General features: G+C 37.8%; 1 long non-coding RNA gene across 2 annotated transcripts; it reads right to left on the minus strand.

Moving 5' to 3' along the window:
• LOC110402451 lies at nucleotides 113985-242170 on the minus strand. 2 transcript variants are annotated; one of them, XR_002441090.1, is made up of 7 exons: nucleotides 242015-242170; nucleotides 241129-241297; nucleotides 238777-238839; nucleotides 170594-170705; nucleotides 167444-167595; nucleotides 120251-120478; nucleotides 113985-114053 (listed from the first exon to the last, which is right to left on the minus strand). It is a non-coding gene; the product is annotated as an uncharacterized LOC110402451 (long non-coding RNA). The 2 variants fall into 2 exon arrangements; XR_002441091.1 differs by lacking the exons at nucleotides 238777-238839; nucleotides 241129-241297; nucleotides 242015-242170 and adding an exon at nucleotides 222892-222999.

Here is a 288358-nt window from a genome sequence, read left to right on the forward strand (position 1 = left end):
CTACCAAGAGAGACTAAACGAACTGGGGCTGTTTTGTCTGCTGAAGAGGAGGCTGAGGGGAGACCTTATTGCTCTCTTCAAATACCTGAAAGGTGATTGCTGTGAGAGCGGGACTGGTCTCTTCTCACTGGTGACAGGCAACAGGACAAGGGGAAATAGCCACAAGTTGCACTAGGGGAGGTTTAGGTTGGATATCAGGAAAAACTTTGTTACAGAAATGGTCGTTAAGCACTGGAACAGGCTCCCCAGGGAGGTGGTTGAGTCACCATCCCTGAATGTGTTTAAAAACCGTTTGGATGTGGTACTCAGGGACATGGTTTAGCAGTGGGTTGTTGCAGTTTGGGTAGCATGGTTAGGTTGCGGTTGAACTTGATGATCTTAAAGGTCTTTTCCAACCTGAGCAATTCTATGATTCTATAGGTCTAGCAGGATAAAATTAATATGCAAAACATACAGACTGAGTAACCAGATATGTCTATGTATAATTTGACTTACAATTCTCAAATATTAAAGACATCAGTAAAGAAGCCACCCTAACAAACCTCCTTAAAACCCATTGTTGGTTTAAAAGTTTATACAAGCAGTGAATTATTCAAATGGGCCAGAAATATTTCACAAGTAGAATTAAGAGAAACATTCACATGGAAGCTTGAAACCGAAGTTTTAGTTTTTATCTGTTCAGAGCCTTGCAACATGCTTATCAGTGGAAAAGAAAACCTGACTTTTCATTTCATTGTAAGCTTTCAAGTCTTGACTTAGTAGGCTTTCCATAGTTTGCAAAACATTTTTGAGGGAAGAGAATACACCAAACTAGAGTGTATATGCGGGTGTGATTCGGAATCATAAGATACTCAATGAACTTGTACTTTATCACCCAGATCCTGAAATATTACCACTTGGAATACATTATTCGATTCTCTTTCAATTCAATGATCAGAATTTAAGGGTTTTAATGAAACAATCAGCAGTAAAACACCGTAGACAGTTTTTCCTGTCCTACCTACCTACCATCAGTATTCATATCTACAAAGAGGTACCTGTAAACCAACTCCAGCAAAAGCAGCATCTGGTTCTAGCACAGGCAAAATACTGTTTTAGTACAGGAGGATTCCACAGAGGACGTCACCCTGGTTTCCTCATACCTCTAAGAAAGAACAGGGAAAAATTTGCACCGTTTTGTCAAGCACTTTCATTTCTTTATAGGTGTATCTACAGTGTATTCTATTTCTTAGAGTTATGCTCTAGCTCCTTGGAGATTGAAGTAATTAGGAAACAAGACTGGAAATGCCTCTAATTGTTTAACTTTCAGAAAAACAACAGTTGTATCATCCAGAACTTTTCCAGTCATGGGATACCATGAAATAACACACAAGCTCAAGACTACAGAGAACGTGAGTAGCCGAAGATACCTTGCTCTGTTATTTTCTTTAATGAATAACAGTATCATAGCCAGAAAAAAATACGACAGCAGCTGACGGTGTGGGTGGTAGAAAAACATGAAGTATTCTATACTAAGTTAATTTAAAGTTTTGTTTTCTTTTTATCCCAACATCCCATGAAGCACAACCACATCCTGCATTTAATTAAAAGCTGGAAATCAAAATTAGCCAACACTTTCTCCCTAACTACCTAACCAGGAAATTTGTACAGAAAAGCTCCCCAAAGAGACCAAAAACCTGTCCTTGTGCCTCTGCTTCATCGTTGAGCCTGCACAAGTTCTGATCAGCGTTTAATCAAAACTAATTAGGGTAATACAGCTTGGCGCTTGCTGACTGCATCAGTGGGTGCATTTACCAACACTTAATGGAAAATGAATAAGCATACAGAACAAGTTCAACAGCAAAAGAAGGTAAGTCCTGTGGTTCTACAGGCTGTCGTCACTCCAACGGGCAGTGAGAACACGCTGATTGTGGCAGCGTAGTGCATGGCGCGTGATGGAACCGTGGTTGTTACAAGGCAGGTCCTGATGTAACAACTGCATGGGCACTCAGAATTCCATCCCCACTGGTATACTTAACTCTGCATACTGACCCTCAAACTTTATTATTTCTCCATGGATGCTGCTTTATCTTATAGATTTTTAGGAGTAATGAGGAGAAACAGGCTTGAATCTTCAGTGTTGATACTGAACTGGTCCACAGTGGAATCCGTCTTCCCCTTTCTATTACTTCTACACAGATTTTAGCTCTTTATCTCTAGAATATTTGTTCTTCCATCTAGAGTAGCTGCTTCTATAACCCAGGATGCTGAAACGTCATAAATTAAGATTCCTAACTTTAAAAATAACATACGGAGAGGTGTTTTTGCTCATAACCGATACCTTCAATATCTTCCCTCAAAAATTCATTTCATATACATTAAAAAGTCCATACAAACAAAAACTAGAAAACGCATTCACAGTCTCTTTTTGCCTTCCTATGAATATGTATTGAGACACATAGTTAAAATTTACTCATTAGGTGAACACATGATGTTGTGCCCTACAAATTCCCTGTCTCATTCCCTGAGATAGGAGCACCAAGGTGTAAATAAGAATAAATGTTACATTGACACATATAGGTACTTCCGCAACAGCTCACATGCATGCACATAAGCACATACACACCAGCAGCACTGGATGTTGCTGTCTTCTGAAGAACAGTCAGTGAAGTGGGGCCTCAGCAGGAATTATTCCATGTTTTAGGTAATGGATTCATTATTTTTTAATCTAGTCGACTTTTGAACAATTCATGAAATGCTTATCAAACTTTGATATGCATTTCTTCATGAATCTCTGAATTTAATGCTCTTTTCTGTAATGGTAGGCAATAAATACTGACTCCTTTGGAATAATCCAGTGCTGTGTACAAGTCTGTTACAGCTGCTTCAAGATTAAGGTCTACAAGTGATAGGAGCTAAAAATGCAGGCAGAACAGGCATTAGAAAAGGGAACCTTTGTCATAAAGCATTTTGCTATGTGCAACCAACAATCACATTCTGTTACCAGGTTTTACAGAGCAAGCTTTGGCTCGTTATTGAAAGACGCACCACTTGGATCTTCTAACAGAAACACGAAGTAGCAACAAACAGCTGCCATCAAGGTTCTTTCCTATCAGCTGCCAGGCATGAGCAGCTTCCACTTCTCAGCAGGATGCTCTGATTTGTCCTGTCCTCCCCACTTACAGATTCTATAAAACAGCCTCTATCTACAGTACTGGTACTTCCACCCCTCTTTCAACCTGTACTATCCATGTTGCAACATGAACCACACAAGAAGTCACCTGAATATTTTCAGATCACTTTTGCTTAAGTTGGATTCTTAGAACTTTTGCACAGTATAAAAAGTACTTCAAAATGAACGATAGCATTTATATTCCAGTCTTATTTTTGACAATATGCAACATCTTGGTTGCATTCACAGACAAAAAATATCTGTGATAACTATAGCAATTCCTTACTTGAAAAGTAATATTTGCAAAAAAAAAAAACCCGCAGAAGTAACCCACCAATTTCAGAACATCTACACTTCAATTCAGCTTAGCAGCCACATTGTCACCATTTAATCTACCCACATCATATGCATCACCACCAAATGGACGGCCAGTGGCCCACAAAACTATAAGTCTTTCAGCACACTTATTTAGAAATATGAAATAACATGACTATATGCAATACCGTACTTCATGAGCAAAATATTACTTTTTAAAAGCTGTACAAGCTACCGCACTCAAGGACAAGCAAGAATCTGACAGAGCTCCACAGCTGGATCTAATATTTTGAACATTCCATTCTATTTTGAACTTTGCTTTTCTTCTTCAAATTAAGTCCTCTGTTTATAAACAAGATCTAAATCCCTCCTGGGGTTAATCAAACAACCACAAAATACAAGCCCAAAAAGAGAAATCACCTTCAAAGCTGATATTTGCTCAAAACCTGGAGCAGTTGCCATGGAAATCATATTCTTTTGATCCATAAATATCGTCAAAATAGCATGAGTGTTTGAACCAGGTCCAGCTAGTTTGAAATCGGAAAATAAAAGGGAAATGAAAATGACAGAAGGGAAAGAAATGTGATAAAATCTCCCAAGAAGTTACATCTACCTCCTCTTCCCAAACTTTCATCATAACAAAACTTGTATTCCACCAAAACTTTGTAGTTGTAATTAAGTAAAATTCGAAATGGTGAAGAAGAAGAAGATTCAACTAATGAGACAAAATGAGGGTAAGATTGTTAAATATCACATAACCATACCAACAATGTGAATGCTGAGCAGTTATTAACTGTACACAGTCTGTAAACTATTATTGTATTTGAACATGTCAGAGTTTAAACTTCTAAAACAGATTGCTCATTCTAGTACTCCGTTTATGAAGTAAACTTCAGCGTATTGCAGAAAATCTTAATTATATCTTAATTCTATGCTTATGGACGTTGGGCATCATGAAGGTTTCACCACACAACCATATTTACCACACTCAACATCATTAAGAACAAACCAGAAAAGAAAAAAGTTATATTTAATATAACTGCAGACAGCTTCACTGACCAGTCAGAGGGGAAAAGCAATCAGAACATTCACATTGCTTACTCATCTGCAGAATGGGCACACACACACACACACACAAAGATTAAATGGTAATTTATAAATATCAGCATGAAATAATATAGGGAGAAAAAACGTAGCTTAAAAATCAAACTAAGACATAATGTAGCTACTGATGTTGTGATTTAACAGTCAAGCTGCTTAAAATCCACTGTGTTTTGGGAAACATTTCAATTCAACTGATTTTTGAAAGAAAAGTGAGCCTTTCCCAATGCAGGGAAAATATTGGCTTTTTCTATAAGTACGACAAATATTTCACAATAACATTAATTCTTTCTTCCATATCTGAGATCAGTACAACTAGAAAACTGTGTCACCCTTACAGAATGTGATCTGTAGAAGTAAAGATAGTGTCATACTTACGTTCCTGCACACCACCTACATTACAAAACTTTTCAGAGGCTCCAGCGGAAGGCTGAGTATGTTAGGCACTCTGAAGCATTTATAAAGAATTCCTTTGTTGTAAAGTCATCCTGGGCAAGATCTGAAGAAGACAAGAAAACTACAATCATTTAAACATGCTACTTTCATATTTGTATTGTTTTGAAATCTGTCCTATAGGCTGGCACAAAAACTCAATGACAGTTTTTAACTCTTGAGCTATCAACAGCTATCCAAGAGCCTTTCAAGGCACTGCAGACCATGTAAGCCCCGCCAGGTTTGAAGATGACAACACGTAGGAGAGCCTCATGGCTCAGGTAGTACAGCCCACAGCTCAGCTCAAGGGTTGCACAGACACCTTGGGAGCTGCCAACAACCAGTCACTGCCAGCAGAGCAAAGGGCAAGAAAGGCAGGCAGCAACACTTCACAATAAACCGTCAGAATGTCCCAAACAGAGCAGCTAATCAGTAGCAAAGAACAAAACCAGTAATTAGTGACTATACACCTCTATGTATAGACTTCCTATTTTACAAAGCAAATGAAACATAATATACATGCAAATTATTTATATTCACTGCTTTGGAGCAAACATTTATTCGCATCCGAAGAATTTCTTAACAAACATGGTTAGATTTTTGCCCATGCCAGAAATATACTGAAGATCATGGAGCTTGAAGGTGGTTTACCTAAACTATTATTTCAGGATTACTCCAAGAGACAGCTCGGAGAGCAAAATTAACAGTCAAAAAGAACTAGACTTATCGTCTATGACCATCAGATCATGAGATGCAGAAACTTCAAAATAGCTGGAAGGTGACTGAAACTATTTAAAACAAGTAGATATATATATTTTTTCCCATTAAAGATGATGTAATTTTTCTAAAATTCGGAGAACATTTATTCCTAAGTGTGCAGACACAGGTTTGGGCACAACAAAATCAACTGATATGCATACCTGGGTCCCAGTCCTGCAATGCAATATATATGAAGGCATACATATGGGAACAGATCTGTTTACAACTGTTTACAGGTCAGGATCCTTACTTTTCACTTTATCTTGGTTTATTTTCAGTATTCTCAAAAGTGCTAAACCTTGCATACTAGTATTCCAGGGCACTAATTATGGTTTGGGTTGTTGTGGGTTTTTTTGTTGTTTTTTCTTTTTTTTTTCTTTTTTTCTTTTTTTTTTTTTTTTACTGGAAGGTAATATGTGCAAATAAAATCTGCTTGGTGCATTAGTGACAGTTCCCTGTTAGCTTTTTGTATTTTGACATTTCTTTTCAAAAGAAATATGGAAATAAAATATTTTCTAAAGCACGAGCCTCACAGGGTTCCTCAAGGCATGTGTTATCTTACTGCTACATATTCCTTGGCATGTGCTTTTTTTAATAACAAGTTCCTGAACAAACACTATCTTTTGTTCAGCAGAAGAAAAACAAATTATTCTCATTCCATTTGTGCTTTGTGACTATTATGTAGAAAATCAGAGTACTGCTTGCTTTTTAAAGAGAGGCAGACCCAAAAGCAGGTCTTTAAGCAAGCTCATTTGTTGTGGTAAGGAACATTATAGGTGGGTGTAAATTAGTCAGAAAATGGTTGCAGATGGTAAGGAAGCACAGTTTATAAGAACTCATACACTGCACCCAAAAATTATGTGTAAGAACATGTATGAAATATAACTAGAGAAAAGAAGGTATAAGTTAAAGATGGTCTTGCTCTTCATTTGCAGCTCAGGTACACTTACAGCTTTCTCAGTACTCACCATCACAATAGATGACAATGGAAGGCTTAGAGCAACTCATTTAAGAAATGCCATACAAGTGGTCTCCACAAACTAACCTCCTTCAAAAACCCGACAACTTTGTGACGCCTCCATCCCTGATCACTTCTTTCTCTAACAGCCAAGCTAGGGACAGCTGAAACTGTTCTGACTGCCCTGATACAAGTTGCCATATCAAAAAGTTCTGGCCTCTGGGAAATACAGAACACAAAACTAGCCTATTTTTCTTCCTGGGGGATGAACTGAGAACACCATTCATTTCCTTCTAACAGCCCACAGGCAATTGCAATTTACCCAAGCTACCAGAGCATCCTGAATTTCTTTTTGAATGCTTACCTATGCAGTTATTCACCACGTTCTTCTCCATACCTCTCAGGCATGGGCTGCTGTGATATTCTCCCTCCCACCCGCTTTATGTATAATCCTTAAGATATTTCTTTCTAGCAGCTTTGGAATTCACCCTTGCCTTCAAACACTGCACTGTTAAATAGTGAAACCCCACTCTCTATGGTTTCCTTTGGAATTAGCTGTCATCTGCCAGTCCAAAGCATCCCCACAAGAAAACAACTCCGATTTAGTTGGTAGATATCATCTTCGCTCATTTATCTTCCAAAGCTGTGCTGTAATGCCACTCTTAGCGCTTTCCATACAGGCAACGATATTTGGGGTTTATTGCAAGATGTGTTATGGAAGCACTGTTTTTAAAAGATCTTTTGAGACAGATACAGAATATATTTTAAGTATTCCTGGGATGTTATTTGCAGTCCTGCTTCACTCTCGCTTCACTTTGCACTTACCCACTCAGTATTTTACATCAGATCCTACACAATAAACTCTCTAGGGAAAGCTGCTGCTTCCCTCTGCTTCACAAAGTGTCAAGCCTCCCTTTACATGATGTTCAGATAATAAACAACTGCATCCACCATTGCAAACCACACAAAGTACACAGGGAAAGGCATCTGACAGTTTTATGCCCACCTTCATGCTTCACCATGTGAAGTTTGGGGAACAGTTTGTTTCCATCAGATTAAACAGGAACAGAGCTCCAACCCCATGAAGTAGTGCCGGGTGTGAAAAGAATAGTGTGTTCCCTGGCGAGCTACACAGGACCGCAGCAGAGTAACTGAGTTTGGTAGGATCTAAGCCCATCACCCAAACCAGACTCTTGGCTAAATTCAACCCTAGTGAGATAGTACCTGGACTGTAGTACTTACTTTCTGGCCCGGTACAGAAAGGATGCTCAGAAACTTCACAAGGTAAGACTGGAGGACTACTTATTTGAACAGGAACCTACAGCACATGACCTACAAGCAAAGGGTGAGGGAGCTAAGCTTACACATAGTGCAGAACAGCCTAAGGAACAATTCAATAGTGCCTCCAAGATTTGATGGACGGCAACAAAGACAGAACCAAGCTCTTCTAGACAAGCTTCAGGCATTTCTTGTAAACAGTATTTTTATGATGCTGTATCTCTTAGGAAAAAATATGACCCCCACATCACTGGGGCCAGTCTCCAACCTTTTGAGCCAAGCAGTACAGTCAGTTTGCAACCCATCATTCACCCTGTACTTTCCAAGTTTCTATATGGGAACACTGGATGACTTCCACCTCTTCTACAAAGGCCAAGCCACTGACTGTCATGGATCCCCCCTTTTCCATATTAGTAGGAACTTCAAAATAAAAGGCAGTTCAGGCTAGCCAAGCATGGTTTTCCTTTGGTAAATCAGCACTAACTGCTCTTGATAGCATATACCTGTTCTCTATGTGCTTGCAAATGGGACTTCAAAAAAGTTCACCACAATCGTTGCAGGGACTGAAACAAGTCAGACCAAGGCACAGCTCCCCAAGTTCTTTTTTCAATGCTTACTTAAGATGGGTAAAAGGTTAGTTTTCTCCGGTTGACAGGGACCTACCTTACTAACTGATTTTTCAGCCTTGTAAATACATGAGTAACCTTTTACAGCCATCGAGTGAATCCCAGCTGGCCCATGGATTTAAACAAAAAGAGTAGGAAAGAACAATACCTGCAAGAGTAAATCACCTTATTATACCTTGCTTCAGAATAGGCTTAGAGAAAGATTCTACTCTTGGTAAAGCAGCAATATACGAAGCTGGTTTAAGTTAACCCTTGTATTAGTAATTTGTTATTCTATGTATATATAAGCACAAGGAGAATCTTTTTTTTTTTTAATTACAAAGTTCGAAATCTTTTTATTATATGTTTATTAAAACAAACTTCTTGTGCTTGATTAAACTTACTTTAGTATGCCTACTTAAAGGCATGAGTTTACATTATGCAAATCTTAGAAAAATATTAGAAAATCTAGGTCACTTGCATGATTTTCAACTTTTATAGTAGGAAAAATATCAATCTCACCAATCGCTGCAATTTTTATTTCTATTCTTTTATAAATGTGCATGGAGTGTTAGATTTGATTCCTTTTTTAAGATTCCAGGAGGGGTCTTTTTAAAATAAGAGGTCTAAACTTGTTTAGTAAATCTGTTCTCACTGTCTGAGCCTTGCTAAATGATTTATCGCAGAGGCAAAAACATTTGCAGCACACACCATAATAGTTGCATGGGAGTTTATAGTGGGATATGCTGAGAATACATAGGAGAAATACCACACATGCACACACAAAAAAATCATTATCTTAAGTTGCTAAGCCCACCAAGTACTTTTTTTCTGTATTGGCATCATTCGAGTTTTTTTCTAGAAAATTAGCAACTGCATCACAAATATTTTCTTTCAGCAAACAAAAATATCTACAAGCAAGCGAATTCAGTTATTTGGATGCCGGTTTTTCTACATCACATCTGTTACTCCTCAGTATGGATGCAGGCTTCAAATCTGGGGTGATATTTCATGCTGTATATGATGGAAAACAGTGAGTCACAGATGGAGCTTCCCTGCCTGAACTCTCTATTCCCCTTTGATTTTTGGTCAGCATTCTTAGCATAAAGGGGAATGGATGAACTCCGTGGGCTCTGAAGTCCCGCAGACTGTGCACATTTGTGTATGAACAAGGAAGGCAGAGGGGAATACGCTGGGACTACTACAGTCCATAAAACTAACTTTCTCATACGAATTATTTTTCTCTAGCACTATATACTTCATCTTTCCTCTGAGCAAAAATTTCTCCAAAAGCAATATCAAAGGGTGGTCCTATATTCAAAGCATCATATTTGTACAAACATCTTTTTTTGCTGTTTGCATGGGTGCTTTTTGTTTAGTTTGGTTTTTAATACACATAAAATCAATACATTATTGTTCTTAGTTCTTTTCCCCTCTGCCTTGTGAAACTTACGAATTCATGTAAGGAAAACGGCTTCAAAAGAAAATATAAGAGTTTGGTAACCAGTCCTTTGATGAAAGATTGCAAACAGAGTTCTTGTTCTGCATTTCAGACCAGATACTGGTTTAATTCCTGCAACAAGTGGTGTTAGGTTATTTTTTTTGCTTGTTTTGTTTTTTTTTCCCCTCTCCCCACATACCAGAGAAAATCCCCAGGAATAAGTTTTCCAGAAAGGTACAGTAACCTTCTTCTACTGCCACCCTAAACATTTATTTTATGTGAAGATTAGAAACAATTGACAACAAGCAAATGAAGCAAAGGAGTGCTGTGCATTGTTTATGCTATTAATTACAGTGGTTTCATGCATTTCACACACATTTCTGCTCCTCTCACACACATTTCTGCTCCTCTCACACATTAAAAAGTTAAAACACACGCTAAAACTGAATGTTTGGATTTCAGGGTCACACCAGAAATTAATTTCAGCTCTACCTGGACATCAAAAAATTATCCTCCCATACAACGTGAAGTCAAAGTTTAATCACAACTGATCAGTACATCTTAAACACTAATCTGCAAGCAATTCACAGATCAAAAGAAACAAGCAGAATGAATACAAAGGATCAATTAAAGCATTAAGTGCATCTGATATATAGTGTGCTTTCATAGCAGATTTACTAATGGGAAAAAGGAAAATTCATCGCATTGATTATTCACTTGAAATTATTTGCTTAACTGTGTAATTTCTCAGAAGCTAGTATTCAGACCTCAACCACTTACAGTTTATTAATAAACACATGGACACATCTGTCTTGAATGCATCATATTAAAGCTCTATCTTAAGACAGGTGAACTGCTTGCCTTCCAGTTTTAAATATGATGACAGTACTCCTGTATAACTAAAAAGCACTGCCATTCATACACAGCATGTGGAATCCAGGCCACCTACGTAAAGACTGACTGCCTGATGTCCATCCAGAAGGATACGTAAGGGCAATGGGGAGAAATGAAATCTCAATCCTTTGAACAGCAGTTCATAGTCAGAGACACACAACGCTTACAGAAGATACCTATTTTAGGTCCTGTGTGATTAAAAAAAGATGTTCTGTTCACACCAGGTGATGAGATTTGATGCCCCACTAACAACACCATGAAAAGAAGTTCAATATATTTTAAGAAAAAAAACAACTATTATTTCAGTAAACAGTATTAAAAGCAGCCCTTTAACTAACAGATCTGGTTTAATTCTTGTTCTTATCTCCACCACTGGCAAACATCAAGAACAGCATTTGAGCAGCTGGGAGTCCAGCCGTGAGAACACGTTCAGAGCCAAACACCATCTCTTCTTAGAAGAGCGTTCCAGTTGCTGAAAGTTGTACAGCTTATACTTTTGTTGGCACACAGCAGTGGGTCAGTTTTTGGAAAGGACCATTTGTAACAGAATCTCATTTTGCATATTACGTACTCATCAAGTGAAGGCTCTGCTCTTTTGCTTGTTTAATTTTGGAAAAAGAACAGATCGAGGCTAGTGCAACCACTTGCCCTTCATAAACAGAGATGGCATACCACAGGAAGAAATAAGCCTGAGAGGGAGAAACTACTGCTTTCATTGTCTTTACAGATGATCTTCGTGTTTCACTATTGTTGCATTTTGGTGTGCAGAGATCTAAAAGGTAACAAGTAGCACCACTCTCTTCTAGAGATGGTTATGGCACAACTGACAAAAATACTTCTTACTGACATAAGCAGAGAACTTACAAAGACTTCTTTTATAGGACATTTAAATATAATCAAATTTATGGATTTCCGGCCATCATTTTCCTGCAATTCCTCTACTAGAAAACCTTTACCTATCCTAATATGCACTACAGATCAAATATTCATTCCAAGCTGAATAATAATCTAGTTAGCATATCTGCTTTTTCTCATAAATAAAGCATGAATTATTCCTCATCTAAAAAGGACTTAATCTCTCAGTTTTGCTTGAAATCATACGTTTTACTGCTTGAAATAATAATAAAAAACAAACTATTTCAAGCTCTAATTTAGTCTAAAAAGCTATTACCATTTTCTTTCTTCAATATATCGCAGTTGTAGAAGATAAACTTCTGAATGTAGTATTGCTTCTCCATAAACAGGAGCAGACTTGACATTCCACGAGTTTTGTTGTAACAGCCTATAAAGATGCAGAGAACTCAGAGGGGATGGCTCTACAACGAAACTCAGCTGGATTAAAGACAACATCACTTAGGTAAGCAGTTCAGCGTGATTTATAACTTTCGCACTCATTCCTGCTTTAAGAATCAAGATCTGGCCTTCCAGCTTTATGGACAGAGCGGCAGCCCTATGTACCTGTGCTGCAGAAAGCTGGTTGAAATTGCTTTGTTAACAACACAGCCACCGAGATTTCAGGCTCAAGCTGCACTTCCAAAGTGTCAGCTTCCAGGTAAAAAGCAATTGAGTTCTTAGCTAAAAGTGGCAAAAATGTAGTGCCTTGGATTTTTTTATTTTTATTAAGTTTTCATTTGTGACTCTCTCCTTGAAATCTTGCCACAGATTTGCATGAATATTCATGGCATTTCAGTTGTGCCTGTTCCTGAAAAAGTTTCTAGGACGCTAGGATATCTTACAGAAACCCAGAGCAATTAAAAGAAAACTAATTTTGGTGATCTAGTTTTTATTAGAAGATGAATTTTCTAATGTTCCTGAACTACTGCATTCTAGGGGAGGAGAGAATGGCTTGGTTTATTGTTTGGTCATTTTTTGAAAGCTAGAAGTCTTCAAATGGACTACCCTGATGCTTTCAAATGACCTTACCTTTGGAAGTGTAAGCTCATCATCTATAAATTCTGAGTGATAAGCTCATTGAATTGTTACACAATCATTTACTGCTTTTGAAACTATTATCGCTTTAAGGCAAAGTACTCCGATACATTCTAATGTTTGGCCTGACAAACAGTTACTTCAAATTTCCCTTTCAGTGAATATAGCAAGAATAAAGAAGTGAATAAGTACTATCACAAAAATTTAAAGTTCATAAGGCAGTTAACATTCAATCAGAGCATAACTAAAGATCAATACATTGGATTTTCTATCTGGAAATGCAATTAGCTGAATCAAAACAAAATAATCATGATCATTCACAAACTGTAGATACTGTTTCAAATTCATCACATTGTTTCAACAGCACCCCACTCTCTGTCCCCAAATACACATTGCTTTTTTTTTTTTTAAAAGGTTAGAGTGCAAACACAGATGCTTCAGACTTGATATACAAAATCAGTTCAGCCTAAGAGCCTAGCAGCAACAATTAAGTTTTCATTAAACAAATGGCAAATGTTTTCTAGTCATACTCAAATAGGTGACCTTATTCTGAGGTTCCTACTGGACACTGTTTTTTCATATCTTTGCCCAAAATTCTTCTCACATTACTGCAAGCACTTAACTGAGATGACTATGCCGGAGGTTACTCCAGCCTTGATGCACAAAGTAGGGAAAGAGAAGTAACAGCTCAGCAGAAGTCAAACCACAGGCAGAATGAGCTGCTGCTACAGGAAATGAAATGTACAAAATAGGTATAAACACTGCCCTGTATTTCTAACATCACTCCCCCTTATCTCAGTATTAGATACCCTGTGACACTGATGAGCTTTCCATAAGTTCAGTTTCAAAGAGAATTGATATTAAATAATTCTAGCCTCTATAATCCCAAGAGCTAAATCTCTTTCAAAATCTGGACGCTTTTTAAAGACACAAAAATGGCTTACGTTAGTATAACTTCATAATTTTGTTTTGAAAACAATGATCGCTATATTTATAAAATAGAACAAAGAAGAAAGTTAAGTTTTGCCTGTTCTCTTGGAATACGTTTTAGAGGCTGATCCTGCAAATGCTTCTGCCCTCACCCACATGGATGGAGTAAAGTTTGGCAAGCTAAGTTGCACTGATTTCCTTTGATGAAAGTGCGTTGCACTGCACGATGCAGTATTAGTGAATTGTGAAGTGCCCCCGCCCCTTCTAACTGCAGTTAGAGACAAAATTTTAATTGCATCAATTTTTTTCCCCAGCATTTCTCCATCTACGTATTGTTGAACTGATTTAAATGCTTAAAAGTTTTAACTTTAAGATTTGCAGTGCTAGTTTCTAGTTCTACATTTTAAAAAAAGTGACAAAGTTGTAGACAGACAACAAACAGAAATCCTACTCTGTATATATTTAAATTATCAAGCAGTCTTTTTCCGAATTATATCTGAATTCTGTACATTTCACTTGAGAATTTAATGTAAGGCACAGGCCAGGAATATACAGAGCTCTAGAATAAATGTATGGGTTCATTTTTGTTACTTTTCAGATTTTTCCACTGGAATTTAACCACAGGAAAAAAAAGGCGTGATATATATAGATCATGGAAACATTGTTTTAATTAGACTTTCTGTGAAGACTGTCTACATATGCATTCATTTATTTTCAATATTAGCATCTTATTTTACCCTCAAATTCAAATACATTCTAAACAGCATAAGTAACTACTTAATTATTTTGGCTAGCTCATTCATAATGAAAAAATATTGCCCCATTCCAAGTAATTAAATTAGGATCAGTTACCTCCCTGCTTAATAACTGGGTGAGAACAGGTAAAAGAAAAATAGCTTCTGGTAAAAATAAATGTAATTGTTTCTACTTCCAATCGTGGTCTGGAATCATGCATAGTAGAGTGGATGTAGATAATATTGCATTCAAATGCTTTTAATCATTTAAAGGCCAAGTCTTTACCAAACTGATTCAAATAAAACCAAGACTGTATTTGAGCTAACAAAAAGTTGACATTCTGAATAGATAAATGTGGCTCTAGAAACACTGAAACAGAATTAAAAAGAGTATTTTACTGGAGGGTAAAAGGGCAAATGAAAACACGACCTCAGAAAGGTCTTCCAAACAGCACACAGTCAGATCCCAAGCAGATAACCAGTAGCTATGCTGCCTACTTTTGAGTGACCATGGCGGCTTCATCACAGGAATTTAGGGTTTCTCAGAGCCCTAGGGGAAAGTCAGAAAGATGCAAGAGATTCCAAAGAGCCAGAGACCTGCCTCTCAGTGGGAGAAGATTAAGGGTGTATATGAAAAATGAAGACATTGCACTACCTCGCAGCAGGGAAAAGAGCACTCCCGAATGACTGAGCAGTAATTCACTGTAAACAGGCAAGATATTACTCCGAGTGCAGGAAGCATGTTTTCCTGCTCCTTAAGCAGTAGTCACAGCTACAGTTAGGATAATGGGGAATGTTAACGGGTTAACACAAGTAGAAGCATAACCAATGGCAGCTCAAAGAAATAAGAAAGTTTCCTACAAGTAATGCTTCTTCTTCAAAGGGCCAAATCCTTCTACCCTCTCCTACTCCAAAGTAGCTTAATGAACACTTAAAGCTTCAAATTAAGTAACGACGCAATAAAAATGATTTATGTACTTTGTTACTGCAAATACTTTCACAAAATCCAAGTTTTATGGTTGCATTTAATAAATATCTGCCAAAATAAACTAAATCAGTAGCAGTTTTGTATAACATCAAAAGCTGTCATTACTAAAGATGGGAGTCTAACAATGTTCAACGATTTTGTGATACCTCCTCAGCTATTACACAGTGATTATAAATACAAATTTTCCATTTCTTTAAAACATTTTTTGTCTCATGAAATAATTTCATAATTAAAAAGCAGCTAGTGAATATGTTTCTATCCAGAAATCCCAACACATAATGAATTACAATGCTAAACTGAGTTTTGTTTTAAGTAATACTTGTTCTTTTACCCAGCTTTCAAGCATCTCTGCACTAGTCCTTCATAGCAATTTCAAGCTCAGAGATAGGCACGAAACAGTTCACTTTGAGCATACAAAAGGGCATACTGGAAAAATTAAACTTTTTTTTTTTTTCTTAAACAGTAATGTTGATTTTTACTTCTCCAGTGCATTACAACTAAAAACGTTTGTCTTGTTTGTACTATCTTAATCCCAACCACTTCAAAAGCATCACATCTGCCAGTTACATCAGTCAATTAAAGCTGATTCTGATTTGAAACGTGCCAAATAATACTCAAGCCCCAAAGCAAGTGTTAAGATGCCAGTTGCACCAGAGCTACTATGAAGGGAAGCACTCTAGCACTTCAGCACAGACTCAGGTCCACCAGCTCAAATGGTCTGGACAGATGAAGCACGAGCTTTGAGCTACCTGTCTGTAAAACACACCAACTTCGTAAGTGTGGTGTGGATGCCTCCAGTCTGAGTCGCTGCCAAATTCAGGGCAGTAGTGTGAATGGGAAGATAGTGCGTCATTCTTATTAGCACTCCTGGAGAGTCCATGTGGAAGAAGCTTCCAAGAAAATCAAGTTCTAAATGAGAGATGCAGGACTTTGGTAAATACTTTTACTTTGAAATAGTATTACTATTTCTTGCCCAAATGAAAAATTTCTTGTTGCAATTTTGGAATGATTACCAGGCAGCCTACAGTCAGTGGTACACAACTGAGCATACTATTTTAGACAGCAGTTAAGGAGTCTTACTAAATATTATGTTCTGGGCACATATGCGAAACCTCAGATGCAATGCTTTGCTTAGCCTCACTGCATAGTAATGTAGCAATTGATTATTAAAAAGTTATATACTTTGGATGAATAGAATATTGAAGAACACAGCCAAGCAATTACAAAAACTCGAGAAGCAAAGAAGTTGCAAGTTATTAAATTTGCAAGAGAATGTCTACGTATTTAATTAGCATTTGACAAGAGTACTTATGCAAGGAAGTTATAGCTTTTCAAAATATGAATTAGTATTTTTAGCAATAGATTGTTATCCTATTATCATGCTACAGCACTTTTGTTAAATGCCATTTAAAAAACTGCCATCTTTATAACCAGGATAATGGTGGTAACTCATTTGGAGAAAGAGCAGCCTACTTCTACATGCGCATTTGAGAGCCAGTCATTTCTTTAATTGTAGTTCATTATCTGTTAAACTCCAACTTACATGAATCAAGGAATTGTCTGAAAAATGAACTTCTCCTCTTTACACAAACAGATGCAGTGGAACACTACCTTCACTTACATGAAACCATGTTACGAGAATCTAGACAGTATTTGCTGCTACTTGGATTTCTTGAATGTTCAGGCTAGAAATGGTAGCACATAAAGCATGTCTGAGAGCTAGGATTATGCCCACTCTTATCATCCCTAATTCTTTTTAACAGAGAGCTTTGTTAGCTGATTGTTAGTAAACTGAATAGCTTAAGTTTTAATAATTGTTTGTCATCATTCTATTAAATATACTAATAACTCAAGCCCTCTTAACAGACCTGTGTGAACAAATAAACAAGGTGAAAAGGTGAGGAAAAAGCTCAAAGGGAAAACCTTGGGTACTTAAGCAGAAATTCCTACTTCCTGCTAGTAATAATTTCCCTTCTAAAGCTTCCAGTATTCCCTCTTCCTTTATGAATTTCATAGGCCCTCTCACTGATTTTTAGTTTGCCAATGATCCCAGCGGTGCACGTACAGTAATTTGACCATCTGATTTGCATATATAGCAAGTATCATTGAATCTTAAGCTACATTTTCTCCAGGAAACAAATCTGAAGGAAACATAAGATAATACATGCACGTATGGACTAACCACATTCAGTGAATCAAGGTAACAAAAGTCAATTTAGTGAACTAACAACTCCTTTGACAGTATTTCTTTAAAATGTAGCAGAAGTACGAGTCTAGAAGTGAATATAGGTAGCTTCAAATATATCTCAGGTCATTTTTGCAGTACTCTTGAAAAACATTCCTGGCACTAGTTAAGAAAAGGTAGATTTTCGAAAGAGACTTTTAGCTATATCACTACTTCCAGCACAAAAGGGAAGCAGAACTTAATTAAGAGCAGTTTAGAATAATTTAGCAGTTCCTAAACTGTGTTTTCCTGTTATCAAGCACTAACACTACTGCATTACACTAATGTACTTCCGCTGTATCCCCATTTCACAAAAGGATTGAGGAGTTCAGTTTTGCTTGAGGAAAGGGGTGAGGAGCACTGAGAAAAGTATCACCAGTTTCTCACTAACGAAGTCACAAGTTCAATTCTCTCTCCATTGCAGCTTGATACACAGTCTTGCACAATGTGAGAGAGGAGGTAGTGTCATGTAGGCATTTACAGAATGTTGCTTTGGAAATGGAAAAAGCTGGCAATTCTTTGAAAAAACCAAACCTAGATGTGAGCACTGAATACAGAATAGCATCACTACATTTTCTCATTTGCTTCCAACTGAGCAATTTAGTTTAGACAGCAGACATGGTTAGCAGGCACACTAATTATGAGGAGATGGAACGCAACAACTCCCTGACAATCCTGAATCAAGAGAAAAATGCCTCAAGGATGGCAGAGTGCAGTGAATTTCTTACAAGCCCCAATAAATAGCAATAGTCAAATCTAATAGCTTGGTGAAGAAAGTGAAAACAGGCAAGAGATAAACATGGGCAGTGATTAACATCTACCTGCTAATTACAGTGCTTTATTTACTTTATCTTCTTTAAATAGCTTGCTTTTTAATTTCCATATTTATTTTTTCTTGCAATGGGGGGGGGAAGAGATGGAAAAACATGAACTGCTGTTCCCAAACCATGTTTCAACTTCCACCTCACCTCTTTTTGTGCTTCTCTCCTTTTTTTTCCTTAAGTGAATTCCCTCCCTTTCCTTTTCATTTTCCCTTACGTCCTTAAGCACTTCACTATGCACCATATCTCTTTTATACCAAAATCTCTAAAAGGAATCAGAATCAGGTCTGCCAATTGTGCTCAGCAATTCCTTCACAGCACTTTCATTTCATTGCTTGGGGCCCATGTAGCACAATGACTAACAGACCAACCTCACAGACATTCAGGTTTCCTCTAGCTTCAGAAGCTTCTGTGGGAATTTGATAAATTGACCAAGCACACTTTTGGTTAGTCATGAGCTCACTATCAAGCACCTCTACTCTAACTCATCTTAGAGCTGCTAGAGGTGCTCCTAAAGGCCATCTGTCTAACAGCAATGGCTAAGACTCAGACTCTCTGTGAAGTCCCAGCACCCTTGTGATGCATCCCGAGTCTCCCATCTCTGCATCTGAAGTGCATTGTCCTTCTCCAACAGCAAACAGTTCAGTTCTTCAGGAAAAATGTGTACAAGCAAGTAGCCACAGATGGGCAACACAAATAATGTCTAATCTTCTCGAAATAGAAACATAACAAAGCATTTGATAAAAACACTTTCCTAAACGTAACATCTTTTCCTCCGGTCTGCTGTACCCTTAGCAATTCATACAGGCCATTTGTATTCAGAAAGCCAGGTTTCTGAAACTCCTAAAGGAACTCACCTTGAGCTGACGGAAGCCACAGAGAAGCTTGAGGGACTCACTGACCTCCTGCTCCTTCCTCATCATCACAGCGCTCACGCCACCCACTGCCCCAGCCTGGCTCCTCATGCCGCAGGCCCTGCCAGGTGACCCTGTTGCCAGGGTAACCTTCTCTGACAATTCCATTTTCCTCAGTAAGAGCTGGGTTATCGTCTCAGATGTTTGCATTAAAATAGAAAATCATCTGCATGTAATGACCTCTTATTTGGGCTTTGTTCTCATTTCATCTCAACGGTGAAGCAAACAAACACCGAAGAAGGTAAAAGCTCACACTTCTGAAATGAAGTCAGCAGTTGAGCAGGGTTGGATACAGTTCACTGGGAAAAATGCATTAATTCTTCATGCATCAGAGACATTCACATTATCAGAGGACTCCTTTGGTAAACGCGTAGAGCAATAAACCTCTTCCCAAGATATGCTGCGCAGTAAACTGATTAAGTGGCATAGAACTAATTACAGCATATTATGCTTCCGAGGTCTTTCAGCAAAGGGACATCTAAAGGAGTAACATTCACTAATTAATTATTGTTGCAGGCTACTAGGTTTTAAATAATCTAGAGGAATAAAAATAAAGGCCTACAAATCCATTTTACACTCATTAGCTTCAAGGGGTCTGCAACAGCACCTTTCTTTCCTTCCCTCTACATCATCTCCAAATACATCCAGCTATGCCACAGAAATTCCTCTCACATGAGCATTACCATCCTAAAAATGTCTAAGAACCAAGTGGCTTTCATTTTAGCTCACCTCTGCAGGCGATACAGAGACAGAAGGCCCAGAGAAACTAACTGCCTCCTGAAGAAGTTATTTCTTTTCATTAAAAAGACAAGAAAGCTGGAACACGTACTTAGATTAGACTTCGAAGTTTCCGATTCTAAACTTCAGTGAGATCACTCTTAATCATTAGCAAACAAGCATATACAACTTTAGGACAGACTTCAACCGAAGGGGAGAATATCATGTGAAACAAGACAAAAGGTAACTGCCAATATGAAAGAAAAACATTGTTCTTGCAGACCATCCACATGGAACATGAAGGATTCCAAAATTACAAAAAGAAATTGAGATTACACATCAAGACAAAAAACACTCTTAGTAACAGCTAAGTAACCAAACATCATCTTGTGAGATTATAGCACCCTCAGCCTTTGAGGTTTTAGGTATCTGTTAGATATAACTGACCTTATCTTGCTGTAGAATTATATCTTCTGTTAGGTTTCACTTGCCATTCTTTGGCTTTAAAGGTCCCTTCTATCACTCCTATCCCCTCAGACTGACAACACTGCTCAGTTGAACGTGTACAGCAAGTGCTTATTTCAACTGGGTCAGTGTGTCTAACTGGAGTACAGTATTTGAACAGGCAAGGAACTTGATCACTTGCCATTACGAGCATCAAAGTTCTGTAAGCAGAGAGTGCAGTTCTACTGTTTTCTACTAAAAGAACTCCACACATATTGTTAAGAAGTCTCTCCTACAACACCGTATTTGTTATATAAGTGCATATATGTCCAAGAGAAGAAATATCAATAATCCCTCCAGCAGTAAAGAAATCTAAATGCGTTTATTAGATTTGACTATTTCTGGGCACTGACAAATGTAAACACAACAGAACAACAGTGTCGTTTTAAGTGATTGTTCAAACGCTACTGATATTTTTTATATATATGGAAAGAAAGAGAAGGCTTATCATTTATTATTATTTGGTCACATGTCATCTGCTGAAACTAAGACATGCAAACAGTCCTAAACCACCATACTTTGACCTTTTCAAAGTTTTCAAATTTTAGTTGTTGGCCATTTCTTTGATTTCCGCTGTAACCTTAATATTCTGAGAGCAATAGAGAAATGGAATGGTTGCCTACTCCAAATAAATATGCTGTAAAGGTTAAAGTAGTGTACGAGATTGCTTCTGTTCTTCTACTGTCATTTGCAAACAATACTGGAAGCCATTACGGTAAGGTGCTACACAGATGAGAAGTAGTAGTGGTAATAAGAAGTGGCAGAACTTCAATTATTTTTCATAACATGAGATTTACAACCTATTAAATGTGATAGTTTATGAGTAGTCCAGTCAATGCTCATGTAGTGCTTGAATACTTAACTTGATTTTTTTTTTTTTAAATAAAGTACTAAAAGTTTTGGTAAACATCTATTCTGGCAAGTTTAATACATCATTTTATTGTCTTAAAAACTGACACATATTTTGGTATTAAACTGAAAGAAGACCAAAACATTTTTTTTTATTATTATTTCTTACAGACATATTTTCTTAGATCACAGTAGTGAGAGAAAGAATTATTTCAGTGGGATTAATTATCCTCTGAAAGCTTAAAAAAAGTTTGAAATATGGCTAAACACCACATTAATTTCTTGCAGTTACAAAGTCCTACTGAGTAAGAAACAAAGCTGTAATTATTTCAAAATAGAAAGAAAAGTGAACTAAAAACTTTCAACAACATTAAAAATACTTATTGACACTAAACAAATCAAGTGCTATAAATGACTTCTAACTATAAAAGAAAAGTATTTCCCACATTGTTTATTATGCAGAAAAACAAATGGGATATCAGCTTTCATTTTCCTGTCTAAATAGAAAGGAACTATAGACAAAAAATTACTTCTTCCATTTAAAAATACACAATAACAGGGGGAGCGACCTTTCAAGTCTGGACTAGCTATTCCATGCATCCTTGGAAACGCTGCAAAGAATTGGTCACAAATATTAAGCTTTACTGAGTACAAGCCAGGAACAACTTTTCCAAGTATGTTGTTGCATACCTCTTGTGTACAGTTACGCTCAGAGGCACACAACAGTCAATACAGTTCATACAGTCCAATGTTTCAACAGAAAATTAGCCCAAATGACAGTCTCATTACAATAATTAAACCTCATTGCTCATATTATAGTCTCATTACTAATACAATGAAATTTTATGTGAAAAAATCCCTAACAACTACATCATTCTCTTGTGCTCTGAAGCTGTGGTCTCCCTTAAGCAGAGCTGCTGGGGAAAACCCCTTCCTGCTACATACTGGCCTCAGGACAGTTTCTCTGTACACATTTTTCTAATTGCACTGCTTCTTTCCCACTGGATCCCACTGACCCCAGGGTGTGGGCTCCTGCACACAGGCTGCACACTGAGGCTGCCAGCCTTTCCTAGCTCTACAGCTGGGGATGCCGCAGGCACAGGAGAGCAAACCCAGCCATCGGAGACCAACTCAAGTCCAGATGGTTTCTGTGGCCCTGCCAGCCACGACAATACAAACCTACGGAAATGGCACAAGTCCCATTTAGTGACTGAACATACAAACATCCTTCTCCCCCAAGCATGCTCACTTCGTAGTTAAATGTTCACTGTCTAAACTGAGTAAGGTTGTTCACATTTGTTGTTCATATAGAGGTATATAAACTAAAACTTTAATGTAAATATTTAACTGGGCTTAACATGAAGCTCTCTAGTAAATCACTGTTTCCCTCCAGACTTTTCAAATCAAAGGTAATAGAAAAATTCTTCTGTGAAAATATGTATCGAAGTGATATAATTTTGTTTAAGGTTATAAATTTTTTCCTTCACTGCTTGCATCTTAGAGGTGAACACAGTGAACGAAAATCATAGTTTAAGTCTGAAAGTCCCTCTTGTTTTTTACTCTTAGTAGAATTAAATTTACTTGCAGCTAATTCTAAACCTACTTTGCAGCTATCCTGAAACCTGTTCAAGGTGAGATACTATGCTCTGCCCTATACAAATTTTTAAGTCAACAATTCCTGTGATTCATCAGACCAGATGGAAAGCTGATGAGCCTAGAAACTACTACTTTATTTTTCCCTGTTGATCCTTTTCTGTAAGAAATGTACTTAAATTAAAAAATGCTTTGCTGTAGCTCTTGGCAAACAGAGGATAACTGGGATGAAAAAGTAACGTAGGGATTTCCTCCTGATTTCAAGATCAATTTAGACCTTGGATCCTAAACCTCTTTTTCAATTTATTTACTGTACAAGGTCCCTCTAGATTATTTTGAGCTGCAAGTTGATCCATCAGAGAGTTCACCCAGGAGTTCAAGGTGACTGAAAACCTAATATGCAGGGCCTACAGAGGAAGGTGCTGCTACAACATGCACACTGTAATTGAATTGATGCAAACTATTTCTGCCACTTAAACTTACAATACCAGCTTAGTCAGAACAGTTGGAACCGCAGATTAAGTATCCAAATACTTTGTCGGGGTCTTGGATTGTGCAGAGAGCTCCCAGTGCTGCAACAAACGTATTATATGTTCATTTAATACAATTAAAACTCACCCAGGTATATATAAAGGAGCTGCAACCATTCTTCTCAGATGAAGGCAGGCAGGAATACCCTATGTGACTTTTTTCAGCTTTTTCAGCTAAGTTGCATGTATTAAGAACATTTATTACTTCTCACATCTTGTAAGACTTACATAGCTTTCCCTGGGGAACTTGAGATCACAGCTATCAACCAGAGATATAGACACTATCAAAAATATCTGAAAAAAAGTTGTGTATTTGCGGTACAGATAGCAATTTTTGGAAACTAAAAATATATGCATGCAGTCAGAACCTGAATAAGTTGCATACATTGAGAATTCATAATCCTTACAGAAATTTACCATCAACATTGAATGTTAATGTCAAGTAATATTTGATTAGAGCATTTAGAAAAGTAGTTACGAATTTCCAGAAGTTAAATATGAAAGGAAACCTTTGCCAAGCTCTCACTGTTTAGCAGTTCAAGAGTCACAGCTCTCTCAATTTCCCTATAGGATAAATACCATAGTCCCTTAACCATTAGTTGGAACCTGAGGGAGAGGTGAGTGCGGATAAGGTGGGAGGTCTACCTGTAAAGTTGTCTAGGGTGAGGTGGTCGACTCCACACCTCAAGACTGCCTCCACCGGGAAGGAAAGACGGGTGATTGTCATAGGCAACTCCAATCTGAGAGGAATGGAGGGCCCTATATGTCGGGCTGACCCTTCCCTCAGGGAGGTGCACTGCCTCCCGGGGGCTCAGGTCAGAGATATTTCTAGAAAACTCCCCAGTCTGATCCACCCCTCTGATTATTACCCTTTATTAATAGTTCAGGCCAGCAGTGATAAGGCCACTGACAGAAGCCTGAGGATTATCAAAAATGATTTCAGAGGATTGGGGCAGTTAATTGATGGTGCAGGTGTACAGGTAGTATTTTCCTCCATTTCTTCAGAGGCAGGGAAGGACATCGAGAGGAGCAGGAAAACCCATCTTATAAACACATGGCTGAGAGGCTGATGGCAAACGCAAGAATTTTGGGTTCTTTGATCATGGGTCAGTTTACTCAGCACCAAGCACTTCAGCTTCCCCAATATATGCTGGGGAACACAGCACAGAAGAAGCGGTCTAGGACGTTTCTAGAATGTATGGAAGATAACTTTCTTCTGCAGCTGGTGAGAGAACCTACCAGGGGAGGTGCCCCACTAGACCTGCTACTCACAAACAGAGAAGGTCTGGTGGGAGATGTGGAGGCTGGGAGCTGTCTTGGACTGACAGACCATGAAATGGTAGAATTCTCGATTCTTGGTGGAACCAGGAGGGGGGACAGCAAAACTGCTACCCTGGACCTCCAGAGGGCAGACTTTCAGGAGTTACCTGGACCTCCAGAGGGCAGTTCAGGAGACTAGTAGGGAGAGTGGTCAGGCGCTGGAATGGGCTGCCCAAGGAGGTGGTGGAGTCACTAACCCTGGAGGTGTTCAAGGAATATTTAGACATTGTGCTTGGGGACATGGTTTAGTGAGAACTATTGGTGATAGGTGGACGGTTGGACTGGATGATCTTGTAGGTCTTTTCCAACCTTGGTGATTCTATGATTTCTGTGGCCTTTTGCTATACTCTCTCCAGTAGTTCCAGCTCTCTCTTACCCAGTAGAGGCCAAGACTGGACACAGCACTCCAGGTGTGGCTTCACCAATGCTGAGAGCAGGGGAAGGGTCACTTCCCTTTACCCACTGACAATACTCAGCCTAATGCAGCAAGAGCACTTTGCTGATGTATGTTCAATTTTATGTTCCCCAGGACCACACAGCTCCTTTCCTGCAGAGCTGCTTTCCACCTGAGCAGTACCCAGCACATACTGGTGCCAGGGTCTATTCCTCCCGCATGCAGGGCTTAGCTGTTGAATTTCATAAGACTTCTATTAGCCCATTTCTCCACCCTATATACATGCCTATGTCAGTTGTACTAAACAAAATTCATGTCTTTTTCTTAGACGTCAGTAACAAGCACCATTTTTATCCTCAATCATCAGTTAGAGAAAGCTAGGAACTAATAAAGGAAGACTGGTGTGTACTGTCCAAACTGAAAATAGAAAGAAAATACAAAGAGTAACAAAAATGCCAGGAGATCTGTCACTCACTTCAGAGTAGCATCGCAGTAGGAGCACAGCCTTCCAGAAGCTTTTCTAATCAATGGAACATATACTCATGTGTCTGCAGTTAACCAAAACACACTTGTTTTCTGCTTCAGATAACAAGCCCAACATAGATATTCTTGGCTTCACAAACTGATTTGTACAACTTATTCATACATTAATTGAACAACAGTTCGTACTGCAGAAATCCTCACTTTGGATTGTGTTTTTGTCCTTAGTTTTCCACATTTTGCCATCAAAAGTTCTGCCCTCCTCATTCACACACCTCACTGCGAAGTTTCAACATTATGAGATTACTTCACAATGCTTTAATGGCATAGGCATCAGCTCTCCTACAGTTTTCCAGTTTGTTTGTTCTTAAACGTTTAGCTATAGATTGAATATACTAAGATAATAAAGGGAGTAGGAGTACATGACATGGAATTGTGTTGCTGTTATCCACAAAAATAGTTTAAAAATTAATAATCTTTGATACAATCAAAATAAAAACAACACAGGAGATTGTTCATAAATAAAGCCATATTTCACATCTGAAGGAGTGATTTTTTTTTTAGTTAAAAAAACCCACAAGACTGATATGACACTTGGTAGTTTTGCCACATGTCTCTGCACAATACCAGATACCTCAAATGATACCTGTACTTACAAGTGCAAAGAAAGATACATAACGTAAAACACTAATAAGGACCTATTCAATACAAGGATTTGAGAGGCCAGAAGTGAAGAAGCAACCACAAAGCATTGTTACACAATTACTATCCACAGAAATGGACTTTGGACATTCTTCCAGTCTGTAGACAATTCTTACTAATAACCTTCACTCCCCAACTTGCACTTTCCTGGCAACACAGTAAGCACTGGCTACCATCAAAGCAAGTTCTCAGCAGCTTTTTGAATGGATTAATTGTTCTGCTGTATTTAAACCAGAAATGGTACATGCAACAACAAATTACTTTTCTTAATGGGATTTGAAGCTTTCACAAGGAAAAGATTCAACAGAGTATTACTTGAATAATGCTCTCACTTTGCTTCTATCCACTGTGTGATATAGAGAAATATCCATATGGGTTGTACTTACCTCTGAACTTAGAACAACTCTCATTTATCAGATTTGAGCATACACAGACAAATCAGCTTCCCAAACACCTTTGCAGTTCAATACTTCTTGGAAGTCTAGAACTCTCTGAGAGTGTACTTTGCACAAAAGTGGTAGGCCAACATTTCTTGAATGTGAAGGATATACTCCACACGAGCAAATCACAAGGCCAGAACACTCAGTAACAAATATTTGCCAAAAACACCCATTTCACTGTAATGTGCTCTGTAGAGCTATTCTGCATATGCACACATGAGCAAAAGACAACTGGGATGCCATGATGGCTTCATGTCCATTTAGACTGCCTACTCAAAGTTAGAGGAAAGGCCCTCTTTCACAAAGCAATCTAGCCTTGGTTTAAAGGATTTGCCTATACAGTGTGAGACCACTTTCCAAGACTTCAACACAGTTTATAATTTTTCTTTTTCAGCAGCTCACTCAAAACTCTTATGACGATATTTTAAAATACGCAGATACCTTTAAATGTTTCAATAGAGAGCGAAAGAAAAGAATGCAAGTCTTTCTTTAAATATGCCTATTATTATACACTAGCAGTATCTGTTTCACAGCAGTATGTATAAGGTACTTAAAAGCAGACTTGGATTAAAAAGCTAAAATGGCAGTTCTTTATGATTATCCTTCGTATTTGTTGCCCTGTCTTTCATCCTTTTGTATTCAGATAATCCAAATCTTTAAATCCTCTAGAACTCATTTTGGGTTTGGGGTTAAAAAAGTTTTAGTTCAACAGAAATGCTAACACGCTTCCATCTAATCTATGTTTCCATGTTTATACATGAAATAAAAATATTTTTAAACAAACGTAACTATAAAATTTTAACGAATGATGAAAAGTTCAGTATTCTGCAAGCATATTTCACTAGCCTAAGGAGACAGCACATAACTACTGCTCTTCTCTTAAATAAAAACCAGTACAGTTAAGCTGTATCAAACTTGCCTCACAGAAGAAAAGAGAAACAATTAAAAACCATCTATATTATGAACTAGAAAATAATTGCGTGATTAATGAGAAGAAATAATTCAGTTAAATCACTGGTTGTGATGTCAGAAGACTAGAGATGCGCAAGAAGTTAACTAAGGCAGTCAGTAGCCTTAGTTGATCAAGATAGTTCTATTAAGTTTTGACAGAATTCAGCTGTGTGGTGTTGGTTTTTTTTTTAATTTTTTTCCGCATTCTTCAATGAAAAATGAGTTTCTGAAGTAAATAAACTTATTAAGGACAAAAGGAGAACTTGAAATAGAGCTAAATATTTATTGCTAGTCCATACCATTTAATTACTAAGAAAAGCTTCGTAGCAAAGATATCCTAGTACCTTCCTCCCGGCATGCCCCAGCCTCTACAGCTGACCATTCCCAATTCCTAAGGCAGAAGTGGGGGAATCATCTCTTTCTGCTCAGTCTGGGCTGCATGGAGACGAGAGGGCTCTTTCCACATTTTTCTATCCCACTCTTCCTTCCCTCTGGATCCCAGCCACAGCATGGTGGGTGCACATGAGCCTCAGCTGACACTGGGCTGGGGAGCTGTCATGCACCAGCTCCCAGGGCCACAATACAGAAGCAATTTGGTGCTGTCGGCCCTTTCCCAGCCTGGTATTTGCACAGCTGAAACCACAGCCGAGGAGGCCATGGGCACAAGGCTGCTGCACACAGGGAAAATAGACCCAACTCATACAGTTCCCAGAGTCTTGTACTGCACGATCGCTACATATGGACCTCTACTTGTAACAGGGAAAATAATCATCCCCCAAATCCTAAATATTTAGCAGACCAAGTATGCCTTCAGTCTCATCTACAGAGCTGGGTGTCTGTTTCTCTCAACCTTTAACACTTGGCTTCTTTTAGAAACCACTGACAGCAATGCCAAGCAGCTTTTGACAGCAAAGGTGAAAAACAGCCATTTATACGCACTCCCCACTGCATATGAAGAAAGTGCTCTGGTATCAAAAGTCTAATTTCTCAATATTTTGAAAGGAAAATGTCCCTAAATTAGAAAGGCCTGCAGGAAATCTAATCTTGAAAGTAGACCTGATTACTTCCAGCTCTTTAAAGTATTCTGCATGGAAAAGGGAGCCGGTACCAAGACTTATGTTCTGTAACAGTGGAACAAGTTACACTATTTTGTTCCTTTAAGCCAGACTCTGTGCATCCAGGGAACCTGCTAACAGCTAAACTAGCTTTTCCAGAGACATATCGCACACGTTCGAGTCACCGGTGGTAGGTGGGGATTTAAATACTATTTCTGAATCTAAAAGACACATACAGTATTGAAAACTGAAGTATCCTGCTCTCCCTCTGCACCACTTTATGGTTACAACAGTGCTGTGGTGAATTTGTGTGCATCTGCATGCACACCAATGTAGAAGCAGACGCCAGAACACCAGACCTTAGTTTTGGTTTTGTAACCTATAAGGTAAACACTTTACAGTGATCTCCAAAGTGCCCGTGGAAAGACTCCAAGGCTTTCAAATGAAATTTAGTACAAATGATTGGGGTCTTCTTAGTTAAAAATATAAAATGTCACCGACAAAAATGACAACAGAGCTATCAGCATGTAGGCAATAATTCTGCTGCTGACTAAAATTGAAACAGGTCAAGAAAGAATAGAGAATAGGGGCAATGAATAAGTCTGATTCATATCTGGATAAAACAAAGCATTACTTAGCACAGCTGGAAATAGACTTTGATGTAAGATTACAGAAAGTGCAAGGAGAAGTTGAAGCTTTCAAAGTTACCCTGCAGTCAGTAGTAAAGCAGGATGAAATGAGAGCCATCTGCATGGGTTTCTACCCCCACTGCAAAATGAGCACTGGAGATTTATGTCCTTGAAAAATAATTCTTAACTAAACCAATAAACTGCTGTTCCTAATGAGAAAGGACTCTCTGATTTAATTTTTGCATCTTAATTCTTCTACTAATTATAAACCACCACAACCCTCTGAGCTGAAACAAGAAAATCCAACTTACCTAGAAAATGAAGCAAGAGAACTATGAGAAACTATGTGGCAAAATTCAAAGAAGGCACGATGACATATCATCCTGTAACTGATTGGGCACCACCACTATTATAAATGCCAGAACTTAGATGCAAAGCAATTATCAGCAGGAATATACTTCTACTTCTTATGACCATAATCTAGGTAAAGTTTAACATAATTACCATTTTGTACAAGACGCCCTCCAGCACAGCATTCAGGAAGCAAGCTGTTCCGTGATGCACAACAACCTTCAGAGTCTCCCCTCTGTTTTTCTGCGGATGTATTACATAGCTCAGAGCTGTGCAACTCTTCACAATCCTTTTCTTGGTCTGTTTCTTGAGCACAATAGGGAATGCTGCACTTTAAAGATGACTATTTCAAAAGCACAGTCACAACTCAAGACAAGCTGTGGTCTATAACCAAAGCACTGGTCTTATTTGGTATTGAAATTCAGGTAGAGCATTGCCAACCAGTCAAATATCAACTTTAACAGAGGTTGCATTTTCCAATTCTCTTATCCTGTAGCTTAAGATTCACTACTTATCTTTATATCCTGAAGATAACACATGACAAATCAATGATTTTGCATTGCTGACGATATACCAAAGAAACAGTTAAAAAAGGGAAAAAAAAAAAAAAAGCATTTCACTAAGTGTGGTGAATATCTGAGTTCACATACCTGAGATTCAGAATACCCTCATGTTTCAGGGCTTTTGTATAATGTCTTTAACCTATTAGTAGCTCTCCGTAAGAGGAGGTATCTTCATTTTGCATCATTCAGGAGAGTTTCAGGTACACACATGCCTAATATAAATTAATCTCTGAAACGTGAGCACACATATTGGCATAACAACTGTCACACAAGTATGTTTCCATGAGTAAGAAGTCACAAGATGTGAGTGAATGGGTGGTGAGTGTTCCCATGCGTACCTAGTTGGCTAGAGCAGAAGGTAACTTGCTCCAGGTTAGCCGTTTATGAAAAGTTCATACTGTCAGCAGGGTTGTCAAAGGCACATCCCTCAAACTCAGTGACACTAAAACTCAAAGATCCAGTATACTTGTATCATATATATAATTATATCATTAGAATATGATTTGGACTAGAGCCAGAGCAAAGTACATGTCCTACAACAACTAATAAGCCATCCCATGCTTCTCTACAAAAGTGATCTTCTTACTTTACTACCAACAGATTAAAATATTCTAACTCCAGAGCACTGCAGCGTCTGCAGACCATCATAGGTATATTTGGCTGATTTTTCCCAGACTGCCCAGTTAGACTCCCCATGATCCTGGAAATGAAAGTCAGTTGCCCTATCAGCCTCATTTCCTGCAGGCTGCGGTTTTTAGGTCCATTTATTAACAATGGCATGTAGCTCACCATGATTTCCTCTGTCACCATGAGTAATGAAATAAGATTTTCAGATTCTATCAACTCAGTTGGTTTCAGCTTATGAAGCTAGGTTTACAGCTCTGTCACAGTAAAGGCAGCATTTCATTCCAAAAGCACTAATAAGCCATTTTTCCAGGAGATTACCTACCGAATTTCAGTTTGCCATCGAGTTGTGCTTATTTTTTTCCTGTCTTACTGTTACAAAAAAAGTCTCTGTGGAGGATTTAAATATAAAAGGAGGTAATGGAAAAAGACACAACTGTATAAAACCTCTTACTGATGGGTATTTGAAGGAAAAGATACGGAACAGAATCCAGCTGCAGGTTAGATACCTACATACCTCTGAGGAAATGAGGAATAATCAACAAGCATTAGCCAAGACCAGGATTAGCCCAGAATCCATCTATGAAGAGGCCAGGCAGCAAAACCCTTGTTGGGTCAGAAGGGCTGAAAGCTGCCAGGGAGGAAAGAGCCATGCTTCTGATAGGGAATCAGTAAAAGCTGCAACAGAAAACTTGTACAGAAGGTTCATGAAGCATTTCAGTGGTACCATCATAGGTTGCTAGCATACTATATATACACACAATGGATTCCTGACTGTTTTTTTCCCCTCTTCTTTGCTTCTGTGAGTCTATAACATATGTCTTCCACTCTGTCAAATGTCATGTGATACCTTTTAACTTACACCCACTGTTTGATCTTTCCTTACTGCCACCTCCTTTCTGCCAGCAGAACAATATGGTTTGATCATATCTCTTGAAACCTACTGATGTCACTTTCTCATTTCCCAGAGAGTATTTCTACAGAATGACAGTGAGGTACTCCTTCCCTTCCAACGCTGTATGCATTTGCCTATAGCGTACGCAAAGCCACTTTGCACTGCAAATCAGACACAAATTCAAGAACATGCAAAATTCAATACATGCAATACTTTAGCACAATAGAGCAGAGACATAGCCTAGCCTCAGCATTAACTATGTTGATTTGATTCAGACTGAACCTTGACAGATTTTCAGCTTAGATAATGAAATTTTGACAAGACAGATGAAAATATTTAAGCCATTTTTCATGAGCAATGCTGCATTGGATGGCTTGCAGCTGCAATCCCTCTATTAGAATTTACCAGGTTAAAAATATTCACGTAATTGAGAAATCAGCTGAGTATTAGGTGCTTTAGAGCAACACTGAAGATCAAACTGACAAAGCTGACAGCACCCTGTTACACACAGGTACAGCAGCATGGAAAGTATATCGAGAAGAAAAGTGTGTCTTTTACACAGAACTCTAGGACAGCAGGATGCTTGCAAACTAATTCAAAACATGGTAAATATCAGAATTAGAGCTGCCCACATACCTAGAAAACATACATAAGAACCAGCTTAAAAGAAATAAATAAATGAAATGCCATGAAAAACAACAACAAAAGTTGATCAAAAGATGTTTGGCCAGTGACCTGGCCATGGACAAGTACACAAATTCACCCCAGACTGAAAAAGCAGGCTTAAACATTAATTTAGTCACAGCAGTCTTAATTTACCTTCAGGATTGGGCAGATAGGGGATGTTAACAACTACAATTATTATAACTGCATAAGAAGGAAAACTGTTACGGAGACTGGGATATCAGACTTAAGTACCAGCTGGTAAATTGAAGACCACCATATAGTGCAGGATTTAAAAAAAAAAAAATACCAGAAGGAAGACAATATTACCTTAAACACATCTAAAACTAGTCTGTAATCCAGTGTTGCTACCTAAAGATTGTCTTCTCTATGCTATGTCATGGCATATTCAGACAGATTTGTCTCCCGTGAAGGAAAAGGAAGAAAAGCAGAGAAGTCTGCTAAAGATTTTCAAAATAAATATTGTTCGGAAAGCACTGCGTCTCATCACCTTTTACAATACAAAACCATATGTTACATTATAACATCAGTTATTTGAAAATTTAGGTATTACAGAAAGTTATATGGAATTTAGTATCAGTGTCACCTTCCATGGCAACATAGACTGTTAATAATTTAAAATTTCAAAGAAAACCAAGCAACAAAATGGGATAAGTAAAAGAAATTTAAAAACCTCATTAAAATTGTATGGCATTCTTGTAAATAAAGTACATTACATATAGAAGCATGTGCATTCTCATTTATATTCCACTCCTTAACGTTTGTTCTTTTTTAATACACAATTACCTTTCAGGAAGAAGAAATCTGATTTAGAGCATATCATCACGTAATAAAAGAAATTTTATAGCCACGTAGCTAATTGTTTTAAAACTCTATATAAATGTTAACTAATAAAGAACATCATTAGCTATCTAATAGTCTTGAGATATAGCCTACCTTCCATTTAAACAAGTGGAAACATGGAAGCAGGCCTTTGACAAGGTTTTATTGTTGTTGAGCCAGAAAAAAAAATAAGTTACAAATTTCGATATAAATATTCTAAAGTATCCCTTGATGACACATACTCAGCCAGTTTCACATTTGTCAGCCCTCATATCACTAAGCTTAAAGATATGGCGAACAGGACATTCAAATAGAGAAGCCATATTTGAGAAATAGACATGCTCACCAGAAAAAAAATCAGTTTGTGCAGTTGCATTTTCACTAAGGAAAAAGACGACATTTATTCCTGAAGCAACTATGTTGCATCTGACTGTTAGAATTATGCTACTCCAAACAGTAGAAATAGCATCTGAAATAAATCCATATATGAAAAAAAGCCAGTCTAAGCAACAATTCATCATGCAAACTTTCACTGTCTTCCTGAAACCAAGGCAAAAGAAAATCAACACATAAGAAATCTCCATCAGATGCTATTACAGGATTATAGAAGCTTTTAAACACAGTGTTGTGGGAAATGCATGCTACATTCAGAAAGGTAGGGGAAAGAGGGTGCAGGTAGAGAAGAGCACTGATAACTAAACCAGCTATTAGCTGGATTATCTGACAGGTGTTTGTTCTTACCAGCTGGGTATTATTTAGTCCTGACTCAGTGAGCCTGAAATGCTTTAGAGACTCCTCAGGGAATAAAGATCCCTGCTGTTAAAATGACAGTGACTCAGTAAATGGGTTCCTAATGTACATGTTAGCATACTCTGCATTTGCCTGCACTACACCTCATCCTTCTAAAAAATAAAATAAAAATAAATGGAAAAGATTCCATTAGAACATAAAACAATCATCTGCAGTTCTTACTCCTTGGCTCCTTAATAACTACATAGACTCCATTTTGAAAATATTACTAACAGTAGACCCTTTTATTGCAGACATGTTAGGCTCAGAAGCTTTTATGGTTACATCTGTTCAACAAGTGGAAGAAATAAATAATCCAATTAACCACAAATACTTACTGCTGATTGGGTTACCCCAGTTTCACTGGCGGTCAAAAAGTGTTTTTGAATCTTCTACAGAATGGAAAAAGAAAATCAACTTACACTGCAACACTGAGGAACTATAACTGAATGTTACCCAGAAATCTATACAGAAGATTGCAGTAAGTATAGGTCTAATCTGTAGTGTGATTTTTCAGGTAAATTCAGGGTCTTCACATATTGAATCCATAGGAGGAATGAGAGCAAATTGTAACTAAAGAAATAATATCTCCTTGCAATTTAAGTTACTTGGCCTCAGGAGAACATGATTCCCCCCAGTTCCATCCCAAAATATAGATGAATTCACATTCATTACTCCACCTCCAGTCCATACTGAAGTAGACTCAAATCAAGAAAATCGGGCTCTGCACACAATTATGGCAGACTTGAAGGTAAGAGTGCTGCTAATTTTTGAGTAATTATTCTCCTTTAATATATCTATCTTATAATTCAAAATAATATTTTAAGACACATGCCCCCATATGAAACTTTTTACATCAAATAACTTCCATTTACCCATTCAAAGAAGTCACATTTACTTAAGTTACTCCACTTGCCTTAAGAATCTTCATGTTCTGTAAAGCCTGGCCAGACTCAGAAGCTATTTCATTTCTGAACGGGGCATCTATTTTTACTTCTTTGCAAATGATTATCAGGTAGGATATCTCAAAAAGATTTATTTCTTTTTTCAAGAGTGAGCCTCAGCAAAAGCACATGTAAAGCTGACAGTCAGCTTAAGACTTTCTTGACTCTAGTAATTACTAGAATTTGGATCCAAGTCAGACTTTGCAGTGAATATAAAAAGCTATGAGAAAGTACTAGCTGGAAAAAAAAAAACATGTTTAGATAATCTACATATGCCTGCAGCAAGCTATCAGTAGGAGTCAGCTATAAAAGATAAACACTGTAACAGAAACTGTATTAGAAGTGATGAAACAAAGGATTCTGAGAAATGATATTGTTCTTAAACAAGAAACCTCTCCGCTTATTTTTGTATGCTCTCAGTAACTTTAATACACAAATATCAGGTAACATCAGCACTATGCAATTTGTCCATACACTGTGATTAAAAAGTTTAGAGCACTCTTTGAAGCACGGCTCTTGAAGAACAGAACATAACAAATGATAGTCTTAAGTATTTCAAGGAATATTACAACATGCACGTTTCTAGCAGTTGTGACAGTATGGCAGCATTGATTCTGATTGTATACCATCACACACAAAAAAAAAAATAGGCCAAATTGTCAACTGAAGTAAATTGCTGTAGTTCCACTAAAATTAACTTTGTGAAGTTATTTTTGCAAGCAGTATTTTTACCTTGCCAGCTATGAAGTTAACTGGAGCCTGCTGCAGATTAACAACAAACAGCAGCATTAAGCAACTAGTAATTACAGACTTGCAAGAACAAAAGAATACCAATGCTTATTGCTGTGCAGCAGCAATGAATTCAGCAGGGCAGCAAACTGAATTTAAATAACTGTCTAGTTAACTAACCAAAAACTCTGGGTCAAATTCTCTTCTATTCATGTCAGCGCAAATTAATAGGAATTTCATTGCAGTCAGTGGTGATACACTGACATATTGACAGGATTATCAGGCTTTGATGAATACTTTTGTTTAATTCTTCGACAGTGTGATGTAGTGGCAACCTACTTATACATACTTGATACTGTTGAATAAAATGAGGAATAACCCGTCCCATCACAGTTACGTAGTTCAGTTCCCAAATTCCACTTTCTTTATGTCCTAAGCACGCCTGGGTAAAGTGTTATTACAACCTTTAATCATCCAATATGGTTTAGTTGATTAAGACAGGGCAATGTGATCTATAATACTTTTGTACTATTAATGTCTGGTGTAGCTAATCGTTTTTGCTGTCAAAAATTGACTAGCTAACCATTAACTGAGATGGAGTAACACAATCTTTGACCAAAATAAAGATTCTTTAACAATGAAAAAAGTGATAATATAGCACATTTGGGGCGCAGTGCTTAATGTCACTGTATAATTGTCCTGTACTTTGTCTCAATTTTGATGGGCGTGAACTAGGAGAGAAAACACTAATAACCAGAATGAGCAAACGATGCAAGAGCACTCATAAACCTAGACACAAAGGGTCTTCTTTATGTACTCCCACAATGTAAGAAACTGAAACAGCACCATATACACAGGACAACAACAATTCTTACCAAGATTCAGAATGCTGTATGGGTGTTGGTCAGATTATTTATTACTCTCTCAACTGTTAAGATAAACACATCATTAAAGTTAGCGGGCATGTCATTTACTCACTGCATGTGACTAAAGTGTTCTTTGTAAAAGCATTACTACCGACACAGCTGGTCTCTAATAATACAGCCTGTAAGGATTATCTCTACAGAGTAGCATTAGGTTAGCAATGTCACTGTATTCATTGCACAAGTTGTCACCTAACCCACAAAGAACAGCAACAACATCTCTCTCAGCAACAGCCTTTGAATTTTTACTGCAGAATTTAATTTTCCAGCACAAGTTGTGAGAAAATATGATAAGAGATTATTACAAGGACAGTGAACGATAACTTTAAAGTTAAAACATCATACTTTTATAAATACAGTAAGATTTCACAGTATATGATGCAGTATTTCTCTTTTGTGGCTACAGATTTGAAAAGCTGCAGGATTTGCTCTGGGGTGCGGGAGAAGAGCTCTATCCGTTAGACTTTCCCTGGGATAGCACAGGACAAGATTCCCTATTAACAAATACTTACTCTGCTCAGAAGACAGTTAACATCACAAAGCAGAAGGCTGAAGATGAATATATATATATTTGGCCTGGTTCCACGTAAACATTTTACTTTGTGTTATTTATCACTAATTCTCATTCAGTAGCTACTGAGATGAGAATAATAACCTCTAGAGCATTTAAAAACAACTCTATTTCTAATCTATGCCTCAGTAAGTACATTTTGCAAGATAAGTATTTTGCCAATCATCTTCCTGCACATCACACTTAAAGAGCAGAGCATATGTTTTCAGGAAGTAGATGAGTAGAGTCTGTCTGTACTTGTAATAAGTCCAATACTGAGGGATAAGAAATTAATAATACAAAAATATTTGAATATACTTAGAAAACTTATACTCCTGATGGCAATGATTCTAAGTATAAATTCTGACTAAACATACAACTTCTGACCATGACATGCCCTCACCTCCTTTTTTCTTACAGATGGCGATTTGTGCCACTGATTGTCCACTGCAACATAATTTATTAAATGCTGACCCAAAAAGTTGTCACATGTGGGATGTACGGGGCATTGATGAAGGTTAGTCATGAGAAAAAAGCACTACTCTTTCCACATCGAAAACATTTTCCTTGCTTTTCTACTTTCTGTTAATAAAGACCTAGTTTCAAGAGTTAAGTAACTCCAGTTATTTTTAAGGTGGTATTTTATGATAATCTTTGTAATAGTATCCCCTGTAAAGAAGTAGAGAACCTGACCTCACAGAATAAGTCAGTGACATTCCCTTCTAACTTTTTAAGGCTCAATACATTATTTTCTGTACATCAGTTATACCACATATTTTAAAATACATAAATACATAAAGATATAGAATATTTAAAATACATAAGGAAATGAGAAATCCTTCCACATGCAGCAGAATATCTAGTACAAATCTCATACTCTCTATGTTGATAATAGTGAAAATATTATAAAGAAAAAGAATGATAATTCCCTAAGATTACAATGATCTTGTTTAGTGATTATCTGCTGCAACAACGTAAAATTAGAAAAGCATTATGAGTTTAGATTTCTGTTTCACATGTTAGACACAATGCAATCCTGCACTGATTCTTTCTAAACCAGCATGAAGTAACATAAACTCAATAGAAAGGAACTCTAGAAAACTCTTAAAAAAAAAAAAGAAACCTGAAAAGCTTTCACTGATAGCAGGTTAAGGATAATCATTTTTGTAGCATACACCATAAGAAGATACAAATTCCCTAAAATATATTCAGTTCCTGAGTTCAAAGGGAAAAAGGTTTCAAGTAGAGCTTAATCTCAGAGTAACAGGTAACAACAGTAAATCAAGCAATATGATTACAATCACAAAGTCATCACCATTAGAAAAAGAAATTGAGTAAGTGACAGTTGCACTCGGTCAGAAGGATATAATAGGTACATATTGACAAGCGGAAGAAATTCTGTAATCAGTGACACCGGAATAAGGCAACAACAGCGGAGAACAGACACTTCCACATGAGAAGAATGGAAATTGGAAAACAAGCAAACTGAAACAGAAAAGGTCACAATAAATAAGAAAGGAGTTTCATCTGGAAAAACCCAACACAAGATAGTAAGAAACTCAAACTTAAACAAGTGCAACAGATAACATCTTGTTGTCAGAAAAGAATTTGAGACAAAAAGAAGATGCCATCAAAATAGGCCGCAATGTATCCTGTTCATTTGGTCAGAGAATATAACTTTTTCAAAAAGTTAGCACGAGAAACATAGATAATTTATACCAACAAGGAATCATGTGAATTTTGATATAGCCATCACTCACAAAACAATAATTTTGCACTCTCATCAACAGTTGTTTTCTATTTTTTTTCTTTTTTTCCTAACAGATTGATCATATTTTACTTAATATTAAGGAGAGCGTGAGAATCAAAGCAGTGAGGTGTATCCTGATCAGTAACTGTCTTGCATATCATCGCTTTGACACGTAGGGTTTAACAAGCCAAGGCCAAAGGTAAAAATTTACATCAGGTACTACAAGCATCAGTGCATCCTTACATTCGAGAGCCAGGATAAGCTGACCATAACTAAGAATAAACCCGAGAGGACATATGTATAATTTAGATCTAAAACACTACACAGTCAGCTCTATCCTTAAAAACCTCTAATACTATTTCTTTTTCCTGAATTTGTTTTCAAACAGTATGAAAATTCAACTCTTCTTTGTTTATCAAAAAAGAGTATTTCATCTCTGAGGAAGTAACAAACTTGAGCAAGTGCAGGCAGTAGCTCACCTAGAAACCTTAAAAATGGGAATAAAGTAGCATGTGCACTTGTACAACTGCAGCCTCAAAGCAGTGATTTATATAATTTAGAAGGGAAATTAATACAATAACATCACCTGCTATGCACCGGTGCATTAAACACTCTCCAGTAGTATTTCATGACACATAGCGCACATGACAAAAGCTGGAATTATATTATACACATGCATGTAACTGCAATAAATCACTTCACCATAGCACTGTGTTATATCATTCCAGCTAGAAATAACTTAAAAACATGACCACCACTTCAGAGGAAAATAAATTATAAGTTATAAAAATATTGCAGCATCCTACAATACTTCACTAATTATCAGATTCTAATGAAAAAAAAAACAGCATACAGCTGAGTAAATTACTAAGAAAGAGCTCCTGCACTAAGCCAACCCTGTGGGAGTCAGGTCTTGCAAGTGGCTACCAGGGACCCATTAGGAGATGATAAGATTTGTAGGAAGAAGGAGGATTAAAAGCCCAGATCAACTGTGCATTGTAACACTCAGAAGATAACCAGGCCATTCTCCTCCAAGAAAAAGGGTATGAAAAACACTAGGAAGAACAACAAGCAGAACAGCCTCAAACTCCCCTGTCAACGGTTTATGGGCAGTTTCATCCCAGTTCCGTGACTAATGGGGCAGGGGAACCCACGGACCCACGCCCTGGGAAAGGGAAAAAGGGTAGGGAGATGGGCATAAAAACAAAACAGCAGCAATGATCTGAGGAGAAACAAACTAATTTACTAAATAAGACATCAGAATGCAAAATAACACACTATAATACAATACAATAAAAATGAAGCTAATAAATCAAATAAAATGAGAGAGAGTGTCCAAAAATCCAAAAGGCCTTACTCTAATGGTGGCGGTGAGATGCTGCCAAGATGAGCAGGATGGAAGTGAGGAGCACAAAAAAAAAAAAAAAAAAGGGACATCTCGTGATATGTGAACTGTTTTTATTTTTCCCTCTGAACAGAAAATGGGAACAGAACAATGCAAAGTCCTCTGGGAGACGTAGTTCTTCTCTTCTGAGAACCAGGTACCTAGAACTATCCACGATCCACAGAACTGGAGCATTAACTCTTTAACTCCCAGTGCACTGCATGATGTTATGATGTGGAATACCGATAATCAAAAATCGTAAAACCATGACACTCCCCCTTCCTGCTCAAGCCAGACACACAGCATGCAGCTGGACTGTAGGACATCAGGCTAAACATGGGCCAAGACTACGAGCTCCAAAGCTACAGCCTGGTATTTAACAGTATCTTATAGGACCCAAGAGATTGTGGCCTCTCTAGGGAGCTTCTGGAGGAAAATTACTTCCATTTTTATGAAAAACATTAGGAAAAAAAACACTTCAGTGAAGTTTGAAGAATTATTGAAAAACTGAAACTCATTCTCTATAGAAAATAATCCATGAACTTACCATGACATTGTACTATCATATCACACAGGCAGCTGAAAAAGGCTTGTTGCTCTTGTGGACAGACTCATGAAAAGATCTAAGGCCAGCTGGAAGCTAGCAACGCAAGTAAGGAAATCTGTGCTCTCCTCTCTCCAATAGCTGGATAGAAGTCTATCGTCCTCTAGTACGTAAACTAACCAACTCTCTTAAAGACTACATAGATATATGTATATATGTATAAAACTACTGAAGCAAAGAGATAGAAAACTAAAACCAAGCAGCATCAGACATCGATCAAACCACTCCCCTACTCAGGCAATAACCCTTGTACAGAAGGATCCGGCACTGCCCCCAGCTGCAGGCAATTAAGCAGTGGGATTAATTGCACCTGGGGAGGCAGGAGAGCACAAAGGAGAGCTAGCCCTGCTCCCTCGCTGCTTCAGCCAAGAATTAATTTACAGAATCAGTGTGCCTTCCACACATTTGAGACAAACTAAAATCAGCTGAGCTACAGCTCCAAGCTGAGTATCAGCTATTTATTAGTCAAGACAAAGCTCATGCCTATACATCCAGAAGGAATCTTAGCCGTTTCCCAAAAAGGGGGGAAAAATACAAATTCTGTCTTTTAATCATTTTTACTCAGAAACAACTTACGAAAACAGATTGCAGTATTCAACACAAAATGCTCTATTGTTTTGCTATTGCCAGAACCACAGACTACATTTCTTCAAGAAATAACTTCTGGGAGCACAGGCTGGCTTGTTTTCTACAGCAGTACCACAGAGCTTGAAAAGAAAAAGAAGGCAAACTTAAAACGCTTCATTCCAAATTTGTGAGAATCTTTAGATCTTAAATCTAGATTTAGATTTTAGATCTTCAAAATGAACTTCAAAATCATTTTCTAATAGGACTCTCGGAGCTATCAAATGGAGTAAATTATTAATTCTGATCCTAGCGTATGCAGAGAGAGTTGCTCAGCACACAGAACTACACTTACTACAGCATCAGAGTCTCCAAAAATGAGGAGGGAATTCATCTCCAGGAAGAAAAAGTTTTGAATATTCTTCCAGATCCCCAAATATAATTCATCAAACCAAAACAAGTGAGGCTGCATTTGTTTCACCAATGCTTTCTCTGCTGGGCTGCCCCAGTGAAAAGTCCCTGGGATGAGAAAAGAGGAGCTAATTTTTAGCTGGTTTTTGTTACCGCAGTGAATCTTACACTCATCTTACCCAGTTCTACTGCTGGCCCAGGTGGGGAAAAAAAATTATTTGAAACCCAGCTGGAGAAGAGACTGAAGTTTTAAAAGGCTTTTACTGCTTGATCCCTTGCTGCTACCTCTGCTTCAAAGCTTGGGATAACCCAGGGAGAACCTAATAAAACAGAATCAGGCCTCTTGAGATGGATGTCTTATGTTTTCTTTTACCAATTGTCCTTTGAAATTCCTTGATGGATGGCATCAGTGGTATAACAGATATGTAGCAGGTGAGAGTGGAAGGCAAAAGAACTTTTTGCACCCTACTCACGTGACACATAGGGGTAACTGTTACAAATGAATCAATATCCTTGAAACAATACAGCTATAGCCACTGATTTGAGCACTGTTAGACAGTGTTAAATATATTACACTTACGTAAGTATTCCTTATTTGACACATTGCTAAATGCTTGCTAAATTTAAAAAAAGTAAATTAATTGTTAATTATGAAATATTTTCTAATTTCCTATTCATTTCAAGTTTACAGATACTCAGACATGTATAACTAATTTATTTTCTCTGTATAAATACGGCAGCACATTTTATTAAGTACTGTGAGAAAAAAATAACAGCATCATTTAATAACCAGTATTTAAATGACATGACTCATGTTTAGCATTGCAAACCTGAACCATTAGAAGCTTAAGGTCAGATCAGCTATCAGGGATAAATTAATCATAGAACCTGTTCGAATCGCAGTCCAGTACCAAGCCCACAGTGATTATTCTGAGAATCTTTCCAAATCTCTTGAGCACTTCCTTCTGAAACAGGAGACATTTTACTGAAAATTTCATATAGTATACGTTACCATTGTAAGAAAACTTTTGCATCTAGTTAAATAAACAAAGCAGAGGTGAATTTATTGACTGCATGTCAAAAACATTTAAAAAATCATTTCTGAATGTCAAATGGTCTTTCATTTCCCCACCTTGAGATTCCTGTCTCTATTCTTCCTCTATATTTCATGTCTACTTGCTCTTTCAACCTGCTTGGAGTGCAGCCAGGCTCTACAGCCTACAGTATGAATATGCCTGCTATATTCCTGTTTGATCTTCTTCCCTTGATGTGTCAGTTTCTTTGTGGCCTGCCTACTCGTCAAACCGTTTTCACTCTTCAAAACTTTTTATGAATTTTTAAAAAGCAGTGCAGATCTCAGGACATTTGATGAATTTTTCAAGAGCTAATCACACTCAAATATCAAAAACATTGCTGTTTATACGTTTAAGGACAAACATTTATTTACAAATTTCTGTACTTACACCAGCCAGATAGCAACAAAATAGACTGAAAACACACAGAGTGAAAAAAGAGGGAATACATTCCTCTTTTAGCATTGACGGGAGCAACTGATTCTTTAAAAAGGTGAAAAACAGGAAGAAGCGGCAATTAGAAGTGTCAACAAGTAAAACAGCGAAGTATAAAATCTTCACTGAAGCAGAAGGGTATAACAGAGATGCAAAAGAAGAAATTATGAGTCATTTTCACTTAAGAAAATCACATCATGGTGCAATTGCTTAAGCCATGAGGTGACTTCTATGCTTAACTAAATATTTCTTGTTAGCCTTACAGTTGTGGTACACTTCGTATAGACAACGTGCTAGTCCATCCATACGCATCTGTCATGCATGGATCAATAAATAACAAATTTCCATTTACTAGTCACCGTAAGACATTACTGACAACATATTTCTGAAGGTTATTACTCTTTTCAGGTGGTTAAAATTGTTCGTCTTACTGGTGAGTTCCTCACAGAGCGCTGACCACCAAAAATACAGGGTTCCCTGTGTCCAATGGGTAAGTAATTCCCTGGAATGTTATAATAAAAAATGTTTAATTTCTTGACAGGAATAAATTTAAATTATCCTAGGAGGACTATAAATGATGTTGTTACACTTTTATACTCACGTCAGGACCACCATCAGAGACATGGTATCAATAACCTTAACTAAAATAAATTATTTTGCCCTTTCCTAGGGAAGGTTGCATAACATAAAGCATACTTAACTGAAATATACCACTATACATACGTATAGCTAAGGCCTGCTTAAGGCAATGTTTTTAGTACTTCGGTATTATAGGAGAAGGAAGAATAACTAAACACATCTGAAAAACACATACATGGTAAATTGCACTAAAGCAGTTTTCACACAGAGAATAGCCCAGCCAAGGAAGTCTTTTGGGTGCTATCATCTGTCACGGACTAGCCTCAGTTTAATGCTCATTCCCAGACTAGCTCTCACAATCTTTTATTTTTATTTTAGGAATAGTGTAGTATCTTCCAATTAAAAATAAAAATATATATATATATATATTCCATAACACTAATATTGCATAATGAAGCCTTCAATATATTAGTAGACTTTGTATGTAAAAGAAACCTTTTTTTGCATTCAACTCTCAGTGATATTTCCTGATTTGGTTGTAGAAGACACAACATGAGAAGCATATTGTTTTTCAAATAACTTTATCTTTCAATGAGACTTTCTGGCATCTGGGTTTTTTATGTTATTCTATTTTTATTTTCTGTTTGGCAATGCAGATGTTGATGCACTAAAACAATATATTTTTCCTGTCATAAGAGTGCTATTGTAAGTATATTAACATGACAATAATACATAGAAATGGATTAATGGAAGGGTCGTTGTGGACATGCACTTAGAAAGAGATGCTTTTACAAACAGCGTACTTCAAGACTGAAATGTATTAAATTGTCTGGTCCAATTTACAAACCTCTGGTGTCTGCATATCTAGGAATCAGATTCTCAGAAGTGTTTAGGTGACTGGTTCCCATGGTATAAATAAAATTTTACAGCAAACCAATATCAAACCTAATATCTAATTTACTAACTTTTCAGGGGCAATGGCCTCAGATAAACATTTCAGAACAAACTGAAGATCAAATTCAAATAATTATTGGTTCAATTGTCACAAATCACAATTGAGCAGACAGCTTCAGATAGCAGTTCCTCCAAACTCAAAGTATCATCACAAGTAAACAAAGAGCTGTAAATTTACGATTACATTTTTATTAAAAGCAAGCGGTCTACACCATATTTGACACAGGTGAAATGCATCAGGGCCCAAAGATGCGTGGAAGGAGGATGTGGCAAACAGTGCATTCAGTATTACTGAATCATCCCTTTATGACTCCAAAGATTTTACTTTCCTGCTTATGAGCTTAAAAAGAGCTACCTTTAACAGGATTTATGTGATTAACAGTAAACTCAATTCAAATTGTCCTGTTACAAAATAGCATATAAAATATTTAGGAGGAAGGATGTGTCAACTGCATCTAAATTGGCTTGAAGCAGTCTCAGAAACTGCTGAAGGTAAAAGGGGAGACATGCCAACCATCCGTATGATAAAGAAGCAGGAGTCAAAGAAGTACATATAGAATTTTAATTTAAGGAAAAATATCAACGAAAAGAGTCACAATAAAAGTGGCTTTCTGTGGGAGAGCCACAGAGTAGCCACTAGGAATGTATTCACTCCTTTCTAGTATTGTGAACTGGCCTTCTACATCCTCCCAAATTGAAGGATTCATAAACTTTGCTGAAGTAAGAAAAGAAAAGCCTTCCAGATAGATACCAAATCTTATCAAGTACAACGTTATGTTGGAAAGAGTTGGTATTTGGATGGAAGACAATTCTGAAATTTTTTCATCTAACTCTTAGCTGAGAGTTTAGTAATTTAATCATAGCTTACATTAAATAAGCAAGTAAAAACAGAAGAACAAAGGTGGTTATTTCTTAGAAAGCTATTGTCACTTAAAAGGTAATAAATAACCCAGATCATATGAAGTAGGAAATTAATTTTAGCTACCTGAATTCCAGGATATGCATTAGCTTTCTTTGTTAAAGAATTTTACTGAAATTCTGTAGCAGTACTATTTCATAGCATCAGCATCAACAGAAAAATTACACTAAATATCTATCTCCCTTTCTATTCCACCCATCACCACAGCTTCTACATGCCAACCACATAATTAAACCCTACAAAATTATATAAAAAGCTGAATATGTCCTTGCAATGATGCTGTTGTTGGCAGAGACAACATATGGCAGTGGAGGGTTTGTTACCTTTAAAATGGCTACGACAAGAAATCAAGCATTTTAAATGCCTCAGAGATGCATGAGATGTGTAAATAGGGGCTTCACATATTCAAGCTTTCCTCAGAGGGGATCGTTTTTGTTGTCAGTCATTGAGGAGCAATGATGGCAGGTCATTATGGGATAAAAACGTCATGAAAGAATTGAATTCTGCACCAGCTGTCAGAAACGTCAGGACGGAATTTCATTCATTCTGGTAGCAGCTCTCCCTGTCACGAAACATTGTCTCACCATGCCTTTTGATATGTAAACATTTGCACACAAATACACACTTCTGAGCAACTTGTAAAAGAAATCATGCCTGCAGTTAAAAGAGTATACCATTAGCTCCTTCTGATGGTACTATTTGCATCAATTATTTATTCCAGAGCGCAAAACTCTGGTATTGATCAAGCAGGATGAGATCAATTGATCGTCATGATATCTCTGTAAGTCATAATATACAATAAAGCTTTTTTCAAGCCAGGGATATCAATACAACACAACACAGGTACATACTACTTAGACATAGCAGCTTAACTGAAAAAACCCACACATTACCTTATGTCTCGTCACACGGTATTTTTAGAATATTTTATTTCATAAAGATACATATTTTGCTGTTACTGTCATTATTTGTATTGCTACTATACAAATACGAGGAGCACTACACAAACAGGTACTGTTTATCTTTCTGCTGCCCACACTCAGCCAGATGCAAAGCACAAAGGCCTCTATCTTTTAATTGATTTCCAAATTTTGCAATGAATAGGTATAAGAGCCTACACACTGTAGTAAATCAGAGTAGCTTCATACATAGCTGCAAGAAAAAACCAACCATGAGAATAAAACTCTTATATTCCCACTAAGCTATAATAGAAAGATTTCTTATCTCTTTTGCTCATTACTGCTTTTATAGAAGGGGGCATGGCATGTACTAACTGGGAGAAGAGACTGCAAAAACAGAACCTAAAAGGCTGAAGTATGCAGCTAAAGAAAAAATGAAGTATGGAAAAAGATGCTTAAACACAGCAACGACAACAAATAAACAGGAAAAGAGACCACTATAATGAATGAATACTTCCCAAGGTTGTTGAAAGGAAGCCGAAAGTTTTGGAAACTTGTTCATGTTTTTTTGTGATTACATTGTTTTTCCTGTATACATATGCACATAAGTATAAACAACAAAGAAAGAAAAGTGGACATTTCTATAGGCTTGCATACAGAATTCTATATCGCTATATTACTGAATTTTGAGTGCAAAGGTAGATAAGAACAAAAATCCAGCATGCATGACTATTGCTTTTTTCCTACTTTCAAACATCTTTTTATTATCTTTTTTTCCAGCTATGAACTGTGGAAAACAAACCTGTCTACCTATATATACACCCACATGCCATGCACATAAATTAAATCTTAACGCAGCGTATCAAAACAATGCACTGTGAATAAGCTGTAGAATGTAGTTTTAAATTATTACAGCATTACACTCAATCTAAGCCAGGTACTGCACTCCTTGCAAACAAAATAAAAATGGTGCAGTTCATGGAAAGAAAAATGTAGGAATTTTTCCATTTACTTTCACAATGGTTTTAAAAATGGAAGAAAAAGTAATAGTTTTATACCATTATGTTTTATATATTAGATATACAAGTTTCAAAAAACATTAGATAAACATTGAAATTAGTTTACAAATTGTAGCCAAAATGTTACTTTAGACCTGGGCAGGGATATGATGGGTCTTTGGTTTCCATTAGTTTGGAAAATGGAACGTACAATTATTATTATTGTACTTGGTCAAACAGAATGAAAGAAAGCAAGCTTGTATGAAAAGAAACTCCTGGGGGATTTAAAATCTTTTTATTTTGTTAATCCAAAATTCATGCTGGATGAATCTGTGCATATATTAAAATTAATAAAAATTTCCTAAAGATACATCCAAAATGAATCATTTTGGCTCAAGAAATACTAAATATAGTTGTTGTTTTTTTCCAGTATTGATAGACCATCTCCCTAGAATACAGTTATTTAACAATTCTGTGCAGATTAAGTTTCAAATTCTACAGCCACACCCTGAATGCTTATATAACTGCTGGAAGTTTGTTCTATCCTAACCATAAGCAAAATTGCTTTCACCTTCTCCTTAGTTAGCATACAACAAAAGCTGGAAAATACCCTGTGTGTTGGAAAGTAAATAGTTCACTGATGAAACAAGGTTAAAAAAAAAAAAAAAAAAAAGACCACAAGAATCATTCATATGAAGAAATAATCCTAGTATTATAGTATTGCTTTGTATCTGGGATCTATGAGTACTTGCAATCATGAAGTGTCATCTAAATCAACACAGTTCTTACATTCTGTAATGTGGTTTTTCATATCACAGATGCTGATTAGTACCTACAATGTGGATAAACTTGGCCTGGATCTTGCCAGAGCTTCAGACACATGGATTCTGCAGCATCTTGGTATTCTTGTTATTCTCCTGGTTACTGCAGAAATCTTCAGTCTAACACAACATGCAATAGCCATTGTTTATCTGATTTACAGGACCTGGAACAAGCATGTTGCCCTATGCTGAGTTATTAACCAAAGTACTCATGAGACTCAGTGAAGTTACCATAGCTCTCTTGTTCAGTGCCTGGGCTTCTCCTTCCTTGCACACTGACTGGATTTCTGTTCCAGAGCTTCCAGACTCTAGAGTCCTCAGCTTTTAAGAGTCATTTTAGAATTTCCAACAAAAATTTCTAAAACACAGCCTAAAAGCACTGTTTTCTAATTTGAAGAATTATTCTCAGAGTTCAGTTTGACAAGCCAAACAGAAATACGTTCTCATCTCTTGAGACCAAATCATCCTTCAATTTACCATGCTTCTCAGTAGCTATCCCAATTTTGATATCCTTCTTCTTGAAGATAGGTGATCAGAAACAGATTCAGGCTCCTTAATGCCTTCTCAGTAGCAGGTCTCTCTAATGAGATACTCCAATACATTTTTGTCAAGATGTCTTCTCAGAAAGAGAATGGAGAGACTATCCTAATTACAACATGAATCATAGCAGTTGATCAAAAAAGTAGGAAGTTACTCCACTGGCTGATTCTGAGGAACAGACAGGCTAAAGGTCAATCAATGGAAAATGGGTTTCCACCTCTGTTTCTTTGTAATCTTTGTGCAGAATTTTTTTTACCTGACCTTCCAGTTTGGACTGCTTGCTGTGCTGATTCAAAGATACTGCATTCCTCATAGTTCACCAGAACTGGCTCTGTTTCTGTAGTACGCTATGAAATCTTAATTTTAACAGTAGTAGGCTATTTTTAAGTGCAATGTAAAAACATATTTCCAAGTTTCTTTAACCCTCTTATGTCCACTTACAGCCTATCTTACAGTAACAATCTAGAATTCATTGCTTTGTATCAGTTAAAAAGAATCTGCAAAAGAATTTTGGATACCACCTTCCTCACACATATGTACTTCCCAAAGATGCCAGAACAGTGGTTCACAGTAATGTACCTTTTTGAGAAAACTTTTCAGGCATAAGCTCAGTGGAACTAGAAAGCGTTTAAAGCCTGAGAGAGGGAAGGGAATGAAGAATTTTTTATAGAGTTAGGGTCAAAAAATCATAGAATCATAAAGGTTGGAAAAGACCACTAAGACCAACTAGTCCAACCATCTACCCATCACCGTCATGCCCACTATACTATGTCCCTCAGTGTCACATTTACTATTCTCTTGAACACCTCCAGGGACAGTAACCCCACCAACTCCCTGGGCAGTCTGTTCCAACGTCTTACACTTTTTGAAAATAAAATTTTCTTAATAGCCAATCTGAACCTCCTCCAGCGCAACCTAAGGCAATTCCCACTTGTCCTATCACTGTAACCTGGGAGAAGAGGCCAAAATCCACCTTGCTACAATCTCTTTTCAGGTAGTTGTAGAGTGTGATAAGGTTTCCCCTGAGCTTCCTCCTCTCCAGACTAAACAATCCTAGTTCCCTCACCTGCTTTTCATAAGACTTTTGCTCCAGACTCTTCACCAGCTTCATTGCCCTTCTCTGAACACATCCCAGGGCCTCGATGTCTTTCTTGCAGTGCAGGGCCCAAAACTGAACACAGAACTCAAGATGCAGCTTCACCAATGCTGAGTACACAGGGACAACTACCTCCCTGGTTCTACTGACTACGCTATTTCTGATACAAGCCAGGATGCCCTTGGCCACCTGGGCACAATGTTGGCTGATGTTCAGCCATCTGAACTAATACCCTCAGATTCTTTTCCTCTCTGGCCTTTTCCAGCCATTCTGTCCTAGGGCTGCAGCACGGCATGGGGTTGTCGTGACCAAAGAGCAGGACCAGCTCTTGATCTTGTTGAATTTCATCCCACTGGTCTCAGCCCGTAGATCCAATCCCTACACATCCCTCTGTAGGCCCTTCCTACCCTCAGGCAGATCATCACTTTCCCCCAACATGGCATCATCCGCAAACTTACTGAGGGGGTGCTCAATCCCCTTGTCCAGATTACCAGTGTTACAAGTTACCTTGGCTGAGCTCAAGAATTGATATTAACTTCTAACATGAGTTTTGGAGACTTGGGATATAGAAATCCATGTGTCTTTTTATACTTTAGTTTTAAAATAAAATACTGAAAATGTGTCTTTTGAGGGAGAATTTTAAGTTATCGTGCAAATAGGCATGCTATCATTACACAGACACATGGAACAGGTAGAAAAAATGGGATATTTTAAGGTTGTGTCCTTGGTTTTGGCAGTTCCAAAACCTGGAGTACTTGATTTCATGCCTTCAATGTTTATACTCAGTACATAGATTTAAATGGTTGTGATCTCTGAATCTTTAAATAATATTATTTCTCTACGCTGAATAGCACAGATGGCACCTGATGCCTCATCCTCCATTCTTTTTTCTAAAAGTATTTAATAAGCCTAAAATTCCTGGCTTGATTTTGTTTCCGCTGAAGTAAATGGGAAAATTCATTTTGGCTTAAATAGTATAAAAATGAGATCCAACTGAAAATCAGGAAATACATTTGTACACTTCCTGAAACATGATCCAACTGATAATTACACTTCAATTGTTCTCTACTATGCCTTATTATTTTTCTTACACTGTTAGAAGAAAGAGAAAACAAATCCAACTCAGGCAATTCAGAGAACAACTCTCGTTTGCATCACGTAAAGCTAGTTTTGTTTGCTTTTTTCTAAACATTTTTATTGCCCATGCCAAATACATGCTTCTAATTATTATTATAATCATGTAACTGTAATTCAAAATATATAGAACCCACTTAATTAACTGACTAAAGGCAAATAAATAACAATTGAACAAGTCAAAATTAAAAGTCTAAATCAATTAAAACTGAATTCTCTGAGTCTCTAAAAATGTATTTTTTTTTTTTATCCTAGTCAATATTCGGATATTCAAAATTCCCTACATACTGTCGTAGACCAAATTTGTATTAAAATACTAAGAGGAAAAGAATTATGATGTTAAGAGTACAATTATCTAAAAAACTATTCAAATATGTTTGACTATCTATGAGACTTGGAGACAGATTTTTATCTATCACAGTAACAATAGCTACAATTTCTAATATTGCAGCATGTCACACTTTTCCTTGTCAGGCCCAGTTCAAAGGCAATGTAATTCCCTGCTGAATTACTGGATGGTTAAATATTTCTCATTTATTTTCATATTCAGGGATTTTATTCTACTGAGAGATGGACTTTCCTTTCTGAATAAATGACAGATAATAAAAGGTGGAACCATCTTTAAATTAGTTATATGCCAAACTCTAATATTTAGGTATAGTTAGGTCTAATATTTAGGTATAGTTAACGTGCAATTAGTACAGAGGAGACTGTGTATTTGTGTTTTGAGAAGGAACAGTGTAGTGACTCATGTTTAATGAATGATTTCAGAGATTAATTCATTCTCCAAAGCCCAAACTGACCATTATATTACATTCTTTCCGTGCCTCAAAGCAAAAGTGACAACAAATTTTAGGTAAGAAGTACAAAAGCACAGTTCAAGCTATACTTTGCCCATAAGTCACATTAGCACACGTGTGTGAAGCACACATGTTGGGGGCTAATTTCTAAACAGTAGCAGACAAGCATTAAAAATGTGTACACCAACAATCTACGGTTTAATTATCCATAGCTAATGAAGTTAGAGAGTTAAACAGATAGATTATCCTATGCAAGATCCATATCTATTTTGCTAACAGAGCAACAAAGCATGTGTATGTGTGAAGCTGATATGGTGCAAAATTTGCCAGAAAAGATTCACAAAGCTCAAATCCTATATTAAGGACACACATCATACCTAAAAGCAAACTATGTTTTGCCCATTAAAATTTGTAATGGGAAGGAAGTGTGAGAAGCCAGCTGCATAGTCCCTTCCCCTATCCCATGCCTCAAACTGCTCCACTGATATTCCTCCCTCTACGCAGGCCAGTAATTACAATTTCACCACTGTTTCCATTTCGGCCAAGTGGGAAGAAGCAGACATTTTGTCTTCTCTTAACAAGGTAGCCTCAGGTAAGTCCCTGTGAAGCCAGAGAGGGCAGCATGATTGGCCAGCAGCAGCACCTTTGCTCTGCCCATCAGGACACAGGGAGTGACCTCTGCTCCCCTGGGAGACACTTGGCAGCCCAGTTGCCGTCCTCCTTCCAAAAGTGCTGTGACACTTGAGAAAGGACAGGAAGGCTCAGATAGATTACCAGAAGCTAGCAGACCCTACAAAGACAGTTGTTTAGCCTGCAAGGCCCCTCTTCTCTCCCCGCTTCTAGGCACTTCCTTTCATTTTCGATGGATAAATTTCCAATCTGCAAAATGGGAATTAGTTTAAGATGTATTTGACTTCTCTCCTATTCCTAAGGGAAAGAACATTCTTAAGAGTTCTGCTAAAGAAACTCTAGTCAGTGTCATACAAAAGGCAGGCTGCTTGGTAAGGCAGAAACCAGCTCAGTGAAAAAAAAAAGCCCTTGTGTTTTATTTCCTCCTTTTTGCATCAACAGGATAAGTAATTACAAACATGTAAGTCTCAGGCAATGAAACCTAAAACTAGTTAAATTTACATTAAGCTAAAACTAATGTTATACAGTTCCAAAGAAGGAAAGGAGGACACTGTTGCCACTATAACGTTCAGCAATATAAGAATATTGAAATTATCAGATCCACTTAACACATTCAGAGAAGATATTTCCAGCGCATTCTGTCATCAGACATGCCTGTTTGTAGCTCTCTGTGGATGTAAACTGTGCATTCAATACCCAGTAATAGAATGTGGGTTGGCCAAAACAGGCAGATGATCCTTTGTATCTTAATCTAAGGTTTGCAAAGGTTATAGGCGAGTGAAGTTTATAGAAGCATGGCCCTTCTCAGCAGCCATATCAGTGTTATTTCCCTGAAGTTATTTTTGTCTTGTACTTCTTATTGTCTACACTTTTTGTAATTCTTTGTAGAAGCTAGCACACTTCATACTGCCATTTGATCACCCACACTCAGGCAGGTACAAGGCCCTCGGTGTCCATGTGAACCCACCAGGCAACAGGACAGAATTAAATACTAACCCCATTTTGAGGTATTTCTCTGATTGGTCAGTTTCATCTTTGCAAAAATTAACGGCCACATGAAAAAGGGTATGCCTGCTTCGTATGGACACTGGCAGGCATTCAGGAGATTTGCACCTCCATAAAATTTGTTTGCATTTTAAATTACACATTACAGACTATGAAGTAAAAACACAAAAAAATAAAGACATGACTCCATATTAAAAATTCTGTTTCCAAGATCTGATTGGAATCAATGGTCTAATATTCTTCATAGCCTTCTAAATCCCAAATATTACCCAGAGGGGCAAATTCTATTCTCTTTTCTGCTGAGCACAATATGATTTCAGAAATGTTAAATAAAAAACAATCTAACTTATTTGAGGGTCTTATTTGCAATTCGCATGTCACTACTTCAGCTGCAACTTCTGGAAACCCTTTGCTAGATTTTTCCTATTTTCTTTAACCAAAGTACCTCAACACTGATGTTTTAGGTTAGACTAACGTAGTGCTTTTGAAGACAATTTTGTTTTTGAGCAAGCTAATATCACCCTTTCTTGGTAATGCTTAACGTGTTTGAACTAGTGTCATGGATTTCCCAATTGGAATAATCTTAGAGTTGACTTTCTGTTACGTAGGTATTATGAAGAATGGAAGTGAAATTTAGGATAAGATCCACTATGCAGATCTATACAAACACTTCATGTCAGTAAGGATCTCAATTCCTGACTATTTTCCCTGAAAAACCTTTTAATCCCAAACTATAATTTTACCTTTCTCCTCTGTATAGTTGGTCCATATACTGAAGTCCATTTACATCATTCCTCAACAAATAGATGAAAAATATACTGTTGAGAACCAGTAAGTAATCTGCAAAATTTTCCATCAGTGTGATCCTCATCTCCCTATGACTTGCTGTATGCACAGCATACACCACAATCTTGCTATGCTCTGTGGCCATCCTACAACAGAGCCACTTTGTAGAAATAAACAACCTTGTGTTATGCCCTCTCCAATGCTGGACTGATTTTCCATTCCAACTGCAATTCATGCTGATGACTCCTGTGCTACTCCTGGGTTCCCCTGCATACTAATCAGGTCACGCGACAAACCTTTATCAAGCTAAATCTCCCACATTTGCATGTGATAAAGCCATGCCATTTCTGGTGATCAAGGAAATGCATATACTGCTTCACAAAACCTTCTCCAGCTCATTCTAGTATTCCTTCAAGGTGAAAAAACTATTTTTGATTCTGCTCCTCATTCATTGGTCTTAAGGACTCATCTTGATCAAGATCTCTTTTTCACAAAAACTGTGTGGCGAAGTGTCAAAACATTTACCAGTGAATGACTGTTAAAACAATGTATATGAAAATATGGTAACACATTAATTAGAGCCACTCCATAAATATTTCAGAAGTTATATCCTCAGTTAAATTACCTGTATTCTACATTACTATTTTCATAATTCTTTTAAGCATCTACTGCTGTGGTTAGACCTGATACTGGTTCATACTTATTCAATTATCAATGACAATTAAGAGATAATAAAAATCTTCTAAGTTACAGCTTGAAGCATACTATTATTTTTAGGCAATATTTTCAGGAAAAAAAAATTAGGAAAATCGCTAGTTATGTAGATGAATATTCCAGAATGACAATAAAGAAGAGAAAAATATATCGTTGTGCAGAAAGACGTGAAGGACTCTTTGGAATCTTTTTAATCTTCAGTCTCAACTTTAAAGGTACTGACTTGCAATTAATGGACAGAAATTAGCATACAGTCATTGGTTTTGTACATAAAAATAACAGCAATTCTGTCTGTTTAGTATTCTTGTCAAGGAAGACTGACAATCTAAGTAAATACAAATAAATTACTTTTATCCATGTGATACTTTGAAGACTCAGAGGCCTGTAGACCAAATCCTTTGTCACACAACCACATACAGATTTATGGATCTCATCAACTAAGTCCCAGGCAGAGCTCTGAGAGAGGAAACCGTTAAAAGAGAGCCATGAAAACAAGAAATATCTGGCACTGTAGTGTATTAAATGAGGGGATACAACATTTAAATAAATCTTACCCCAGGAGGCAGCCAGAGGGTTTGAGAAAAGATTTCACAGCAAAAGAGAAGAGGCAGCATTTTACTATATATTAATAATAAATTGGGCTTAAAAAAAATAGCCAGAGATATCATTATCACGGGAAGACACAGATACTGGTGAAACAGGTGAAACAGCTCTTCGTGGTCTATGTTTATCGACACAGTGCTCTCATCATCTTGGGACCTAGCAATAGCTACAGAATTTACCAGCAAGTTAGCATCTCTATCTGCTAAATCTCTGATTGAGGCTGTAAGATTAGAAAATCTCATTTAAAATAATTTTCACAAAAATGCATAGGGGGTTGTTGTTTGTTTGTTCTTTTTCAGAAATTTGCTCATTGTTGAAATAAAGAATATTTGAAAAGTTTTCAAAACTGTTTCCAGCACTGCACTGTTCTAAGTTTGAGCTAAAGAGGAAGCATAATGTTTTTTGGTCAGGCTTAGAACATGCTTCATGACTTACGGCCTAGCTTGAACAGGGAAAATACATTAGAACTCTGGTTGTACAAAATCAACTTTTCATTTTTCACCTCACTGAGGTGTCTTATTCCCAGCCATCATCTTTGCAGCCTGTAACAATAGCTCCTCCAAGAGTACTGTAAAATCTGAATAAATAAATGCTTATTTTCTGAATGATCAGTTTGGAGGTCAGAGAAAATAGGAAAAAGAACAAGAGACAGTTTTCAAGTTATTCAGCAGAGAAACTTAATCAGAGTCCTACCACCTAGTTATTTATTTTTCATACAACAGAAATAGCAATGGCCACACAGTCCACAACATACAGAGCGGTGCTAATATTCTTCACATGATGTAGTTACCAGGAAAGACAGTACATCGTTCATTTCTTCCAAGAGAGCACGTATTTGGCTCAAGGAGAGTATAAAAACATGTATAAGAAAATCTACACCAGTGACCTGAGAGTAAAATAAAAAATTATTTCCAAGCAATCTCTCTCCAGCAAGTTCACCCAAATTGTATTCCACGTTCACAGTATCAACAGAGCAGAACTGCACCAATCACGCTAGCATCAGAATAATTTGTACAACACTGAATTTGCACTACTGTGAGAAAATGGGTACAACAGGCACAGAAGGTAATGTTCTTACCTTCAGTGTACTTGGCAGGAAGTAAAGAAAGAAATTTCTTAGACAAAAACATCATAAAAGCAGGGAAATTCATATTTAAATACTATTTTACCCTTCACTGTGCATTTTATAAAGTATTTAGATTACTAAAGTTTGATTTAATACCATGAAACTCTCCATACCTCAAATAAAGAACCTGTGGTAAGAGAACATATTTAACAATGAAAAGTTAATTTGGTTACATTACCAATAACATATCAGCTAATTCAATAATGGATTAATTACCAATTACTTAAATATCTAAGTTGAATACAAGCTTACAAAAGACTGAAAGAATATCAAAATTTCCCACAATATACATTTTCATATTTCTGCATATTTAACTAGTAATATTTTATTTCAGAAGTGCCAATAAATTAGAGGAAATTTTGTTACACATTAATTTGTATGATGAAGCAGTATGTACAAAGCCCATCAATTACCGTGATAGAAGTAATTAGGCTTTCAGTTCCTATGAATTAACTATGCATCATATTCTTGGTAATAAGTGGCATGCATGATTATCTCTGATTGTATCCATCTGCTTAATTTTTAATGAATGTCATCGTATGTATACAGATTTTAATTGACAATAAAAACATGTAGATTTATTAGTTGTTTTCAACCTTATTAGTTAAATTTGTTGTGCTATACTAATCATCCTAATGCATGCTAATAGTGATTTCTTAAAGGATCACTGCATACACTCACCGTTCTACTCTTACAAAGGATAAGTGAGAGCAATGAAAGGTAATGGTTAAACTGTTAAATGTAGAACAAAAGAGCTGCATTTTGACTCCACGTCAGAGCAAATGAGATTCTACAATATCAAGTCACAAGTCACATACCCTAGTGCAAATATGGCTATTGTTAAGAAACTGCCAGAAAAGTTACAAGAGTTACACTAAGTCATCCACCAGTGGTTCAGATAGCTTCTTCTTATTTTTCTTTTTTAGTTCTGTGTAATCCAAATATCAAGTATCATTTGTCTCTTCTGTACAAAATCCGTTAGCCTTGAGCATAATGGAGAATATGAGTACATGAAGGGGGAGATTTTACAAAACTGAGCATATATCATAATAGTTATGTCTTATATAAAATTTAAATAATAAAACAATTTTTATTTTCAGAATTATGAGGCTAAGTACCGTAAAATAAAATTGAGTCTTCTTTTCTTCAGTGCACAGAGCAGAAAATGTCTGTTTTTTTTTTTTTAGAGTTAGATAGCCTTGTTGCATAGAAATTTAAGCCAGAGAAGACATACTGGAACAGAGATATGCAACAGAGATATGAACTTAAGTCATTCTGGCACTTCCCTGTGCTTCTACACATCATTCATCATGCTGACATCACAGTTAAATACTCCCACCCACAGAAATTAAGGAATTTAAACTATACAAACTAGAATTATCGCCAATGAATCTACATGAATTGGGGGGGGGGGGGAAGTAAGACTTTTTTTTCTAATGCGTCATTATTCAGTTTGTCTGTAGGACACTCAGGTAGGTTAAGGAAGTCTGTCAATGTGCAGCCTTTTGACCTTCCAGCGCCCAGCGAGTGCCCCACCCCATGGGATGCTGCTTTCTGCCTCCAGCACCCAGTGCTGCAGCAGTACCGTGCTGAGTGCTGGAACAAGGAAGGGCAGCCGTGCTGCTCTGTACCCTGCGAGTGCTGCTGGACAGGGCCTTGGGAGCAGAACCCACCACACTGAGTAGTGCTGTGTGCATCTTTTGTCCCCAGGTTATGACTAGCATAAGATGCCTACACAATGAGAGGCCTTGCTACTTCTCAATGGTTAAAAGGAATTTAAAATGGTGTCTGATAGTCTCCATGTATCAAGAAATAATTTTACTAATAATAACCAAATAATTTTATTTCAGGCATATCAATACCTTGAATATTTCTACTAGTGCATAGAACTCTAGGGAATATAGCACAATCGTATGAAAGAAAAAAGCAGAGACATAGTAGATAATTTTAAAATGTCAATGTTAACTTCGATATGCACGAAAACTTGGGTATCCATTTCATTTTGAATATTAAATGTTGGAAAATGTTACACAAAAGATTTCCAAAAAGCTTCCCTCCCATCTTTTTTCTCATTTTAAAAAAGGTAACTCACATCCCCACTCCCCACCCAACTTCCCACTGTTATTACCTAAAAAATGCTGTAGTTATCATTTCAACCATGTGATAAATCAGTGCAGCCCTTTTTCCCAAGAACTTGTGAATGAGAACCACGGCCTCACTGAAAATGCTTCAGTAATTCCTTTACTATTGCTACTGAAGAAATGGCATTCAAGTAATACCATTAGTCATAACGCATGCTTAGGGTTGTTATTTTATTTAAAAGCACAGAATTAAAGCATATAGAAAAGGGGACAGTTAAGGTCTATTTCCATGGAAAGTATTGGGGAAGATACTAACATAATTTGGTTTTTATTTCTGAACTTGCACATGTGTGCTGATACTCCTTTAATACCTTCATGTTCACTCTGATGTTTTCTTTGCCATCTTTCATTTGCAAGCCTTTTGGCACCTAGAACACCCTGGGCAATAAACAACTTTCTAACATTTGTCATCTGGAAAAACGTATTGCACTCAAGCACTAGAGGACCAGAGGCCACAGCCACATGAAAGTCACACTTCATTTAACATCTATTACACCGCTCTTACTTCTCCCCCTCCTCCCCCTTACTCATTTTCTCTAGTAGACACAGTGGCGGTCTCCAGTGAAGGTTTATCCATCCCTTCAGGGGAGCGTTTTCAGCCTCTTTTGCTACGTCATTCTGCAAACTCATGTTTGAATCAACTCATTCAAGATTCATGAATTTTATTAATGTCACATCCTGTTCCCCATTTCACTGGACTTGCAACATCCATTTATTGGTTTTGGTTATAGCTCTTTCCTACTCCTAGTAAGAAAATAAAACAAAACACTTCATTTGATTTCCATTATTTCACACCAAAAAAAAAAAAAAAAAAAAGCAGAACTCGAATTTAACATACTACCACAAGTATATTTTAGAACATTTTAACTGTTATTGAATATGGTTTTTCAAGATATGCTACAGAGATAGGTATCTAATCAGTTGTCCAAAGGCATACTGCAGCTTTCAACATTAAATACTAAAGGGGCAATGGAATTTTTTTTTAAAATCTCTTTTTTTCATTGGTTACTTGGATACATTCCTGACATATAACTTGTAAGAAAAAAAAATCACTCTATCTTCTCCTCTTCTATTTGATTACTCTTTTTCTTATCCTTTTTTATTATTTATGTTTTTTTTTTCCCCTAGGATGTATGAATTGCTAGAGATCTCTGCACAGTGCTGTACAAAAAGCAAGGTTTTATAAGATGATCCAAAAGTGAAGGGATTCCAGAGCACTCACCTCATCTGGAGATACCTCCACCATGGCATGCCCAAATATTAAGTGCAGCTCACATGTAGCCCAGTGCGGCCTCTTTACTGCACTTAGAAATAAGACTATAGGGACACTTTACAGAGGAATTCTCCTTGGCTGATAAACTGGATCATCTTGAAGTTCTGAGGTCTTGATATGCTAAGTGTACAGAGCGAACACAGTCTTAGAGCTCTGTTCATCCAACTACGACTACTAGTTCAGTACCACTGATGGAACTCATTTACAATTTGTAGTGATCAAATTAGCAGGCAAAATTATTGAAGGAAATTTTACCTCTGCAGTGGTAATACAGAAACATTTTTGTTGAAAGAAAAATGGAAAATGGAAATACAGCTATTACATAAAACGTATGTTATTTAAGTAAATGGAGAATATGAGGTAGGAACCTCAGTGGGAGATACACTGGAATTTAATCATAGATTACAAAAACAACTTTAGAATTTCCCAGAAAAAGGTCTTAGAGAAAAGAGATAAATGAAACGCATCAAATTTATCTCTTCATTGTTCCTAATCTCTTGTGTTGTCATAAGATTATCAACGCTTGATCTCATATCAGATATTAAATTTCACCCCTACACAATAGCTTGTTGGAGAAAAGAGTTGTTTAGTGACAAACAGAAAAAATTAGATGAAAATTTCTGATATTTTCTGGCTTGAGGTTTGCTTTCCTTGCTCAGTTTTAAGTAGCTGCAGGAACTGCTATGAAGAAAAAACCTGATGTATACAGTGTCACAGCTGGGAGGCAAGGTTCACACTAAGTAATAATTCACATTAAGAACACAGACACTTTAACTCACTTAAGTGTTACATTCAGTGTGGAAAAGGTCCAGGAAACAGGTGATACTTTCACACGTTTACTGTGAACTTTTCAGGCTACAGACATGGAGCAAGATGGGCAGCAGCAGCAGCACCTTTATGGTCCCTGCATTTAACCCTATCATTTATTTGAACCTCTCAAGCTTGAGAAGGACAGATATGAAGTTCTGTGACGAACTGGAAGATTTTATGAATAACGTAAGAGCTAACCTTCTAAATCTACAGCCTCATGTACCATGCAGAAGCCTGTTTAAATATGCTTTTTGTTCCCAGTTTCCTGACTATAGTTACACCAACCTCTCAGCTTTCTTACTATCTTTTGTAATTGTTGTTGTTTTAATTTTACAAAGATTTTTTGTTTAGAAGGAACGCATTATTCAATTCTCCATTTTGGATTAAGTACAGATCCTTCAGCCTAGCGGGATGCGATGAAGGCACCACATACCAAATCTCTGATGTGTGACTGCGTATTCAGCTGCACAGGCAGAACAGAAATGCAGTGCAGTTAAATAAGCAGGGTTTAGATCAAATCTTGCTTTGGCCTGTAGCTGGCAACAGATACAGCGTTAACAGGTTAGCAAGGACTGTCTACAGCAAAAACAAATCCAGTACGTGTACAGTGTGTGCTCATAATTTGACATGTTCAGTGTATTGTCATAACTGTTTACATAACATGAAATACCCAGATGTATTACTCAATGGTTTTCAGAATAACTTGTATGCCTTAAGTTGGTAATTTTGGAAATTCTTACCTTAAAAAGACTCTGAAATTAGTGATTCAGAATTTCAGGGGATAAACAGAAACGGCATAACTTCGCTCACTGCAGTTCAGTGATTCTTAAATGAACTGCAGTTCTAACCTCATAAAACAACCTTTTAAAGTATCACAACATTTGATGAAGTAATTGGATGTGAAATGAAGATCCGAGATTTCAGCACAGACACTAATAAAGATTTGGGGAAATGAAATTCCTTAGATAAAACAGCTCACATGAAAAGCACCAACAATCCCAAAATACTGGGGTGCAAACAAAAAGAGAAACTGTGAGACAGTTTGGAAATTCCCCTTGTCTGCCAGGGCTATTGCTAGCACATGATCACGGTCACCAATCCTTTGCTTCCATTTTGGACCTGAACTTTGAAATCCTGGGCAAAGAAGATGCTTCTCTAAAGTGTTAAACAGTAAGTATGCTCTTAGGGAAACAGTTGTAGGTGTCAACGTGAAAAGCATTAGAAACAGAGGAAATTTAAGAATCACAATAAAGGCATAAGAGGCTTTTTTCTTTTTTTTAACAATAACCACTTAGCAGCAAGAGATATCCAGATTCACTTCTTCAAGTACATCAAGTACAAGAAAGCAGCAAAGAATAGGAGAGAAAAGGAGGAAGGGAAGATACTTTAAATGCATCTTGCTACGGATCCTGAAATAAACCTGACTTTAAAGTCAAACACCATCAGCATCACAACAAACAGCTATTCAGTCAAATGGAGTAAAGGTGTTTACTGATTGCACCTCTCTTAGGCGCATTTGCTACAGAAAATGATGGGTTTTAATCACAGGGGTACAACAGGCAGCTAGGTTTAGAACCCATGAGCTAACAGCGATTACACATCTGCAGAAAAGAACTGCAGAGCACAGATTAGAGCAGGATCTCTGTGCTCGGATATTTTCTCAATCCACTGACTACAGCAGACATTCACAGACTCCATCACATATTTTAAAGAGGTGTTTTACTGTTCTTATTGCTGCTCTGCTTATTCTGAGTGCAGTAGTGCAGACCAGCACAGACTATAGCTCAACAAAACTAATTTGACTTTCTTTTGCACTGTAATGTGGGATTCACCTCCTCTGTATAAGCACCATGGAGTCATTACAGCCTTTCTTTAACTATAACATTATTAAGCTTAACACAGTGAAGAATATGGCATTTCAGAGAAACCAGCAATTGGTCAGTATCATGAAGAGGAAGTAAGATACAACAAGGTATGATACACAAGCCCTGACACTAGATGGTAAAATAGGTTGTCTTTTCAAGTGAAAAGAACAACATGCATTCCTATTCGTTGAGTTTTAGCTGTCCTCTTTTAAAATCATGTTTATTTTTTATCTTTTTTTTGCAAGACGAATTAAGCATTAAGAAATTAAGTACCTGAGAATATAGTCTAAGGAAAATGATACAGTTTCACTCTTCCCTTAACTCCACACTTCGATACAGTTTCCAGAGCTGAAACTATACTGGCAACAAATCATTCTCTTGTGACTTAATTTCAGAGGAGTGTGCGTATTTTGTCATGAAGTAAATACAGGCGAGTCAGAAAACAGAAGAAGAGGGCTCATTGAAGCATGCAGATGCAAGGTGATTCATCTGCGAAGCAATAATTTTTTATCTACTTTTATATGATGTTTTGTCCCAAACTAACTATGCTGTAATCACTTACACTGGGGAGTTAAAGGTTATTATGGGCAGCTTATTAAAAGCTCTGTTCAAGATGGAAGAAAAACAAAAATATTGGGGGACCAGGCAAAAAATGTGCATCTTCTTCTAGACTGAGACTGTATTATGATTGCAGGCAAGAACATAAGAGCCAATAAAATAAAAAGTTATCAGCAGTGGAAACAAAGACACTGAAATATTTATATCATCTGATTATCTTTAGTCAGTCAAAACCATAGCTTCAAGGGTACAACAACAAGCTTCAAGGATAGCTGCCTAATTGTATACTTTCTTTTCCTTTGATTTATTTATTTTGGTGGTTACCTATATCTCAAGTATATGATTTTGATATGTCAAGAAACATCTCCAGTAACGGAGTGGAGCTTTCCTTACCATAACTCAGGTGGTAGATAAACAGGTAACAGGGACAATATCATTTGGATCATGTATCTCAAATAAGGGACACTTCTTGGCCAATTATTTATTACCATTGGTGAAATTACTATACAACCACACCGGAGAGAGCAATAAAATATAAGAACAAACCCCTGAAGGTAAAGAACAGAACAAAACAAAAAAACACAAAGAAAACAAACCCTAAAGAACTTCAGTAAGACTTCAGCTAGCAAATCTGTACCTCTTCCAAGGCAAGAAATATTTTAGTGTCCTACAACATCATCACAGATGATGATGCTACTGTTAACTGGGAAGGCATGTGAATGGATAATGGAGATAAGTCATGTATCTTGATACAGATGTTTACATGTTCCTAAACAGGAATACTATGATTTGAGATAGATTTAATTCATTAACACACAGATACTGATTAGGTCTGGGGTCTTCTATTTTGTTGTTCATCCCTCTTTCAGAAAATTTTCTCCCATATTTCCGTACCTTGTTTGACACATATTTACTGATACAAACTCTTCAGTTTCATCATTTGTGCTTCAAAAACATAAGGAATCTTAACTCAATTACATTTTCATTCATATTCACAGTCATCTTCTCTTTCTGTATATTAGCTATATCCACAAGTATGTCATTGTGGCTAGCATCTCAATATTCTTCGGATGTCTTGCATTAGCCCATATTTTGTTCTGCTAAAATCACTAATAAAGTCTCAATACAAAATAATGAAATCAAAATGTATTATTTTGTGAATCACTGGACTAAAATAATTCTAGTTCCCTTCATTTCTAATTGAATTCATGAGTATGCTTCAAGTTTTCTTCAACAGTAAGTTAACTAAACAATGATCCCTGACATCAGAAAACACTTCAAACAGAAATTTTCTCTTTAAGTAATCCCTCTCAATACAAGGGACCGGAGTCATGGAAACTAACACATGTGCTCTACAGAGGTTTGTATGCACTAAAAGAGAGATGGAAAATCTTTCTTCTTTCGAAAATTGTATGATCATCCATTTCTCTTATTTGTATAGAACATTCTTATAGAAATACAAAATTTGTTTACTCTTGAAGTGAAAATATTCTGACGTTCCATTTTGTTCTGCTCAGTTGTGTTAGAATTTACATAAAAGAAATTCTAAAAATGTCAAAGACAGCTTTTATAGATGAAACACGCATTTTTTGTTGTTGTTGTTTCCAAGTCAAACATATCCTTGAAAATATTTACTTCATGAGAAAAACAAGTCACAGGAATAAGTCCACAAAAAAGCTATAGAACAGTATTAGAACTGAGTTCCTTTAAGCTGAAGTTGTTCCTTAAACGTAATATTCACCGAGACACTTTCCTTTGAGTATGTAGAATGTCATAATGTCACAAGAAAGCTCTTGTGCCTTACTAAGTGTTTGAAACAGTGCATCACATTCTGTAATGACCATTTCAGTCAAAATAATTCTAAATGTTTATGAAGCGTAACTATAACCTCAGAGAATTTCCTACATGAAAAACATGAAAAAGTAGGTAGTTTCTGGTCTCTGGTACATAAATAAAATCTAACAAAGATAATAAGTTGAAATAATGGTGTTCACAGAACCACAGAATCACAGAATGGCTTGGGTTGGAATGGACCCCAAAGGTCATCAAGTCCCACCATCCCCGCCACGGGCAGGGCCACCAACCTCCAGATCTGGCACTAGACCAGGTTGCATAGAGCCCCATCCAACCTGATCTTGAACACTCCAGGGACAGAGCACCCACAGCCTCTCTGGGTAGCCTGCTCCAGCACCTCACTACTCTCTCTGTGAATAACTTCCCCCTGACATCCAATCTAAACCTTTCCTCATTCACTTTAGGAATCAACACCAAAGTAACATGCCAGATTCATCAGTTTAATGATTATGTATTTTCTCAATTTATGAAGTTTCCAGTTCCAAAAATACCAGTTTAGAAAATCACTTCATCAGTAGGGAGGAAAAATGAGACTTTTTACTTCATTTCTGAGGTTTAGAGCTCTCAAAATAGACATAACTCTGAAATCCCCTACAAAAATTGCTATTTCAGAAATTCAGATACAGTAAACTGCCTACAGTTCACAGTATATTTAGAAGTCCTCTTCACCGCCCTGAGTACGGCAAGGGCAAAACTTAGACTCCCCTTAGGTCTTTTGCCTTCAATCCTGACATCTGTAACTTATAAATGAGGGAGATAAAATTTCCCTGCCTCGTTATCACATTGTTAATTGAATTCATACACTAAATTCATACATTATATTAACAAAGCCATCTTAGTGTTTGTTTTCATGTCCAGATCAATACAGAAAATCTAATTTAATTATTACTGAAATAGTATCCTGCAAAATAACGACATGCTTTCTTCTTCAAATCTGTGTTCTTCAAAGATAGACACGGGGGTCAAATTGTGTATTTCAGTTGTTTAGTTCAGACTAGTTACAGATCATGTAGATGTTATTCTCTGGATGCCTCCAAGTTACAAGAAACATTACAGCATATGTTTCATACTGTTAAGAAACAACATTCCCTTTCTTTACCACCCAGACCCCAAAGTAACGCTTTTGCACAAAATTCTTGGACTTTTAAGAAAGGGTGCGTCACGGACCCAAGTCTGAAAATGAAATGGTAATTCACGGTGAGGTCTGGCATCCAAATTTCATTTTTTTGAGGTTGTTCTTGGTTCTGAATGACTATTGGTTTTATGCGGCTGCAGTTGTTCAATTTAGTGTTGCCTCAGTGCTGTTAGAGGAGAGTGAGGAAGAAAAGGTAAAGCTCTCACCACTGGGACCGCAATGTGAAAAAATACATTCTGACCCAGATCAACTAACTGACATCATAAGCTGCAGGAAGTACAATAGTGAACTAAGGGGAGGAGGGGCAGCTCACCTTCACAACATTCCTGAAGCAAACCAGAAATTGATGTGACACTGTCAATGAGTATTAGGATAATAAAAACACAGGGGAGGCTCTTTGCTCACCCTCTTTCTTCGGGCTGTTAATGCCCTGTGGTCTAGTCCTCATAAACTTTATGAGGAAAAGGAATCTAAATCCAGACATATAGTCCTGAAAACAATTTTTTCTTTCTTGATGAAATATTTGGAGAAAAGGGAAACAACCAAACCACAAAACAAAAACAAACAAAAAACACCTCAGAAACAAGAAACCACAACTAAAACAAGCAACAACCTGCCCACCTACCCGTCCTCCACAAACACAAACCAGCAAAGAAACCCAGGTCTCAGCAGTGGTAGCTGTTTCAAAACTAAGGGAGGCGGCAGATGTTACATTATAAAGTAAGAAGCAGTGATGAGATCACCCACATACAGTATTAGATTTAGAACAGCAGTCAGCCATCCTGTAAGAATAGCTTTTGATAACTAATAACCCCTATGTGAAAGGCTCCTTATCCAATTACAATTCTGTTTTGCCTTCTCTCGTTTCATGTATCCTTTCCTAGTTCAGAAAGCAACTTTCATAGGCAACAGGAACATTCCAGAGAGTTTCACTTATCAAATGAATGCTGATAAGTTATTTTTCTACCCTACTGGATACCTAGAACTAGGCATCAATCTGAGAGCAAAAAAAAATCAGACTGAAGTTCATTATATTCAAGATATTAGCATCAAAACCTTAAAGTGCTGTTACAGAGAACTGTGCCGTAAGATTTATTTAAAATTAATATCATTTCTTTGCAGATATAAACATTTCCTCCCCAAATTTCTACAAGTACAGAAAAAGTGGGCAAAGTTTTCAAAGCCAAGGGGCAACAACAACAACAAAAAAAATGAATACAAAAAATCTGCTGAAGTAAATTAAAAACTACAATTGTTTTACTTGAGGAGAACACGTGAGCACTTAGCATGGTAATACACACCTTCAGTACTTGTGGTGAGGAGCTCACATGTTAGCTTTCTGCCTTTCATTACCTTTGGCTAAAATCATGCTTTGCCACTCCAGCTGCTAGCAGCTGTGGAACTGAAGTCTGCTGCTGAAACAGCAGTCTGGTGTTCCACCAGCAGACCTGCTGCAGGCTGTCACCATTACCACACAGGGAATCGTAATCTATATGCTTAAAGCAACACCAGAGGTACCCATGGCATGTTTTTATTCAGGAAAAAATGCGTATATGCCTGCATATACTTCATTTTCACGTAGAAAAGAAGGGTAGTTAACAGTCTATTATTTCACATATCCTTTCCCCCACCTTAGTTTAACTGAATAATACAACTTGTTAGCTGCTTTTCAAGGTGAGACTGAATGCTTGATTTAATGAAAGATATATGAAAATTCCAGCTAACGTGTTATAGACTGCAAATAATTTGTACCTTTTTCAGAATACAGAATTTAAACAGTGGTTAAATCAAATCTCCGCATTAGTCTATCAGATTGTCAAGCATGAACATAAAAAGGAAAAAAATTAATGTGATCATGACTATTAAATGCAATACAATGAAGAGATTTTATTGGCAGAATATACAATTCTAAGGAGATGAGGTCCATTTACATTCACGTCTCCCCCCATTTATGCAATATACTTCAGCATAAATATTGATTCAAAAGGAAGATTAGTGAGACTCGTAAAGGACTGGACTACCTTCTAGTGAAGATTTGTAATAAACAAGACATTTCTGTAGGAAGTGCAAGCCAGGTCAGCAAAGCTGAAATCAGTGGGACTCTAACGATCACACAAGAAAATGGCCCAGGCTAAAACTCTTAAAAGAACTTTAGAAAAGAGAATAGAAAAGCCTGCATTTTTTTTTTTCTTTTTCTCTCAGAAATACCCAGGTCAACTCTTATTAGCATGAAGTGGAAAGGCTGTGTTGTCAGAGTACCAGAAAACTATATACCATCAACATCATCTCAGTAAGTCTCCAAACACAATGAAATGGTAGTATGAAACCATTAAGTCACTAGATTCAGAAGAAACACACTAAGGTACATGCAAATTATAGTTTAATCTGCACAACTGTCTGTGTAAGCTTGCAAAATACGTGTTTTTCTTTGATTGCTCTGAGATAAAAGCAGAAATTCATCCTCTGGGATTCTGTTTAAGAGATTTGTCTTGAAAATTGTATGATAGAATCAGTCAATATATACATGTAATTTATACCATTGACATTTGCAAAAATCACACTTAAATGTTTTCCCTCCAAGTAAAACAGGGGAAAGAAAGCAACTGTTTGGATACTAGACAGAAACTTTAACTTTTAGACTCTCTGTAATAAAATCATTCCTAGTAAATGTTAGGAAAACAATGTGTGGATGCTTTCTAGGAAATAAGGCAGCACCTCCTAAGCCTGACACTTACAAGCTGCAAAACAGAGTAATGCCATCATGGGCAAGGAGGGGCTGGTTATACAAGCCCCAGCTCTGACTCCACGTGTCTGCGAGTACACCTATTAAAATCTGCACCAGGGTACCAGGGAAGGTATTGGCATATAAGCTGCAGTAAAGCCAGTGCCTGTAGTGTGTTGCCATCCACGTTAAGTCAGCTGCAGGGCAAATCTGGTGCATGAATTTCTATGCACACCTTTGTAAAGATCCACCATTCAATTTCCATTTCATATTGCCTTTAACTTTGCTTTCATGGGAGCCTGGCCCTGGTCATTCAGCTTCACCCACAAACATCTTCACATATTCTGCTCCGTCATTTCCTCCTCAGCACTGCCAGTTTCTCTTTGAAGCATGTTTAAATGCCAGAGCTGTTTGCTAAGCGACATGAGTCAATACCTGAGCCTAGAGTTGAAAAATATTTCTTCTACAAAGAAACTACATGCAACAAAACGAAATGGATATGAAGGACATGTTGGAAACTACATGTTGTGCAATATTAAAATTGTATCAACATAAATATATCTTGCAGGGTTTTATCCTGTTACCACAAAACTGGAATACTTTTCACAAAAATAAATAAGTAAATAAATAAGCAGTGCTACCGGAAGATTCACAGAGCTGCTGATATTCTCTCCTTCTCTAAGAGAACAGGTTCTCACTAGCATGTTTTTATTATGAGGGGAACAGGCAGAAGAATAGAAGAGGATATTCCCATAACAAGAAACAGTTGATGCACTACAACATAAAAAAATATATATTTATATATTTTATAATGTATATTACTATAGATACTCTCTATTATATTTTTTTATATACCTTCTTGATGCACACAGCACACAGAGATGCTGCTTTTTTCAAAAAACAGCAGGTGCAAATCTAAGTGTGAGGGAAGAACTAAGTCAAACACATAGGGCAAAATAAGAAGAGTGAATTGTGCTGGATCCCTTAAGTCCACTTTCCCACCTCCTGTTCAAGTCAAAATACTAAAAAATTTCTTTTTTTTGTGGATAGAAGAACTGAAGACAGAGTGTGGCTGTGTTGCAACTTTGCAGGCAGGGCTGGGTACAGATACCTCCAAGCGAGGGGAACACCTTGCCCCATCTAATGTCCCTGATCTTTAAATGCTCCAAGCACCTCCTGTAATCCCTGCTGAGCTGAACACACTGCAGCACAGTGCAGTAAATTATTTTCCTGCTCCTCAGTAAATTATTGATGGATGCCACAGAAAGACAACATACACTTGCTACCACAAAACCTCTAATACCCTGTGAAAACATGACCGCAAGGTCTGCCATGCCCCACTAACACTCAGGGATATTTCAACGCTTGAAGATACTTGGGTGGTTGAAAATACAAATGGCAAGTTATGAACAGTGCAAGCAGCAACTCAAAATTCAAATTCTTACTTTCTAAGGAGCAGAAAATGAGCCTCTATTTTTACTGTTTCCTTCAATTTCTTTCCTATCCTACCCTTACCTCCTTTTTTTTTCTTTATATGATTTTCCTGCTTTTTTTCTTTTTTTCTGTTCTAATTATGATTTCTTTGAGGCTAACTGCAGCTGAAGCTGCAACATCTGAAAAAACAAATGATGGACCAAAGTACATCAGTGAGGTTTTAGATGATGTGAACACATATTCCCTTTTATACCCATGGAGATACACAGCACTGCAGAGTTTGTTTGATTGAGTAGTCTGGGAATTTTTCAAAGTAGGAGAATCAAGAGAATCTAAATATGAATTTCAGCCAGTTCTTTTTTTTTTTTTTTTTGTAGTACATACAGCTGAAGCAAAATGAAATCTGGTTTATGACTCCACAGAACTTCATGGAGAAACATGTACCTAGAAAGTCAATACTTTTTTTTATGTACTTTTTATCCTCACAAAAACATACAGCAGTAGAAGAGATCAAAATAGATATGTGCATCATTTAGATATCCATGTCTTCTGTTTCCGTATGCCATACTTAGCACTTTATTGCCTGTCATTTTTCCTAGTTCTATATAGTTGTCTTTCATAAGGCACATAAATCACTCAGGAACTTCTCTGTAACTTCAGCTTACTGAGGAGGCCTATCATCAATCATAATTAACGACTCGCCACGAGCAGTACTGTGCCTACCAGTGATGCTCATATTTTTGGAGTCATAGGCAAAGACTAGCTAAGTCTGGATATTGAAAGCCAAAAGAGAAATTTAAGAAGAGATATAAACTACAAACCTTCTTCAGTCTTTGGGAATGTGTGTGTTACATCAGCTGTCTAGCATTAGTGATTATAATATATGACATAAAAAAGGATAATCTGTCAATATTTTAACAAATAAAAGCACAGATTGCTGTTACTTATTGTTTATCTGGATTTGACTACTGAGCTGTATTTGTACAACTACATAAGAGCTAGTACAGTTTAATATATGATTAGAAGTCTAGAAGCGTAAAGATGATGTTTTGTTTTCCACAATAAGTCTCTGTTACCCAGGAAGAGAATAGAGGAACTACTACTATCAGAGATGACAAGTCAATTACCAAAATTAGCTAAAGTGAACAGATTTCACATACTACACAGACTAACACTCTTTATTTACAACACATTGCCGTACTGGAATGAGCTGAACAATGAAAGAAGGCATATCTGCTAAAAAAAGAAAAACAGTAGAAAACTGTTTTACTTGTTCTTCTTTGGAACATGTGATGTATTTCTGAAATACAATGGCTGTATTCCAAAAGCCATAATCAGCTCTGCACTACAAGTAAAGTTAGGCAGGTGATATACTTTCCCTTTGAAAAAATCCAGTAGACAAGATAATTATACATTTTACTGAAAGCACCATGTTTTTCTCAAAAACAAAGAGATTCTACCAATCCAAACTCAAGTTTTCTGAGATTTTTCTTTAATCCCTTCTTCCAGAAGATTCTACTACTGCTTTAAGACTCCCCTATAAAACCACCATACATAATGGATAATAGCATTTAGCTAAAACTAGCAGAAGATTCTAAATCAGATCTCCCTAGGAAGCAGAGTCTATTTTCAAATTATAGATATTCACATTGTAAAAATAACTCAAAGGAAACTGTAGAGGACAACCACCTCTTTCAGTCTGAACTGCATCTCAATCTGCCATGACTTTTTTTCATAAACATTCATTTTTTCATGAAGAAATTCCACCCTGAACAGGAAAAGCTTGTAGGTCATGTAATGAAGCTCCAGACTATAGTTAAGTGTTCTGAACAGAGGTGAGAAAAAAACCCTCTGCTTCTTCTGTACATACTGGATACGTATCCTATATTTCACAATCCTATGATCCTGAATCTGTCTACAAAAATACACTGTTGATGTTGTTATTTTTAACTGAACTTCAGCCTTTTTTCTAGTTGTATACGAAGAAAAATTTTAAACAACAGACATTCACTTAATGTATACTATGATCATAATTCATTTTGAAAAAACAACCAACCAACCAAACAGAACAGGTAGGTTGCACATGCAAAAATGCATTGGACCAGCAGTATTTCTCAAATTGCTTCGCTATCCCAGCCCAAACTAGTTCTTCAGGCATATTATAATAGTAGCCTCCACTTTATCATCCTAATGTAGAACCATCATTAAATGTTCTTTATTGCCCAGTTTATTGTTCTTTTCAGCACAATAACAAGCAAACAAACAATGAAGTGCAAGTACTGCTGGAAAAAAACCCACACAAAGTCCATTTATATCATTACACAATCAAAACTTCCTGCTAACCACACATCACTGCAACATTAAAATACACACAATAAATACACCATAACTTTCTCTTAGGAAAAAAAATACACAGCATTGTGAAGTGCTGTGCTTGTTAGGGCGATAGTATACAAAGTGTTATTTCAAAACACTAAAGAATGGTGCATTTAATGATCAAGCCTCTGTTTGGAAACTGAAATACAAAAAGCTACCTGCTCATATAAAATGATTTGCTCTCTGCCCTGATCCATGACCATCTAAGTTGCTGCTAACCCTTCTCTGGGTTCCTTAGGATTTGAGATCAGCCCCTTATCTGTCAGTTGCTTGTTCAGTCTGATACTACTCACTGCTGCTAAGAATTCTGGCTTTTAAGTCTGTAGAATCAACAGCGCTGAGAGCTAGCTTCTTTGTGTATCTGTCTGTGATCTGTATAGTTATTGAGGGCCCCACCTCGAGTACTGTGTTCAGTTTTGGGCCCCTCACTGCAAGAAAAACATTGAGGCCCTGGAGCGTGTTCAGAGGAGGGCGACGAAGCTGGTGAGGGGTCTGGAGCACAGGCCTTATGAGGAGCGGCTGAGGGAGCTGGGATTGTTCAGCCTGGAAAAGAGGAGACTCAGGGGAGACCTTATCGCTCTCTATAACTACCTGAAGGGAGGTTGTAGTGAGCTGGGGATCAGCCTCTTCTCTCTTGTAACTAGTGACAGGACGAGGGGGAATGGCCTCGAGTTGCGCCAGGGGAGATTTAGGCTGGACTTTAGGAAATTCTACTTTTCTGAAAGAGAGGTCAGGTGCTGGAACGGGCTGCCCAGGGAGGTGGTTGAGTCACCGTCCCTGGAGGTGTTCAAGAAACATTTAGATATAGCGTTGAGAGCCATGGTCTAGTGGGATTATTGGTGGTAGGTGGACGGTTGGACTGGATGACCTTGTAGGTCTTTTCCAACCTAGCTAATTCTATGATTCTATGATTTTTCCTAAATCCCTGTTAACTACATCTGTTCTTTTTCATTAAAGAGAACAGAGTGATAAAGAGGTAACTGAGACCAGAAGACAGTATAAATCCACTGCTAAACAGGGAAGTGATGATTATAAAGCAAAGTAACACAGATAAAATATTTTGTCCTAAAGTGACTCTGAAGAAGCTAGAAGCTAAAAACCTGCTTTAACCATAATTTAAGTATATTGCCTACGGAAGCTGGATGACCTGGTCCCAACTGCTTTGTTTTTAATATAAATAGCTACGGATAAAGGCCCGTATGCATGTGCATTAGCCATATCTAAATTGATTGTATTCAGTGAGTGGGGAACAAAACTGAAAAACAAACAAAATTCAACTGTCCATAGTGCAAATGAGGAGATGCAAAAGATTCAGATTGCACATTCTGGAGCCAAGTTCATAACCAGGGGAATAATAAAGTAAACAGAAAACAGACCAAAGATCCTCACAGTGGAATCCTCAGTTGTAATAAACAAAGCTCTGCTAAATTACTCCATTCACTGAGCTGGTTTATATTTTGGCATGCTGCTGTCTATTACCAAACCACTACAATGAGCTTCAGCAGAAGACAATGGAAACTAGGTGACAAAACATGAAAATAATTTAAGAGCAATTACTAAGAGTCTCATACATGCCAGTCTTCTCTTACTTTTAAAAACAATTCACCTATCCTTAGCAAGAGATCTCACAAGTGACAAAAAAATAGCCACAATCTTGCCAGGCACTAAGTAGCTATGTCTTTGACTGTACTGCTTACAAATCTGTAACAACATTTCTTCCATCTGTTCTGCAGTTTCCATCTATATGCTCAATTTACAAAATGAAATAAATCGCTTACAAATTTGCTCCAAAAGCTCATTCAAAGAGATCCTCCAGCATATTGGCTATAACGGACAATAGTCTAAAACTTGGACAAAAATTTGTTTACATTTTCAAACGAAAGGGTTAGTTTATGTGAGGGAAAAAAAAAAGAAAAAAAGGCTATTAAAAAGAACTGATAGGGTTCTCAAGGCAAAGTTCTAAGGAAATACCTATCAGTTATGACTCAGCCATTAGTCCGTCTCCTTGAGGCAATGTACAATTAGTTTGCTGAACTGTTTTGTTTAAAACCTGAATATACAAAAACTACTCAGTTTTCAAAAGCTCAGTTAAGTGTAATTCGGCTCATCGATCCTGGAAAAGTGGTAGTAAAGTGATCGGTAGTTTCTGAAATTAAAATAAACAAAAAAAGGTTCCCTGTTACTTTAGGTAGGACTCTGTGAATAAATTGGAAAGCTGCTCTCAAGAGAGCAGACCCTCTCTGAAGGAGTTCAAACCTCCCTGTGCTCTGTGTGGGCAACGAGTGTCTCACTCAGCATCCCCCAGGCACAAGCAATCACTCAAATTACAGCCACAAGTAAAACTGCTCATACCTGAAGCCTAGGTCACATGCGGACAGTCCACATCCAACAAATGACTCTCATAGATTAACAGTTCTCATTTTTAATATGAAAAGGAAACGAGACAACAATCAAATCTCATTAGAAAACAACCAACGTTGTTCCTGAAACAACTGGTATTCCTCAAACTAAGTAACATTTAATGTTTGCTCACTCTGCAACAAGTTCTGTTTTCCCTGTTCAAGTAGCGAAGTATTCACACTGAAACAAGAGTAAAATTATTTGTATGGTCAGTTTTCTATGGAACTCTTTTTAATTTTGTGTATGTGCTTCTCCATTTGTTTGAAAGATATACAAAGGAGCTATAGGTAAGATTTCACTTGTTATTATAACTACTATCTTTACTGTTACTATTATTACTACTATTGCTCAAGACTCTCACTCCTTCAGTTACATCGAAAACACCAGCAAATTCGTTGTGCATTACTACTGCTACTACAAAGCAAGACACTAACACTTCAGAGGGCCCAGTAACAGCAAATACTGCAGACGTTGCTGGAATTAAATAACATGGCACTTACGAGTGTAGCTCATGTTTCTTTCTTCATTTACAAGATGCAGTGAGTCAGAAAAGTGGCACCAGAGTATGATTAAGAAGAAATGCTTTTTGACAGCCTGCTCTACACTGAACATTGAGTCACCATCACCACCCCAGCATAGCATCATTTCTTCTTGATATTTGCCATTCCATAATTAGAACAAATGACATGCTTGGGACACAGCAAAATGTTTTTAGTTCATTTTCTTTTTCAACTCATTCATAGAGTCTTTACTGTTCTTGCCTCGAAAGGTAAGGTACACAGTCACGATCTGTGCCGCCTCCAATTTAGAGACAGCTCTATTATTATAAAAGTAAATGCCACCCACTTGTTAACACGGGAGACTAATTAACTCTGCAATTGCTGCTTAGAGGGTAAAAACCACACTGATTGTTCCAGCAGCTATCCTACAAAGTCAAGAGGATTAGATAATAGTTTTCACCGGCCTCATAACAGTTCCTTTCTTTTTTTTTTTTTTTTTTTTTTTTTTTTTTTTTTTTTTATTTTTAATTTCAGCTCATTTTGCCCAGAACTGTTATTTATGTACTGTTTTATGTAAAAGAATAAACAGTCACTGTAGTAACTCTGGTTACTAATCTATCCGCTAAACAAAATGTTTTTGGAATGCTTTTTGTACATTCTCTCAGTCTGTTTTCGAAGTGTTGACTTTTAAAAGCAAGTAGTACTTGAAGTTCTTATAAGGGAGTCAGTTAGTAAGCTTTGATTTCAATAGCTATGCTGAAAACCGACAGCTACGTAGATTCATTAACTGTATGGCACTAAAAAGAAATCTTCACTTACCACTTACTTGGGTATAATTTATTAAAAAAATTAAAATTGCTCTTTACTTTTTATAAATCTGTTTAAACACAAGCAAACGAAAGGTGTTAAATAAACATGCAAGTCATCCAATGAAATGAGGCAACAAAAAATTAACGGCCAAGGCTCACAACACTGAGGTTTGCATCTGGTAGAAAAATTTTTCTTACAATAACATCAATACAAATTTTTCACTTCAATTAACTGTTGTCAGGATTAATAGCATAAACAATATGCCAAAAATACCTAATCTAGTTGTAAATCACCGGTGTTATGTGAACTCTTTGTGTTCGGCAAATACTGGGCAAATAGCTGGAAATTAGTTCCATGCAGCTAGATATTAATTAAATCAGATGCTTTGGTGGTTTTTTTTGTTTGTTTTTCTGGTACGACAGAATTGAAAAATTGAAAGAATAAAAATATATATTTAACTAACAATTAGAATAACTTGATTTATTCTGTCAACTTTAAATTTTAGTAACTAATATAATCCTTGAGCTAAGTGATAGATGATATTTCCTCTATACATGATTATCCAAAGAGACATTAGTAATACTAATTAACAAACAGGGATAAATGTTAGTGATTAGCCCTTATAATCAGTCCAAGTAAGGAGAAGTAGTTCATTTAATGTTTCACTGAAACTCCTAAGAAATCAATAACAGATACTTTACTTATGCAGAAACTCAGCGTTCTAGAGATCTTTAGGAATTGCTTGAGTTATAAATAAAATTAAGACTACAATATCTTTGGGGCAGTAATTTCATTACATATTTATGTAGCACCAAATATTAAAAAAGAAAAAGACTCCATCTATATAAGATCTTTGGATATTACAAAATACATAAATATGTGAAAACTGAAAAAAATGGAAAGAAGCTATTATTATCTAAGTAATTCACTTACTATGTTTACTTAGCGTAAGTGCAAGTATGTTTAAACTGTTGTTTTCCACTGAATATTTACAACATCTATTAAAGTAAATCTTATTTGTAATCATGAAACATTCTTTCAATCCTGTCCCAAACTGTGGTCCAATTTTCTTTGCATCGAAGACATGTAAGTTGTAATGGAAGTTTAGTCTGAACATCAAGGCAAGGCCAAGTCATTTCATGTTGAACACTTAATTAAAGTTCCCTTAAAGAGTTGGATGTATGCTCTAATGTGCTAATTATTTTGATACCTAACAACTTAAAAACTTGGAAAGGACTATCAAATTGTCATTCTGACTAGAAAATAAAAAGGAGTGTACATGTAAATTCACAAATAGTTCATATTCAAATGGCTACAAATTCATGTACTGTACAACACTCGTGAGTTGTGAAAACCATCAGTTATGTCTTCTTTCTATCTAACAGACAACTCACTCACTGACAATAAACTAGATTGAGGGATTTTGAAAACTGCAAAGTGGGAGGAAATGCAGAGAGAGGATTAACTGTCCACAGTAGACATGATAAAGCTTTTTACTGGATGAAAGTAATTAATTCTGCATAACACCTAGAAGCCTATGCAGATTAACTGATAGGTACAGGAGAGCATTTAATTAAAAATGGTCATGTATTTACAACATCATATTACAGTGGATGGCACAAAGAAACAAGAATTAGGATTGCCCTATGGCAACACAAGATCTGATCAAATCTCATTCAACTCTAGCTTTTCTAATTGTAGATGTCAACACTACATATTCTGAAGTTGTTGATAATGAAATCATACGGTAGGTGATGGCTTCCTTTTCACTTGGAAGTGCCGTGATAAGCTGGAACAACCATTTACTTTTGCTGAGGGTTTCCCTTGCCCAATTCCCTTGCAAAGAAAGGGTCAAAAGGATCCCCTCATTATCTCAGCCAATTAGCCCACAGCTAGTTCACTTTAACCAAACCTTTGAGCATCACAGTCCTACAATTTGCATGGATTGTGAAGGGTATTTGATATGTTTGTTAAATTGTTTGTATTTACAGTCGGAGACTTTTAGCTGTTTACCTATTCCAGAGAACTTTTCCCTAAAATTAAGTCACAGACAACTTGAGCGTTGACATTGGCAAGAACAGCACTGGTATTAAAGCATAAAATATATGGATTGTATGCGTAATTGTTATTTGCTCAATTGCTGCTAGACTGAATTCTCACGTCTGTTTCTATGTGAAGCCTTTTTTGCTCATATCACATCACCTGCTTCACAGTTGAGTCTCCAATTATTTAGTTTCAGCCCTTGTTGAATCTGTAGTTAATCTAAAAGCAAATATATATTTTCATTTTGTTTCTATGCGAGGTAAGATCTGGGAAGCTAAATGTTGACAAAACTTCTAACTGCCACATCTAGTAACATCTTCAAACGTAGACATAAGGGAAAAAGAAAAGGAAAGCATCAGGGCATGTCCCATAACCATGCTGTAAGTGAGAGAACAGAAAAATAAAGTATTTGGGTTTCAGAAAACAAATCCAAACTCGTCTTATCATGGTGCATGTGTCCTATCTATTCAAACTTGAAAGGGAAACAAAAAGAATAACTAAAGATAACAAGGCCTGTGACAGCATGAAAAAGGTTGCTAAAGGAATGTTCAAGCTGATTAGAGTTACTAAAATGCCTCTTCATATTTAAACAATTTGTGATGCTTATACAATTAAGTCAGTAACTATTTCATCCACAAAATCATTTGCAATATAAGGCCTTAATTTTGCAAGCTAAATGTATCCCTGTGTTATATTTTGATAAATCCCAGTGGCCTGAACTCTGCTACACAGACAGTCCATTCAGCTTTTACAACCTGACATAGTCTCACGATACACCTCCAGGCTCTATACAGGACTACTGCCATCTCATTCTCCAGAAGACAGGCAGGAAGCAAAGCACTTCTCTTTCACCACCATGCATAAATATCATTTCCACTAACAAGAACAGTGTCTTCTTTCAAAGTTTGATTTACAGGTGCTATAAGGCCATTGTGCTGACTGCATGTCAGTCTCCAAGGAAACTAGTATCATATATATTCTAGAAGCATCCATAAAAGAAAAGAAGTCTTGTTAAAAGTATTCTCAGCAAACCCTCTGCTATAAGCAGAAGCAAAGTTCAAGGTCTTCTGTTGAATAGTTGAAGGATGCTGTGTTCAAATAAAAGGCTCCTAAGGAAATAATAGCAGGTCAAGCTGGGAATCTATCCGTTGTACAGACTACAGTTTTGCGAGAGTCAGAAATTGAGAAAAGTAATCTGTTTAAAGATTTACGCAGGCTCAGTATTATTTTATAATTCTGCCTAATTTTAGATTGGTATCTCTTCTGTATACTTACGCATTAGGGCTTTCTGTAACCTATCTACTTTTTGCTATTACACTTCTCAGCCCAACCCATCTCAGCTTGTACATCTGTATTTTCAAGTTCCTTCTCAATCTCTACCTAGAATTTTTGTCTCTCATTTATATCATCCCTATGAAGAAAAGCACAGGATATCACGTCTCAGCCAAGAGGACTGCTGTTCTCTCTGCTCCCAGGAGCCAAGCAGCTGGCTGTCCTACAGCAGGGACAAGCGTTCCGTGCAGTGCAAAGGCTCTACTGCTGGAAAAAGCGCCACACGAAAGGTGTGCAATTCCATTATCATTAATAATTTTCTTTGGCATTTACAGAGTATGTGCAACGTCATACTTAAATTTCAAATGAGAACACAAATTTCCCCTCTTCAGCCTAAGTTCATCCTGTAACTTCCACCTGAATCTTTTCCTTTTTTAAGTAAGGATTTTTTTTTTTTTTTATCCTAGAAGAAGTTTCATTCAGAACAGTTGAACTAAGCCCAACATAAAGTTTAAGTTAGTAAAGCAGTAATGTGTGAACACGGGAAGTCAAAGACATTACATAATACATGAGATTCTCACAATTGTTGCCATAGGACTGACCCGTACAAACATAGCAGTTCAATATTGAAACTCATTTTCTCTTACGGTAGCATAGCTCAGTACAACCAAATAAATAAATGGAACAAAAGACAACACCAAACAAAACAAATAAAAAGTGCAACAAATAAAACTGTGCAATAATGCACAGTTTCAATGTCAGCTTGAATCCAAGTGGACTATGGTAATTCCACACATTTTCTTAAAACAGTATAATTTTACTTTAAGAAGGAGTTTCAGTCACATTCAGCCACGATCCTCTCTGCATAAGTGTTTATATGAACAGACACATAACTACAAGAAAACATTTAAAGACTAAAGAAGGAAGACAGGTAGGTTCAGGCATGATTAAAGTTCAAATGTGATACTGAGGAAACTGATGGAACAGGCAGAGGGAGGGAAAAGGTTAAAAACAACGTACAGAGCTAGAGCACCTCAAGTAATTAAAAATAAATTACTTTGTTTTTTAAATTATTATTTTTTTAACTTTTTAAATTTGAGAAATAACGTGTTGGAGTTAAGTTCTCATTTGTCCCTGTACTGCTTGCCTTCACTTTTCAAATCTAGATCCTTCGGATGTGTAGAAACAACTTCAGTCATTCTAATGGATAGGAAAAATGAAGCATGTAGTAGTAATACAGCAACATAATAAATCTATAATTTTCTGCAGCAGTTTCATCAAATCCAGAAGCGCAACGTCTGTAAGGTTGGTATCATGCACGTTTCCAGGAAAAAAAAAAGATTCTTTTATCAAATAGCAGTCATGAACACATTAAAACTGGCTTATATTTTCTTATCAGACCTGGTAACAGGACAATAATATATTGACAAGACTGTCTTGCCAATATTTGTTCCCTAATCACCTACACCAATGGATACCACCTGCAGTTATCACTGTATTACTATCTCATTATGAAATATGATTTAACATCACATTGTGCAACATGAGAATGTGTTCAAATCTTTGTTACCCTTTTACATTTCTTACTGAATTTGTTCTGCATTTGGAATGGTCTATACACCTTTTTTACTTGAAGTTAAATCATTTTAGGTAAACAAAGATGCGTTTTCCTATTGATTTCCACATCCTACATGAAAACACAATTAAATGTGCAGGAGTTTTTCAAATGCTAACACTTCATGCGATAGTAAATACTCAGAAGTATGCATCCAAGGTAGATAACAAATATACTGCCAGAGATACAACAGAAGAAAAAAAAATTAGAAGCCTTTAACATGCTTTTTTCCTATTTTCCTCAAAAATACGTGCTTTGCAACAGAAGAAACAGCTTATATGAGTTCGATATGCGTACGTATTCATGTATACGTATTCACGTACATATGAATAGTATCCTCCTTGATAGAAAACACAAGTCTATTCTATCTCTTGAAAATATAAACTGGGAATCTGACAAGCCTGCTTAGAATTACACCCAAGCAGAGAAAGCAAGAAAGATCAGATGTTCTTAAGGTTCTAACTCATAAAGTAAACAAATACAACACTAGAATCTGCATATTCTTCCTCTGAAAGGTGATCAATCTATCAAATAACAAAGGAATTAAAAAGCAATGTGTAACCTTAACAGATTCCAATTCTATAGTGAGGGAGACAAATACAGAGCAGAAATTAATTTACGTCACCAGGAAAGGATGCTGATTTAAGTCAAATCAGAGAAACTGCTTATAAGTGTATGAAGAAATGAAGTAGTATTTGTAGAATTATGCTCATTACAAGTAACTTACCAAAGTGAATGATATAAGTAATCAACAGAATGCAACGAGTTAATTTTCAAGGAAACCACACAAAGGGTATATCAAATTACCCCTCTTAAGATCCATTAACATTTACAAACGCTTTATGGTTTTACACAGAGAATCTCAAGAGATAAGCTTTTCTAACTGTAGTCACAAAAATAAAATAAGAACAGATTTCTTCTGCTATCATGTTGGAAACTATTCTGTGCAATACAATACTAGAGTGATAATTACTATTCTGACAGGCATCTGACCACAACGAATCTACTAGCCAATCTTTCTTTCCAGAGCAAGAGGAAATCCTGTTTGTTTCCAAATCTGAAAGATTTGACAAAAAAGAAAACCAAAACACTTTGTAGGTGTGTTGAATTCTGCTTAAGCCATGCAGTTAATCATTTTAGCCCTCCTCTGTAAAACAGTCAGTTACAGGAAAATAAATCTGTGGCAGTATTAATGCAAATAACAAAGCCTTAATGCTTAAGCAAGTATTAACACCGCAATGATGCTGAAACCCTACCAGCAGAGACATTCTTATTGGATAACTCTAAATATATTTTTAAGGCTTCCCATAAAATAAGATATAGCAACAAAATTGATTGACCAGTGTATCTTGATTAATCATATTTTTTATTACTGTAGAATTGAAATGAAGAAAGAAGATAGACTTCACAGCTACAACAGTAATTGGGCACAGCAGTCATAAAACAGGGATTATAAGGTTATGGATAATTTGAGAATAATGGGAAATTACTTCAGGAGTTATATTAGGCTTGTTTTTGTGTTTTAGATCAAGCAATTCGGAGAAGCTTCATACTGAATCCGGAGAATGGAGACAGGCACATTACTAATATATAATTCATTTTCTACTCACTAAAATAAAGGGCTAACTCTCCGTTCTCCCCAGCCATGCCGACTGAACACTTTTAGAACTCATATATTACCTGAAAATTGAATGTATTTTTTATCTTTATTTCATAAAATGTTAAATAATACATCTACTACTTAATTAAAAGGGAAAGGAAAAGATAAATCCTAGGAAAAAATATGGTGTTTGTAGGAACATCAGCTGGGCCCTACATAGATGCTTAGTTTTATTGACACCTCCCACAACAGTTACTCAAAACACGTTATTTATCGTATCACCATTATGAATAAATTTATTGTGTTCCTTTAGTGTCTGTTTACACAGTTACCCATCCCAACCAAAACAGTTCACTGCGTAAGTGATAATTCTAGCTTCCAGAAAATAGATGTTAGCGTGCTGAACACCTCTCATTTAGTCCCAAGATTTTCAAATGCTGGAAGGATAATTATAGGATCTCAAGAATTTTGAAATAAACTATTCAATGCTCAAAGCAATCGTATTTACAATTGCACCATTGCCTGCTACCAGTATTAATAAATGGAACTTGCCCTCTCTGACTTCATGAAAGGGAGAAAGGTGCACCAGGCAGACCTCACAATCAGAGAATAAGATCTGTGCTGTTTCAAGTCAAAGGTCAGTTATTTAAGTAGGATCAGAAGCATCCTTTTACTCAGAAATACACTCAGATAAATTCTTCTTCTACATTCGTCTTTTGGACAAATCAAGCCCATATGTGATACAGCCTATTTCTGTTCAGACTGAATGATTTTGTGCTAAACAGCTTCTGCAAACCTAACAAACATGTAATACAAATGTAAGACAAACCAAACCAGCAGCTACGTTTCCTTTTATTTCTGACTTACAGACATCTTTCCAAATTATCCAAGAGCATCATCCTCTGTGACAGAAAAATACCTGATCTTGCTAGCTACACTGTACCAATTCTGTTCAAGATTACCTTTTTTTTTTTTCATTTTTTGCCCTCATAAATGAGCATCTCTGTGATTAGCAAAGTTAGCAAACATTACACAGTAAGCAGAGACATTCCATATGGCTCTGAAAATACAATTCACCTGACACTTGTAGGGTGCTGGAGTTACTTCCCTCTACTGCTAGGCATGACAAATTTGACATATTTGAAATAAGCAAATAAAAAGCTGATATCATAGCATAATTTCCATTTTTCAGCTCAAAGAGAGTTGTGAATCCCATCTTAGCCATAGTAAACCAATATACTATTTAAGCTAATCAGCTATTCATAATACTTGAAAACTAGATTTCTCATAATATTTTTCCCCTCCTGTGTGCACTTCAGTAACTTGAAACAGCATCATTTGTATGTATGTTTGTGTGTATCCACCTCTGTTGGGATTCTTTTTATTTAACAATTTAAAACATTTCAGTCTTCAACTGACATCTCCTGTTACTTGAAAAAAAACACATCATTTGACAGAGGAGGACTCCCATTTGAAAAAGAAAAAAATGTAGAGCGATACAGTATTTCTGATGTAACATTGAAGTCCAATGTCAGTCTTTCTGGTTAACTGACATGAAAGTTTAGATTTCTTCATAAACTTTTAAAGAAATTAAAAAGAAGAGGCACCTAAACATACGTTATGCTTTAAGATTTAAAAGGTCGCTTCTACTAGATCACCACTTATAAGAAGATTACAGTAGACGTGTCTCAACTTTTAACTTTATTTCTATTTCAGTATTTTTTATAAAATGATTTCCCATTTGTATTTACTATTTATGCACATTCCTATTTTTCAGATACTTTTTTTTATTGCTCCCTTATTATCTGCAAGAAAAAGACAAGAACTATCATTACAACACCTTCAGTGATCTCTCAATTTACAAACATGCATATCCCTCAAATTCACACTTCATTAATGTTCCAGGTAGCTTTAATAGGCACTTCTAACGAGTGCACAGATATTTCAGGATAAACTTTATTCCTTGACCTACATGTTTGCAATTATGGACCAATAAGCATGTAACGCAGATCAAGTACAACAGAGGTTTTGTTCCAAGACCACGAGCAACGATTCTGAAACAGAGCCTGTGCTAACCCCAACCAAGGAATGAGAACTTTATGACAAGTTATTTCAGAGACGATCTGCAGTATTTTCCCCATTTGTACAGAAAATTGAGATTTTTATTTTCTCTCCTCTAGAATGAAATGAAATTCAGTGGAGGCGAATACAGCTGCATGACGCCTGAGAGACTGGGGTAAACTTGATAAGTAGAACAGCTGCAAGGGGGTGCTTACCAGGACTCAGGTGAATGACAAAATCACAGAGCACAGGTCTCACATTCCAGGTATGTCCCTCAGCTACTTCCTAGGGGTTGCTATGGCTCTTTCCACTCTGTGGATTTTATGCTGCTGCTAGACATTTAAGAGTTAAGCAATGCTGTATTTCTTCAAGCTAATGGGAGAGATTCACTAGTGACAAAAGCTACTAAAATCTACACAGAAATGAAATTAACTTAGCTAGAAATATACTAAACTCAATTATATGATTTATCTATTTTACTGGTATCAAAAGCTCATGCACTGCATTTCATTTATTTGCAAGGTATTCAAAAGCAGTTTGCATTTGCTCCTTCTTGTTAAGTCTAACTGGATAATTAGATACATCTTTTGCAAGTGAAGAAACCAAGACAAAAGCGTTACCCACCCAAGATGCACATAAGCGACTTAAGATTTGACACAACTCTTTGTACCAAAATGTAGTCATTTCTGCAGATTTGCACCTCACAAACCATACTCTTGCATAGGAGATATATCTAAGATACCACATGACTACTTCCGCTCTCGCATCAAATATAACATACCCTTTCTGCATCACGCATGAAGTACACCTGTCATTTCTTTTTTTTCAAATTAGCACATCATCATCGAAATTGGATCAATCTGAGCAATCCATCTGTCACTAAAAAATGTAGGGATATATTACCATCATCACATATAAGGAGTTACGCACGCAAATGCTGGCACATCAAAATGATTCAATACCCATAAGAATATTAAAATAGTCTTAGGTATATAATGCTCGATGCAGAATCCCAAGTCCTTTAGCTCAAAGCTTGATAGATACATTTCATGGAACAGCCAAACAAATGTAAAATCACCATTTAGGTTTGGGGTTTTTTTGCATGAAATTGTAACTGCCATTTCCATACCTCAAACTTGCTAAATCAGATAAGTAATACGTAGAGCAATAATATTTATAACAGCAGGTACAAAAGGTATGTTTCAAGTAAAAGTATGTTCAAACTCTTGCTGTAGCCAGGTCTTTTAAAACACTTAAAATTTACAAACGCAACTGCCACAGCACAAAAACAAACAAGTAAACATACAAAAAAATTTAAAAAAAAATTTAAAAAATTCAAAATTCTACACATATAAAGCATTTACTCAGTTATTTTTACACCTGTGTTTAACAGAACATGCATAAATACACTTTAATTGTTCAATGTATCATTCAGCTTCAATAAAAAAAGAAAGCATTTGTTGCTGGTACTGCATGCAGACCGCAACTTTCCAGAGCTATGTGCTTTATTTAAACCCAGAAGATAGAAAAAGAAGGCAAAAGAAAAACACTCTGCAGCTACAATATATATTCAAAGACGTCTTTCTTCTGCTCTGAGCAATGTCTCTCCGTGTAACGGCACAGATACACAGATGAGGAGCTTCAGATGAAGCAGAGGAACACACAGGAAGATGCAAACAAGTAGCTAGACAGGAAAGATTTTTTTGTAAGGAAGAAAAATTATATGAGATTGTAAATATTTTGGGCCTGACCTCTCTGATAGAAGGTAAAAGAATTAAGCATAGACTTGTAAAGGTGACCTATGGTAAGTAGTAGCGTCCAAAGTGCATTTTTCTTTTTGTTTTTGATGGCGTTATCCGGTTGTTTCTGACACTTGGGCCCTGGCTGCTGAAGCATGGGCATCTAGCACATTCTGGGTGCAGGAGCTCAGATCTCCTGCCTCCCTGTCCCTCCCAGAGGCGCAAAGCATCACCTGTGCCCTATCCATGCTGCGTTTGACAGCTCTGCAGGTACCACGGATGCCAAAAACATCCAACACAGTGCTCGCCCTGACATTTAAGCAGCCAAATCCTGTTCTGACCAGGTGTCTTGTGGAAACCTGCACTGCTGTCAGGAGTACCCTGTAGCTGCTACTGAGAGGGAAGATGCAGCCGGTCAGGCTGAGAGCGCAGCCAGACCCAGCCTTGGTGTTCCAGGAACAGCAGCCTGATGGAAAGGCTGCCAACTCCCCGCTCTGCTCCTCCACACTTCGTTTGGCAATTAGTTAAGTGAAATGATACACTTTGTTTAGAGTATTGCTTTAAAAAGACTCAATATGTATTTTTTGATTTAAGACTGTTGAAAATAACATCCCAGGAAATGTGCTTATATTGAAAAGCCAAAGATGTTTGACACAGTGTCAGGCTGCAATCCTCAGCTGGAGTATAATTACTGTGAATTCCTCTGTATTTCCATATTATTGTTCAGCACTTCGAATTTAGGACGTTACAAATTTCTGTAAAATGTGAGGTGGTGAATATGGCAGGGTTATCCATTTCTTCCTCAAAACACCTTAGTTCTGACTGCCGAAGTCTGGGGTTTTAAACTTCAACATATTAAGCCTCAGTGTGACAAGGCTCCTGGTTCCCTGCCAAAGTATATTCCCTGCTTCCCAGAAAATCATTAGATGCCATTGTAACTCACTCTATTACTGTAGGATTTTGCTGTCAACTGGGTAGAAAAAGGGAAATGAAAGCTCAGAGCCTCTTATTGTTTCTCTGATTTCCAGCAGTTGATCCCAGACACCAAATACTTCTGACAAAGAATCAGACATCTGCAGTGCAGGTACATTTTCCAAATTTAGGCCCAGGTTTTAATACTTGTAATGAAATGCATAACTTCTACCCTGTTGCAATAAAAACTTAATGGATAGTTACTATCTAAGGCCCCTGTTGTTCGGGATGATTACAAAGTAAGGATTAAACACTAGATTGTATGGACTGGCAGACCAAAGACTCAATTTTTAACTCTAACAGTCCCTCAGCAGGTTTGTACCTTACAATGAAGTACAAACTTGTCTACAAATAAGCGTAAAAGGAATAGCAGCACAGCTTTCTGCATGCAGCAGCAGAAACAGTAATGCCAAGGGGTCCTAGACAGCTGTGCTCCAGGTGCTTGTTTGTATTACACTGTTCCTGGTATTGCTGCGAGTGCAGAGAGTGCCTGGAGCAGTGCTAGCACAGCCAAATCCACGGAGAAAAGAACAAGAACCAGAATTCAGGGCCAGGAGATCAGAAAGTAAGACCTGGAGAAAAGTAGGAATCAAAGCAGAGGCAAGTCACAAGAACTGCAATGGAATTAAGTATGCTGCATTACACGTATACTGACTATCTCACCTATTACATTTTATGCTACATACTCCAGAACCAAATCAAGCCAGCCCCAGCAGGTATGACACAGCCTTCAAGTCCCCTTATGCTGATTCATTGTGAATGTGTTCCATTTACCACCCGGACAAACTCTTAGAGAGTAAGCAGTGGGATCATATTGGCCTTCCCTATCCCAGACCGTATTTTACTCTAAAAGTAATTTCAGGGAAATCAGAGCAATATGCATGAGTATCAGCTACAATAGATGGAAACTTGACAAGAAGAAGAGAAGCAATCAGTGCCACAGCAGGCCTGTCCACAGCATACCAGTCCAAATGGCTGAATTTAGTCCACATACGTGTCCTCTGTAAAGTTTTGAAATGTATTAACAATTCATTAAAAGTTTTTTCTACCTTTTTTTGGAAGTATAGTGAGTAGATTAATCAATCAACAATAAAAACAGACCCTAAGGATATATAAGAATATTTCTGAAGGCAAAGGATAAAAGCAAGGATTCAATCACAACTTATATTAAGACAAGAATAGAAAAGTTAAAATTGTACACAAACAAAAATATCCGATGCATGCATTTTAATAGCACTGAGAATTTTGTTCTTGGCATGTAAGGAAGGCAGAGAAGAGAATTTTGGAAAAGGGATGAAAGGTAGCCATGCACATCAAAGGCTGTATATCCTGTGATTAAAAGAAGCTTTAAAGCTAGCAGACAAATGTGACTGGTTAGGCTAATCACAGATCAAACTTTTCTTACACCTGCACTTTTACAAAGACTTTAAACAGCACAGCAATATCACCTTAAAGCCTTACGTTTCACATCCTGAGATTTCTGCTGTAAAGTCCTAGGAAGATATTTAATGATGAACAGTCTTTTCAAAAGAAAGAAATGAAAACTATTTTATAGCTTCCATAAAGTCATTGTGCTATAGTTTTTCTCGCTACAGACCAGAAAATTTAAATATCACCACAATATTCCAGCAGTCAGAGAAAAAGTGCCTGCTCAGCCAGAAATCCAGAGCACATCACTATTGGACATTAAAAAAAAAAAAGTTTGATATTTATATGACATAATACATGGCGCACATTATAGCAAATAGAATCACTTTTCTGTTTCTTTTTTCTCTCTCTCCTGACACACTGCATTTTTCCAGATTATTCAGTTCCGTGAAGCAAGGAATCATCTGCATTACACACACAGACACACAATGACTTCTCTCTGATATTCAGAACCGTATTTTGAGGCTTCAGCCCACAGTCTGTATCACACACATTTCACTGTGAAGTAGTTGACTTCACAGGATCATTCAGTGGTTACAGATGAGCAGCTATGTCAGGCTGACGGATTGTGTCCAACTACTGTTTCTATAACAAGACTATAGCGACTTCTCCCCACGATGAGGAAAATTTACTCTGGAATACTTTTATTTTTAACAGAGCTCTGTGAATTGAAAGAATCTTAGTTGTGTTGTTGATTTTAGCTTTTTTTGGTTATTGTTTTTTGTATTTTCTTGATTGTTCATCTAAGGAATATCTGTGAAATGGTCATGGACGGAAAACAACTCATAGGAGAGAAGCTAGAATATATTTATTGACATAATACGGATATAACATAGTGATTTAACAAGCTTAATTGTAAATAAGGCAGTGATTTAACAAGATTCAAGTTGGCTGGGTAAACTTGATTACTTACTACACAGAGGGTAGAGTTAAACACACATACAGGAGGCCCTCACATGGAGTCGTGAGGTTCAGAGTCAACCCCCTTGCTTTCTAAACTCCTTAACCCACAGAGGTAAGGAGCCTAGCAAGGCTGAATCCACTCCTAGTCCCAGACTTGGTCAATGGCTTATGTCTAAGGGATTGCATGTGCACAGTCAATCTAAGATATAATCTTAGTGAAGCTAACAAAACTTACAATCAATTTAAGATGTAATCTTAGTGAGGCTAACAAAGCCTAAAACAAATGATTAGTCACTTACTGAGGATCTGTATCAGCAAGGCATCCTGACATCAAGGTGTAAGGGATCTCTGCACAGATGTAACTTTGAGAGGCATCCCTGCTCAAGGGGAGATACCCTGTCTTGCAGCCAGCTGCTGCCAGGAGAGTTCAAAGGGGGCCCCTGGGCTGCTTACTAATTATGGGGGTAAGTGATGGATGCACAGACATAGGCCACCTTTTAGGCACAAGTTCAACCGGTCCTCTGCTGCTGAGGCAGGGGTCTGCTATCAGTTCTTTCAGCTCCTAGCCCGAGACAGAATTATGGTCGTTGATCTGCTTTAGCAAGAGTGTTATCAGTACTGCTGGTCACTGTCTTCCTTTGCAGGGCCTTGAAAGCAAGGCTAGGCTGAAGAAGGGAGTTGAGGGAAGAAGCCAGGGTGGAAAAGGAGGAGAACACTGTCACAGAAACATAGAAAATATGCTCTTGAGAAAAATTTCAATCAAACACTGCAAGTGAGCATTGTTTTGTATATTTAATTTTCTGTATGCACAGCTGCTCATCTAGGTCTTATAACTGAATTTGTAGCACCAGTGAGAGACAGACACAATGTCTAATGAAATCATTAGTGAATTGAATCTCTCTGGAGAAAATGGTCATTGCTTTCTGCAAAGCATAAGGCCTAAGTAAGGGCTTTAAGCACTGTAATACATTTGAAGTGTCTTTTTATTCTTCACTGTGCGTGAAAATTTATCTGGTTCCAAATAGAGACTTGAAATTTGGAAGAGACCGAATGCATTCTGGAAGAACTAAAAAAAAGTCAGTTACAGCCAGATACACTGCTTCTATGGGCTGACAGAAATTTAGCCAAATGATTCTCTCAGAAGATCATCGAAGGAAATGAGTGCAAGACTATCATCTCTGCTGTGCCTGTGGTTGGATCCTCTTTTGGCTCCTCAGCGGAGCAGAATGCCAGAGCTTCGGAAAAGAGATTTTGGAAACCTCAGAACTGTTCTCTCCTCCTTTGTACAGCAGACAATGCCTGCTATTTTCAGCCAGAATTCACTTGTTTCCATTTCATGCTACACTATTATTCATAAATCACTTGCCACTAGAAGAATACAGTACGTCGTGTGGACAGCATTTCTTCATTCTTTCTCTCAAACCTATTGTAATGGTGTCTTGGGACAAAAATTATAGGAAAAGCAATAAATTACACAGCCCTGTTGTGGTGCCCATGGTACTTCTAAATGAAAATTAAAAATACAGTCCTAGAGAAAAAAAAAATGGTAAACATCTGATGTGATTAGTTTACCAAGGGAAGTAGAAGTCTCAAAACTCCTCTCCCTTAAGGCCCTTGAATAAAGTCAGCACTTGGGAATTACGTGTTTGAAGATTATTGTATAATAATTTCTTTTCAACATCTGACACCGGTATTTTTAATAAGTAGCCCCACCAGAGTTTTGGTGTTTCTTCCTTTTGCTCATAATCTTCTTTCCACCAAAATTATTTTCTTCTTCCTTTCATTTAGACAGTATTTTCCCTGTCAGTTGCATTTTCATTGGATGAAAATGATAAAAATCAAGTTTAGATTTGAGGCCCTTCAGAGCAGGAAAAAAGTTACACCCCTGGAAACGTGGCAACACAGAAGAAAATATCCATCTGTTCCTATGCTTTCTAAATTCTGTAAGTCAGACTGAAGCATGACATAAGTTAAAGTGGAACAATTAAATTATCTCATTTAAATCCCTGAAGAGCAGACACAGTAACGCTATTGCAGTAACACCAGCAGATTGATAGTACAATAATGTTCCCTATCATAAACATCTCATATCTGAATATCGCAATGAACGTTGTTTGCCAGCTCAGTAGATCTAGACCTGTAATGCCATTTCACTATTGGCTGATGTTCAGTAGTTTACCACAGGAAGCTGAATATATCAGACCTATTTCAAGACTCAAACTTGTTTTAAGTCTTGTGTCTCTTCAGCCATACCATTTTATCCATCACCTCACATTTAAAACCCACAAACTACTTTCACTACAATAGTCGAGGAACTAAAGAAAATCTAGAAAGCTACATCTAACACTGCTGCTAGCTTACAAGACCTAGCTCTGGCTACTAGAGGCCTATCAATTTAAAAAAAATCAGTTAGAGGATGGAAGAACCACAGCACAATCAGCAACAACATTACAACCAGAACTATAATCTCTACTTAGCTGGACTTCAAAGCATCCCTAGAAACTAAGATGAACAGCACTCTAGCTGACTTCAAGTTCCACTCTATGCATACATAGCATGATTTTGAAAAACAAATTTGATTTTCCAAATTTTTAGATTCGTGCCAATTTGGCTAAACATTATGCAAACGCTGTAGGTCTACAGTATGATGTATCGGTGGAGGTTAAGCTACAAAGCGTATATTTACAGACATATACAGACATACACAATTACAGAAAGTGTAATTCGTGTAGTTGAGGTGCTCAATTACATTGTATACTGAACAGGGAGACTAACTGAGCCTATACGCCTGCTCCACATAGTAAGAAGTTTTCATTCCATGCTAGGGAAAAATACAGTGAAAAAAGTGATGCTCTACATGTCCAAACAGTTCTACTGAAAATATTAAATGAAAAATATGATTAAAAATCTACTGCAATCTTTCAGGTGTCATGAAATCTACTTTAACAGGAGGCAACACTCAGAAGCAATGTCCTCAGATGTTCTTCAATCTTTGTTACTCTGTAACAAATGAGTGAAAGGGGGTAAAAACACAGAAACTGTGTATCTTGACTACACCTATCCAGTCAGTTCCTCAGTGGAGGCTACCCTACCTGCTTCCTGAAGAGCAGGCTGCCATCTCACGCTCACCTGCTTTTCAGAATGGAGCAGACACGAGAGTGGGGAAGAGATGTCACCTGAAAAGATTGCCCTGCAGCTCTGAAACACAAGGATGTCATCTCTATTTACCATCCTGAAGCCACAGGTGCTGAAGGCTTGTTCTCCTGCTGACTTTTGTTCACTGTAGGAGAGGGGAAGTATCTCAAGCCCTGTTAGAACATATCAGTCCTCTTCCGCAAGCAAAAATAGGTACTTTCATGGAACTGCCTCACAGGATATAGGCGGATGAAAGTTCAGATTTAGAAACATACTAACATTTATTGCTTATTGACAACTTTTCCCTTGCCGGTAACATTTATTTCCAGCCTGTACTGAACCAAAAACTGGTCGTTCAATATCTTGAATATGAAACACCAACAAGAAGAATGATGCATTCTGGTTAAAAATTAGTCAATAGATTACTTGTGTTGCTCTCAACCTGCGTACCAGTGGGAAAACTCAGTTATCAGTACTGTGTATCCAAGACTGCATATCAGTCCTGTATTTTCAAATGACCAGGTGAGGCAACTGACAGTAGGGACAAGCAGCGACATCTATGCAGTCTGCACTCAGGCCCTGACCCAAGGCAAACAGGTATAAAAACACTGGATCTTCCATACCCTCCTACATGCCTTTCACTATCAGTTTCACAGGCTTTTCATTTTCTCTCTAACTGTGCTTCCTCTTTCATGACCTTCTCTAAGAAGGTGAAGTGAGGAGTATTTGAGTTAGATGTTTGAATCCACTTTGCTAAATTTACTTGGAAATCAGGGAAAACAAGTTTGACCCACTTTAGTTGCTGCTGTTGAATTATTGTTTCAGAGTGGACAAGTATGAGAGTAAAGAATATTTACTTAATTTTAAGTAATCACTCTGCAGTTTTCTCCTTCTGATAATAATAGTTCTGCATAGCTGGATAGGTCAGTAACTACTTAACAAAAAAAGTAAACATAAAAATAACTGTTCTGTTCATTTCTCGCAGATCATATATAGCAAGCTGCTGATGAGAATTCTGACTCACTGAGAAATATTCTTCTTCTTTCTGACATCTGGATCACATTCCCTCAGCTTTCAGTCAAGCCAGCTTTTACTCCAGCCAAAAGTCACGTGTCGAGCTTTAAACAAGACTGTTCTCTCCCTGAGGAAAATCCTCATGCAACTCATGTTTTTTTCCTTGTCACCACTCCCTTGCTGCCCTGCGGTGTCCCATCCTTTGCCAATCTGTGACATTCACCGAAGAAAAGCCATTCAGGTGATCAGGTGTTAGAGCACTCGACACAAAGCAACTGAGCACACTCTTGGATGCCCACAATTTTAACTGAACAAGTAAGCAAATGACAGTAAGCAGACAGGGGAGCCAACCATGTGGCTTTGACTGAACCCCCAGGTGGTGGCTGGGAGGGGACAGGAGATTTCTCATCCTGTTATAATCTCAGCTCCTGTACCAAACCTGGGCACTACCGATGCCTCACAACTGCCTGCCTCAGGCTGCTGTGCTTTGTCAGAAGAAAGATAACGATGCCACAGAATAACTTAGGGTTCATTTTATGTTTCTGTAGTAGCAGGAATACTTGAAGTAGTGCCATTCCCCTCTCTGCCAGCTCCCAAGATGACAGCCCAGAAGGATTATGCTTGATTACTTCAGGTCTTTGTCATCCAGCAAATGGAAAGGATGGAAATTAAAGCTGCACTCCAATTAGTTATAAAAGTAATTCAGAGTTATGAAATCATCGCAGAAGCTCCTTCTGAATAGTATGTCTTACTAAACCTCTTAAAATATATTGACTTCGCCAGCCTTAACCCATGTGGCAGCTCTTCCATTCAGTAACCAAACTATTTCATGTAGAGATTAACCTGGTGATCCCACACTTGAAAGGGAATGCTACAGGACTTCATTCATATTCTAGCACCAGCATTCTGTTGGGAAAGGCTAATTAATCCACGCTAATAGCAAAGGGATGGAACCTGAATCCTGAAGGAAATGCTGAAGGATGGCTCTGCTAAGGTACTTCAGCCAAAACAGTAAATTTTACATGTGCGTTACGTTATTCTATCAAATCAACAAAACCACAGGAAATGGATGAATAAATCATTAGCTGGATATTGCAATCATAGTGGCTGCTAAGCAAGCAGCTTTTGGCATAGTGTTTGTGATTTAATGCACATCTTCGCATAAGATGCAACAGAAATTGATGAAGAAAACTTTCCTTAATTTACCCTGAAATTCCAAATACACTTTTTGAAAACTTCTGAATTGGAAGAGTCATGTCAAGAGAATGTAGCTGTCACAGGAGCTTCCAGTTTTGATGTATAATTTTACAGGGAAGTATACAAGCTCTAACTGAATATAATTGTAAATTTGCTCTTTGGACTCATGCAGCAGTGAAAAACAGTTTGGAACTATTCGCTATATGTATGAAATAGAATTTAAAATATGTGCATGAATGCCCACAGATTGCTAATATCACAGAACTGGGCTGCAAGGAGAACTGCAGAAGTCCTTTTCTTTTTTTTAAATGAGTAGTCTTAGCAAATGAAACTTTCCATCTGAAAAGTTAATTATTCTTAATTCTGGGACCTAAAGCAACACAACATATCTAGCTTATTAAATTTTAACCTTTAAGAAAATTGATTCTGACTGCTTTTATTTGTCTTTTTCTTGTCCTTGACAGTAATTTTAAGACTTAAATAATCCTTTCTAACATTATGATGAGTCTTGATTGAGACTCGTAGCACTGAAAGAAGAGCTCTTAATTTTCAGCCCTGCCAAACAGAATCAACAGCAGTTCAGATTTTCCCTATATCATGTTTCCTCTTTGTTAGTAGAAAGCAGAGTATTGGACCCAAGAGTCATATTCAGACCATCTGCTTTAGAGAATGAGTTTACATGCAGTTCAGAGCATGGTCAGGGAGGCTAATTTCCCAAAATAGTACTGGAAAGATAGATTTCTCCAGGACACAGTTTGGAGCACAAAGAGCCAAATTCTTTTAACTGAGATACTTAGTACCCCTACACATTAAACACCTAGCTAACTTGTGCACTAGCTAGCTTAGGTCTTCTTCAACTGCTTTTCTCAAACTCCTAATTGCCCATAGTAATAAGAAATTTTAGGAAGCTACAGCCCACGCACAGGCACTCAAAGGGCATCTGTCCTGAATATTCTTCCCAGTCCGGGCTCATGCACAGGCAGATAAACAGCTTCAAATGTTCTTCTGGATGGGAAAAGACCATCTGCAATTTTATTCTGCAGTGGCTAATCAAATATTTGAATATAATTCATTAGAATTAAGCAATACTGTGTTTCTCTATAATTGTCCACAGGAGAACCAAGATGAACATGACTGCTCTCCTTATCAAGAGCTGCTGCAAATAACTAGGTCAGAGCCTGTGCCACAGAACCAGCTTGCAGGAGGCACCTTGGCAGGAAACCAGGTTTTAAAATCCGTGTTAAATTGCATGCAAGTTTCCACCAAGAGATATTTGTCAGAAAACAGGCTACCTAAGCCTCACACGGCTTCTCCCTCTCACTCACATTTGCTTTCTTGTTTGGGGGAGTTTTACTTTAAGATCTTCAGGTTCAGACTGAGGATGAAATTCTATGTGAAACTCAGAAGATGAGAATGATGTGACTGAAGAAAGAGGAATTGTTTGCCAGATCAGTGATTTTCACGCAGCTCTGAACAAGTGTCTACAGCCGGTCTGGTGGCGCGAATAGTTGTCTTTACGTGAGTGGAAATCATTTGATTGTCTGAAATAACAATACAAACCAGATGAAAAATCTTTCTGTGAATTACTTCAATTCGGACATTCTTTCTCTCATGAGGTCAAGATGCAGAGATCTTTACATTTCAACTTCGCATTTCGAAAACTACTATGAAAGATTACAGGCAGCAGTTAAGATGTCAGATTGGAAGAACTGCGGTGGTCCCAAAAGTACAAAGGGATGATGCAGTAAGGAACAGCAATGTCAAATGTGAACTGGCAGTCCAAGAACAAAAGAAAACAGCATTTCTGAAATGACACTGTGTCAGGCTATAATCCTGACAAAATTTGACTTTACTCTGGAAAATAATTAAGATTATTGCATTCTTCTGGTTGATTAAACTGGGGTTAGGAAGCTGAAGCTGCTGACATGGTTGTAGAAAAAGAGCTCATCAAAATCTCATCCACTGCAGAATGCTCTGATCCATGCGGCCAAGTTTGTAACATTAGGGATTAATAAATAAATGCCTCAATAAAAAGATTATTGCCTCATTTCTGTTCTGAGGCAGTGCATATAACCCTTAGCTACACTGTCTTTAAAACAACAATTAAATAATGCTTATAGAACTTCTGAAAATATATTATTTTTATCTTTCTCCAAAGCAGGAAATTGAAGTAATGAGATTAAAATATTTTTCTGAAACTACATTCAAGCCATTTGCAAACAGAATTAGATCTCAAGATCCTAGACCAACCTTCTGTCCGCTAAAATTTATAAACTCTTTATAAAGCTTGGGGAATTTTTTTCTTAAAATAACTTTCTTTAAATAAGAATAATAATTAAAAAATCACATTACTTTGACTAAATCTATGTATTAGAATGCAAGTAAGAACAAGCAGCAAGAACAATCAATACAGCTTACTGATTAGGAAAGGATTATACACTGAAAAAAAATTCCGATTACATGGTTACACACACTGCGGACCTGAGAGATGTTTAATGAAAATGAGGGTGTACAGGCAGGTGCACAGATTATGCTGCATAGCATCAAATATGGCATTTGGTATCACTGACGCAGGCTGTGACTCTGTGGCACCCTTACACAGTACAAGGATGCTTTTTCCCTTTCCATTTCTTCTTGATTTGTTATTCTGATTCACTGTAATCCAGAAATTAGTATTAGTTATGGAGGAAAAAAAAAAAGAAGAGGAAGGGAGAGATGCTTATCAGGGTCTTCTAAGGCTTAATTAATATTCACAAAGTTCTTTGAGTTTCTCTGATCAAAGAAGCTATAGAGGACAAACCGTTATTGTTTTACTATTATTAATAATTAGTTTTTCACTGAATTCATCGTATCAAAATATGAGTCATTGAACCCATATGCTTTATCAATTTTTGTACTGTGCTCTACAAGTGCTCTTTACAAGCTTCACTGCGGTGATTGAGAATATGGGGTAAATAAAACAAGGATAAACAAGTCTGTTTACAAGCTATAGGCACAAGTTTAAAACCTGCATTTTATCTACTGATCAGGAAAAAAAAAATGTTGCCATAGCAATGATTACATCCCATCGTACTGAATACTTCCTTAGTTACAGATGAAACTGTCCTTTCAAACACTGAGCTTCTGTATGTTTGAACATAGTTTACAAAAAATAATGTTTCTTTTGGAGGTTTATTTATATATTACATTTTCTAGTCTCTAGACTCACCACAAAACACTCCTGCGGTGAAGCATGATTAGATTCCACTTGTTGGGTGGTCCAGCAGCACAGCTTCAAGCCCTGGTCAGCACTCAGTCAGATGCTGCACCACAGGCACAGTGGGTGGCATCCCTCCCCATCCCACTGTGCAACTGTGACCTGCTTATAATCCCTCACCAGAGTGGATATCTACCTATTTCTGTAAGGGGATCTATAGAGACAATAACAATTTTTACTGCTAACCTCCATAAATAAATTGTATTTGTGAGAAAGACTCAGAGCTAGAATTCCTCTGCAATTCAGCCAGTTTCGACTTTGTCATTGTAATGCTAGGGTTACCTGTTTGAGTGTCCACATATCTTATTTTCAACACTACCCCACACTCTCCCTCTATACTTTAATGACGCAAACATCAATTAAAAATATTCATTTACTTAATTCTATCAAATTATTTACCTTTTCCTTTTAAAATATAAACCAGAATGCTAATTTAGAAGTTCGTAGGAAATCTGTCGTTTTTGTTTAATCTCGTTCTCGTTTTAAATATTTGCTTTAACTTATGAAAATTAATATTAATACGATTCTTCAGCATTGCAGGGGAACATCCAAGTGTTTTTCGACACATCTGTTATTGTCTTGTACTGCTTCAGATGTTAAAGCGCTGACTGTCAACTTGTGTAGCTCAACACAGTTCCAGTGAAACTCCATCTTCCCCCATCTAAGAATCAGATTTGCAAATTTTTCAACTCCGTGTGATTCACTAGCAAGAGAAAGCTTTTACCTACCGTGCATATGGAATTGTCAAAAGCTGAGTTCCCATTTAGAAAAACCCTTATTATACATTTTAGGAAATGTGCAGTGATTTATTTCCTCAGACAAGGATACTGAAGAACATAGATTCTAAAGAAGAAAAGCATATGTTTTCAAGGGTCACCACAGCAGCCTCTCATCTGCCAATCATTCACTTCTATCAGCTGCTACTCCTGCAGTCATACCTTTGTTCAAGACAGTTACCCTGTTAGACACTAAGCTTGCCTCCACTGCACAGATTTGTTTACAGCTCTTGTTTCTCTTCCCCTCAATTTATGCCAGAAACAAACCGCATTGTTTCTCTCTCTGCAAGGACATCATTTAGCTTTCACTCAGCCTTTAACAAGGTTACACTCCCATTAAGAATAAGTATGTTTTGCTACCAACAGATTTGACCGCTGGAACAGATCCATTTTTTAATTTAATGCTGTTTTAAAAAAGGAAAGGTGAGCTAGAACTGTTATTATGAAAATTAGACTAGCATTTGGAAGAAAACGACAAGCTCTTCATAGCAAACAAAGAGATGTGTAATAACACATCCCAATTGTCAGCCAAGTGCTTTCATTTTTTTAAAACAGTCATTTTCTTTCATTTATAAATTTTGGATTATAATGAGAGATGGCAATTGAGCAAGCTACACATTTTTAATAAGAGCTGGCAAGATAAATGGCAGTGAAGGTATTGGAAGCTACCATGTGAAATGAAATAAGCACTGTGGAGAATATATAATCTTTTATGTTTTGGAGATTTGTATAAAACTTGGAAACTAAGGGAATATCTGTAACTGCAGGCTGAAGATGCGTGTCTCAACTTCCGAGCTAGTCAGTCCACAGAGCTCACGCAAAGTGCTGCAGAAATATTAGCTGATGTCCTGCAGTTAACTGCTTTCTTTAGAAAAATGTGACAGCTGACTTGCAGTGTCTTTCAGTGAGCTGGTTAGCTCAAACATAGAGACATGCTGACACAGAGCTACCATATTCAAGAGTTTACTTCACTGCACTGTGGACGTGTTTAAGGCTGTTATGTGCTTTGTTCAGATTGATTTCATAACTCACTTTGTCTTCCTTGATTTTCAAGGAAAATCCATTAGGACCAAACTCATCTGTTTCTTTCCACTGACTACCGAAGGTGCTAAATCACTACCTAAAATATTTCTAAGCTCTCTTACATAGCATGCTTTATGACAGTAATAATTGCAAGATTTAGTTTTTTCATCTTCAACATATCTCAATGAACTCACTTTGTTAGAAAATTTTTACATTGATACATTTCTTGTACCAAAAGAAGTACCTTAAAAAGGTACCTGAATGTACTTGAAACAACAAATCTCGCTAGATAATTAAAGATAGCTTACTAATAGCTATATCATTTAAGAGACGCATCCTATTAGAACATTTCCATTCTCTAATGAAGGATGAGAGCAAACATACATCTCAATTAACCACCTGATCATGTCTTTATAGGTCTTATTGCTTTGAAGCACCAAACCAGTATTTCTATCTACTGGAAACCTGGGCGAACAAGATCATTAAGACTGCTGACACTTTTAACCCCTGAAAGGTGGCTGATGCAATCCTCAAAGATCCTTATCAAACGGAAATGGAAATAATGTATTTAGGACAAAGAAATTTCTTTTCCACCAAAGTTCAGGTTTCTGTCTCCTATCTAAACAGCGTTCCTTTTCTTCAGCCCTCTTCTCAGATGCTGTAGCTGTTCTTAGCAACGCCAGTGATATCATCTGACCTTTCCTTCAATTCTCACTCTCTGAGGGTATATTCATATTTGGAATTGAATACACTACTGAACTCGATCTGATATATAATTCTGACATATTTGTCTTAACAGAAACAAATCTGCCCCAGCTGGCCCAAAATGGATGATATCTTGTTTCGGTGGCTGATGAAAAGTACCAAAGCGCGTGCTGAAAACACATAGCCAGGAATCTGCTACTCTTAACGCATGTAATGTAATCTCGTTCTTTGTGTCCTTGCTTTGTCAGAGATATTAAGAACATGCCTAATGTTATATAAAAAGTAACAATTACTGTGGTGGATTTACCCCATGCTTAGTTGTTTTTCTGAAATTATTACAGGGGATAAAAACTTAGAGATTGATACTCTCAGCAATGCAAGTAGCTGACACAGGACTCTTCTGGATTAGGCCAGTTGTCTGTGTAGTGTGTCCTGCCTCGGACAGTGGTCAACAAACGACGCCAAAGGAAAATTTTAATGGCAAGGCAGACCTAGAGGATACTTTCCTCGAATGTTTCCCTGGTTTCAAAATTTGCATCTCAGGGACTGCCTCAGGCAAAAGTGCTTTCAAGTACTAGATAGCTCTCCATCTCTATTACAGAATATGCATTTTGTGTGCTGTTGCTGTTTGCTATATTACCATTCAAATTACTGTATGTTTTCAGGGCTTTTTGTTGTTGTTGTTGTTAGACTATATATATATATATATATACACCTATGTATGCTGATGTCTTACATGCTGTTATTTTTGCAGTTTCTCACAAAATACTCAGCTGGTTCAAGTACAAACATTTCATTCTCCCCCACTGATCCTTCAGTTTTTAATGCATTGAAACATATTTGAGCTTAGCAATAAAATCAAACACAAAAGAAAACTTAAAGCCCTCTGAATGTTTTTTTGCTTTCCAATAAGCCTTTATATTGTTTTCATATTGAAGCACTTGGCATTTCTAACTCACTTTCATTGCAGTGTGAGTTTTCTCAGTCATTTGTATTACAACAAACATTGGCTGGCTTGGCCAAACAGAATTTTTTTCCTCATTGTCTTTGTTGAATTCCAGTAGTTAAAATTCATATTTGGTTCCCCGCCTCTTTATTTTAATACCTCTAATGCGCTTTTTATCTAACTGAATAACAGCTTTTCTATTATTCTGTAGAAAAAAATAACTTAATGGAAATTATCATATTCTCTAAAGTAGATCTTACATTGACAGATTTACCCTTATTTCATCAGGTCTCTAAACACATTATTCCTTTAAAGATGCTAAGCCTGTCATTTCACAGGCCATTTACCTTTATAGTTATGGACACTTTAGGACTACTGAAGTATTAAAGATAGAAAATCTTAAGCTTTATACTCTGTAAGTCTAAAGATAAAGAAATAAGCTGGATAAATATGTGTCTATACATCTCTTTCTGTATGCTATATAAAGCATGTATTGTAGTGTGAAGTATAAAGATTTTATTGGCACAAACTTAGAACAACCTCATTAATACTAAGTGGTAAAGCCCAAAAATGAGTTATGTCTACCGTGCTATGAAGGTCTACACAGTGCCAGTAAAGTGTATTATAAGAAAGTTTTGCAGAATTTGATACATTTGATTGATGTTGTTTTCTTGATAATCTTTTGCCCCCTTGAAGCTGACATCTGAGAAGTCACAAAAGCAATACATTTCATACAACTCCAGATGGGCAGGTATTTCTCTACATTGCAGTTTGACTGCTTTACTTTTATAGATTATATTTTTACGCTTAAGTGAAATGTTGACATCAACAGGTAAGTATATTTTATGTCCAGATTAGCAAAATTTCACAGTACTACTGCAAAGCAGATGCGTGAACCTTTACACAATTCTGCCCATACATTGTGCACCAAGGAAAACCCAAGACACATATCAACACTGCAGACACCTCTGTGTCTACAGCTTAGTAGATATATCAGAGCTGCCAGCTGAGACGACACAAGCAATGTAGCCATGGCAGCAAAAAAAGAAAATCACATCCTAGGGTGACTTTCATTACATGTTCTTGTGGCAACACAACTTGCTCCAAACAAGAAACTTAAAAGCCAACTTTGAAATACCTACAGAAGTGCAGGGCATCACTTCAGGCTTGCCGTCACTCTGGGGTGTCTAGATAGTCAAGAAAGCCAGAAGTTCACAACTGGCCAAAACCACAACTACTTCTCTAACGCACAATGTCTCCCATGACAACTCTGTGACAGTGATCTACATTTCTATCTTCAGAAAGACACATCACATAGGAAATTATACTAACTGTGAAAACATCACAGAAACTACAGGACACGTAGTTGGAAACCTTTCTGGTAAAAATCACAGTGCACCTGGATTGCACTTTCTACACAGGGGAGTTAAAAAAAACAACCGTAAGTTCATTGTAAGGTCAGCAATTTTAAAGCCTTCAAACTGGCACGGGTCAAACCATCTCACCATTTGCTTTGTCATCCATTACGCTTTCTGAAAGTGGTTATCATCTAAAGTACTACAGTGAACATTCCCCTGAGAGGCATTCTCTGGAGCAGAGGGCAGGCTGCCCTCCATCAAAGCCCATAGCTCTGAAATATACTACTATTGCAGAGCACAACGAGCAGGAGCTTTCACTCAAATCCCAGGGTAAAATTAATCTTTTTAAACAGTAATTTGTTCATTAAGTCATAAGCCAGATAGCCCAGAAATGTTTTCCTGTAGAAACAAATGAAATAAATCCTATTTGAAAAAGCATTTCAAGATTTTTTAAAAACAGAGAAAGAGAGAGAGATTATATCTCCTTCTTACAACATTGTCAACACAGATACACCTCACAGCAACATATACAGTTAATACTAGAAAGCACTTTTCAGTCTAACTATCTTTCAGTTGCTTTCATTATACTACACCGTAAATATTTGAGACAAAACTCTCCCTCCAAATCTCATTTTGAAAAGTTTTAGAAAAATAATTCATCCAGCTCTGAGAAAGCAGTGTTTTTAAAGTATAAAGAAAATAAATATATTATGAGAAGGTTTAATAACTTCATGATTTGGAAAATGACCTTGCAAAGTTCATTAGCAATTTGATTTTTAGGAGGCTGCATTACAGGTAGGGTGTCCTTTTTTTTTTTCTTTTTTAAACTATCAAGACCTCAGCGGTCTTCAAGGTTTTCAGTTATTATCTACACCCTGTCTTAAAAGGGGACGACTAAAACCCTAAACATTTAATCTGTGCTAAGCAACCTTTCTCCTATGATAAACATGCCTAACTATAATTTATGTTTTTGTTTAGCACAAACAAAGTTAGATCCTGGTAAGCAGCTGCTGAATAATAATATAGGAGAAATAAGGCTTTTAAATCTCTCACAGAGAGAGAACCTTACATGAACAAGAAGTGTAACTTATTTAGATTACATTCGTAGTTGAGCTTGTTAAAAACAGATCAGAGGCTTTTCCTGATTCAGAGAAGACCAAGTAATGAAAATATATACTGACACTTTTCACTTTCCCAGCAATACAATTTCCCTCTCCAAACGCTTCAAGCTATTTTCATTATTAACAAACTAGCATCATGTTACTGCAGATGTACAGGTGCTGTATGATTTTTTTTATTATTTTTTTTGCTTCAGCTACACAGCTGATATTAAACTACTACTCATTTAGAAGTTAGGGGGAGAATACTGAAATTGATGCTGAATCTGAATTTCTCTTTTTCCCCACATTTTTAAACTACAGGTCAGCTACTAGTTTGGTATAAAAAATGCCTACTCACTGTAACTATCAAATTAAGCCTTTATTGATTACATCATCTTCCTTTTATTTTCTAGCTGAATGAAAAATTACACGTAGTGGCACAAAGCACGGCTCTACTACACATGGTAAGATGCAATTTAAGGGCACTTCTGAGAGTTATGAATATTTCTGTGGCCTCTGTGGCCTCTTAGCCTGAGTCATCTAGCCTGGGGAAAGATTTGTGCGCTGGCTAGGGCCACCACTGGGCATATCCTAAGTCATCATCTCCTTCAAAGGTGAAGAGAAGGAGTACTAACCTACTGTAATTCCTGGATTGCTCAGGCACAGTGAGGAAGAGGATTCTGCTCTCCATAAACATCTTATTTACTGTCCTGGAAAACAGGCTTTCCCCTTAGAACTTGATTTAAAAGAGTATCAGGAGATTTTAAAGAGAAAGAGCTGCTAAGAACTCAATGCTGTTACAAGCTTTATTGTGAGCTATATTGTAGTGCTACAACTCAATAATAGTTTGAGAGACTATTCTGGTTTGAAGCATAAATTCTCCATAGTGGTCTCCTGTTCAGCACTTATGGATCAGTGCTTCATGGTCAGGATCATGAAGTCAGACATTCAACAAACAGTTATTATAAAAGTATTAGCCTTCCTAGGTCCTGAAAAGAAAAGGGAAGCAAAACTAAACTATAAATTATTTTCCTGGCTTAGTATATCACGGACAGGAATTTGGTTTTACTGAGTTCTAGCTCAGCAAGTTATTCCATATTTAATCTTTATTCTTGTCATTTCTTGTCTTTTTTTTACTGCTTCTGTAAAAGTTGCATCAGACACATTTGCTAGCACAGGTATATGCAAAGATATGCCATTTATTTTTAAACGCAACAGCAGTGATTTACCCCTTCAAAAGCTAGCACAGACTATTGCATTGACTATAACTCTGAGGGAATTATAGTCTCAAAATGAGGAAAGTTTGGTATTTCTCTCACTGTCACCTTCAAAATACCACCAAAGGGAAAGAAATTCCTAGTGTAGGTTAGATCTTTACAGGAGACTCTCCTCTGGGTTGCAAAGCTGACCTGCTAGGTGAGGGGTGCCTGTTGTCTTCCCTTCTGGCGGATGGGAAGGTCAGCCTCTGCTCTGCCATGGCTCGAAGCCAGCCCCCTGCTGACATGCTTCCTGGCTCACACTGGGGCCAGCTGTCATCTGATCTTGTTTCAGAAAGACATCTGGAGCAAGAGAGAGGTAAGGGCCTTTCCGCACCATTTGGGAATCCAGAGGCAGAGTCAAGGGAAAGACTTAACAGAGTCATTGTGATTCTGACTTTAAGAGATTTCGTAAGGTCTGCCTGAGTGGTTGCTCAGCACTTTCAGTTTAAACCATGGCTGTATGGATCAATATTGCTAGATATGGACTGAGAAGCAACAGGTCCATTTCTATTCAGCCAGTTAGCTCTACGACCTTGGCAGGAAACATGATTTCCTTTTGCATCTCTTTCTTTCCCTGCGTATTTGCTCATTGGGCTTCTTCATATTGTTAATTCTTTAAGTAGGGTCTGTTCCTGTAAGCTGAATGTTTCTTAACACGTGATACTAAACAGCTTCCTAGAAGTTATATGTATTAATAAATAACCAAGCAATTAATAGTATTATAATTACTTTGAAAAGGTAAAGGCAGAGAATGCTTACATCACAGAACACACCGTAATATCAGTTTTCATACCAGTTTCAATTTCTACCACTCGGTGTTAATAAAGAAACATCTGCAACTCCTGAATGGCATCTTTTACTGTTTCTGAACGTTGAGATTGACTGTTCTGTCCTTGAACACACTTATAAGCTGCACATACAGGTAAATACATATTGCAGTGTTTGTGGATCTAGTTAAGTGATTTCCATTTACAATAATAAATACAAATATTTACAGTATATTTCTCTCAAAATGTCTACGTTGAAATTTGGTAGAATAAGACGGTCACGAGGAATATGGTACTGGAAATGTATTCTTCCATCAAGAATATCTTTCAATATCTAATGCAAATAAATGTCCACCATGAAAGATCCTACCCTAGGATTGCCCTGCAGTGCTTTACAATAAAATTACTTTGCACTCATTTCTCAGTATTAAACCAGTAATATCAGAGAAATGTACGGTGAAAAGTAAGACTGTTTGCTGCTTTGAAGCTAACACTTCTATACCACACAAGAACCATATTTTATTAACTTCCCAGCTACACCAAAAATTTAGCAGAAAATGCAAGAAGACCAGCATAACTGAGCTGGTTTTAAACTAGCTAGTCCAGGTACCAATAGCAGTGTATCCATGACAACACAGAATTCAGTAGGGATAAATTTATCCCGTACGACTTAATATCATACTGGAAGAATCCAGGTTTCTTAGCAGTTTCTGTACCCACACAACACAGCACTCCAGCACAGGCTAGCACTGTGCAGGAAATCTCCTCAGCACATTTTAGCAGTCCATGCTTCAAGAATTGCCTTTTTGTTGGGAAAGACAATAAATATCATCAGTAGAGAAGCAAGCACTACTTAACTAATTGCACAGTAATTAAAAGCCTGAATACTTTAAAGATCAGGTCAACGTTTTAACAAAGCCAGCAATAGTAACAGTATCTGAGTTCCATGTAGAAGTACAAGTGCCAGCTATAGCTCTTCTTCACTGGTGGGGATCTCAACAACACCAATACTTCCTGCCTCTGTGTGCTGGGGTGTTCAGTTTGGTGCCAGTATATTCACTTCTAATGCTGAGGGAAATAAAACTCAGATTTATGTCACGTTACAAGACCTGGTTGGGATGGACCCCATTACCTTCGAGACAAGAGCTGCCCCAGTTATACCAATCACCTTTCTGTGTGCATTTGGTCAGTAGCACAACAAGATGCACTGTTTTGCTTCTCCAGAGTGCACACTTTGAAAAGGTTCCCACCACAGCCACCCAGCAGCACTTGGTAGAGTCACCTTCAAAGTCATCAAGATATACTTGATATACATGCTTTTTCTTTTTAATGGCTTCCTTTGATAGGGACCCTTGGGGAATAATTCTTTCCTTCCTCCCAGAGGAATTCATCTACTTAACATACCACTATAATTTCCAATAGTTACTTCCTTTTTCATTAAATTTTAAAGGTGGTGGGATTATTTTCGCTCAAAAACTGAAATAAAATGCTAGCTAAACTACGGCAGGATCTCAATTCAGTGCTAGAAAAATTAACAAGAAGTTAATAAATTCCCCAAATGAGCCCAACTCCATCCACCAGCCACAGCTTCACTGTCTGCTGCAAGTCACCTCCTCCACATGCTGCCCTGACATCAGAGACACACAGCGCCCATTAGAACTGCATTTAAAATAAAATGCTCACTTTACCAGCTGTGAACAACAGTCTCTGTCCGGCATCTCTCCTAATCCACCTCACTTGACTCTCAATTCTCCAGCAGGATCAAGGATAGTATAAAGCCAGCTGTACAGATAACACTGTTGTAGCCAGCATGAATTCCCACAAGTCTTAAAGCTAAATTTCCATTTAACAGTTTAACAGCAAAAATCTAGGATTACAAGGATAGAGCTAATAAGCAGCTCCAAAGCACTGTCTGGAAAAGAACCAATGAAAGATTAAAAGTGAGCTCAGTGATTAAATAGAAATATATATAATAAAACGAACACAGAGTCAGCTATTGAACTTGCAGCAGACAGAGCAGCTCCTTTTTGAACGAAATTGAGTTTTTCCCCATTTGTCATCTATATTCTCTTTCCTTCAAGGAGAAAAGTAAAAACAAAAACTACAACCTTACAACCTGATAATTCCCATTAATGGTGTTTTGAAATCAAACTCTTCAGGTATCTACTCTGTTGGGAAATGACACAAATGGACAGACTGCAAAAGGCTTAACAGGTTTTGTTTGCAGAGCGTATGAATTAAAACAAGTACAGTACTGATATGGATGTCCTTAATTTTGTCACCCATCTATACTTGACAGAAACCATCTCAACCTTTTCCAAGCCAATATCAGAAGATCAGTTCCCATGCACAGCAAGAGTAACTTTGATGCTGTACAACCTTAACGTCAGCTTTTTCCTAAAAATCGGGCACCTCCCTGATCATTCAGTGCCCTCTCCTTTTCTCCTTTCAGCCAGTATTTGAAAGGCTAAGCAATTTTTTTTTTTTTTCAATCCTCAAACAGTCTGGGATGTTAGACTGCAGCTAGACTGTTACATTTCTGCAGTTATTGTACAAAGAGCACTTCTATTCAAAAGCTCATTAATAATTTCAAGAGTTCATTGGCTAGCCCATAACAACCTGCAGTCCAAAATAGATAATATTAACTCAATTTTGCAGACTGGAAGTTGAGGCACAGAGAACTACTGTCTTTCATAGAGAATAATAAAAAGCATGTTTTCCTCTTTTCAAGCCACTAGATTATTATCTTTTATATATGTATATATTTTCTTCCTACTGATTTGCTGCTCCAACAGAGAGCAAGGTCTCACCTCACTACATGCATAATAATAAACAGCTTTTTCAACTGATACAGCTAGTAAAAGTAGGTATAGGAAAGTTAATATTTTCCTTCAAGTCAAGTAAGATAGGCACAGGGAATGTCATTAGTTTGCCCGCAATACGTCACTGAGAAATTCTGAAATTCAGTATGCATCTTCTAAATCCTGCTTTGCTACCAAAACCAAAAGATCATCCTTTTCATTTTACATGAATATTAGCTTCAGAGAAGAATCTACCATCTCTGACATCAAAAGTCATCATTTAATTCAAGAAATATTACCTTCAAAAATAAAGAAATCATTTTTCTAGCACTGCTTTTCGTTCAGTTTGAGCAGAAAAGGAGGATGATTCTCACATTTGTTTTAATAATCCAATTAAATGTGCCTTCTATAAACATAAATAAACATATAGCCTTCCAGGCTACTGTACCTTTGTAAGCAACAATCTTAAAACACACCAGGTGTTCTATCATCAAGAAACACCTAGAAGAGTATGATGTTTACAGCTGTTTCTGTACTTCAAATCTTGACTTTGTGCACCTCCTAGACATAACTCACTGTGTGTGACTTTTCACATGAGGTGAAGGTGACTGATTGCTCCCTTATCAGATTATGGAATTGAAACGTGGATTAATTATCCTAGGATGACAGCAACCAAACCAATGAAAGAGAGCAGGTTTCAGTGTTAGTTTTACTCTCAGCTACAGTTCAGCCAAAGAAAAAACAGCAAGTGTCAAGGAATGTGGGTCCCAGTACTAAATCCCCCAACAGTCTTAGTGCCAAAAATGTTTACAAACTGGATTGATTATTCTCTCCGATATGGTTTACTAATCATTTGGAATCCAAGTCCATACTAATCTATACCTTTTTAGCAACTATGACTCACCGCACTGGTGAGGACTGTCTACCCAAAGCATTCTACATTTTAAGAAGAGAAAAAAAGAAAATACAAATATCATGGAGCGTACGTGGATGGATAAAAATCCTCAGGTGAATCAGACCCTGCTGTGCCTGACAATGACACTGATGGCATCACATAATGATTCTTCATAAACATTTCAATTAAATTCTAATGATGAACAAAGGTCTGAATTCTGTGCATATGTAGTGCAACCCCACTGACTGCAGAAGTATGTACCAGAACTGCACTTCTGGTCCAAAGAATATACCCAGAATTCAGTTCTAAATGCTTGTAATTATTTTTGCCTTTATTTTTCTGATAGCCTATTACTCCAAACCAAGAGCAGACTGCTGTCAAGTGACATCTCTGAAAATCAGCACGCATTTTGTATTTGGCAGTCAAGGCCAGAGAGGCAGATTGATGAATAGTGTAGAACTCTGTTGTAAAAGAGCTTGATTCATATCAGGAGGAGCATATTTGATGGGAAATGTTGTGTTTATGTCACACTAACAAGTATGCAGATTGAGTAAATAGCGTTAGCATCTTCATCATTTAGCCTTAATTGTTCCAATAAACAATGCCATTTTGTGGTTGACAGAACTCTTTGTTGAAGTATTTCAAATGAGTATATAAACATTCATACGTTTAGCCACAGTGTTTTCTGTTGTAAGAGGAAATTTGGTTTAGTCCCATTTTCTTTCATGAACTTGACCAGAGTCACTAAAAAGGGTCACTATGGGAGGTCCTGTCAAAGAGCTCAGTTTCATAGTACTTAAATCACCACAACATTTTGTCCTCAAAGACTGAGTAGAACAATATAAAATAAAAAAAACTTTACGAGACCTTCCCTATACGAGGTGACTAGTATCATTAAAGGAGTCTAAGTAACGTAGGAACTCATTTTCTTTGAAAATACAGGAAGGGCTTGGTGCCTAACTGCATTAGGCTCATTTGAAAAATTCTCAGACACATACTAAAATAGCTTTCTTATTTGGTTATGCATCTACTTAGAAACAAAAGATAGAGATTTTGCAGTACTTCTCTGGAGTTCCAGAAAATTTATATCTGGCAAATCTGAAAGTAGCTCTTAATTTCCGTAATTTTTGAAACCTCTTTTCTCCTTACACCTAGTGCAAATAAAAATAGTGATGCATAGACATACTGAAAATTAATCTAAAGAAATAACTTCTGTCAGAAGCAAAACAACAGATATAAACCTTCTTAAGGTTGGGAATTTCATTTCATGAAGCTTGTGGACCTACTTTCTAGAAAATCATTTAAAGTATCATGTCTGTAGGTTGATGATATACAGCAAGACTAAACTCTGAAAAACTCAGCTAAATCCAGATACTTGTAATAGTTAAAATGGTCCTACTAATCAATTAGTAATAAAAAAGCAAAAGGTAAAACGCAAAGAGTGGGAAATCGGACAGTAGAGGAACTGTGAGACAGGAGAAACATTAATAATGGAAGATGAAGTTTAGAAAGGGGTTAATATAAACCAATATTAAAGAAAGGAATAAAGAGACGGTGCCGACAATAGCGAAGTTCAGCTCTCCAGTAGGATTATAACTTCTCTGCAGGAACACTTCCCCCTGCCTCAGTTTTCTTGTGGATAGCCAAATGAGTTAGCTGAGCTCTCCAGTGGAATGGGACAAAGAATGACTCACAGAGAATTAAGTTTGTGTTTCGTCAATCACGTAAGACTTGGGTAATGGATTACATCAGATCAGGATTTGAAACAAGCCCTGTAGAGCTGGCATTGGTTTCGGGGGCAATTGCAAACTGAGAGGTGTCTCCAGACTCTGTCGTACCCTTGCTCAGCACCTCATTTAGCTGGAAAGGTGACAGGTCAGAACATTTGCTTGGCCAAAATAATATCCCAAATTTTGCATGAAACAAATGGGTCTTATCTTGGATAGCTTATTTGGTTTGGATTGCATAGAGCTCCTTTTGGCACTCTTGGTGGACCCTACCAATTCTAAGAGCCCTATTTGAGTATCAGCTGTTGCCATTTGAAGGACTGCGTTTAACCACCAGACTGAGGGGTTTGTTAATTGTTTAGCTACTCAAGAGCCTACCAGTTGGCAGACCTAAAGGCAGCACATTACACGGCTCATGCTTGACAGTGTCCCATAAAATAAAACCACAGACATTCACAGCTCCAAGCAAGCTAATGCATTGCACTCTGAATGGAAAGAGAACACCAAAATGCTCCAGAAAAGCTGAAATCTATCTAAATGTCTTTTTCTAAGTAGAAAATAAATATATGTACTAGCCTTGAATGACAAGTTTCTAGTTCATGCTGGAAAAAATGACATAAAAAATACATATATACTACAAAATATTAATTGTTACAACAAAGAGTCTACAAGAGCAATAATTCTGAAAACAAGTTAATTATACGCTGACTCCTTTAAATTGCAGTTGGTGATGGCAAGTGGTAATTACATAAATTATTTTAAGTATATGCCTGCTAAAGCATACCAGCTGACTGCCCTGTGGCACCCAGAGCAAAATATTCCACGGGGCTAATGGATAGTTTCTCAGGAAATGAATGAAGAGCACAACATAAGGGAGCTATTCTCCATTCCATCATTGTTTTCTATTTAATTACAGAGTTTTTCCTCCCCTGTGTTTTTCATGTTGCTGAAACAGAGCAGGAATTTAATTTCATCAATATAAATATGGGTTGCTTTTTAAAACTAAATGGTTCTTTAATAAAAACGGTAACAAAAAGGAGAATTGTTTCTAGGAAATATGTACAGCCAAATGCAGAAAATAAGGATTGGCAACAATATATTGAAACTCTGGGCCAATATTTTGTCACATATAAGATCAGAGAGAATAAATACATCAATTTTCCTAAATGTACAAAGGAGTAAAACTTACCTTGTCTTAAGCAGTCTGTAGCAGTCTCAGAAACCAGAAGATAAAACTTCAGAAGATCTGCAAAGGATTGTAAAAAAGTAATACATATCAAAACCAATATCACTATAAAATATTCCATGATAGGAAGACGCAAAATGGTATTACAGCTGTATGATAATATAATCATATATGTGACAGCCTAAAACATTAATGGGATATTACCTATTTAGAAACGTCCTAAAGGACATGCTGAGAGAATGAATGCACTGTTAATAATGAGAGATTTCAAAGGTGATTCCTGGCAAAAGTGAATTTAACTTGGCCCAAAGCAGTAAAATTAACAGGAGTAAGGGAAATGGTAGTGAAAAAATACTATCTGTTCTTACAATACAAATAGTCAAACTCACTTAAACAAAATGGGAAGCTAGGTGTAAGGGGTCTAAACAGATCATTTTCTGTAACTTTATGTGTTACAATTATGCCACTATTTAAAATATCTCAAGATCAGATACTTCGCAAAAAAAAAAAAAGATCAAAAGCAGTCACAAAAAGCAGAAAACCTCCTAAAAAATACAGGAAAGGAGAGCAATTGCCTTGAGGCTAAGGAAGACCAATAATATCTATACTGTACTAGAAATTAAAGAAAATGAAACTTTATATCACAGTGAGCAAGAAGACAACAGAATATTATACAGGTATGTCTGCTTCTTTTATCAGTTAACAAATAGAACATCTAGAAAAAGTCAAAACTATAATATTAAAACCCTATTCTTTCCTACTTTCAGTAATTCAGGAATCAAGACGAAGTACTGGTGCAAGAATAACGTGTCACTGTAGTTGAATTAACTTGCAGTTAATATGAACTAGTACTTATCTTAGTTATATTACTCAGTTAAGATCTAGCAATTGACAGTCATTTTGGAATATTCACTACTTCACACCTGTCCTTCTTTAAAGTGCAGACAAAAAGAAAACACAGTGTAGCATCTGCTTGTTTCACTGAGGTTTCTGCTAGACTGGATTGATGCATCTCCTGCAAACAATAATTGGTGCACAGAAATCCATGACCATCATGGAGATTCACCTAAGTGACAGGGCTCTCTGCATGGAACTTCCCTGCTTCTATATGCCTTTTAAAGACTATTTTGACTTCCTGGTTTCTCAGTTTGCTTAAAGGAGAAAGAAGGATTTTTCAGCGCTTGATGGGACAAGATGAGACAAAATATAGTAACCAACAACTAATTTTATTGTAGGGTATCTGTTACTATAGGCTCCAGAAAGCAGGGGTTAGTCCATATGGAACGGGGTATTCTGTGAACTACTGCTACTAGAAAACCCAGATCACAAAGGGATCAAAACATAATGAGAATTAAATTTTGAACTGTAGTTCAAAATTGTAGTTTTGGTCTTTAGGAATGAAGGCTTACAGTCCAGCCACTTGCAGCCACACCTGGGCAGCCATCCAGGTGTACAGATGGAAGTTTGATTTTGAAGCACGAATCTTAAATTCTTATGTTTTATGTAGGTAAATGTTTTTTTCAAGCTAGTCTCTCATGATTCACCTGATTCTTATGCAATACAATTTATAGATTTTTTCTTCACACCAAGTAAAGCAAAAGCTTTGTAACTGCTCTCCTTATACTGACTCCATAGGAACAACAATGTACAGTAAGAATTCACTTTTTAGATACGATGACCTTGCTCCAGGCAGTCAGAAGAGCACCTTATAGCCTATCCAGCAGCCAACAGTCTTCCCTGAAGTCTCTGCTATTGATCTTAAATCTGCGGAAAGTAAGCTCTTCATCAATTCTATCTCACGGTTCCTAATGCATTTCTAGAGAGACTGATGCTTGTTGAGTGTTCACACTGGGACATATTGCAAAAAAAAAAAAAAAAAGTAATCAACATTTCAGATAAAACAGCCAAAATACTGTTTTGATAACACTTTTTGGTTTAAACAGTTTCGTTTCTTCTTTTATTGTTTCTATCATGCACAGATAAGTGTGATAAGCAATTACAAAAGATCCTTTATGAAATTGCATTATGTTGTTATGATTTGTGCTATATGTAACCCAAGGTGTTTATCTCCAAAAAGTCAAATCAAGTAAGATATGTGATGGTGGGAGGATAATAAGATCTAGTCACACAACTATTTGACATTTAAACTGTTAGACACGATTTTCAAGGTAATATGAAGTGTAATAGATTCTTTGCTTGACTTTAAATATATATCTTTCCTTCTAGGGCAAAGCCCTGGAAAATCAATTCTGAAAAATATGACAGTAGTAAACTACATTCATCCAAGTCTAGTCTTGAAGTGGCTAACTTACAAACCAGTTATGCAGTGATTCTATGAGGTCTTCTTGAAATGTGCCCTAATTAGATATATTCAAAAGGTTTCCTGTTTATTATGTTAACCATTGCTGCAATCGCAAAATAACTTGTTGAATTTTATAGCCTGACAAGTGGTGTGAAGTCAAAGCAGGGAGAAGGAAAGTCAAAAAGAATTCACTTCCGTAAAACTGGCATTTCCGATCCTGAGACTAAAGTGACACCAAAAATCCCAGCATTTTGCCTGAAAAAAACAACACATAAATTTGTACATTATCTAAATTCTTTGAGAAGACTACGTGAATTCGTAGAAGGCCTTTGACATGGTCCCACACCACATCTTGATCTCTAAATTGGAGAGATATGGATTTGAAGGCTGGGCTATTCAATGGATGAAGTGTTGTAAGATTGCCACAGCCAGAGGGCTGCGGTCAACAGCAATATGTCCAGGTAGAGGCTGGTCATGAGTGATATCCACCAGGGATCCATCCTGCGACTGGCACTCTTTGACATCTTTATCAACAACACAGTCAGTGGGATTGAGTGTATCCTCAGCAACTTTGCTGATGACATCAATCTGAGTAGTACAACTGACACAATAGAAAGGAGGGATACCATCCAGAGGGACCCGGATAGGCTTCAAAAGTGGACACATGAGAACCTAATGAGGTTCAACAAGGCCAAGTGCAAGGTGTTGCATTTTGGTCAGGGCAATCCCATATATGTGTACAGACTGGGAGGAGGATTGACAGCAACCCTACAGAGAATGACTTGAAGGTCCTGGTGTATGAAAAGCTGGACATGATCAATAAAGATATTAAACAAGACAGGCCCAAATAACAACCCCTGGGGAACTCCACTGTTGGCCAGACACCAGGTGGATTTTATGAGCCCAGAAAATAGTTATGCGGCTAAATACGATAAATAAAATATTTGGCACATCATGATTAAGTAAGGTCCAATTATGATACAATTTCAGTAAACTTATTTAAAAAAAGAACCATGTGATCTCTTCTAGATTGAGCTTTTGAGAAAATCTGTGACAGGTTCATAGGTTTTTAATCAAAAAGCTAGTTTGCATTAACCAAGAAAAAAATTTTTCTTGTCAGAGTGCACAAGAGCAGTACAAGTAGTGATTTTAACTGCTTGGAAATCGGACAGTTATCAATGCCAGACCCAAAGCTGGCCATTGAAATCCCTCCAATCAGCACATCCTCCCTCTCCCTCCCACCAACCATACTGCAGTAATGTTGAAGATGTGCTTTTTTTCTTTTTCTTTTTTTTTTTTTTTTTTTTTTTTTTTGAAGGGCTAACTGTTTAGCATTTTGAAGTGGTTGGACTCTTTCAATACAAAAGATCCCTTAGAAAACTGCCTGCAGTTTAGTGTTGAGACAGGAGAGAAAGTAGAAATGAATTATCAGTACTGGAAAATGGCTTGGACTTGCTGTAAGATGAAGTATTTGGTGGGCATGATGTTGGGCAGCCAAGCAGCCACTCTCCACCATAAGACATGGATCCACGAGGGAACCATCAACTCAGCTTGCAGCTGGAATGGTCAAATTGGGCAACCTGGGAGACTTGCAACATTCAGTCTCACAAAGGAAAAGTTGCTCATATCAAAACAGTCTGAAAAGTCTGGGAAGAGTGACATGGTCTCTCATTAAGCTGGCGCTGTCACAGCCAAAAAGGCTGGCTAGAGTCTATGCAATCTGGGGAGCCTTCCTGACAGACCTGGTTTCCATCAAATATTTTGATGTAATTTGTGTAGTCATGAGAAACGTTTTGATATCACAGAATCTTCATTTTCCAGGGAAAGACCAGATGATGGAAGTGAAATCTGCAAGTCCAGAAATGCAGAGTAAGTGAGAGAAAAAGAGAAAAAAAATTAAATTCATCTTACGCTAGTCACAAAAATCAACACAAGAAAGGGACAGAAGTATCACTGTGGACAGCAGCTCAGTGAAAATATTTCTCCAGTGTACAAGGAGATTATAAAACAAGGAAACATTAGTATGATCAAAGAATGGGACAGAACAGAACATCAAAACTTCACTGTATATTTCTGTACATATTCAATACATATTTCAATACTTATCTAGCACCTGAAACACTGTTCTGGTCACTTGATCTACGAACGGTTATTGCAAAACTGATGGGGAACAGAGAATAATGGAAGATTTGGAAAGACGTTCACATCGATATTAAGTATTTGAAATTAATTACTACGGAAAGCAAAGAAAGCATAAGGTACTACGTTAAGTGCTGAGTTTCAAAGAGATATAGATGACTTTTTCCTTCCAAACATCAACACCACTCATTAAATAAAATTAAACAGTAATAACCAGTGGCAGATGAGTAACGAGCAACCTAAGCAAATACCACCAGAAGTTTGTTATCTTTCTATTTCCATCCTCTTCAGATGGAAAATTCTGGGACTGCTACGACAGGCATCTTTTGGATCTGGGCCTCAAATCTAAAATTAAATCTCATCTTAAATAAACAAACAAGAAAGCAAAGAACATAACCAACAGCCACCAGATAGAGGCGTTGGGGAGTTAAAACTAAGTTTTCAAAAATCTCTAATATTGCTTCTTATTTGATTTATGCCATCTTTTAGTCTTTACATGAGCTACAGTTTCCAGAAGTCTGCTTCAATGAAAAGTCCCTAACAACCAGTCAGGTAACAAAAATTGCTTGGTTTCCTGAATGCAAGGTAAATGGGAAAATTCACATGTAATCTTAAATACTCATCCAAATCCAATAAGTTATAAAAATAGAAAAGCTGATAAGAAACGAAACTGGCATTGGCCAGCTAAAGGAAGCCAAGATTGAATACTGACATTCACTACTACTGAAAAGGATAGTAAAAGCAGCCTTTTCAAACTTTAAGTCTGAAAGTTTTCCATTTTGCAGCCTATGGATTAAAGAAGATGCTCCACAATATTCTCAGAAGAGCCCAGCATGTATGAAAGCAGTAAAATAAGTAGTAAGATTGGTAAAATAACTTTGTGCAGAGACCAAGTATATCTTGAAATTTGAACTTCCATTTATATAGCTGAATTATGGGTCATTGCTTCTGAAAATTTGTTCCTATTCATTTTGCTGAACACTTGAAACTTTGAATTTGAGATAGTTTGTCCTTCCTCTTTTTTATTTTCTAAACTTACATTGGCATCAGTGCCAAAAATCCCCTAACATGACTATAGTCTATACATTCGGTTTCCTATTTCATTAAAAATATTTAAAAAATACTATGACCTCTCTGCCTTTTTCTGCGCTTGTACACAGGTTTGGAAGCTAGTGATAGTTGTAAGAGGCTAACATCTGAAACACAGAAGTGTAATACCTTACACATGGGTAGCAACAGCCAGCACCTGGCTAGTGTTCAGTTAGGGCTAGGGGCAGGTGATAGGGTGTCTGCGGTGCACCTAACCAAAATGGACAGGAAAAATATACTGGAAGTGCCATGAGAAATGGCTAGATGTGACAGATAACAGGATGAGAAGCTGACAGAATTTACAGCTGGTGCCGTGGGGATGGCAGAATTTTCACTGGTGATTTAGGGAGTGTTATGTGTGAAATGGATGAATTTCACAGGTAACTGAAAGAGAGCTGTGTACACTCTTTTGGGAGCAAAATGTTACAAGGCAAAGAGCACCTGAATAACCATGTAATATTATATGAGGTCAAAGTTACCTAGGTAATTTGGTATCAGAAGCACAAACCTTGGGTATGTATGTAGCAAACTGAGACTATAGGGTAAGAAGTAACAGGGTATATTGTTTATTTTGGAGACCAGGGCAGAGAAAGGGAGGAACTACAGTTGCAAAAACTGTGCCAAGAAACAGAGAAAGCAGTAACAAGGTATGCCAGTCACATTCAGTGATGTCCAAGAGTACCTACTAAATCAAGATAATAATCTCACCCCCTTGTTTTGACCTTACCTTGTGCCCAGATCTGCTTCCATGGCCAGAAGGATCGGGAAGGTAGGTGCTTTTCCTTTGTGGACTTGGGAACATCTGAGACAGAGCACCTGAGCATTCAAGTACTATGATGGCAGTACCCATTCCAGACCTGATGGCATCAGGGTCTTCCTGGGCGTTTTGTGGTATACTCAGCTCGCTGGAATTCCCTGAAGAGAACTGATGGCTTTTACCGAAAAGATGAAACACCTGTAAAGCAAGGGGGAGAAAAAAGTCTACTGTAGAAATCTGTACAATTCATATTTTCCTTAGGCAAAAATTCTCTGAAGAGCAGTAATTATGTTACACAAAGGAAAACACATCATGGGAAATACTCCTCAGCTAGCGAACTCAGTCTACAGGTGAGGTGATAAACAGAAGCATAAAGCCCAAAGAGTCCCACAGGATACAACGCTGGCATTTCCAAATTCCTTTCTGACTTTTTTTCTAGCAGATGGAGGAAAGGGGAGACCAGAGAGGGCTGTAGTGTGTGTGTGGAGAGTGGAACAAAATACACAAACCCATCACTGCAAATAAATCCCATTGATGCAATGATCACTGAACCAGACAGGAGCTTCAAGCAATAATGCTGTAGCTAGTGGTATTTGTTACATCCTTGTGCTTACACACATTTTTTGGTGAAGGATAAGAGAAAATTAACCACCCAACACACTGCTGGTATTGGCTGGTGCAGCTGCACAGCACAGCAGGGAGGGCTGGCCTGGGCTGCCTGCCAGACGCTCTCTCACTCCCCCCAAGTCAGTGCAAGGAGAAAATAAGGTGAAAAAGCTTGTGCAAAATAGGGATATCACTTGACAACCAAAATCCTGAGCAAAACAGACTCAACTTGGGGAAAATTAATTTAATTTACTTCCAATTAGCATAGATTTAGATGGTGAGAAACAAAGACAAAAATTAAAACAACACCTCCCCACCTCGTTTCCCACACTCAACTTGCCTCCATCATTCCCATCTCCTCGACATTCCTCTGCCTCCCCAGGGCAGGTAGGCAGTGTGTAACAGTCACTGTGTAACAACAGTTCCTCTCCTCCTCCTTATAATCTTCTCCTGCTCCAGCACAGCTCTCCCTGGGCCGCAGTTCCTGTCAGGAACACCTGCCGCTGCGTGGGCTCTCCACAGGCTATGGGGGAATCTCTGCTCCTCTCCTGCTCGGGCCTTGGTGGTCACAGGGCTTTTTCTCACACTTTTTACCTCACTCCCCACTGCCTGCCCAGCATCTTTGCTCTTTTTCTTAAATACACTTTCAGAGAAGCGCCTCCAGCTCAGCTGCCGGGCTCAGCTCTGCCCTGTGGGGAGCAGCTGCGGAACCGGCCGGAACCAGTCAGAGCCCACCGGAACATTCCGTGCTCTCACAGAGACTGCCGCTGCAGCACCTGCTGCAAGCCCCTTAACACCTGCGCACTATATCTGTGGCTATTTTCCTTCATGAACACTGAGCCATAAATATGAAGTGATTGACAAAGGAACAGTAAAATAGGTTGGTTTTATGGTACACGCAGATGTCCCCTGACATGTGACAGTAGGACTGCTCTGTTTGTTGCAATGCACGAAAGGATCAAGAGTGACATGTGGCCACAGAGTTAAATGAAGCTCCATTAGCATAAAAACTCTTTACCTTACAAACTGCCACACGTTAAACCATTTGCTCTTGAACTGCTTGGTAGTTACCACCTTTAAGATGAAGAATTTCTGATTTTGTTTCTAAGTAATGAAGTACTGGCTGCTACCATCATCCTGTCAGTTTCTTTGCATGACCGGGACTGCCCTCCTTGACACTGTTCAATTAACCTTTCGTCAAAGTATGCAATCAGAGCAGACACACAGCAATACACATTATAAATGGCTCTCATGTATGCTCACTCAGCTGTTGTAGAAGTAATAGGCAGACCTCCTGTACTAAGGGCTAATATGAGGACTTTGGTTTTTATACTTTTCTCTGTGCTTAAAGCCTTCTTTGTAATAACATTCATTATACCCTCTCAGCTCCGGCAATTCCTCTTCAATCAAAACAAGTGACCGTAAGGAAAGCATATTAGGGTTTTATGCAACAGACAGCCAACACCTTTGTTGCTATTGCTTCAAAGAAAACCCTGAAAATGATCCTTCAGTTAACACAAATAAAAAATATTTATATGCCTCTCTCTTACCATGTAATGAATGCTTACTAACCACTTTCATCATATACCACGCAGCTATACAGAGAATCAGCTTACACATAGATTTCTAAATATTAACAAAACTAGATTTATCCACTGTGAGGATAAATACTGTATATTTAACATTAATAAAACATTTGAACCTACTAATAATTGTAACTTTCAGTATCTTTATTACTAAGAAAGGAAAAATTCTGTTCGAGTTGTGTCTGTCAGTCCTACCAGTTATCAAATTTATTTTGTCAGACTGAGACAGTTCAAAGAGGAACAGGGAGACAATCCCAGCTCACTTCAAGGACATTTGTAGGTCCATCTTCCTCACTCCTTAAGAGCAATGTCAGAGATGAAACCACTGAGTCACAACAGTGCATGTTTGGAGCTATCTAAATCATTCATTACGAGACAGCATTAATAACCTAATAATTACAAAAAAACATCCACACGCTGAGTTTGGAGAAACATCAACCAGTTTTTCCTACTGAAAATACCATACCTTCTTTTACTCCCAAAAATAATAACTACCCCTGGGCAACAGCATTCTACAATCTACAATTAAACATATAAACATTCTACAATGTAGAAAGCTCCACTGATATCCAGACAACACAGAAAACAGCGAATTCTATTACTGAGATTCTTTAATATATTATAAATATTGTTTGATGTAGTAGACTAAGACAACCATCCCAGGCATGAGCCTCCTCTTTTATCTATGCTTTAAACAATATTAAGTTCATCACTCCCGATCTTTAGAAAGTATTTAGAACAATACAGATAACAAAGTAATTTACAAAGCTAGGTGTACTAGCATCAAACGCTACCAATTTCCTGGTTAGATGATGCTGATCTTTGACTCTGAAAAGCTATATCCACTACTTTCTTCTAAAGGCATCATCTACATTTAGATTTCTTAAATATCAGCACTTAACAATTACTTGTCAATATAACAGTGTACACCTGCATTTAAGAGCTTATGGTAAAGTTATCCTACCTATCCTTCCGTGGAACAAATGGCTATTCTTAACTGAATTTTACAGAAAGGGAAGTAAGGCAAAGAGAAAGAGAGTGGAGGTTCATGCATTCAGGATTGCATGTCTAATGGGAACCTGCCTTAACAACTGTTATTTCAGATGACATCATAATCAAAGAATATTTATACAATTGTCCTTGAAATTGATATTCCATTACTAGGGTGTAAATTCCTCTAAAAAATTCACAGAAAGGTTGATGATTACATAAGAAAGTTCTGAAAAATCACCATTTCTCTTCATTCTTGTCTATTTCACAAAACTAGACACAAACGATGCTGAAAACTCTGTTCCCAAAGGGCATTATCAATGTTGCAGAATCCTGCAGACTGTTGAAATGATTTAGCCAAAAAACTCTCAGGAGAGCCCCCAGAAGTCTTTTCCCAAAGAAGTTATGCTCAACAAGAAAGTTAAAAACAAACAAAAAGCAGTGTCCCAAGCACTCAACTGAGACTGCACTAATTAATGCCAGTCTTCCAGTGGCCTGCAGGAACCACTGCAGAAAGGAACCGTCGAGGAGAGCTTCAGTTACACAGTCCAGCAACATCTTAACATACAAGCCATGTCCAGACCAAAGAGCAAAGTCATCAAAATCTGACATTAGAAACCCCCACTGATTAGCTCAGCAGATTATACTGATACAGTGCAACAATAAATCAAGATTCCATTTTTCCCCCTCCATCTATTTTCATGAGTATTACATTACTTAATTAAGTTAACTTCTTATAAAATCACCTTGATACACATGGCTCAGTTAAGACCGGTACATTTTATCTCTCAATCCATTTTATTCAAAAGTGAGAATGCTTGGGTCAACTGGGCTCAGTTTTTAAAATGTGCTATAATTCTAGGATTCTAAAAAACTTGTAATTTCTAGTTCTTCATAATGCATTGCTATTTGGAGTGCTCCACCACTGCAGCCAGTATCAAATGTAAACTTCAAATGGTTATTTATTACTGTTTCTTCTCTGTGATAGCATAGATCTGATAATTGGTTATCACTCCTAAAATTAGAGCTTAACTGTACAACTTAATTGTAGTACGTGATTTTCAGTTCTAATGAGGCTTTGTCCAATCTCCAGAGTTTTTGCAACATGATTTGTATTATGTGATTACATAAAATGTTCACAGGTGTGAGCAGAAGTAATATATGTTAGATCTCAAGAATTTTCATGGATAGAGAGCATCTAAAACAGATGAGAGACCATTAATTAATTTGTATTTTCTATTATGGCTCCCCTCCTCCCCCCAAAAAACAATAAATGACCTAAGTTTAGGCATTTGATGTGGAGCTATCAACATCAGGAAGTAAAGTCAACAAACAACCAATCTTGAAAAAAGGAGACTTTTTTTTTTTTGAGAATGTTTTTTCTGCAGCATATAAGAATCACTGGTAAAAGAAAGCAAAGATACCCAAGGGCAAAGAGGAGCTTTGGACCAACAGAGCCTGACAGATGCACATAGCTATAAAGATTTTTATAATTCTCAAGAGAGAGCTGTAAGTATTACCTTACTCTGGGGCTATCAAGGGACACAGTTTTAATATTAATAATCAGTTACTTATACCAAAGATGTTTAAAATAATGATGTTTATCAATCCATTCTTTCCAGCAAATTTTTGACTAGGGAATTGCAAATGCTACTCTTAGATCAGATATAGGGTAGTTCTGACATGAGGAAAAATACAGTCACTTTCTGTCTGGAACATTTTATGAAAATACTCATAGTTTTAATCTCAGAATGTCAGTTTCTTTAAAAAACTTTTCTTTAATAGTGTAAAGGAACTGTTTACTAAAGAGAAAAAGGTTTGCTTTACAGTAAGAGAGATGGGCACAGATTGTGACAAGCTGTGTTGCCTAAAAAATAGTAAAAAATAAGCTAATTCTGTTAGAATAGGAAAAAAAGCTTCTGAGTACACAAACATTTAATGAGCAGAACTGACCTGATACTCTGAATTTTGAAAGAGTACAACACTGATGAAATTCTGTCTAACCAGTAGCACACGTCCAAAAAATTTATCATTTTCCTCTGGTACATTTCAATTCTGTCAGATCAACACTTACTGGCAGAGAACAGTCCCATCTATCAGGAATTCCATGTGCCATTATGTCTTAAATGCAATATAACACAGTTGTGTAAATGATGTTAATGTATTTGTAATTGTGCCTCGTAAGTTTCCTGTAACTGATTAGTCTTTAATGATTTCCCAGCTGTAGCAGACAAGAAGAAAGTTCACCATATTACATCATACCATATTGTAACAGTGAATATATTCAAATTATTCAACTAATTTCATGATTTAAATGTGAAACCATAATCATAACTATTCATACAGATATTTTTCTAATTACAAGGGAAATAAACACCTATGACAAGAAAGTGGGATAAATACCACGCAACAGAGCCAGAGAAAATCCCAAAAGTAACTCAAAGGCTTTACTTTATTCTTGAAGGGACTATGAAAACAGTAAGTCTTAAATCATAGGCTGCAGCTGAAACAAACTCTGTATTTTACACAAAACTTTTTCAAGTCTTTGTTAATTGAATTATTAGAAGTAAAAGCACTTGATGAAATGAGTAGTAGCACTACAGCACCACATTTCAGACGAAGGACACTGAAAATTCTGAAATCCAGGAAAACTCCACTACTTCCTCATATCAAGTGACCAACATAAGAAAACAAAACTATTAACGCCAATTAAAACATTCTGTAGTGCAGAATGATCATTAATCTCACCTGACACTAGCCAGAAATTCACTTGTTTACCAAAAGTGGAACGAGTCCCCAGGCACAGGAGGGAACCTACAGGCACTGCTGATATTTTTAGCTTCAAGCATTTTAATTAGAAAGTGGTGCCTTTACCATAAATGTTTAGAAAGATCGCAGCAGAGCTGACTTCTTTCTTAAAAATAAACACATTTTAGCTATTTGCATTCATCCTCAAAGTATAACTGCTCCACTTTTATTTTTGCATCCAAATTCTCAAGTGTCTTGGAAAAAAGTAAAGTTAACTACAGTTGAAGTTAAGATTTTTATTTCATTTCCATGTTGTTCCTAGGATGTCTTCCAGTGAACTGCATTTAAACTGAATTTTGTTCCTTAGCCTCATCTACCACTACTGCATTAATTAAGATTAGCACGGGATTTCTTCCCTTGTCTTTCCTATAGCCTGAATAGATGTAGATGTAATAAAATACTACCACATCACCGTGAAAAAACTGATTTATTTTTTACAGCCCCAACATCCAAAAGCACTTACAGCCTACTGGAGTACTAAAGATAAAAAAATAATCAATATATACATAACAGCCAATATCGCAAGTGCAAATTCAATCTATAAAACACATTTTTATCTTTGCATGATATTTTATTTTCTATTCTTCAAGCATTTTCACAGTGACTGCAGATCATTGATAAAAATGAACATCAATTCACAGCTGCCAGATTCTAAACGAACGAAGGGCTCCTGCTATTTCCCTAGATGGTTAATAAATTGTTCTGTTGGTCTGCCACAGTTTAAGAAGGAATGTTAAACTGTATATTGTCACAAGTTTAAAGGCATGCAAAACTTATCCAGCACAGCTGAGATGCAGAATTGGCCTGCTCTGAAATATAGGAAAGGCACGGCCTTTCTCTATAAAAATTAGTGAAGGATAATAGTTTTCAGGAGGTTTTAGACTACCCACCTGAGCCATCAAAAAATGTTTAGGATAAGGGCTTGAACTGTGAACGGTAACTTGCTAAAAAGACTGAGCTAGTAGACTCTGCTAATTTTTTAAGGGAGCAGCACTAGCATCTGTATGGCCAGCAGACTGCTTTCAGAAAGCTGCAACTTTGGTTTCCCTCAGTTCTATTTTCATGCCCGGTGCTAGCCGTGCCCAAGACCCTCCCAAGGCATAATCCTCTTCCCCCACATTGCCTAGCATATATGTCTAATCATCTGATAAAACAATATAAAAGCATCTGAGATCGTATTTCTATTTTCATATTTGAATGAAGATCTGATGAAAAATGGACAGCCATTATTCTCTGAAATCAGTTCAATAGTGATAACCTTGTGAAAAGAGTACTAGTGATATTTAAAGTGTTCGGGAGATACAGAGACGCCATTGCTTTTTCTTATTATAGACTCCCAAGTTTTAGGTGGATAGTGGTAGTATTATCTTATCTTAAATTTCACATGATAATATTTCTCCTTATCAATAATGTTTCATCTTCACAGGAAAGACTCATTGAAGCATATTGTCTGTCCCATTTTCAGATTAATCTGAAATTTTAAGATTGGGATTACCCTTATAGCTTTCCTTTGAAATGAGTTTGTGCTATGGCACATTTTAGCCTAAAATAATTACAAGATCTAAAAATGTCTAAAAATATTTAGCAAAATGCTGCTTAAGATGGAGTTAAAACTAAATCCATCTGGAACTTGCCAAGTTCTAAAGCTTGAAATATGTCAATGCATTAAACAGCTTGCTGAAAAAATATAGTATATTTTCATTAAATACATACTTTTATTAAATATACCTTCATTTCATTAGAAAAAAATGATTAAAGATTTCAATTTTTTTCATAAATGAAGCATTCACAAAGTACTTAAGTAAGGCAATCATAGATCAAAATGAGGAAAAGAGAAAAGATACGGGACTGCCCCCTCTACTAACAGCACTAAACTCCCAGTAATTATTTATCCTACTCTTTCTCCTCCTTCCTGTGGCTCGGAGATCAAGCATGCCCGAAGCAGGAGATCATACTCTTTGCTTTCCTTGCTCTGAAATCTGAGTGCCCGTGCACAAATAGCATCACCACCAGAAACATGCTCCATTTTGATTTAACCAACAGCAGTAACATTTTCTGCTCTGTTACCACAGGACTGGGAGCATTTGTCTCTGCATTTTGTAGAAGGCAAAGAGGATCATGCTTGCCACATTAGGAGGGGAGAGGTCAAGGGTAAATTAAAAAAGGGAAGAAAAAATGAGCCTATGAATACATTTTCATTTTTTTTCAGGATCAAAAGTAATGTTTTGAAAATAGCATTTAGATTGAGGGGGTGAGTACTTTTGTGTAAGGATACACAGCAGACAAGAATTGCAAGCCACCACTAAGGGATTCCCTTTGTGCAACCTCACCGTAGGGATTATCAGAATCAGGCAGATTCAAGACTGCAGTTTTGGCACTTTTCCCTAGTTTGCTGCAGTTTGTGTGTTGGGTGTTTGTTTATTTCTTACTTTTTTTTTTTTTAGACTTTTTTCCCAGTCATTTACAATTTGTTATTTTTACTCCATGCCACCTGCATGTACCTTTCAGCCTCTTACGTGTACTATAGTCATGCAGTCACTAGCAAGCTAGAAGTTGTCCTCACCACTGACAAATACTATGGTGTATCGGTATGACCTAAAAAAGCATCTAAGGACAAAAACTTTCAGTATTAAAACAATGACATGCAATGTAAAATCAACAGTTCACCAGCACAGCATCCCAGAACCAAAGTCAGGGCCAGATTTTAAGTCAGAATATCGCCCTTTTTCACTGCAAGTTTACCTATGTCATCTGCATAAAAACCCTCTGCTGCAAAACACAACTAATTACAACAGTGTTCTGAATGAGCCAGGAGCCTTGGACTTCTTCCCACCTGACAGGACCGACACACATTACATTCAGAGTCACATTATTGTGACGTAGCTGATGTACGTCCGTTAAGATCAGTAAAACTGTGGCCACAAACTGCATCAAAGGTGGAGAATGGCTTTGCAAGTAGGGAACCAAAACTAATTCCACAACAGCTTTTTCCCTGAATTACAGGACAGAAAAAATGTTGGTGTTTCACTGGGAATCTCAAGGAAGAGAATTGCTAATCAAGTTACTGTGTTGTCTATAGTTTTCAACCTAATCAGTTTGGCATAATGCAGAAGAAACCAATGAAGAAGGAGGAGTATACAGTGTATTACTTTAAAGCCTCCTGTAGGCTCCTGCTAATCATGCCAGACTACTGCTCATAACTTGAATTATTCATTAAGGAATAATAAAAGTTTAATCAATAAAACCAGGGTCAAGTCACCCATACTAGAGGTTCTGAAAAAGATGCCTTGAAAGTCAGCTGTAAAATATTGTGTGTTTTGAATGAAACATTAATATCTTCTCATGTTTCTATATTCATTAATAATAATAAACCACAACCTCACCTGACCTTTGCCTTCACAGTTTTGAAGGAGAGTTTATGAAAACCCTCAGCATTACTGGAGTTCTTTACCACTACTTCAGTACTTACGGTACATTCAAGAATACTTAAAGTTACGAAGATAGCTCTTGATCTTCCTGTGGAGCTATTTGTAAAACATCAGCTATAAGAGAAAAGCTTCAGAAGAGAGTAAAGCGCTCAAAAAGATGGTCACCACTGCTTAGTTTTTGCCTTCTGTGTCGATACTTAGATGATACAGTGCCAAATTGCAATACGTATTGAAGCTATACCCTTTCATAATTGACAGGGCCATAGGCAGGTGTTAAGTTATTCTGTGTTGCTGTAATTATAGTGCAGACCGATCACTCTCCAAGCCTGCAAGAAAAGCTGGCAGTTAAAGTCACCACATACAGCAATCATAACTGCACTGACAGGCTGCTGTCAAACAGGCAGGGGCATCCTGGAGATAGATAGCAGAAATGCCAAATCTAAGACAAACGTTCTCTGAATATGTAATAAATCATATTAGCTGTCTGATGTTTCTCCTTGGTTTATTGATTGTGGTTAAAATAAACTAATTAGAATCGTAATCATGATGCACTGAAACAGGAAACAAAAATGTGAGCTGTGCTACATGGTTATGAAGTAGTTTTTAGCAGACAAGCAGCAGATCAAATCTGAGCGTCTTCACTTGCTAACAAATTACTGTGGAATGAGCACAGACTGTATGAGGCTGTGGAAGCATCAAACAGCAGCATGGCTATCTGAGGGACTGTATGCAGATGCTCTATTAAGATATCCATTTCGGCTGCAGTTTCTGGGAGATTCAACAGCTATTTTGAGATGAAGGAAGCTGATGGCCCCACTGTCCTGCCACACCTCCACTGCCTGGGCAGAGGCAGGAGATATGGGCACGCTCATGGCCTCTCCACCTCCCAGAGATAAGAAGCCAGAGTTGAGGATGACCTATAACAAGCGACACATGCAGGGCAGCCCTCTACAACAAGAGGAACTTGCAAGAGTCACACAGTGCCTTGCAACAGAGGTTTTGCTACCAGTATTTGACTGACTGTATGTACGTACATACAATCAAGTTAAATAAGACTTTAAAAGAATCATAAATCCTGGAATAGATGTCTAAGATCATCCAGTCCAACCATTAACCCATCACAAACATGCCCACTAAACCATGTCCCTAAGTGCTACTTCTACCCTTTGCTTGAAAACCTCTTGCGATGGTGATGCCACCACTTCCCCGGGATGCCTGTTCCAAAAGCACTAGTAATACAGTCAGATGTGTAGAAGCTCATCCCTTCTTATCTCAAAATTTGTTTAATTTATATCTTACTGTTACATAACTTCATCCATCTGCCCATCCACAACAACCTGGAACATTTGTTCACAAGTGGTATCCCCCCAGGGTCGGTACTGGGGCCCATCCTGTTTAATATCTTTAGTCAATAAAAATGTGATTTGGATGAGGGAATTGAGTGTACCCTCAGTAAATTTGCAGACAACAGCAACTTGGGGGGGAAGTGCCAATCTGCCTGAGGGTAGGAAGGCCCTACAGAGGGATCTGGACAAGTTGAATTCATAGGATGAGACCAGTGGGATGAAGTTCGAAATGACCAAGCGCCAGGTCCTGCACTTTGGCTACAAGAACCCCAGGCAATGCTGTAGCCTTGGGGCAGATGGGAAAGCTGCATGGGGGAAAAGAATGTGGGAGTGCTGGTCGACACTCTGCTGAACATGAGGCAGCAGTGTGCCCAGGTGGCCAATGGCATTCTGGCTTAGATCAGAAATAGTGTAGCCAGCAGGACCAGAGAGCTGATCATCCCTCTGTACTCAGCTTGGGTGAGGACACACCTCAGTTACTGTGTTCAGTTTCAAGCCCCTCACTACCAGAATGACACTGAGGCCCTGGAGCACATCCAGAGAAGGGTAACAAAGCTGGTGAAGGGTCTGGAACACAAGCCTTATGAAAAGCGGGCGAGAGAACTGGGACTGGTTCGTCTGGAGAAGAGAAGGCTCAGGGGAAACCTTATCACTCTCTACTACCTGAAAGGAGGTAGGGGCTGGCCTCTTCTCCCAGGTAACAGTGATAGGACTAGAGGGAATGACCTCAAGTCGCATCAGGGAAGGTTCAGATTGGATATTAAGAAAAATTTCTTCTCTGAAAGAATGGTGAGGCATTGGAACAGGCTGCCCAGGGAGGCGGGTTGAGTCACCATCCCTGGAGGTGTTTAAGGAAAGGGTAGATGTAGTACTTAGGGGCACGGTTTAGCAGGCAATATTGGTGGTAAGTGGACGATTGGACTGGATAATCTCAGAGATCTTTTCCAACCTTAATGATGGTATCATTTAACACTTTCCCATGTCACTTTGTCCAGAGGACAATACATATTCAGCTAACCAAATATACTTGTGCACACTGGGAATACCATGCTAAGTTTAGACAGACATTCAGAACTCCTGAGATTACTCCTATGAACAGCTAACCCTTTTGAATTTCTAACATTCAGATATTTTCAGTCCCCTGACATGAATATTCAAAATGCATGAAATACAAGGATATCCCAGTGGCAGGTAGAACAGAACAAGAGAATAACTTGAATCTGGAAACAGGTGCCATGCAGCAATACAAATTTCTGCATTTAATAGAATTTGTATTTTGCTGCGAATCAGTAACTCAGTATTACGTCTTCATCTGCTTTTCATGCCAATTTTACACTGACTTAACTCTATTAACTTATTCCATACCTTTAAATGGCTTATTTCAGATTCACATTAAAGTAGATGAGACAGAAATCAGTCCTTTCTGGGGTTGGTTCCTAATATATTGTTGATGCTGTCACCAACAGCTTAGAATAAATAGTTTACTATTTTATTTAACATGGCACTGTGCTAAATGTACATGCAGGAGAATGGTAATATCAATCTTAATCCATTCATATAGTTTTAGTTATGCAATTGTACAAAAAATTCACGTATGCTAATTTTCCTGCAACTATAATTGCCTGTTTTTAAAAGGTCAGAGAATTTAATCTCCCGTCTCTCTAACTTACTTTCATTGCACGAATGAAGACAACATGACTTGGAGATTTTACATTCTTGACCAAAATACTCATCTGCCTTTGGGAAGGAAGATTCTACCTGCCATCCACATTAAGATACCCTGAAAAGATGCTGATTAGTTCAGTGATTCATGTTAATGGCCACTTATCTAGGTAGCTAAGTTGGATCTAAGTAGCTAAGTGAAGACATCTGTATTTGAACTGCTTGGGCACAATTTTAACTGCAACATAATTCACAACAGAGTGGAAGATGGCTGAAAGTAAAGAAACTGGTATGCTGAGAAATGAAGATGGTGGTCGTATTTCAAATAACTTGTTTAGGGATTAGGTGTGAACTTGAGGGGTTTAATTCTGAGTCTAGAAGGAGTACAAGTAATCCTACCTGAATAGAGTACAGAAAGTGCCCAGAAGTCTTTATGAAAGAATGCCTTTGCTGTGCTTTCTATCCACTCCTGATCACAGCCATCCTGGAGTAGAGCAGGCTCTTGACTCCATCTTCACCCTTTGTCTCTTTCTCCTCAAGTCCACATAGTGCAGCATGTTTATGTGCTCCACACTAAAAGGCTAGATTGCCTTCATGTGTCAGAAGGAGAATAAAGGAGTTTCCTGTGTAAATCTGATTTATCCCTGGGAACACTGGTACTGGTACTAATCCTCATGTCTCTATGGTGGTCGGTGACACTTCAACTGACATAAGGACAATGTGTGGCAAAAGTAATGAGGTTAATTTACTCCAAGAAAAATGAGTCCATATGAGATAAACATGGTTTTATCTGTATTGCAGTTTGCTCATTTAGTATCAAGATCATAAAATGAACTGTTCTGCATGTGATAGGAAACACCTCCCTAGAAATACTCTTCATGATTTTATAATGGCATAGGCTAGACATATAACAAGAATCTATTCAGTGTGTATACTTTATCAGACACACAATTAATCTAATGAAAGACCTACACTTTGACCTTCATCTATAGTATGGTGACTACAGGAAAATAGGAAGAATTAAGAAGAAATGACAAAAAAATGAAATATTGATATGCCTACCTAAAATTTAAAAGGTACATTTTTCACTTGCATGCTTCCCTATTGTAGTTGTAGTCTTTGTATTTGATAACAGATATGCAGATTGCAAGTTGAGGTCAGTGAAGCTACGCTTGCTTTCACCTATCAAATAAGTCAAGATGAACATGAAGACAACACTCCACAAGCAATTAAAAGGAAATTTAAACCTAGAAGCTGAGCTGTGGTTCACTGGTTTCCCCCCCAAACATAAGAAATTCCATAGGCAAGCATTCAACTAATTGATTTCAATGAGCAGATCAACTCCTGAGAAAACAAAACCTTGACAAGTCCAAAACCTTTCAATCTATTTCAAGAATAAATTGATCAGAATATATAAGATATTTTATTTAATGTAATGAAAATAAATTATGCTGGTTTTTTTTTTTTTTTTTTTTTTTTAAGTTACACTATTTCATAGAAGTGGAAAGCTGAGAAACTTATCTTCTTTCCTTCCCTCTCTTCGCTTCATACAGGCATAACCTTTACTGGTAGTAATGGGAACAACAACATTATGTGTTTCTAATAAAAGAATCTTTTTCAGATCATACACCAGCTGCTGAGCAATTCTAGAAAGTTTCATTTCAGATTGTGTGTGCTTTCTTGAACACAATCTGTAGCCTTTTTTGCATAAGTGTCCTTTAAACAGGATGAAATTGCATTTTCAAAGAGACATCAGGAAGATTTCTACCATCTCTTAAGGTGTCTCCAGTTGGTTATTGAAGTGGACTAGAACAGAGGTATTGCAGTCTCATTAAACTCAGAATGTTCTATCGTAATGCTTTGTTTTGCTCAGCAACTTTACTTTTAAGCTTTATTTGTTAAATTGAAATGATATAATTCCCCATTTACAACTTACAGCAAGGAGGACGATTTCACTTTAAAAAATGCCTCAGCGAAGCTCAGCAATTCTGGTTGAAGACTGAAGGCTGGACACTACAAGAGGCATAATTATTATGCCACAACCAAACAAAAAAAACAACCACCACAATAAAAAAGCAATCCAAACACACATAAATAACAGCAAAAAATCCCACATCCCTGAGGATGACTTAAAAGTGCAAGTACACAAGTTAACTGGCGTTCCAAAAAATCAAAGTTCTCTGCAGATTTTTTTTCTTGAGTGTAGAAGCAAAGAAGTCAGGTGTCAGAAATCAAAGGCAAATTGATATAGATGTACAACCGAAAATACGGTTTTCATTTTTCAATTCCTGCTGATCTTTATTTCCATTTGTTGCATTATAAAGCTAGTGTGTAATTCTTTGTTTTTGCTTTGGAGTGTGGTAAGTGCTGATTAATAAGGTGGAGGGTGAATGGTGAATGGATATCCTTTCAATTCAATCAACTATTTTTTCTTGCCCTTTCCCCTCTTTTATTTTTTCCTTTCACTTTTCTTTCCTCAATATTTAAAATGCTACTAGAAAATTTTCAAAAAATTCAATGATATTATCTTATCCGCATCATTTTTTTCCCTCTTGTCATGTAGAAAGCAGCTATGTTAAGAATAAGAAATATTCACCAATGTATGATAAAAAAAATCAGACACCAGCTGGCAATAACCATGCTCTAAGATGGCTCTTAAGCCTCAAGGGTTTTGCTTGCCCAATAAACGCAGATATTCCCAGTTTCAGAATCACTATGAAACAGATCATCTAGCTCCAAAGACATTCTGCTTCAAATAATAGACGTAGAGGAGGAAGAGTAAACATTAAAGAAACTGAAGTACAAACAGCCATGCAGGAATGAAAACTTTTCAACAGGGATTCCACTAGAATATGTTTCAAAACATTTGAACTAGAAATCTACATTGTATGCACGAGCTCTCAAATCCCATTCCCAGTACATGCACAGCACCCAGACCATATTTATTCAGGCACAAACATTTCCAGTTGAAAAAATGTAGCAACTGTGAGAAGACGCACAGTGTAATTGTTAACTTCAGCATTATGATGTAGTGAAAACTCAGCAAAAGAATCCTGCATCACAACCAAGAGTTTTCCCTCTCCATCTCAGCAATTATAAGAGTTCCTGAGAGAGAAGCTGAGTCAATGATTAGACAGCAGATGCACAAGAATGTATCCCTGTCTCTATCTCAAATTCCTGCCTCCCTACAGAAAATACACATAGTGGGAAAATTTCAGATGTATAAATCCAAACCACTGTATTGGCAAACACTTCGTCTGGAGTTTTTCAACTGTTTCTTAGTGCACGTGATAGTGATTATTCCAAATTTCTTTTCCAATGGAAAACTGAAGAGTTTAAAGAGTATTTATCAATAGAATGTACCGGGATCCAGGTAAATACTGGAGGAAATCAAACATGTATGAAAAAAACTTCTTTTTTCCAGGTAGTGAGCTAATCGCACCATCCAGGCAGTAAATTATACAGCTTCACCTTCAACAAAATACTAACAGACCTTCAGAAGAGTGCTTTCACAGCTAAAATATAATGCAGCACAGACGATACCATGCTAGTTAAAGACCAAGTTTCATTAATGTTATTTAGCAGTTGGGCATCCAGTTACTCTCTTTGGTTCAAAACATGAACAGCAAAAACATAGAGTTACTTCTACCAAGGAGTACAGATATTTATTTTGGTAAATACATGTCTGAAGATAAGCCTTGAAGACTAAAACGACTTTGTATATTCTTAAACACAGGCTAAGAAATCAGTCTGCCTTTTGCAGACTAATTTGCACGTTGACTGGATAAGTTAATACTATTAAAAAGCATATATTAAAACACTGAACTGTGAAACTATCTACATGGAAAGTTATGGTAGAGCCAGTAATCTGATACTCTTTTATTTGCCTTCTTTTTAGTGGTTCTAATTGTTGTTTCTATTGGTGGCGTTGGTTTGGTTTTCTTTTTCCTTAATGAAGGGCCATCTCCTATCAGGAGATCTGAAATATATCACTTGCAACTGCAAAGCAGTACTCCCTCCTCCCCCAAAGGACGGCAGAGTGAGTAAAAAAAGAAACGCTAGTTTCCTAGTTTTCCCTAATTATCTGAATACAATACAATGAAGTATGACTTTTTCTATAATCTTAAAAAACATATCATTCTACATTTTTTGAGAGTGGAGAGAAACGTTAGCTTGCTGCAAGTGAGAAGATCTGGCATTTTCATTCAGCCATGGAAATGCTGCATGACCAGAAACAAACGTTCTGAAAGAATCAAGGCGTTATGAATACTATGCTGCAATCTGTCCATAAACAATATAGCATAACATGAGTTACTATGGTGACTATTCTAATGGAAGGCTTTTTTCCACTAAATAAAAAATATCAGAGCATCATCATCTAAGCATGATCCAACCCTGACTACTACTTTAGGTTTTGTTCCTTTCTCACAAATGCCATTAGGATAAAGAACTTTTGACTCAGTAGGTTTTTCTTAAGTCACTTATTCTATAGTGTATACACAAGTAATATTTACCAAAGAAAGCTGGACTTAGGAATCACAAAAGCAGTTCCTTTACCTGGAAAAAGCTCCAGTTGGGCAAACTTTGCTGAATAAAACACTTCCTCAGGAACAGGTCATGCAGTATATTCAGAATAGTTATATAAAGTCATCAAGTATTTGCTACTAAGAAAAGCAAGAAAATTCCTATTGTTTGAAGAATAACCAACGTGAATTTCTTAACAATAGTACAAAATACAAATAGTCACATAACCCACTGCCTCAGCTAAAGAAGAAAGCAAAGATTTGTTTTGAGCTTAGAGAAGAGACAATAGAAAAATGTAAAAATCATTTCCATTTTCTCATTATGCAATCATTTTTTTGTATTGGTCTGGATAGCTACCATTTATTTTTAAAGATCAGCCATAGCAGAGAAGGAAATATACTGAAATAACTTTTAAAAAAAACATTACTATTCAAAAATTGCATTATTATAAAATAACCAGCTGTGCTTAACAACTTCTCTTGGAACACTAATTCACTAAGGATGCTTTTGTTACACAGTGCCACAAAAATTAGACATTTTTGAAGCTACCTGCAAGGGGTAGAGATAAGGTGGCTACAAGGAAATAATATAGTAAGGAAACCAAGAAGTAGTTAGTCAAAGTCAGTAAATAGAACCTGGTATACACTTGAATGTATTTGCATATAGCAGATATGCATATGTGTATAAGTGGTAATACATAAAATGAGATTAGAGACCAGCAAACAACCACACCTCTCAGGAAATATTTTCTTGTTTTACTCTTTGGCAATTTTATAAAACAAATACAGAAAAAACACACTACATTCAAAACCAGGGTAAACCAAACCAATGAACCTCTCCAGCTGTTTTCTGAGGAATTCCTCGAGTTTCATCTGTATCCTTTTAAGATGATTGAACAAAAAAATATTTTTAAAATATTTTTATAGGTTCGGAGTTTCCATACGTTCTTAGTCCTTCTGATCTATCTTTTTAAAATTAAATAGTTAAACGTCCTGAATTTGTAGAAAGCCTAAGATTATTTTTGCAGCAGATTTTTTATGAGCTGTTTCTCACTCTTCTGCAAGTGCCCCAGAACACACAGGGCCAGAAGCCACAACCATTTGGTGGATTAATACATTTTTCAAGGCAAAATTGACCAGGACTCACGCACATGAAAATGATCGTTCACAGCTCTACAACTGGCATCCTTGATGGCTTAGGACATAAGTGGAATGTAAAGTCACCCCTCAGAACAACGCAGAATTTCATCCACACAAAATTTGAAATATTTCTGCACTGGATATTGATCAGTGAAACAGCTTCCATTATCTTGTACAGATATACAAGACATTTTCTGATATTTTAATTAATATGCACAATAGAGGGTAGTTATTCCTATGATTTTTTAAGAGAATTATCAGAGAATGCGATGCCTCATTTGCTGGATAATAAACATTCCATCATAGTAATAACTGCAGGGAAAAGTATGCTTCTGAAATACTTTCATAGCTGGAGAAATGGATTAGAGAGATTACCATTTCATCAAAGTGGCAGAACAGTTGAGAGGAAATATGGAAGGAAATTTTTTATAATTTCTGTAGAGTTGCTATTTGTCAGACCCCACTGGCATCAATCAAACTAAATCTTTTCTTCTGATGCAATCACATAAAAAATGTGATGTTTCTCTTTAATATGCATGTTTTAGAATCAGAGAAGAGACACAGAAGTTGATGTTCATTTGAATTTACTATCATCTTGATAAGAAAGGTGTAGATGATACTCTAATTTCAGTATCAGTTTATAAGCAAGTAGTGGGTGATTTCTTTATCTTCATTAAATTTTCTATAGCAGATTTTTAAGCTAATGGTCTAAAGTACACGGTCCTGTATATAAATAAGAAACACATCAATTCTTAGACGCGAAATTTACGTACAGAAAACTTCAGTCTGACAGCACTGAAGAATAATGGTGATTAACACTCCTGGACTGCATCCAGATAACAACGTTAATGGATTTTAGAGAAGGCACTCCTATTGACTCACACAACCTTGTAGTGAAGTCTCTAAAAGAAGAAAGATCTAGAACAGGAAGGTATCACGAACGCCAGATCACGAAGTTTTTTGATAGCTATGTTTCCTTATATTTTTTGTTTCTCCTTAAACACCCCACCCCCCACCAAGTTTCAAACAGAGAACTTGGTTTTCTTTAGAAATTCATATCCAAAAAACATAGCTAGTTGTAGGATGATTGCCATATGTTCTTCAAAATGAGATTTTAGAAACATCCAGAAGCTTAAACTGGTAGAAATCTAACCTACTGCTAGTAGCACTGCTTCTATTAGGACGTATATTGTTTGTGCTTGGAATATAGCTTGTATATAAATGAGATGATTAGCACATGAGAGGGAAAAACTGGAAAGAAAAAATAAAAATCTAAACACATCACCTCTTCATTAAAAACTGTGAAAATCATCACATACAACAGCTTATTTGAACAATCATAGTCCTCACATGCATTTTGGATTGTCCGTGCAAAAACACATACACACTTCTGAAAACAGGACATCAAAAACTGAGACTGCAGTTCCTTTGCAGTCATCCCAATAATGAAAATGATTTTAAAAACTACAGCATAGAAGCACAATCACTTCTGAATTGTATTTGTCAGAATTCTCTATGTGTCATAGGTCTTCAATTTCCCATGAAAAGGCCACAATGTGTTTGTGTTTTGTTTAGTTCTGCGTAATTTAAAAGTATTACCTAGTAATTAATGTATGCAGATAATATCATAGTGACAATTCTCTGCAGTGAATTCCATGTTCCGCTGCTGATGTGTTTGTTAGCATGGCTATAATTAAGCAGTTGTGCTCTCCCCATTCTCCTGAGGTATCTAGGTGTCTCTGTAGACAGTGCTTATATCTGAATTGTCCCCTTACAGAGGATGTTTCACATTCTGCAAGTACAGTCTTCCACTTGTCTCCGTGACTTGAAATAGAAACCTGGGAGAATATAGCTCAGACTGGCCACAGTGTGTTAGACAGGCAGCACTGCGGGATGTTCCCTGCCCCGCACCCTCAGTGGGATTCCAGAGGAGCAGTCACTTGTCCAACACACATTATTAACATATATGTGTTTAAGACCAGAGATTATGTCTGAGGCACAAGCAGAATACATTCCCACCCCTAATCTATGCCTTGCCTTCAATGCCAGACATACAGTAGTTATAAAATTGGGCTAAGACTGGAATGTGATTTGGTTTTGCCTACAGATGAAGTCAATCAAAGATTTAACTTGGTTAAAGGTGAACTGAACCAAATTTACATGGATAACAACAAAGTTCACACCAATGTATCTGATCTCCACTCAGTGTTTACACAAAGATGCCAGAGATTAAACCACTCTAACTTTCAGAAGGCCTTTTTTGTATTTTATAACTACAAGCTTTCACATCCATCAGCTGATCTGAATCAATTCATACTTTGGATCCCCATTTCTTCAAAAGCTCAGAAGTGTTCTGCACTGCAGTTGCAACATCATTATATCGGGTCACCTGAACCTGAGCTGTCAACAGCCAGTGTGCACAGCTGGGCACTCTTAGCACAATGGAATGCAGCTCCTGCCAGTGAAATTCTCTGCCATCCCAGTTAAAGCTCAAGCTATTTTTCCAGACAATAGAAACATTCCCTTGGGACAATGGCCACGCAAAACCCGCCGAGCCTTCCCTTCACTTCCTCCACCACAAGCAGGAGCTGCCTGCCTCAAGAGCAGCGTAACAGCACCTAACTACCAGGGTGGATTCAAACACTGATCTCATTTTCCACCTTGAAACCTATGAAACATGACCGCAGGGCAGAAAGAAACATTTACTGTTGCTACATATCATTTAGTCTATCAGTGGTCCACTGAGGCATGCAAACATTTTTGAATTCTTTGCCAAGACAGCAAAATTGCAATAAATTAACACTGTCAACAGCCTGCACGCTCAAAAAAGGAAAACAAGCAAAGCTTGAAGTTTTACAATGCATTTCCTGGGAAATAGGCTTAATCTATTAAGAGAGATTGACAGCAAAAGTTCCAATGGCCGGCAGCTGCCTGTTAGGAGAGCTGTTGACTACTCCAGATCACCCTCTTGACAGAGAAGGGACTTGTCTGGCAGGGAGGCAGAAATTCCAGCTTCCTAATGCAAAGTCACTGTTTGCCATGGAAAACATTTCACTTTTCCCCGTGTGAAATTTCTGTTCTTCAGTGGGATATTTGCAGGCATCGTGCTGCTCAGCAGAGTTGCTTACTCCTTAAAGTGTTACTTTTAAGGCTTAGTCTGTGCTTCAGAACTTGGTAAGATAACGGCTGTCTCAATAAGATAAGGTCTTGTTGAATTAAGTTATTTTTAATCAAGAGCCACATTTTGGAAAAATCTGCCTCTCCAAGTTTTCCTATCAGAAGATTACAGTACGCTTTTGCTAAAGAAACATGGAATGCTACAGACCCCAAGGCTGCAATTACTTGGTCACTGACAGACCCAGTGTGAACAGTCAATCATTTATTCCTGTCCCCCCTCAGTGGTGTTGACTGAACTGTGCATATGGCAGCATTTCAAATGCATGAGTTGATATTTTTAAAAATAATCAAAACAAGGAATTTTTCTACTATATCATCTCTTAAAGTCAGACAGCTTCAAGATTTAGAATATAAAGCGTCTGAAATGATTCTACATTCTCAAACAAGCAGGAGACTTTTACTTAAATTGGACCTATTGTCAACAACGTAGTAATACATGTAAACATACCCTCTTCTGAAATCCTTTAGATCTGATACTTTGCTTTCTCTGTGTGAAGGGATTTCTAAGTTCTCACTGAAGTTATAGACTCCACTCCTTTAATTACAGACATAGCGGCATGGTTTATGGGACGACCCATAATGAAGCCATGACTTGTTCAGTTCATGTTTAATGATAGAAAAAATTTGAAGTGAAAAGTCCTCTATTACTGTCTGTAATTAGCTAGAAGTTTACCATATTTTTTATGGCTAGCAGCCACTCATCAAGGACTGAACACCGGCTGAGAGAAAAGAAGGAAAGCAACTTTACCCAAAGGGATTATCCAGACCTCACCCTCTATCAGAAACCATGAATAGGATTAAAGGATTATCTAAACTAACAATGGTGGCAAAAACGTCAAACCAATTTTCTATAAGGCAAGGTAGGATAAATTGGCTAGAAATATCACAGATGTGAGCCCAAGGGCCAAAACCCAGAGCACCGCTGCCTGCCAGAAGAGATGCACCCAGGAGGATGTCCAGGGAAGGATAGCTAAAATGTTCCAGTCTTGTTTTTGTGCACAAACAAAATGCCTGAATCATCTATTGAGACCGTTTTAATAAGCTGGTGACTGACTGTAATCTCTTGCTGCAGAGAACTAATAAATGGTTAAGCACCTGCTTCTCTCTTCTAGGGCATATCAGGTCATGGACATAACACCATAAAAGTATGCGTGAAGAACACGTTGACCTCGTTACATGATCAAAGGTGTGAACTTTTGAAAAGAGATCATAATGCACAGCTTCTTCCCCTGTACAGTCAGGGAGGCATATGCGTCATTGTGAAACTGAATATTCCCTAGAGTGTCTATAAGCTGAGGAAAAGGTAAAGAACTTGGTATTAGGGCAGCTCAAATAGAAGTCCACAAAATAACAAGAAGAATATCTGAAATATCATCAGAAAACAAGATATCTCCATCACAAAAAACATAAAATCTACAATCCTCAGTATTGGAGCACTGACGAACACATCATGAATTCAAGTAATTTTTCTGATATACTTTTCTTTATGCATTAAGAACCAAATAGCTGTCTGTACTTCCACCCATCTGGATGGTTGCACAACATAACGTGACCCTAAAATACTGTACTAAAAAGAGCATGCCTGACATACAGAACTAAAAACAGCATTCCTGCAGAAAGTCATGCCTTAAAAAATATATATATATATAATGCAGCCAATACCAAAGCATTCTTCCTACCAATTAATGCACTAAGCTAGCAACATGTCTAGTTATCAAAGGTGCCCTTGTTGTGCCAGCTAATCACACTGTGACCCCAATGCCCTTTGATTCTGTTAGTGGTGGTTCAAAGCCTACCAGCATGTTTTCCATCTGACCAATGATGACAAAATCAAATCATTCCCAACATGCTTAGAACAGAGACATGCTTCTGATTTCACCTTTTGGCAGCCCAAACAGTACCTTGCTCATCTCCCCCAGGGATATCTTCAGTTCGCAATTACCCTTTGTGTTTCTTTCCCATTCCTTTGCTCCCTGCCAGAGTTTAATGACAAGGAAGCTGAAAGACAGTAACATTGCAGGACTTTTGCAGAATTAAAACCTAGGCTACTGAAAGGGAACAACGCATGCAGTCAGATTTCCTGACTCTCATTCCACAGCAAAGTCAGAGAGCCACTAACATTATGGAAATATCAAACAATACGGTTGCAAAGCTCTTGTCCAATTACCAAAACTGAGTCGATTTTAAAATGAAATATTCCTTCTTCCCCACATGAAACTGGCCATGTTTTACAATACAAGATCCAAACATCTTACACAGAATCTCAGCCTATTAAAATAGTGATGAATGACCCTTCAAGCAAATCCTGGTTTTTTATTTCCCTCAAAAAAAAAAAAAAAAAGCAAGACCACATTGGTCTACTTCTTCATTTCTCCAAAAATTAATATGAGAATGACAATGCAAAATATATTGTACATTAACAGTATATCAGACTGACACACTGCCGAAGGATCTATGACACTCCCCATCTCTGCAATATCTTAACACTTGCCATCGAAAAGTGATCATTATGTGAAACCTAAAATAGGCTGCATGAACAAACTTTCTTCAACTAAAGTCTATGAATTCCAACTGCAAAATAAAGAGAGTAACAGGAAAACTTCTTGCCAGGCTACAACATGGATTCTTCATAGGATCACTCAAGTATGTCCCCATGGCAAAAGAATCATAGAATTAAAGAATCATAGAATAAGCTAGGTTGGAAAAGACCTACAAGATCATCCAGTCCAAAGAAGTACACATAGAAAAAACTGAATTCCAAAACAACACAATAATGTGCATTTTCTTGCTACAAACAAGTACTGGAAGTTATGAGATAAAGAACATTCTCAGCTAGTAAACAATAGCCTGTGCACCTTCCAACTATATTGCCTTTTACCACGCAGAATGACAATTCTTTTAAGAGATGTATCACTGCAAAAATTGCATACCCTTAACTCAAACTCTGAATGACAAAAGATTCTGTGTGAGTACAATTCATCTCTCCAAAATGATTTCAAGATATGCATTTATTACGTTTTACCTGTGATACTTTCTTTAGCTTATAAAAGATTGGAACTCTAACACTAAAATGAAATAACTTTATTGTGAATTGAAAATACTTGTTTTCCACAGTTATTTGCATAATGCGAGGCACTTTACATATCATTATGCTTTCCTATTTATTATAACCATAAAAAAAAATTTGTCTCTCACAATTTTAGAAATTTTTCATGCTGACTGAAAGGTGGTGAAAAAACAAAAAGGAGAACTCAGGTTTCAGCAGGTGATGCTTAATTGAAAGCACAGCCATGAAGCCAAATGAAAGCATGAACAGCAGATATTTTGATTTAGTGGCCACCACTCTTTTGTCAAATGCTGGGAATTTATTGCACCCACAGTAGATCTCATCAGTTTCATGGAGTTATCCTACAAAATGGTTTGCAGATGCTGTTCACCTGAACAGCTGTTACCATCAGCATTTCAGTCTTCTCTGGAACTGAATGATTAATTCCATTCTAAGGCTGTTTTCTTTCAGAAGTATTTCCTGTTCTCTGATGTACACAGCCCAGGAGTTGGTTTCAAAACAGTTTTTTAATTATTGGCCAAAGACACCAAAGCAAAGTTCTACGCTTTTTCTTTCATAAGATAAATTAGAAGAAAACACTTCAGTCTTCCAATTTTTCAAATTAATGCCCTCGAAGACTTTCCAGGTATTCTTGTTCCGCCACAGAGACAGGAGGAACTTCTTATCAGTTTCAGAGACTATACTATCTTCCATGGAAATGTCAAATTTATGATCAAATACCATTTCTTTCAAAACCAAAATTTCACTTTTATACAAGCTGCTTTCTGGAATCATTGAAACTTAATAATAAGAGGTCTAAAGAACAACTTTGATCATGCAATTGGTTTGTTCTCTGTCTACACTGATGTAAATCAGTGTAGAAAACCCAAATTTAAGTACCCCAGGGGTGTAAATCACGTAACTAACAACAATTTTCAATCAGCAGCAGACATCTGGGAAGCCTCCACAGCACGCAGTTTGCTATGCATCGAATAGCTACATGCTTACAGCCACATAGGCATGGCTGTTGTGCGGGCTCTCAAACTAGTTAAAAGGGAAAAGCACTTGAGCCATGGGCTACCCATGCCCTAAGGTTTCATTTTCTTCTTTCTTTGGGATTCAGACTGCTGGTAGTTCCAGTGCCCCTGACCTGAAGCTATTCTGTATTTAGAGAAGGCTTTCCTCCGTATTTATGTCCTCATGTCCATTTAGCTGACCCTACAGCTATTTTATGAATTTACTTTTATAAGTGTGTTCTTTTGAAATCAAAACTTCTGCCATTGACAGGCAGCAAACACCATCTCAGCTCCATCTTTCCTCTGCTAACCAGGATCCTCATCTTAGGTTGGTCCTTCTATAGAGTGTCTGAACTCCTCTAGCTCATCTTATTTCAGCAAGAACACACGTTCCAAATCATAACGTTAGTTCAGCCCTTTCCTTGGTAACATGCTTCAGTTCCAGAAAAGCAATCACAAGTATCTCCAGTCTTCAGATCTTTTCCTTACTGTTTCTCTCCAGAAGCCCACCAGAGCACATTCACACACACCTTCTACCCTAAAATAATCACGCTTTCCCACAGCTCCTGCAAACCGCATCCAGTCAACTTCATTATCACAAGAATTCCTTGGATCCTCTCCTTTATCTTCAATTGCCACCTTCCTTAATCTTGCAAAGAGTGGTCACACCAAGCTCCTTCTGAAAAACCAGAATAATTCCCCTGTTCACACTTTCCTGCTCCAATTCCTAGAGGCTGCTGACTGCTTTTAAAGGATTATACTGCTAGTCGGCCCTGATTGTCTATTTAATCTTTTACTGTGATCTGAAGAACGAAGAGCTTCTCATCGTTTAAGCAGCAAAACTTGTTTCTCAATAAGAATACGGGCATGTGATATCTTCGCTTCTCCAAGGCGGTGATGATACAATTTAAATATTCTACATTTTTATGTCATCATTTGAGATGAGGTGAGATTTAGCAGTTCCACTACTTGTTGATTATGAGTCACAAAGTACCCTAGCACAGTATGCAGTACAAAGCTGTATTTCAAGAACTGCTGTTTTGGTTTGCTTGTGGTCTTGAATGGGCTGGGCCAGAACACAATGAAAACGTGAAGGGGTGGGTGGTGCTGAGGAAAATTTCTCAATGCTTCTCAAATATTTGCTTTGATAAAGCTATACTTTCATACTTAGAGGGACAGATTCTTGAAGCGTTTGGCATGCACAATTCTTGCCAGATTTTTGTTACAGCTCAGTATTCCATTGTTCCTATTTATGGAATTGACAAACAGATTTTCAGATTTCAAAATAGTTTTCATGTATTTGTTCATCAGTGAAACCCGTTCAAAATTCTGACCCAAAAAAGCAACAAATTGTGAATGAATTTTATTTGTGTTGTCTGAAAAACAACAGGGGGAAAGAAGCTACAAGTTAGACATATTTTTTATTCTCTATTTATTGAAATTTAATTTTTAGCTGAAATTTTCAGATCAGATGTCATTATTGTTAGAGGGGAAAGACAGAACACTATCCTCCTTAGTTTCAAGCCTATTTCTTGGAGACAAGTTCTAATAGGACTGCTGATTCAACACACTCATCTCATTCATTTTACTTCATTCTGAAAGCATATCTCCACTTTCAGAATGGCACGCTTCATTTGGCATTATTAAGCAACAGGGCAGACGACAGTGATGATTTATTTCATGGCATAATAAGTAATAAAATAATATAAATAGAGAAATTGTTAAATTATCAGTTGTGGAATACTTCATGAAACACAGTAAAACTCATAGATGGGTACACTGAAGAGTTTGAAAAAACATCCAGTTACAGTCAGTGATATTTAAAGAGAAAGTACTCTGAAAGTAATGCCTGTTTATTTCCATGGAAACTACAACAAAGAGCACAAGTAACACTATCTGGTAGAGCAAATTCTCAGCTACAAGACACTCTTTTTCAACACAGTCACCACCATTAGCTGTGCATTTTTGCCAGCCCTGAACATAAGCCTGCATGCTGTGCTTGTACAAATCTACACCAGTGGAGGTAATCCCCTGTCACTGCTGCCACTGCTAAAATGCACCACCCACCGCCTGACTCTGCTCACAACCACAACTTTTGAAACTTGTAGTTTTGAAACAACAAGCATCTGAATCCCAGAGAAAGAAGAAAATGAAACCTCAGTGCACCAATAGATGTCCATGGATACATTTTTTTTTTTTTTTTGCACGGAGGAATTCAGTGTCACACCTTTGCTTCATACACACTTCCATGTCAGACACCATTTTGTCAGACTGCCCCTCTGCTGCCACACAGCAACAAAATGGAATGAAATAGTGGTAGGAGAGTTCAACTTCTCCTGCCATACCAACAGCATCCGCCTCTGATTTTGTGGGCCAACATAATAAAATAGGAGGCATTACTTCTGTAACAGTCCAGAACAGAATACATTCCTGAAGTAATTAATTTATTTGCATTAAACCATAAATGAACTTAGCCTCTCTGATTTTTAACTGAACTTCTTCAAAAAATTCATTTTCATTCATTACTTGGTTAGTAAGTATGAAAATCATTCTATGACATCCTCTTATAACATAAAGTCAAATAAAAGTTCTGGTGGGATTTTATAGATTCTGTTACATGCAAAGGAGACCCTTAAATTCTAGAAATATATCTAATGTTAAACTTGCAAATGGTCCAATTTAAATTGGAAAAAGTGATTTAAAGTATACTTCAGAATTTACCAAAGCCTCAATAAAAGAAAGAACAGGAATAAAATAAACAAAAGACTTATTTTTATTTTTATTATTATTTTTTTTTTTAATCAAAGGTGGTCTAAATTTATGTCTAACAAGTGGAATTGAATGGATCTGACAGAAAGAAAATTCTGCCAATTGGCCAGTCTGAAAATATTACTTAAACTTTTTACAGGGTACTCCCTTTTCCAATGGTCACCTATGGCTGCTAAACTCTTTTTCGTATCATAGTATTTTTTCCCAGTATTATTCATCACAGTGCAATTTAAACAGTGTCTGCTACAAAAGCAAGAGAAAAAAGTGCTGGACATTTTTCTTACGTTTTTGATTAGTTCACTAAATATTATATTTGTTTTGACGTTTTACTTCAACAGCACAAGCAGGGATTAACTCTGAGAAAGAATGTCAAGGTGTTTGCTGTAAATCTATCACTAGCTGGGTCCAGCGTTGGATACATTTCACTCTTTTGTTGCATACTCTACCATTACCTCTGAGTCCACTGACTGCTGAAGTTCATCATTACTACAAACACCACCCCCCATTTAGGTAGATATCTCAGCAGAATCCCTAATCTGATAAGCTTCTCCCCACCCTCACCAAAACCCTCAGCGTACTTGGCATGTAAGCGTAAACCACACAACATACCTGATCACCTGCATGAAATTTTTGTTTGCCACCCTAAAACCAAGTTCACAAGTTAAATTTACAAAACAGGATGGGGGATTACAGAAAGTCATACATGCTTCCGCCAGACTTTTTTGCATGTAGGTGAATTTCACCTGTCTTTCATGTTTTTCCCCTCATTCTTGATCTTAGCTATAGCCTGTCTAGCCTACTTATATCTCAGCTTGTATCCAACCAGCATATTCAAAAAGCTGCTGCTAAAATTATCCCTTTCATGCTGCTCAGACCCTGCCAGACATTCATATTCAAATCAAACCCTTCATCCTCTGCTTCAAGTTCACAGTTCTTCTTTTAAATCCAAGGCCCAGAAAAACACAACACATACCTACAGCCTTGCACTCCATTTGCTCTATTCATTTTAAAACTGCCCTTCTTCCTGTTATGCTCTTCTCTCTTTCATGTCTGTTTTATTTTCTATACTGTTCCTTAAGATTAGTGCTCTCTCTTGCTGTCTGCAAATAAAACTCATCGGTTCCTTAATTTAGGTCCTTCCATAAAACACCCTTATTTCAAGGTCTGGAGGTAAGGTAGAGAGAAGGGGGGTTTATCCACCACCTCTCTTTGAGCCTACAACAAATTTCAGAAAGTGAGTCACATCGTCTCACAGACTTCTTTACACTCCTGAACATCTCAACTCCAGAAAAGAGGCTCTTACCATCAATCTGGGTAACAGCTACTTAGGCACTCAAACTCCAAGTCATCTTCAAATAAAAAATTGAGAAAATCCAAGCAACTTCAAACTAAGATGGTTCTCAAGCTATTAATTTTCTAAAACACTGTAAATCTTTTGCAAGCCTGCATTGTGATTGAAGAAAAGTGGCTCTCTGTCTTACAATGTATGTTCTTTGTATTATTTTCATTCCTAATTGACCGAAAGAGCTCCTGACTCTAGCAATCCAAAGAGAGAGCCTCTAAGAAGTAAAAGAGCAGTTCCAGTCTTGGGTCTAATTTTGCACTGCTCTGATTTCATCTCCTATATCCCTAAATTCAATTAGCTTGCATCTATTTTCATTTAATCTATTTAATCTCGCAGCACTCAGCTGAGACTGGCACAAGGCACCGCTGTCATTACCCTGCAACTGCCACTTGTTCACTCACGCATTTTAATGCCAAGGGAGTACATCCTTGCCATTTCATAGCCATCAGCAGCCCTGACACCGGGATAGAGAAGCAAAAGAGAGAACGATCAATTAAAAAAAATCCGTTTTATGAAACTCCCCACCTGCTAATGTTTGTGCTCAGGCACAGAGTTGTGTGTCACTAAAGCTCTTGCTGGCAGCCTCCCTGGGTTATTGCAACAGTGCTGAGAGTTCATAGGTGGTACCTGTCATGATTTTCATGCTGAAAGCCAGGAGGATATCTGTCCCTTCACTATACTTCACTTTAATTATCAAGTCTCAATTAACACCCTGCCACTCATTTCTGTTTGCTCTGCTTTGCTCCATTTCCTGCAAACGTATTTTAGAAATAAAAAAAATAGAAAAAAAGGGGGGCAGAGGGAGGGAAGAATATGACTATCAGAACCTTAGTTTATCCAATAACACGATTTTGTGTCTGAAGGGAGATTTTCATCTTTTAATTCTTTTTCTAATTAGTTTCTGTGACCTGCATTCAGCATTTCCCACAATTTGCCTATCAATGACATAAAAAGATTATCTTTTTCATGTTGCTAGAAGAGAGTCAGGGACCTCAGAGTTAAATTCAATCTCTGAAATGATGCTAAGCCTCCATCTCATTCCCCCCACCCTCATTTCCTCCTTTCACTCCCTGATTCTCCATTCCTCCCTGTTACACTATTGTTCCTGAATGCCCAGGGTGAATAGTTAGCCCCAAATATGAAAAGGAATTTAATACTTAAGTAAAATTATACCATATTATTAGGTTTCTATCATAGAAAAAGAGAAAAACCTTTAAAGTTCTTCAGCTGAAATCTTTAAAGTATTAACAAATGTTTTATCTAAGGATCAAACATCTTTTGAAACATGATAGGTAAAGCGCGGCAGAATCTCTGCTGGCTTCAGCTTGCAGAATTTCTCTTTACTTAGCGTGTCATTTTTCTGCATAGAATGAAGGCTTACAAACTCTCAAAACCACAGGCATTGGGGCAATTTAATTCACTAAGTTCCTACAATAGAATTCAGTTTTCAGAAGTCTGCAAATCCATGGGAATTGTCTCTTAATTCTTAGCTTTACAGATCACAGGCCAGATGCAGCAGACAGTTTGGAGATGGCTGTTACACAGCACATACAAGTATGTTCCTATACAGGAGACTAAATAAACAATTTTGTTCTACATATGAGAAAAAGGCCTCTCTCCAGAGGTACAGACTAGACCTGCCAAGGCAGTATGATGCTCCACTGGCTCCCAGTATAGCGGACCCTACCAAGCAACAAGGTGGGGATTGCACCCATGTAGCAGTGAAGCACCCTGGTTCACTCTCTATCTACATGGTCTGTTGCCTGAATACAATTTAAAATTTGGTCCAGAATGACTCATCCCAAATGACAAAGGATACAATGGCACTACACATTCATTAGGATAAGGAAACAACAGACAGAAGACAGAGGATGGCCCAGGGGAAGAGGTTTGGTTTAGAAGTTTCTTGTTCATTTGTTTGTTGTTCTTTAAGGCTCTATTTGTAGCAGTGACACAAAGAAAAAAAAATCTCATTCAGCTCCGCTTTTCAGCTCAGCAATTCTTTCCCTGAGACATTTAAAGGCTTTACTGAATGTAGATAATGAGCTCAATAACTAAGGGCACGGGCAGAAATTTCCACCTATGAAATACCTTCCTTGAACATGTTTTCAGAATCTGCCCATACGCGTCTGACAAAAAACCCACAAAATCGAAGAACTGAAGCTAGAGGTCCTTAGCCTGTCAGCTCCACGCAGCACTCCGACAGAGCGCTGCAGCAAGGCCAGGGCACGGCTGGGTGAGGCCAGTGGGCTCAGACACCTACGTTAGGTTCCTCTCTGTGCACGTCTGCACCGTGCTCCCTCCCTTGGCCATTCGTACATGCAGCAGCACATCCGCCAGCTCCTCCCGCTTGCCCCATCCTTCTCCCAAAAGGCATGCAGCCCACGCACCCCTCAAGGGAAGGGGCAGGAAGCCTTCTGGGAGACAAACGGCACAAAGGAAGAGGCTGCACCCCGGACCTTGCAACAGACCCTGCACTGGTAAGTCGTGTTGGTTTTAAGGCATCTCAGACTCCAGCCACAGGCACAGGGGTTATGACAAACCAGCCTGACAGCCCAAGCTATCTGCGCGACACAGGCGTCTCCCCTGAGACTCGAGGTTCGTCACAAGCATCATTTCCTCATCTCATCACTCAGAGCCGATTTCTGATATGATTAGCATTTTTTGACATGTTTTTATACACGATTTCATTTGCACAGCATCTTATGAGAATTCTCGCCTTTTAAGTAAAAGGTACTAATCACGTTTCTTTCAACAAGTTGAATTTTTATGGTAATGAACGAAGCGAATAATTACTACGCTGTTCCCTTTAGAAATACCTAAGGGTGAATTGGGCGGCCGGAGGGAGAAAGCGGCTCTTGTCTTAAGGTGCGATTCATTCATCCAGGAAAGCAGCAGGAGGGCACCATTTGCAACTGTAATCTTTAGAGAAATACTGGTGAAAGAATCATTAGCATAACAATACTTGTCATGCTCACTAACTACAGGAAGTTACAGCAGGGAGACCTGTCCAACAGCGACACAGCAGAAAAGGCAGGAAATAACTGCGTAGGGCAAATGTGAGTCTAGTTTTTTTCACTTCCTTCATGGGGGAATACTACATCAGAGTATTGATTTGAAGAAGTAATTACACAAAATGTTCTGTTAATGCTTGCTTGGAACACCACAGTAGTCCTTAGATGTTGTGATGTAGTATTGTTGATGGGAAGGCATGTTGTAAGGCCGGTCTGCTTTAACAAGGCAAAAGAAAACACACCATAATGACTAAAATTTGACAGGCAGCGTCAAGATATTCCCCTTTTTCTTCCTTATCTGTGTGTGCAGAGATCTCTCGAATTGTCCTTGCATTCCACAACAATCTTTGGGACAAAAGGAGCGCTGGGAGGATCTAAACAACCCTCAAGGACTAACAATGGACCCTCACAATGCTAGAAGGGCACTAGATAAGGTCGAAGATTGCCAAATACTGCTATGTCTGTTAGGCAGCCACTGGGGGTGGATAGGTTAATGAATTTGGGAATGTAGAGAATATGTAATACATGTGAAAATATAACCTCTTTACTAACCATCAACCGGTGGAGCATTCCTGGAGAGATATCTCGATGCTACCCCAGCGCTGCCAATAAAGAATACCTTGCTTAACAGCAACAAAACTTTGCTGTTAAGTTTCTACTCATCGATTTCTTTCAATCAGTATGATATGAAACGATAGTCATTATTTACAGAATTGCATCTCAGTGACAATTAACTGAAACTAATCATTGTTTTGAAAAGCACATTTCACATTTAATCCATAACTACTTGTTAGAAATAAAATAGACAATGCATTCATTTGTAGGGGAAAGTCAGCTAGCCTCAAAAAAAAATCTGAAAATACAAAAGACGTAAGTCTGTAATAGTATATCACCTTCCTATCAGTCTGAAAGGCAATAAATCTGCAGAGAAAGCAATGTAATTTCCACACAGATTAGGCACTGCAAGCACAGCCTCCCATGGTAGTGTCAGAGAGGGTGGGTAGCACCCCACTGAAGAGACCCGGTGCCATCTCAAGGCCTGCCCTGCCCTTAGCCTCCATGCCAAAGATCTTCCAGCATGCACACAAGACAGGGACAAACAAAAGATAAAATTTTGATTTCATTCATAAATAAGGCCAATTGTTTTCATCCCACATTGTCAGACTGCTTCTCAGTATCCATACATGTAACAGAGCAGTTGGTGTGCACAGGTCTTGTTGGGCAAGAAAACGTAATTTATGTTTCAGCTGATGAAAAGCCTGCCTGGGGTTCTTAACTCCAGAAATGTGTTGCACTAATGAGAGAGGCAGAACTGGGGCATCAGAAGTAGGAATACCCCACAGGTTGCAGTAATTGTACTACAAGCAGACATTGTTCCAAGCAGCATCTTGAAGCATGAGGAAGCAGGAACAACACCAATCTCCACAAGTTACTGTGCTGTATATTACAAAAATCCAACTCCACTCAACCACTGGATGTTCCCACCTTCAGAACATCTAAATTAGATGATCTCTTCTGCTATAACGTTTGAGACACTTATTAAACAGAAAAGACAGCAGGAGCACTGTGTTGTTTGAAATTCACGGTAACTTTTCGCCACACATTAGTTGAAATGTACTAACAGGTCACTTACATTTTTGTGTTGGAAGCCCTTCTGCTTAGGACCATTCCTTGGTGAAGAGTCTAACTAAAATTTTAAAATTCAGTTAAGATAATTCATTATCAATAATAAGACTTACAGGGCGGGGGGGGGGAGGGGCAGTAAATAACATTACTTTTATCCATTCTTCTCTACTGAACTTTGACGCACACCAACTTCCTGGGGGTTTGGAACAGGAAATTTGACATTGGGTGGGGAAGTGAAAAGTCTTCACTTATGCCTTGAATCCATCCCTTGCCTTCTCCCTGAAGTGCATCCAGCTGCAGTCATGTCACAAGCTTCCAGAAGCAATCCCCTATGCACAGAGCTCTATGCTCCAGCAGGAGCCAGGCTCCTTCCATCTCCACCACTCGGTGCAGGCACAGGCACCTGCGGCATTGCCCTGCACCCCTCCAGCACATCTCTGATTCACAGTGAGGTAATAAGAGAAAGAAGAATCAAACTGCCCGGAATAAGAGGATAAAGGTAATGGAGCAGAAACAAGATAGGGAATGTGAGGCATTTTAATGCCGTTGTAACTGCCTGTTCACAGCATTTTGACCACCTCATTGTCTCACCTAAAATTTACACCTAAATTTACAGAGCTCCATAACCGCCTGCATGTTTCAGGATGTTCATGTTTCCTTCCCTCTAGGGAGCACTGTTTTCTTTCTGAGGAGAAAAACAATCTCATGCCTGTGTGACAGAAACCTGGGAACTCAGCTCTGTCTTAGCCAAATCCCCAGCTGAGATTATAACCAACTTTGAACCTCAAAGCCAGGGTAAATCTGAATTTGTATCCTCAGCTTATGCTGGAGCTCAGTACAGGCAGTCAGAAATCAATGCACTAAAGCTAAGAGCTTCAGCATACTGCCTTTTTTTATTATTTCTTCTCTCTTTTTCTTCCTCTGAGCAGCACTTTTCAATAAGTACCACACACCAGTGTCACAGGGGGCTGCGTGTATCCTGGTGAACAACCCCGAGGACCCTCATTAACCCAAGGAATTCATTTCAGATCTTGTCCATTATGCAAATGAGAGGTATAATTTGTTCTCTTTCTCCATGTAGCATTATTGATTTATGCAACTCCAGGTTAGCCTCAACAACATACTTTTTAATTAGCAAAAATTGAATTTGTGGAGTTTAAAAGAATGAAAACTGAACCACAGTTTTCAATAAATAAAAAAAGTAGATACAACTGCACCTAAAGCTGCAATATAGAAATTATACTGACCACGTAACCTCTATCCCACGTGAACTACTGAAGCAAATTGGACTGAATGAATGGCAAAGTATTTATGTCCTAGGATTGATTACATAAGCAAAATGCACTTATTGTGATATCCTAAAAATGGATTGTTCACTGGGGATGGCTTCAACAGTGGAGTCTTTAAATACCTCAAGGTGTAGCCTTTCTGAAATTCACAGTAACAGGTTCTTCCAAGCAGATTAGTTTTCAGCAGCCAAATTCATACAGCCCGGCTCCAGCTGTGCTGCAGCTGCTGCAGGGGAGATGCAGCACAGAGGCAGGGGCTGCCCAGGGCCCAGTGGACCTCAGTGCATGCTGCTATGCTCCTCAGCACTCCTCCCACTTCCTTCAAACAGCATGAACAAAAAGCTGAGTAATGTGTTAAAAATCGCATTTAAAAAAATCCGTTCTCCTTGCCACTCATGAAAAAGCTTGCAGCAAGCCAAGAGGAAAAATAAATCAGTTGAGATCCCATTAAGTGCCGTGATGGCAAACTTGTAGCACAGATGCTGCAATTTGAACATGGTGCTATGTCAGCGACACATGGACAGTGCTGGAACTGCTGCTGTTCAAATAGCAGGACATTCAGGTAGAGGAGAAGAGAAAGAAACCTGAACACAAGAAGAAGCGGAGGAAGGAAGAATCCCTGAGCAAACAATACTTGGGGGAGTCATCAAGGCTGAACATTAGAAGGAAATGAGAACATTTTTCCTCCACTGCACAGAAAACCTATCCAAGCTTCAAACAAAATGGTGGTAGTGGGGACACTGCTCCTATGCTCAGAGCAGCTGGTTCCTTGTTGCAGGCAGGAGAGGCAGCCTTTAACCCAATGCACTGCACGCATCCTCTGATCAGGTTTTGTCTGCAAACCTTTAATGCTGCTTCAGCCTTTAGGAAAATCACTCAAGCCTGCAGATTATGCATTTAGTTCCACAAATGGGAGGCCTGTATGCACGATAACTCCAGTGAGGCTGTCAACACCATTACTGCAATGCATACTGCGCACTAATCCACCGAAATTCATAAATCCAAGGTGTGTCTAACTTCAGTTTGCCAAAAATTCTTTCAATAGTTATAGAAATGGCAGTTGTGGGCATGGAAGTTCATTTCCTCCTCCGGATTCTGATTATCTTAAGAAATAATTTTATTATTCCAGATGGGACTTCAAACTCATTCATAACCTCCGTATCTCATCACACACTTCAGTAAACGTGGGTGGCTTCATTTCAAGTATGTTGACTGATACGGTTACCAGGCTATGCAACTGGTTTGGGAATTATTGTATACTCAAAGAGAAAAACAGTTGCCATCAGCAAGCTCGTATATCTGACCAGAAATGAAAAGTCTGCAAAAGACTGGTTCCTACTTTGCTTCACAATATTAAGTCAGATTTCCAAGTCTCTTTAGTAACTAACAAGTTCAAAGGTGTCATGTTTTCCAGCGAGACAAGTAACAGCATTCTAGATTTTCAGTCCTCTAATCAAGTTGTGAAAAGGCCCTCAAAACTTGATTGCTCTGTGTATTTAAATACTTAATTTTTGAACCCTCAACAGCAAGAATGGAAACCATTAATTGGCTAAGATAAAGTGATTATACTTTGCATTGTTAAACTCTTAAGAAAATGATAAGGTTGTTTCTCATCGTTGATTTATTTTAAACAATAGTTTTAACTTAATCATTGTGGAAAGTGTTCAGTACTTATCTACATACAGAATTATCATGTGGGTATATCGAAAAATCTTATGAGGAAAAAGATTTTTAATTAACCCAAAGTTAAGTTAAACAGATGAAAAAGAAAAAGGAATCTAAAACCACATAAATCATTTAAGACCTCACAGCATTTCCCATTATGAGCTCAGCTATCTCCACGCAGTACTGCCTGCACTGGAGTCATTCTATGCTTTTTGACAACGGCATTCCAACTCATTAGCAAATAAATATAGTTGGAGACATCCAGGTCACTTAATGTAAATTTAGCTGTTGATATAGCATTGCTTTAACAGAACGTTATATAAACACTACTGCCTGTATACATGTGCAAGTTCATTTTTTTTTTAATATGCTGATCAGATTCTCACCACTAAAAATCTGACTTTCAGTACTTTTTTTAATAAAAAAATATCTCCAATGTCTAATAGATATCTATAATTATCTAAAAACTGATCAAAATCAGAATATTCTGCCTTCTTGAAGACTACTTTCTTTTTCTTCACATGCAGAAGAGAGCTTTTTTAATGGATAATTTAGGAATCTTGACACAGCTAGGAGAGAATCACATACAGTGGCTTAAACAAGAACATGCAGCACCTAATGCAGTGCCATATGAAATAAGAAATGATCTGTACTGAAAAAAAAAAAAGAGATAGCGCATACACTCTATGTATAATCTCCTGAGCCCCTATTACGACCATGTTGTAGGCTCCTTTACCCACTGTTCGTTTTTCTGCTTAACTCCTTGGGTGACAGGGAAGGGCACCGCAATGAATACTCATGGGAATGCAGCATTTTAGTGGTAATGAAACTGTGGTTTAAGTAAAATTTTCACAATGAAGTAAGTAACAGAAAAGCCCTGAGGGGTTTTGAAACATCCATCCTTGGAGAAATTCAGATTTTGACCTGCCATGACCCTAAGCAAAGTCTTCTAAGTTCAACCTGCTTTGAGGCAGAGGGAACGAGCCAGAGGTCCTTCCACACTAAGGTATACTGTGATTCTATTAACTTTGGGTGTTATAACAGAATAAAACTGCTGACTGAAAGATAAGTACTTGTCTGTAGCTTTGGACAATTATGTTTTAAACCAAGCAACAATGCATGTGCTCAGATCACCTAACTTGGAGCAGCCATTGGACAGGGTTGGCTCCAGGTGGAAGTGCTTCACCTGCACGCAGGAGGTGCCCAGTGCCAACAGGAGCTTTCCTGCGGCATCTAGAGTAAATCTGCGAAGTCTGCCTGCTTTCCTCCTGCACTGTTGTTTCAAGTTTCAACATATCCTCAATTTTTCACTACAAGAATACAAAAATATCATTAATTCTCTTTCCATGCAGCTTTCAATTTGTACAGTTGCTTTTTAACCGACTGGGACTCTGACATGTTTTCCAAAGCATTTTCCATGTAATGTCAGTGGGAGTATTCTCAACCCACCAGTTTAACAGTTCCTTTTACGGGAAGTTCACGTGTTAAGTGATTGCTGTTGGATCAGTTAGCTAATGAGCGTGTCAGCCCAGAAGGATGACTTGCAAGACACTGCTACCCAGCCATCTGGATATTATTTGGAGATGCGAAACAGCCCTACATGCGTGCATCCCAGCCACACAGGGCACAGAGATCCATGTAGAACTTGGGCTGATCTCCAGCAATGATCTCAGAAAACACCAGCCAGAGGGGAGGAAAAGGGCCAAATGCATGAAGCAGTTCCCTTTGGTAGCATGCCCAGAAATATTTTACTGACGTTTCGTGCACTAAGATGTTGGCAGGTTTACAAATGGCAGACACTAAAGAACATACCATTGTGATACAACGTGAGAGCAAAGAGCTGAACTAATAGGCTCGCAAACACTATCAGATTTCTTTGGCTATCAGTTATCTCTGCAGACCACAAGCTCTAAGAATTCAAATCTTCATTTCTCAAAATGTGTATGTCATGTTAGCTTAATGATAATTATAATAAACACTGAAACCAAACCTTTCCTATAATTAATGATATGAATGAAGACAGTCTTTGGTGAAGACTGCTTAGCTCTTCAGCACTTTTATTATCAATCATATCAAGAATATTTCTTACCTACATTGGAAGTATAATCTTCTCTGATGTGTAAATTTCCTATTACAAGATTGTTACTAGGGACAGCTACTCAATCGCAACAAGAAACTGCTTGTGTTTAAAGAAGGCAGCTGAAAGTTCAAAACTAGTTATAAGGTATGTCAAACACAGTCAATGTATTAACCAGTCACTTGCCTTACTCTCTTGAGGGCTGTGAAATATTCAGTTTTGCCGCAGAAAAAAGACGAGCAGTACAATCCTTTCATCTGCCTGTGCTTTCTGTCTGGGATTTAATCCTGCATATAGATACACAATACTATTCCCAACCAAGCTATCTGTTTTGCATCACAAAATGAACCATTCCCTATTTGAAGGTGCTGTCAGTTATCTATATTTTGTTAAGCACAAAGCAGTACTTGCTATTTCAAATTCCAAACCACTGACAGTCTCTTCCTAGGGATCTGAATAAAGTGACTTGAATTATTTAGAATAGTGAGTAGATTGGATTATCTCATTGTTCCATTTCTACAACTAAAAATCAAGATAAGAATTGAGCTTTCAATAAAGTAGATGCTCTTGTTTGACCCTGAGACTCAAGTAGACTCAACCTTTACTTCATTAAGAAATAAAATATGATACTCCACAATAAGTGGGGTGAAGAATAGGGTGATCTGAAAACCGTTTTAGAAGCCGGTGATGACACACTGCAAGCAGATGGTTTAAGCAGAATACAAAACTTAGTTGAAGCAGAGTTTTATTGGTACAGGCCTGCCAGAGAATACATCTCTTAGACAAGCCTGACTGAATGCTCACAACTGCTGTTTACTTAGTCCAGAATTAATATAAGTGGTTTCAGAAAGCAATTCAGTAGGCTGAGAGATAAACTGTTTTTTTTCAATCAAGTGTTTACCCTTTTCATTCAGAAGTTAAGAGGCATAAGATATCCCTGTATTCTTCTTCAGCATAATACTTTATCTCATGTTGCGTTTCTCATTTCCCATAATCAGTGTGGCTGATTCACAGCACTATAGCTACTCAATATGTGCTCCCAATACAAGTAATCATGATTTTTTTCCCCCCCTCAATCTCTGTATCTTATTCTTCAAAAGCACAATATATTCTTTTTTATTTTCCCCTCAGAGAATGAAAATTGACCTGGAGCTATCTTTCGCAATAAAAATGTATGATAGAATTAATAATTCACTGTAAAAAGATTAAGAAAGCTGGGGTAAGCCCTGCCTATATCTGCCTAGAGTGGCACAATAACAAAGCATTAGGAGTACAAGAAAGCGAGGCTTTAAAGCAGTTCTGAAAATCTCCATCACTGAGGTTGTTCATTTTAAACAACACTGTAAACAAGAAAGCTGTATATAATTTGTGCTTCATGAAACTGTTAACTTACTGTACACATTCACCACTAGAGCATCCTTTTTTTTCTCTGACGTATTACCATCAACTACGAGGAGGAGAGCATGCAACATAACTGTCTGAATATCTAGAATGTAGATTTAAAAAACTAACACTGGGCCCAGGATTACATTTGGTAGACAAGTATTCACCAGTTGTTTCAATACATTCAAAAGATCACATAAAGCTATCCTGAGTTGGCTGAAGTCACTGCTAGATAGCTGGACTGACTTCTCTGACGATCTTTAGACAATTACAAGTTACGTCAAAACCACTTTTCTCTTGTCATTTCACTGTTGCTCATGGGCAATTTTGCTTGATGTTCCAGCTAAGATCACTGGAAACATCAAGCTATACAAAAGTTGTCAGACCTTATCCTGAAAACACCCATCAGACTAGAATCTTAAAACATATTTTAAAAAAAATAATCTTTAAAAGCATGAACAGCTTTATTCTTTAACCAATAATTGTATTCACAAAGAAAGGTGATGTGGAAAACAAAGGAGCTTCCTCAGGATAACAAGAGCGGCCTTGAAATAAACTCCCAGAACAAATAAGGGCCACAGAAGCCAAGCTGGTTCTTTTCTTGAAGACAGCTTTTCTCTCATGCCTATAAATAATGTATACATTTGCTAACATACACAGTGTCCTACCACATGGAAGCATCACAGCATTTATACAAATTCTTCATCAGGGAGAGCGCAATAGAGAGAATGAACTATAGGCTTCAGATAAGTCACACTGCTAACTGCTCTGCTGGGGAACGCAATGGACCACTGGTGGAAGAACAAATAGTTCAGGTACAGCACTTAAGTAATAAAGCAGTTTCATGATTTTTATAGCATATCTTTCCTGAATGCAGGATAAAACCCCTTGTAGACAAAATAAATAAATAAATAGGATAGACAGTGTAAGTAAATATAGTACAGTAATAGCCAAGTGAAGTAATTCTCGACCATCAGGGAGATGAGCGGCAATGAATACCAAATTTCCCTAACGTACCCCAATTACAGCAATAAAAATAAACTCTGCCAGTCCGGAAGACTGCAGTGTGTCCTATGTGATTACTTCTAATACACAGGGGTGACAGTCTGGAGACTATCCCCATGTCAACTTCTCAGCTCCACAATTCCATCCGATTTCGAAAATAATCTGTAGCGTGGATTGGAGCATTCACTCCCTAGCAGCAGTTTGTCACTTAGGCAGAGACCGTGTCTGAAAAACGCCAACCGAGAGATCAGTGCCCACTGTTACTCCATGCCTTAATTCCAGCAAAAGAACAGACAGACTACCAGAAACACCATTAGATTTCCAGTGAGTTCTTCGTAGAAGCTTGCTTGGAGTAAGAGACTGGGACTTCCACAGTATGCACACAAATGTGAAAACTCCTGTATGCAAATAAAATTTCAGTGTCTGAAGCATCCAATCTGACTAAACATAATACTTAAAAAAAATTCAGAATTTGGTGCTCTGTGCTTTACCACATATTAAGTAAATCTCTCTGCTATACATCCTTTATAAAAATTTAAGCTCACGCTCTTGAAAAATCTAAGTGCTAAGAAAAGAAGAGACACCTAGAGGATAAAAAAACTGATTAGAGCTATGAGAATGCAGGCAGCCCTTATTCTCCCTCGGCTTTTTCAATTATGTCAGTTATGGGTGGGAGGGGTTCAACTATTCCTACAGTGGTCCACTCTGCGTGCTAGGCAGACACAGCTAGTCATTAATACTGAGAGGAACAGAATTTATATCTACAACACATAGCCCGATACACTTGGAAAAGAGCTATTTTTTCATAATATTTAACCTTCAGTACAACTATAAGTTGCTTGCAAAGAAATGCCCCAATCTTATTCTCAATGCTGCCCAAGCATAAAAAGGCTTGGCAAGTTCACAGCCAAGTGCTGACTTGGATGTTTACTGTAAAAATTACAGCAACAGTTGCAAAAAATACATATCTAATAGCCAGGTTTCCCCCTTACCCTAATTTACAGAGCACAGTTTCCCAGGCAACAGACTAGTTTGAGAGTTTGGAGACCTCCAAAAGTTGTTCACTGAAATTATCAACTATTTTAAGTTGAACTTACACCAGCTGAGAAAGGCTTGCTCCTCGTAGCCACCTGGCATGCACTTCTCAGTAGCGATCTCTATATTCTTCGTACTCTATGCTTTATATATTCAAACTCCACGTGCTTATTGGCTTTGATTTGCCAAGTCACTAGCAACTTTTACCAGTAAAAAAAACAGCAACGTATACAAATGGGTGCACACACATTTGTGCATGCCTTCACCTTCTCCTTCCCCACCATTTTCCTATGCACATGCTAAAAGGAAGAAGCTCTCACAAACCTCAGATTTGATATCTCTTGAGTAACTTCTGGACTGAATAGAAACATTCCTTCTCCCATAAGATCAAAATCTGCCTATAACACTAATAAAGGAAAAAAAAAGCTGACAAAATAGGTACTTGTGACATTCAGAGTCTTTAAACAACTTACTATTTCTGCAGTATTACAAATATACAGAACCCACCAGTTAGTTCCTCTAGAACCATTACATTTCATTAGGACCAATAATGTCAAAAAGGGAAACATACCAATTCTGTTAATTCTGCCTTCACTGCTGCAAAGTATACCTGAGAAGAAAGTAATGTGAACAAACAAATACGCAAACAGCTCTCCCTGTTTCCAAGTTGGCCTTTATAAAGAAATTGAGATGGTAAACCACATCTACAGGAAGGAGTTTCACTGCTAGGTGCCCACTCCTCAGCTAAGCGAGCATCAAGGTAAAGAACAACAGAAAAGCCTGCCTTTGAAAAGTGTTTTTATCTCTTAGGACTGATACAAACTATGCCCCTGGAAGCTTCACAGCTGTCCTAACCTGTTTATTACACTGATGGTCATACATCCACACAGTCTTGTCAATGGGCACTGCAAGAATTAGCATAAGAGACTTTTCAAAGCAGCGAAATTCCCATTTGGCTGTGTAGGCTGCTGCCTGTCTCCATGCTCTTTATGGATGGAAGAAAAGTTCACAAACTAAAGAGAATTTAACAAGATCTAAGAATTCCACTGAAGACTAAACGCGGATTTCTCTTACAGACCACTTGCACATGCAATCTCTGACATAAAATTTCTCTATGGAAAAGTATCATGGATAACACGACTGAATAATCACTTTTACATTTTAAGTCATACACATACACTCTTATTTTGTGCTAAGCAGCACTGCCTATTTAAAAATAGTTATTTATGAATACCAACACAGGAAAACATAACATGGGAAAGGTCAAATATTTTTCTTCTGTGTTCAGTTGTTTGCCATTATAAAAATAAGGTTTATCTTTACTATTATTTGTTATTTTCTGCAGATCACTGTAAATATCACTTAAGATCTGATAGTTACATCAACATCCCAATATAAAATCTTTAAGGTCTCTAAAGGTGGAATCTGAGGTGAAACGTGCACCTCAATATAAATCTGTATGGTTTCAGTGAATACATCTGAGCACTATATATATATATATATTTTTTTTTAACATTTCTTATGTTGTACGAACTGGAACAGTATCCAGATAATAAAGCCAGGAGAAAAAAATGTACAGAAAACAGAAATCAAAACTTTGCCCTCCTACCAGTGTCCCCTCTAAGTTAAAACCAGTCACTCACACCGTGTATACTGAAGGACTCGTTTAGAATAAAGGTACTAGAGGGACATTGCCACTTTTTAAAACTGGCTGCTATTCAACTGAACTGAAATGAAATGTGACAGAGATTTTTAGGCAAGAAAAGGCAAAAAATAAAGTATTGTAGACATCCTTTTTATATTATGGAAAGTATTTTACTGGTGTAATTTACTCCTCAAAGCAGTGGTTGCCAGAGAGTTAAAAGCACAAGAACTGCTCAAATCAGAAGCGTCAGTACACAAAGGTGGAAGAAGTGTGAACTTCTGCAGGGCATTCCCAGTTTCTGCTGCTTCAGAGTTTTTATTTTCCCACTTGCTCTTTTTTGTCACTTTCAGGTTTCCAGAGCTGGGAATTACAAGGAGATAAGATGAAAAATTTACCACACTGTTTCTAATCAAAGCACTTGTGTACATCATGTCCACCTATGTTTTCCAAAAGCCATTTTAATTTTAGGAAAATATATCTATTTGGATTACCAGTAACCAAATTTATTTTACTCAGATTACAGCGTGGATTCATCTTTATTCCTGAGTGGCGTTTTATTGAAAAGAACTTTTAAAGGATTAAGAATTTGTGGAAGAACTTTCAATTCTTTTAATGGATTGCCAAGTAGCCTAGGAATATCAAGCAGTAATGAAATGAAAGGGGCAGGAATTCTATCTACAAGTGTAATTGCATATAACAACTATTACCGTTTACAAAAGGAGGAGCTCATGAGAAATGCTTGAAGAAAACGGTTTAACAAATGTGCTAACGACAAAGTTTGGGGAACTAATATAGGAATGGAGAGAAACAACCCTGAAAGACCACTGAGATTCAAGGGCAAATTAAGAAAAGATGTGGCACAAGAAACAGCGTTTACGGTCAGAAGAGCTCTGTGTGGCCGTATTCTGCTAATCTGAGAACCGGCAATGTCTCAATGGGAAGCATGAAGCAAATCCATGATATATGAGCAGCTTGACTTCCCAGGTACATACAAGCACTCAATACCGCAAAAAAACAGTCAGCCATTATCTTCTTTCCTTCCTTCTACCAGCAGCCATTCTCACTTTTTTGGACAACTGGCCACTCTTCTGAGGGAAAAATTATACTCATGAAGTAGGCAGAGAAACAGTAGAAACTGTTTTCATGAGTTCAGGATATTTATACAGAAACAATAGCTGATGCCTCAGGGACAATCCTGACCTCACCAATGCTTCAGGCATAACCCTGGCCTCTGCCCTGCCACCCTCACATTGTTTCTGTTCCCCGCACAGACAGCACAGTGTCAGTTTGCTCTGGAACATATCAGAACATCAGTATTTACTGGGTACTGGATAGATTAAAAAACGACGACGACAACCAAGAGCATTCCTCAAAATACACGAAGAATTACTTGGCTGATTAGACCCTATGGTCCTCTGTATTCATGTGATATGAACAAACTTGTTGATCTCTCTGACCAGATTTCTATTTCATTGTCCAGTATTAAGTCAAACTATTACTAGAGGATAACGAAAGCAGAGCCTAATGTTAAAGGAAGTTACATAAAGCCCATCTGGGGCACAGAAGTATGATAAAGAATTGGCTCATCCATACCCTAACAAAAAGCCTTTGTTACTCAGCTGAGGTATGCGAGGCAAGTCCTCTCACTCTCAGCCAGCACATGACACACCTCCATTATAGCAATACAAATCTTAAACTGCCACATCTTTCCCAGTAAGCGCACTGCTGCGAGATTATCGAGATTCATTTTCTCTATTTTTATGGAGGGAGGGAGGGAAGGAACAAAAAGTTTATATTCAATTTCACAGCAAAGTAGAAAAGGAAGCCCTTTGATAACCTGAAGATTTTGAACAAGAAAACTGTGATCATCCATTTATAATAACCAGCATTCCTAAAGCTGAATTATGATAAAGAACTGAAAATTGCTGAATGTGCGAAGGCCACTTAGCTTTCTTCACATAAACCGCTATTCTGAAAGAAACGATAATCTTAATTTCACATTTGCAGTTCATTTCCTCTCAATTGGTTAAACTGTTCATATCACTTGTTTCGCACATTGCGTCGATGATTCAAGATGCTCCTTTAAACCAGCACACATTATCAAATGGCTCGAGAGATTCCTTCAACTCTTCTCCCAGGTTCTTTTTGCCCCTCTGCAGAGCCCTGGGCTTCCTGCTGTCTCTCTGCAGAAGCACTCAACCTCCAGCCCGCCATAGCCTGCCCAGCTCTGCCGCTGCTCCTGGCTCGCCTCACCCGCTCTGTCCCTGTTACTCAAGAGACCCAGTGAGTCACGCTGCTGGGAAACGCAGCTCTTCTTCCAGCACAGTCTGCTCCGTAAAACAACAATCTGCAAACTGAAAATATCATCTCTCTTTCACAGGAAGGGACTGTTTTTTTCTGGCCAGCCCCACTGCTTTTTTCAGCTCTCTTAAGCTTTCAGCTGTGTCACTCCTTCCTCCTTCCCTCTGACAATCACAAACACAATCAAGCCTCATTTTTCAGCTAACTGCAAGCAAAATTTCATTTTTAGAGTATCAATATGCAACCTTCATATTTGGAGCAAAATAAAGCAGAAAAAATAATAAACAAAAAAATCCCAAACAAAAACAACCAACCAAAAACCCAGTCTCTCGCGTTTTTACAAAATCCATAGACACTCATGCCCCTGCATAGCTTAGAAATAAAACTCATGTTCTTAATATTTTGGTAGAGATAATTGCCTCTCCACTGACAACTTGTCAAGTTTCAGGATGATGCAATACGAGAAGACAGAGGTGTAATCTTCCAGATTTATAATAGAAATAGTCCTCACAGGCCCTTAACTAGTGCAGCGGTACTGAATGCCATTGCAACATGCACTGATAGTAAAGGTTATATTATCTGAAGTAAAAGACTCCTCACTCCACAAAAATAACTGCAAAAATAATCCATAACAGAAGAAAATAGAAGACATGAAATTAATGCTTCTCAGAATAGTCTTACCTACTTATTCGGGGAATTTTATCCTGGATCCACGTTTGCCTCTGTTCGTTTCTTTGTTGCTGTTGTATTTTATCTGTCTCCATCCCTGGCCTTCATCAGGGCTTCTTTACAAACCTTTCATCCTTGTGATATCAAATATATAAGCAGTTTACCTAAAAAACAAAGGACAGTGGCTTATATGTGCAGGTTACATAAATACAAGTTTTTGTGTGTGTTTGTACATATACGCATTCATATACACGCACTTGCATACACATGTGATTCTCCCTAAAGCATCTTCTAATGGTGTGCAGAGACAAATTCCCTTACACCTCCATAAGGAACTGAGAGAGCGTAAAACTGAATACAGACAACTGATGTTTCTAAATTAAATAGTCTGTCCATCTCAAAGGGACCTTGCTTATTTCAAGGGTCAAAGAGCTGGTAAGAAAGCATCCAGAGAAAAGCAAATGGAAAAATAAGCCTGAAGATAATTATGAGCATAATGTGTACTTCTCATATACTGCTGTATAATGGGAACAGCCCACTATGAGGTCCCAGAATGAGCTGAGAGCAAGCAAAGAGAACCAGCAACAGGACCCACTGGTGCACTCGTGCACTGTGCTTCAGGAGGTGCCCGGTATCAGCACCAAGGTGGAAAGGAGTGCACATTAGGATCTGGCAGCAAGCCACCAGGCAGGGCTGGGCCTGCAGCCCCTTCACACATCACCAGCAAGTAGCCCAACAAGCTGCTGCTGAGTTCATCCAGGGGACTGCAGCGTGTGCTGTTGAGCCTCAGTGCTACACAGTAAGAAAATGTTCTGCCCAAGAAAATCACTGCCAGTGACTATGACACTGAGATGGGCACGTCTTCCCAGGCACAACACACTCATCTCTGTGCAACAGGAAGGAGAAAGGAAGTTTATCATTGTGCTTTGCATCTCAGAAGGCAGATTTCACACAGTTCAGTAAAGCCCTTTGCCAGCAGTAGAAGTGATTCATATTGCATGGCTAGCTAGATCAAAAAATGCCACAGAAGGTTAATCTTTGTTTCCAGGAGAAGGCCAGGAGAGGTGCACAAAGGGATTAGGTAGTAATCACAGCAGATTTCCAAAACAATCTAATGAAACAGACTCAGGTATTGAGGCATGCTAGAGGCAGAGCCAGGACCAAAGCCCAGTTTAAGAAACACAAAGAAGATGAGGAGATGTGCCCACGATGCAGTGCTTGGCAGCTGGGGAAAACGCTGCAAACTCCTAGCTCAGCATCGGAAATGATTAAATCAGATCTACTCATTTTTAATGCTAGGAAATGTAGAACAACCACCTAGTTTTACTTCGGTTGCTAAAGGATGGACAAAGTGGCTGATCAAGAAAGACAAAGACCATTTTTCCCAAGACAGCCTCCTTAAGAGACTGAGCACAAAAGTTCAAGTGACAGCACAGAATAATTGAAATGATTGACTTCTGAACAGGAATTTGAACATCTTTTCCCTCCTACCCATAAAGTAGCAGTAAAACACAGCTGACAGTAAAATGTAATTAAATTTATAACATTTTTCGCAAAAATACCCCTTCATTAAACATTGAAACCATAACACTTTCTAAAACAAGATCAATTTTAGTATATCTCACAGATGAAATAACTAGTAATTTAAAAAAAAAATCAAAATGTGCTAGCCAAACTTGTTAACAATTATTAAATAAATATAGAGACAACACTTCTCATTTGGAAATGCCTGACCATTTATTGCCAAATACTGCCTATTTCCATTACTGGGAAATACTGAGGGTAAATACACCCTCTTCTCAACTACCTCTCCCAGGTGCCTGCTTCTGATCTCGGCTGGAGAGAGCAGGCTTTGGTCTGAGCTAGAATCTGAGTAAAAAAGGCGGTTGGAAGGTACTTCCAGAAGTCCTGCAGTTTCACCTCTCACCTGAAGGAGGTGGGAAAACCCAGGCTTGGCCACCCCCAAACCCGCTGTCTAAACAAACTCCCAAACCTTCTAGGAATGAGGAGCTGTATCACAACCTTCCCAAACCACCACTCCTAGTGGTGAGCTATCCTCCTCGTGAGGAATCTTTTCCTAATGTCCAATTTGAACCTTCTAAGTCGTCCCTTGTGCTCATTGTTTCAGTATCTGTGTTGAGCGAGATTAACTTGGCTCCAGCAGATCCCTAATCCTCTTCATGCTGAGTTTAAGTCAAGCTCCTTTTGAAACCAGAGAGGCAGGAGCAATTAATTTCTCCTGTAGTGCCTAAGTTAAAAGTAACCTTCTTTTGCTCATGTACTCCTCTGACAGCACTGCTGGTGTAATTGTGTTTTGCAAACTCCTAGCCTGTAGGAAATGCCCCACTCAGGTTTGGCAGCGAGCTAACAGCCCTGCGTGGCTCCTGGTTCAGACACAGCTCCAGTCCAGCTGACTTGGTACAAGTAATGTGAAGGCACACGCACTTACAAAATAATTCATGGGAAAATCCAAACAGGCAGTTTGTCCTTGGGCTTCTCTCCCAGGCGAAGTCAGATACGGCCAAGACCTTCAGGACGATGCGGGGTTACTCATCAAGGCTGCTGCCTAACGTATATGGCAGCAACAAAGATGGAATGACAGTCTTCTTACTTTCCCAATAAAACTGTAGCTCTTAAGGATTGCACTGAACAGTAAAATACATCTCCGATAACTACCTAACTGTACTAGGATGTAAAAACTGTTTCTGGATGTCTAATTCTTTCAAACAACACGTTTATTGTTAGGTTTATGTGCAAGTAATCCAAGAATGGGGTTACTCACATGCTTACAGTCAAACTCAGAGACTTGCTGGATCAGATCCCAAACGTCCCCCTTTATTACCTCCATATCTCAAAATTATGATCACCAACTCAGACTCCTCAGTTTCTCCATGCTATTGTATTTCCTGCTGGGCTGAATAGAACCTTTTTCCTATTAATTTTAGCAGATGTTTTAATTTCTTCTTCATAGTATATTTTATTAATGCCTATCACACTGGCATCTAGGCAGATGGCCAAATTCAAAACCAAACTTTTATAGAGAAATTAAAAGAACAGTCAAGCAAATGGGCTCTTCACAGCTGGGAAGCTGTTACTGTATGGTATATTTATAGTATATAAAAGATACTTGTGAACAGAACAGATGGTAACTTAAGAATTTACCTGAAATTGGATTTTGTCCTGAATTTCAGTAGGTCCTTGTGAGTTTGACATTTGGCAGTTTCCTTCTTTCAAGCTCTCAGTTTTCTCTTCTAACGCTGCACATTCAGGTTTTCTGAAAAGACATACATTTATATACTCCAAAATCTTTTATAAAGGTTAAGCAATAGAACTCTAAACTGCTAATGAACCCAGCAGGTCAGCAGATTTCTTGTAGTCTAAGTTATGAGCAGCTGCATTCTCTCCCACAGATGTGATACAACACTTTATAAACATATGGGCTCCTAAATACGCAAGTGTGACAAACATATCAGCTCATCACCTATGTGTTTCATAAACTACTTGAAAGTAAACTCTTAACTTGAGACACATTCAAGTTACACTAAACTTTGGAAACCGAGAGCAGCTTTTAGAGGAGTTCCCTTATCAGTAGTACCCAAGGCACAGCTTACTCTTCCTTTTGGAAGTAACTAGTAACTACAGAAACTACAGAAACTCAAAGCCTTTTGGGGTTCACATCATTATTTTTTTACATATACGCCTTAAGTACAAGATCTTTACACCAACGATGTACTTTGCATTTGTAATATCCAAGCGAAATTCAAAGGAGAGATTTCCTACAACGAGATGGGCTTCAGGCCTTCATCTCCTGTTGATTCCCAAGAAAATGGACGTTAGTTCTTAATCCTGAAAGTATGCTTTACAGGAATTGAGTTTATTCAAAGCTGGTGACCTCTCACTGGAATGTTCTGTGCTGCGACGTCTCTTCACTTGGCGCAACATCGCTTGCAGATTGCCAAATTGCCTGTAACAGCATTTTAAGGGCCACATTATGGATGTTTGAGGTTGATGTAAACATTCACTACTCATGATGTCTAGCAAAGCGTGCCACATTCTAGAACGTAAAACCCACAAAAACTAGCACTAAGGTCAAAACCAACTTTAACAAAAAAGGCAAAATGCTTTTATAAAAGTTATCTTAGTTACATAGAAAATTTCATCTTCGGTTGATTCAGTAGTTAAACTTTATGGCTCGGTATCCTAAATGAGCCTACCTCATGCTTTTATGCAATCATAAATACAGATCAGTGTACTGGAGATCACATAATGTTTGTTTGTTCTGTTTTGTGTATAGTCACAGTCCTTCGTATTAATGAACTAAAATATTCATTATAAATGCGCTCCAGAGGGACGCGGGGGCCTTTGCTCTGGAGCCACAGTGTCTGATTAAATGTAAAAGGAAAGTACATTGTATTTATCCCTCGATTCACAGGTGGCCATAAATCCATCAAGTTTCTCCTAACAGATTCACAGAATCATATAATAGCTCTTAACTCCTAGTTCAACCCCCTTTTTTTGTCTGATGACCTGCAAATCTGTTCGGCTCATTGCACACCTCAGTCAGCTGACTTGCACAAGAAACCTATCTTCTATGCATTGGAATTCTTTTTTGTAGTAAAATCTAATAATGTATTAGTATCTAAGGAAAAAATATTAGTAACATTGTTACGTAAGTATCCAAATTGTCTCTTTTAGTGACAAATCATGTTTTTCCTGTACTGGGGAAGCCAAGAGTAGGTTGTGTGTCACACATAGCAAATACTCCTGAAATCACCAACATCTTTCCAGAAATTTTACCAGGAGCCTGTGTATCTTCATGTCCATATTCTCCCATCATGCCACACATTCCTCCCAGCTCCACCACTGAAATATGTATTCTAACAGGTTTGTCTGAGAACATAGCAGGGAGCTACTCAGGTTTTGTTCCCTGTAAGTTTTCTTGAACCTCAGACATACCAGACAGCCTAGCTGTAGGTTGCCTGCACTGCATTTTCTTCATATTTTCTAGTTACATGCCATTCTAGAAATATCATGTTTGTGTCATCTAATTATTTCAACACCACTGCTAAGGTAGCTACTACATGCTGTTGGTCCAATTTGGTTTAAATATACAGCAGCTGAAGTACAATCTTTAATTCGGAATCATCTCACATATGAGCATGGGAGAGAATGCAAAGCAATCAAGAGACATAGCTCACTTTCACTCTCTTCCCCAAAAAATAGACTTTATCTTGAAACACAGTTGAGATCACAATGGAGCAGAGACCTGAAGCAGAATTTTCCCTTAACTTCCGTGTTATTTAAATTCCAATTTAATTTCAGATTTTTCCTTTATCTCAAAGATTAGCTTTCCAAGTCCTGATGTTTTCAAAATTAATCAATCCTATTTTACTGAATGGGAAATTGCTATCTGTTAAAACTAGGAGCCATCCCAACTCTTCTTCCTGCCCTGACTCACTTATTGAAGCTCTTTTTCTTAGTATTTTTTGTGTGTGTTTTTTTAAAGTTATTCATGAAAACAATTTCTTCCCAGCACCGATGAAATTTTTGTTTTTAACACATCCAAGAACAAACCCACTGCCTCATATTTCCCCTGAAATCACCATGTGCCACACTCAACAAAGGCTTTAAGGACTTAAAAGGCAGAGCTCCAGGGCTTTTCTTTTCAGCTCCTGACCGTGCTGTGCATTCACAGGTCATGCTGGAGACGGAGCAAGGAAGTAGCAGAGTGGGCACCTGCACGGTGCTCACAGCAGCTAGGCTGCTGAGTGAGAAGCCACCAGGAAACAGAGGAGTGAGAGCTTTCACCCTTCCACTGATCTGCCCGGGCCCACAACAAATGCCATCATCTTCTCTTCCCACACTTCGGAAGGTTGGGCCGATGACATTAAGTTCCCTGCAGCTGGCACCCCACGCCCCAGCTCCTTGGGCTCAGGGAGGGCCCACTCCCTGCAGTTGGCCGGCAGCATGCAGTGAGGCCTTGTGGAGGTGCAGGCCCCTCCAGCTCAGCAGTGCAGGAGGCAACTTCTGCCCAAGCCAGGGTGCTAAAGGATGCGTAGCCACCTGCCCCTAGGGATGCCACAGCTCAGCTGGCAGGGCTCAGTGAAGCCGAGAGATTTAAAACCAGGGAGCAACCAGAGCCTAACAAAGAGTCCTGAAAACACCTTCAAGTCAGCACCAGGAGAGGCTGCTCAGCTTTTTCCTGGCTTTGTTCCCAAGGGTGGGACTCTAATCATCTTTGCTGACCTTGACAGTGCGTTTCACGAGGAGAGTTCACCAATACAGAGACCATCTGTAGTGGGAAGTATTGCTCAAAGTGAGCAATGGTGCCAGAATCTATTGCAGGAGGTGGGGGGGTTGGGGGGGGGGAAGAGCAATTACAAACACTGGAAAACTTAATGTGGGCATTTTTCTTAGCATCAAAATATTCTGGAGGCTCCCAAATAAACTCATAATTCAGAAGCATTTGAGAGACAGCAATGCATCACAAATAGGTTTTTAGTAGGTTATATCCTTGAGAGAAGGCAGATGGTATAGAGGGCAAAATGAAGTTGGTGGTGGTCTAATGCATCGCAAGCGGTTTGTCACCTACAGCACTGCTTTCTTTAAAGATACCTAACACACACATGCACACAAAAATCTCTCAAGTGAATTTATTGACTAAAACCAGTTCCACAGAACCAATTAGTATCTTACACAGGCTGCCCTGCAAGGCTTATGAGGCCATCCATCACTTGTCCATTTAACTATTTAGCATTTGTTCCAGCAATTTGTCACACTGTCAGAACGGTAGCATTTCAGAATAGGAGTTTTTGGTTGAAAGAAATCCAACTCAGATAGCGCAGATATTTCTTTTTTTTTTTTAATAAAACATACACAAGATTTATGTTTCTATTATTTTTAACCTTAAGCATCATGTCTGGAGGGTGAGGTTAATTTTTTGTGTTTCAAAGGCTCTACATTTAAATCAATTGTTTCATATGAGAATTTAAAAAAAATCATGCAGAACAGAATTACTTCAAACTTCATCAGCAAGTCACAGTTCTGACATCATAGAGCACCTTATCTTACAGCTGCAGTGATTATATTTTTATCATTTTTCCTCATCTAGTCATTTGCTTTTACATTCATTTCTAGTGACTGCCTTAATTTCACAGTACCAAATGAATCACAAAAAAATTGCTTTTCCAGCAAATGAAAGGCAAAGTATCTACATAACATTAGCGTGTATACTCCTAAGGTATTTCAGATTTTGCAGACTCTAAACACCTAAAGGGAAAGAAAAAGGTTTACTGCAGAGCTTCAATTACCCATCCACAGGTATTTACAAAACATAAATTAACATGAACGCAGAAAAAACTAAAATTCAAAAGAAATAGTTCAGGCTTGGTTGTCTCTTATGGAGTACTTGGGATCTTTAACAGGCACTGGGAATAGTTTCCAAAGCACGGTACTCGGTTTAAAACACAGCCAGAGCATTTTGATTAAACAACATGTACGAATTAGACTAACATAATTTCTACATCAAATGCAAACAACTACACCAAGAACGTCAGGCAACCCGTTAACAGGTTGTCGGAGAGCTCTCGCAGTCCTAACACACACAGTTGTATGCCCATGCACCTGCTATTCTACCACTTTACAGTCTGCACTGAAATGAATGAAAGTTATTCAATAACCTTTAGATTTGTTTATTGTTTCTGAGGCAGGACTTGGTTTTTAATGGCAAGAGCACACAGATCAGAGGTCTGCTTTCCTGATACCCTGTAGGGTTTCCCGATTTAGATTTCTTATGAAGTAGATGCAGCAAAGATGCCTGGGAATCAAATGCCATCTCTGCATCTGAATGCTGTTAAGCAGCTCCCATGGCATTTCTCCCTGGCTCTTGGTGTGCGTCTGTCACTAAGCTCGCTCCCAGAGATAAAGCAGCAAATGTGAACTCCTGCGGGAAAGAGCGTCAAGTGAAAACCTTTCTTGAAGCCTTGGGAACGCTGCAGCTCAGTCAATCACAAGTCCTTCAATGAGCACAGTGTGCCTATCTCACCTTGTATACAGAAGGGTTTGTGGCGTACTAGTGTTAGGCAGGGAAAGCCAAATGCTTAGTACATACAGAGCAAAGTGAGTATCTTGCTTTAAAAGGCTTAGCAAATTTCACTAGATAACACTGAGATTGTTACGGCTCCAAAAACCCAAAACCCCCTTCCGCTTTGCTGGGTAATTGTAGTGTTAAATGCCCGATAATTTTCTATCCGTTTGTATCTGTGATTAGTAGCTTCAGTCAATTTATCTGTTAAATATTACTGTTGCCTTTCTCTGTCTGTTGAGGATGCTGTTCTAGGATACAATACAAAAGATAGTATTTCCAGTTACAGTGAGAAAACCATTGGAATACTTTCAAGGCTGAAGAAGTAAATTGGTAGGAGAGGACCTGAAGGACAAGCCACCATTAGATAGAGCCACAGAGTCAGGCAGTCACAGCCAAGGGGCCCAGTGACAACATGAAACGATGCACACACCCTCAAATAACTTTCACCAACAGATCCTAAGGTCTATGTAAATGCCTACTTATTCAGCTATAGAAAACAATTTGCTCGTTTGCTTTTCTGAATACATTGAGAGCAAGAAAAAAAATTGTTCTAGCTCCAGACACAGCAGAAGAATACCCTGATAACAAAACTACAGACAATGTTAAACATGGGTCTGGAGGAGGAAGAAGACAACCAACAATCCACCAGTGTGTCTAACCCATCTTTAGGTAGCAGAACTGCCAAAGAGCAGCAGCCAAAAATACCACGGTCCTCCTTGGAACTAGAGACTGTGGCAACTCCTGCAGGGAACCTGAGGAAGTTAGGAATGAAGTTGGAGACAGGATATTAAAATATTTGTATCCTCCTCCCCTCCTCTCACCAAAAAAAAAAAAAGCAATAATAATAATAATAAAATCTGCAGCTTCTGTTTTTTTAATTCTCTTTTGTAAAGGAAGTTCCAGGACAGCTCCCAGAAGTTGCAGAGAAGCTTTTTGAGTTTAATAGTCCAGAGTTAATTGCCATTCATTTGGCAGGTTTGGTACAGAAGGCAGGTCAGAATTAATTTCTTGCTTAACCAACGCTGAAATTCACATTTAAAGTATAAAAAGCTATAGCCGCTACTGGAGTCTCATTCAGAGTGAGGTGATCGCAACAAGAACTTGTCCTGAATATAAAAAGCATCTGGGAACATGCAATGTCTCAAACAGAAAAATGGAAGCTGAAAGAGAAAAATAAGAAGTAACCCAAATTCTTCATGAAGGGTGAAACACACCTCTGCCTGTCTGTGCCAAAGGAATTGAGCACCAAACCACAGCTTCTCAGTAAGTCGGTCATTTGGGCAGTTAAGCACACAGCTGATTGGAATCACATAATCAGGTCAAAAAGGTTCCACAATGGCCCTAAATATGGTTGCTATCAGAAAAGGGAGCTCAAATGTGTAAAGACCAATTACTGGTACGCGACACTCATTGGGATACATTAATGCCTCCATCAGGATGGCAAGAAGAGGGGAGGGCTAAGGAAGCAATAGCAAGACTTCAACATGCGTACAGCACTGCTTTCTGTTATAAACTGTTCTAGAGAAAGAATACGTTTGAAATAAGACAGCATCTGTAAATAATTCAGTTAAGTATTTGAAATTCCCTAAAAGGAGGATATGGAACTATGAGAGTTCATATAGACAAAGCAAATCAAAAATACTGAATACAAAAATGCCTTTTCTAAGGATGTCCTACTGCCGTGGAAATGTTCTTCTGCACTTTCTTTTTAGTCAGCCACCTGCCTGTTACCACCTGTTCCTTCTTGTCCCACTCCTAGATTTACAGGGCCTCTGGGATGAAGAGGCCACATTTTCCACTTTTTCATCAATTGAATATGATGCATTAAGAGATGTACATCCACAGTGGACATGTTGATTAGGCATTTCCCCCAGAAAAAGCAATATTGAAAATCCTCAATTAGTTTCTGCCTCAATCTAGAGCTACATGGTATAGAAATGTTGTTTTGACTCTCAAATTCCCCAGACACTTCACATTATCTAAACGCTGTTGAGATTTGGTATTTTGGCATTGCTTTGCCTTGTCTCTCCAAGATGCCCCTCTTAATAACATTCTTGGATTGCATCTGCTACAAGTCAGACACACATAAATTGTCCTTTTGTGAATTCAAGCAACGATACTTATTTTTCTTCTGCTCAGGTATGGAAAAAAGTAAGCAGAAAAGCTAATTCTGAAACCCACAGACATCCTTCATTTAAACAGGTCCTCAAGTTTAGGCTCAGAGGAATGCCTAAAAAGGACTAACGCTCAAGAGCAATGCTTTTTGCATGCACCAAGAATAAGTCAAAAATGTTCTCCTACGCCATGCAGACTGAGATGGATGCTCTTACAAAGGAGATGCCAGAGGCCACATTACCATTCCTTTATTTTCTTCCCCTGCTGTTCTTCTCACACTCACTGTATCCCAAAGTACGTATAGCTCACTGACTTTTTGAAATGAGACGGAAGGAAAAATTCTGAGTGAAACTGTAAAAGTCACAAAACTGCCATTGTAGGCAACAACAGCAGCAGCCCGCTGGAGTTCATGCTATTTCCAAGAGCTTGTTAAAGCCATGGAACGCTGCTCAGTGTGGAAGCAAATAAACTATATGAAACCGTGGCTGCAATAGTTGTGTACACCCAAGAAGTAAAATATATTGCTGAAGGCATTCTTAGACCGACTTGACTCCATCCATATTCAGCACTGTATTGGTATAAATATTTCTGTACTGAAATAGGAAAAAAATATTTTCTAAGACCTACGCTGGCATAACTTGAGAACAAATCAAGACTTCACATATCTAGAGTCTGTCTCCTTATTGATAGGGTGTACTGAAAGATGACTGGATGTCAGTGATGATCACAAAACCACAAAGTCCACCGTTGCCATTTCTCACACGGTTGTTCTCAGGGCTGCTGCTGGTGGAATTGTTACCACCAGACACATCCTTCTCCCTAAGGCTGCTATTGAATTTTCCAAGCTTTCTTGTTTGTCTTTTCAACAGCGGATGGGGAAACTTGCAAAATAATATTATAATACATATTATATTCTAGCAGGAGTGACAAGTCATACATGTGTATCCACTGAACATGGTTTAGAGACCTTCTGGAATGGCCCAAACACACATACTCAAAAGTAAGATTCTGATCTCAAACACTGTTTTACAAATTTGAATTACAATTCCAGTATAAGAAGTACCATTAGTCCAAACGAAAAAAGAATGAGGAATTTACTCAAGATGTTCATTAGCCTCCAAGAAAAACCCAGAGAAAGTACATGGGCCTACCAAATACTTCTTGCTTTAACTGGTCCTCCATTCTACTGCTGTTCTGGAAGATAAAAGCGAATGAAGCTGTGTGATGGGACAGCTATATCATTTCTATTAAAAAAAACCACAAAACTATTCTTCCCTATTATACTTCTCCACAGAAAACTCAGGAGAGGTGGTCAAATTAAAACATCCAGCATAATATAATATTAGTTAGAATTTCAGAATTGCATTGAAGTTGTTCAAAGTGCTTGGACTTTTATTCAGTAATCTGGGAACGTAGCCAATCTTTTCTATATATTCCCAAAGGAAGATTTTCATTATATGCATATATTTTAAACAACAAAATTGTTCTTATCTTCCTCATGCACAGTCATGAAAGACATGTCCTAAGAAACAAAATATAATGTTTCACTATTTTCGGGTAACTTTTCACCGATAACAGTAGCACTGAAATTTTTTCTAGATTTAATTCAGACTGATTTCTCAGTGGTTTCTCTGCAGAACATCTACCTACAAAGGAGTTCTAGTAAGGCTGTTTTGAGGGAAGAAGAAATGGAAAAGAAATTATACAGCAAATGAGTAAGACTACTTTCTCTTTCCTGCATTTTCTGACTTCCTTCCCAACCTATCATCTTTAATTAAACTCACTGCAAGTTTGGAAGCCTAGTAAATCCAGGAAGTTGCTTGTAAAGTGGTATATCAACGCTCTAAACATCTCCTGTTCCATGGCTCTGGATTTAATAATTTCCCTTTAATAGCCTGGACAGCTAGAAGCATTTTTGTCAGTATGACTGATTTAGCACTACCCTCAGAATCTCCCTTTCAAGCCTTACTCAAAGCTTGTGATTAGCTGATGCTGGTAGCAATATAAGCAGTCTCCGTGGATTCTTGGAATAAAAAATTTTACAAGTCTCATCTTAATATTTGGTTGGTATCCAATCTCCTCGTGCACAGAGCATGACAAATTTAGAGGGATTTTGCTCAGTTAAGGATTATTGGATTTGTCCAAAAAATAAAAATATACAAAATACAAGACTCATTAGATATAAAGAACCCCACAGATTAGGCATGGATACACTGATCATTGCAAATGTCTGACACACTTCATTCCTTTTCAGACATGCTGCAGGAATAAGCTTAGATTTTTGGAAGGAAAACAGGGGATTCCTTCTAAATCATGTGCATTAGTTGTTGATATATTTGTTTAACTTGTGGAGAGATTATTTTAATATAGGACCAACAACTTGCTACAGGTCCGTACGGTGCCTAGTTCAAAGGAATACTTATCAGTGCACAACTATTTGTATTGCTTTCTATTTCCTTGATCTCACAAGAAACTATAATAAAGAGTAGAATTATTCAATTATTTCCTGTGTAAGTGAGGCATTCGAGACTTGTTTGTGTTCGTTTTTGTTTTTTTTTCTGTAAAACTACGAACAGTTAGATGGTTAGGATGAATAAATGTGTAAAATTCCTCAGGAAACCTGATTGAATAATTGTTGCCTACAAGCCAGGTTATTTTTCTGCCCATGGCAAGACCCTCACCTTGAGTTTACACTTCATATATTCCCTTAAAGTGTACACTTATGCTTCAAAATACGCCACAGAATCGTTATATTCAAAAGCCTCTGTAGACAGGCTCTAGAAGGAGTTTTGCAGGCTCCTTGACAGGAAAGAGACAATAATCCAATAGCTTCATCTCTTTGAACTATATAACTAGGGATTTGGGGAAAAGCCCATATTGGAGCTTAAAAACTAAGTACTAAGACCGCAAGTTGAAAATACATTTACTGTCAGTACTGCTCTCCAAGCCAATGCCTTTTCTCCAAGTACGGTACATTAGCAGTACCTTTTTATGCATCTCACTGGCATGTCCTGCTTCAAAAAGATCCTCAAAATAATGAGCTCTTAGGTTAAAAAACTGTTTATCTACTGCAGTGCGTGTTGGTGTTTTTTTGCCTAAATCACAGCTACACTTGGAAACCAGGGCATGTGACAAGGAAAAAGAAACCACGCACCAGCTCCATGTGCACTTCACAGCTATTCACAGAGAGGAAAAGGAAAGACCTGGCCAGCTCTACTTATCATCCCAGCCTACTGCTTCTGCCAGTTCACGATGACATGCTAGGCTACGTTATCAGCCTGCTTTGCAAGCTGTAATAGGGAAGAGCTATCTGTCACAAGCTAGTTTTAGGTAACGCTGCCAACAAAGCCTGCATTTTCACACATATGGAGAAGAAAGGAGGGAAGCTAATGTTACTTCACATGCTCTCAAAAAGTTCTGCAGTGCCTGGATGAAAACTGGTCATCCTCACAAATAATCCCGTCACTCTTTGTACACTGAGCTGGGCAGTCTGTTTGCTGTGGGAAGCCCACGGGCACATGCAGGCAGTGGGTAAGGACTGTAGTGACAGGACTGTCCTCCTCCACCTACAGGAAGGTGAAAGAGATGAGCATCAGAATAGAATTTCCTTTCAATCTATTTCTCTGGCATTTCCTCTTCCCTGGAAGGGAAGATAGCATTGTCTGACCACAACTTGACGTAAGGTCCATAATAAAAGGATCCAGCACGTAGACTGATTTCTTTTTAAATTTCTTTTCATCCCTACAGACGAAATCTTAGCGATTTAAGAGAAAGGTCACATGCACCAAATAAGCACGGAAATAAACCACAAATCTAGATTTCTACATTTAAATACATTATTCTAAAACATATTTGCATTCCAAACCTGCTTTGAATAATTTTAACAAATATTAAATTATACATTAACTAGCAATGTTGAATTGCAGCAACAGTTACTGAATTGCTAATTCTGGTATCTAGGGGCACAGACAGGAAATTAGTCAGAGGACACAAGATCAAATTCAGAGAGGACAAGACAGCCATAAGCTTTGCTATTCTAATAAAATGTAACTGTTATTTCAAGAATTTGTCTCTTACTGTAACACACTAGAGAAAACCCTATGGGGAAGAGTGCTTTCAGCACCCATGCAGTCTTGCAGCTACTATTCTTCTGCTCCGTCTCGCAAGCACTAATTCATACCCTACTGAGGAATTCAGTGGTCTCTACAAGCTCACCTTCCCCCTCATCCCTACTAGCACAGGGAGCTGCAGGGCAGGTGATCCAACCACCATTTCACTTCTGCAGAAAATAGATGATAAACTTATGTGGCAGTTTGTTGTTTTTTTTTTTTTTAAGCACAGATATAATTTATAAGAAATTTACACTGCATATTTACCTAAGTGAAAAATCTTGTGAACAATTTTTAAGCTAAATAATGTTGCTGTAAACTGGAGACCACTTACTAGAGCGGTGAATGCCAAATCAAAGTGATTCTCAGTGAGCACAGTCAAACAAATATTGAACTGTTTCTGCATCCAAATCAATGTTCTTTACCTATATACCACCACATATGTACCACAAAATCATAGGGGTTGGAAGGGACTTCGTCTAGTCTTAACCCCCTTGCTAAAACGCATTCCCTAGAGTAAACTGGACACAAGTGGTATCTTGCACTTATTTACCGTAATAATTACTGTTGATTAATTATTATTCTAATTCCATTGATTTCCATGAAGTTGTTTGCCTTAACTGAGATAAGACTCTAGTTCTCATAAATAAATAAAAAACCTCCCCTATGATGACAGGCTGAGGGAGCAGGGCTTGTTCAGCCTGGAGAAGAGAAGGCCACGGGGTGACCTCACTGCAGCCTTCCAGCACCTAAAGGGAGCCTACAAACAGGAGGGGAGTCAACTCTTTACAAAGGTAGATAATGGCAGGACAAGGGGAAATGGTTTTAAGTTGAAGGAGGGAAGATTTTAGTTGGGTATCGGAGGAAGTTCTTTATTATGAAAGTGGTGAGGTGCTGGAACAGGCTGCCCAGTGAGGTTGTGGATGCCCCATCCCCGGAGGTGTTCAAGGCCAGGTTGGATGGGGCCCGGGGCAGCCTGGTCTAGTATTAGATGCGGAGGTTGGCAGCCCTGCTTGTGGAGGGGAGGGTTGAAGCTTGATGATCCTTGAGGTCCCTTCCAGCCCAAGTCATTCTATGATTCTATGAAAACAATAAGTGAAAAAGCAGATGATGCTCTTTAAGTTCAATTCTGCAAATATACATACATATTAAAACTTAGTGTTATTAGTACCTCTGAGGCAAGAGAAGATTTATATTTGTTGTTACTAAAACAGAGGTTTTTACAATAAATAGATCTCCAAAGGCTGCTGTCCAGTAGCACTTGCTAGGCACTCTGATACTTGATCTGTTCAAGTTTCTCATAGGTGGAACCTGGAATACGATACTGTGCATCTCACTCATCCCTCTCTCCAAAGTTGGCATACTCCACACGTTTGAAGTAACAACTGTTTTTCCAATAAGCTTCTTTTAGCTAGTAGAAATTCCTCCTCCTTTTTAATGTTCCAGTCAAAGAAAAGTATCAAATAAGTTGACCCTTTGAACATAAAGCCTTCTCTCTCTTTGGCTAGGTAAAGGATGCAATCCATTGTCCACCAAAAACTAAAAAGCAAATCCGTTTTCCTCTGAAGGCATCGGTTTAGAAACAAACTAGCTGATAAAAATCATCTAGTTGGCTGCCATCTTCCTCCTCAAGATCTCTGAAGTCTAAATAGGCATTATTCTATTCTCCAGGATTTGCAAAATGAAGTCAAAAAACCCACAAAGATTCCTTTAAAACAAAGAACAAACAAACAAACTAGTCACCCCCCATTCTATTTACAAAGGCTTTAGCTATTACCATCTAATCCAAATGTCTTGGAGGCATCTCCTCCTTGCCAGCACCCTTTTGCTGCCATTAATTTCCTTTGACCGCTTTTGAGAATCTATGCCAAGCACACATACCAATTAATGCATGAAAGTTTTAAAAAGGGTTTTCATTGATTTTTAGCCATTCCTCCTTATTACAGAAGTCATCGTGCAGCCAGAAGTTAAAGAAGTAGAAGAGGATGGATTCATACTGAGAACTACAGAAATAAGACATCAGGTTTTCTATAAAGCTGCAGTGTAGCATCTTGGAGCAAGCATGGGTTTTGCAGTATGTAATTCCTCCTTCTAGCCACCTACACTGTCAAAGGAAGGTCGATGGCCAGCAGGGAGATTCAGATATAAGCACAGACAAACAAACAAAAAAAAAAAATCGGTTTTGGCTGTGGGCACAAAGAAATAGTTACTTTCTTTGCCAAAAATTTCTCATAGGGAGAAGGTCTCCAAAGGAAAATAAACCATGACATTAAAAGCCTGATGTTTACTTAGCAATTCCCATGCTTTCTCTGCCTCTTTTTTTTTTTTTGACAAAATTCCATAGGAATTTTAAAATTCAGTTGAATGAATAATGGGAAATGTTTCCAAGTAACCATCCCCACCAAGACCTTCCCATATTACTTCTCTAGACCACCTTCAGACTCAGTTGTACAGCACGTGGATCTCAGCCCTAGTGAACAGATCTTTATCAAAATGCGTTTGCAAGAAGGAAATGCCAATCAAAGCCAATTCCCAAAATTATTTCTTTTAACAAACTTCCAAGTCCTTCCTTTGGGAAAACTTGCTTGTTTTCCCCAAAGATCATGTATTAAATGTATATGGTTTTTTTTGAGCTTTCAGGATCCATAATCTCTTCCTATGCTGCAGAGCCAAGCACCACTCAACTCTGTCCTTGGTCTGTCATCAGTGCCCAAGAATTCATGGCTCAGCTTGCTTGAAATTCACAAAGAAAAAAAAAAAACTTACAAAGATAATACTATCAACTGCCAACTTCAGAACTGTTATTTTTCCCCTTCCCACATCAGGGTATTTTTTCTCACAATCAAAATCTTCAACTTTTTAGCAGCATTAGTCTCAACTCGACCTGCCTCGTTCCTCACAGCAATGGTTTTCAAGATGTAGTCCACAGAGCACTCAAGGTTGGTGGATATCTGCAAGGGTAACTTGAAAAGAAAGCATTAAAAATTCAAGCTGATTGTCAGTGGGGTTTTAACTCACTATACAGAGATCTGTACCTTCAGCAAAAAAGGTTGAGAGGTTCACAGATCAAAAAAGGTTGAAAACTACAACCCTATAGAGCAAAGTACAACAATGTTGGAGTGACTTAGTAATTTTAGACTCAGATCTGAATATACTACTTCAGCAGCAAACGCAGCAAGCTTCTCTCTTGTTTTTCTTTGGTAAGCTAAACAAACAGCTACTCTACAGCAAAGGAGTGACTGCAATTCATATACAAACAACACTGACTATAATCATTTGGGTTGGGGAATCCTGACTAGCTCATCAAATCTGTCAGCATTCCTTTGCCTTTATACCCTCTTGATGCTTTTATCTAGAAGCAGAAATAACATGAGAAAAAACTGAAATTCACATTTTCTTTCAGGATGAATTCTTATATGCCACTAACATGGTCTCCAGAAAACCATTCTCTAAAATTTCTGTGCAAATGTTATGTCATAAGGGAAAGATTACCTCACTCAGCCCCACAAATCCCATACCCTACAATAAATCTGCCTCTTTCTGTCCTAGGAAACACTTTTAGCTTGGGTGTGCACTATTTCTCTCCAACTAACTAGGTCTCAAGTGTGCCTTTCTGCATATTATACTGTGTATAGGGGTGGAGAAAAAAGGGAGTAGGGAAAAAGATTCTATTGCACTATTGAAATTAAAATATCCTCGCTCATTAACACCACACCCTTTTCACATTTCACTGCTGTGTTGATCTCCTCCTTCCACCTTGACTTAAGTGGCAGGATTCCAGCATCTGTCCCCACATTTCAGATATAAGGAGCACCAACATTCAGGCAACATTTGATGATCTACGTGCAGCTGCGGGGACTGCAGTGTCAGGCACAGATGCTAACAAAGGCAAAGATGAAAACTTATTCTACCAACAGGAAATAAAAGATTCTGGAATAATTTAAAGGAAAAGCAAGAATCATATAGAGAATCAGAATCTAAAAATTGGACACATATTTGAAATAAACATTACACAAGTTTATAGAAGGCCATTCACTGTTATCTCCTGATAACATTATTGTTCTCTGTAATCCAAATGGCATTTGTTTTTCAATGATGCAAAACTGTGCAGCAGAGTCAGTAGAGAAAACATTATGCTGGAATGATGTATTACATCACTATATTCAATAGGAGAACCTTATATTGCAGTGAACATTGAAGCGAGTTTTCAGCATACAGGGAAGTGGGCCTGCATCAAGAACTGTAAGGCATTTCTCTAATAAGAAGATATAAAAGATTTAAAAGATGTTTCCCTTCCCCTACACACACACTTACCTGAAAATAGCGAAGCATTTAGGTTTTTTTTATCATCTTTTTAAGGCTGTTGTTAGTGCTAATTCTATACATTTAGAATAAAAATCTGCATTCTAAAGCATTTTGCAACTCACTCACCCCCTTTAACATACCAAGAAAACAATAACAGCAGCCACTGGAGAACTGTGCTGTATAGATCGAGCCTTGCAGCAATGTGGCTCTGTCACCTCCCTAGGTCACCACCTTTCTTCCAGTGAGAGGCACACTGATCCAGCACACCTCTGCTCATCTCGCCACCACTCTCCCCCAGCCCTCCCAGAGGCAAACCCCAGGACTCCATGCTTTGTCCGACACTCGTGCTCTGCAGAAGCAGTTAAGCATTTTCATGAGGAGAGGACAGAGAGGTGAGAGAATACGTCAGTCATAACTGGAAATACTGCGGTCCCAGCTGCACTGCTGATGAAAAAGGAATATCATTTCTGTGAATTCTGCACGAATACTCGTATTTTCATGCTTTAATTTTATAGATGGAATGTAGGAAATGCAGAAGAGTTTGGACATCTCTGACCACTGCATTCACCGAATTTACTCGTTGCTCAAGTGACCCACTTTTCCAGCGTTTAACAAAGTGAAAAATGAAAAACGGATTTCTCAAAACAATACAACATGCAGAGAAGCAGCACATGCAGTATATTTTCATGTCATTTAGAAAAACATACTTCACTCTCTGCATATTAGCACCTCACCTTTACATTTAAATGTTTAACAAAAACTGCAAGAAATTTGTTTCCTGTTTTCTTCTGAGTCCCAGGCACATATTATCCCTGTATTTCTTAGCAGCCAGCCAGAGGACTCAGACAAAGCAGCCGTCCCCTGAGCACACAGGCAGCAGCAGAGACTTTGAGGGCAACATTTCAGTCAACTTGAGAGGAGGCAGAGAACAGAGCTCCTCCCAGAAGGCACAGAGTACTGTGAGGAACTGGATGCTGCCACCAAAATGACACCTGCAAAATTCCTCTCCTTCTTTTGTGACTGTGCAATTGCTCTGCCAAAAGGAAATCCTGTAAAGTAGTGACTGAAGGGAAGGAATTTGCTACTTAAGCCCTGTTAGGCCTTTCAAACGTTAATGTTATCAATCAGAAAAGACCAGAAACATCTCTCTGCACATGAGACAATTGAATTTTTCCAAGGTACAACATCAGGTCTGCAAGCACTAATCTGCAATGAAAACGGTACTTGTTCTTCCATGTCACTGTATTCATTTTCTTTTCGAGTCGTGGTGTTTTGTGAAATTGTTTGAAGTCTCAGACTAACTCTGACCATGCCACGCGATACCTCTGTTTTTTAATCATTATCAAAATACATTCTGGAAAGAGGAGGAAACATTTATCGTTTCATTTGTTGCATATGTTTCTCTATGCTGTTGCTTGTCTGCGTTATTTTGAGTATTACCTATTTAAAGAAGTTGCATGATATATAGAAGACAGCAGGTAGAGGGATTGACTGAAAGAATCAGATGTTGAACTGCCACATAGCTGTGGAAAGGATAAAAATATTTCTTTACCTCAATTCATTCCATAGGATAAATATCCTCCTAGATCTGCCGTACTGCATCATTTTTATACTTAAAGGTTTCAAGTGAAAAGATGATACGAAGAGTAGTATTTAAAAACGAAAATACACATTTTCACAGCTTTTTTTTTTTTTTTAAGTATAATATTGAAGGAGAAAAAGCCTGCGTGCTCTCAGTTAGGTTTACTAAATCAGTCATGAAGGCAGCTGATCTAAAATGCATCAGCTGTCACCTGCTCAGTCTCAGTTTGACAGTTCAATACCTCCTCATCTTCTGAGAGTGGCAGTGCTGAGACCTGAGTAAACTGCGTCTGTATGCAAACTGTCACAGAGCTCTTGGCATATCATTAGGCCTGACCTCCACGGCTGCAGCGACAACAGGGAACATTACGGCCAATTGCCATCGGAGTTAAACTTAATGTATGGATCTCCAAATTCAGCAGTGGGTGAGGTAAGCCCCCCAGGCAGCAGCCAGCTGATTAACTACATAATTACAGTCAGATAATCTTACTCCTTTGGAGAATGCAAGTTTGCGTCACAAATTCAAGTCACGTCTCCCTACACATCTATAGGTGCATTTTTCCCCTCAGCTTTTATCTGGACCAAATACGACAAATATCAGTATATCCTAGCTATCAGCTTCGGGTAGGAAAATGAAGCATTATTGAAGGCCACAAAAGGACAATCTAAGACATTTCCAAGCAGTCGCAGTCAGAGTCGCACATGCAGTGGTTAGAGAATCTGTAACCTAATCATTTTGGTGGTCACAAGCCTGCAACAATTCCCTGCGTCCCCTCTCCTAACTTGCCTTCATAGGCATCTTCAGAGCTGTTTAATACATAGGAAACGGGTCCTTAATAAACAGAAAATGAGCTTAAAGAGACAAAAATTCATATTCAGATCTTTTCTGAATTTTCATGTTAATTACCTGCAACAGTAATGATGTTTGTAAGCACTACTTGGAGTAGAGGAAGATCCACACAAATACAAGTAAGAACTTCCTTACTGTAAGAGTGACAGAGCACTGAAACAGGCTGCCCAAAGAGGCTGTGGAGTCTCCTTCCCCGAAGATATTTGACATCCATCTGGACACCTACACTTGCAACCTACTGTAAGAAATCTGCTCTAGCAGAGAGGTTGGACTCTATGATCTCTAGAGGTCCTTTCCAATCTCTACAGTCTGTGATTCTACGACTAGTTTGTGTTAACTGAATATTGCAATGTCACGCCGGTATTTGATCCCCTTGCCAAACATCATTACTACCTCACTGATTACTTTAAATAAATGAATAAAGCAAGTAAACAAAGACCCTGTAGCTCCATCTATACAAGGATCCTCTATTTTTATTTTTGTAGCATTTCTTCTAGGCTTAGAGATTCTGCAGTGAACAGAACAGGATCAAAGGCAGCCCATACTCATTACCATGTCACCATTCATTCATAGCCCCACTTCTTACTGCCATTAATGAGTTATGAGACCATTCCTAACCAAAAAAAGTATTTCATGCTGTCTGAGTCATATTTCTCTATAGTAAACTTCTCCAGTGGTCAATCAATAACAGAAACAGACACGAAGTCCAGCAGTCGAGCAGATACTTAAGCTTTTCAAAAACTTCCAGTTCCCTTATGAATTCAGTCATTTTTAGTTGATCCCGACTCTAGAAACAGTTCTGGAACCCACTTGCTTAATTTGTTGCGTATTAAAATATAACATTTCCCAGTAAAAGGTATTTCTCCAAGCCCTTTCAGAAGTTATCACCAATTCATAAGAAAACTTTTCCTTCCTACCCTACTCCATTTTGAAAGTCCATACCATTCCTAAGAGGTTTTTTTAAAACTGAATTTCCAACCACATTTCCTTAAGTCTGATACTTTCTACTTGACAAAACGTCACATAAGAGACTATACAAGTTGGGTGGCAAAGAAAGGCAGATTCTCAAGACAGTAGAAAATATTTAAATGAAAAAATTAAATTAGCATTTATGTGCATAACTCTCAAGAGAGTAGGGTTAGGATAAGGCAGGATATTCTTTTAACTTTGAGTTGTAATGAGGTATGCTGTGAAAATGTAAACTGATGAGAAGCACATACCAATAACTGCCCATATTTAAAAAAAAAAATTACCCCATTCCTTATAGAAATAACTGACAAGGTGCATGCTCATGGAGCTACAGTATCCATTTCTGGTTGAGTTACAACCCTTCAGCAGTTAGCTGTTTTCACCTTATGTAATCAGAAACTGATGTGTCTTTTTTTTTTTTTTTCCTTCCAAACAACAAATCTGTTTTCTGACAATGGCTGACCGACAAGGCAACAGACTGATCATAGAGAGTATTAAACCTACATACAATAATGACCATGAAACCAACTTGCTAGACATAAGAGCTTATAATTTTCCCTTATCTCTGTTTAAAGCATGTCTCGATGTTTGGGAGTGGGTGAAGAGAATCTCTGAAAAACAAACCTTACTTGACAACAGCACGAGAAGACTCGGACACGCTTTATATGCCACAAACAGTTCTTAAAAGATGAATGATTTATTAATAGCCGGATTTCTAAGGAGCAAATCAATGGATTAACAGGTTGCTTAAAGGCACAGTAGGTCTAAATGTTCTTAGCACCCTTTACTGGCACTGTTGAACACTATTTACCAAACTCAGTACTCCTGCGTGTCTGTAATGTATGTATCTGTTAATCATTTCTAGTCCTTTAATCAAGAATTTATAAGGGCATGTTAATGTGAAGCTGCGTGCAGAAAGTCTCAGCACAGGCGTCCCCAGTACCTCAGTCCTGGCGAGTGCCAGGGTGCAGCCAAGGCACAACCAAATCCCAGGGATTAAATCTTAAAGCAGAAAAGTCATCTGCAACTGGATACTGATCCATTATGTAGTTAACAGTAGGAAAAAGGAAAAGACAAGCAACAGGAATCCAGGGATAAGCAGACACACCAAGGCACTGAACTGCAACAAATTAGAATCTAACGCTTCCTGGACTCTAGCAAACTGCTGGCAGAATAAGCAGCAAGCCTGGCACCTCATCGTATATGATGCAAAAAATGTTCTTTCCCTTTCAGAGTTATACTATATTTTCTGTTACCTTTTAGAAAACATGTAGAAGAAAGACTTCACCAGTTTCTGCTGTTATTTATACATCTTTATCCTGGTTTCCCTTCTGCCTCTCTCTAAATAACTCCGCTATTATTCTCTCAGTTTCTCAGACCTTCTGGAAAAAGTTCTCAAATTAAAACCTTCAAACTTTTTGTTTCCCTTTCCTATTCTGCTCATCTTTCCAGAAATGTGGTGCTCAGTAATGAATAAATATTTAAGCTGAATGCACACCTTTGACTTACATATATCACTCAAATACATGCAGTCTTTTGGGCTCTCTTTGACTGAAGCTGGACACTGAGCACAGCCTTTAATAACAATGTACAGTTTCTTGGGTTTTTTGTTTGTACAGAATTTAAAATAATCTCAAGTTTCACTAAAGCATTCTTAGTTTCCTCTGCAATTCCCATTACATTTTACCTCCTCTTCTACTTACTGGTATTTATTCAGTCACCTTCAAATGAACAAATAATTGTGATGTTAGGATTTCTATTTTCCTTTCCCCTATGTAAAGATGAAAACAGCTAAAACACAACTATTTCTCTTGCATTCTGCAGTGGATACAACAGACACAAATCTAACCACTATACAGAGAAAGGATATCCTATAATTTTCCTCATTAGAATAAAGAGAAAACTTCACAGCCATTGACTTACATCAGGACTAAAATATAGCCGTCCTCTTTAGCACGCTGTTTTGGCTAACTTGCAATGAACCAGTGCCTGCATAGATATTCACCATGTCTAAGAAGTGTAGGTCACCTAAGTAATACTGTTTAAAGTATGCCTCCACTTAATTTTCAGACACAAGGGTTTATAGAAAGCATCACATGAGCTACACAATGAAAAGATATTTGCAAAATAAAGTTAAATGCAGTAAATTAAAGGTATGAGATGGGGAATTATTGTTCTTACGCTTCATCTGATTAGAATTACTACTCAAAGCGCTGTAAAAATGTGACAATTATATCATCACCATGGAGCTCAGACACACAGAAATCCAAAAAGCATCCAGCTAAGCTTCTGACACATGCTGGTTTCTACTGCAAAGTCTGCATAATGTTTTCGGTGTTTTAAGATCTTCAGTGGAAACAATCCCATGCTAAGTAAAAGAAGAGTATAGGCAGACTTTGCAAGTCTGCATTTACAGTGCAACGGGTGCAGTTTTCTTTGTTATACCCAGCTCCTTCCAGCGTCAGAATGTCACATCTCCCAGTTCTTCCCACCATCCCTTTCTGAGCAATGGTGCTGCTACAGGTGAACTCTGGCTCACATGCCACCTCAGACCCTCAGAGCCCAGCTGCATTTTTGCTGGGCCACAGTACATCCCAACTTGTCTTCTTTTCCATATTTCAAACCAGATTATTAAAGCTACAGAATTCTTCCAATATCACTTAAACCTCCTTTTCCATGTCAATATCTTATTTCATTTTTGACTTTCCTGGCATTCATTCGTAGCCAGTCAGCCACTGTTTCCTTTTTGCAGACCCTCACCTTAGTGTGTACATCCTATTTCAGTTCCCATTGAAGTTCTAAGAGTAGTCAATAAATTTTAGCATGCACTTTTATGTACTTAAGACAGCTAAAAGTATACATATTGAAATACATGCTTGGGATAGATAGCTTTCAGTTCTGTAAGCGTATTTGATATTGGAAAACATTTTAGGTTAGGCAGGAATAAGCCTTAAGAAAAAAAAACTGAGAGTAAGCTATGCAATAACAAAATCAAATGCTGCTTTCATTGAGAACTCTACAGGGAAACTTTTGACCTCACTGTGAATAACACAGCATGCCCTCCACTGAATGCAAGCATTTATATTGTTATTACTGCCAATAACAAAATTTAACCCTAGAACTGTTAACAAATGGATCTATTTCATTGTAATTATATGCTGTCATTTTCTGTTTTCTTTTAGATTTTTCATAACAGAAGTAGCAGGGAGTCTATCTGCAGTTTTCCTTCACAGTTTTTCCTCAATGAATCTAGATTTCAGCCTTTACAAAAAACCAATTATTTTGAATACCAGTCACTTCGGTATTCAAACTATTCTTACACAATTGCATATGATATTTCCAGACACATCCAGTTGTAAAATTTTGATATTCCTTGGATTTCAAAAGCGCTGTATTAAATAATTAATACCAATTACCAAATGGTGCTCACAGACCTTTGTGCAGGCAAATACAAGTTCTCATCCAGACATAAAAGCAAGTGGTGCCTGGGACAAGGCTCTGGATACCACGTGGAGCAGGCAACTCCAGCCAGAGCTGCCTACCAGTGATGAGTGGAGAGCGATTGCTTGCCTGTTTCTTATCATCTGCAGTTCCACACTGCAGCAATCAGAAAGATCAACACGAAGGAAAAAGGCGTTATAAAAGAGGTGCAACGACAGAAGGACCAGCACAATAGAAAGGTGCTATAAAGGAAGAGAAGAAGATTGCTCACCCATCTCCAAAGATCTAGCTTCACAGGGAAAAGCTCCACCAAGGAGCAATCTCCAGAAAGAGATCCTCCCTCAGTGGCAGTCAGCCCTTCAATGAGGCCCAAGAGGGGTGGAACCAGGCTCCAGCCCTTCCAGTCACACAGTGAATTGCCTTCACCTGTGCTCCCAGGGCTGTCCGGGTCTTCCCTCCACGTGCTCAATCAGTGGATCAGGCCATGACTCAGCAGTTCCCATACACATGCATACAAAGCAGATGACCAGCCTTTTTCACAAGAGCATGGCACCATCAGTGCCTAGCATGCTAACAGGAAACCCAAAAGGAGTCGTCGCCCATCTGTGCACTCCCAGACTGAGAAACAGCAGCACAGCAAAACTTTAAGTAGCTGGTACAGTAACAGAAGTGTTTAATGATAACATTAACTGGAAAAATTGTAACATTGGGAGGAGTTGCATCTCTTTATCAATCTTCTCCCAAATTTAATGTAATAAATGAAGACTATGCCTCCAAAGTTGTTGTTCATCTATCACCACGTCGGTGACTATTACAGCGTTACAAAACAAAGAGAAAAACTTAATTTCAAGGAAGATTTATGGTGAGTGAAACACAATCAGACTTAAATAAGCTGAGAGTAACCAAATAACAGATGTTTGTTAAAACTTCTTTTTTGCAGCAAGATCTGATCAAAATGCAACTTTAAAACATCAGTGCTGAAGAATTTGAACATAATTACCAGCATGGGAAGGAATAAACACTGGTTAATAAAATGAGAATCTGATACATTAGCTAGATAAGAAGACCATAGTTCTAACTGCGCAACTGTCAGAATAGGTTACTTCTCCACAGTATGACCTTCAATACTGTCCAACCTAATTCTGCATGCCTGCAATGTCTTAAATGCTCTGCAATTTAAAAGCAATAAGCTTAAAATAACCTGCAAGTTAAGAATACAAGGCTGGAAGAAAAAAAAAAAATCACAGAAAAGCAATCTGAAGGCTAACATTAAATCAAGCAGGGTCACTGTCCCTTAAGGAGAAGGAAACTGCAACAACGGAAGTATTCTTCTTTCTTTGCCTGAGATTTCTTTCTTTTCCTGCTTTGATACTTAACTAAAATGAACCATTTTATGTACCAGCAGGATCATGAAAGGGTGCCAAGTATACAGAAATACCTGAAAAAGAAACCAGCGCTCTTACAGCGCTGAGGGCACCCGCCCCATCGGCACAGCTCAGCATTTCTGTCTAGCTCGTGCCCCTGCAAAGCCTGGTCATCCTTTGAGCTCTGTGCTTCCTCTCCAGGTTCCAGCAAGAATGCAAACAAGGTCATGTGAACGCCAGTAGTCTTTTTAATTAGTTTTCTCTAATTCCTCCTAAGAGAAAAACACTGACCCACAGGCGAGTAGTGTGACAGAGCCAGGGAGAGAACAAGATGATGCACTGCACCACTATGGGATTACATCCAGGTCGCAGCCATCACACCAGCTCCATGCACACTGTTCGCAGCACAGTGCAACGCCACTATGGAGCAAGTTGCACCAGAATTAACAGATCACTCATGAAAACCAGACTTCAAACTACAGAATTATAGTCATGGTGATCCCACCTATATCACAGAACATGTTTAAAGAGGCCTGAGATTTACTGTTTGCTATAAAGAGATCCATCTCTGTAAAAATTAGCTAGCTACTTTAGCCTTTGTTTCTCATAGAAGTGAGGTCAAAGGAAAAGCGTAAGACAGGTACACTCTACATAGGAAATACCCCCCTTTTGGGTGTTAGAGTATGCTTTTTATTTTTTGTCGTCAACAGCAATATTGCACTTGCTTGAAGGTGGCAAAAAGACCACAAATGATTTCTTCTAGATCCTACCTCTGCTCAGTGCAGGAAAAATAAAGACGACGGTGGATGAACTGAGCCCCTGAAGTGAGAGCCATTCATCCTGATTTAAACTATGACAAGCATACAGATTGTAAGACTGGCAAAATAAGCTTTGGGAAACATAACTAACTAAATAAATCAAATCTTAACCATGGCACTGATTGCCCAAGTGCACCGGCCCATGCACTACACATTCATCTGTATTAGAATTCATCTCCAGCCTCTCTTTAATAGTTTTTCACTTATTTGTCATAACTGAACAATATTTCACTCGTGATCTGGAATCTCTTAGGGACTAAGCAACATCAAAGGTCCCTTTTCACAAGTAATGAAACGAACACTGTATCACCTCCACAACCAGTTAACCTGTGTAGTTTACCTCTCCTTTGTTAGAGGCTTTAAGTTAACTGCAAATAGCCTCGAGTAGGAAATCTGTTTGGGCTGAGAAACGAGGAACAAGGCTTGATCCCCAATTTTTCTTGTAAAACGTTTTGCAAATTCTATATAGCACAAGATACAACACAGAAAAGAAAAGTGGGAGAAGCATGTGAGTGAGGTGGAGAACTATATCATTTGTGTTTCTTCTGCACTATTCAGATGCATACCTGTATCAGCCCACAGTACAATGAAGAAATGGGAAAAGCTGTTGGGCTGCAAGAGGGCCCTGAATGGCTTCAGCAAGCACACTTATGTGGCTCTAAGCACAACAGCACAATTTTAAGCTAACATATGCATACTGTACGAGAGAGCATACATTTCTCCATTGTCTTCTTCTGCACGGACATCCAAGTGCTGGCCTGGATTTTGCCCTGAGCTTGGAAAATTCACTGCTATTTATGTCTACTACAGGACTTCTTTTTTTTTTTGGAACTGCACATACATCTTTCCTGACTGCAGTGAGGTTGAAGATGGACAAGAGATGCTTCATCTAGAACACTGTCATTTAAAAAAAGATCAAATTTTTAAAAACTGAATTATCTGCATTTACTTAAGAGACTGTCAGAGAGCTTTGAAGGGCAATGATCCATGAACTGAAACTTAATGTATTATATGATAATGAACCCAAAGATACAATAACAGACTATTGAGCAGATAATTACACATTCATAATGGGCACTAATGGGGATTATGGTCCATATTATGGTCTATTATGTCTATTCTGAAATTTATATAACAGATTTTTAACAAAGAAATAACAAAGAGCACAAGAGGTCCCACGCTGCATTCTACACCCACGAGGGAGCAAGACAACACAGGAAACGAACGTTACACTATCACTACCCTCACAGCAGTGTTCCTTTCTCCAGCACCCACAAAAGGCTTTTGTGAACTTATGAATGGGAGCAGTTAGGATCAACACGCAGCAGTACTTGAGAGACCATTTTACTCCCAAATCTTCCCAGGAGTAACTAAATGATGACGCATCACACACTGTGCCTCACTCAAATGCGACCCGACTTTGAGAAAACATCTCGGGAAACCAGATGCCGCATCCTCGAGACTTCCTTACTTGGAAAACACCCCAAGTAAATTGGCAGTCTGTTTCAGGAGTTCACAATATTTAATAAAGTGAACCTTGCCTTTCTCTCCTTAATATAGTTAGTAATAAAGCAAGGCAACATTTCAAACATGTGACATATTACTCCACTCTTGCTGGAGAATTGACCTCAGTATTTAACTTCCATGATTCATTTAAGCTCGGCTCTATTTCACTCCAAAAAGGAAAAAGTTAGACGACTAAAAGGAAATATAGACATTTCCTATAAATATTACCTGTCATTTCTTGAAATTACCTAGCTTTGTCTGTTTTTTTTCCCCCCTATAAATTCCAGACAACAATAAGAAATTCACAGAAAAGATCAAACATACAAAAAACCAGGTGTTTTTTTTTTTTTTAAACACAACATTGAGAACCAGCTGCAGGAATAACTGCGTAGAGAAAAATCTCATTTGTGAAAAGCACTCATAAGAAACAAGGTTAGCTGATAGGATAAACTCTAACAAGTAGATCTATAAGACAGTTGCTGCACGTGTTTTACTCGCATAATAAACCCCCTGGTTCAAAGGTAAAGGCAGCCTCATTTTAAAACCTGAATTATTTTGCATTTCTGTTAGTGAGGGGAGGATCAACAGCAGTTTTCTACCATCTCAGAATTAATCACACTGCTATATAAATCCTCAGTATTTTAAGAACTCTGTGATTTCAGAAAAGTTAAATAATGTATGAAATAAAAAAAAGTCATTCTTTTAACATCTTTCTCCTTGTGAAAAAATTGCAATTACAGTTATAAAAAACGATTGTAGCTTTCTTTTAAAGCATTATAGAAATTGTCATTGTTTAGTTAACCAATTCAGATTCAGCGAATGTGACCTACCATATCCTGAGGAAAAGACCTATTGTAGCAGTAAGCAATACGCCTCTACACACTTGTAATTCAAAGGCACTGAGGCAAAAACTGTCAAAACATTACTAAAGTCGACAAGGATGTATGGTTCATTACTCTAGGAACTGATGTGTTATGGACTTGTTAGTGATCAGCCTGGTAATTTAAATCAAGTTGCAAGTTTATGTAAAATTACTGCAACTCTATTATTAAATTTCAGATCATGTCTTCAAATAAAGGCACCCGTAATCGTAGACATTTATCACATGGCTGTAACAAGCCTCCTATCATGTCTACTTAATCAATTTACACAATATCATTACTTCAACCAAAAATCTCCAGCTGTTTCCTTTGTATCGACACTGAGGACCAAACAGCAATGCAACTTCAGCAAACCAGTCTTTGTCTGTTAGCACAGAATCAGACTCAGTATTTCCAGCAGTTACACTTGCTCTGCAGCTGCAGACAGAGCTGAAGCCCAGCTCACTGCCCTGAGCCCCCCGAGCCCCCAGCAGTGCTGCTTCCAGGCCCCATGAAAATCTGCCCCTCCTCAAGTCCCTTCATCCCTTGAGGCTCTGCATCCCTCAGTGATGTGGAAAACATGCATCCACTCCCCACACATTATTGCCGTGCAGCCCATTCTGTTGTTGAAATGGAGCAAAGACCTGCTTTGTGCAATTAGCTTAAAGAGAAGATGAGGCGTTACAGAGCTGGAGATGTCATGCACTTCAGCTGCAGCATAAAACCGCAGTTGTTGTCGTAAGCGGGGCTGCTTGATTATCACTTGATACTAAGTTTTTCTGCATATCATTTTAAAGTTCAGTAATATCCAAGTGTAGTGTATTAAGTGTACACACACATACAAAAAAAACGTGGCTTCCATTCTGCAACCCAAAGAAGCCAAAAAGGAGGTGCTAAGTACTGAACCCTTAAAAATCTGTCAAATTCATGTTTTCCCTCCTATGATACACTGGAACTCATTTTATTAATCACAAGTTTGTCTTTTCACATCTATTTATTCATTTATGAAAATAACTGCAGAAGATGGGGAGGAAGGTTAACCTGAAAACATTTATCTTCTTTTTCAGCCAATTTATACAAAAGTACCCCATGCACTCATATTAGATTTAACTATTTCATCTTTGTGTGAACTTCCCAAATTGGCATTAATTTAAACATTTCTAAAACCAAGGAACACAGCTCCAGTACAAAAAAATTAGCAAGAACTATGATTGTATTTCACTCCATAACCCAATACACCATCACAAAACTGGTTTCTGCAGCGACAGAGCAGATAACAGGTGCACGCTACTTCTGCCAAAGGACCACAAATTTCTTCCCTTCTATTCAAACACGCAGAGCTCTTTGGTGCCTGCTTGTGAACCAGTTCTCACCCTGATAAACTGGACAAACAAGAAGTTTGAAGTAACTCAGACTCCACCACTGACATAAGCACACAGAACAAAACATTTGCCTGCAGAACAGATGTCCTCTTCCCAGCAGGGCACATGCCGTGCATGGCTGCGGGCTTGCAGGGACACCATGCCATGATATGGGAAAGGCAGAAACAGCAGATCATTCCCGTGCTTCAGAACCAGGTAACTGGCTGCAGGGTACACACTTGTCAAACTGCACCTCCAAAGGGCTACAGCTGTGGCAACACAAGATACCTGAAAATTTCTGAGCCTTATTACTCCATGTAATATCAAAATACCATTAAATAATATTTTTTAATTAAAATTCACAAATTAAAAAACCACAAGACCAAAACCACCTGCCTACTTAATAACAAAATAGTGCACTCACAATTTAGCCACAACATGAGAAACTCCGGGTCCAGTGGTGCTTTCTCAGCCACAAGGTCTATGTGTGAATTACCGAACCATAGGATATCCTGAGATAAAAGAGACCTACAAGGACCAACAAGTCCAACTCCTGGCTGAACAAGACCACCAAAAATCCATTGGTCAAAGCTCAAACACTTGCTGCTACCTGAAAGGTTGTCAAATTGCCCTCAGAAACGCCCTGGGAACAAATTGGTTATTTTCTGGAACATAAAATTTTGCTGAGGTATGAGACCATCTCCTAACAGCACTGCTTCCCGGTACTATTGTACAAACTGCAAAAAGGGAGTTTCCCTGCAGGCCATGATCAGGAAGTACTGATGCAGAACTTCCAGAAAACTCTAGAGAGAATGATAAAATGAAATATCAGCTCTCTCCAAAGGATTTCCATCATTTATGTGCATATCTCTACCAAATGAACTAATTACACCTGAACACCATTAGCGCAAGAATTTCTCATCTTAAAGAGATGCTCTTTTGAGTGTCAGTTTCTGCTGAAAACAGAGACGCTCTGAGCAGGAGGCTAACTAGGATTTGTTTTGAGAGGTATCATCATTTCAGGAGACAACCAAAAAAGCTTGTTTTCTTTAAAGTTGTTCTTTAGTGTATTCTCTGTACCCACATCGCTCTTTGATGTCATTCCTTAGAAGAAGTGTATAAGTAAACACAAAAAATAATAATAATAGTTCATAGCATACATAACCTCTTTCCGTAGCACACTGACAAGTCTACTGTGATACAGGCTTGAGGAAAAGGTGCATCTGTACTGAGGCACAGCAGTAGAGGGAAGGTATTTAATGACACAGCTCCAGAAAAAAAGAAAAGATATGTATTTATGAGAATTTCCATACTCTCTAATGGCTAGAAGTTTGTCACTTGGAAATTCATGAGAAAATCTCTTGTAACTTGCAGGTCCAAACTTTTATATCAGATTTTTACCTGAGCTCAGGTTAAAAAAAAAAAAAAAAAGGCTTTCAAGGCAAACCAGCTTAGGCTTCTCTCTCAAGAATAGATGACGACACAACAAAGGAAAGTTTGTCTCAGCTTCCCCAGAAGATTTGTGTGATTTCCTGCGTACAAACATTTTTAAAAAACAAGAGTCAATGTCTCAGTTGCAGTAAGGCCACATATTTGCTGAATTTTGCTTAATTACTGGATGTGAAGCAAAAATTTCACAGGGAAAAAAAAAATCTTCATTTTCACATGAGTACTAGTAGGCAAAGACTAAAGGAGTTAATATTATATTATTAAGCATGTCACATTGTGAGGCAGCTTAATAATTAAACGACATCACTTTCTTGATGGAGAGAAGTCCTAGCTGAAATTTAAATGTAAATACTCCAAACAGAAATATGCACGAGTAAACATTTGCTGCAATTAATTGAAGACCACAAAACTACTGGCAAAGATTTTCTTTTAATATAGTTTTCTTCTGCAGCTTAAATAAAATCTGCTGATTTTTCCATTGGCCGATATCAAGATAGAATACTGGAGAAGTGAAATCTTAAGAACAAGCAATGCATAACTTTAGTTTCAAATTATACGTTTCCACTTCCTCCCCCCCGATCTATTCTCCTCTTTCTCCCTCTCCCCTCACAGACCCCTACATTTAAAAGAAAATGGAGATGATCGTTTTCACAAAAACCCACTTTAACTTAGACAGGTCCTTTTTGCTCAGAATCCCTTCCAGGCCCGATCTTTATTTGTATTACCTCTTTCAGCAGAACCACAGTACATTGAATGCATATACCAATTTAAATTGCCTACCTGCCTACTATATGTAATTATGAAAAGGCTTACAAAAGTCTTATTTCTCCTCACCAGCAAGCAGACTTACACTAGAAATAAACAACACATCCAAATCAGTATGATTTACCAACTTGACGAAGTCATCAAAATTTTCATTCAAAAAATGCAAGGAAAAGGTTTTAAAAAGCCCTCAGTAATACCAAAAAGACAAGTGCAGGGAGAAGAAAAGAAAGCAAATCGTTTCTGCCCCAGTACACTAGTTGGAATTGTGACATTGAGAAAGACCTTACTTAAGACTCTCCCATGCCTAATTTATCTCAGATGCCATTTTCCTGCTTTCTAATCCCTATGCTGCCTAGGGTGTTTTATAGCTTAAATAATCATGGGAGGACGAGGTTGTCTGTGGGAAACTGAACAATAACTTCTAACCTTCTGAGCGAATGCCACAGTCAACAAGCTATTTATAGCAAGGGGTCCTTGACAAGGCTCACTCACTACCTGTGCTTATGGAGGATCCAGTTCACAGCAAGCTGCAGCAGGAGATCATGCTCAGCCCGTCCGCTTGCAGGTGCCCTCGTCTTTCCAGTGCTGGAACCACTCGCAGCGTACGAAAACACAAATGCAGACTTCAGAAGAACATTAGCATTGAAAACGAAGGAATACGCCAGTCTGAGCCTAAGCCCAGTTAAGGCAGAAGGAATCCAGTTTTCAATTTAGACCCTTAAAGTATCTGACAGATGTCCAGGTCCCCTTAGGAATAGAGGTTTATGCCTTTACCACAGTTTTGACTCCTGCTATTTCCACCTGATGGAGATTGCTAATACAGCACAGTAGCAGTAAGCAGTCACACTGTGAAATAGTATTTGAACTGGACAACAGGAGCTGTGCATTTTAAGTCTCTTTTCAAGGGCATATTTAAGACTGGAGATGATTATTTGCAGCACTCTGAGACATACAGCAAAATGATGCTTATTCCAGGCTGTAGACTAACGTAACCAGAGCCCCGCAGAGCCCTAGCACATAGCCAGCCAGTGGGGATACTGCGTTAAGAGTGAGAGCAGCAAGTGTTCACACTATGTTGTTGCTCACGGCTTTTACTCGTTTTGACAGAGAAAAGGTCTGGAAACCACTGGTTTCCCAGAGAGCCCCAGCAGCTTCACCTGCACGCCCACTCTATGCAGCAAAGAACAGACACTAGGCTTAAAGGCTTGTTACAGACAGAGGAGAGCACACCACAAAAGTAAAGCCAAGAAATTACTACAGAATAATTGGAATCTTAATCATCTAATCAAAGAATTCCAACCACTTTAGTTGTAACAGATGAAAGCCAAAGAATGTTACTGTACAAATATACACTTGCATTAATCTATATGTTATAGACATCATATCTACTATCTGCCCCATTCCTTGGTACCCAAAACATCAGAGGCCTTGAATGTGGGGACACGAGACCTACCACAGAGCAGCAGATGGTGACAAGTGGGACCCCACTGGGCACCGGAGCTGCTGCTCCTCTGGGCAGCTCCCCAATGGCCAGTTCAAGAACACAGACTGAGAGCGTTGGGCAAAAACAGTGCTTGGGTCAGTGAAAAGAGTAGAGAACAAGTACCTTGTATGCAAAATGCACCATATATGATGAATCTGAAGCACTAAAGAAAGAGCAAGGTTTAAACAAGTGTTAGAAAACATAAAAATGACCTTAAGTACATCCTAGAGAGAAAACAGCCAGTATCATAGCCCTCACAGCAAAGGAGCTGGGATGCGGGCATCATCCCCCGGCTCTGCAAGGTTGAGGGGCAGCAGCAGGTTGAACAACTATTACCATAACATTCAATTCACGAATACCTCATTCTGTGCAGAATTACTACTTGTCAGTACTATCTCTGTATGAACATGATTGTCGTGCAACATGGACGTAAGAAAGATTAAAATCAGGCCACTAGAAAAACTACGGTTACAGCAAATCCAAGTATAAAGAGGACCCTCAGAACAAGTCATGGCAAACTGACTCAAAGTGCAACACACCTCCGCCCAGAGGGCTTGCACAGCCAGTACTAAGTCTTTTGTCTCTTGCTGACTGCATGCAAGAATGTGACTACTGAGCTACAGAGCTCTATGTCCCAACCTTCCTATACAGTTTCCGAGTGCCCCTGCCTGTAGAATTCCATCCCAAATTCCCAGTGTGAATTCCCACTGCTGCCCAAGCAGATCTCTGGCAGAATCAGTACGGGCACACACTATTTTGGTGGGGTTGGAAATCCTCCCTCAAACCATACATTGGCTCCAGCAATTAACCAACAGTGAGTAGTGCTACGCGACACAGCCCTGGGCCAGGGCACCCCAGGGGAAACAACTGAGCTGATGTATCCCGGCATCCCCTGCCAAGGCATGGGGCAAACGTTGCGGGACTGAGAACAAGCACCTGAAACTGCCCGTTGGGCTCAGACTCAAGTGAGCAGACACATACATCCTTAACAAATTTTATAAGCTTTAGGTGTTTCATAAATTATGTAATCAATAATTCAAATTGATCTCATCTTGGTGCCAGAAAAGAAATTTAGGACTACAGGCTTCTAGCACAACTGGCAAGGATGCGGAGAAACAGAGCCAGGCAGCAGCTTACACTGAGCACAGAGTAACGAGGTTTCTGCAGGGGCTGCAATCAACTTCTAATTCAAGAAGGAAAGCAATACACCAAAGAACAAAGACAGCTTGAAAAACAAATGGAGTTACAACAAGTACACAAGACTTATTTTTTATTTAGTCGGGGCTTTGAGGAGGGGAAGAGAAGGGAGATTGAAGAGTTTAAGAATCCAATTTGGACATAACCCTGTAGTCCGACAAATGCTGCCACAGCCACAGGCAGGCCGCAGGTGGTGAATTACCCGGCTGCAGGCTGGGGCTGGTCAGGCTCTGCCTGGACTTAGAATGGTGGCAGCTCCATTTTAGCTTCACAGCTGTCACTGCACCTACTTAATGACCAGACAGCTTTCCTGAGCTGAGATTTCCACAGTTATGTAACACCCACTGTTAAAACAGTTTGGATGCATTTCTGTAAGTAACACATGATAGATAGTAGCTGTCTTATACAGGATGAACAGGTGCAGGCAGTGGACAGGTAAGCACAAGCACAACAGAAGCCCTGAAAATCTGAGCACAAGATGATACCAGAGACCCCAGGTCCACAAAGAACTTGTCCAGAGTCAGCTCATTTGAGCTGCCGCTCAAAAAAAAGGGAGCTCAGTCTGTTTAAGGCGCAACAAATATCCAAGGTGCGTAAAAGATTACAGATATAGTAAACTCAGGCATAGCACAGCACTGCAGGCCAACAGAAAGGAAGAAAACATTGTGCCCCTCTGAGCAGGAAATCCAAGATGCAGATAATTCGCTGCAGCCATCAACAGCCCCAGACCCCATTGGAACTCCAGCCAGAGCTGTTCTCAAACCGCCGCTGTCAGGCTTGGAAAACCCTGAGGTCAGATGGGGCCTTTCCCAGCAGCCAACTGCTGGACAACCATCTGCACCGCAGCACAACGGGTGTGTGTCCTCACCGAGGACCCCAGCAGTGCAGAAAGAAAACATTAACTCTGAAAAGCACATTCACACTCACAGGGGTCATCTTCCCATATAGCCTCTCTATATTAATTTTCATTTGCACAGAGTGCTTATCTTCTTCAAGGATATATTCTCTACACAGCCTACATACAAAATATTTGCATAACAGTTCAAGCAGATCAACTTTTGTTCAGAGATGAGATTTTCTGCATTAGACACTTCTTAACCAGATATTGCTCCCAAATTGTTCTTCAGACTAACGCTTATAGAAAACTTATAGATGAGGCCTTCAATTTCTCTTCCCCAAAGTTTCAGACACACAAACACAGGCAAAAATTTAAACATTTAAAGACACTGAGGTACTTTCCTGAGCCACTTCTAAAAACAGTTTAGGCTTCAATTTACAAATAAAGGAAAAAAGTAAGAAGTATTTCATTACTCAGTGCTGAATGTTTTAGAACAAGATGTACACAGCGAGAAAAAAAAAGTCTGGACAGGTGGGTTCACTTGTAACACAACTCTTGGGCAAGAGTAACTGCAAATGACTGAGGAGAAGAATCCTACGCTGCCAACCATTGCTTTTAATGTCTTAGTTCAGTGAAAAGAGATCTTAAGAGTTTTTGTTGTGATGGCATTATTCCCGGAAACCAGTTGAGTACCAGCAGTTCGATATACTTTACAGTTTTTCTTTTTCAGGATAAAGATAAAAACTATAAAGGAATATGCCTAACTAATTTAAGAAGTCATATGGGGTGTTAGTTTTGTACGTAAATTCTAAACTGTTCCTTGTTTTCTACTGAGGAAATTGTTTTAATGCTTACAGTTATGCTGCAGTACTTGTAAAGGTAATGAGCTATTCAGCGTCTATTCTGACTGAACTATTTTCAACTCGTTAGTGCTTTTGACTGTAATTGACTAATTAATATCTTTAACTTTTTCCCCATCAACAGTGTTAAATAAAGAAACTGCTGTTCCAGAATGGTAAACTTTTAATTTACAATAGCAAGCTTCTCTTCTAATCTATTTTTGGTCTAAATTTTCTCCCAGTATATCAAATTAACAAGAAATCAAAACTTTTTTTCCTATCTATAATCCTTCATTCCTGTACATCCCATAAGACGGACAAGAAAAATTAATTTAATTGACTCCATTGTTTCTATTCAGGTTCTCAGTACTGCAGTACTCAGTTTATCATTGGTAAAGGTTAATTTTAAAAGGTTTGAGTCAGTTAAAAAATAATGATAACACAATGTGAAACATTTCTGTTTATCTTCTTTATGGTCAAGTGTGGAACCTTTTTTTTTTTTTGGTCATTTTGTTGTTGTTTTTAAAGCTTTTCCATGAAAAACCTCAAAAAATCTTAAAATACTAAACATCTCCATGCTACCATACGATGCTGTCACATATAGTTCCCAAGGTCAGTTTTCTATCACTTTGTTATTGCCTCAGTACTCAATAACAACCAGTGAGCACAGGTAAGGTCCTCCCTCTGATTCAGTTATCTGCACCTCCCTGGACACAAATACGACTTTCTCCTATTTCTTTCAGGCACGTTTACACGTGGCTATTTCTGCTGGCCACCTACTTCTTTGATATCAAGTCCTACTGGTATTTTGCTACTGCAGAGGAATACGTATAAGACTAGCTCATATTTCATAGCATTGAAATAAAACAAATCCCAGCCTGTGCTTCTAGTAGAAGAAATTAACTTGAGTTTCCCTTGACTCCACAATAAAATACATCTCAAAACATTTTTGGCCCTTAACAAGGTCTGCAGAGCCAAGAACCTCAGTGTCAGAAAACAACGCTGATACTTTCAGCTGTTTCCTGCCAATAACTAACACTAGCTAGCCTGTCAGTCAGTCAGCAACGGCAAGTAAACATGTTACTATTATTTCAGAAACCATCCACCTTAAAATACCCAAACTGCACCTTAAAGCATTCTATGAAATATTTACAGTGGGAACAGTTTCATAAAGAAAAAACAACCTACAGTTCACCAAAATACAACTGGAAGTTCATTTTTAAGTTTAAAATTGTGATTATACACCATCCAGCTAAATAAAATAGTCAGGTCATCATTTCTAGGTCCCCAAAGCTCAAAGATGTGTCCTCTGATGAGGAACCAGGGAAGGAATACAAATGAAGTCTTTGCACAAGGTGAAGAGTTTTCCTTGTTTTCCATTACTCATAACCTGTCTTTTTTGGGGAGGTTAGGGGTCATTTGCTAGTTGAGGAATATCTGCAATGACTTTTTCCCTTTTCTCACGTTTTACTTGGAGTATCCTGACAGCACAAGGGGCACTGCAACTGACTGGTTTACTGCTCTGGCAGCAGAATCCCCCCAGATTCCTGAGGTCACCAAAGCAATACATGAGATACGAGCATAAGCTGTTCCCCACCCACTCAACAAACAAAGGAGAGTGTTCCTAGCAGCACAGGAGTAAAAGAAACCAAAAACAGGGAAAAAGGATTTCACTGCTGAGGTTTTGGTCTGACCCCGAGTTAAAGCTGAGCACGTATTTATTCCTTGTCAGTTTTCACTGTAACAAGGCTAAGCTTCCCCAGCAGGACGCACTGCAAGAAAATAACTGCGTTCATTAATCCATCACATACCATGGGACACGTGCCAGTGCAGCAGGACCTCACAGAAACAAAGTAGAAGGTGTCTAAAACTGCCTTCTCTTCACGCAGAGAACAGCTCCGCTATCTCTCAGCCTTTCTGCAATGTGTTTGAGAGAGAAACACACCATTTTAGAGAAGGTTTAGAGTCAGGCTGCCTCAAAGCACAAGGTCTCTTTCAAACTTCTTTAAACATTTAAAAAGAGCTCAGCTATATTACAGCAAATTTTAAAATCCAAATTTGTGTACACACTTCATGGTTTGGTCCAGTATCACATACCAGATTACTGAAAACACCTGCAATGGATAACTGGATCTGCTCCAACTTCATTAGAGTTTCTTTTCAGCGACTACTTTTATTAACACAACAGCACTAACTCCAAGTTACCTTGTTCAAATACGGGCCTCTGAATTTGAATACGAGTGCTACAACAGCTATTTTTTTGTGTGAAAACAGAATGTTTTAAGAAGGCAATAATGACTCTAAGAGACACTTTTTCCTCTTACAATTACTGACCTCTCTGTAGAGGGAGAATAAGGGAAAAGAAAAGATTAAAGACTTCTAATGAACTAGCATGAACTGACTTGTCTCCTGCAGTAACCTTAAGATTCTCTCCCTTAATGTGTGTTCGCATAGGAGACACTTTTGGGAAGAAAAAGAAAAGAGCACTCTAACACAGATATCAGTCACATTATAAACTGTTATCAGTTGTGAATCCAACACAGAGGAAGGAAATTATTTAATGAAACCAACTAGTATGAACACAAATAAAGTGATACTTAAAAGCCAGGGACTACTATTTTTTTTTTTTTTTAACTACTGTAAAGTCTCTGCTTAAGGACACTCGCAGAAGGTCAAATGTGCCACCTGTACACCTGATCATTGTTAACAAGAAAGTTTTAGCTTGCTGCGTAACAGTCCAGGACAACTGGATGAACTGTGTACCCTAGGTAAGTGAATTTTCCCATTAATAAAACATAATTCCTTAACCTGGAAATGCTCATCTTCCATTCCTGTATATCAGCAAATGCAATGTGACTGAGTTACTAGAGTAATTCCTCTGATAACAAGTCAAGCATACAGAGGAACACAAACACATCCTTGCCTCTGTAGAGAAAACACACAGAAAAGGCTTCGGTGGTGCGTTTCCCAAGTCCTTCGTTCCAAGCAGGGGCTGTGCTGAATGTCTCAGCTCTGTAAGAGAAACTGTAGTATACATCTTATTTTCCAAAGTGCATCCTCTCACAGCACCAGGAGGACAAGCTGGAATAGCTGACGTGAACGTGACCAAGCAAGCCCAACACACAGCATGATCTCAAACATCTCCTGTGCTGCATATGATGCAGTGTTAAGTGATAGTTGAGTATCTCTGCTTTAAAATGCTTTTTACAGCACAAGTGCCACTTCATTCTCATGTGATGTTTTCATTCAGCCGGACAGGTGCTCTTGCTGCTGAACATCCCAAAAAAGAACATATAAAATATGTATTCACAAACATCTGTCTCACTTTGACTTAAATGCCTATTGAGTAGCTTCTTTAAGCATGAGCAAAAGGTTTTTTACTTACTTTGACCTTCTAAGAAAGCTTCTTGTGCTGTATGGCAGAAAACACGGGAAAGGAATCTTAGCTACTAAAATTGTGGGCACTGGAACTTGAGTTCAGAAAAACAGAAAAAACTTTCAAGCTGTCTTTAAAAGCACTGAACATCCTAAGGCAATAGACTTCTCAACAGACAAAGTTTCCAAAACTTTTTTAGAAAGGAAATATCACCAATGTGTAGAATATATTTATTTTTCTGTTGTCTATATTTACATACAAAGTTTGTGTTTTAATTTAAACTATGGAATAGACGCTTAAAGAGAAAAGCACATTCACCTCAGCACTACTTCACACCCTAAGTCCGGAAGAACCACAGCAGACGATGATCTACTGCAATCATGCCATGGCTGGTGGTGCCAGATCACTTTGCCAAAACACTGGAATCCCTAGATATCAGAAGTATGTAGGTTGCTCCAAAAGTAATACCTCCTATTTGTTTCCATAGAAACCACAATACATACAAAGAGCACAGTAACACTATCTGATAGAGCAAATTTTCAGCTGCAAAACAGTTTTTCAACATCGTCACCACCACTAGCTACACGTTTTCGCCAATGATGAACAAAAGTCTGCATGCCACACTCACAACTATCTGCGTCAGCAGAAGTGATCCACTGTTGGTGTCGGCACAGCTGAAACACACCACCCACTGCCTCGCTGTGCTGACATCCACTGTTTGGTCTCTCCTTCAATGCATGGAGGAATTTAATGACACATCTTTGCTTCATACACAGTTCCCCATCTGACATCATTCTGTCAGACTGCCCCTCTGCTGCCATCTGTCACACAGCAACAAAGTGTAATGGAGTATTGGTACTGCCATACCACCAACATCTGCCTCTGACATCATGGGCCAACATGATAAAATAGGACACATTACTTTCAGAGTTGCCTTCATATTTCTTTCCTCCAGGCTAAATTGCTCTCTCTGATGCTAATTAGAGTGGGATTAAGAGTATTTCTCAACTTCCATAGTACTTTCAGTTGTTATACCAGTGCAAGTGCTGGAAATTATTATTGAAGAGCTATTAATTCCTAACACTGGATGCATTTTTATTTTGCTGTTTAATTATAAAAGCTCAACAAGGGCTTGAGAAAGACATGTTGCATCTTAGTTTCAGCGTGAGGCAATTTTGATGTAAAAGGAATTCAAGGTATCAATAAAATAAAAGCAAAAAAAAAATTGCCATGAATTTTTCAATGGGAATGCTTTCACTCCCATAACTCACGTGAAGCTTTACAGAAATATTTCTCTTTAATTTCAAGGAATCACATAAATAAAAGCATTTTTAAAGCCATCACGCAGAAAACCACAGGGGAAATAGTTATAAAGCAAAAAAAGAAGTATGATCATGACATACATCGAAGATTAAATTTAGTCAGAAAATGTTTTAATGTCTAGAATAGTCTTTTTCTATCTGTTATGGCAGTATTCAGGAAGGTTTTCAGTGCAACAAAATTATAATGCAGAATGAAAATGCTAAATTGCTGGTGTTACCAAGCTTTGCGCAAAGAAGTTAACAGACCCTGCTCTCAGAATACTTGCTGGAGGATACAGCTTTGCTTGTTATTTGGCTACTCATCCCACCTTAACAGTGAGAATGAGAGCTAACTTCTCAGTTAGCTTGCTGCATCTTTAGTAGCTAAACAAATATATCAGATTAAGACTTCTCTAAATGCAAGAAAAAAAAGTTTCAAGTCTTACAAGAAAGTAAAAGGGCATAGCTAACCTCATAACGATAGTCTGAGCCAGGAAAGAGACATAAAAACACCCAGAGCTAAAAAGTGTTCCCCAATATGCTATTCGGTATCAGCATCCCATCAGACTAGTCTTAGTGCAGCTCAGAATTACACACAGAAGAGACTGCATAGTAAATATAATAAACCTAAAGGTTATTGGCCTTGTTCTAACATCTGAATAATTCCGAGGCAACGGTAAGAAATGTTAACTAAATCTGAAAACATTCTATTTAAAAAATGATTATAGAAATAACAACATGTAGTGATAACTGACTTCTGTCCACGATGACAGAAATAAAAATAAAATTGATTTAGATGTGACAAGAGTAAGCGGTACTCAATGAGGAAAATAGATCAATCATTTAATGGAAAGCCGGGATTTTCACAAAGGAAATTATTTAGAAATTATTAAAAAATACCGATTTATTCTAACGTTTAGAAACATTAATGGACAGAAAACAGAAAATATAATAATAAAATCTCATTAAGACGTGATTCTACGTGATTTTTTAATATCATGCTGAAGTACACATATCTAAAACTAGACTGTCAAAACCTACATATCTGTAAAGACCATCATTCTCTCCACCAAAAAAAAAAAAAGAAAATGCTTGCATTTTCTAAGGATTGTTCTGCAGAATCCATTTCCATTATTTCTGCAGGACAAAAGTCAATTAGGTATTAGGAGTGACAAACTGTTAGCTAGATCAACGCATCAGTAGGAATGTCGTAAATTACATTTTAAACGTGGATAATTTTGAATTAGACTAGGCAGGACACTACTATCTGCACCTGACTGTAAAACCCTATTTTGGAAGGAGAAGAATAAGTAAACCTAAGTAAACCTATCCCCTGCTAAATTTTATATTATTAAAACAATTCTATCAATACTACAAGGAAAAAAAAAAAGCAGCTATCTAAACAGGTACTTCCCTTCATATAATCAATTTTTTTTTTAATTTACCTTCTACAAAAAAAAACTAGCAAGTATTGGTGCAGGCTATATAGATTAATTAATCTTTAATACTGCTGTAGATGTTTGAATATTTAAGGCCATTTTCATTAATGACTACAACAATAAAATGATTTCTTACAGATCAATCCTTAAACATCTTTTCCCGTTACTTGATCCTTCAATTTCCAATCTGAATGGAAAATAAATATTACATAAAGGGCTTTCTGACTAAAATCTTTTCTCATTGTGCTCATCGTTATCAATTCCCTGAGTCAGCTGGTTATCACAGCAAAGAGAGACAATGCCTTTTGCAACCCGAACAGGTTTATTGTTGTTTTTACTTTGACAGCTCATTTTAACTGTTTCCACTGGCAGGGCTAAGCAGCACTGCTTTGTGACTCGGCATGTAGTAGTGAGCCTTGCTCACACCCAGTACGAGGCTTGCCACCAGCAGGGCACACATGCCCACCCTGACTTCTTTAGTGCCTACCTGAAGACTCCCTTTGTGACTGGCATCGGCCAGGATGGGCATCCCTGTGTCAGCCCAGTCCCAAATCCAGCGGCCCCAGACAGCTTAGCACACAGTGTGAGGCCGTGCACTTCTTAGCAACCAGCTGGCACATTTTGCCCAATACCATTTTGGGTTTGCATACTGTTGATTCACATACTGCTAATTTTTTTACCCCACTGTCTAGCTGCAATATCTGATGCAGCTATATTTGAAGATCTACCTCCACCAATTTTTTTCTTGAACACAGATTATTAATGTAGGAGAAGAAAAGTCAGATTTAACTAATTGTTTATCAATAAGAGTTAGAGGACTGCTCAGTTCTTTCTAATGCCTTAGTTCAGGAAATCTGATTTTTACAGACTGCTTCAGAACCAGAAGTGGATAATTTACGCATAGCAATAATTTGTCAACACTTAGAGACACTCCTCTCTAAGATACAGCAGTAATCTTTTCTAAAACTCTCCAGAAGTGTCAAAAAAAAGTGGATTCTATCTCAAGTTCCACTACTTTATTATTTTCCTTTATCCTTCTGAATTCTAAGTTGTTGAAGTAGCAATTCATTTGTGTCCACACTGTACCTCTTAGATAGGACTCACAGGACATAGAATTTATAGACATTTGTTTTATATACATATATAAAATATACACACATACCTTAATACAAAATGTTCAAAGCTGAATCATCTCTTATTATGTAAAATAAATAAAGCGACAGCTTTTCTCCCTAGAGGCCTTAAATTTTTCTAGAATATATATATATTCAGGAAGAATTAGCTTAAAAAAAAGCAACAACAAATACCAAACAGAATAACTTGAATCACTGAAAATAATTTCAAATGACTGCAGCTAATATCTCACCTTCTCAGTTTTTACATAAGTTTTTTTTTTTTTTTTTTGCTTTTAATATGAAGCCACCTGGAGTTTTCTATTGACTGCAGTGCACTTTCAATCAGGCCAGTAAGAAGCCCTTGATGTTTTCAGTCTTACACATAACACACATTTTCCCCAACATTTTAAATCCAAATGCAATACTCTTAAGATTTCACTATGACATGGCATTTCTCTGAAAATCAAATGAGAGTTCTTCTACAAAATAAATCATCCTTCCTTATACCATAAATTGAAAGGTTCCATCCTAGATTTGCTCTAGAAGTCTCAAAAGCAACGGGCTTGCAAGATGATACTTAAAAGAGGAGTTCCTTTGCTGTGCTTCCTTCCCTCCTGCCTCCAGGATGGATATTTTTTGGAAATGCTCAGACAGCAGAATTTGAACCCTCTTATTCCCTCTTGAAAGTCACTGTCAGTGGTGGGGGCTGGGAGTCCTCATGTTTACGTGAGGCTCAGTTTGTCTAGAATCCGACTACACCAACATCTGAATCACCTTCTGGGTACAAGCCATCTGATAATTTGGTGTTGAGCAGTCTACCACTCATTTGTTCTCCTAATGGCAATTGAGCTGGTAACAGGAACACATCTGCTAGCAAAAAAATGAGGAGGTTCTGGGGAATAGGGGCTTTACAGGGGAAAGGACTTTTAAAGGTCTCTCATAAAGGCATAATAAATTAGACTTATTAGAAATTATCTATAATATGCTACCATATATAGTGTGCCAATACCCTCTAGTGGATGCACTTGTCTGTGTTTATGTCACCCTGTATTAGCTGGTGTACTAAGTCCTAGAAATCTATAAGCCCTCTTAAAAAAGATTTTCCTAGCTCATGTGACAAACGACTGCAGTTTTGGAGCAAAGGTTTTTATTCATGTTCTGCACCCTACCATGCGAGAGGTTTAGTTAACGTAGACTCTATGACAGCTTCTCCCCCTCCTAGCCCATGTAACGATTAAAATCTTCATGGAGTTTTCTGACACAAAGTATGCATTCATATGGGATAATAAATAGCCATAACAGAAGGCAGCTTGACACTTCTGTATTTATGCCTTTTTGTTCACTAGCCTAACAATATCTTCTGTTATCATAAAGTGACTTATAGAACAATGTCAAGCTCAGAACGCGTGGAAGATGCAGCTCACACAAGCCAGACAGAGTGAGAAAGAAGCTTCCATTATCAGCAGAGAGGGAGTTAAAATTGATTGCCATACATACACAGCTTTGTGAATTGGTAACATTTCCCTTGGCTGCAAGACAAAAAGTCCTTACAATTAAATAGATATCCTACAGCTTATCTGTAATCATTTGCTATCAACCAGCAGAGACCAAAATACCACCCATTTTCCTAGCTTGCAAGTGCATACTTACTTGTTGGCTCACGTTGTAAAGTAGGGATTTTTAAGTAGTTTCCATTTCCTGGACCAATCATGCATATTTCTAAATTTAGCAGATGTGCCTGTACAATAGCAAGAGACTGTACTGAGTTCAAGGAATTTGTGGTCTTCAAATTGAAATTCAAATGCAAGGCTTTAGAAGGGCAACTAAACTATATGTACCTGTGTGCTGAAGGACAAAAGGAAAGATCTTCAGTGTGTAAAATTTTTTCCAACTTAAAAATGAATTCTACATTTAAACAAGTTGAAAGATTATTTATATTGAAACTTTACTAAAAGAAGAAATAAATGATCTGATTGTGCTATATGTTTTTCAAAAGCATGGTTAAAAACAGCTATGCTCACAAATAATACACATCCTAAGTGACATCCAAACATTCACTAGCAATTTCCTGCTAGACTTGATGCTTACAACTTATAAAACTGTTGTTGTACACAAAACATTACAGAACTGTTATTTATACTGCACTAAGTTTTCTGTAGTGAATAACAACCAGTGTCTTTTTTCTTTTTTTTTTTTACTACTTTGTAGTCTAACTAGGCAGAGCTCAGAAAAACATTGGGTTATCATAGTTAAAAAAAAAGTCACAAAGCACTGAACAGTAAAGTTAAATACCACATACTCTGGTGCTCCCCAGACCTGAGCGAATAAACTCTAAATTGAAATTGCTCGTGTCATTCTGCTCTAAGAGACTAACACCTTCCACAAGCAAGCAAGGATATTTGTTGACTTCATCTGATACAGGAACAGATAATATTCCATACCAGGGTCAAGTCAGAGAGAACCTGAGTAGGTCTTGGAGGGACAGCCAAGGAAAAAGAGTAAGGAAAGGTCTCAGCTACTGTAGGGCTTTAGAATGAGTGAGGAAACACAGCACTTACAATTTAATGGTGGCTTTTTACTCTATAATCACTATTTTACTATTAATTGCATGGAGTTTCTTCATAAAGTTCTAATCAATCAGTACTAACATGGCAAAACTAAAAACCATGTATAATTAAAAAAAATCTTACTACTCTGCGTTGGCATTTTGTTTTCTTGATTATAATTGCTCTTCCAATCATATATGTGGCCAAAACATGAGGAGGAAAGAATACAAGTAAAGAAGCAGCAAAACGAGTTTTCCTGGCATAAACAACTACCTCCAACACAAGACAACACAAAATTTGGAGCATTAAGATAACTGCTTGCAATCAATGCCGAGAATTAATCAGGTGTTTCAGTGATCAAAATCAATTTGTAAAAAAATTATCCATCATTAAAAGGGCCAAATTCCCAAAGGAATGTTTTCATTTTATCCCCCTGGAAACAAGCAGTGTTCAGATCTATCCTCCGTAGTAATAATCTCCTGTCAAATGAATAGCAGAATGACATCTCCATAGGCTTCACAGCATGAAAACAGGTAAGGACACACGAACAGAGAACAGCATAGGATATTTAGCTAATCTATTACAGTTAAATAGCACTGTTATTTTAGCACACATTCTCCATGAATTCAGCACTCTCAACTTTCTGTGCGTGGGCATTTATATTTTAAGGAAGAGGCACCATCAGCTAAGTTTTTATTATACAGGCAACAGAGTGAAGAAAAACATATTTCTATCAGATTTATTTTCCCTACTGAAGGAGTATATTAATAACAATACACTGGGAGCTAGCTTAAGTCCAAGGAAAGGATCCTACTTGATTTAATACCAGGCCAGTCTCTCTATATCTATTACAAGCAGACCATAGATCACTGTTTTTCACATAAGTATTTCTCATGCCAGAAATTTCTCTCTGCCAAATCTCCTCTAAGGAGGAGTGAAATAAACCTATTATAAACATGTTAAGTTGAGCTATCATAAATACGTAAAAGAAACTCGTACAGGCACACATCTGCTGTAGGAGGAGGAAGAGGACAAGCAGTCACTAAGTACTAAGCTATTCCCCTGCTAGGTTGCCAGTTCCAGTGAAACCCAAGAACAAGAGCTGCTACCAGGCCTGATAGCTGCTTCACATCCCACTTGTAGCCCCTAATCAGTTTTCACTAGGCAAGCAGCCACAGAACAGGAGCACTACTAACAGCTTTAATTGGCAGGATTCAGCTCAGAGTTTGGCGAGAGACAAAAGAAGGCTTAGATCCTTAGCACTTCTCCCCATATTGCTATGAGCTTTGTCCTTGTGCTGCCAGCAGCTTCTCAGCACTGGGAGTGGCCCCAGGAGATGCATAGTTCAGAGAATCATAGAACGGCTTGGGTTGGAAGGGACTTCAAGGATCATCAGGCTCCAACCCCCCACCGCAGGCAGGGCTGCCAACCTCCACATCTAATACTAGACCAGGCTGCCCAGGGCCCCATCCAACCTGGCCTCGAACACCTCCGGGGACAAGGCATCCACAACCACTTCAGGCAGCCTGCTCCAAGAGGAACTGTTTCAATAACTCCAGAGGAGCTACTTTGTTCCCCAAGACAAGTCAGGGTTACAACGGCACCCAGCCACTCTCAACTCTGTGTTCCAGCTAGAAGCATATCACCTTGGAGCCATGAATATGGACACAGGAAAAAAAATCTTTTCCTTCCTACATCCTGGCGGCAAACCAAAAAATCAATACCAGTTGCCTAAGTAAAATCTCAGCCTGACAGGGCCTCCCTGCTGGCTACACAGCAAAACTAATGGTCTTGTAGTGGTCTTTAGACAGCACAGGGATGTCAATATAATTTTGTTCCACTTTTCTTGCTTGCCAGGTCCCATCTGCAACCAATTCATAACCTTAGTTACTCACACCTTCGCACAAATGGACCGACTCTTCACCTACACACTTAGCTGTCCCTTTCCTCACTCCAGTGCTTCTCTGATCACTGTGACAGACTCTGCAGAGCATCCCTCCAAATCTGCTTTGCCTTTAGTATTTCACTAAAATGTCAATTAAAACTGGTTTCACCTCCCAGGAGCCCAAAATCTTCTATTCAACTTTAGGAGCAGTAGACAAAGCCAATTCCCATCTGACTAAACAAATAAGAAATAGGAGTCAGAAAATCAGAGAGATATTGAAGACTTCTCAATCTTAACCTCAGCATTTTCCAGAAATATTAGTTAACCTCTCAGGGAAAGTATCCAAATTTTTCCTATAAAGTTGTAAATTCATTTAGCCAAAGTGCTGGAAAAATACAGTGAATAGCTTTTGGTAAACAACACCATAAACACTTCTAAAGCCTTATATCTAAAATATTTACATTTTCTAAGCAGGCAACTGTCCCTAGAAAAACATAAACAAATAGACAAACAGAAACATCACCAAGAAAAATCAGATTATGTATATAGATGGATGCTAAACACACCTTCAAGGCAGGATGAGCACCTCTTGGTCAGCGTGGCCATCAGTGCTCTGAGTGTGCTGGAGGTTTGGGAGCCAGTGCCCCAGGCCCAAAACACACCAGCAAGCTCCCTGCAAGACATAGGCTCGCCAAGAAATAGCCAACTCTTGTAAAATCATATTTGTTAATGTGGTTGAACATGCAAAACAAATCAAGAATCAGCACCTCTTTGCTATGCCTCAGACTGGCTCAGCAGCGGGCTGGCAATGCCTGGTTCTGACTGAAGCTGAGGGAAGGCTCTCCCCTCCCCACAGCCACTGGTGACCAGCTGAGCACAACCAGGAGCGGTAACTAAACTTGTGGTAATAAAAGCATCACATTCTGATCTTGTACAAATATTGTCTTAAATTAAAATCCCACAACATGGGTGATTACGCCACCTGTCTAGCAGGTCTCATCGTCATCGCTGCCAACAAATCACCATATTTTACTCTGCCTCCCTTTGAGATGTGGACAATAGGTTTCTAACAAAATATTTTCTCTGATACCATACCAGCAAACATAAAGATATAAATTCATTGTATTGTTAACATCTGACTTTGAAACATGCAGGAACACACGTGATTACGTGTGTCAGATCGCAGCACCAGATAAAAGAAAGTTTTTAATCTTGCTAATCAAAACAACACTGAACAACTTCATTCAACTTCACATACTTTCACAAAACATAACGCACTCCGGCTTGCTGCTGCTTTTCGTATCTTTAGAAGCTTACGCAACATGGAAACACACCAGCTGCAGCTCCCAGCCCTCTTTCTGTAGCAGGGCAATCAGAACCCCGGGCCAAGCAGGTGGCACGCAGTTACCTGGGATTGCAGAAGGGGCTTACATGAGTGCAAGCTGTTAGGCCCCTGAAGTTCTCCTTCCAGAGGTAACAGTTACTGCAGAGAGGGCAGCAGTAGCTAAGGTGTAGAACAAGTTTCAGCAAGAACCAACTTTGTTTTTTTAAAAGAATAGCACAATAAGCAAAGCAAAGCAAAGCACATGCTTTTGGATAATGCTTTCTTAGCCAAGATTATGCTCTAAACAATATTGTCTCTTACACTCAGAATCAAAACAGTCGTATTCCAGCAGCGAAACACAAATACACACCACACGAACCAGCCCTCAAACGAGCCGTTTCCCGCGTCTGGGCTGACAATCAGAACTGCTCCTCAGTAATTCTCTTTGTAGTGCCTCCATCTGAAAAATCAGACTGTCACAAAGCCGTTCTTCATCTACCAAGCTGGTTAAAAGCAAAGACTTGATTCTGTTGCTCAAACACATGCATAAATACTGCCAAGCGAGATGTTCAAAGGTAGCTGAGACAGGCAAGGGACTTGAAGATGAGGGACAGAGAAATCCCTCACCCTTTGAGGCAGGAGCTAAGAGGGATTTTTATTACAACTGAATTGATATAGGAAAGCTGAATTCAGACTCAGTTGATCAGTAAGTAATTACACAAGTAAACAGCATGGAAATGATGGGCAACAGATATTTCATTTTCTACATAGTCAGTGTCAAAGAAAAAAGTTTAAGTCAAATAAGCACACTCTTCAACAGCCAAGCAACAAAGTTACTTGATAGGAAGCTCTTCTTCCCCTCCTTTTTTAGCATTTGTAACACAATGGAAAAAAAAAAAAACAGTTTGTTACCTAACAGAAGTCAAAATCATGAACTAATCTGATCCAATTTTATTTCAGCTAAAACTACAGAAGGAGTAGTTCTATGAAAAGGATGCAGGTCTAATAGAAGAAAACTCAAGTAAGCACGCCCAGCATCACAGTTAAAACAAGTTTTTACATAAACTAACACTAAGCAAAAATTGTAACAGTCCCCAGAATGAAAGAATGTCATAAAACACACGTCCTGAAAATTTCTTAATGTAAAATTACTTATACATAATAGTCAAGTTATCAGAGCTTTAACAGCTTTGCTGGATGTAACTTCAGTCACAAGACTAACCAAAAATTATCTCTGGGGCTTGCAGGGGCTGTAGCAACCAAGGCCAGATCATCTCATAGAATCGTGGAATGGTATGGGTTGGAAGGGACCTTTAAGATCATCTAGTTTCAACCTCTGTGCTACAGAGAGAGACACGTCCCTCTCGATCAGGTTGCTCACAGCCCCATCCAGCCTGGCCTCATTCACAAACTGAACAGACTGACTCTCTAGAGCACTTCTCTACCTGCTTAGGGACCAGGATTTCCCAGGAATTCACCTCCGTAATATTCAAGAACTGTTTTGCCACAAACTCTACATGAAAATTTTGAATATCCCAGCTAACTTCTCACTAAAAGTAGTATCTGTGCCCTCGCTGCTCCCCCTGTGCTGACCACGGTGAGGATATGAACACAGTACCCAGAAGTCTGCAGCAGTTGCTCATACATGCATTCACAGCATAAAAGAGTGGTTCACATTATTTCCATGAACATAGTCACTTGAAGGTTATCATATTTTTTTTTGTTTCCCATAAAGCCTTTTTGACAAAATATTTTAAACAATTTCAGAATACTGTTGCTATATCAAGATATGGGGTTTTAAAAAGCATTTTAATAAATCAAAGAAAGCAAAAATTCGCTTGTAAACATCTTCTGTGAAATAGAAACAAAGGGAAAGATTAACATCTTGTAGGAGAGAAGTGGGAGGCAAGTGATCTATAAAATATAAGACATTCAAGATAGTCACAAAAGGAGCTAGAAATACCAGGAATCATGAACAGAAGGAAAAAAAAAGAAAGAAAAATAGGGCATACGATAGTCTTCGAGGATTCTTATTGCATGGATGGAAGTGATAGATGTACACTACTCAAATGAAATTTAAGATTAGAATTTATGTTTGCTTTGTTAGGATGCATCATCTTATTTTACTTTACATTGTTCATGGGGAGCATATCTCAATTCCAAGTCTCTGCTAATAATACCCATTGCAGGCCTCCTAGCAAAACTGATCATAATGCTATTTATATACACTACTGCTTTTAAGCACGTCAGCATATAATTAGATCATTTTCACTTTCATTTCCAGTACAAAGGTTATTTATCTTCAGATAAGACACTTCAGAGCAACTAGAAGACATTCCATTATATTAGTGCAGAACAATAAGATTCAAAAACTTGTTTATTTCATGTAAGCTTGATGTTATAAGATATAATGAATTGTGAATTGTCACCAAGATAAATGAAAATTATTTCGTATTTGGACAATTTTGAATCAACATTAATTTTCTTTCTCATAGAGGCAATAACTGGGCTAAATCTCTGCAGGTACAATGTAGTCAAGTCTATTTAACCCATCCACACTGTTAGCAGTTCGGATTTTAAGACTGTGACCTGATCCAGAATCTGAACTCACACACAGTGTAACCTCTGAGTGTTATCTCATGTGTGTTATCACTTACTAAATTAACTCACTGGACAAAAAAATAAAATAATAAACTATATAATCAATATACAAGAGGTAAAATAAGCACAGAGAGAAATCGTCCTGTCTAGAAACTTGCATAAGAAAAATGAAGGAAAAAAATCAATTTTCACTAGTTTGCTAACAAAAGTAAAATATCTGCTAAGATTGAGACCTGATATTTAAAAAGATAACAAAACAAGTATGATTCACACTGAAAATAAGGAAAATTCTTAGTGAAAATTGCATTCTCACTGGGACGTATTTCACAAAAATTTATTATTTTGCCAAGGGCAGAAGTGTCACATAGAATTCGCATGGTAAGTGCTTGAACTGCAGCCTCTGAATGCTGCATGAAAAAGAAAATAACGCAGTTCACATTAATTAGAGGTCTAATGTTATATTTGATCTTCTGTAGAGTCTATTTACCACTAGTACAAACTCCTTGGCCAGGTACTTGGCCTAAGGAAGACCAAAATACCATTAAGATCTCAGTATCATGCAGACAGAGGAACCATGCATGCAGCTATAAGCTGTGTGTTCCGAAGCATTTGACTGAAGTATCCTTGCTTAATATCTGAAGATCTGATACCTACTCTAGGGAACCTGCTTTAGCAAAGGGTTGGACTAGGTGATCTCCAGCAATCCCTTCCAACCTCTACAATTCTGCAGCACAGCTTTGAACTGCTCCTGCTATAACGCATAAGGGAGAAATCCAGGAAGAGACAGTTCTCCCAGTTCACTCCTATTTAATTCAGAGAGGACATCTTTGTTTTTAACTCCCGCCATGGTTAAAGTCAGGTTATCAAAGATACCTAAACACCACCCAGATAGTAAAATCAGTATTCCAAATTAATAACCACAATCTATATTAATCTTTAAGACACTGTAACATGATGGAAAGTGCAGCAATGACAGTAGAGTAGCAAGGCCCTAGGCTGCAGCAAGCAAGGGCTTGCTCAAATGGAACAGCCATAGGCACAGAAACAAAGGAAAAAACCTGCTTACCCTTAGAAGGCCTCAGGTACACAGGGATATCCAGCAAGACACTTTTGCCTCCACTGCCAACCCTTAAATGAGGTCCGGGAAGGGGTGGGTCCTGGCTCCAGCCCTTCTGGTCACTCAGTGGCATCGCTTGCACCTGAGCTCCCCTGGGTTGGCCCTGCCTTCCCACCAGGTGCTCAATCACTTGTTCAAGCCATGACTTAGCATTTCTGCTACAGACACTATTTCATCGTACACAATATTTTAAATTATTTAAATTTTAGATTAACAACTTAGGAAGCTTTCACTGTTTATATTATGATTTTATAATTCCTTACAAAATAATTTTTATTTTATAGAATAATCACATCTAGAAGGGTTTACTATGTAGTGCATTAATTCAGTTTTAAGGTAGGGCTGTTCCAGTTACAATATCTCAGAGAACAAAACTTTCAGCCTTCTAACTGAGTAAGTTAGCAACTTCAGCTCACTGGTTTCAATCAAAAGAGGAAGGCAGAACAAGGACTTTTTATTACAACTTGATCCTCATCACATTTCTTTTATTATTTCAAAATTATTCAATTGAAACAACATCACACTCAGACAACTATGACTTCTTAAGTTTTAAAAACAATCCAGACTAAAAAGTAAATGCGAGTATTTCCCTTAACATTGCTCCATATGCAAACACAGAGTCATGCAATAAAAGCAGGACAAGATGTACTGAAGAAGAAAGCAAAACAGAAAGCCTAAGAGAAAAGTGAAAAATGAAACAAAAAGATTTAGATTCAAAAATACCACAGATAGTTTCTTTTTGAGTGCATTTTAACAAAAGAAAAAGAAATAAAGTAGAACTTGAGCAATTTTACCCCTCTGTCAGTAGTATCAAACATACCATTTATCCCAGAAGCAGGGAAGTCAAGATCCTGTTCTGGTAGGATTAGAAGATCACAGTTAAAGCTTACTCACAAGAAGTCTTTGTCCATGCAAGGAGAAAAAACTGTGTTTGCCCCACCTAAAGCAGCCCTCAGCTATTGCCCCCAGCTGACAGCAAAGTACAGCTGTCTCATAATAACTTACAAAAAAAAAAAAAAAAGAAGAAGAACTTGCCTACATGAACTAAACAAAATATCAGGTCACAATAATCCTGGGTGAGGGATCACACAGAGAGCTACTCTTTCCTTCCTACCAGAACCTTGTCTTAAGTGCCTCTGAGGGAAATTATCCAATATTTCTTGTTTTCACATTGTAAAGAAGACTCATTTTCCATTAGCAAGCACTATCTTCCTCTTTTCCTGGCTGCTGGCCACCAAGGAGGTTAAAGTCAGCCATTGCAGAAGTAGAAATAGCATATTATAAAGAATCATTAAGGGTTACTTCCTCAGTTTTCCCATTAAAAAATACTTGACTATCTTAGGACTGACTATGTGTTGCCTGACCCCCAGAAAAGAAAACATTATATACAACTGTTCCATACCATAAACTGGAAAAACATCAGTGAAATGTGAAGAAAAAAAAAACTACTTTTCCTTTTGTAGTGTATTCGTTAATACAACATTGTTTTATTTGAATAAAGATCTTTACGTTCATGAAAAGGCATAAAAAATCTTTGACAAAGAGCATGTAACGGTATTTGCAGGTATCTGCAAAATGAGACTCAGTTACTGCTTAAAGATAGATCCATATCATAGTATTATATTGCAGTGAAAATCATTATGATAAGTTAGATATGAAAATAGACCCAACATCTACAACAGCTAATGGAGATAGGAAAATGCACGAGTCAGAACTTCGAAGGAAGAAGTAGGAAATAGACATAGGGGATTTTATTGCTATTTTCCTCATTTAAAAATAAAAAATGAAAATCTCCCCCTTCCCCTCGTCAGTTTTTACAAGATCATTTACGCATAGATAACTTAATTCAGTTAAAAAATCCCAGGTGGTTTGCCTGATTTTCCCAACTTTGCTGCTGTTCACAGGTGTGGGTCTAACTCAAACCAGAACCAGTTTCAGGTTCCTTTGTAGTTCAACTCTACCAAGCAGCACAGCTGTAGCTATGGCCTCATTATGTACATTACCTACTGGTTTCACACTTGAATCTATTTTAAAGTCCTACATGTGCCTACCTATTAGCTTAATAATGAAGAGTGTATCAAAGATTGTGTTGCTAAGTTGACTGAAAAATTCAAAGCGTTCCCAGTGAGACAGAGCTGGTGAAACCATCAAATAACAGAGGTCACTGAATTCAGTTCTCATTGTGATATTGTTAGTTAATAGGTTCATGGCCATGGGCATCTGAGGCAGAAGAGGCTGAGGTTTTGAGTCTCTGGTGACTGCAAATTTGCCATTGAATGTAAGAATCAAAAAGTTAATCCAGGCAATTAGCTGGCTGAACATCATATGTCTCAGCTGTTCTGTACCTCACCCTAAAATCTGAGAAGCTCTTATTATACGTTAATTTAAGCAACTTCCTATGAGTAAAAGGGGAGTATCTAGTGATTACCGAGTCGCTAGACTATTACTGGTGTTGCTACAAAGCAAAATTTCTTTATAGCATGTGCTTGACGCATAAAGAAAGTCGAGTTTGTGAGAATTTGTAACAACAGCTACTAAAAAAAGCAGACTACACTTGCATCAAAATTTGAAAAAAATGGAATCCATATCTGCAACAAGGTTAAAACTTCTATACCAAAGTGCAAACATGGCCTATAAATACTGTAGCTCCTGACTAGAGTCTTTGCTGCTGCATGTCTTCAGTATTACTCTTATCTTCATCAGCTATATAATGCCAGTATCAAAGCTCAAGTTCCTCATACAGATCTGCTCTCACATTCTGGTTTCATTCACCTTGCATCAGAGACACTGGCTTATAAGAAACAAAAGCAACTCAGTGCACTATAGAACATGAGAGAGAAGTGAAATAACAATGAGCAAAGGAGACTGGAAAATACAAATGATTTCTAGAAATCCTATTTAATACAAATGGTCAAAAAACATTTAAAAAACAGCAAAAGTTTGGAGTAACTGTGTAAGCAGAATAGGAGGTGCAGAGTAGGAAATTTTGCAAAAGGTCTCAGACCGAACATATGACTGATGAAAGATGGTACTTTAGAGTGTAAGTGCTTGAAGAGATGCAATAAAGGCATGGGAGTTAGGTGCATTGTCACTGAATGATTTGGCAGCTGGTGGTTCACCTGAGATACAGATACACAACAGACACTAAAGTGGACCCAAGAGAGATTGTGCAAAATAAACAACAGAATAAGTTTGCTGTTCTAACCACCACAAGTTCTGTCGTGGTGGTGGTTGTTCATAGGCCTTGGTGATTAAGATTTAGGAATAAACTTTTTTTCCAGCAGATGAATACCTAACCAAACTGTCTTCCAGCTTCCATTCTCCCACTCATTAGATTTGGCTCAGCATCAGCCAAGTTTGTTCCCCCTGCGTATAAGAAGAAATGTAAGTGAAGTTCTTTTCTATGATCATCACAGCAAGAGAAGATTATGGCTTGAGATGAATAGTGATTTTGGTTTTAAAAAGAAACAGCCGAGAGTCTTATCATAGTCCAGGTCCATGAACTTTGGACCTGGAAACTATAGAAAGATTCTATTTCTGCATCATATTATATCAACTGGATAAATATAAATGTGAAAGCTTTTGTGGATAAGAGAAAAATCAAGACTAATATATATAACACAATATCTTAAAGGATATGAAAATTTTCTTAAGTACATGCATTCACAAATTCCATGAATTGTTAGTAGATCATTTTTTTCTTTTCTTATATAGTAAAAATATAAATTGCATCATCTTCTTAAAGACAGCAATGTTTAATGTTCAATTCCCATAGTCATGAGGATGCTAGTAAATATTTTTATATACTTTAATAGCATCTGATTATAATTTTGTGCTAATTACTTTAATCAGACCAACTTGAAGTGTGGTAGTATTTTTCCATAATTAAGGAATACCACATGACAAGCAGTACTTTTTAGAGCAATTATAGTACTTTCTAATGCTATAATAAACAAAGATCATGCATCTTAATTATAACCAATAAAAATTCCACACACATTTAATTATACGCTACACTGAAATTCCCATAACTTAAAAAAAAAAAAGCTGCTATGATTATTAAGATGTTGCTAATATGAGCTCACACTAATGGGCTGTGCTCACTATTAATGTCATTGCAAATAGTTTACATCAGGAATCTGTATCTCCAATTTAAATGTTAATGGACTGAGTCTTTTTCATTTACAGTGTAAGAAAAGAATAAAGCCACTGAAGTCAATGAGGTTATGTAAAACTGCTAGCTAGGCTACTGTTGGCTCTGTCTCCAAACCTGTAATATGGAGCATATCAAACGCTCACATATTTTACCCCTATATCCTGTCAATACAAAGAAAAAAAAATCCCAAATGCCATTGTACGTTCCGCACTGGATAGCATGGAACAAACTTATAGGTCTTTCATGAATGAGGTTGATAAAAGACCACAAGCGACTTCCGCAAATCATGGATCACCTTTAGGCAAAAAACAATGTCTGCTCCAGTTTAGCATGTGAAATATGACCTGATCCTAACACAGAAGTGCTATACCACTGCTCATCTCTACTGCAGTTTCTAAAGCGGTAGGTTTTTCTCTGAGGTGCCAATACTGAGAAAGAACAGTGACATACAAGTGATATTCAGTCTGTCACTATTGGATGCCTCCACCACTGAAAGCAATGCTCAAAGTTTGAACAGATATCATCCTTGTTTTCAAAAGATGATTTAGGAAGTTATTGCATAAACAAACCTCTTACTACAGCTTGTCTCACGGAATAGTTAAGGTTGGAAAAGACCATTTAGATCATCCGTTAGCCCAACTGTTGACTCTTACACTGTTTACATGGCATTGTAGCTACCATCTAAGTGCTCTGAAGTCCAGTTCTCAAAAGTTGTAAGTCAACCCTATCATTATTCAGACAGCTCAGAGACTATTCCTTCCTGTTTAGGAGTATAACTATATGAGCTCAGGCGACATAAAAATAATCATGTTCTAAAACAAGTCTGTCCTTAAAAAAATGCATGTAAAATAATTTGTCACTACTGTTTGTAATATCTAAACATTCTTCCGGTACCCAAAACTTGACAGATTCCTAGAGCCACAACTCAGCAGCTTGTAATAAACCCCTCATGGGACTAACATGCAACAAATCACACAAGAAAATGCAGAGATTCTGCCCTTCCCCACTCTAGCTCCGTTGTATCCCAATTTATGACCACTGTTGCCACAAATCCGTATCTCAGATACGAAGCTTTTGAGAAATTCCAACAGTCTTAATCAGGATTTAGACTGTCTCTAGGAAGATATTTGTGCTGTACTTTCCATACTTCCCCTCTGTAATTGCACTCCTCCTCTTATTGTCTCTACTTCTTACTGCTACTTGTGGTAAAAAATTTCAGTATTATGACATGCAAATAACAGGCATCCATTAGGCTCACTGATGTGCTGTTCAGCTCAAAAATATATCAGGAATCCTTCCTTGTCAGAAATACTAGAAAATTACAGAATACTATGATTTTTTTTTTTTCCAGCTCACTGCCTTTTTTCTCACTGTGTCTTTCCCCGTTTCTTTCCTATCATTTAGTTTTCAGCACAAATTTTTGCAAAACCACTTTATTAGACTGCAAAAGCTTAGACAAAAATCTGTATGAAGTTCACTTTTATTTAAGACTTTTCAAGACTAAAGAAAGCATTACTGAAGTCCTGGGAGAAGCATCTATGACCCTAACTGCAAAGTTAAGAGAAAAGTTCTGGATTTGAATCTCACTTTTGAGCAAAGAAAAGCAGTCAATATCTCTCCTGATTGGAGATGCATGATTAAACAACACAATTGGACGTTGCAATAATTTAGTGACTTCTTTGCCAATCATTGCTAACGCCCCGAGGGGTTATTGTGTTTAAAAATAATACCTTAGAGGACTTCATATTTGGGCCGCTTCTTAAAAGAGACCGTATTTTCACGGCTACTGCTTCTCAAACTCTCAGCCAAAACCCAGCATGTTTCCTCATGTGACCATACTAATGTGTTATGCATCAAAGTAGGACACTTCTAAGCAGAAAAGATGCACTGAATTCTACTACACTCTGTTCTGTCTATGAAATTATAATACTTACTACTTCTCCCTGACTACAGAGGATTTCACTTATGAGCCCCATATCTCCCTCTTAGAAACTCCTTCAAACTTTCCCAGGCCATTTTGAAATGCAAGGCTAGCCTTTGCAGTCTTTATTTCCCTCTTTCAATTTCAGAACACTAGAGACTGAGTTTCCTGCAAAAAGGTACCAGAAAAAGAACATGAAAGTAAAGGAAGTCAGGTGCTTGATATCTTTATTTTAAATGGCAAGATGAAAAGGATCATACCTGAAGGTTCCGCAAGTCTCTGAAACAACTAGCAAAGCATAGTTGCCTGAAGATTAATGGATTCCTCCTTAATCCCCTTTGTAACAGATGGACCACCATGGGCTATCAGTGATCCATGAACCACAGCTGGACCATCTCACTGTAGACAAACAGGGATTAATACTGCCAAATTGCCAGTCTCCTAAGAGACTGGGACTTAGTACAAAAGAATGAGCTTTCACTGTGATATTATTTGTGTTACTAACCGCTCTCAAGGTTTTCTAGAAAAAGAGCTTTTCCCACTCTACCACATTCAGCCATAGTTTTATCACGGTTTCAACCATGAATTCCCAGTTCTGTGCCTACAAACTTAGATGTCATTTTGACTGTCTTTAGTGGGAGTTAACTCCAAGTACAGAAGTACCAAAGCAGAACTGGTGATACTGTTTTACTATACTGACAAAAACAGCAAATCATCAATAGGTGTAAAATGCATTGACTGGACACTGCACTGGCCTAAACATCACATGATAAAAAATCCAAAGCTGGCTCCTTAATACTGACATTACTCTCAATGTGGGCAATCATCCTAATGGTCCTGCTCCAGTTTCTCTCTGCCAGTTCCAGTACCCAGCCCAACTCCAGAGGATATCCAGAATCTGCTCGCAGTAAATCAAGATTTGAAAAATAATCTTTAAGTATAAGAATACTTAAAGCAAAAACAGAATAATGTCATACAGTTGAAGATACGGCATTCCTGGACAGATGAGAACATAAGAACAAATGAAAAACTGATATTCCAGGACAGGTCTTACTTTCCTTTCTTGTTATTTTAAAGTCTTATTACGCACTGCACTTGCTAATTAAGTTTTTTCTAGTAGTCAGTGGAAGAGTTTGGCAGAATTTGCACCTTATCAAGTAAGGTTTGTTCAGTGAGGACCATAGTGAATTTCTCTGCCCTTCCAATGAATACTCTACTGCTGGACTCCAGTGATTCCTTGAATATCTGTAAGTAGAGTTGACAAACTTTTTAAAGAGCTTGTGGCCATCATTTCAATTGTTTTGGGATGAAATGTGACCTGTTTTCACCAGAGGTTAAGGCTTTCTGGCTGTCTAGGGGAAACAGAACAGAAATTTGAGGGCTACTCTGAAAGTAATGCCGCTTATTTTTTTACGTTGGCCCACGATGCCAGAGGTGGATGCTGGTGGTATGGCAGTAGAGGTTGAACCTTCCCACTAATATTCCAGCAGTGGGTTGCCTCTGCTGGTGTAGATTGTTACCAGTGCGACACGCAGGCTACTGTCCATCACTGATAAAAGTGCATAGCTAGTGATGGTGACTTTCAAAAAACGGTGTTTTGTAGCTGACAATTTGGTCTATCAAATAACATTATTGTGTTCTTTTTATGTGTTGTAGTTTCCATGGAAATACATAGGAGGCATTACTTTTGGAGCGATCTACATAGAAGTTTCTTCACTGTAGATGCTTTTTCTCATACCAATCCTTATTTAAAACAGAAATACCACAAGAAAATCTAAAAGGTGCATACTTCAAGCCAGGATTAGTAGTTTCACACTTTTCTATCAGATGCTGAGGTAATGCACTGAATGACAGAAGAGAAATACCTATACGCATTTCTGGGAAGGCACATTATCCAAAGGCACTCCAGAAAGACAGTTACAGACCTAGTTTTGGAAATAAGCTCATTAGGAACCTGGCTTTCTTCGCTTCAAACAGCACACTGTGTCTGCTAAGGACCATTTAAGTCAAATGCCTGTGGCAGGGCTTGTCACAGCCCTCCCATGGAAAATTCTCAGCACAGGATGCCCCAGCTACTTTGTTCACTCTTGGAGTAAGTTTCAGGAGACATAAGCTGACTTCGGTACTCTTCTGAGCAATCTAAAGATTGGAAACCGCACCTTCTGACCCAGAGAATGTTTCTTACTAAAATTAGAAAATACATAGGAGTCTTTCCTAAAAGCCTAGATTTTATTATCCTGTTAAGCTAATGATGATAGTTTTCAATATACATCAGTGAACAATACTTTTTATTTGCTCTTGTTCTACAGAATTTGCCTCATCTTTTTGTAGTACCATAAATTACTTTTATAGCACCATAAATAAAGATAGGAATCATATCTGCAAAGTAATTAATCACATTTCCAGGTTTTTATTAGACTAGGAGATCGATCCAAGCTTTCCAGCTGCATTTTAACAGGAGAGTTTCATGGCAATCTGTTCTAAATTTTTGACTCTAGAAATCCACACATAATGCACAAATTCCAATTCTTTCTGAAAGTTATTGCTTGGCTACAGGCATCTAGTTAGAAACTAACCAGAAACACTTCACAAGAAGTAGAGGGAAGTCTATTCAAATAATTTAATGTATTCCTGCTTAGACCAAGAGAATTCCTTGTGCCTCCTGTTAACCCAGTGAACATCAAAATGCATAAACCAGTATGCAAAACTTTAGCAAGCAGTACATTTCTAGATCATTAGGCAGTCATCAAAGAAAACTTAATTGCAGCATTCTTCTTTTCCTGCTCTCATTACTTCAGCCTTTGGTAAAAAGAGAGCACACTGGACCGGCCTTACTCTATGCTCCTTTTTCATCATTTAGTAAATTATGGCTTACATGCTTCCAGGCTTCCACAAGGTCTGTATTTGGGCCACTTACTCATACAAGCAGTAGCACTTCTCAATGTGAACGCATAAAAGGAGACAGTTAAAGTAGGAAAGATGAATAGAGGCTAGTATTATAGTATTTTAATGTGACCTAGAAACTGGGAATCGAAACAGTTGCTGACAGCAGGAACTCAAGATCTTGCAAAGAGAGGGTTCATAATAGGCTCCAAGCACCAGGCAAAGAGTGACGGGTTATTTTGTACGATAAAAGCGCTTACAAGAAATTGTTGCAGAGGAGAAAATTTGGAAACACAACAGAAGAGCCATTTTAGTAATCTTTGAGCCAAGATATTTTTAGATATTTTTCATACTCAGAAAATAATTCAGCAATCCACTAGGGTCTGGCAATGAAAGCTTGTTCTATACTAAGGAACAGTATACATTATTTGAACATAATTTAACTGTACAAAAAATATAGCTAATCTCAATCATTACATGTGGTGATACGCACTTCACTTTTGAAAAGATTGCCAGTGTTAGAATGGTTTTTCTCAATCTTCTGATGTTAATTCACTAGATAGGATACAAAGAATATGACAGAAAAAGCAAGATTCAAGACCAGTAGGACTCAAATTGCAGAAGAGATGCAATAAAAATACAACTGCTAATTCTATTTTTTCCCCAATTTTTAATTTATTTTTTCTTGAATGTTTGAACATATTTTAAAGGCTATATATTTAAACTTCTTTAAAAAAGAATAGATAGAATTGAAGTTTTATTTTCCAGTCATCCAAAAAGAATGTGGAATAGGAGAACTCCAGACTGTCCAAAGCTTGGTAAATTTAATGACTGCAGAGAAAATAAATTTATTCAGCTCATTTGCCATGTCTGAAAACACTGATATCCTGAATTCCTTGAGAGGAAAGCAAAGCAAAACAAAAAAAAACAAACCCAAAAATATTAAAAAAAAAAAAACAAAAAACAACCACTGTCTCAATAATTTACCTTAAACAGCTCTCACAGCAACACAGAGAGGAGGTAAGAGTGATTTTATAACAGAATCACAGAATCGGTGGGATTGGAAGGGACCTCAAGAGACCACAAAGTCCAACCCCCCTGGTAAGGCAGGTATCCTACAACAGGTCGCACAGGTAGGTGTCCAGCCGGGTCTTGAATATCTCCATAGAAGGAGACTCCACAACCTCTCTGAGCAACCTGTTACAGTGCTCTGTCACCCTTACCATAAAGTTCTTCCACATGATAGAAAGAAACTTCCTATGTTCAAGTTTTAGGCCATTACTCCTTGTCCGATCATTACACACCACCCAGAAGAGCCCGGCCTCATCCATTTGCCTCCCACCTCCCTTTAGATACTTATAAATATTTATCAGATCCCCTCTCAGTCTTCCCCAGGCTGAACAGGTTCAGGTTCCTCAGCCTTTCCTCATATGGGAGATGCTCCAGGCCCTTAATCATCTTTGTGGCCCTCCGCTGGACTCCTTCTCGGAGATCCCTGTCTTTTTTGAACTGAGGAGCCCAGAACTGGACAGAGGAGTCTAAATGTGGCCTCACCAATGCAAAGTATAAGGGTAGGATCACCTCCCTTGACCTGCTGGCCATACTCTTTTTAATGCACCCCAGGATACCACTCACCTTTTTGGCCACAAGGGTACAGTGCTGGCTCATGGACAACCAGTTGACCACCAGGACCCTCAGGTCCTTCTCCAAAGAGCTCCTCTCCAGCAGGTCATCCCTCAACCTGTACCAGTGCATGCGGTTATTCCTCCTCAGGTGCAAGACACTAAGCTTGCTCTTGTTAAACCTCATCTGGTTCCTCCCTGCCCAACTCTCCAGTCTCTCCAGGTCATGTTGAATGGTAGCACAGCCTTCTGGTGTGTCAGCCAGCTTTGTATCATCAGCAAACTTGCTGAAGGTGCCCTCTACCCTTTCATCCAGGTCGCTGATGAAGATGTTGAACAAGACCAAGCACCGACCCCTGGGGAACACCCTAGTTACATGCCTCCAACCAGACTCTGTGCTGCTGATGACCACCTGCTGAGCTCTGCCAGTCAGCCAGTTCTCAATCTACCTCACTGTCCACTCATCTATCCCACATCTTCTATGTTTTATAACAACACATAAGTTTGGACTGGATGGAAGCAGTCTTAACAAATGCAGTTTCAACACTCTGTCCGATATCAGTACTAAATTGTTGATCAGTCTATAGAGACAGAGATCTTTAGGAAATAATAAAAATGTAATCTAATGAAATACAGTGAACAAACGTCAGCTGGACAATGCAAAAAGATGCAATGAAGAGATTTTGATCCAAAGAACTCACTAAGTTGTCTACCACCTAAGCAGTTCTTTAGTATTGACTGGTAAAAAGACATTGTGATTGCAATAAACAGATTTACTGTCTACTCTTGTTCTAGGAAGAAATGTCTTTGCAAGCATCTGAGACAATCTCTAAAGCACGTATATTTTTTGTCACGTACTACTAAAAGAATCTGCTTAATATTAGTGACAATATAGGAGATTGCTTTTTTGGTTATCAGGAGTCCTCATTATTGAAACACGTAAGTTGTATATTTTGTGGATAAGTCATCTCTTATTTTCAAGAGACTGTTTTCGGTCTAACAGCATCTTTCACTTAATTACTTCATTTTGGAATTATTAAAAAACAAACAAAAAAGCCATCAGCACAAGAAGCTTGCTTCTCACTTGGTTTTGTCTCCTAATCAATCACCCACTAGTTGAAGAAGTAGGGTCATTTGTTTTCTATCACTATGGAAGAGTTCAATTTCATAGCGCTAAAAACTCACCACTTCACAGCAACAGTTTTGATGACACACTAGTGTAAACCCGGTAATAATATAAAGCAGAGGATACCAGGAATGAACACTCTTCTGAGGTCAAGGGAATTGAATTGCACAGAAAAAAAGACCTCAAAAGCAGCATCATAAAGGTATTCAAAATGATGGAAGTGCTCAATAAAATAGAGCTTTAGATATTTTTAAACCGATGAAATCAAAAATTTAAAGGATCGCTTACAACTTGAAAAAGCAAGAATAGCAAAACATGAGCAGAACTACTAAGCTACACTGTTAAAATGTGGCCTTCGTTTCAGTTGTTTTCACAAGAAATATAAGCATAAACACTGCAAACGTCTAGAGAAAGAAAACACTCCAGAAGATGATTTCCTGAATGGCTAAGGCAGTCAATATTACAATTCCTCAAGGTAGAATTTTACATGTTTAAAAAAGGTACTAAAGCTTTACTGAAGTCATTGCAGCTACAGAGATTTATCAGAGAGGATCCAACCCTCCTTTAGAAACAGAATTGTGCCAGCTCCATCAGACAGCACATCACTTGGGCATCCTTAAATCTATCAGTATATTTTCTGATATCAGAATTGGTGCTTGCTTATCACTTTAATAAATGGAATTTTGCGTTGCAGGAAGATCTAATGTTAAGGTACAATGAAATAGAGAGAACCAAATGTAGAGAATTCTGTTTCTGAGAGAGTACCCTTTCAAGGCATTTTCCCCAGGGCCACTGTAACAGAATGCTGTATTTAAATCAGCAGGTCATGCACCAGAAGATGGTTTAACTGTTAATTAACACTAGATGATATACTGAAAATTCCATGCTAATTAATTCTCTGTAGATCTAAGTGCCCTTCCTTCTATGTCATTTTCAATGAACATATTAACATGAGGAATAGAGTGACATTAATTACTAATTCATATGACAAACATGTGAAGCTCTATTAAATAGATGATGGAGGTTAACTAAAAAGGAAGATGTGGGTCAAAGTGCAGGCCATGATATCATAAAGATACTGCACATTAAAGAGAAGAGGGCATATATTAACCATTCTATCATCCTGTCAGTTTGATGTTGTTCTCTTATATTAGATTTTCTTGCAAGATTATCGGTATTCAGAAAATACGATTCAGCTGTTCAGAATCAATAGTGAAAGACCCCACAAAATGAAAGCAAGTAAATTGAAATGAAATAATCTCATTCTTTTAGAAAATGACAGTGATTACAGTTCTGATAAATTAACTGTTATCTATCCACACATCAAAACAGTCTGAAAATAGCAAAGAAGCTGGGTTGACAGAAGTTACAAAGATAGCTAAAGTATCAATATCCCAAACAGCAGTAGAGCACCATTTCCACTCTAGAATTAGAGAAGCATTTTAATCCACGTATGTACACCATCACCTAGAGCTACTAGTTTAGTATCTGTTAATTTTGAGGTCTGAAACTACCTCAGATAAAGTGAAATCCAGTCACGAGAAAAAGAAATCAAACAATTAAATGCCAGACAATACTCACGCCTTTAAAGGACCTTTAATTCCAAGAAGGGACTGCAGGTCAGCCCAATTTAGCATTTCAAAAAGCAAACAGAAGCAATTATAATGTTATAATTGCATTTTATATTTCTCATATAAAAAAGAACACCTACATGCATGACCATTTCTGCTATTTAAGAAATTCCGACAAAGCTTCCTGAGAGAAGCACTAGCTGTGAAAGCCTATCCAACAATTGTTTTATTACAGTCTGCTCATTGTTTGTAAAATCTTATGTACTCGCACATACACATTTAGACACTTCTATAAGAAGGATCATTGAAGTCTCCTGAAAATCATAGAATGGCCTGGAAGAGACCTTAAGGATCGTCTAGTTCCAACCCCCCTGCTATGGTCAGCGTTGCCAACCATCAGATCAGGTTGCCCAGGGCCCCGTCCGACCTGGCCTTGCACACCTCCAGGGATGGGGCATCTGCAACTGGAATCTGTTCCACTTTCTGAGTAAAAAATATCTTCCCAACATCTAATCTAAGTCTCCTGTATTTTAGTTTAAAGTCACCCTTTTTGTCTTATCACTATCAGATCATGTAAGAAGTCCACCTTCCTCCTGTTTATAAGCCACCCTCAGGTACTGAAAGATCACAATGAGGTCTTCCTGGAGCTTTCTCTTCTCTAAGCTAATCAAGCCCAGCTCTCTCAATCTGTCTTCACAAGAGAGGCAATCCAGTGCTCTGATCTTCTTCATGGCCCTCCTCTAGACCTCTGTCTTTCTGGTGGTGGGGTGGGGGGGAGCAGGACTGGACACAGTGCTTCACATGGGGCCTGAAGAGGGCCCTGCTGCCACCTCTCTTTTGATGCAGCCTAGGATACTCTTGGCCTTCCAGGCTGCAAGCACACATTGAAGCCTCATGTCCAGCTTTTGTCTATCAGGACCCTCAAGTGCTTCTCTGCAGGGCTGCTCTTGAGGAGTCCTTCTCTTAGTCTGCACACATATCTTGGATTGCCTCAACCCAACTGAAACACCTTGCACTTGGACTTATTAAACCTCATTAGATTTTCCTAGACTCTCCTGCTCCCTCTGGATGGTGTCCCTTCCTTCTATGGTATCAACAGCACCACTCAGCTTACTGTCATCAGCAGATTTCCTGAGGAGACAATTGACCCCAGTATCTAGGTCATTGATAAAGATGTTGAAGAACGTTGGTCCCAAGACTGTCCCCTGGGTGATAACACTCATGATTGGTCTCTACCCAGACATAGAGCCGCTGACAACACTGTGGCTCCAACCATCCAAACAATTCTTTACACACTGAATAGTCCAGCCATCACATCCTTCTCTCTTCAATTAGAGATAAGGACATGCTGTGGGACAATGTCAAAGGTCTTGCACAAAGAATTTGAACTCAGCTTCCTCATGCCAGAAAGGACAAGTTTTACCAAAAAAGGTAACCACAGCACTCATTAAAGACACACAAAGTGGGATGTAAAGCAGTTCAAAGATAACAGTGCTAGAGCAACAGGAAGATCCTGAACCTTCTAGCTGTCTCTAAAACCTTTCCCAGTTAGCAAGGAAACTATTGTTTTCTGTCTTCAGTTAATATTACCTCTACAAATGTGTTCATTATCTCATCCTTGAGAAGACGTAGTTAGACTTTGCTTCACTAAATACTCAGTATTCATATCACCACTGACATTTCCCTGTTGTGAGGCAAGTGAATTTCCCCAGTTTAACTTGAGAAAGTATTTTACCGTTCTTTTTTTAATCAGCTGATCTTTCAAAGTTGTTATCTATTTGACAAGTTATTTATTACTTATTTCAATTTCTATTCTGTCTCCTGTATTAAAATTCTATGCATTTAATAATCTTTTAAGTCAACAGAATAACTTTGAAAACATTTATGAAAAGAGCTTCTAGAATAATGCCATTTCTTTGATTTAGTACCGTCTGATCTGTATATAAATTAAATTATTTAATAAAAAGCTATCTTTAGTAAACATTGTCTTCAAATTAAGAAAGACTAGGCAGAAGGCTAGGGTGCAAATCATTTAAAAATCAAAATCATACCTATATATCACATACTTTTCTATTGGAACTGGGAATTTCTGGTCAGTACATAAACAGTTATAAGGTGATTTGGTATATCTGCTTTAGAAACCACATTCATTTGTACGTAAGAGTTACAGTGTTAAGGATCCTCATTTAATTTTAATAGCACAATAAATAACACAGAATCTGAGATTTTCATGCAAGGAGGCTAGTAGTCAGCTAAGTTTAGGCTCTTATTTTCTCATGGTTTCTTGGGAAAATAGATATCTCCTCATTTAGTCACTGTACAGAATTTACACTAACGAATGTGCCCACACATGTAGACAGTTCATTACCCAAACCACCAGGCCCATCTTTCATACCAGATCTGGGGATGAAGATAATATACTTTTTTTTCCTAGCACAGAGCAGTACCAAAAATCTTACAGCCCATTCAGATTACGCATTTAGTGATCTAACTCTGCAGTACTACATGGACGTGATACAAAAGCTGGATAAACAATACAGACAGAACTTTTCATCTTACTAGAGACAACTGCAGAACATGTGCTACACAGAGTTTGAAGCAAGCAAAACTGAGACTTACTATACTTTTTTGAAGCTTTAGATGTCTACAAACAAAGTAAACATCCAAAATAAAAAAACTTCAGTTTTCTCAGAGACATCAGTACATACCTACCTCATTTAGCACTAGACAGTCTAGTAAGATATTGAATGCATGGAAACTGAGTGAGGGAATGGGTGGTGGGGTGAGAGAGAAAGAAGCGAATTCAGAATCCAATTTAGACCAACCATTCACCTCCATTTCAGCTCTCACTGCCGCATCTTGTTGCACTTGAGAAGCGCTTATTACATTAATTTACTTTGCTGTACAGTATATTTGTAGTAAAAGGAAAAAAATGCATTGTAAGCTGTATCTAGCTGGCCTAAAGTCTCTGTAGAGAGGACTTATCTTGGCAGAGCAGACCTCTGAAGCACTGACAGACTTTGAATAGAGCTTTCAAGTTTGTGATGATAACTCCCGCACTGCTCAGTGAGTTGACAGGTAGATTGAGTAAGCAACTTTTGTAAAACAGTTATGTAATGGCAGACAGGTGGGACATGCTATAATCAGAACTTTACTGTAATTCAAAGACAGCTACATGCCTCACCTGTTTGTCTCAAATACATTGTGTTTCCTTCAGATGAGCAATGGATTACATTTACTGAAGACTGAGAATGTTCTTAAGATGGATAAATGGGAACAATTGTTCCTAGGTGTGCCTTTTACATACCTCCTCCATCACACTTTTCTCCTTAGGGGTTCCTCATGCAAGAGGCTCAAACGTTACCCACAAAGACTTTCACGTAAGATCTACATTTGTAGATGTAAAAGAATTTGAACTCAACTTACTCATGCCCACTGCAGCCTGTGTTGCATCTGCTGCTGTCGGATACAAGTTTATCCATTCACTGTCTGAACAATAGAAAAAGAGAACAGTTAGCATGAAAAGATGAGGCTCACTAATTGATTTCCTCACTACTATTGGACATTAGACCCTATACATTTTACTTACTAATGAGGAGACAGCGTGGGACATTTTAGATCCCCTACCTCAGGTGCTAAGCAGGAAAAGCAGAGTCACCATTACTATGCTTAGGCTTTTCTGGTAATCAAGCTGTGCTATTTTTTCAGGCATGAGTAATTCTAGTAGGATCTATGGCTTCTTAAGCATATTTTAGTCTCTAGAAGTATCTACTGAGATACTTATGTGGGATTTCTATATATTATTTTCTTAGCAGTAGAAAGAATTTAACTCAGTAAGGCACTTGTAATTACAAGTGAGTCTATTTATAATCTAGAATTCAAGGAAGTCAAGAGGGGCACCAAGTTCGCTACAGAGTTTTCATAAGCCTTAGATTAATGCATGTTTGCAATTTCAAAACAAAACAAGAAGATGCAGTTCAAGATCTGTTAAGAAATGTTCCATTAGGGGATAGAGGGAGAAAGTCAGCATCTGAATGCAAGTTATGGATACACCGAAAAAAATATAATACTACATAACTGATTGCACAGGGGAACCACCTGAGCCCATTCTGGCTCCAACTGCTATCTCCGAGAGAAGGACTACAAGCCATCTTACATGATCTTTGTTTGAACTTTAATAAATAGATAGATAGCTTCTGAAATTTAAAAAAAAAAAAAAAAAAAGGCACAACTTTTCACTGTCATCTCATTTTGCATGCAATTAGGTAGACATGAGCTACATGTGCTTTTGAAAGCTCCCAGCCTTTACAGCTAACAAACTGAGATTGCTTAGACTACTGTAAAGTGCAAGATACAGCCTCACGCATCTTAAACTCAAACTCCTCACAGGATCAGAGATCACACACACAAATCAACATCTACAAATACCTTTTGTACCAGATACAGACTGGAGGTTAGCCTGGAATAGGTAACACTATTCCACTAGGGTTTTGCATGCAGTGTCATTTGTATGAGACCTAATCTTGATCTCATCACCCTTTTTTTTTTCCCCTCCAAGTAATGCAGTCTTTGAGAACACATCTATATGGAAATTAGCTCTGAAGACTGTTGTAATAAATACCTGCCAAGTACATAATACTGGTAGAATTTTCATTTCTTGAATATGAAGAATAGGATTAAGATACGGTAAATTAAAAACTATTTTTACACTTTTACACTACTAAACAAAGTACCAATACACTTTCTTTATTTAATGAACATTATCATCCAAATATCAAAAAAGTAAGACAGTTCAGCCATTACCTTTCTTGCAGCAATTGCTGGCAAGTACAGGAAGTGAAGCTAGGACCCCTATGAGACATTTATGAGTGTATTTTAATTTAAGCATGCATTTCATAGAACCATAGAATATCTCGAGTTAGGAGGGACCCATGAGGACCATCGAGTCCATCTCCTGGCTCCACGCAGGACCACCCAAAACTCAAACCCTGTGTCCGACAGCATTGTCCAAACACTGCTTGGACTCCAGCAGCCTGGGGCCATGCCCACTACCCCCTAGAGCAGGACCTTTCCCTAAGCCCCAGCTGCCCTTCCCCTGACACAGCTCCATGCCGTTCCCTCATGCCCTGTGTGTTGCTGTCACCAGAGAGCAGAGCTCAGCACTGCCTCTCCTCTCCCTGTGAGCTGCAACTCAAAGGTCTTGTCCTCCAGACCCTTCACCATCTTTGTTACCCTCCTTTGGATGCTTTCGAACAGTATTACATCCTTCCTACATTTTAGTGCCCAAAATTTCACCCAGTGCTTGAGGTGAGCCCGCAGAGCACAGGGGGACAGCCCCTCCGCTCGCCTGGTGGCAGTGCTGGGCCTGGTGCTCCCCAGGGGATGCTTGGCCCGTCATCCGCCAGGGCACACTGCTGGCTCACATCTAACTTGCTGTCAGCCAGAACCTCCACATCCCTCTCCGTAGGGCTGCTCTCCAGCCTCTCATCCTCCAGTTGGCCTGTACGTACATCCAGGGCTGCCCCACGCCATGTGCAGAATCCAACACTTGGTTTTGTTAAACTTCATGAGATCGGTGATTGCCCAGCACTCTAACTTGTCTAATTTGTAAGGCCTCTCCACCCTTGAAGACTCAACAGCTTCTCCCAGTTTAATGTCATCCACAAACTTACCCAGTTTTCCTTTCTGGAAAGGAAAGGTTTTCTAAAGCCCAGTGCTCCTCTGAATTACTTCCTACAATTATTAATACCACCACAATGCTTTTCTCTCTCTCCTCACCTTCCTGTCCCTGCTCTGGTCCCTGCCGCTGTGGTGCGAGCAGCTGATCTCAGCCCACAGTTGGGGCCCACGCTCCTCCAGGCACTATGCTCGGCAGGACTCACTGCTGTCTCTTCTGTGTCCTTCCAGGAGCCTGGGGGACAGACAGTGACTCTAGCTCACAGAATATCTGAAAAGTTGCAGAAATATCAAAGCTATCAGTATAACACAGGATGAAGCTTTTGTGCTCTTTAACTGAGCAGATTGCTCCATGTGAGCAGCAGGAGTTTTGCTCATCTGAGGATTAAAGAATTTGGTTTGGAATGTGTAAAAAGTGCCTTATGAAAAGGAAAGGCATTCTTGAATTTACGAATTTATAGTGTCAAATTAGAAAGCTCTTGTATACTACCAGTTATTTCAGACTATTTAGTTTCTTCCTGTTCCAGGGCAGGTTAGCACAGAAATAAGCACCATAATCTCACTGGCCTCTATTTTGGCATGAAAACCAGGAGTAGAACTGTCACTGAGCTGTTTATTGAGACCAAATTCCCAGGGGGCCCACAGCACAGCCCGCCCTCCCTCCCCACCCTGTCGTGGATTCTCTCCATCTCTACTATAGCTTCTTAAACTTTGGTTCCTGCAGGAATCAAATTTAATCAGTTTCAGTATATTTTATGCTCCACTGATTTATTCAAAGCTGAATAAAAGCATCACAGTACTTACGTTTCCTATTTTATTTTGGGAACTGTATTATTAGTAGCCCCATTCAGTTACTAGAATAACTCGAGTCAAGCAGATTAAAAACCCAAGCTACACCTGTGCTATTCAGCTTGCACTTCAATCTTATCCACTACATTAAATAAGGTCTGGATAAAAATGAGACAGATTAACCTATCATTTGACTTACAGAAGTGTCTTTATGGTAAAAGAAGATCTAGTTCTACAGCGAATCTGGTAAATTTTGCCCTTCTTTTGCTGGAAAATATCACCTCTGTACCGAACTATTCCACTGCATTGAAGAAAACAAAATAGCCTTTTTGAGCTTTACATGCAGAAAAGTAGCTTGAATACATACCTAAATGAAAGAAAAAATACTGTATTACTTTTGTTTGATTGATACTACCAAAAAAAAAAAAAAAGAAAGAAAGAAAATGCTTTTTCTCGGTGTTTAATTTTTGTTTTATAACCCATAGAATTATTATTCAAGATTCCTTTTTTAATGAGATTCCTCCATTTCAATTTCTAGTCACACTCTGGTGTTCTATAGGGTGTTTTGTTTTGTTTTGTTTTTTTAATACAAAATTAAAATGCGTAAAGGATGAAAATAATAAAATATATATAAGAACAATCTTAATATAGCATGCATATTTGTATATATACATACATGAGATGATCAGCTAGTAAATATTTTATTTTGCTTTGTATTGGGTAGAATATAACTAGATGAGCTCAGACAGATTGAACAATAAAACAAACATGACAAAATGGGTTTTAAGTCAGGAAACAGAACAGTAAAGCAATTTCCTGAGTTATTTAAATGCTTTCATTGGAGAAATGTCATTACATACTTGAATTACACTGGAATATAATTATATAAACACCGCAAATAACAATGTTTTACCAAGAAAAACAGAAGTTAAGAGAGGGGAATTATTTCCTGCCATTTTTCTTCATTTTAAGAAACATTCTAGATGTTATAAGAAATAAATCAAAAGAAAGGTTCTATATTTACTTTGGGATTCCATTTCCTTAACACTTATAAGCGCATACTTATCTTTAAGTATCTGATATGTGAATAGCTCTGTATATGTAGTCCCTCACAGGTTTAAGATGGGCTTATATGGGCCTTTGTGACCTTAATCAGAAGAATAGCTCCAAAAAGTAGCGTCACTGAGGATTGCATGTGAAGAGAAAGCTTATGAGCAATTAATTGTAATCTTTTCACAGGTGAAGTCAGAGGACTTGTGTTCTTCTTAGCTTTTATATTAAATATGTATATCTTCACAAACATCTCCTCAGTCTTACTGACGTGAATGGTTTCAGAACAATATTAAATTTAATACAGCTGAGCCCAGGCTTACACTTTACTATCTGTCTAAACCCACTAATTGATAGAGTAGGATCGAACACTTTCCCAGCTGCAAAATATGCATCAAAATTTGAAAGCCAGCTGTGACTTTATCTACTTGTTTTCTCATCAGCCCAACCAACCCCAATTCAAATCAGGTGCACGCATTATATGTAAATGCCCCATAGCAATACTATTGCTCTGGTGGCACTTTAAGCTATACTCTAACCCACTCTAAATTTAAAAGGAGGTCTTCATGGACATAATTTCAGTTTAAATATATGTAATTCTTCATTAATTACTCTGTAAAACAGTATGTCATGACGAAGCAACTCACTTCCTCAAGCTAATTTCTGTCTTAAACTTAGCATTTAGGGAAGATTAGTTGCAAGTAAATGATGAGGAATCTTCTCCTCCAAAGCATAGAGCAGCAAACTGGAACATATCCACACCTACTCCCTTCGCTTCTATAGTCCTTCCTAGTAACATTTATATCCAGAAACTGAGCTGGAGACAAGACAGACTAAATCTCAGTCTATTCCAGTTTTTCTCCAGCCCTGCTATGAATTCCCCCATCAGTCAGTCACTGATGTTTCGTTGGCTTTTTTTCCCTAGAGGCAGCAGACACTGTTTCCCAGTGTTCCAATGGATCCATAAATGGTCAGCAGTTCTAAGGACCAACATTCTTGACTCCCACTGTGTCTCAGTTTCTCCATTTGTAGGGAGAAAAAAAGAAAAAAAAAAAAAAAGGAGAGATAATAATATCCATCTATTTATCTTTGAACTACTAGGCTTTTCAAAACGAACCATAAGTGGAAATTTTTACATGTCAGGAATTACTTGTTCACTAGATATGTTATTCTTACACTTAGGAGCTCTGTCAGTGCCACAGTAACCATGCCAAATTGTTCTGTTTCCTGTTTCCCAACCTGTATCTGAAATTGATGTTTATCTTGCTTCTGAGACCCTTGTTCATAAACTTACTGGAAGCTGACCCTGAAATTATATGCATGAAATATCATACCAGCTGTATGGAAAATTCAGTTTCTGGTTGCTTTTGTTTTGGATAGAAAACAGAAAAAAGTATCCATTTGTGCTTCAAATTTTTTGTGAATATAATGGTGACTTAAAAAAGTTACGTGGGGTATTTAAAATGCTGTTAATCTAGCAAAAAGCTTTATTCCTCCTTATAGAGAGATGAAAGGGTGACATTAAAAGAAACGACAAGGAAGTCAAGTTAGACTACCATAATCCCTCAGGACAGAGATTGTCTGTTGAAGATAAATAAATCAAGTACAAGGAGAAGTAAGGTAAAGTATTATACTATTTGAGGAAAAAAAAATTAAGGCAATAATATTCATTTCCAAGTAATGGCACATATTCTTGGCCATCAATAGAAAGAGTTTTTCCTTCATAGTACATTTATTTATATCCCAGAATGAAAGCTATGCATGCACAGCAGGGAATAGAAAAATCTGATGTGTTTCTTTTGTGAAGAGAATCTATATTTACAATTGTCAAGGATTCAGATTGTGCCCATTTTAAAATACAGCCTGTCCTTAAATAAACCGGTCCATTCAATCAATAAGTGTTAAATCAGGTAGAGACAGAATTTTTGGAAACTGAAAACGTGGAGTATGGAGGTTATTTGTTTATCATCCACAAAACTTGCTGCTGGAGCACGTCCCATTTGAGGGACACGCTTGCCACACAAGTCCGGCTTGTGTGAGAGAGTACATACCTACGTAGGTTCACTTTGCATTCTATAACAAAGTTGTTCACTTGACCAGCATGCAGAAAAACAAAAACTATACAGAAAGACTCAGAAGAAACAGATTACGCACCTGATGCACATTGTATTAATTCCACATCGTGTCTGGGTCTCAAGAAGTATCCTGTCAGAAAGTGAAGACTTGACATGCAAAAACAGTAGAATACTCCAGGTGTAGAAGACAAAAATTAGAGAAGACATAAGAGTACCAAGAAACTGAAGTAAATTTTTGTGTTTGGGAATACTGGAGAATGGAGATTCGGATTCAAAAATAAAATATTTCTTCCTCCTGAACAGTCTATTAAAGTAGTATGACATTTCCATAGTAATAGGATTGGAAGGTACCCGATCCAGTGTGTGGACAGTCTTCAGCAAATAGCAGTGGAACACAATGGGAGTTTATAATTTACATCATTAATAACAGTGTTTTTCATTGCTAATTCTCACATGGACTTGTTTTAATACACGCTGTCCATAAGGACTCCAGAAGTTTTATGTTTGCCACACAGAGGCAAGTGCAAGTGGACATACATAACAGTAGAGGGCAGGGTGAGAAAAAGCCAGATAAGGAGGAAAAAATGTGGAGAAAAATCACATCAGACTTGGAGGACAAGACTCCTCATAGCATGTGTTCAACTTGCAAAGGCCACAAGGACATAAGTCTTGAACACTGCAGAGTTGGTTATAGATGAGCCATACCAATTTTTGGTCAAACAGAGTTTAAGGCTGTAAACATCCAGGTTTCCTGAGGATTTTCTGCAGGAGGAAAGGATAAGAGAGTTAAAGTCATCCCAGCAGTATCTCTGCATGTGGCTCCATAAATATGCTTCAACCACTTAGAGAAAACTCTTTCTCATCTTCTGCTATACTTAAATCTACACACCCACCTAATTTCCAGGAATGAACTAGGTTTACCTTTATGTTCAGACTAACAACATTTAGGTATATAATGTTACATCCTCTCTGTAGAGGGAACAAACTCAAGGATAGAAGTGCTTTGTACTTCAGACAAAATAAAATGACATATTTTACTTGTAATCAAAATGAGGGATTTTTTCTTCAAAAACATTCCAACTATTTTTTCATCTTCCCGCTTTCTTTAGTTCACAGAGTGATACATTTAAAAAAAGTCAATTAAATGAGACAAAATGAAAAAGAGAACAATGGAAAGCAAGATATTTTTCAAAAAGTTTTTCTTTTGTGCACATCCTGACTCTTATTAATATGAGGGCGACTCCAAATGTAATGTTTCCTATTTATTTCCATGAAAACAACAACAGATACAAAGAGCAAAACAAGACTACTTGATAGATCAAATCCTGTGTAACCTACTGTAGGGAACCTCATTTAGTAGGGGGGTTGGAATAGATGATCTCCGTGGGGACCTCCATTCAAACCCCTACTATTCTGTGATTTTGCGAATGCCTAAGCTACGTCTTCCTTGTAATTTCTTTGCTAATTTCAGGAATTGCAGAAAGATAGCATAGTGTCGTGCAAAAATGCCTGTGCACTTCAGAGATATGACATGTAATACATGTATAAAAGAAAGGGTCATTCCTGTTTGACAACACATACTTATTGCACATGCTGTTAATAGAAAATAAGGCATTCCCACAAGAGCTAATAACAGAAGAATAAGCCCACTTCTCTTTCAACCATGGTAATAGCATTAATGTTATCCATGCCTTTTTCAAACTCTCTTGGCTTCCGTACTTGTGAGCATCCAGGCAAAGAGCTTGCAGTTTTGTATTGCTTTGTAATGTGAAGCTTAGAGAAGGTGGTAAAATAACTTTCTCTAAGACCCTTTTAGGTGCTTCTTATGCTAAGTATCAAGGAGAATATCTTCAGTCAACAGATACAGTTCACACTGCTTTAATGCACTACAATTTAAATATGTACAGTTCAGGATTAGAGGGTTGTCATTAGTTGTGGATATGATGTGTGGACAATGCAGTTATTGTAGACACCTTGTAAAGATTCATTGATAGGAGGCAGGTTACATTCATATTGCAGAGGACAACATGGTGAGGGACTCTATAAGGAAAGTTCCTATGGTGATAAGCAAAAATGGATTGGATAGAAAAGCACATGGGAGTTTATAATATCACGTTAGCAAAAAGTTTTTAATTCATTCTAAACATGCTGGTAATTTTATTAATATGTTTGAAGCAAGTCAAAGAACCGGTCTCTACCTCTGCACACCCTCATCCAGCGAAGTGCTAACTGTTTATGGTAACCCCAAGCAAACATGAATACTAACAAAAGTTTAACCACAGCATCACAGGCTTGTCTGAGACCATACCCTTTGGACAGACATAGTGACCTACTGAGGTATTTTTCTGTTATCTTGATTTTTCTTTAATCCAGCTCTTGTTTCCTTCACAAAAGTCTCCAGCTTGAGCTGGCAGAGCTACTACAGGGCAATGCTGGAGGCTGATGTTTCTGCTTATGCACTAACAAGGGGACAACAGCTTTAAATTCTCCCTAATGCTAATTAAAACCCTAGGCTAAAATTACCAGTTGATACCAAAATTTTATATTTTAAGACTACATTCTGTCATACTAGCAACCTTGAACAAAGTAATTTCAAGTATCTGCTTTTCTAGAGATGGTCTTACATTATGAATTTCTTTCCTTCTCTTAGCTACAAACTTCTTCTGACTTTCTCTGTCTCCACTGATCTCTGTCTCCAGAATTGCTCCTTTACTGTTCAGCTTGTTGTATTTATCCATCCCTGAGGAAAGAGTTAAAGGAGTAAAGAGGAAAACATCTACAATTAAATTGCTCTTTAACTTGTCGCTGCCTCTTGGCAACTGCAGGTTGTAATTCACTTTAGAAAGAATAAATAACGTAGGGTTTTACATTCATATTTTCAGTAGAAAAAGAATGCCAGGAGTTACAAATTGCTGCTGAAAAGATAACCATATTCAAGGACTAAAGATTAGAAAGACAAATCTCTCATAAGGGTCTCTAAGACAAGAAACACTTTAAAAAAATAAACAAAAAACCTGTTAAGTCTGTAACAGCTTGCAGAAACTCCTAATTTCAGTATGGTGGGTTTAGAAGAGCCTTGTGGGTCTGTCAATAGGCGTAATTAGAAAGCAAACTTATATTGCACAACTGAAAGAAGAGATTTGGAGCATACCTATAAGGAATTCCTCCCCAGTAAATATCTTGCATAATTTAACCATCAGCTTGTGCCCTGCACAAAGGGCTTTTTTTTTAATCATAACTTTTATTAGCTCAAGGTTGTGCAGGTCTGTAACAAACATTTGCCCATTAGTGTATTTCGCATGTCTTGTTCTCTTGACGAATGCAAAGCAATTCAGCAAATAAACTTGAAAACACAATTGTCTGTCTACCTCTGGAGGTCATTTAGTTCAGCTCCATGCTCAGAATAGAGTGGCTACAGCAGGCTACTTGGGGCTATGTCTAGTTAGGTTTCAAATACCTCCAAGGATGGAGACTTCACAACCTCTCTAAGACACCTCTTCCTACATTTCATCATCCTGACAGTAAAGAAGGTTTTTTTTCCCTATCTTTACAATGAATTCTCTGTATTTCAGTTTGTACTCTTTCCCTCTTGTCCTATTGTAATTGATCATCACTGAAAAGAGCCTGGCCCCATCCTCTTTACATCCCCCCTTTAGTATTTATAAACTCTGAGAGCTGACTTGCAGCTCGTTGAACCTCAGAAAGTTCTACCTCCTAGGATTACTCTTCCCAAGGTGCAGAACTTACAATATTCCATTTTTGAGCATATCTTGAGATTTCTGTCAGTACTCTGAATGACAGCACAACCACCTGGCGTGTCCAGCACACCTCGCAGTCCTGTCTCACGGGCAAAGCTGCTGAGGATGCGCTCTGCCCCATCATTCCGGTCAGTAAGGAAGATGTTAAGCAGTTTCAGACCCAGTATTCCCAAAGGTCAGTCTTACCAGTAAGGATCAAGTCCAAGAACACAGAGTAGGCTTTGTCCCTGCAGGGCAGAGGGCATGAAGATGGTCCTTGGAAGGACTCAAAAGGGAAGAATTTGACTAGAAAAGGTAAATGCTTTGTCTTGCATGTTCAAATACCTCCCAAGTCTGGGAATTTCTCTCTAGTGTTGCTTTTAAACAGCACTGATAGAAAATCCCCTCACACGTTCAGAGAAAGCAAAATGCCAACTAAACAAAAGATGGCTCAGAATGATTTCTCCAGCTCTATTACAAAGACCCAGAATCAGTGTCCTCCCACAGCACATTGGCTGCAGACTTCCAATCAGTTTTCATATACGATAGTCTTTGTGTTGCAAAAACATAAAAAGGTGGAGAAATATTTTCAGAGCATGGTATATCAGAACTGAAATAAGTAATTAAAGAGCAAATACTATTTGCACCTCTCATAAATTGATGCTTGATTAGATGTGGACAAAAAGTGAAAAAAAAAATCTCTCATCAGTGAGCTTGAACAGTGAAAACTAAATAAAGTAAATAAAGACAAATACATGAGATTAAATTTTTTTTGATCTCTAAATCCCATAAGATGTTATTATGAACAAAAGTGAAACAATGAAGCCTGAAATAAATGCAGCTTGATTTCCTGTGGATTTGTACCTCATTATTTAAGCCCTGTTTTGAGCTTTTCCTCTGGTATGGGAATTTATAACCTTTCACAAAACATGAGCTCTCTCTGCTGTTTTTCCTCTCAGTCAAAATGCTTATAGGGTCTTATTTTTACAATACTACCAAGAACTCAATTATCTTTGATACTTCTGCCCTTCTGTCAAACTTGGTTGACGTCAGCTAGAGGGTTCAAAAGTTATTAGACGAGACATTTAGACAGATACACATAGATCAAACAAATGCAAAAATATTATTTCTGTAAAGAAACAAGGCTAAAAATATTTATACAATAATCTTTTATCTTTCTATGTTCAATTTCATGGGCAGGGAAATCTGTGACTCCTGGATCCTTATAATACAGAAATACAGAAAGGAACAAGTCAGACTGCTGTTTAAGATTTTTCAGAAGAAAAAAATAACAATAAAGACTTTCTAGCAGCTAAAATTGTTTTGGCAATAGCACTCTGACCCTTGAAAATCTCTACCAATTAACACCAAATGCTATCCATGCCAAAGAAAATCAGCTTCTTATTAAAATGATGTGAAAGTAGCAGGCTGAGCTCACAACACCATATAAGGACTACAGGGTTCGCTCCAGTATTTTCTGGAGTGATCTCCACTTTCAAGACACTGGTAATCTGTCTGATTCACCTTTTTTTTTTTTTTTTTTTACCTATTTAGGTCAGATGGAATGTGTAATTTTGGATTAAATATAAAAGTGCAGATAAGCTGCCCCATTTTTATTTATCCTTCTACACTTTTACATCTAAACAACCTGGAAGCACTGTACCCAGAGTTTTCATTTTGATAAATAAAGCACACAAAGTAAGATTATTGTAATGAATTTTATGGCTTTTAATGCAAGGGTTATAGTCTCTTATTAGAAAAATAGACTACCTTGATTTTTTAAAGATTCAAAGATTACTTCTGTAACACAGGCAATGTCTTTACATGTATTCATTTATGAAAAGAATCAGAAATGAAAAGATTAACCTGACCACTGAGGACACATTTAATATAAGCCTACCTCAGGCTCATCATTACCCGTATGGCATCGCTGACCTTGAAAAGCTTTCATGTTAACCAGAAAAGGTGGTACAGATCTAGGATGCAGAACTCAAAAAATGCATTGCCATCCAAACAGTGTTCTCTTTGTGACATGATTATCACACGTTTCTGCCTTAAAATGACACCTAGCTTTGTTCCTAATAGTTAATTTATTCAGTAGCCTTAATTGGAACAAACAAACAGAACATTTATATGAATTCCAAGAGTTTGTCTGTGACAAGAACAGCTGAGATAAAAATATCACAGTGCCTGACCTCTCTTGACAGAGAAAGTCAAAGACAGAAGGGCACCTTCCAGCACCCATTTCTGAAGAGAAGTTAGTCTAGCAGAAATAGACTGCAAAAGTAGGCCCAGGATTATGAAGGGACAGGCTGAGTCCCGTTTCAGAACCTGTGGTACCACGGTGCCAAAGCTACATGGTACAAGAGTAGATGGCATCTGAGAAATCAGCACCCTTAGGAGGGGAAGCAGCCTTCCAACAGGAGAGCTTCCCTGCTTCTGAAAACTCCTATAGCTGACACTCTTTTGCAAACTTCTGCGTACAGGTCAATGTCTGACTTTTCGTTAAGCTACTTAAGTAAGAACCACAGCATTTTTAGCAGCAGGATGAATAAGTTTTATAAAAGTCTGCTTATTACAGAGGCAGAAGTCTGATATTTCTATTATTTTCTGGGTTAAAAGTGGTTTCAGTTCCACGAGAGTGAATACCAACATATATCAGTCAATCAGTAAATAAAATTCTTACCTCAACATCTGTAATTTTTTTTGTACTTAGGATTAGTCTTTGCTTGCACTGAGCCACTGGAGCATACAGTGCCTCCGTGCCTTGCACCTCTGAAAGCCTGCCTTCAAGAGAACAAGACAAACAGAAAAAAAAGGTAAAATAAATATAGCCTGCATAGTATGACATATTTTTAGTCAGGTGAATAAGCAGATTCAGCAAAATCAAACATTACTTGTCAGTAGCTAATGTTTCTCTGTGATCTTCATGGTTCATATTTCTTGTACAACAACAATCACAAGACATCTAATTCTTTTATTTAAAGGTCATTATTTATGTGCATTCATTTCTAATATGTTGCTTGAATTTATTCCAATACCATTAAATTGTAAGGATATGCTTTCAAACAGAAGCAAGATTTGCCCTTTTTCTTCTGAAACTCCCCTTTTAGCTGTGCCTACAACAGTTTGGGATGGCAGAGATGTGATGCTGCAGTTAATTCTGCAACTCAAACCATTAAAAGTAGAAATATTGATAATTCTTTCTCCAGCATCACGGTGATAAGACAAACAAAACACACTCTCCCTGGAAGTGGGGGAAAGCAGAAATGATAACAAGAAATATATATATTTTTTATCAGTCTAAGCTGTGAAATTCACACAAAAGACAGAAAAGGCAAAAATGGCAGCACATGTAGCATTCTCCCAGGGTACCTTTATCAGGGAGCTGCCTGAGCTAGGCTCTTCTCAGCAGCCTGTAGTTACCCTCAGTTCGTGCTGGTCAGGTCTTTTACCAGGAGACTTTTCCTTTCAGTATTTATGTAGTGCAGCAGGCAACTGTTTACCTCAGAGGCATGAAAGTAAATCCGGATGTGTTTGATCCATAGTGCCACAGTGGCTCTGTTGCCTATGGAAACAAAGGCTCCTTTTCAGGGAGTTCACACAAGAGGCCCTGAGATGCTAGAGAGCCATCTATATCAGCTACTGTAATATTAGTAGGTATTCTGCTGATATGTGTGTGTATATATATATGCACACACATATACATACACACACACATATATACATATATATATGCTTATACAAAAACCCCAAATTCTTACCTGTGCAATATTCCAGTGGGGTCAGATGAGACAGTTCCTGAGTCTCACATTAATTTTAAATTACTTTATTTAAACAACATAATCCCCTTCTAAACAAATTCATACTTGAATTCTAATAAGTGTTCAAACTATAACCATTTGGTTTTTTTCCTCCACCTTTCACAGGGTAGGTTGTTATGTGCTTTGTGGGCAGCAGCTTGGCAAATTTGTTTCATGCCTACTCACAAATTCGGATTTTGAAGATGACCCTGAGCAGGGAGTTTTGAGTAGTAGCAGAGAATGGATAACATACCAAAAGCACCCTTGCTAAAGCTTTCCTTTGAAAATCTCTTATTTCTGAATATGATGTAACTTCCTAAGCAGCATTCATATGTAGAATTCTGTACATTTTGCAGATAATCCATCAAGTATGTCACATTTCAACAGATCTTAGCGCACAGCATTTGTTACAGCTCTTTTCCCGGTGAAAGCTTGAGTTGATACAAAAGGAATATGGTCAGATCCAAGACTTGAATGCAAAATGCATGACACCTTGCTCTAAGAACAATACAACAATGGTTCAAATCTTCAGTTGCTGACACCTGCAGCTCGAGTGTTGGAAAGAATATGGTTCAGTACCCCCTCCCCTTTTATGGGCATAATTAAAGAATATATTCAAAAAAATTCATACTCGATGTGACTTTGCAACAGACCTCTTGTATGAATCTTCAGATTTCAATTTGAGAAGGCAAGTAGTAGCTAAGAGCTCATTACTAAATCTGCTTTTACCTACACTTTACCTGTTTGAATAACTTGCTTATAACTTAAGCGTTGGAGCACATGCACGCTTACATTACTAGATATATAAATGAATGAACAGTTCATAACACCTTCACCTAAATTGGGCATCCTCAGTTTTACATTTCTGTGGAAGCATTAGTTTATACACAGTGATAATGTTTCACACTAAATTTAAAGAAAATGGTTTTAATTCATTTAAATCTGAATATTATTCTTCATAAAGGATCCAAGGTCCAAGAAATCTTGAAAATATCATCTATATAAATATTCATATACATATGAGCAGAAAACTTCAGAAGCAGTTCTGACAGTGGAGACAAAAAGAATAGCTTCTCCACTTTGCAGTAGATGACTAAGATCATTTGAATGATTTATTGATAAACCAATGTACAGAGGAAGTACAAAGAGGACAGACTGGACTTGTTACTAAAAAGAATTTATTACAAAAACGTCTCACTTATTAATTAAAAGAATATCAATATTTTGGGTAAGGTTTGTTTTGCTAAAATTCCCACATAATATGAAAAAGACACTGATGGTATAGCTAGTTAGTGACCTGAAATTTCCTGTACTTTTTTTCAATGTTTATGTTTGGGGAGTTTTGTTTGCTGCTGTTGTGTTTTCCTTAGAAAACGAAGGATGTTGGAATTCAAAGAAGAGATTAATGAGCAAACTTTTCTTAAAAATAAATCATTCTGTTGAGCCTGAATTATACCATTAGTTGGAAGAAAACAGCTGCTGGTAAATCGAAGGCAATATTAAATGTTATAACTGGCCTGTATGCGTATTAGATGCTGATTTCAGCCAGCTCTCCTACATAAAGTACATAGTACTTACATGAGAAATCCTATTAAAAATATAGGGATGACTTGTGCACTAACTACTGCCTTAATGGAAGGGTGGCAGGCTGGGGACAGGGAAAGTAAGACTTACTCAACCCACTGCTTCTTAGGGAAGGACAAGAGAACTGCTGAGCAGCAGCTAACTTCATTTCCCAAAAGGAATAAGGGATAAGCACTCCAGAAGTTACCTGAATGGTCAAGAGTTATCGACAGTTCATGACAGCTGCTCAGGATGTAGTAGGATCACCTTCAAGAAATACCTACCAAAACTTCTACCCCAGCTCTTGTGAGATATTCTCAGGTGTTTTTATTCCAGAGGTATGTTTGTTGCTATGTCTATCTTTGGACTTGCCCTGCAGCCTAGATGCTGATTCATGTGCAAAGCACAAAAACACTACAGTGAAGAAGAGTGAACATTGTAAGTAAGCATGATGCTTAGCTTTTCTTGCCTTGCTATAATTTGATTGATCCTTTTTGTTTCATGACACAACAAGACCTGATGCCAGCACCAGAATCTTCTTGATGTCCAGAGTTGCATATACCTGACAAGAACGCTTCTTGAATTCTTTCGTAACCTGCATAAATAACAAACCAAACAAAGTATTCATGCTGATTAACAGCTGGCAAGATTTAGGCCTTCTAGTAGATGTACTTCACAAAGGAAGGTAGTAAATCTCAACCTATTTTCTCAGAAAATGTAGCTTTAATTTAATTTAGGATTTTTCTCACTATGTAGACAGTAGAGCAAAAGACAGAATGCTGTTTTCTAAAGTGGCAAATTACATGTTATACGTTATTGCAACAATAACAGCAGTTCATAATGATTTTATTCAAATTACATTCAGGGTATCTGACAAAGCAATAATTATACAACAAATGCATCATCCTAAAAAATAAGAAATGGGAGACAGCAATTATAAATAAATGGTAGAGGTCAGATGAACACATTCAAACAGATGGAATAACTAAACTTCTGAATTACAATCTTAAAAGATTTAGAATAAAGGAAGATTTTTAAAAGAAAGTCCAGCTTTAACTTCAAAAGCAATTTTTTTTGTCTTTTTTTTTTTTTTAATTCCAGCCTCTAACAAGAGGAGGTTGAACAGAGAAAAAAATTACATGCAATAGCAGGCATATTTGACAAGTTTGGTAATACATGAAAAGAACTTAAAGTATTATGTTCGGCTTAAAAGATTAAAAGATAGAAAAATAAAAGTGTTCTTCTTAATTAGAGAAGCCATATGCTCTATGAAATAAATCCTGGTAGTAGGATAGCTTATAATTACAACCTTATTTTTAAACAGATCCTGTTAATTCTGTTATACGCTTTATTTCTTATTTATTTACTATAATATTAAGATCACAGGGTTGTTATGAAAAAGTGCACTTCACAGTTGAAAGAATATCACAGAAGTAATTTTTCCATCCTTCCTCCTACAAACAAGAAATAAACTTGGCTTTACATATTAAAGATTATTTTCTTGTCTACAGTGAAAACTTAGAAAATAAGAATGTGAAAAAAAAAAAGAACTAATAACGAGTGAGTCTTGCTCAGAGTATCCTACCCATGTGGATACAATAATTAAAGGTGTTCATATGGAAATAAACCTAGAGCATTGCCTACACATTCTACAACCAGAACGATAAAATGGGGTAAGTCATCCAAGCCCCTGAGTCCTGAACTGTAGGAACTGACTTCTTTTTTTTGTTAACGGTTTTTATATGAGTGGTATGAAGTTTTGACTTGTGCTGTTAGAAAAAAAAAAAACTTTTTGGTCAAATTTACCCTGTATTTCTTCCTTCTAGATTAGAGTATCTTTAATAAAATGCTGACCCCAAGACTCCAAAAGGTCACTGCCATCCTCAAGTTCTATTAAGAAAGCTTGTAACAAGATAGTTTCACATAAGGAGCTATCATTTTCATGGAGATGCAGGTATGTTTCCATAACTACATAATTTGTGTAACCATCAACCAGTTTCTCCAGATTTCCAAGAAAACCAAGGTCAGTCAGCCTTATAAAAAAACATGAATCAGCCTATCCGTATGTTAGAATCATAGTTCACTTGAAAACAAAACTACTTGATGAGAAATTTAATGTAAACAAATCCAAGATAACGTTTTGACTGTACTTTCAGTCCTGTGATGCTCATGTTCCCTTTCTTACTACGTCCTGAGCACCTCACAGGTTACTACTAAGTTTCCACAGTTCCCTGGTACTAGCACTTACCTGTATTCATTGCCACCAGTTCTACAAGCACACGCACTCGTGCATCTCACCTCCCTTCAGGCATTAACTTCAAGCAGCTGAAACAGGTTTACGCCAGTTCTGCTCTTCTGATTGCTGAGCAAAAAGGACAGGAAATCGTTATAGTCAAAACATTTCTTAAAAAGGTCACTTTAATACAAAATTACATCAATCACCTTGAAGAAAAAAAAAATACATTTCAACTGATGTCATTCATTCATGGGCTAATATCAGCTTTAGTTTGAAAAAGTTAAGTCAGTTCCAGAGAAAAATCATTAAAAATTAAACAAGTCTTTCAAGACAGATTTAAATCCCATGAAAGAAGGTAACATTCGTAACTTGTTTCATATGATAATCAAAATGGTTTCTTGAAAAATTTTTACTGAAGACATTATGGTGAAAGTAGTGTTAATACAAGAGAATCAGTTAGAGAAAATGAGTAGAGATGAAGTATCTCTTATTCTTTACGCTGGTCTGCCTACATTCACCACAGAATCCAGGGTGTTAATTTACATACGTGAGATGATACAAGTGAAACAGCTCAGAATTATTATACCTATAATTCATAACACACACACATATTCAAGACTTAGACACACTAGAGGAAGTATGTAACTTTACACAAAATTTCAGGAGCTGATTTTGGTAAGGTCACATTTTAAGAATATCTTTTTAGAATTGTAGATAAGCTTAAACTGTCTAAAACTTTTTACTGGCAATGGCTAATGAATCTGTACTATAAATGAGATCCCAGATTTCAGCCATTAATACTCACATGTGACAGCTAAGGTCAATAATTAAACTTCCAGTGACTTCAGCGGTACAGGACCATGCCCATACATCTGAATTCAGCCTATAACCCACTTTTATGCATGTCAGAGTACATAAGCATATGTTTAGCTTTAAGTAAGCATTTAAATGGCACTGAAGGACTTAATCATAGGTTAAGCGATTTGCTGAAGAGGGATGGTTGAATAGGTTGGAGACTGATACAAAGGCAGTGGATTCTACATATGCAAAAAATTCAAGTTAAATGCTACATATTTAATAATTTATGTCTGTATAATTTACAGACATACAAAGCCATGGACAAACAATACAATTGTATACAAATTTTAAAAACAGGGTAGATCACAAATCTCAGCAACTTTTCCCTATGTGTTATAACAAGGTCCATATTCTGTGACATTAGAAACTACCTAGTACCTGCAGGGTTTTAGCTGGTGGGATTAGTCAACTGCACAGGTTTAATTCAAATGAACGTTTTTTCCAGGGTTAAGGGCTAGCCTTATAAATTTGCATGTACACTACCATTTTAAATAAACACCCTTGGTTGTTTTAATTTTGATCTATCTGTAATATATCCATGTATGGATTTGTAAATTCAAAACACGTATTCAAGCTGCTTAATTTCAAATCAGAACACTGTGTTTAGAAAAGGCTGGTTCAAAACCGAATGTCACTGAAGAGACTACAAATGAAGGATGAGGGAAGGAAAAGAGAGATGCTCCAGTGAGAAGTATAGTGAAAAGAGAGCTGAGAATATGAAGAAAGAACAACTGAAGAGAAGCACGGAGGGAAAAAAAAAAATCTCATATAGTGATAATTAAGGGGCAGGAAGCTTACATTGGCCACCAAGCTGTGCCATCATCACTTCTTGAGGTATGGGATACTCACGCAGCATTAATCTGGCAGAGCAGTAGCTTTAAGAGGAGGTTCACTCACGGAAAGTTTACTACATCAGATCTACAGTTCACCAGCTGCAAAAAAAACCACTCTGCAAGCTTTGCAAACTCTCACACTCATCCTTTTGTATCTTCTTGTCAACTGTGTGCAATCCAATATGCACGAATATATCAAGGATTTCAGCCACTTGAAAACAACCAATCTTTTCTAATTTGCAAGTGCAAACTTGCTAATTCAGAAGCGCACCTGAGCCACTAAACTTGCCACTAAGTTCACAAACTCGCAGTGTGGTTTCTCTGCTGGAGCCATTCTTGAAGATACGGAGCTGTCTTGAAGTGCTGCAGACATGCTGCTGCTCTGTGGCCCTAGGAAAGTCATTGTCATTCAGCAGCAACAGTGGAATCTGTACTGCTCTCTTTCTGGTTTTCCCAGACATGGTTTCCAAAGGAGACAGTAGTAATTAGCCCTAAATGCTTTGTGTGCTGTAAAGAAATGTAGAATATGTCCAGCAGGTAAAGTTTTTTTTAGAATTCTCTGCCAATGCTTTGATCACAGAATGAATTGTCTAGAATACTGTGAACCCTTTACTTATTAAAAATGAAACTGGGGTGTTGTATCAATGAAATATATTTTATTGTGTTCTGTCAATGAGACATGTTATTATATTATGAAGGTACAGATTCAGACTATAAAATCAACTTTCTATTTCTCTTAATAAGAGACTGTTCCAAAAGAAAATTAAGTTTTCACCACTGTATTCTTAATAAGAATAAAACATCTTGGTTCTCTTTGTTAAAGAGAAAGTTAATATAGTATAGAATTTTGTATAATTTTAATACTGGGAAGGAAACAGGAAGGGAAGGGTAAAGATATAGAAAGACAACTAGCATTTCCATAAATTAAAAAAAAAAGAAAAAGAAAAAAAAAAGCCTTTGATACTTTAGTTGTATTTTTAAGAGATGAAAGAAACAAACTTGTAACTCTCCAAAGAGGCAGTGAATATAGACACTGAAAAATCACAACAGCATTTGAAAAGAAATCAGGATCTTATTTTATGACTATAAAACTATGGGCTGCCTCTTTTATTATTTAAGGGGTCTTACTATTCCATTCTGTCAAGAAGACTTCAAGGTCAAAATGTCTATGTGTTTAATGCCACTTTAGATGCCAATGAAAGGAGATTACAAGAAAAATGAGAACCCTGGGGCTTGACAGGCCTCTCTTGGATAAATGCACCTCGTAAGGGCAAGGTTGTATAAATGAAGAGAATCCATCATCTACCATTGTCGTGTTGGATTTATTTACATTTAAAGAAAAAAAAGAATAATATAAACTAGTAAAATGTTTGAAGATCATCTGTGTGCAGAAAATAATTTAACAGCACAGAAAATTAATCTGAGCAATAATAAGTCACATATCCTTCCTTCCTTTCAAGAAGGGGACAAGCAATTCTTAAGGGAACAGAGGAAAGCACAGTTTGATATAGAACTGCAAATGAGACTCAACTGTTTTCAAATTGGTAAAGTCCGTTCCCCGGAAATATAAAGAGATTCTGAAGGTAATCCAAGACTGAAGGGAACTTGGTTGGAATCCGAGAACATAGGAAAAACTTGTTGACATCTGAACAACACTTTTTAAAATCTATTAGCACCAGAAAATATGTACTAAAGTGTACAATCCCAGGAAGTGTTTTGAACATATTTACAATGTTCACCATCAAGTCAGACACAGATGTGGAGAGAAGTTTCCCTGCCATTGAGCCACAGCATTTTGTAATAGTTATGGTCAGAAATCTTTTCCAGAAAGGTACAGTAAGAGTTGTTTCTCTTGCCTTGGCCAAACGGATCTTTTAGGACTCCATAAGGTCCATTTTCCTCAAGGATAGAGGTGTTTATTTCCCCCTATTAGATTGTTGGAGATGTAGCCTCATGTCTAATTGGTCGTTATCCTATCTTTTTATAACTAGAAGCTCAACGTGCTGCACAGACAATTTGTTCTGTTAGGCATAAATGCTGCATTAAACTCAGCAACTACAGTCAGTAAACAGTGTACAGATGCTAAGCCATTTAATGTCCTCTTCTCAATACTCTGATGGAAGTAAAAGATGGTTTCCTGGGAAGTTCAAGGTCTAGGGGGCATACTTTCCATCCAATTTAGTATCCTTCTTGTTCAGAAGTGGTGTGACGTTCCTCTCTGGTACACAGAGCTAACTGATGCTGACAACTATATCAAAGAGGGAATTATTATTACTACATCAAATTTCACTGTCATTTGAAAAGATCGTGCCTTTGCTTAGAAACAATGAACTGCTATAATGGGATTATACATTTAGGAAGGCAAAAAAAGAGCTGGTACAGGAGTTAGGAAACTGTACACAGCTTCAAGAAGTAAGCGGTGTCAGGAAAAGAAGGAGAAGCTTTTACAGGGGTACTTAAGTCAAGAAAGATACTGAGACCAATGAGAAAGACAGATATGGAGCAGACAGAGGGGCTGGACAGAAGATTTAAGATATCAGAGTTTGATCGCTAGTTCAATATGAACAAATAGCTTAATTTACCTAAGTTTCTCTGCCAAGAGAGAACCCCATACACTAATGGAAAATTGGACTTCTACAAGCACATATGCAAAGAAATGAAACAAGGTCTATTTCTTATATTCTACTGCAGCATTCATCTTTTACAGGAATATAGGAGTGGTCTTGACCATGAAAACTCCCTTGAAATCTTTTCACTATGGTGCATCTCTCATGGAGGACAAAGTATGGACGGAGTACTTTCTGCTCATACCCTCTGGTGTATGTTGTCTCAACCACGGGACATCAGAAAACCAGAATCAGAAAGGGGCAGATGTTAAAATATATATTTTAATAACAGAATACTACATACAGGCCATCACCGCTTCCAAAAGGCACCTCAGCATCAGGCAGGGATTTGAGTGCAGTACTGCAAGCACTCACTTGGGTCCCATTCTCATTCCTCTCCACTACATAGCTTGCAGATTGCTGTTCTTCACTAATTTTTGGACTCAGCACTTTACCAACTACAGAAGACAAGAGAAAGGCTATGTAGCACTCAGAGGAGCTAATATTCACCCTTGCTTGCAGAAGTAGCATAAGACCTATAACCAACTTAAGTTGCATGTAAACTCTGCAAGGTTCCCTGCTAAAATGCTCGTTGAAGCTTAATATGTGCTTTCATATATAAAGGCCAGAGGATCAAGCTGGTATTTTGATTTCAAAGTGCTCCAGAAATGCGGACCTCCCAAGGTACAAAAGTAGATGGAGAAGTAAGTGCCAGTGACATGCTGAGTCTGAGCCCACCAAAGTCGATGAAAAGACTGTTTTAAAAACCACAGGGTTTTGGATTGAACTTTACATCAAGTTCACTGATTTAGTCCTGGGGATGTCTGATGTGATTCATTATATAAAGTCAGACATGGAACATGATTGTTCTACACATTTCTGGGATAAGGAGGAAAGCACTCTTTGTGAAAGCTGCAGTCTTACTATCAGATTTGCAGATGTTGAAATAGCAGAGCCAGTGGTTCCCCATCCTGTCTGTGGTTTGCTCCTAACTGTATCTTCATTTACATCAACAGTCTTTGAGCATTACTAACATCATAAAAGACAGACCTCTCAACTGGAATAAGAATACTTTGTTCCCATTTACTTTCACTTTCAGGTTCATCAGATATGGCTTTTGCTTCTGTTATTGCCCAGCTGTAGATATGAAACACGAGAAAAACACATTCTCATTAATTACGGAAGCAAAATTAGAATATTTAAACAGGAGGAAGCAAGGTACTCTTATTGTACCCATTTTTTAGCTTCAAACAGAGCTGAAAGCAGGTTGCAGTGCTTCTGTATTACAGTAAAAAAGCAAAATAATTAGCCAGATATGATTACAGCCTAACATTATTCCTTCTGCAAAAATGAGCACACCCATTTATGTCTTCTGATAACATCCAAGAAAGGCACAGCCATTGCCACAAAAGAGGCTGAATATATGCAGCAAAGTTTGCAAAGTCAAGACCCTGTTCTATTAACATATTCCATCAAGGTGAATGTGCTCTTGTGTGATATCCAGTGCGAGGCCTACAAATCACTGGAGTTCTCAAACCCCAGCCGCACAGCAAACATTTAAGGGCACAGACACATGAACTGTCTTTTGCAATATATCTTTTAGCACAAGGAACAGAAGTGCCCGGGATTATTTTTTTCAAAATGATGAAAAGTTCAAATCCATACACATATCTTCAAGTAACTGACAAGTACTTCATTTGAGGAATGAACTTACATTGATGCACAGAGATAAAGTATTTGACTTCAGAAACAAAGCCACTTGCTGTTGATTACTGTGCCACCTTGAGCTTCCATAAACCTATTTTGCTGGGTGAGATGGTGATTTCTGTTCTTTGTAGTTGCCTCCCTTTGAAAACCTTAAAGAAAGATAAGTCAATTGATTTTCACAGCACTGCAATTAGATATTGATTTATTGGTACCCAAGGATAGTTACATATCTGATATATAGAAAATGTCCTTCCATGTGACTAAATTCAAGCAGGAAGACTGACCTAGAAATAATTCAGATCTCATGACACGGAAACCTATGCTCTAACCTTTCAGAAGGCTTAGACGGGAACAAGATCGAAGTTCTGGATTTTATTGTTATTATTTTGCTATATAGAGACCTTAGATGCAGTTCTCTACAAGACAAGAAAAAAACAGAAAGTAAATGAGTCATGAGGGCATTATTTAGTTTGGAAGGGGTCACATAAAATTAGTACCCTGGGTTGCCCAGAGATAAATTTAACTATCATAACTGTGAGCATCAGATTTGAAAAGGATGAATGGGTGAGAGAGCTCAGGAGGGGGTTTCTTTCATTTCCTCTACTTTTGGGAAGAGGGTTGTGTGAGGAGAATACAAAACCTACTGATTCATTCCTATCTATTAGTCATACCTCTGTTGTGTTGGTTGCTTATTCTGTAGACATTCTCTGTTGTATAAATAAGGAGCACTGCCTCAGGGCTTAATATAGTATGTCTTTGTACCTTTATTTTCTAGTTTTCTTTCTAACTCCTGATCATTTTGCACTTTCATTCATACGTTTTAAAATTCAGCTGATACTAAATTCGTTAGTAAGATTTTAAACACAAAAAGTTTGTGCCAATCTCTAGTACTTTCTGATTAAATATAACTGGACTTTTTAAATGGTGAATGGCCATGTATTTCCAAAAGAAAAATCTGTTTCTTCTACAAATTTTTAGAGCAAAAAATATATTCATCAAATGTAATCATAGAAAAAAAATACAGAGAAACCATTATCTTTTTTTTTTTTTTTTTTTTTTTTACAATATTTTACGAGGATAAATGTTGATTTCTGAAACTACTTCATGAAAAGGTCATTTGAAATTTCTCAGTATAGACATTGCTTTGTTGCTGTTTTTAAGGTGTATTTTTAACAATTTTTTTCCTCTTGGAACAACAAATTCAAGGAAAATATATTGACTTTGTTATAGTTTTTGAAGAGAAATTCTATTTTGCATTAGGCTAAAAAATATGCTATGCCATGTATCTAATCATTCAGCAAAGAAAATATTGGGGAGGGGTATACAGGACAAAATTCCAAACTTCCTTGCCATAGATTTCTAATCTCGCTGCATATATCATTTAAGGTCATGAAAAAGACTAGCCTGGAGTGTTGAATAACCATTTTGCATGTACTATTTCAAATACTTCATACGGTGTTTGCTTGTTTTCTTTTTTTTATATACTAATAGTTACTGTTAAGTAAAAAGGAAAGTAATGCATATTTATTTAACCTAAAGCACAAAAGTTTTCATAACATCGATATTTCTACACCAATACTTGTTCATAATGGCTGAAAGCAGAAGAGTCTGACAACTCACATAGCCAAATTTGCACTCAAAAAACTCAATAGTGATATGCGATTTGACAAGGAGAGCTTTAACAGCTTTAAGTGATTGTGTCTACATTAACCTTTACTTTTCAAGTCAAGGGTACAAAAACTTTGCTGATGCATTTTCAAATTTATTAGTTGTGATTGGTGCAGAGATGTGTTGGCGGCGTACTTCACCTTATGCTGTCAATGAGTTTTCCTAGCTCTGGTTTACTCTGCTCTTCTAGCTCTGATATGAAAATAGGTAAGCAAAAGAGTTAATACAATAATTTCCTTTTGGATTTTTTTTCCTGATAAAAACATGTGGGAGAGAATCTGCTTTTTTTCTCTAATTTTCATGGCTTTTGTATCAGTATTGCCAAGTCAATATTTCTCCAATAGAAAACAGACTAAATTCAGAAGTGATTCTTCAAGGGAAACATCCTCTAGCTTCATTTGGAGATTAGTCCCAGTACAATTCTACCAGCTCTCTTTATCATTTAGCTCAATGAACATTCATCCACACAAGAGCTTCCCAGCGACCACACAAACTAGTTTCATGTTCCAGGCTTATGGATGGCAACATTTATAACCATGTTGATAACTCATAGTATCACTATATCCTTGGTTCTATCTAGTTAAAAGGAAAAAATAATACAGTACTAATCTGAAAATGAGCCCTCTCACTAGGAGAACTATGTATAAACCTTCCTCTCTTCTATGACTATTACACAGTTGAAGTCTCCTGGATACTTTAAGCAAGAATAACCATCTAAACATATGTGGCATTCAGCACAGACTCTTACTGTGAATAATTCTGTTTCAGGTGAAGTCTGAAGTCAGCAGAACTTCTAACACTCTCCGTTAGGGAGGGGACGACAAAAATTTGGCCAGATCATTACTGCAATCAGCAGCACTGAAGTCAATGAGAGTTTTTCCACCAACTTCAATAGACATCACATTAATCAAGCAGTGAAAACTTACATCTTCGACTTCAAGAAAGCATCCTCTCTCTTTTTGTGGTCACTTCTTCCTTTTACTCTTTGCCAGGCAACAAGCTGCTGTTTTCAGATTCTCTTAATGTAAGAGACATCTTACCACTCCATTGTGGTCAATTGGCTTCTTTTATGTGTCTGATTAATTATTATTGCAGAAACTACCTACATATTCATCCTTCACGTCTCAGCCAGGTTATGCCCATTATACATAAGCCTAGTCATCCTTTACTGCAGTTCCCATTCTTGGGAAGGAGGAGAACTATCACTTTCATTTTAGTTTTCCTGGCCTTACTCATACATATTTTTCCAGATCAGTTCCTCTCCCTCATGGCAACAACACCTGATCTTTGGGTCTAGCCTAAGGATCATTCTTTGATATATTAATTGTCTTGGCTAGAGGTATCCAAATCCCTGCCTGTTTTGCATCCCGAGTTTAAAGAGAAAAGGTTTGCCTATTCTTTTAATTCTCTTAATGTTAATTCAAGTCTGTGTCAAACACGAATCATTGACAGATTAAAGTAAATCTGTCACAGCGAGATTACCATGAACAAAAAACATTGCTCAGCATGCACCGTTTTCTTTTACTGTGGGCTCAGATGAAAGTACAAAAATCATGATAGGTTTGACTTGATACAAGACACAGAGCCTCTTTTATTTATCTAATGCAAATTAATGGGGGAAAAATAGAAGTCAGATATAATATTTTCTGTAATTCATTGTATAAATTACTAATTATTCTATTCAAAAATCCCATGTCTTCTCCAAGGTTAAAAGTTTTAGTTTGATAAGGCTGTAGGTACAGGGAAAGAAAGTATAAGGATTCTGTTACTCATTAAACTAAACTGAAATACATCAAACCATTACTGGGATCTTTCTCTGTATATATTTTAACCCAATGAAAATGAATGGCAATCTTTTGTAATTGTCTGGCAGAGCATAAGAACAAAATTTGAATAAAAGAAAAATGGAACTGGTAGTAAGCAAGATTTAACCAGGTGTTGAATTGGAAGGAAATTTTAAGTTTTGGTCTATCAGCAGAAACATTACAAAATAAATATTGCAGAAAGAAAGAACAATGATGAAATGCCTTACCATAATTTTTAATAAATATCTGGGTTTCCTTTCAAGTCTTTCCCTTTACTGTTATTATTAATATTTATTGGCTATTATTAAAATCAGCAAAAATAATCCCCAAAATCACAACGATTTTGGAATTTGTTTGATCAGATGGGATTTCAGAGTAACCAAACTAAATAATAAATTCCTGAAAAAGACCCTTTACTGCACTGGAGCAGCCACATCTCCTTGTAAGATCCATTACACATCTATATGCACTAAGCTGTTTGTCTTTTGAGAAAATTCACTTTCATGGAAAGAAATTATTGAGACAGTTAGAACAAGAAACCTCTTAGACAAGCAGTAATCTTCATTATTAACTGATCTTATTTCATACTACCAGCAATATGTCAGGTCATTTTGACATTTACTGTAAACTACTAGTTCAGGGATAAAAGCTATTAATGCCGGGGCCATGAGTCAGGAGAAAAAGACTCTTGGTATCATTCATTTGCATTTCACTCTATGGTACCTTGTTTCCACATAGAAAATATTACTGGATATATTTGACCCTTTTCCACTCCTAATGCACATAAAAGAAATCAGAGACATCATAATCAAATCTGGCTGTAATCCATAAACAATGAGGAGAAAAAAATAATTGTAATTAAAAAAAAAAATTCCTAAGACAGGATATGCAGAGTTGAGAAATGTAGTGCTAGACAAAATCATTTGCAACTCTGAACTTCGTCATTTACATGATTAAGTTTTCTTGCAGCTTGATACGTTAACAAAATGTTTGAATCTTTGAAAGCAAGTATATCAGAGCAAAAAAGCACACTGAAGCTGAAGATGAAAGTTTGAAATTTGGCAAAACATTCCATGGAAAGTAGATGCTCAGTAACCCCATACTGTGATTTAATACATTGCCGGGAGGAATTTGAAAATATCCCCAGGCCATATACAGAAAACAACAGAGAAACAGGTTTGTAAGAATTCATTATAGATCTCCTCATTTTTGATTAAATTATCCCTTAATGTAACAACTTGTTTGATTCTATAACACCTACATTACCTACCTGAGAGGTTTGAGTCCATTTTTGGTCATCACATGATGTTGTTCCATTGCAGAGGTAACTAATGAAAAATGACTGGTCACGTTCCAATACTTGTGGTTCACTTTTATCTGTTAAAGATTTTTTTAATTGGTTTCAGTACAATACAAGATGGGTCTTCGGAAGGAACGACCTCATGTCACAAGAGACCATGACTGCTCATTACGAAGGACTCCCTATGCTGCCAAAAAACAAATCTATGAAGACTAATCTGCTTTTTCGACCAAGTCCAGGAAAGAGAGAATTCAATTTAACAACTAATTTTGAAAAATTGCTTTTTTTAAAAAATGTATTGTCCCTAATTTTTGTATTAAAGATGAAGAACAGTTTTAATTTAACTTGATTAGAAGCAGTATAGAAAAGGCAGGATTTTTATTGCACTTTCCTAATGTTTAGAGGGTGGTAATATATTGTACTACCAATATCACTTAAAACTAAGGGGATGAAAGATCTACCAAGAACACAAAAAGATGAACCATAATCATTGGCAGTAAGTACTGGCATTTTCCCTATTCCCTGTAGAGACTACCCTCAGTGCTGAGTTTTTTTGTTCGGTTGTTTTTTTATTTGTATTTATTTTTATTCTCTCACATATTTATATATATATTTTTACTTACTTAACTATAGAAGTCAAGACTCAGCATGGCATTCTACAAAATCCTGAAATATTATGGAAAGCATTGGCCAGGGAGCAAAGATCATGTTTTTTCTGATCTAACTCAGTAGTAGATCTCACTGATTTCAAATGATCAAACTCCATTTCCTTACCTGTTAGTCAACCTGAGTGCTAGACTGATTTAGTACAATATTGCTCCCTGAATAATACATCACATTCACTTTCAAGTTTGGCATTTCCAGCAACATGTTTAGACTCAAGTTCTTAAGATCTAAATGTTTAAATAAATATCCATAGGCTGTGTTCAGCACACCATTCTATCCTTATCCTTATACTATGTGGCATAAGTTTTTGCAGGACTTATTTCTCCAGACAAAAGTTTGAACTAATTGCAACCCAAGTTCTTGGGACCTGGAATTCTGAATTTGTGAGAATAAGTTTTGATGAAAAAATATGCTGAGTTAAGCACATAAAAATGGGAAATAAGTATATCAAATGATGTCCATGCTTAATAAAAAAGGTATATATTTTGGTTTCTAAATGCCAAACACCAGTAACATTCATTACTGCACTGTATTTTACTACCAGTTCCAACTCATATCAATATAAAACTCAGCACTTAAAGTATTGTACAATCTGAACAAAGAGTATACATGGGAAGATGAAAGCACTACTGTATTCATTAGTATTCCCTGCACAAAATTTGACCAAATGTAATATTCTATGATATTTTCAAATTCTGTTGTTTTGTTGTTGTTTGTTCTGTTTTTCTTAATATACTCTGAATTACTCCATTCAACATTGAAATATGCTTTCAGAAAGGAAAAACAACGTACTACATAGGACATCAAACTGCTATGTCTACAAACTTGGTTTGTGTTGGTAGGATTTCTCTACCCCAAGCTTAGACCTTAGAGGCAATTGCCCTACAATTGAAGATATTTCAGTAAAGCAGCATGGAAAAGGTGCGTATCCACTGGATATCATGATTTTCTTACACTACTGTGAAAAAAAATTAATTTGAGGATATGTGAAAGTGTGCAAGTACAAAGAAATGTACTTCTAGGCAAATTCAAATCACTGCTGCCTGAAAACAAAAGGCATAACAAACTTATCATATGGCCAAATAACTTCTATAACCATTTTAACTATTCAAGTATCTCAATTAAAATCTACACTGAGTAAAAATACAATCTTCACCTCACGTGAACTCAAGAGTCCTGATTCTGCATTAATTCCAAAGAATGAGCCCTTATTCCTGGATGATCTCTCCATCGACCTGGGGTCCATTAAGGTTATGCAGCATAAGAAGGGGACTGGTCAGTGAAGAGTAACCAGACCACAACAAGCATGCTTAGGAACTCTTTGCTTCCTTCGCTGAAGAGCAATGCAAGCCCATACCAACAAGAACAATTTCTTTCACAATATTTAAGAAGCAAAAGCTTTTGAGGCAAAGTAGAGGATAACAAACTCATTGCAATTAATAATTTAAAACCTAGGATGCTGTGAATACTCTTCAACTGCTGAATTTCATATTTCTCTGTATACTCAGAGTAATACTTTTAAAATTCAGATTACGTATTTCCACTAGGGTCCAGATTCTGAAGTGCTTATTCAGAAATAGGTTTAGGTAAACGTCCTGCTGAAGCTGCTGGGAATTTTATTTTGAATGAGACTGCATAAATACTGAGCATGGATTTCTGAATTTCACCCCCTAGAGTAATAAACAGTGTAAACTAGAAAGAACTCTAGTAAGCAAGCAAGCTAGTTTAAGTAATTAATATTATTCTTATGAAACACTTATCCTATGAAAATTATTGCCAGGAAATATATATATATATATACATACCTTTTAATTTAGTATTCCTGCTCTACGCTGCACTGGTGCAGCCTCACTTGAAGTACTGTGCACACTTTCAAGCACCACGGTACAAAAAGCTTCCTTATAAGGTTGAGCAGAGTGGCAGTGCTGATCTCTTCACTGGTGACAGTGATAGGACCTGAGGGAATTGTATGGAGCTGAGTCAGGAGAGGGTCAGGTTGAATATCAGGAAAACATTCTTCACTGAGAGGGTGGTTGGGCACCGGAAGAGGCTCCCAGGGCAGTGGTCACTGCACTGAGCTGCTGGAATTCGAGAAGCATCTGGACAGCGCTCTTGGTCATATGATCTGATTTTGAGTGGTCCTGTGAGGAGCCAGGAGATGGACACGATGATCCTTACGGGTCCCTTCCCACTAAGGAAATTTTATGATTCTATGATTCCTATACTCCCATAAGTCACATATATTCATTTGACTATAGTAATTGAACTTTCAGATTAAAATGCAAACAATTTCATTAGTGATGAAGTTAATGCACAAAACCAAACATTTCATTGTAAATAGCCTAAAACCAAACATGCATACACAAATGTCTGAGACAGGACCCAAATCCAGTGTTGTTGATCCCTACCATGATTTGGTCACCGCCACGCACAGATGTATGTACATTTGAAGATGACTTAACTTGCCTACAGGCTGATATACAGTACTACTAGATATGCATGAATTTTCAGCATGAAAAGGCCACACCATATGAATCTTTATCCCATTAACCCATTGAGACAATATAAAGCGTCAAGAAATTAAAATGCTCTGAACAATCTCTCATCAGCCTGAACCCAGCAAGAGGACAGCCTTCACATATCCATGAGCAGGTGCGGACCTTGGACCACGGGCGACTTTCCCTCCCCAAGTCACCAGAAAGCACCAAGAAATTTCACTTCTCTTCCCAGTTCTGCCAGAGACTCCTGTGAGACGTTGGGCATGTCACACAGGGCTCTTTCATATTCCCTAGCAGAATATAACTTTTCCTCTGATTTCTAGCTGTTCCTCTATCTGTAAAAGGCAAACAGTAAGAGTTAGGTACTACCGACTAGGATTGTGAGGCTATACCTCCTTAGTCTTTCTACAGCCTTCTGAAGTTTTCATTCATTCTTTCAAGAGGCATTTAAGAAATAGATACAATGGAGTCACTAGTATGAGTTAATTTTCACAATAATATCTTTCAATTATGCAAGTACGACCTCCTGCTACACTGGCATATTCCAAGTTCTCAAACTGCTATAAAAAGGCCAGGTTATACACATCTTATTCACATGGTTAGCAACTGCATGCACCATGTCTGGTAGGATTATTAGGATGAGTTATTTATCAAGGATACAAAATAATATTTTGACCCTCTGCATATCCTATTATGCATTAAAGTAGGTTATAATATATTCACATTAAGCATAGTTGATCTGGCAAGCTTAGGCAATGAGTGGGAGAATTATTGCTTTAAATATACAAGGATATGAAACTCAGGAAAATACATTGCTGCATTCTTCAGTAAAACATGGCAAAATCAGCGCTTTATACAATGAGCCCTTAAATGTAAAGATTTCTGTTAACATTCAAACTGCTCATCATAAAAAATTCTGCATTCAATTTTTTTCAGTATAAATAAGTAACTTCTCTCATTTTGGAGATCTTTTTTTCAACGCTTTGATGTAGATGACTGAGATTGACATAAAAACAGAAGACTATTTCCATTTATTTCCACAGCAGAACACAGACTTTCTTTTCAAATTATTTGAATATCCTATTTTCTTATTAGCTATAGAAATGTTGTTGAAATTTATAAACTTACTATTTCAAACCAGATCACCAGTTTAAATTTACTCATGGAGTTATACGCTACGTAATAATTTCTATCAATTCCTCTTTTCAGCATCAAATCTTATCTCTATGGTTCCCAGTATCATTTCTTCCCAACAAATAATTGCAACTTCCAGGAAAATAATTTGGTATGAGTCATACAATGCCACAGATAATTAATTTCCTCAGCTTTCATTGTATTTTCTTGAATCCCTTGTTCCTATAGAAAGATTTGATCCAAGAGCTGGACAGGGAAAAAGCACAAACTAAAAACTCAAAGTTCTGTCCAGAATATTTTAGCTCACAAATGGTCATCTTCCTACCTCCTCCATTTTACTCCATGCAGCCTATATGATATGTATTCTATTTTGTATCTATCCAGTTCATGAGAGAAGCACTCTGCTCATCTCAAAATGGATTTCATTCTTCCAGAAGCCTGGGGCTGCTTTTGGTCTAGCTGCCTCTGAGAATAATTGTGTTTGAGCAACTGCTTACACCATGAGCAAAAATAAAATGCTTATGTACATACTCATTTATTAAATGCTAAATCACTGAAGATTTTCAAAGATATTGAAGGGTTTTGTTAGCTCTCTTCCTTCTTCACACAACTTTCCTTGAAATTTAGTCAAAATGCAAGTACATGTCAGCGTAAGACTTGAGATGTGAACGTTCGTAAGGCAGTTATCAATATGTCTTCTCTTAGTTGTTGCTCAGCTGTCACCAGCCAGCCTGGGTGAAAAGATGCCCTAAAGAGCTTGGTGTGATTGTTTGAATAGCTCTTCAACTTGTTATACAGAATTAAATTATTAGAAAAAAAATATGTAAGCAGTCAAAAATAATTTATAATGCAACCTTGAATCTTAGAGGCAAAAAACTAATTCTAGACCTTCATCATAAGAGAGTCTCTTTCACTTTTCTTTATCTGAAGAAATTTAGAATGTAGACGAGTAAAGACTTTGAATATTTTCACAATAACATGGTTAAATCTGGGATCAAATTTCAATGAGATCAAATGTTTTGCAACAAGATGCATAGATCTTTAAACTACTTTTTTCCTCACTTCCAAAACATTATAAAGTATTAAAAATCACTTGTATTAATATAAAACTTGGTGGCCTGCTACCACATAACATATTTAAAAGATTATTTCATAACCGTAAGGAATGTAAGAAGTTTTGTTTTCTTTCTTTATGGTAAGGTTTAGTTTTAAAAACATCTCTGCTGCAAATACAAGGGTTACATTTTTTTTCTATAGTTCAAATGACCTATTGGTAAAAGTAATAGAAAAATATCTTTAAAGACTGCATGACCAGATATGGTTTTTCTTAATTCAACAATGAAACAGAAAAGCAATTTCAAAAACTTTCATTAAGAAGAAATACATATCTTTCCAGCAGGAGTGATTTTACAATTTAAGTAGCTCAGCTACAGCAAATACATATTTTTTAGACCTGTTTGTTCATTTGTAGACGTGCTTAACAAATCAACATTGAGCTTACCTGCATAAGCACATTTGAGACCAAAACCACTATAAGTACCTTTCATTTAAGAATAGTTTTTGGGGGAATAGAACTAGGAACACTCTTCTCAAGTCTTTATGAAGGCTTTATGTGATAAAACAATACCCAGATTATGTCCACTCTTATGCCAATATGATTTTTAAATTACTCTAAAAATATTATCCAAAGTGCTCCCCAGTGTTGAGAACATCTCAACACAGAAAGGGGAAAAGCCAGCACAAACACTGCTGTGACCCCACTTGTGATCCATGAGGTGCTTTTATGGTGCCATTTTTTATACCACCTATTTGTGATACAGACTGGAGAGCACCAGAGGGCCTTCATGTCCAAACCTGCTTTTTCCCAGCTCAACTTGTTCTAGGCTACCACTGGGATTTGTTATTACCTTTGTAACATGAAAGAAGAAAATATATTTTTGTCAGCATCTATATGTGAAGAAATACTCACAGATTTGATTAGCAAGTATTTTAAAGTAATAATATTTACTAGATGTTAAAATATTGTTCATATACAGTGGGGCAAAGAGAAATAAAATGCAACAAGTAGTTGTTGCTTGGACAATCTTGTTTTTCAACAGTATTCTTGTTTATCTTCTTGTGTTCTGAAAACAACAAATATTTGAAGGAAATATAGTAGGAAAAAAACTACAGCACAAAGATGATTGATTATAAATTCAACATCCCTAAAATCATGCAACATTGCTGTATTTTAACTACAATTTCTCTTGAAGAAATTGCAGTCTTTTGATTTAGTTTAAATACAATTCCATTAGACTTTTTTGTTTGTTTGTTTCATTAAGCAGCAAAAGACTAATCACAGGCTGTCTAGATTTGAACCAAAGCCTTACAAAATACAGGTATTGCTTCAGAAAGAAAACATAAATCCATTTAATCTTTCTGGTCACTTAACACTAGCCTCTGCTACAAATCCTTCAGTCACTCACACACTCATGTCCTCTCTCATTTTAACTGAAGAAAATCTTAAGGACCTGAATATTTGTAACAGAAACCCAGCTTGACCCAAGTTTTCAATTAGATCTGCCTGGACTTTGTCTTTATAGTGGATGACCAAAAACTTGTGTTTGCTAAAATGAAGGCAATATCAGGTCTTAGAAAACATACTCTGCCCATTATAGCTGCTCTCATTTATTTTAGATTTGATAAAGACCTGGAATTGAAGTACACAGCCAAACAGCTGTTTTTGTGAAAGCGTTTGCAGAAGACGGGAGGTGGACAACAGAATGGTGTCCAAGAGGTGCTTCCAAAATTTACTGCAGTATCCAAATAATAGCAAAATCTTTCACAGGAATATACCTTTTCCTTATGTTTAGTACATACACATATGTTTTCAAGAAAGAGACTAATCATTTTATTCTTCAAACAATATCAAGTCTTCACCACATCATTGAAATAATAGGTTTTAAATTACTTTTTGTACTGTACCTATAACATAACAAAAATCTGTATTTCATAGACCAAACCAGACGGATGATTTTTTTGTGCTATATGTTTCCAAGCATTTATAGTATCATGTACATGCTAAAGAAAATAAATTTTTGATTTTACAGGAGCCACTTAGGATTAATTTAATGTTTTGGCTAGAGTTTAGATTGTTTCCCAGGAGGAGTAAAGGTCAAAATTTACATCTTGCTAAATATTTAAAATCTTTAACCTTTTTGGTGTAGAACCAAATGATTCGAAGTCCATTGTTCTGTTAATTACATAGTAAAGTTATGGCTTGCTTAAAGTTTACACTTCTGATCTACAAATTCTGAGGTGTTTTACGTGACTCTGATTTTTTTTTATATAGTGATTTATGATAACATTTTAAACCTTCATTTGATGCACTGTCAACATTCTTACCAAATTCACTACATCCTCGTTCCTAAAAAGAAAAGACTTGGTTCTCCAATAGGATCTTTTCTCTTTCCATTCAAGATACAGCCCAAGTCATAAACAATGTAGCTGTTGAAGAGGAGGAGAGGTAACTTCTTACTGGTTAACGTTCTCAGAGCTTGAGTACACATTGATTAGTAAACATTTGGTATTCCCCTCACACACTTTTAAACACAGAGTCGGTCCATATGCAAGAAGTTCTCAGCAGAAGAGCAAACTTTGTAAAGCAACTAGCTTCTTTTTCTATCAGATGAATTCTCCTTTCACTATAAATGAAACATAACCAGAAATCTGTCAAATATACAGCTGAACAGAGTCATCATTATAAATACTTCCAGAGGACATCTTTAGATAAATTTATAATGAATGTACAAGTTACATGTACAAGTAAGAAATTGCCTTTCTGAATATATGCAATAAACTCATAAAATAAGCAAGGAGAATACTTGGTCATTTAGCAAAACACTGAAATAACAGTAGCTCAGAGAGATAAGCTGCCTGCTGCATCTGATTTGCACCACAGAAAGACTTTATTTTGTAATGTCAAGTATTGATGCTCCTGTACACCAGGTGCATAGATTCAGTGCTTGCTCAGCAAGTCTTAGCTCTTTCAAGTCATATTTTTCCTGATCCTTACTATCTCAGATGCAGTTCTTCCAAACTTTGAGAATTTCAAAACTTATTATGCAAATGCTTTTTTTGATACCAAAATATAGTCTAAAATGTATTCTTCTATTGCTTGGATTTTCAAGTTAATTCTCTTCCAACAACCTGTAGCTCTGTGAATTACTTGAGTGACACCTATTAAAATCAGTGGGTGACCGCTTCAGAGCATCATGCTGAAAAATGAGGAGCTATTAGGGACATCTATCCCTAAGAACATACTATCTAAGATTATTTAAAATACACAACAGCGTCCCCACGAGATTTCCAAAATCAAGCAGATTTGGCACAGTGCAAAAGTAAGACTTTACTCTTCTTCACATGCTTTAGAAAATCCAGCTGGGTGTATAACTATTCCTTCAAGAAAAAAATTCTCTGCTCTTACTACCTCCAAAGTGGCTAGGAAATATACTGTCAAATGAAATGCAAGTACGGAAATATAAGAGATTATAGGTAATAATATGTACAATGTGCAATGTTATAACAATACAAATCTAGTATATTGATCAACGAAACATAGTTAAGATTTGGAATACAGACATTTTTATTAAATTATGTGAAATAATGAGTCCTGTAAATTCACAAATACTGAGTTCCATAACTATCTACTTGCAGCAGAAGCAGAAGATAAAGGTCTCTGGCTGAAACATACGATGAGCCATGTCTTTGGCATAAGCTTAATAGGAACTCTGATATTTGTGAATTGCCTTCAAAATCTGTCAGAAGTGAAGATCATTGAGTTTTAATATTTTTATTCTTACTAAGACTTCAATTTTAGTTCTAGAAATGTATTCTGGAAGAGACTTCCAACAAAAAAAAAAAGGCCTAGATATAAGTTTTGTTTATCAAGGAAATCAGGACATAGTCACAGTAATTAGTAATTAATTAATTAAAAGAGTTTAAGCTCCTTTGGTAAATAGATACTGTTGTTATATTGTACGTTACCTTCTTGTGCATTATTTTCATCTTATCTTGTCAGTAAAATTCATACTTCTAGATTTATTCTTTAAATAATCAAGATTATTCTTTAAAAGGAAAAAAGTGAATGGCCATTCTGACTGCCAGAATTTGAGGCAGTGACAATATGCCATATGTTACACCTTGATAGAATCCATGAGCAAGAAACTGAAACACAAACTGAGTCTCATAACGCAGAGCTGAAGTAAGTGGTGTAAGAACCTTCTAGTTTCCAAAAAAATTAATGCTGCTTGTAACTTCCTGAATGGAGTCGTCATGATTGGTAGATGGATGTGAGAGATGGCTTGTAAAGCCGGGGTGATTTTCAGCTGGATAGCAGATCTGGCTTAATCTTAAATATGTCATGGAGCAAATAGGGTTAGGAAAAACAAGAAAAAAAACCAATGGCAACTCACAGCTACTAAAACCAAAATAAAATATTTTAGGGAATAAAGGCATGATGGAAACTTCCAAAACTGCACTCTTGAGAACTTGTGGACCTAGAGTTACCTTTATTTAAACAATTGGAGAAATATGCCCTCCCCTGTCTTTGACGGACACAACGTTAATGTCCCTTGGTTATTTACATTAATCTCAATCATGTAACTCCTTTAAAAATTCACTATAAAGATTAATGAAATATTTAAAAAACTAGAGATCTGACCGTCTCTCTAGTTACAGTAATGGAAACTGAGAGGTGTTAAATTATTATTTAGGTGAATTATAGAAGATAGATTATAACAGATGAAAACCCAAGATAGTCAAAATCACAATCTGATCAGAAATTCTGGAAAAAGTATTTTAAAAATTCCCCCTCCCTGAGAAAAAAAACATCAGACCATCTAATGTGCATAAATGTAAGGTATTATGTGATTGCATAGAGACTGCCAAAATACCTCTGCAAATCTATAAGCGTTTTTGCAGTACTTGCTCCAATCTAAATATGGTTATGAGTACTTTGATTTTTTAAGTACTGCTTGCGGTCAGCAATTGGTATATCTTCACTCAGCTGATCCTAAAAGACAAACAGAAGAAACTGGAGGCAGCACTCCATGAGTTAGCTCTGAGACTGGTTCCAGGAAGCAGTTTCAGCTTTATTCCGAGCTGCCCTTACCATCTTCAGGGAGTAAAGTGAAAACATTCTAATTGCTGGAAACTAATACCTGAGTATCAGGGGGTGGATAAACCTCCAGCAGCAATCTGGATTGAAATTCAATTTTTTTTGCCTTAAATTTTGTCACTCTGGGTGTATGGTTATTCCATTCTCCCAATTTTAATTCAACCTGCTCCAGATCTACTGAATAGTGACAATCAACTTCTGATCACCTCCAGTATTTAGAGAACACAAAAGGAATCAAGAAATCAACTCTCAGTTCTATGTTATTCAACTTCTCCAACGCAGACAGAGATAGGAGAAATCATATTCCCAATGACAAAGATGTACATAATTACATTAGAGAGATCAGCCACATGTGACAATTCATAATAATAACATTAGAAACTGAGAATGGAAAGCGTCAGCTATCATCTTTGTAATGTTGTGTCTATATGCAGGGTTTCCATTTCATTTAATTTGCAAAACAATGCTTTGCGGATATGTTTTTAAATGACTGTATATCATGGATTTTTGTTAAAATATGCTCAAAACCCTGTACTGTTTACAGTGAACACAATTCTGCCTCCATGAGAACACAAGTATGCATGTTGCAAATTAATAAATATCTTAAGTGCTATTTAGCAAAATTCAAATCAAACGTTGATTTGAAAAGCTCATGGGAACAAAATGCCATGAAGATCAAGACCTGCCGCTTTCATGAAATAATCCTTCAATAAAAACACGGATTGACTTCGCCATGAGAACTAGATTTCATTAGTGCCTCCATATCAGATAACAACTGAATATTTAACATCACTTGTTTATGTAAAAAGATTTTGTCAAGCTTTTGAATTCATTTGACAGACTAATTGTCCAGTGATGTATTTCTTCAGCTGAAATTGATCAGTAAAAATAGAAGGGATCTTTCCAGAGGTCATAGATTCTATTATTTCTTTGCTTCTCTTCATGCAAACTAGCTTCAACTTCAGCATTTTCAACCAGACCTTATCTAGCAGGTACAATCAAGCCTTGGCAAGCCTCTCTCCCTAAAGCTTTCTTCACCCTTCAAAGTTAAAAAATCTGAACAGTTTGTATCTCAACTAAGCCCTTTCCCAGCTCAGTTTAATCTCCTCATTATCACAACACCAAATTTCTGCATCCATGGACCCATTCTGTCCATTGCTCCTCACCAAAATCTTCACCTTGATGATCTCACCCTTGATGGTCCACAGCAAGACACTGCTCCTGTAGTGCTCACACTACTCTTGCCTTAGCTGTCACCCAAGATCACTTTCAGCATTTTGCCCTTTTTGGTCTGTGTCTTAGAACACACATATACATTTGACACACAGGGCAATGCTCTTTTCCTTGCAAACATTTTTTTTTCTTTGTACAGGGTTTACCTATGTTGAACAAGCTCCTCGGTATGTCTGTCACAAATTACTCCTCAGAAACCAAATTTTCTGTACTTTCTATAGCATAAATCCAATTTGATTGACCTGCTATCATTCTCTGTCTCTCCTTGGAGCTTGTCATAAAAAATAAACTTCTGATTTTATTCCTGGTCGAGGGGTAATTCCTTGCAGAGTGTCATAATCCTTGCCTCACAGATCTTCATTTAAAGCCATACTCTGAGTTGAGGAAGCTTAAGAACAGGGCTGTAATTTCCAAGCTGAACCAAAGGATGGTGCTCCAGCAGAAGAGCAAACAAAAACGAGAGTTTATGAAGTACTATCACTTTACCTGGTTATTCACCAGTTGCTACTTCTTTCTGCTTTATCACACTCGACATATAAATGAAAGAAAAATGCAGCAGCACGGAAATGAGAGAAAATTAGAAGGAACTCAGTGATCATAACCCCCTACTCCCCCATACAGTACAGAATTCTACTAAAGTTACACCTGCATATTATTTACTTCACCTTTGCATTTAGTCAGTCTCTGTAGGAATATGGAGTTGACAGTAATAACTTTCAGATTTGTGAATTTCAATTCTTATTAAAAAGTGTAAAGAGAGAAATGTTATATAGAGGTAATATTTTGCAAAATGCATGTTTATACATTTATTAGAAATCTTTTATTGACTGAAAAAAAAAGGTATCCATATACAAGGCACACAGAAAAAAATACTGACACCAGGTATTAAGGACGAAACCTCTGTGCACCACAACCAAGTCTCACTTCCTACTGAATCACAGAATTGCACAGGCTGGAAGGGACCTCTAGAGATCATTGAGTTCAAACCCCCTGCCAAAGCAGGCTCCCTAGACCACGTTGTGCAGGTAGGCATCCAGGCGGGTCTTGAACGTCTCCAGAGAAGGAGACTCCACAACCTCTCTGAGTAGCCTATTTCAGTGCTCTGTCAACCTTACCGTGAAGAAGTTCTTACACACATTTGTGCAGAACTTCCTATGGTTCAGTTTGTGGCCATTTCCCCTTGTCCTATCACCACACACCGCTGAAAAGAGTCTGGCCTCATCCCTTTGCCTCACACACCTTAGCTATTTATAGACATTGATCAGACCCCCTCTCAGACTTCTTTTCTTAAGACTGAACAGGCCCAGGTTGCTCAGCTTTTCCTCATAAGAGAGGTGCTCCAGGCCCTTAATCATCTTTGTGGCCCTACACTGGACTCTTTCCAGGAGATCCCTATCTTTTTTGTATTGGGGAGCCCAGAACTGGGCACAATACTCCAGGTGAGGCCTCACCAGGGCAGAGTAGAGGGGGAGGATCACCTCCCTTGACCTGCTGGCCATGCAATTTTAATGCACCCCAGGATGCCATTGACCCTCTTGGCCACCAGGGCACACTGCTGGTTCATGGCCAACCTGTTGTCCACCAGGACCCTCAGGTCCTTCTCCGAAGAGCTCCTCTCCAGCAGGTCATCCCCCAACCTGTACGAGTGCATGCAGTTATTCCTCCCTAGGTGCAAGACTCTACACTTGCTCTTGTTAAACCTCATCTGGTTCTTCTCTGCCCAACTCTCCAGTTTGTCCAGGTCTTGCTGAATGGCAGCACAGCCTTCTGGTGTGTCAGCCATTCCCCCCAGCTTCATATCATCAGCAAATTTGCTGAGGGTAGACACTATCCCCTTGTGAAGGTCATTGATGAAGATGTTGAAGAAGACCAGACCCAGCACCGACCCCTGAGGAACACCGCTAAATACAGGCCTCCAACTGGACTCCGTGCTGATCACGACCCTCTGAGCTCTGCCAGTCAGCCAGTTCTCAAACCACCTCACTGTCTGCTCATCTATTCCAGACATCCTCAGCTTTAATTTAAGGATGTTGTGAGAGACAGTGTCAAATGCCTTGCTGAAATCAAGGTAGACTACATCCACTGCTCTCCCCCCATCCACCATAGCCAGTGATGACATCATAGAAGGCCTCCAGGTTGGTCAAGCATGACCTCCCCCTGGTGAACCCATGCTGACTATTACTGATGACCTTCTCATCCAGTTGCCTGGAGATGGCATCCAGAACAAGCTGTTCCATCACCTTTCCAGGGACAGAGGGGAGGCTGACCGGCCTGCAGTTTCCCAGACGCTCCCTCTTGCCCTTTGTGAAGAAGGGAGTGACATTGGCTATCCTCCAGCCTTCAGGCACCTCTCCCATTCTCCAAGACCTCTCAAAGATGATAAAGAGAGGTTCAGCAATCACCTCTGCCAGCTCCCTCAGCACACGTGGATGCATCCCCTTGGGATGCTTACACTTTTCCATCACCTGTGCAGGCACGTGTGATGTGTATCCAAATTGTGATTGAAAATAACAACAGTTCAATACACGGTTGAAATGACATGGTTGAAGTGACATGGTCGAAATGACACAGTTTCAAGACTCCATGGACGGAGCTAAGACTGAAATCAGAGTTTTAACAGAAGCTCATGGACATAAAACCCCATTTTAAAAGACTGCAATCCGAAATTTATCTTCCTTTCAGAAACTGTGAAGTTCAAGACAGAAGTATTGCCTTCCCACATATTTCTAGATCTCAAAAGCATCAAAATAAGCTCATATGTTAGCCTCTAAACCTTGCAACAGAAAAAGCTTTACAGTAAAATTCTTGTCTTTCATTGAGTTGAATCAAAGAAAATTTCAAAGAGCCACAGCTTATTTAATTTTGCTTCTACCACACACCATTCTCTACCATATATCTTAAGTCCATTAATGTTGCGGGAGAGAATTCAAAGGATATACAGAAAAAAAATAAAATAAGAAGCACTTAAAATGAAGGTGCAGATACAAAAAAAAAAAAAAAAAAAAAAAAAAAAAAACCAAAAAAAAAGGGGAAAAAAAAAAAAAAAAAAAAAAAAAAAAAAAAAAAATTTGCAGTAAACTAACAAAAAAAAAAAAAAAAAAAAAAAAAAAAAAAAATTTGCAGTAAACTAACCCTGAAAGTCCACACGCAGGCAGGAGAAATAGAAAAGCAGGAAATTTTCCCTGTACTTCTATTCTCATTCAAGTCACTTTTTTTTTTTTAATAGGATGAGCATTACCTTATATATTGCTTTTTCCTCACACAGGAAACTAGCCCAGGGCTGACACACCGTTATCATGCATGGTGCAGGAGAGGTGGCAGCAGCCCAGCCTGTAGGGTCACCTCCCGCAGCCCCAGAACCCAGCTCACAGCCCCCATCCCCACTTCAGGGTCTCTGAGCTATACAAAAGTAACTTTAAAAGATTTAAAATGCTGCTTCCAGTGGAATTATAATTGGTTGGCAAGCAGGAGCAAACAGAATCACCATCCTTCATGTGATTTTTCAGTTAACCACGTTAAACCCAAGCAAACAGGTAACTTAACAAACCAACCCCTCTGCAACTACACTTCACAGAGTCCATATCAGTTTCTGGTCCTACTTGTCCTGCTTTGATTAAAACCCCCAACCACTAAATCAGGTGAGGAAAATCAGAGAAAACCAACACTGCTTACTTAAGCCGATTAAACAAACCTAACTTTCACCAGTGGAGGATATAATCTTGATAATTTTACGACCCTTAAATATCAGACAAGTAGCTTATTTATACCCACATACTTATCACCCACTTTGAATTCCATGATCTCAGGCTGTTTTATTAAATCCAAGGTTTGATATTACTCTGATACCACTGCTAATGATGAAAAATCTGATCACCGTTTCCCTTTCTGCTTAAGAGCCCATTTATGCAGGTAGCCCTCCTGAGTAGAAAAGTCATTTATCTGGTAAAATTATTAATCTCTTTTCAACTTGCCCTATGTGCGAAGGACATAGTGTGAATTGTATGTACAGAGATCATCTCCAGCACTCACAGCTGGTATTGTACTGCCTGTACACTCCCTCCCGAGGGAGGGCTGTCTCCCAGCACACTTATAAAATGAAGCAACATAACATTACAGAAAGAAGTTTCTGGGAAACAAAATATTTTGCATGTAAATGATCTGAAGAACGTGGCCGTTTATGAACGCTACAGCCTGCTATGGCTTGCTTTTTATCACTTCTTCAAAGTTATAAACACTGCATATCAAAACAGAAATTTGGAAGAGCCTAGGGTCTCTATAATCTCTTCATTTGAAGTACTATCTGCAGGACCTTGCGTTTCGTATTTTCTAAGACAAGAGTTTGTGTCAGTACTTTCTGCTTTAGTTATTTATTGTTTTCCTCAGTGGGGAATGGGGCTGCAGTCTGCTCCCGGGGCAGATTCTGAAGCTGAAACTAAGGCAGAATAATCTTTACAAGAAACCTTGGTATTTCACAACATGTAAATTTCTCCAGTTTAGAGGCACACAGCAGCACCTAGAATAAGAGAACTGGGAAGTTATTTTTTTTAAGTTTCAGGGGCAGCCTGCTTCCTTGATTTCCTACAGCAACTGTACAGCAGGGCAATTCATCTTCCAGCACCAGCCTGAACCACTATTTCACTTTACCTAGCTTAAACAAACAAACAAACAAACCACTACACCATGTGTTCCCAGTACAGTCGGTTATCTTTCACTCTGTGACGTGCTCTGGCAGAAGCCCCAGGACTTGCAAGAAATGGACACTGCAAAAGGAGGTGAGCCCCCAGGACAGTGAGAACTAAGGAGTCTACATGCAGAGGGTCACATGCAGAGGGTCACACCTGAAAACTCAGGTGCTTCTAATGGGGGAACCTGACCAAAGAGTAGAAGCAAAGCTTAAATAAAAAGGTTACATTTAAGAAGAATTTTGTACTGGTTGATATATCTGTGATACTTGTTACTTGTGGCTAACAATGCATCAGAGGTAAATTATTAGGTGGGTAAATTACAGCTTCAATCTGAGTCTGATGCTTTCTTTTCCCCCTTCAGACTCCTCTTTCTGTGTTGGGTTATTTATTTGTCTTTAATTCATATGGATTTCCACCTAACATGTGCTAGTCTATCCGTCTGGGTATATTCTGTGTTTTGCAACTCTGAGCAAAATTTTAAATGCTCAAATCTAGTAATTTTGTTAGCAGGTCAGCTTTTAGCTGGAAAAAGGAGAAATACTCATAACTATAGAGAGGAGCTGAAAATACATCTCCTAAAAAGCGTAAAAACTATGTTAGAAGAAACAGAAAGTTTCTTAAACACTTTATAAGACGTTGGCTCAATTTTGAAGCCCTTATTTATTTTTCAAAGTTTTCCAAACGCTGTATTTTCCCTGCATAGTTTTCCAGCTCATTTCTACATCACCAGCTCCATTTGAGAAAGAAAATTAAAAGCAGTAAAACTCAAGTTATTCTCATTTTCTTTCCTGTCCTACCCTCTTCTCTGTTATCCAGAGCTGACTGCTTCAAATATAAGCTCATGATACTTTTGCATACTCCTTGAAAATCATACACTGTAATGTAAGTAACAAATAATTTTACTTGAATCAGCAACAGACAAAATCCAGTCCTGCTTCTATTTTCTTCCAAAAGTGAGAAGAAAATAAATAAATAAAGGGACCTGACAAGCAGCATAAAAATTTTGCTGTTTCTGTGAAAGGAACGTATTCTTGTAGGGATGTTCATTCCACTGGTGAACAGACAGTAACTTCAGCCCAGGACTGCCACTACAACCGGATTTCCTCTGTCACATTTCACTTTATGACCTTTGCAAAACTTAGGTTTGTGAGTATTACAATAAATAGATTTCAGGTACTAAAATTGTAGATTTTTTTTTTTGCTTTCCTCTATATACAGGGAGAAAACGAGATGCCACTGCTACTACTTGTTCAAGTCACTAGACTCCCTCTCTCTGTATTTCAGAACTATCAGCAGCCCTTGTCAAAATTATACTTGCTAGGCACATGAACTGTCACATCAGAATACAAGTTTATTAATGAGGATGATTTTTGTTTTAAGCAGTTATTATCAACTATGAAGTTTTTGGAATTACAGATGACAACAACAATGCATTTATATTTCTAACATATTATATTGGTTAGAAATTGTTTTGCATGGGTTCAGGCTATATAATGTCTCTGTAATCATTGACCATTAAAGTCATGATAGCTGTACTCAGAACAAAGTCTATCCGTATAAGAACTGAGTGCAAAATTCTGCAAGTCCTCTTCTTTGATACATTTGGGAAGAGGGATGTTTCTCCACATTCAGGGAGGATGACTAGTGCTTCCAAAAGAGACAAGCTCAGGTTTATACAGATGATGTCATCTGTAATGAGTCGAAGGGTCAGCCCTGTAACGTCACCCTGCTACTTCACAGCACTAATGAATTCCACATAATAATTGCAGAGTCTTCAGGCTAAAAACTATTGATTGCTTTTCTTTCAACTCATTTCCTTCTTATGCCTCATTCCACTTTTGTCTAGAACAGCATCATTTGTGTTTGGAGCTCATTCCGCTTTGTTTTATTACCTACCTCTGAAGCACCTGGGTCATTCTCAGTGCCATGCAAACAAGAGATAACTATGCATAATATTCATTTTCTTTGGTGGAAGGCATGATTCATCCCTCTCATCTCAGGTGCAACGATGTGTCCCAGAACAGCTGAAATCATGCAGCTTTGGTTAAGAAAACTCCATCAGAGAAAGCCTCTTATTTCAACATATATTTGTGGTAAAAATGGTTTCAATTAAAGCTTTTTAGAAGCATAAACTATGGTGTTAGAACAGACAAAAAGGAAGCCAATATTAATTGTATGGGCTGATATAAAAAAATTAATCCGCTTGAGAATCTGAAGGCCATTTTATATTGTTACATATTATACACTTACATTCCTGTTGTTTTGAATGTTTAAAAGTTCCTTTCCCTGTATCTGTCGATAGCTATTCTTCCGTCACTAAGTAGGATGATATATGTTAAATAATCGAGATTCTCTGCATTATGTATGTAATTAACATAGGTTTTCTTTTATAATTCAATAAATTCTTAGTGTGATACATGTGTTTTCAGTAACAGCAAAACAGATGAGAAAAAAAGAGAACAGAGTAAAACCCTTTCATATGGTGAAAAATAGCAGCAACTGATTCAGTGGAGTTCAGTACTGCTGCTATAGAGCCACAGTAAATAAAGTCAGAACAGTAGCAGTCGTGTGATTTACACTTTCCTCTTTCAAAAATATATTTTACTGGTCCATCTCTGTAAATTCTGTCACAGGTAATAGATAGTCTTAGCTGGAATTTCCTCCAAATCCTGACTATGGTTAGTTAAAATCAGTTTCTATTCTATAGCACATTCTGAGCTTCAATTCTGTAATCAAACAATGAATGAAGGTTCCACATCTACGCTATTTTACTTTTCTCAAAACATTTGAGAGGTGACCACTCTGATACTTGTCACAAAAATAATAAAAGATCTGAAAAGAACCTTAAGACATCATCTCATTTATGCCCTGCAACTGATATATAAGGTCAAGTAGAACTATGCTGTCCCTGCAAGGTATTTGTCTAACCTATAATTAAAATTCTGCAGTAGGGGTTTGAAAAGGGGATTTCACAATCTCCACACTTATCCTTTTTCTTCCTTAAATATCCATATAATTAACAAACGTATACTTAATCTAAATCAGTTTTTCTTAAAATTGAGGCAACCATTCACTTTTTTATAGCCTTTTAATTCTTAGAAATTAATAGAACTTCCTTTATCCTCTCTTTTCTGGGTTAAACAAATACAATATCTCAACTCTTACTTTTCAAGCAACTCATTAAATTTGCACATATTCTGTACTGCATTATTTGTATTAAGTATCAACTCTGAGATAAAGACACTGCCATAATGTGTTTTGAACTTGCAGAAGCAAAAATCCAAATAAAAATCCAGCCTCACATCTGGCAATAATCTTTCCAGATTCATACGTTGTCAAAACAGTTCATAATGACAGTCCTACAGCTTCAGTAGGACTAAATCCCATAGCACTTTCTAAAGGGTATTTTCTTTTCCTCCTTTCTAGAGCCTAACAAAAGACAGTATCTCTTAAAAAATGTTGTAGGAATGCCCTCAGATCCAAATCTATCACCAAAATTGAAGGTGCTTGACTAAGACAAAAGCCTGCCTCCTACCAGTTTTCTTTCACAAATCATATATAACTGTATGGCTGATACATTTTTACCAAGACAAATGCCAACACTACACCAAACTTTTGGTCTATTATGCAAAGCCATACCATAAGTCTTGCTTCTTTCTTTTAAAGTCCACATCTTTTTACAAAGAGTGAAACAGAGGAGTGTCCGAATTTTAGAACAATTGGCCTAGTTTTTATACACAGAAACACTTTGGAACTTTTTGTTAAAAGTATGTACAAGCACTTGGATGATAAAAAGGAAGTTAACAGCAGCCAGCAAGTTAATCAAGAGCTAACATCAAATCAGTTCAATTTCCTTTCAAGACAGACTGGAGAGGAAGAATAGGAGACATATACCTTATTTTCAGCAAAGCTTTTGACAGTTTTGCATGGCATTCTGATTGAGAAGATTTAGATCATAGAATCATAGAATGGCATGGGTTGAAAAGGACCTCAAAGATCATCTAGTCTCAACTCCCCTGCTGAGTGTAGGGTTGCCAACCACTAGACCAGGCTGCCCAGAGCCACGTCCAGTCTGGCCTTGAAGGCCTCCAGGGACGGGGCATCCACAACCTCCCTGGGCAACCTGTTCCAGTGCATCACCACCCTCTGTGTGAAGAACTTCCTCCTAACATCTAACCTAAACCTCCCGTCTCAGTTTAAAATCATTCCCCCTTGTCCTATTGCTATCCACCTTCCTGAACAATCATTCCTCCTCCTGTTTATATGCTCCCTTCAGGTATTGGAAGGCCACAATGAGGTCTCCCTGGAGCCTTCTCTTCTCCAAACTAAACAAGCCCAGTTCCCTCAACTTTTTCTCATAGGAGAGGTGCTCCAGCCCTCTGATCATCTTGGTCGCCCTCCTCTGAACTCGTTCCAAGAGCTCCACATCTTTCTTGTGCTGGGGGCCCCAGGCCTGGACGGAGTACTCCACATGGGGCCTCACAGGAGCCAAGTAGAGGGGGACAATCCCCTCCCTCTCCCTCCTGGCCACTCCTCTTTTAATGCAGCCCAGAACATTGTTGGCCTTCCGGGCTGCCATAGATATATGATGCAAGTTGAATTACCATTAGACAGATGCAAAACTAACTAGACAAATAAAACAGAGTCAAGAGTGAGTGTAGGTAGGATAGAGTTTGAAATAATCTTGACAGATTTCATGATTTTAAAAATAAGACAAAATGCCGAAGTGACAAATACATGTTGCTGGGCGCAGGCAAGAAAGATGAGCTGCACAAGTAGAAGGACCTGTCCAGATAGCTCTGCTGCAGGGAGGGTCTCAGAGCTAGCCATACACTGATAAACTAAAAGGGAGCCAACACCACCAGACAGGCTGGTTTAGGATGCACTGGGATAAGCAAAGCCTGCAAGACACAAAGCCTGACATTCCTG

Source organism: Numida meleagris, chromosome 7 (assembly GCF_002078875.1).
Source record: "Numida meleagris isolate 19003 breed g44 Domestic line chromosome 7, NumMel1.0, whole genome shotgun sequence".
NCBI classification, from domain to species: Eukaryota; Metazoa; Chordata; class Aves; order Galliformes; family Numididae; genus Numida; species Numida meleagris.